Source organism: Brassica napus, chromosome A9 (genome assembly GCF_020379485.1).
Source record: "Brassica napus cultivar Da-Ae chromosome A9, Da-Ae, whole genome shotgun sequence".
Lineage (NCBI taxonomy): Eukaryota > Viridiplantae > Streptophyta > Magnoliopsida > Brassicales > Brassicaceae > Brassica > Brassica napus.
The window spans coordinates 35769069-36044307 of NC_063442.1; the positions used below are offsets into that span (position 1 = coordinate 35769069).

General features: G+C 34.2%; 43 protein-coding genes, 7 long non-coding RNA genes and 4 pseudogenes across 67 annotated transcripts; 29 read left to right on the forward strand and 25 right to left on the reverse strand.

The window, feature by feature from the left end:
* Nucleotides 1-1957: 1957 nt before the first annotated feature.
* On the reverse strand, nt 1958-4124 carry LOC125578456. Its single transcript, XR_007316568.1, has 6 exons — nt 3641-4124; nt 3275-3496; nt 3068-3180; nt 2737-2884; nt 2544-2664; nt 1958-2477 (listed from the first exon to the last, which is right to left on the reverse strand). It is a non-coding gene; the product is annotated as an uncharacterized LOC125578456 (long non-coding RNA).
* A 9529-nt stretch (nt 4125-13653) lies between these two features.
* On the reverse strand, nt 13654-15265 carry LOC106364932 (transcription factor ORG2). Its single transcript, XM_013804410.2, has 2 exons — nt 14924-15265; nt 13654-14203 (listed from the first exon to the last, which is right to left on the reverse strand). The coding sequence occupies exons 1-2, from the start codon at nt 15233-15235 to the stop codon at nt 13760-13762; spliced, it is 756 nt and encodes a 251-aa protein (XP_013659864.1). The 5' UTR covers nt 15236-15265; the 3' UTR covers nt 13654-13759.
* An 8942-nt stretch (nt 15266-24207) lies between these two features.
* LOC106368039 (nucleolar protein 10) lies at nt 24208-28264 on the reverse strand. The gene is made up of 16 exons (XM_013807915.3): nt 28052-28264; nt 27697-27795; nt 27521-27612; nt 27334-27434; nt 27172-27262; nt 27033-27091; nt 26818-26938; nt 26642-26710; nt 26511-26563; nt 26311-26419; nt 26064-26234; nt 25814-25972; nt 25639-25731; nt 25355-25543; nt 24890-25086; nt 24208-24811 (listed from the first exon to the last, which is right to left on the reverse strand). Exons 1-16 carry the CDS (start codon nt 28179-28181, stop codon nt 24367-24369), a joined length of 2178 nt encoding a protein of 725 aa, XP_013663369.2. The 5' UTR covers nt 28182-28264; the 3' UTR covers nt 24208-24366.
* Nucleotides 28265-30254: 1990 nt separating this feature from the next.
* On the forward strand, nt 30255-32236 carry LOC106368034 (ribosomal RNA small subunit methyltransferase NEP1-like). Its single transcript, XM_013807909.3, has 8 exons — nt 30255-30359; nt 30580-30917; nt 31002-31094; nt 31174-31318; nt 31400-31510; nt 31606-31688; nt 31822-31879; nt 31979-32236. The coding sequence occupies exons 2-8, from the start codon at nt 30600-30602 to the stop codon at nt 32056-32058; spliced, it is 888 nt and encodes a 295-aa protein (XP_013663363.2). The 5' UTR covers nt 30255-30359; nt 30580-30599; the 3' UTR covers nt 32059-32236.
* Nucleotides 32237-32798: 562 nt separating this feature from the next.
* Nucleotides 32799-35114, reverse strand: LOC106368036 (protein STRICTOSIDINE SYNTHASE-LIKE 9-like). The gene is made up of 3 exons (XM_013807912.3): nt 34723-35114; nt 34239-34493; nt 32799-33514 (listed from the first exon to the last, which is right to left on the reverse strand). The coding sequence occupies exons 1-3, from the start codon at nt 35001-35003 to the stop codon at nt 32941-32943; spliced, it is 1110 nt and encodes a 369-aa protein (XP_013663366.2). The 5' UTR covers nt 35004-35114; the 3' UTR covers nt 32799-32940.
* A 3299-nt stretch (nt 35115-38413) lies between these two features.
* LOC125578457 lies at nt 38414-40179 on the forward strand. Its single transcript, XR_007316569.1, has 2 exons — nt 38414-39266; nt 39359-40179. It is a non-coding gene; the product is annotated as an uncharacterized LOC125578457 (long non-coding RNA).
* Nucleotides 40013-42545, reverse strand: LOC106368031 (protein STRICTOSIDINE SYNTHASE-LIKE 10). Its single transcript, XM_048741204.1, has 3 exons — nt 41991-42545; nt 40821-41084; nt 40013-40747 (listed from the first exon to the last, which is right to left on the reverse strand). Exons 1-3 carry the CDS (start codon nt 42281-42283, stop codon nt 40180-40182), a joined length of 1125 nt encoding a protein of 374 aa, XP_048597161.1. The 5' UTR covers nt 42284-42545; the 3' UTR covers nt 40013-40179.
* A 5088-nt stretch (nt 42546-47633) lies between these two features.
* LOC106368027 (two-component response regulator ARR9) lies at nt 47634-49458 on the forward strand. 2 transcript variants are annotated; one of them, XM_013807900.3, is made up of 5 exons: nt 47634-48185; nt 48284-48381; nt 48510-48581; nt 48779-48849; nt 48942-49458. In XM_013807900.3, the coding sequence occupies exons 1-5, from the start codon at nt 48080-48082 to the stop codon at nt 49300-49302; spliced, it is 708 nt and encodes a 235-aa protein (XP_013663354.2). In that variant the 5' UTR covers nt 47634-48079; the 3' UTR covers nt 49303-49458. The 2 variants fall into 2 exon arrangements, with proteins under 2 accessions (XP_013663354.2, XP_013663355.2); XM_013807901.3 differs by having other exon boundaries at nt 48302-48381.
* On the reverse strand, nt 49430-52018 carry LOC106368024 (cystathionine beta-lyase, chloroplastic). Of its 2 annotated transcripts, XM_013807893.3 has the most exons (12): nt 51744-52017; nt 51541-51656; nt 51398-51468; nt 51214-51305; nt 51054-51141; nt 50858-50969; nt 50678-50774; nt 50514-50595; nt 50312-50429; nt 50135-50242; nt 49961-50063; nt 49430-49855 (listed from the first exon to the last, which is right to left on the reverse strand). In XM_013807893.3, the coding sequence occupies exons 1-12, from the start codon at nt 51787-51789 to the stop codon at nt 49680-49682; spliced, it is 1209 nt and encodes a 402-aa protein (XP_013663347.1). In that variant the 5' UTR covers nt 51790-52017; the 3' UTR covers nt 49430-49679. The 2 variants fall into 2 exon arrangements, with proteins under 2 accessions (XP_013663347.1, XP_048597168.1); XM_048741211.1 differs by having other exon boundaries at nt 50312-50595; nt 51744-52018.
* A 757-nt stretch (nt 52019-52775) lies between these two features.
* LOC106368022 (condensin-1 complex subunit CAP-D2) lies at nt 52776-58908 on the reverse strand. 5 transcript variants are annotated; one of them, XM_048741209.1, is made up of 16 exons: nt 58491-58908; nt 57987-58309; nt 57754-57914; nt 56490-57678; nt 56180-56371; nt 55359-56012; nt 55073-55249; nt 54874-54941; nt 54561-54783; nt 54378-54477; nt 54177-54292; nt 54038-54095; nt 53799-53950; nt 53494-53707; nt 53212-53352; nt 52776-53112 (listed from the first exon to the last, which is right to left on the reverse strand). In XM_048741209.1, exons 1-16 carry the CDS (start codon nt 58624-58626, stop codon nt 52955-52957), a joined length of 4062 nt encoding a protein of 1353 aa, XP_048597166.1. In that variant the 5' UTR covers nt 58627-58908; the 3' UTR covers nt 52776-52954. The 5 variants fall into 5 exon arrangements, with proteins under 5 accessions (XP_048597166.1, XP_048597165.1, XP_048597164.1 ...); XM_048741208.1 differs by having other exon boundaries at nt 52776-53097; nt 53170-53352; XM_048741207.1 differs by having other exon boundaries at nt 53170-53352.
* LOC125578458 lies at nt 53176-54036 on the forward strand. Its single transcript, XR_007316570.1, has 2 exons — nt 53176-53408; nt 53530-54036. It is a non-coding gene; the product is annotated as an uncharacterized LOC125578458 (long non-coding RNA).
* A 67-nt stretch (nt 58909-58975) lies between the features above and the next one.
* On the forward strand, nt 58976-60068 carry LOC106368030. 2 transcript variants are annotated; one of them, XM_022691175.2, is made up of 2 exons: nt 58976-59230; nt 59377-59610. In XM_022691175.2, exon 1 carries the CDS (start codon nt 59042-59044, stop codon nt 59186-59188), a length of 147 nt encoding a protein of 48 aa, XP_022546896.1. In that variant the 5' UTR covers nt 58976-59041; the 3' UTR covers nt 59189-59230; nt 59377-59610. The 2 variants fall into 2 exon arrangements, with proteins under 2 accessions (XP_022546896.1, XP_013663358.1); XM_013807904.3 differs by lacking the exon at nt 59377-59610 and adding an exon at nt 59797-60068 and having other exon boundaries at nt 58980-59230.
* A 695-nt stretch (nt 60069-60763) lies between these two features.
* BNAA09G36420D (uncharacterized protein At5g39865) lies at nt 60764-62567 on the forward strand. Its single transcript, XM_013807895.3, has one exon. It carries the CDS (start codon nt 61118-61120, stop codon nt 62315-62317), a length of 1200 nt encoding a protein of 399 aa, XP_013663349.2. The 5' UTR covers nt 60764-61117; the 3' UTR covers nt 62318-62567.
* Nucleotides 62568-64845: 2278 nt separating this feature from the next.
* Nucleotides 64846-66857, forward strand: LOC106368028 (DNA-directed RNA polymerase V subunit 5A). The gene is made up of 4 exons (XM_013807902.3): nt 64846-65169; nt 66072-66248; nt 66341-66454; nt 66528-66857. The coding sequence occupies exons 1-4, from the start codon at nt 64891-64893 to the stop codon at nt 66651-66653; spliced, it is 696 nt and encodes a 231-aa protein (XP_013663356.2). The 5' UTR covers nt 64846-64890; the 3' UTR covers nt 66654-66857.
* A 946-nt stretch (nt 66858-67803) lies between these two features.
* Nucleotides 67804-70099, forward strand: LOC106368026. Of its 3 annotated transcripts, none has more exons than XM_013807896.3 (8): nt 67817-68048; nt 68143-68254; nt 68741-69042; nt 69180-69314; nt 69399-69441; nt 69520-69576; nt 69648-69762; nt 69843-70099. In XM_013807896.3, the coding sequence occupies exons 3-8, from the start codon at nt 68798-68800 to the stop codon at nt 69986-69988; spliced, it is 741 nt and encodes a 246-aa protein (XP_013663350.2). In that variant the 5' UTR covers nt 67817-68048; nt 68143-68254; nt 68741-68797; the 3' UTR covers nt 69989-70099. The 3 variants fall into 3 exon arrangements, with proteins under 3 accessions (XP_013663353.2, XP_013663350.2, XP_013663352.2); XM_013807898.3 differs by having other exon boundaries at nt 67831-68048; nt 68196-68254; XM_013807899.3 differs by lacking the exon at nt 68143-68254 and having other exon boundaries at nt 67804-68048.
* Nucleotides 70100-70240: 141 nt separating this feature from the next.
* Nucleotides 70241-71673, forward strand: LOC106411740 (mitochondrial fission 1 protein A). The gene is made up of 5 exons (XM_048741212.1): nt 70241-70481; nt 70789-70927; nt 71030-71151; nt 71236-71299; nt 71409-71673. Exons 1-5 carry the CDS (start codon nt 70389-70391, stop codon nt 71501-71503), a joined length of 513 nt encoding a protein of 170 aa, XP_048597169.1. The 5' UTR covers nt 70241-70388; the 3' UTR covers nt 71504-71673.
* A 173-nt stretch (nt 71674-71846) lies between these two features.
* LOC106363515 lies at nt 71847-75768 on the forward strand (annotated as a pseudogene).
* Nucleotides 75769-79621: 3853 nt separating this feature from the next.
* Nucleotides 79622-81238, forward strand: LOC106363514 (annotated as a pseudogene).
* Nucleotides 81239-88678: 7440 nt separating this feature from the next.
* On the forward strand, nt 88679-92795 carry LOC106364931 (regulatory protein NPR6). The gene is made up of 2 exons (XM_013804409.3): nt 88679-90746; nt 91576-92795. Exons 1-2 carry the CDS (start codon nt 90261-90263, stop codon nt 92476-92478), a joined length of 1389 nt encoding a protein of 462 aa, XP_013659863.2. The 5' UTR covers nt 88679-90260; the 3' UTR covers nt 92479-92795.
* Nucleotides 92796-98651: 5856 nt separating this feature from the next.
* Nucleotides 98652-102414, reverse strand: LOC106368018 (phosphatidylinositol N-acetylglucosaminyltransferase subunit Q). 2 transcript variants are annotated; one of them, XM_048741213.1, is made up of 10 exons: nt 101809-102414; nt 101437-101733; nt 101201-101344; nt 101005-101111; nt 100698-100919; nt 100127-100621; nt 99560-100054; nt 99367-99479; nt 99061-99130; nt 98652-98967 (listed from the first exon to the last, which is right to left on the reverse strand). In XM_048741213.1, exons 1-9 carry the CDS (start codon nt 101980-101982, stop codon nt 99066-99068), a joined length of 2112 nt encoding a protein of 703 aa, XP_048597170.1. In that variant the 5' UTR covers nt 101983-102414; the 3' UTR covers nt 98652-98967; nt 99061-99065. The 2 variants fall into 2 exon arrangements, with proteins under 2 accessions (XP_048597170.1, XP_022546898.2); XM_022691177.2 differs by lacking the exon at nt 101809-102414 and having other exon boundaries at nt 101433-101709.
* Nucleotides 102415-103646: 1232 nt separating this feature from the next.
* LOC106368017 (GTP-binding protein BRASSINAZOLE INSENSITIVE PALE GREEN 2, chloroplastic-like) lies at nt 103647-106522 on the reverse strand. The gene is made up of 4 exons (XM_013807885.3): nt 106278-106522; nt 104890-106202; nt 104171-104338; nt 103647-104094 (listed from the first exon to the last, which is right to left on the reverse strand). Exons 1-4 carry the CDS (start codon nt 106390-106392, stop codon nt 103744-103746), a joined length of 1947 nt encoding a protein of 648 aa, XP_013663339.2. The 5' UTR covers nt 106393-106522; the 3' UTR covers nt 103647-103743.
* A 68-nt stretch (nt 106523-106590) lies between these two features.
* LOC106368016 (peptide chain release factor PrfB3, chloroplastic) lies at nt 106591-108549 on the forward strand. Its single transcript, XM_013807884.3, has 6 exons — nt 106591-106870; nt 107028-107245; nt 107323-107523; nt 107602-107799; nt 107876-108047; nt 108124-108549. The coding sequence occupies exons 1-6, from the start codon at nt 106720-106722 to the stop codon at nt 108414-108416; spliced, it is 1233 nt and encodes a 410-aa protein (XP_013663338.2). The 5' UTR covers nt 106591-106719; the 3' UTR covers nt 108417-108549.
* A 5991-nt stretch (nt 108550-114540) lies between these two features.
* LOC106364930 lies at nt 114541-117488 on the reverse strand. Of its 2 annotated transcripts, none has more exons than XR_002654273.2 (7): nt 116588-117488; nt 116202-116351; nt 115811-115918; nt 115623-115733; nt 115378-115515; nt 115180-115261; nt 114541-114933 (listed from the first exon to the last, which is right to left on the reverse strand). It is a non-coding gene; the product is annotated as an uncharacterized LOC106364930 (long non-coding RNA). The 2 variants fall into 2 exon arrangements; XR_002654272.2 differs by having other exon boundaries at nt 114541-115092; nt 116588-117487.
* A 467-nt stretch (nt 117489-117955) lies between these two features.
* LOC106368015 (glycosyltransferase-like At3g57200) lies at nt 117956-121149 on the forward strand. Its single transcript, XM_048741214.1, has 11 exons — nt 117956-118565; nt 118700-118849; nt 118948-119000; nt 119269-119377; nt 119455-119592; nt 119686-119730; nt 119809-119996; nt 120154-120295; nt 120381-120427; nt 120511-120598; nt 120681-121149. Exons 1-11 carry the CDS (start codon nt 118200-118202, stop codon nt 120915-120917), a joined length of 1563 nt encoding a protein of 520 aa, XP_048597171.1. The 5' UTR covers nt 117956-118199; the 3' UTR covers nt 120918-121149.
* A 237-nt stretch (nt 121150-121386) lies between these two features.
* On the forward strand, nt 121387-124148 carry LOC106368013 (UDP-N-acetylglucosamine--dolichyl-phosphate N-acetylglucosaminephosphotransferase-like). The gene is made up of 11 exons (XM_013807882.3): nt 121387-121822; nt 122082-122169; nt 122375-122466; nt 122549-122667; nt 122759-122874; nt 122952-123079; nt 123154-123240; nt 123345-123405; nt 123494-123534; nt 123626-123746; nt 123840-124148. Exons 1-11 carry the CDS (start codon nt 121467-121469, stop codon nt 123897-123899), a joined length of 1269 nt encoding a protein of 422 aa, XP_013663336.2. The 5' UTR covers nt 121387-121466; the 3' UTR covers nt 123900-124148.
* A 201-nt stretch (nt 124149-124349) lies between these two features.
* On the reverse strand, nt 124350-126950 carry LOC111198011 (glucan endo-1,3-beta-glucosidase, acidic isoform-like). Its single transcript, XM_022714603.2, has 2 exons — nt 125479-126950; nt 124350-125377 (listed from the first exon to the last, which is right to left on the reverse strand). The coding sequence occupies exons 1-2, from the start codon at nt 125576-125578 to the stop codon at nt 124440-124442; spliced, it is 1038 nt and encodes a 345-aa protein (XP_022570324.2). The 5' UTR covers nt 125579-126950; the 3' UTR covers nt 124350-124439.
* A 1278-nt stretch (nt 126951-128228) lies between these two features.
* LOC125578459 lies at nt 128229-132836 on the reverse strand (annotated as a pseudogene).
* Nucleotides 129210-130839, forward strand: LOC125578460. The gene is made up of 4 exons (XR_007316571.1): nt 129210-129602; nt 129682-129750; nt 130226-130269; nt 130598-130839. It is a non-coding gene; the product is annotated as an uncharacterized LOC125578460 (long non-coding RNA).
* Nucleotides 132837-134211: 1375 nt separating the features above from the next.
* LOC106451586 (glucan endo-1,3-beta-glucosidase, acidic isoform-like) lies at nt 134212-135583 on the reverse strand. Its single transcript, XM_013893532.3, has 2 exons — nt 135395-135583; nt 134212-135293 (listed from the first exon to the last, which is right to left on the reverse strand). Exons 1-2 carry the CDS (start codon nt 135483-135485, stop codon nt 134356-134358), a joined length of 1029 nt encoding a protein of 342 aa, XP_013748986.3. The 5' UTR covers nt 135486-135583; the 3' UTR covers nt 134212-134355.
* A 1351-nt stretch (nt 135584-136934) lies between these two features.
* LOC106451581 (protein FATTY ACID EXPORT 1, chloroplastic) lies at nt 136935-138572 on the forward strand. Its single transcript, XM_013893529.3, has 6 exons — nt 136935-137141; nt 137421-137619; nt 137756-137923; nt 138050-138096; nt 138179-138219; nt 138313-138572. The coding sequence occupies exons 1-6, from the start codon at nt 137043-137045 to the stop codon at nt 138410-138412; spliced, it is 654 nt and encodes a 217-aa protein (XP_013748983.2). The 5' UTR covers nt 136935-137042; the 3' UTR covers nt 138413-138572.
* Nucleotides 138573-138731: 159 nt separating this feature from the next.
* On the reverse strand, nt 138732-141113 carry LOC106451582 (eukaryotic translation initiation factor 3 subunit E). The gene is made up of 8 exons (XM_048741215.1): nt 140794-141113; nt 140566-140720; nt 140153-140380; nt 139950-140071; nt 139559-139778; nt 139331-139473; nt 139064-139201; nt 138732-138985 (listed from the first exon to the last, which is right to left on the reverse strand). The coding sequence occupies exons 1-8, from the start codon at nt 141011-141013 to the stop codon at nt 138886-138888; spliced, it is 1326 nt and encodes a 441-aa protein (XP_048597172.1). The 5' UTR covers nt 141014-141113; the 3' UTR covers nt 138732-138885.
* A 7436-nt stretch (nt 141114-148549) lies between these two features.
* Nucleotides 148550-155956, forward strand: LOC106451580 (chromatin-remodeling ATPase INO80). Its single transcript, XM_048741216.1, has 23 exons — nt 148550-148793; nt 148938-149025; nt 149157-149529; nt 149616-150048; nt 150142-150342; nt 150458-150568; nt 150800-151227; nt 151309-151417; nt 151508-151588; nt 151662-151834; nt 151971-152096; nt 152289-152450; nt 152546-152603; nt 152707-152937; nt 153043-153189; nt 153278-153841; nt 153930-154190; nt 154263-154370; nt 154461-154555; nt 154641-154797; nt 154978-155187; nt 155279-155437; nt 155625-155956. Exons 1-23 carry the CDS (start codon nt 148734-148736, stop codon nt 155838-155840), a joined length of 4551 nt encoding a protein of 1516 aa, XP_048597173.1. The 5' UTR covers nt 148550-148733; the 3' UTR covers nt 155841-155956.
* Nucleotides 155957-156563: 607 nt separating this feature from the next.
* LOC106451579 (putative calcium-transporting ATPase 11, plasma membrane-type) lies at nt 156564-161737 on the reverse strand. The gene is made up of 7 exons (XM_013893528.3): nt 161393-161737; nt 160129-160183; nt 158094-160018; nt 157841-157996; nt 157587-157758; nt 157202-157500; nt 156564-157132 (listed from the first exon to the last, which is right to left on the reverse strand). The coding sequence occupies exons 1-7, from the start codon at nt 161561-161563 to the stop codon at nt 156833-156835; spliced, it is 3078 nt and encodes a 1025-aa protein (XP_013748982.1). The 5' UTR covers nt 161564-161737; the 3' UTR covers nt 156564-156832.
* Nucleotides 161738-166115: 4378 nt separating this feature from the next.
* On the forward strand, nt 166116-167622 carry LOC106451578 (chaperone protein dnaJ 49). Its single transcript, XM_013893527.3, has 2 exons — nt 166116-166237; nt 166358-167622. Exon 2 carries the CDS (start codon nt 166372-166374, stop codon nt 167452-167454), a length of 1083 nt encoding a protein of 360 aa, XP_013748981.1. The 5' UTR covers nt 166116-166237; nt 166358-166371; the 3' UTR covers nt 167455-167622.
* LOC106451577 (nuclear pore complex protein NUP93B) lies at nt 167574-172435 on the reverse strand. The gene is given in 16 exon segments (XM_013893526.2): nt 167574-167756; nt 167836-167897; nt 167900-168126; nt 168208-168389; nt 168485-169387; nt 169464-169553; nt 169644-169727; nt 169848-169901; nt 170128-170262; nt 170343-170438; nt 170682-170945; nt 171278-171367; nt 171458-171517; nt 171805-171871; nt 172079-172170; nt 172267-172435. Coding segments are annotated over 16 exon segments (2586 nt in total). The 5' UTR covers nt 172369-172435; the 3' UTR covers nt 167574-167678.
* Nucleotides 172436-172547: 112 nt separating this feature from the next.
* Nucleotides 172548-173962, forward strand: BNAA09G36690D. Its single transcript, XM_013893524.3, has 4 exons — nt 172548-172804; nt 172885-173016; nt 173100-173468; nt 173543-173962. The coding sequence occupies exons 1-4, from the start codon at nt 172701-172703 to the stop codon at nt 173676-173678; spliced, it is 741 nt and encodes a 246-aa protein (XP_013748978.1). The 5' UTR covers nt 172548-172700; the 3' UTR covers nt 173679-173962.
* A 3106-nt stretch (nt 173963-177068) lies between these two features.
* LOC125574921 (xylan glycosyltransferase MUCI21-like) lies at nt 177069-180183 on the forward strand. 2 transcript variants are annotated; one of them, XM_048741218.1, is made up of 3 exons: nt 177069-178290; nt 178374-178440; nt 178908-180183. In XM_048741218.1, the coding sequence occupies exons 1-3, from the start codon at nt 178092-178094 to the stop codon at nt 180100-180102; spliced, it is 1461 nt and encodes a 486-aa protein (XP_048597175.1). In that variant the 5' UTR covers nt 177069-178091; the 3' UTR covers nt 180103-180183. The 2 variants fall into 2 exon arrangements, with proteins under 2 accessions (XP_048597175.1, XP_048597174.1); XM_048741217.1 differs by having other exon boundaries at nt 178238-178290; nt 178374-178450; nt 178919-180183.
* Nucleotides 180184-181719: 1536 nt separating this feature from the next.
* On the forward strand, nt 181720-184559 carry LOC106451573 (agamous-like MADS-box protein AGL18). The gene is made up of 9 exons (XM_013893520.3): nt 181720-181903; nt 182032-182227; nt 182970-183078; nt 183174-183229; nt 183313-183412; nt 183500-183541; nt 183937-183978; nt 184055-184200; nt 184306-184559. The coding sequence occupies exons 1-9, from the start codon at nt 181885-181887 to the stop codon at nt 184394-184396; spliced, it is 801 nt and encodes a 266-aa protein (XP_013748974.1). The 5' UTR covers nt 181720-181884; the 3' UTR covers nt 184397-184559.
* Nucleotides 184560-186919: 2360 nt separating this feature from the next.
* Nucleotides 186920-188687, forward strand: LOC106451572. The gene has a single exon (XM_013893519.3). It carries the CDS (start codon nt 187177-187179, stop codon nt 188515-188517), a length of 1341 nt encoding a protein of 446 aa, XP_013748973.1. The 5' UTR covers nt 186920-187176; the 3' UTR covers nt 188518-188687.
* A 3768-nt stretch (nt 188688-192455) lies between these two features.
* On the reverse strand, nt 192456-199537 carry LOC106451571 (villin-3). Of its 3 annotated transcripts, none has more exons than XM_013893518.3 (25): nt 199436-199537; nt 199197-199223; nt 198742-198839; nt 198482-198581; nt 198211-198279; nt 197875-198111; nt 197608-197785; nt 197360-197492; nt 197032-197191; nt 196805-196955; nt 196613-196713; nt 196366-196524; nt 195890-195958; nt 195744-195812; nt 195522-195659; nt 195212-195340; nt 194910-195057; nt 194787-194797; nt 194574-194714; nt 194360-194485; nt 194007-194069; nt 193725-193826; nt 193342-193558; nt 193015-193214; nt 192456-192931 (listed from the first exon to the last, which is right to left on the reverse strand). In XM_013893518.3, exons 3-25 carry the CDS (start codon nt 198795-198797, stop codon nt 192818-192820), a joined length of 2871 nt encoding a protein of 956 aa, XP_013748972.1. In that variant the 5' UTR covers nt 198798-198839; nt 199197-199223; nt 199436-199537; the 3' UTR covers nt 192456-192817. The 3 variants fall into 3 exon arrangements, with proteins under 3 accessions (XP_013748972.1, XP_013748970.1, XP_013748971.1); XM_013893516.3 differs by having other exon boundaries at nt 199361-199529; XM_013893517.3 differs by having other exon boundaries at nt 199197-199439.
* A 2361-nt stretch (nt 199538-201898) lies between these two features.
* On the forward strand, nt 201899-204540 carry LOC125578462. The gene is made up of 4 exons (XR_007316573.1): nt 201899-202722; nt 202845-203002; nt 203093-203325; nt 203409-204540. It is a non-coding gene; the product is annotated as an uncharacterized LOC125578462 (long non-coding RNA).
* A 1726-nt stretch (nt 204541-206266) lies between these two features.
* LOC106451570 (pentatricopeptide repeat-containing protein At3g57430, chloroplastic-like) lies at nt 206267-209048 on the reverse strand. The gene is given in 2 exon segments (XM_048741219.1): nt 206267-208967; nt 208970-209048. Coding segments are annotated over 2 exon segments (2661 nt in total). The 5' UTR covers nt 209034-209048; the 3' UTR covers nt 206267-206370.
* A 7638-nt stretch (nt 209049-216686) lies between these two features.
* LOC125578463 lies at nt 216687-218392 on the forward strand. The gene is made up of 4 exons (XR_007316574.1): nt 216687-216903; nt 216983-217048; nt 217389-217545; nt 217633-218392. It is a non-coding gene; the product is annotated as an uncharacterized LOC125578463 (long non-coding RNA).
* A 5401-nt stretch (nt 218393-223793) lies between these two features.
* LOC106454964 lies at nt 223794-228624 on the forward strand. Its single transcript, XM_013897034.2, has 4 exons — nt 223794-224618; nt 224732-224915; nt 225068-225408; nt 226737-228624. The coding sequence occupies exons 1-4, from the start codon at nt 224530-224532 to the stop codon at nt 226807-226809; spliced, it is 687 nt and encodes a 228-aa protein (XP_013752488.1). The 5' UTR covers nt 223794-224529; the 3' UTR covers nt 226810-228624.
* Nucleotides 228103-228624, forward strand: BNAA09G36760D. The gene has a single exon (XM_013893515.3). The coding sequence runs from the start codon at nt 228194-228196 to the stop codon at nt 228473-228475; it is 282 nt and encodes a 93-aa protein (XP_013748969.1). The 5' UTR covers nt 228103-228193; the 3' UTR covers nt 228476-228624.
* A 380-nt stretch (nt 228625-229004) lies between these two features.
* LOC106451568 (insulin-degrading enzyme-like 2) lies at nt 229005-234913 on the reverse strand. 2 transcript variants are annotated; one of them, XM_013893514.3, is made up of 25 exons: nt 234653-234913; nt 234503-234578; nt 234343-234410; nt 234175-234266; nt 234037-234110; nt 233909-233952; nt 233725-233776; nt 233531-233653; nt 233327-233439; nt 233073-233235; nt 232804-232896; nt 232627-232712; nt 232465-232551; nt 232162-232265; nt 231908-232010; nt 231728-231823; nt 231451-231640; nt 231277-231338; nt 231085-231189; nt 230793-230994; nt 230380-230713; nt 229967-230018; nt 229804-229890; nt 229572-229694; nt 229005-229451 (listed from the first exon to the last, which is right to left on the reverse strand). In XM_013893514.3, the coding sequence occupies exons 1-25, from the start codon at nt 234809-234811 to the stop codon at nt 229206-229208; spliced, it is 2934 nt and encodes a 977-aa protein (XP_013748968.2). In that variant the 5' UTR covers nt 234812-234913; the 3' UTR covers nt 229005-229205. The 2 variants fall into 2 exon arrangements, with proteins under 2 accessions (XP_013748968.2, XP_048597177.1); XM_048741220.1 differs by lacking the exons at nt 234175-234266; nt 234343-234410; nt 234503-234578; nt 234653-234913 and having other exon boundaries at nt 233725-233817.
* Nucleotides 234914-235772: 859 nt separating this feature from the next.
* Nucleotides 235773-236736, reverse strand: LOC106454963 (zinc finger AN1 and C2H2 domain-containing stress-associated protein 13-like). Its single transcript, XM_022691190.2, has 2 exons — nt 236498-236736; nt 235773-236417 (listed from the first exon to the last, which is right to left on the reverse strand). Exons 1-2 carry the CDS (start codon nt 236594-236596, stop codon nt 235860-235862), a joined length of 657 nt encoding a protein of 218 aa, XP_022546911.1. The 5' UTR covers nt 236597-236736; the 3' UTR covers nt 235773-235859.
* A 710-nt stretch (nt 236737-237446) lies between these two features.
* Nucleotides 237447-238230, forward strand: BNAA09G36790D. Its single transcript, XM_013897033.3, has one exon. It carries the CDS (start codon nt 237731-237733, stop codon nt 238121-238123), a length of 393 nt encoding a protein of 130 aa, XP_013752487.1. The 5' UTR covers nt 237447-237730; the 3' UTR covers nt 238124-238230.
* Nucleotides 238231-238584: 354 nt separating this feature from the next.
* Nucleotides 238585-241884, reverse strand: LOC106454961 (polygalacturonase ADPG1). Its single transcript, XM_048741221.1, has 9 exons — nt 241116-241884; nt 240777-240908; nt 240514-240687; nt 240360-240380; nt 240047-240254; nt 239849-239930; nt 239591-239699; nt 239388-239501; nt 238585-239294 (listed from the first exon to the last, which is right to left on the reverse strand). Exons 1-9 carry the CDS (start codon nt 241368-241370, stop codon nt 239091-239093), a joined length of 1299 nt encoding a protein of 432 aa, XP_048597178.1. The 5' UTR covers nt 241371-241884; the 3' UTR covers nt 238585-239090.
* Nucleotides 241885-244397: 2513 nt separating this feature from the next.
* LOC106451567 (probable galactinol--sucrose galactosyltransferase 2) lies at nt 244398-249146 on the reverse strand. 2 transcript variants are annotated; one of them, XM_013893511.3, is made up of 13 exons: nt 248902-249146; nt 248141-248356; nt 247812-248050; nt 247640-247730; nt 247499-247547; nt 247312-247403; nt 247135-247242; nt 246731-246853; nt 246088-246640; nt 245795-245862; nt 245344-245696; nt 245170-245258; nt 244398-244941 (listed from the first exon to the last, which is right to left on the reverse strand). In XM_013893511.3, exons 2-13 carry the CDS (start codon nt 248329-248331, stop codon nt 244600-244602), a joined length of 2298 nt encoding a protein of 765 aa, XP_013748965.1. In that variant the 5' UTR covers nt 248332-248356; nt 248902-249146; the 3' UTR covers nt 244398-244599. The 2 variants fall into 2 exon arrangements, with proteins under 2 accessions (XP_013748965.1, XP_013748966.1); XM_013893512.3 differs by having other exon boundaries at nt 248141-248346; nt 248902-249145.
* Nucleotides 249147-257614: 8468 nt separating this feature from the next.
* On the reverse strand, nt 257615-260890 carry LOC106368206 (calcium-dependent protein kinase 32). The gene is made up of 7 exons (XM_013808116.3): nt 260111-260890; nt 259520-259643; nt 259281-259424; nt 259044-259196; nt 258517-258800; nt 258196-258423; nt 257615-258096 (listed from the first exon to the last, which is right to left on the reverse strand). Exons 1-7 carry the CDS (start codon nt 260645-260647, stop codon nt 257941-257943), a joined length of 1626 nt encoding a protein of 541 aa, XP_013663570.1. The 5' UTR covers nt 260648-260890; the 3' UTR covers nt 257615-257940.
* A 636-nt stretch (nt 260891-261526) lies between these two features.
* Nucleotides 261527-262819, reverse strand: LOC106351551 (annotated as a pseudogene).
* Nucleotides 262820-263684: 865 nt separating this feature from the next.
* On the reverse strand, nt 263685-265242 carry LOC106368205 (remorin 4.1-like). The gene is made up of 2 exons (XM_013808115.3): nt 264319-265242; nt 263685-264050 (listed from the first exon to the last, which is right to left on the reverse strand). Exons 1-2 carry the CDS (start codon nt 264997-264999, stop codon nt 263850-263852), a joined length of 882 nt encoding a protein of 293 aa, XP_013663569.2. The 5' UTR covers nt 265000-265242; the 3' UTR covers nt 263685-263849.
* A 5912-nt stretch (nt 265243-271154) lies between these two features.
* LOC106368204 (guanylate kinase 2) lies at nt 271155-273731 on the forward strand. Of its 2 annotated transcripts, none has more exons than XM_048741222.1 (11): nt 271155-271422; nt 271623-271658; nt 271744-271845; nt 271922-271998; nt 272067-272196; nt 272273-272635; nt 272715-272836; nt 272915-273050; nt 273127-273172; nt 273267-273360; nt 273440-273731. In XM_048741222.1, exons 2-11 carry the CDS (start codon nt 271656-271658, stop codon nt 273522-273524), a joined length of 1158 nt encoding a protein of 385 aa, XP_048597179.1. In that variant the 5' UTR covers nt 271155-271422; nt 271623-271655; the 3' UTR covers nt 273525-273731. The 2 variants fall into 2 exon arrangements, with proteins under 2 accessions (XP_048597179.1, XP_013663567.1); XM_013808113.3 differs by having other exon boundaries at nt 271628-271658.
* Nucleotides 273732-275239: the final 1508 nt, after the last annotated feature.

Genomic DNA, 275239 nt, shown 5'->3' on the forward strand with positions numbered 1-275239 from the left:
AATTGTTTTAAAAACATTGGGCTACTTTGACATACACCATTCTAAGCTCTTTATATGTTTTAAATCTTATTTCCTCAGTTTCATATTAAGTGTTGTTATACAGTAAATATTTTGATACATAATAAGTATTTTTTAGAATATTAATTTTAATTACTAATTTTATATGTTCTATGACTCTTTATATTCTTTGGTTTATTTTTCTACTATTTGAAATATGATTAAGTGTATGAGCAATATTTTTATTAAAAAATATATAAAAATTTATTGTGTATAATTTGTGTGTACAAATCTAAAACGACATTGCAAATGAAACGGAGAGAATATTTATTTGCCGAGAATATTTACTTAGTCCTTGATTGGTAGAGCTGATGACAATTAGTAGCAATATACTATAGGGTGTTATGTCATAGAAGGAGTATGCTCTTATAAATATAATTAATAAAATAATTGGTAGAGCAATTGATGATTCATATATAAAATTATCATATAAAATTAATATATAATATATAATATGCTTATTTTATGAATAATATAGATATATTGTAAACATATATGTATATTAATTTTAATATTTTATTGATAATAATGAATTATATTTAATTATATTTTAGATTATTTATTTTTCTTTATTTTGAAACTAAAAAAATATTCTTTCGGATATTAAAATATATTTTTGATATTGCAAGATAAAAAAATTATATTAAATTTATTTTAAAATTTTATATATTCCAAAAGAATAATCTAAAAGAATATATTATAAATGTTTGTACATCAAATGTATATATACCAAAAACTTATTTTGAAAACATTGGGTAAATAGCATTTCGAGAGCATTTGTACATCAAATGCTATTATAAATGTTTTTTCTAAAATTATTGATTGTATAATAAAGAACAAAATGCTAAAGTTTAGAAAACTTCATATATGTAATGACTATATTTGTAATGAATACATGGGAGAGGGCATGTCGTGAGTAGCACTTCCCACCTCAGTATTAAGTCTGATTTTTTTAATAGAACTGAGTTTAACTTTTTTTTTTTTAAAGAAGTGTGACTATATTAAATTTGAAACGATCGACATTTTGCATAAAGTCATCTGAAAATATATTAATATTTCCATTTGTGAATAATAAAATATCAATTTATCATTGGCGGAGCCAGCATCATTTTCTATAGGGATCCTTTATTAAAATAAGTAAAAAAATATTAAGATAGGTGAAAGAAAAATTTAGAACTTGTGATATGGGGGTCAAGCTAAAGAATTTTAACCAAATGTTCTAGCAAAAAGCTAACGTACATAAGCTATATTCATTTCTTTTGTAAAAGGTCAACTGATCCCCCTCCTCATTACATAGCTCTGCCACTGTGGAACGTCTATCAATACATGCACAAAAATAAATAATATTTGTGGGATGGTATGATGGTTAAAGTAAGAAATGCTACATTTTTGTATGAATTGGAGACGAATTAAAAGGCTGGTTGGCGGAGGCAGATAGTATATTTTTGTAGTTTGTATGTTTTGCTAGTGCCAATGCATTTCCTTCTTATATCATTACAATTTACAACCTACTTCTATCATGGGAAAACAAATATAGACTAATAGATATAATATTGAGATAAAGGTGTTTGACAAAAAAAAACTGATAAAGGTGGAAAATGATTCCCTCGTCCGTTTATGGGATTAATGGTCAAAGCAAGTTTTGTTCATTTCCTATATCGGGTAAAACGAATACGCAGTGGAGTTACTCTAACAAATATTCTGCACTGAATGAGTTCCTGAGTTGTAGCTCTGTAGTTAAAAACGGTGTTATACAGAGGGAGAGGTAAGAGGAACACCAGTTACCAAGAGGTTATTACCCAACTCACGTTTCAGTTTTACTGGTTTCTAAACTGAGTTTTCGGACATGTTAATGCAGGATCCTTGTCCTAAAACGAACAGTCAACGACATATGTTCAAGGAAAATAAGGCCAAATCAAAATAAGTGAATTGTTTCCAACGACGAAAGGTGGAAAATTTAAGAAAAAAAATAAGAGCGAATGGAAATCCTAGAGAAAGACAAAACATAAGTGAGGTAGATAATGATAGTTCAATAGTGATGAAGCATCGATGGAGTTGAGAGGGCAACCATGGGATGTTTTAGTTACTGCATTTTGGACGCTTATTCTCTCCACTCGCACTATTAGGAGCACTTGCCTCACAAGGACCACCGGAGCAGGTTGAAGCTAAGGCAGACTCACATGCTACACTTGCCCCAGGAAACTGGTCAAAATCTTCACCTGAATTACTGGTATCTCAACGGCTTGTGCTAGAGAGGGCAGGAGAGCAAGAGAGACAATCTTGGTGACAGTTATGGTCTGCCTCATTCCTGTGAATTTGTAGTCTGAAACCTTCACTGTGAACTTGTGGGTTTGCCCTATTATATCCAGCAGACATTGTGGTGCTGGCATCTCATGATGAGCACCTATGTCTCCATTTGCCTGGCATTAACAACATCTTTAAACTGAGTCCAAAGAGAAAAGAACATTAATAATAGTAAAGTTAACCTCGAAATAGTTGTCAATTAACGCTAACGCCTGCCTTCCCGTGAGCTCAGGACCAGCATCACCAAGTCTTACAAAAATGGCCTTCTTGACTTTGGCGTAAGCCAACATTTCAGAATGATACCTGTATTGAAGAGCAGATGACTTAGAATGAAAGGATAAGCGATGAAGAAATGTGAGGATTAGGAAAGCTAACCTCACAACATTAGTTGCATTCACGTTATCACATTTGGACAGATCAATGAGGTCAGACCTCTGTTTACTTTAGTTTGGCAATCACTACATGCGATTTTATAACATTTGGTCAGACCTCTGTATCAATGGTGGCTATGTAGTTAAAAATGCTGCATACAATTAGGAAAGAGTAAGAGCATTGTACGTACTTAGTATTGTATTGAAAAAAAATTAAGAAAGACAAATGGAAATCCTAGAGAAAGACAAAAGGGCAAAGATCTTACGTATGGTTAGCAAAGATCTCAATAATATTTATAAATTGTTTTAAAAACATTGGGCTCTTCAATAATTACCTGAGCTTGTTCCTGTTTCAAGAAGGGCAAAGATCTCACGAATGGTTAGCGTTTTGACCTTTGTCACCTCAGATGCATTGACCATAGCAGCAACGTCCTGGGTTTGAGCCAACCTAAAACATATTTTTGAGTTCACAACTGTAAATTAAAATGAGCAAGGAATACAGACCAAAAATAGATACTCGATTAGGTTAACACGGGCATTACCAACGATAGTTAAGGACTGGCTTGTAGAAGTGAAATCTAATGTAGTATACATCACTAATTAATAAGTGAGAAATCCTGCAGGATGACAATAAGTTACAAAGTGAGTAAAAGGGGTATTGTGTACCGATTAATAGATCTGTTGGAGTTTGTAGGCTATCGGTGAATTTGCGATAAAACTCATTGGCATCATGATCCCACAGGTAAACATTCAGCACATGGCCACTGCAAAAGTTCATCCAAAGTTTGTTAGAAGGGAATAAATATGTATGTGTCAATTGCTAAATGAGTTTGCAAGTAGAATAGTTTCAGTCAGTGAAATTGAATCTTAAGGAGCACAATAGGCGTCATGGAAATATGAGTTCATACCTGTTCATCAATAAGAAGAAGCTCCAGCCCAAACCAGGAACAACGTCATTGAAGAAGAGAGCCATGGGGTCTTGCCGATTGATTTCCCTGTCTATGTTGCCTCTCTGATAAATTGATTTATTGGGGAAGGAAAAAATAGATGAGAGATATATATATAGTGTAGAGTTGGTGGGATGGAAATCAATTCATGGCATTAGGATATCTGCAGTTAATGACTGAGCTTTATGAGGCTTAACATGCTGAACGTATACATTCAAAAGGAGAAGGGGAAGCGGAACAGATGAAGGTGGCCATAAGATGAGATAGAAGACGACAATGTCGTAACTCTTTTTGATAGATATTAGGTTGCAGACAAAGATTGGGCCATTGTTGGGCTAAGAAAAAGGATCTGTAACCAAATAATACCAAAGACACGGTTTGTATCTTTAGTCGACAAAAAAAAAAATGACCTGGCAAAATGAAGCTTCCGCATTGGCTAATTATTTTTGAGGACGTGGACATCATGAGAGAAGCTCTTATTTCCCTTTTAGTATTGTATGATTAATAACGGTAGGTACGGTAGGTACAGTAATCTATCATGTAAATGCACTATCGATCTAGGGTCAACTTTATGTCATCTCTATCCAAACATTACCTTTAACACAAGTAAGCAAATTATGTTGCTTCGATTCAGATATCAGACTAATATTTCAACTCCAAAATTTACCCACATTTTCCAATATTTGTTCATCCACACTTTCTTCCTCATCCGCCACACTATACCCTTTCTCTTCTGTATCTCCACGTTAACCTTTGACAACTTTATCAAAAAAAAAAAAAACCTTTGACAAGCTATACCTTCTTCACTTTCAAAGAAAATAAATATATGAAACCTACGTGAAATATTGATGTCCATTTGTATGTTCGGCTGTTCCGATGCTAGACAACAAACTTTACAAAACTTGCTGGCTTTCCGCCCCCCCCCCCCCCCCCCCCCCCCCCAGGTTAAAGAGAATCCGAGGAGTTCTCATGTCCTTATATCCCTCTAGGCTAGCATATGATAAAATCCTTCCCAAACAGCCTTGAATGCAAAAGGCGCTGACGTTTTTACCATTTGTAAAGCAAAGCTTATTGCCAATTTCAAAGCATATATAGCAGAATATTCTCAAAATCTGTGAACTCGTCTACACGTTTATAAGCAGAATATTTCTTTGAGTTCTGTAGGAAAAAACATGTTGAACATAAACAAAAACATATATTATAATTTATAAGTGTTTCTGACGTGTTGTACGACTTTTTATATATAATCATTAATATTATTTAAAATATGTTTTTGAGAATTTTTACTATTAAAAAGTTACTGTTGTACGACTTTTTGTTTTGTACAACTTGTACGGTAAAAAGATTTATTTGGATATCAGAACGTAACTCGACAGATGCCAGAGTCTATGGACCACAATGGTAAGGAACTAGTAGATATAATTGGGTCAGAGTTAATTAAGAATATGGTATGCAGTATGCACTAAAAATACACTTTATAATAAAGAATTAGAATTACATACTGAATGATGACTCAGCCTCAAGAAATTTTTGTAGGTTTTGCTCAAAAAAAAGTTGTAGGCTCGGGGAAATCAGGTGGAAGAAGCTTCGGGTAAATATTTCCACTGTTGTAAACATATACTGTTAAACATATTGTTGACCTCAAAACATAAGAGTATCTCACTGGATTAATATATTAAGTAACTCTTATAGGCTCGTTGTTTTAATTCAATCAACAACAGTTGTTGATCTTTTCTCAAACAAAAAAAAAAGTTGTTGATCTATCATGTAAAGGCACTATCGATCTAGGGTAAATCCGACTAGAAAAGCTTTGTCCATCAAGTATTCAACTAGGACAAGACTCAAACCAGCAAGTGAATTTGTTTCAAGGAAGAAACGATAATTATGTTTTTTTTATAGTGTTTGTTTTACTTCAACTGATTAATGATAGTGTTTGACTTCAACTAATTCATTCAACTGATAACCAACTATTATAATTATGTTTATATATAATAGTTGTTTTACTTCTAAAATTACAGTAATGTTATTAATCATCTATTTGTTGCAAGTTTTATTTGTAGTGTTTAAGAAGCGGTAATGAATACAGAACCAACAATATTTTTTGGTTAGTTTTGCAACCTAATGCCTACTTCTTTACTATCCTCCGTTTTTTAATATAAGTCGTTTTAGAGTTGTGCACATAAATTAAGAAAATCATTAATTTTTTTATGTTTTCTAAACAAAAACATCATTAATTATTTACCTAACCACAAATTAATCAATAATAAAATAGAAGGTATATTATCATTGGTCATATAACGTTAAGTGTTAATAAATTTTGCATAAAAAATCAAAAACGTCATATAATTTGGAACATAAAAATTTTTCTAAAACGACTTATATTAAAAAACGGAGGGATTAATACATTTCCAAGATCAACTGATAACCAACTAATTCTCATTAATCATGTATTTAATGATTCGTAATCAAGTCTTAAATGGCAGGACCATCTAATAAATAAACAAGTGTCAAATTACTGTCAAGTGCTCCCAACTCTTCTAAACACACGTCATTAAAAAAAAAAAATCTTCTAAACACACTCTTTTGTCTTTTCTCATTTTCTTAAAGTTTCTACATCCCTAAATTTCTTAACTTGGAATTCTAAACTAATTAATATTAGTATTTTAACAATATTTAATTTAATTAACATAGCACATACATGTGTAAAGAATTTTTGTAATGGGTATCAATGAAGGGTAAAGAGACATTTTCAAAAATGCATTTTTCATTAAGAGGCAAAATATTCTTATACTCTTACTAAATATATATATAATAAATAATTATTTCAATAAATAAAAATATAGAAAGCAAATAAATATATTTTTATATTTTTTGAATTATACTTTTTTCAAATTCGAATTTTTTTATAATTTGTTTTTGAATTTTTTTGAGTTTTTTTCAATTTTTTTTTTAATTCGATAATTCATTTTGTAACTTTTTTAAATAAAATAAATTTTTAAGTATTTATTTATATATTTACTAGAACACTAAACTATACATTCTAAAATACTATCCCACTCATCAACTCTAAAGTTTAAGTCTAAATTAGTTAACCCTGAAGTTATAAATGTATTTTTCTCTCTTTAAAAATGAGAGTAAAAGTGTTTAAAGTAAACACGAAAAATAGTATTATAAATATGGTATTTTGGCAATTTTCCATCAAAGAATATATTATTTAAGATACTTTTATCCCTCTTTTTATTTTCCTATTTCACTTTTAGTAGTACTAAAAAATTAGTAGTATAAATAATTACTAAATCCTAAACCCAAAAAGATATTTTTGATTGATTATATTTTTAAAAAGTGATATCCAACTTGGTGTATCTCAAGCAATTTTAAAAAAAAAACTTGTATTGGGTATCTACCAATCATAATGTTTTTATTACACCAAAAGTCATCTTCTGTTATCAAAAAGTTATTTACATCAATTAAATCGAAGTGTAAATGAAAACTGAATTTTATTAGTAACTAGTGGTCTGCCGGCGCTACGCGCCGGTTTTCTAATAGTAATATGGTTTGGCTATGGTTTTATATTAGAAAATAAAATATGTATCGATCATATGGAAATATATTAATTTGTTTATTGTCAGCCTAGCTTTGTGGAATGTTGTTTTTATTTTCCCTGTATCTGGTTTGTTTTTTTATAGCTAATCTTTGGCAAAGCTAGTGAAGTGAACCATGATGTAGCTAGGGGAGTGTAAATAAAATTAATACATACTGTATAAGAAGCGGACATGATGTAGCTAAATTTTTGTTCAGTTGACATTAAGGCTCAATTTTTTTCCGTCAAACTTGTAAGGCTAACCTTGAGAAGGTAATGTGTCTTTAATTTCCCCAAACTCCTATGTTTTTAGGTTTGATTCTGAGCGGAATTTCAAAACGGGTTTTGAAGTGACAGTCCTGAAGAGTTCGGTTTCTTGAATGTTTATTTGCATAGTTCAAGTGAGTTGAAAACATGTGTGATTTGTAAGGTTGTAGTGATTGTTAGTATTGTCAAAAAAAAAAAATTGTAACAGTTTTTGGTTTAATAAGATGTAAATTAATGGAGGAGACCATGATGTGTACTTTTCCGACGGAGTTAATCTGAGCCACATATTTTTCACGAACAACAAAAGTTAGTTATCGTCGTGGTGGGGTGGCAATGCCGCCGTGGCCTTTTGTGTATAACTATTTTACGGTTTATTGTTGTTGCTATGTTAGATTCTACTTTAGCATCGTTAGATCCATATCTTCACTTCAGCTTTTTAGCAGTACTGCTGTGTAACATTAATTGAGCTTTTAGCAAAAATAAAAAATAAAAAATAAAAAAACAATAATTGAGCAGCAGAGACGCGTCATCAATAGCAGCAGACTATGAACCAGAGCATTATGTAAGATTAGGCAAGGCTCCACTTAAGCATAACAGATGTTTACGGCAACTGCCTTAGGCAAGGCTCCACTTAAGCATAACAGATAGCATAGCAGTTGTGGAGTGAAGTTAAAGGCATATTGTTTAGAGTGATTTATACTATAGGACAGTTTATGAGTTTTTATTACACCATAAGGCAGTTGTTGCTCCTAAAGTAGTTTTTCACAACTACAAGCTAACTACGACTTTATTGAAACTAGATGGACCCCACAACTTTCCTTTTAATTTTGTTTTCTTTCTCTCTTTGTTAAAGAGAAATAACTTTTAATGGTAGAGAAATCTCAATAAAAATCTGGTAAACAATGATTTTAATGGCAAAAAAAAGATGAAGAAGATGAAAAGGAAGAAATTGAACTGTAGTCACTTGAATACTTGCCGTAAACACATATCGTCGCCTTTTACTTCGTCGGAGGCCTTGATATGTTGTAATCTTCTTTGTCATCTCCTCAGACGTGTTGATTCACCTTGTCATCTCTTCTGTTGCGTTGCAACAATTTTTCCAGCGTCGTGACCTTATCTCTCTCGCCGCGCGGCACTGTAGAAGCTCGGGAACATCAATGGCCACTTTTGGTTTTTTTTTGTATTTTGGTCCTTAACGTTTTGTATAATTTTGTTTTAACCCTAAACTTGTACAAATCAATTCATAAACTTCTTGATTGTTCATTTTTGCCTATAAACTTATAAAAATAAAATATTGTTTCTTTGATGTATTTCAAAATTATCATGTGTACAACTATTGTCATGTACACCATATTCAGTTTGAGTTGATCTATTTTGTTATGTATTTTGGTATTCTTTTAGTACACAACCGCTAATCCGCCTATTTGTGTACAATTTCGTCACATATATTGGTGCATTTTTGATGTACACGTGTACATGTCACAAATTGTACACAAAATAACCAACAAACTTCTTGATTGTTCATTCCAGTATATTTTTATAATTGCACGAATGATCTTTGGTTTTTTATTGCTTTCTTTTTTACCTCCAAACTTTCAAAATAAACTATTGTCTCTTTGATTTAGCTCAAAATTAACCAATTATGTATCACCCCTCTGTGTTTCAAAAAAAAAAGTGTTTCAAAAAAAAATGTATCACCCCTCTAGTAATGAAATTGAACACATATATGCACATAATTAAATGTATTGGAAAATAAATTATATGAACTAAAATCTAAGCTAAAAATCATTAGATACAAATAACACACAAAAGCATGTGTACACTAATTGTCATGTACACATCTTCAGTTTGATTTGATTTACTGTGTTATGTATTTTGACATTTTTAGTAAGCAACCGCCAATCCACCTATATGTGTACAATTGTTTTATATATATTGGTTCATTTTGGTTGTACACGTGTACATGTCTTAAAATGTACACAAAATCACCCACAAACTTTTTGATTCTTCATTCTAGTACATCATCATAATTGCACGAATGATACTTGGTCTTTTGATTGCTTTAATTTTTTCCTCCAAACTTTCAAAAGTAAATAATTGTCTATTTGATTTAGCAAAGAAAACTGATTATGTAGTACAACCCCATGCTAATTAAACACATATATGCACATATTTAAATGCATTATAAAATGAATTAAATGAACAAAAATCAAAAGCTAAAAATCATTAGATACAAATAACACACAAAAGCATGTGTACAACTTATGTTTGACTTTTGTTATGTATATTTGGTATTTCTTTAGTAGGCTCCAGTCACCTATATGTGTATAACTTCTTCAAATATGTTAAAATAACACAAATAAACTAGTAAGGTTTTCTAAAATGCATAAATGAAACCGTAAATTTAAAAAGCATTTGGCGTGTACACTATATCATGTACATAACAATTTTATTATCCACATGTACAATAATTTTACATCAATTAACAATTTTATTATCCAAAAGTTGAAGGACTAGACGTGCAAAAACGCCAAAATAAGCCATTGTTACTCTTGAGCTTTTAGTGCCAGTAAGAGGGGGCACTAAAGAGGAATGAAGTTCACGGCGATGATGAATCACAACGAGAAAAGAGAAGGTGAGACACAACACAGAGGATTGAGCCACACTAAGAATAACATGACGGATCAGATTCAATTTTCGTGTGACACCACAAGGAAAATGAACGCGGCAGCTTGGAGATCGAGTTTGGTTGAGGCTCCCCTGCGGTTTTGAAGCAATAACAGAGTACGGCGACACGAGAAGACATAGACTCCATGATTGAAGCTTGAATCAATCACAATGTTGACGTCGTTGTATACATCATGATTTACCATCATCAGAGATATAGCTTGATATATCTCAAAAGATAGATTGAATAATAAATATACTGATTATAAACATATTTTCTTAAACGAAAGTTCAAAAAAAATAACATTCGTTTTACAAAAAAAAATGAAGAACTCGTGAGAAGGAAACGAAGAAGAAGATACATGGGACCCTCTTTTTTTTTTTGCTAAAAAGAGATGTAATTAAATCCTGAAAGAAATGAGACCCACTTTCTTTTGTTTACAATCTATTAGTTAGTTTATGACTAGAAAATGGATTTGGTTAGGAAAAACTACCCTAGTAGCACAAACTGTCTCATAATGTAATATTAAACTTGAAACTGCCTTTGAATGTAATATTTTCTATTGTTTATCTGCGTGTACGAAGAGGACGGAAGGAAACATTATATTTTTAAAATACATTTTATTGGGGTTTGCGATAAAGTAATCACTAAGTTGAAAATTATGCAATCATCAAATTGTAATATAGAAATATGGTCATTTGTGGTGATGTAAATGACAAAATCAGTTAGTAAAGGGTAATTTAGAAGTAGTTGCTTCTATATTCCTATTTTTATTTAATTTGATTTAAAAGAAAGGTTGAACCAAAACCATAATATAACCAAGTTAACTTGTGAAAAAGAAAACAGGGAAAACATGTGTTTGAAGTTGTTGCAGGAGGGAAAACATCATTGAACGTAAAGTAAACCGTAGAAACGTAACAGCAAACACAATATTATTTCGCCGGCTTATAATGTCCGGTCTTCGACATCATCGGAAGTGTGTAGCTTCTTAGAACTTGGATCATGCTCTTCACCTATAAGTTCCTCTCTGGAGGACTCAGTTTGGGAAGTAACTGGTTCTGAGCCACCATTAACCCCAATGATATTAGGAGCACATTCACTCATAATTGTCTTTTCTGCAGCATCAGTTTTGACAACAGGATTATGCTCCACTGAGAGATTCACAGCAGCATGCATGTCATCCTCTGGGTGGTCAGCACCAGCCTATAAACGATGATTTAGGGGTTTAGTTTCCAAGCATAATTTTATGGTTAATAACTTAGAGAGGTAGGGTGCTCACATTGATTGCAAAATTAGCTACTGGTAGACGCTGGTGGTTGTCGTAAATACATGAGACCATGAACGACTGATACATGGTAATTGAACCGAGAGAATTTCAGTTGGAAAGTTAAGGTCTAGCCAACAATATCTTTCAGGCATTGTAGGAGGTTGGTCTGTTGTTTAACTTCAACACCTGCGTCCTGAGATAACAAAAAAAGAAAAACACCTTCCAACTTGAGATTCATAGTAATGGTTAAGCATTCATGTGGGCATCAAATGTCAGGATCTAATCAGCTGTGCGACCTGAGCAGCACTCAAATTGGTGAGCTTGGTAATTGACCCATATGAATGCTATAAAAGATTACGCCATCCATTTAAGGTTTTAATGTCAAAGACTTCAACCTTGCATAGAAACTCTGTCGGCTATGAGAAAAATGGTTGCAGGTTTGTTAGGAATCAGCTTTAAATGTGATAAAAATTAGACACTATAATTAAATCGAACTCAGTTAGAGGCCTACATGTGGTTGTGAATTGAGAACATAAGTATTCATCTCAGCCAGTGTAACAGTTTCAATTTTCTTAGCCCCACCATACGTGGAAGGAGTTGATGAATAGTATCCCTCCGCTCCACATAGCCTGTGATAATATGGGTTTTGGTGGTTTAGCAATGAAAGCAATATGTTACTTGGAGAATCAACAATAGTTTCATGTTTCTTACACTTTTAGAAAACACTGGCTGACTAAGGTTTCGTGGTCGAAGTAGAAATGGGTCCCAAAGATTGCATTGAAGAATAACCAACCTGAAATAAGAGATTGGGCAAGCATGTAAATTTGGATTTATGTTTTTGAAGCAACGATAGCTTTTGATTCCACACCCAAAAGGGTTAACTTCTCATCTAGATGAGTAACAACTTTATCAAACACACTGTGCGCTATGCATAGTTGTGGCTGGTTTATGAGTGAGCTCACTTAATCAAACAAACAAAAGACTAAACAACTTAAATACAGGTCAGTTGTGTACCTGTCCAATAGGATTGTAATCATCACACCTTGACACGCTGAATGGACTGGTTTTCATCATTGAAAACAGTGTTGATACGACTAACTTGGCCCATGATGTCTGAAACAAACATTGCTAACATAAGTGCCAGGAGCATCTGCTGGTTATCTGCTTAAATAGACATACAGTTAAAATTTGAGTTGAAATTTGTTATACAAACCAGCCAAATCCAAGTTGGTTTTACCCAAAACCATAAGCTGTTCGTAGTTTGGAAACCTGAAATTTTCTGTTGGTATCGGCTCCGACAGCTCCACAATCTTGGTCTGGTCGTTGAAGCGTATGGCAACAGCTGAGTCCGTGAGCTTGAAGTGGATGTTGCTTCTGGTAACATCGAATAAGCTTAGCCCATAGATTCACCCTTCCTTCAGCAGATATTTGAAATTGTTGAGTCTCTGAATTTCCTATAGGCCCTTGGATCAACATCGTCTACGGAAAAGATTAAGGCCTTAGGTAGTTGCTTATGTTACAAATATGAAACAAAAATATTAAACTAATTAAAGGACGAACGTTAAAAGATTGTTACCTTCTCATCGAGAGAAACCAGGTTCACGCCCAGAAGCTCACCGGCTTTCCTCACGTCCTTGCCTCCCAAAAACGAAGAATACGTTTAACAACTGTCTCCTTACAATTTTGTGCCTTCAAATCGGAAAATAGAGCTGGTTAATCGCCATCCGTGGAAGCTCTATTTCCATGGGAAAATACAGGAAAGGGAATCGATTAGGGGATACCTTTTTCAACTTCTTCTCGCCAACGATGACTTCACCAAATACCTGAGAGAATCGATTAGGTGGATTAGTTTTTTTTTGTTGCTCTTTGGTTCCAAACCTTGAAGCGTGCTGTTCATCGCTCTGGAAGATGGGATATTTATACTCATAGCTTCAGTCGGTTACGTTGGAAAGCGAAGAAGTAGATTGAAGCCTTGAAGGCTTCACAGTGGAAGAAGTGGGTTAAGTACATACAAACCCAAATCACAGAACCTATTCATAAAAAAACGAAATGAGCACAAGAAGCCTAAATGAAAAAAACAGAAGGCCCAATCAGAGAACACAAAGTAAAAGAGCAAAAATGAGTTCCGTAACTTTTTTTTTTAAGGTGACGTGTCAAAAAAAGCCCCTCCAACACTTTATATATAGATAATCGATCATTGGCTTCGACCAAAAACAGTAACAACTCGACTACAAGTCTACAACACTTTAGTCAAGAATGACATATATCTATAGAAAAGAACGACACAAGAACAAATTATCATTTAGACGAGTATCCACATTTCTCATACAAGTACAAAATCCTTTGACTTAGCTCTTCGCAGATTAGCTTGTAATTATCAAACGTGTCCAATTGGAGATGCAAAGTGTAGAAGATTCGTTCTCCTTGAGAACTCAAAAATGAAACATCCACGATAAGAAACCCATCTTCTTCTAGTCCACACAATACATTATATATGAAAAAATTATGAATCTTGGACGATGAGATTTGTACCATCACTTCGTTGTCTCTAAGCTTAGTCGCAAAAACAGTGGAAACATAACCAGCAATCACCTTTGGTTGCGGCTGAACGTAACGTTCTTTTTGAACCAATACTCGCACCAATAGGTCATCCTTCTTTTGTCTTAGCTTATTCGCTTGCTTTTTCAGCTCCGTTATGTACTGCACGCTCCGAGAGACCGTCTTAGGAATACTTAGCTTCTTCTGCAAGAAATAATAAGGCCAAAATAAATAAATAAAAATTTGATAAGATATTAATATATTATGGTTCTAAATGATACCAAATATACAGACTAATTATATTTTTAGTCGGTTTTGAAATGAAACGTATTAATTCTGATGACATATCACAGATTCAATGTAACAGATCCATGTCTATAAAAAGAAAAATTTAGAACATTGGTTAGGGCAATATTTTTTATTTGTAAGACTTATTTAAGGGGCATGTATAGCAAAATATCATTTTACTGGTAATTTTATTTAATATGTTTCGCTAATTTGAACCTAAATTACAATAAATACTTTTGGAACTTCTATTTATAATAATTAATTTAATTTAAAAATAAGTTACTTCCAACTATATCTATATCTATGACAAGATCTAATTTCTTTCATGTTCTTTTATTTATTTTTATAATATATGTATTGTGATAAAAATATTCTTGAACGTAGATCATTATTGATATATTTGGAATTAATGACAACGTTGTCTATTACTTTGTTACAAAATTAGAATAAATTTATATTAAAAACTAGACGTGTAACATTTTGTTTTGTTTTACAAAAAAAAAGTTTGTAAACTTTTCTTCAAAAGATTTATTTCAAAACGTTGTATTGTTTTATTATAAAACATTTTTTTGTAAAATATAAAGGGATATGATTTTTATTTAGTCTAGGGCATTAAAATATTTTGTTTAGTCTTACGAGCTCATCCAAGTCTGGAAGACATGAACGAAGAGATGTGAACAAGGAGTTGATCTTCTTGCGACGGTTACGCTCATTAGCATTGTGATTAAGCTTCTTCATCACGACCGAATTGCTGTCTATTCCGTTTACCTCCGACGAAACAGAATCCACTAAGCTGGTCTGATGATGAACCACTCCATACATATTCGGTACCGGAAAATCAAGAAACGTGCCGTTGTTATGGTTATCTCTGACAATGTTGTAGCTCTCGTACACTCCCGTCGACTCCCGCCCAAAGTTTGGGAAAAATGTATGGCCCAATGCATGCATTTTTGCTTGATTAAAGACGAATGTTTAGATTTTTTTTTTCTCTTAAAGCTGTTTGGTTGGGATTACCCTGATCCATATGTATAATATTATTGGCCCGCCACATATATATAGATAGTAGGATTGACTGGCTAAATAAAGAAACAAACTAGATCTAGACCCGCCCGACCGGGCGGGTGTTTTTTTCTGTTTACTTAATGCAATTAAAATTTTTTACACCTTATATAATGTATCAAATTTTTATACAAATGATGAAAAAAATACATCACATAATACAAATATTGCTGTAACATAATTTGATCACACTGTGGCATTTCTAATGTTTTACTTGTTATTTATCTTAGATCATCACTTAATCATCCTGATCTACTTTACTAAAATTCAAAAAAATACAAAGAGTAGAACTAACAGTTTGATCAGCTAAAACCATTTCTAATGTTTCATCAGCGTAAGGTGGGTTTTGCATCCATGAGTGAATCAGTTTCACTTGAACACGCCACACATCCTTAAAGGGTTTAAGATCGCTGATCAAATGAAATATTTTATTAACAGACATGATTTTTTTGTGAGGTAAGTCGTAAAAGAATGTGTAGAATGAGTTTGTACTCGGGTAGAATATATAGTAGAGGGACAATACCCTAGTTGAGAATAAATATCTTTGCTTATTTTGCAAGTCATATTAGGCGAAATAAATGAAAAGAATATTTTGTTGATTATGTTTCTTGTTTTTGAAATTATGGTAAAATCTTAATGGTTACGATTTGAAATAGGAAATGATAAGATCTTGTGCTTGTTCCGCAAGTGTGTGGGTCAATTTTTTTACCGCAATACAAAACGCTAAAATTGAGGAAATATCTTAACCACCCTCGCAAGGCATCACTTGGTTGCATTAGTATGCAGAATATGTTGTTGAAATTCGAATATTGTGTTTATTATTTAGTAGTTATGGATCAAATTTTATATATATATTCCTTGTTCCAAAACTGAAGGGGAAAATCTTATTTAGAAACAAATTAGTAAATTCTGCAAATATTTCTAATTTTTTTTTTCCGAAGATTGTTAGGGAAACAGCTTTTCAATTCAAAAATATTAGATTTTAATAAGATATATAATGATTATTAATTGTTTGGACATATGGAAGTCAGTGGAATATTTCAATATAATAAGGTGGTTACAAATATGCTACAGACACCACCATAAATTAAGTGAACTGAAATTGTTCAAACTCGTGTGAGTATCATTGTTAACTTTTCTTAGTTTAATTACTTATAAAACTTATATAATTTGATGTTCGTGCAGGTTAAGTAAGCTAAGGATGGGATTTATATAATAAGCAATGTTAGGGTGTCGATATTGCTGGGGAATTATTTATGTTTGTTCTTTTATTTTAAAATATGTAGTTTGTTTGAGTTTATTAATAATATGTTTTCTTTTTTTGTGGTTCCTTTGAGTTATTTTAGGAAAATAATGAATAAGTGGAAAAGACAATCATTTTTAATGTAAAACTAATTTAATTTTTAATGGCATTTGACTGTAAATATTATGTAACTTTTAGGGTTATTCTATAAGTGTACTTCTGTTTTAATAAAGTAGAAGATATATGTTGTCAAATCAACTTTAACAAACTATGTATATTATAAGTATTTTTGAAGTGTTATACGACGTAATACGTTACTATAGGGAACAATCTCATGCTGTAAGCATATACCACAATCAAGCATATACCCAATAAAACATATTATTTGGTAAGGTGATATCTGTGGCAAGTACTTGTTGATTTCATGAGTCAGTTTGAAAAAATACCCTAAAACGAGTTGAATTATCTAAGGCAAATAATTCATTAGGAAAAAGACATTCATTCTGATATGTTTTTCCAAAAAAAATTGTTTCATTTTAAATATTTATTTTATTTTAAATACAATACTTATATTCAATCCTTATGACCATTTAATTTATATTCTGCATTATGTTCTACAATTGGTTCAATAAATTTTATGTAGCTAATAAATGATGTTTCATCTAAAAATAAAATAATAATTTTTTATTAATCTGCGTACAAAATTTTTAATCTTTTTTATATGCTGTTATTACACTTTGAACTACATCACTACCATTCGCATAGTTTTTTTCGTCAGCACCAGTTTTCTTAACTTAAACTTAAAATTCAATTATAAATAGTAAACAATTCATCAGTGATATGTATAGAGATTAATTCCTTGTCTTATATTTTTCAGCAATTATGTATAAATCCAGGGCCGTCTAACAGCACGCGCAAGTGGAGCGGTCGAACAAGGCCCCAAAATATAAAAATAAAACATTTAAGGATTTTTTAAAATATATAGATAAATTATAGTAAGAAACATAAAAATTTTAGATATAATACTAAATTTAAAACTTATAATTAAAAAAAATCAGATAAAGTTATTAAATTTTAAAATTACTTGATAAAATATACGATTAAAATTTATTTTGAACAGGGCCTAAAATTAATTTGAGACGGCCCTGTATAAATCCATGAAATTCAGAAGAAGAAGAAAAAAATACTGCTATGTTTTACATAAAAACAACAATTTCGTAAATTTACTATTAGGTATATATTAGTTATTATTAGTCATAAAACAAAAATTTTAAAACACAAAGGTATTAACAGCTTAGATATTATATTACACAGAGATATATTCCACAAATTTGCAGATTGTTTTCAGGTAGATGAGCGTTATATAAATATATTACAAAAACCAACAATGTTTGTAATAATGTCACCATGTGACCTTTTAAATCTTTTGATCATGACTTAGAGTTCATACTCACTTCATCATCAAATAAAATATTATATAAATATCTAGGAATAGTAACTTTACCATCACAAAATGTTTCAAAAGTTGACTTATATTTTGGTTAATACTTTCTTATAAAGTTGACATTTTAATTGTGGGGTTATTTATTCATGTTCATGGATTTATATGTTTGTTTTCATTAACAGATTTTCAGATTTCTATCGCTCTCTTGAATTTTAATATAAAAATTAACTTGCTTAATTATTGACTTATATTTTAGGTCAATCAATTTATTTATAGTTTAAGTTCGATAATTTTAAAACAGATATATTTTGGCTAGATGGTTCCTTTATAATTTACGTTGTTATTGTGTTCATCAACTTAAATTTTAATTTTATTGACTTATTTACTTTTGGTGAGCATATGCCATTTTTAATATAATTTTCTTTTTAAAACTATCATCAACTCGAATTTTATGTCAGTTGGCTAAGTTTTTTATAGGCCAACTCATGTTAAAACAGTCCTATATTTACATATATGTAGTTGATCTTTGTAAAGTCAATTTATTATAATTGTTAGTTTAAATATTTTATGATATTTATCATTTATTTCAGTTGCTATATCAATTTATACAATATTTTGTAGAAAACTTTGTCAGTTATTAATATTAATGCACATGTAAAAAATATACTAAATGCATTTTTATGTATTAATTTTTTTTTAGAAAAGGTGTACTTATTTTCCAAAAAATAGTGCTTAGAAAAGGTGTACTTATTTTCCAAACAAATAGTGTCAAGTTTATAACAAAAACTAAGTTATTTCATTAAGTTATCTATTTCTTTAATGGTCAGTTTTTTAAAATACATTCAATCAAAAATACGCTAACATTTGGGTTTAGGGTTTATTGATTATTGTCTAGGGTTTAGTATTTAGGGGTGAATTGGGTTTATAAACTTCTGTAAATAATTATTAAACATGTATAAATGATTTAGCATGGTTAGTTTAGTCTTTTTATCACAAATTCAGGGTATTTATAAAAATAGTCATCCTTTAAAAGTAAATTAAAAAATAATATTAAATTACTTGTAAAATTATAATTCCCTCTAATTTTATTTCTTATTTCTAACATAAATCTCTACAAATATACACAAATAAACATGTATAAATGATTTAGCATGGTTAGTTTAGTCTTTTTATCACAAATTCAGGGTATTTATAAAAATAGTCATCCTTTAAAAGTAAATTAAAAAATAATATTAAATTACTTGTAAAATTATAATTTCCTCTAATTTTATTTCTTATTTCTAACATAAATCTCTACAAATATACACTAACTTTTGGGGGGGGGGGGGGGGGGGGGGGGGGGGGGGGGGGGTATTTAATATTTTAAGGGTTTGGAATGAAACAACTTAAATCACCACAAAAATTATAAAGTCCACAACTTAAATTTTTTCCCAATAATAGTGAATTTCAAACTATATTTGAAAATTACAATTTCAATAACACTAGATTTGGAAGAACATTTTAGATTCATTTTTCGAAAAAGAGATGATTTGTTATTGTAATAAATCTCACTTCAAACTCCAGATTAAATATACCATTTGTTCCACTTTCTCTAACTTTTTAATTTGAAAAACATATATTCCATTTTTATATTTTCGCATAACAGCACTATCAATTTTATTACTTGCACATAAATTGTAATTTATACTAAAACATTTCATCAACAATATGCAAAGACATTAATTTGTTTTATGCGCAACTAATACTGAAATATAGAACAATAAATTTATAGTATTATCAACTAAAATGAACAAAAAAAGAACAATAAAATACCAACTAATATGTTTTTACATTGAAACAAAAAAATTCTTACATTTATATTAACAACTAAAATTAATATAGTTATAGTATTATCTTCAGAACTAGCTTCCAAAATACAAAGTATCATCAAAACATGACATCTATCTAAACCTACTTTGTTAAAAGGGTTAAAAAGAATACAAATGATCCATCAATATGGCAATACTGTCTACATTAGTGGAAGTTTTACTACCCCAAAAAAATATTAGTCGGCATTTTTATTTTGTCTACGGACATTTAATTTCAAGTTACCTTCACCTTTTTATTTCGTTTGAAATCACTATTGCCGAAATAGAACAATGTGGACACACCAACTTCACATAAAATAAGAACTCTACCTTAGGTAAATCTGAAATCATGTAATTTATATATGTGTTTTTAGTTGTTAACATACATATGACATGACCGTCAAATTCAGAACTATACGGGGATCCCTATCGACTATATTATTTTTTGTAGTCTGAAATAGATTGAACATATTTGTATGCAAGTTGTTGTGTGTTTAGGTATGCAAGTTGTTGCGACAACTCGTCATGCGGATTCCAGATTTCACAGCGCTGCATCGCATCGATCCTAATCCCTCACTGTAGGAGGAAATGCCTCCACATCTATCGATAGGTTATTGATGCGCTTGACGTTACTCGAACCCAAGACCTCACCCTTTAACAACTCACCCACAGAATAAACTGTCACCAATTGATCTGGTGTCAGTTTTTCTTGTGGAAGAGTTGTTAAAGGGTGAGGTCTTGGGTTCGAGTAACGTCGAGCGCACCAATAACCTAATTATGGAATTAAAGAAAATTCATAATGGAGGGGTTGTGATCGGTGTCCTGCAGGACTGTGAACCTGGAGTCCACGGAACGGATTGTCACAGTTTTTTTTTCAAAGAACTGACATTCAAATTAAAATGGGTATGCAAGTTGTTGCATATATCAATTTTGAAGAATTTCTACTAAGAATTTCTACTATATATATTAAGCGAAAATGTGGTCTTATTCAAATGAAGGTTATAACTAATCGACCTATTCAAAACATATATTATGTTAAGATAGCTTGCTCCACGTTAACACGCATTGACAATCCGTAATAATAATGCACACACTAATGATTTCACGCAACATGGTCTAAAATCATTATCCAAATATTTATACATTCGAATAATGTATATGAATAAGTCGATGAGTCAATTGTTAAATCAACAAAATTAGACGATGTGTATGTGGCGATCCGTATATAATTTCGCTAAAAAAGATAAATATGTATGTTATTTGAAATTTTAAGTATATTTTTACACGGTGATATAAGTTAGATATAAATTGAACATATTGCGATACATTTGGATATGAAATAGCAGTTTCAATTAGTTCTCCACAAATATAGAGTCCGTTACCAATTAAAACACATTTTTGTCTTTTTTTTAAATATAAGACACTTTCCGTTGGAAAAACACATTTCTAATTTCTAAAAGTAATTTTTGGACCAAAATAACCTTTACTTAGAGAAACTATACAGTTTTTATTTAGTGGGGACCAGAGACTTTTTAAGTTATAAGAGAGAGAGTGTGTATACTTTATACGATTGATATCCAAAAAGATGAAAACACGTACGAAAAAAATAAAAGATTGAGAAAGTGTATACTAATTTTTATATCTAACTAAAAAAAATTATTTCTATTTATACTAAAAGTAACTTTTAAAACTCCCCAACATATTATATGTGCCATTATTTTATATTCTACTATATAAATAAAAATATAAACACATAAAATAAATCATTAGTTTTTTATATTTTGATATCCATATATATATTTGTATTTTAATATTTTTAAAAAATCAAATTAAAATTTTTTTTTTGACATCAAATTTAAATTTTATACGGTGTATTTTGATATTTTTGGACACAATTTTGTGGATACATTTTTTATGGACACATTTGAAATAGTTGTGGACATATATTTGTGGATAGTTTTTTTGGTATTTTGTAGATACATTTTTGATGGGCAAATTTAAAATATCCACTGATATAGCAGAGACATCTGGTGGACAAAATTTTATGGATAAGATTTTGTGGACAAAAATTGCAATCTTGCAAATTTTATGTACAAAAGTTTGTGGACATGATTTTTGTAGACAAATCAAACAGAGATTCAAAGTTTTTTTCGTATCAATCGCAGTCTTTTTTTTTTTCAATCGCAGTCTCTTACATCTCTTATAGTCACAAAGTATTTCCCATCCAAACGTGTCTAGGATTATGTTTTCTTTGTCCCTCCAAACATTGGGTTAAGCAATTTTTTGAACTAAATTCAGAACTCTTTCCAAATGTTCAAATGTTCTTCAAAGTTACATACTTTCAACAAACTAAGAGAGACACTGTCAAGTATAAGCAAAAAAATGACAAGGGAAATGATTAAAAGCTCACTCATTGTTGTTAATATTATAGATCTATGGATCTACAACTCTTAAAAGGAGAAAAGAGTTAAGGTAGACGAAATAAAAATATCCGATGACGCGCTCCTATGAAATTGATTGACTAAGAAACTTCCTTTTATTCTTCAACTTTGATTTGGCCATAGTTCGCGATTTGCAGAAAAAAAGAAAAGAAAGTAAGAGTGGTTTGGGAGTATTAGCAGAGAGGGCAAGAGTAAAGTAAAATTTAAAATGAAACAAGATTTTGTGCATTCGATTTCTTCGTGTTAGGATACAGAGATGAAAATGGTTGATGAAAAGTAGAGAAAGAGGTGGAGAGAAATAACAAAATCAGACAAGCGGTGAGGGGAAAAGCTTAATGGTGGTTTTCGACAATTGATGAAGAAGAAGGAGAGGTTTTGGTGAGATTAGGATTAGAGAATCGGAGAAAGTAAATGAAGAAGTAGATCTGAGATTGTAATGTGATATACGGACTTTTGGAAATTCAAAAAATAAAACTTTAAATGATTTTGTGACTCAGGTGATGATTGTTTGTTTGGTTTCTATATTTTAGATTTTGGTTTTTAGTTTTTGGTTTTTGGATTTTAGATTTTGGTTTTTGGTTTTTGATTTTGGAGTAGATTTTAGTTTTCTGAAAAACATGAATGGTGGTTTTAGGTTTTAGATTTTGGTTTTTAGTTTTTGGTTTTTGCTTTTAAATAATATGATTAAAATATAATAAATAGTAAAATATTTCTTCTGGAAATAATAAAATATAAAATGTCATTACCAAAACACACATCAGCTTATTTAGAAAAGCAAAAAATAATAATATAATTTTATGTTTAAACATAAAATTAAAACAATTAATTCTATGGTTAAACATAAGTTATATATATATATATATACTTTCTTTTATAAACTTGTATATATAATATATTTAGAAAATACGTACATATAAAGCTTTATGTGAAATGTGTAAACATATTTTTTAGTAAAATTTACCATAACTATTATATATATATATATATATATATTCATTAATGGTTAACTTCAAAAAATAATTCTATGTGAATAATTTAACTATATATGAAATTATTTTATGAAAAAGATGAAAATTAAATTATTTTTGATAAATAATATATACAAATTAAAATCAAAATTTAATGAAAATTTACAATATTTCTCAAATTGTGGCAAATATAATTCTACACATATGGTAATATTTAGATTATGACTTTTAGATATTAGTTATTTGATTATTCTGTAAATATTTGGTTCTTATAAATTATTTTTAAAAAATGTGACATTACTAAGTAAAAAATAGGCTGGAACTATATTGTTGAGTAAAGTTCCAAAACTATGCACATATATACATATATTTATGTGTATGTGATTGTGAATATTACATAGTACTGCCATACAGTAAGCACCAAGTAGAATATGTATTTGCTTTATTATTGATCTTTTGAGTATTATTTCTTATATTAATATTTATTAAATAAGAGTATTTATAATTTCAAAAAAAATACAAAATCATCGTTAGCATAAAACTAGAAAAACTTGGATTTTGGCTTTTGCTTAGAAATAGATAGTTATTCTAAAAACCAGTTTCCCTAAATTTTAGAAAATCTAAAACTCAAAAATCTTGATTGGGTTAAAAATGGTTTTTGGAAAATCAAAAACCAGAAACTGTTTCAAAATCTGCAATCATCCTATCAATTAAAAAGTTAGAAAAGATTAAAGAAATAGAAAAGTATAGCTGAGAGCATGTAAGACAAAGTACATAGACATGTGTCTTAAAGAGTAAAAATTTCATAAATATATGTATATGGATACCGAACAGTCCATACATGCCAAAGACTATTTCATGTCTGAACAGTCACCAGTAGATTTTTGACCATCGATCTACGGTTCATTATTTGACATATTTGTTTAATCATTACTTTTACTTCAAGTCTTGAAGACATCAGCCAGCTCTAATACATTCCAAGAACAGTTCGAAATTTTCAAAATTGTATATGTGAGAGATTCTCAAAAGTGATAACAGTTTCCAAAATTAATATAAAAAACCTTTGAAAGCAAACATTTATCGCCGGCCTCTTCCTCCGCCGCCACGTCCACCTCTTCCTCTGAAACCACCACCACCACCACGTCCCCCTCCTCCTCTTCCCCGGGAACCACCACCTCCTCTCCCTCTAAAACCGCCACCACCTCTACCTCTGAAACCGCCTCTAACAACATCCTGTTTCAGTCCAAGAGACTGAACTCCTCTCCTCTTGTTTCTTTGCCCGTCTCCATCCTCATCGTCTCTATCATCTCTATCTTCTTTGTAAGTGGATGAGCGCCTAGCGTTGAAAGAAAGCTCCCTCGAGCCACCAGGGCCGAACTTAACATCTTTCGAGCCTCCAAAGTTGCCACGGCGGTTCTCTAGGGCCTTAACACGCTCGCCCATTGGAAGACTGTCTTCTTTAGCCAATGATCTACGGTGGTGGAAAGCTTCAGCATGTCGCTCGTCTTTCACTTCAAACAACCTGACACCAAAGCTTCCACATTAGGAAAGAATAGAGAAACATACTATGATGTCTAAATACTCATCATAAGGCACTAACTTTGGAGTTTTTGATTTCTTGCTTGGTCTTCCATCTTCTGATTCGTCGTCTGAGCCTTGTGATGCATCAGAGTCGCTGTTCTCGTCGTCATCTGTTACCGCTTCAAAGTGTTCATCTAACAAAGAAGGTTGCTTCTTAGAAGAAGCAACAGGGTGCAGGACACCATATTCATATGATTCCGGATCAATTTGGAAGTCCTGAAAAGGAAAATCACAGGAATCAGCTTAGTACCAAGTGAAATAGAGCAAGAAAAGAAAGTTAGTGTTCTAAAAATCGGTCTAGACATTCAAAAAATCAGTCTAAATGGTCAAACTTAAACAAAACAATTTTTCTTGAAAGATTTAAAGAATCAGTATAGACATCCATCTAATCAATAATCCTCTATAAAGTATCTAATTACCCCATAGCAATTTCTTGAACATTGAGAGAAACAGAGAAAAGCCTCAAAAGGATTATTGTTCATACCGGATTCTGGAACATAGCTCCAAACCGACCATCTGTGAAGTTCTCATCACTAAGTCCGAGTTTCTTCTTCTTCGACGCTTTCTTTGCAGCTTCCTCATCCTCAACACTCTTCTTTTCCTCTTCTCCATCCTCCTCGTTTTGGAGGGTGGCTGCGAGATCACGGTTAACCTTTGGCAACCTTCTCTTCTTCTGCAAGAAGCACACAGAGATGTATGTGTAAGTAGCCAACGTAGGAAAAAATAGTGAACGAACATGCAGATGCTGCCTATATTAGAAATACTAACTGTGATTCTCTGGCTACGATCTGCTTCTAGTTTCTTTTGCTTCTGGTCTTCTAAGTACTTATCATACGCAAAAGGATCAGCCACTGTCAAAGCCTGTAAAGAGGGAAAACAAAGTTACAAAGCAGAAACATCTTGGAGGCAACTCTGAAGTTAATGAAAATGTCAAGAGAATCACCTTTTTGTATAGATTGTGATTCACAAAGTACCCATGCATTTGAGCTTTCAAAAGATCTGTGCCAATCAAATCAGTCATCTGCAACTTCTCCAGATCTTCCTTCGTTACGAACTTGTAATTATCGTAAATAGTTGTTTGTCCAGTTTCCTCCATCTCTTCCTGAGAATACAAAAAAAAAAAGTGTTAGCAACAATGGTCACCACACTTTAACGAGGGATATATTGGGAAACCCTTTGAATCAGATAAATACCGTTAGGTTTTCAAGAGGAGAACACCATTTAGGGGCAGGACCAAGTTCAGGTATGAAGTAAGATGGGATTAAGCTAGAGTCTAAAGCCAGAAGCATTAGTCCACTTCCAGGGAAAACACAAATGTCGTTTATTCCTCCTCCACTCGGTTGAATGCTGGTCATACCTTCTCCCTGAAAGAACAAAAAATAGAGGGGTTATCAAAAGCTGTATCTAAGCCAAGATTTCAAGAAACGGAGAGAAGCTTACAGTATTAGGATCCCATATTCTAACAATCTGCTTGTCAGTAGTAATCAGCTTAGGTTGTTGAGTATTAAGAGTTCGTTGCCACTTAATACTCAAAATTGGACTCTCGTACCTGCAAGTATTGCAGAAAAGACAATGAACACCGAGGAAACAAACCCTAAAGTTATAGCATATACGATGGATTTTGAGTAAGTAATACTTACATGTGATCCTTCACATGTATGGGAGCTGAAGTTCTCAAGTCGTATATGAATACCTGCAAAATATAAAACACCACAATCAACAAAACATAGCTAAATAGTCAAATCGACATGATGGTTTCCAAGAATCAAACCTTTCCGGCACTACTCCCAACAGCTACTTGAAGACCTTCACTATCATCAAACTCTATAGCAGTAACCTCCTATCAGCCAATTAAAAAAACACATAATCACCAGACAGATCGATGCAATTTTTCTGCCAAAATCACGACTAACTATCTGAATATGGAGCATATGATAGAAGAAGTACCGAAGCAGCATCACCACCATGTGTAACCGCATTGATCCTAGCAGCAGATGATTTCATTCTCATATCGAAACATTCCACAGCACCATCCTCACCACCACAAGCAACCAGTCCATGGAGATTGCTGGAATGACAAAAAAGATACATAGTGCTCAAACGTAAACAACAGTAATCTGAAACAGTGCAGTTAAAATAATGATGCCAATGCTTATACAAACCTTCGAGAAACAACATTCAGCGCCGGGGATTGAGTGGTGAGCGGAGAGAGAAATCTTCCCTAAGGAGAGAAAGCCATATCTCACAAATCATTAACATGGGGGCAGAACCAAAGACCAACTTAGACTTAACGAAACGTACCTGCTCCAAATTGATTCTGTATAGATCTGGTGAGGAAGCAGCGCAAAGCAGATCACAAGACCAGTTATCATATGTCATGTCTCTCCCCATCCTACAAAAGAAAAAGTGAGCTTTTAGAAAAATGCCACAGTAATACATCACAGACCAACAAAGATAACATACCTTGGAATCCGTAAAGTGTGGTGTTTCCCGTATTTGGCGTGTAGATGAATAGAACGATCAGCACATAAGAAGGCAAGCTTTGAGTAGTCATCATCCAACACCTGTAGAGAGCCAACATAACACATTAATGAGCCAGAAACAAGCAAGAACGGCTTAAGACACAAGCTCAACGGAGCAGCGAAGTTACCTCAAAATCAACAATCTCAGAGTCTAAATGCCTCTCAAACTTCAAAGCAAGTTGCCCAAGCTCATAAACTTTGACCTGTGGTGGATATATACCTGATTCATTCAACAACGCATCAGTGAAAAACGCACATCACAAAACATTCTTCACCAAGAAAACGAAATAAAATGAAAACTTACCTGAAGCAATCAGATACTCTCCATCAGGAGTAGATTTAATTCTAGTAGTAGCAGTCTCAAACTTCAAATCCTGTATAAGCTCCACTCTCTGCATATACTCTGATACCCACAAAACAAAATTTGAAATTTGAGAAACATTACAAAGATAGCATTAAGCTGGCAACTAAGAGAGCAAAAACGTCTTTGAGCAGAGAGTTAACGATTCGGAAAAGGAACATTTGAATTTGAGAAACTTATACAAAAGATATTATTAGGCTGGCAACTAAGAGAGCAAACCTAAAGCTAAACCCACATCATAGATAACAAGAAGGAGGAGACTTTGAGAAGAGATTCGAGCACAAAGATAGATACTTACGGGGGTTTTTGCGGAGAGCTCGTTGCTTCTTAGGATTAAGCCAAGTCGCAACGTTGGGTGCAGATGAAACATGGTATAGCTTAACTCCGTTGATGGAGGTCGACTTCAGTCTATCTCCGTATGTCGCCATCTTCAGACAACGATACTCTTCTACGCTTCTTCCCTTGACGGCGAGTTGCGGAGAAAGAACCAATGTAATAAAAACGGAAGGAACCGCCACTTTGTGGTTGGTCGTTTCTTTATTGGGCCTTTTAAAACCCTAAATTTTAATAGGCCTACGTAAATTACGATGGGCCTTTAAAATCCTAGACCCTAAGTAGGGGTTATTGGTTGTTGTATTTTTATGGATTTGAAAATTCGAACTAAATCTAGTGTTATTGGTTCTATGATTTTTAAATATGTATTAAAATTATGTGTTATTGGTTTAATGATTCATAAATTCTATATCAAATCAAGTGTTATTCAATCGCACGGATTTACTAATATATTTGATTTTATAATGAATTTGAATGGATTTGCTTGGATTTTTCTGTTAAAAATACAAAGACTCAAATCCGAGGGAAAACCTCCGGATTTGTATATTTTACTTGGATTTATAAATACTATATGGATTTCTAAATCAATCAAAATATATAAACCAATAACACCTCCTAAGACTAATTGAAATCTTCAATTCATCAATCTTTTAAAAATATAGTAACTCTTATTAGGGGTGGGCACTTTACCCGATATCCGAAGTGGCATCCGAACCCGATCCGAAAAAACCGAACCGAAATCCGAACCGAAGTAGCAAAATATCCGAACGGGTATTGAATAAGGAGAGATTGGATACCCGAACCCGAATGGATATCCGAAGATAACTGAACATATGTATAATTAACCTTATGTTTTTAGTTTATATCTCTCATTTTATATAAAATATTTATATTGATACTTCACATAATTTAAGTTCATATGATATACATACAATTACGGAAAAAATGATTTGCTACTCACTTAAAATGCATGTCAAGTTTTTTATTTCAAAAATTAACAAAAAGTTATATCCAAAATTAAAAAAAAAAATAACTAAATTAATGCCTTTTTAGTTTTAAAATGTTATGTCCAAATCTATTAACCATTCAATCTATTAAATATAAAAAAATTAGTTAACTAAAAGTTATATTTTTAAATACAATAAACTTGAGAAATGAAAATTTTAATTTTTTTTCAAAATTTAAATATCCGAACCCGATCCGAAATAACCGAATCCGAACTAAAAATACCCGAACCCGACCCGAAGTACAGAAATACCCGAACAGGTTCTAGACCTCTATACCAAAACACCCGAAAATCCGAAATACCCGATCCGAACCCGAACGGGTACCCGAACGCCCACCCCTAACTCTTATACTCCAATATTGGACCATCCCAAATAGTTTACTCTATTTTTCTACCTTAAAATATAGTAACTTTATAATAATATTCTATTTTAAAATAAAAAATAAAGTAATGAACAAAAAACATAAGTTATTCTATATTTAGAGTAAATATATTTTTACTCTAAATTCTATTTTAGAGTAGTTATCATGTTATTACAAATTATGAAAAACATTACATAGACGATATTACAGTCGACAATTTTATCTGTCTTATAGGAATTAACGTCTAACTGCACACCTTGAACTGCTCTATGAGATCCATTACTGACGGTATTATTTGCGATATGCTGAAGATCTCTTGTAAATACTTCTGCAATTTTTCTGCATAATTCACATTTTCCAGGAATTAAAACCTAGATCTCTTGATGTAAAAATTGCATCGCCTGAGATTCGAACCCTATATTTGGGTGTAGAAATCTTTAAACCATCTATGTAATGTTTCTTATAATTTGTAATAGCATAATAACCGGATAAAAAAAAATTATTTTTGAGTGAAAAAATAGAGTGAGTTGAAGATGTCCTAATATTTCATTTTACGGTGGAAAATAAAGTAATAAACAAAAAAAATTATTCTATTTATAGAATAAATTTATTTTTACCTTATTATATAGTTAAAAAGTATATTACCATTAGAACATTTTTATTTCAAACTTCATTCTAAAATGAAAAAATAGACTTGGAAATAGTCTTAATTTTAATTTTAGCACGACAGGCCTTCTGAAACCCTAATCCTTAATGGGCCTTAGCTTAATTAGTGGGCCTTAAGCAACTCTATATTCAGTGGCTGAAACTAAACCTCGGAAATTAGGGTTTATCTAGCGAACCGCACCAATTCAATTCAGTCGCCTGCTCACCTGAATCTTCTCTGCAAGCTCGAGGGTATCGGAGTAAGCTATAGTTTCTTCTGTAACTCTCTTTATTTTAGCTGTTCTTCATCAAAGTTTCATCTTTTTTCGAGTTTAAGCTAAACTGGTGTGTGATTATATGCATTGGGTCGCTGTAGTTTCGAAAACGATGAAATTTGATTACTTTATGTGTTTGTGTTTGCATTTTCCGAGAAAAGATTACGCCTTTAGCATCTGATTACTTGATTTTGTGTTGGGTTAGTTTTTGATTTTGAAGGAAAGATGGTGAGGCCGTATGGGATAAAGGTGAACAAGAGGAAGGAGAGAAAAGAGAGGTACGATAAGGAAGAAGACGAAGAAGAGGAGCAGCCTAAGTTCGAGCAGAAACAAAAACAAAAAGAAAGGGTGAAGAGGGCGAAAAGAGAAGTCACATCAAAAGCAGAGGAGGAAGATGATGAAGAGCATGAGATAGCTGAGGAAGCAGCAGCAGATGAGCTTGATGTGGGAATACCTATTGTCGTGTCTGATGGTAAGAAGGACCAGACTGGCGTTATTTTTGTGCTTGAGAAGGCTTCTCTTGAAGTTGCCAAAGTTGGAAAGGTAATTGCAAGAGTGTTTAGTGTGGAAAGATACAGTTTATGAGCCTCTTGTGTGCTAATGTATGTGTTTATTCGTTCTTTGCAGACTTACCAACTTCTAAACTCTGATGATCATGCTAATTTCTTGAGAAAAAATGGCAGAGATCCTGCTCATTACCGACCAGACATCACTCATCAGGTTCGGATTTTATAATCTTTTCAAGTGATATGTTATAACGGATTGTGACTCATTTTGAGTGATCTTTCTCTCTATTCAGGCTCTTTTGATGATTTTGGATAGTCCGGTCAATAAGGCTGGGAGGTTGAAAGCGGTGTATGTTAGAACAGAGCAAGGTGTTCTTTTTGAAGTTAAGCCACATGTTCGTATACCAAGAACTTACAAGCGGTTCGCTGGAATCATGTGTGAGTTCTCCTTTGTTTTGTTACTTTTACCTCTCAGGTACCTCTTGTTTCTTAATCCACCAACATTGTTTGTTTTTGCAGTGCAACTGCTACAAAAGCTTAGCATTAGCGCAGCTGGGAAGCGTGAGAAACTTATGCGAGTGATCAAGAACCCTGTTACAGGCCACCTACCGCCTAACTGTAGAAAAATAGGTAAAAAGAAAAGCCTATAGTTTTCTCCCACATTTGGTTATTTTATATTGCATTAGGATGAGAGCTAAAAAGAAAGGATGGTTTTTTTTTATCAGGCTTCTCGTATAGCTCTGAAAAGCTGGTTAATATGCAGAAGCACCTATCAACCGTCTGTAATGAGACCGACACTGTTTTTGTGGTTAGTGATGATCTCAAAACACTTCTCTCTCACTTTAGCACAAAAGTCCAAAACTCATTTGCTTAGTGATAGGTTTTAGCTTTCAGCTTACATATAACCAAATCGTATTCAAACATGTGCCCTATTATTGCAGCTTGGTGCGATGTCACACGGGAAAATAGAGTGCGACTATATCGATGATTTTGTGGCCAGTAAGTTTGTCTTCCTTAACTCATCATCCTTTGCAGAAAGAAATAAAGAGAGATTTTAAAACAGCATATGATCTGAAATTGGTTTCTTGGTTTCTTCAGTTTCAGGGTATCCTCTTAGCGCAGCTTACTGTATCTCAAGAATCTGCGAGGCCTTATCAACAAATTGGAATATTATATAAAAGAGTATTAGCCAGAAGGTCCCTTCTTCTTTCTCCTCTACTGTTCTAATTGTTGAACCATTTTAAGTTTGTGTTTTATGCACACTGTTCAATCTATTATGAGTTCTATGTTCTTAAACTTTTTGTCAGAATGTACTAAACAAACTATATCGAAGTAAGATTTTTGGTTATGAACTAATCTCTCACCGTGGATACATCAACAATACATGCAGTTTTGATTTTAAAAAAAAAACAAAAACATTTTTAATCAGCAATTCATCAGATAACAAGCTTTACAAACCTTAAACAAAAAAATATGGACTAATCTCTCACCGTGGATACATCAACAATACATGCAGTTTTGATTTTAAAAAAAAAACAAAAACATTTTTAATCAGCAATTCATCAGATAACAAGCTTTACAAACCTTAAACAAAAAAATATGAACTAATCTCTCACTGTGGATACATCAACAATACATGCAGTTTTGATTTAAAAGAAAAAAGAAAAACATTTTTAATCAGCAATTCATCAGATAACAAGCTTTACAAACCTTAAACAAAAAAAATAAAGCTTTACAAACCCAAGAGACACTGATACGACAAAAAAAACAAGAAAAACACACAACATTTTGTCTGCATATGAATTTGAATACATGCAGTAATTTTGTATTTCTGATCAATCAAAGATTGGTCATCAAACTAATAGATAATCAAGCGTCGAAATCAATATATGTCCACATTGATTTCAAAATTAACTTATTTGTGTTTTAATCTGTGTTTTATTTATATAGAAAGGAAATAGACACATAACAGTAGATAAAAGGTAAAATGATGCAACTAGTCCACAAACACATGTCGATTTAAAAATAATACATCACTACCTTACAACAAACGAAACTACTCACTTGCGATCAAGAACCCATACGGCAGGCGAGAAAACAGACCCGAACCAAAGCTTACCATCATCTCTCTCATAAGCCTCACTCACATACTGCATGCGCTTCCCTTCTTTGTCCTCAAGTATCTCAAGCACCTCCCCTGTCTCCCCGGAGATTTTCACGGCGATCCCTTGCTGCCTAAACCCATTCATCTCCTGAATCAAGAAGTTCAACGGCACCGTCTTTTCAACCAACTTCCCTAGCCACTTATTATTTACTATCAATCTCCCTATTAGATTTTTCTTACAATGTATGCCAAGCCAAAAATCTCCCGTTGGTGTCAAACGGATGTTGTCAGGATAGCCTGGGACCTTGGAGAAGATATCTCGGGTCCCTGCTTTAGGACCTTTGATCCAATATCGATGGACAAGACCAGTGGCAGACTCACATGTGATTAAGAATGACCTATCTTTGTTTAGAGCCAAACCGTTGTTGCAACGGAGATTGTCCATGACAACTTTGGCCTCTTTGGTCTTCTTGTTGAATCTGATCACTCTCCCCGACCGCTCTCCGTTAAAAAGCACGTAAAATACTTCCCTGACAGACAAAAGTCGCTATATGTTTAGACTAGGAATCCGTAAAATTTGTTTCAGTCCATTATATATCTTTATTTGATTCGAAAAACTAGGATACCCATAAATCTACGAAGAAAAACTTGTAATAATATGTAATATCCGTAAAAATGAAGCCAATTAAAATACTTATATCTGTTATATTATAAAACAGAAATCAATTGATAATTCTGTAAATTAACACTTGTCTTTTTCAAAAAAAAATTAACAACAAATTATTAATTCAAAAATATATATATATGTTGCTCTAGAAACAAAAAAAAAATCATTAATAGTGAATAAACCTTTCGGTAGTTACACCCACGAATCACCATTTCCGTTTCACATTTTTTTTTTTAATTCTTCTAACCTTATCTCCTCCACAATAAGATTTTTTATATATACATTCTTATCTAATCCCCCCCTCCTCCAATGATATATGCAGGAGCACCTTGACTATTTAATCATACCTAACATGTTATATTAGTACAAATAATGTGTTCCTGCATATCACAGGCCATAATACTAGTATTTTATAAAACAGATCGAAGGATGATTGATGCAGATGCAAAGTTAATGATCCAAACAAAACATATCGAATCATGGATACCTCCAAAAATATGAATACTCGCTATTTGTGCCGACCCCTAGTTTAGTTTTAGATTGTTTCAAACACTTTATTTTTATTTTGCAATTGCATTTTTACATACCTGAAATGATACTTGTCACTACTGTCATTGAAGTACAAGACATCTTCCTCTTCGTCTATATCCATCTGGTTCGCAAACATTACTTTGCGACCTTCAGCCTGGTCCACTACCAACTCAGCCAAACCTCCCTCTGGTCCAACCTTCATCACCCCAAGGTAACCATCACAGATGTACAAATCTCCTGTTTTCTTCTCGAAACTAAGTCCTAGTGGCCTTCCACAAGTAGGCACTACCTCATGCCGTGAACAGTTTCCCCTACGTACAAAAAGGATAATTTATCATTATTACTCTCCATTTCAAATTAATTATAGTTGTATACTTGTATACCAAATTTTTTGGTACAAAAAATATTTTTTAAAATAACTTTAAAGTACGTAGTATATCATTTGAAACGGATGGAATATTAACATAGTAGGAACTTAGTTATGCATGTACCGGTATGTTACGTTCTAATAAACGTTATGATACTAACAAAATTTAAAACCTGTAAGGAGATGTGTGTGCGAACTCGACCCAACCAAGATCATGGCCGCGCCACTTGAGAATACGGCCGTCCACAACCGCAGCATAAGGACCTTCCCCTTGTGGATCCCACTCAATGCTCTCTGGTCCATCAACAGGAAGTGGTATGGTCTTGGCCATTGGCAATATATTCTTCGTCCCCTTTAAATCATCAGGCGCAAATAAAATCTGATACGAGATTACAGCAAAGACGGCCAAAACAACCGCAATGGCCCAAGTCGGAGCTTTCTGACTAGTCGGCATTTGTTTCACCGGAGAAAATACTATATATGTTTGTTGAAAAGACGTGTTTGTGTAACAACACTAGCTATTGTTAGCTTACACTGTGACCGTAATTATATAACATCAGAAAGCAAAGCGAAGAGGACAAAGGAGTCTAGCTAGATATTTATTTATTTTATTGTTGTGTGGATGCAGAGATACACACGTATGGCCCGTGCGCTGAAGTGCCAAGTGTTCATGAGTATTGCTAATGTTTTTCATGTGTGTAATCACCGACCAAACTTTAATTTAAAGTGAAACCCCACATAAAAGTGTACACCGCACATTTTCACGTGATTTCATTTTCAACCACAGAAGTCACAACACAAAGATATCCAGTTCTGACGTAAAGTCTCGATCTTCTTACATCGTACATAACAGAGACGGGAAGCCAGTGAGAGTAAAGAGGGTGCACATGCATTCACCTATAATTTCTTTTAAACTAGTGTATTTCTTCACTAATTTTTATATTTCCACCAAAATTTGTAACTTTACACTCTTGTGCACCCAATAATAATCACTTCTGGATTCGCCTCAGGACATAAGTACTAACTAGATTGACCCGCGCAGGCGCGCGGGTGTATATTTTGAAAAATATGTTGATATTTGTTTTTCATGTAATTATTAGGATTTGGAAAAATGAATCCGAGGAACATAACCGATACCGATCCAAAGATATAGTACCAAACCCAAACATAAATTGATTAAATATTCTAATTATTCAAAATTTTGTTATTTAGAGAACCGAATCTGATCCGAACCGAAGTATTTAGGTATCCGAATTTATCTAAAAATAGATTTATATACTTATATATATTAATTATTTTTAGATTTAACGTATATAAAACATCAAAAATGATACTTTTAAATTGATTTAAATACTTGAAAATATATATAGATAGTCAAAAGTAAATATCTGAAATAGTTAAAGTATACTCAAATCACCAAAAATACTTAAAATAATTATTGATTTCGTATCCAAAATTTTAAATCAAGCCAATTGATATGTTAAGTTTAAGTATTATGACATATGTTATTCAAATTTATACGTAATATATTATTTTATTTATACATTTTGAGAAATTTAAAATATATAATGATTTAAGACTTTAAAAATAATTTAAATTAGTTATCCAAACCCAAACCAAACCCGCAAAGATCCAAATCGAACTCAAACCAAAAATTAGAAACATTCTAATAAGGCTGAAATCTTTGACCCCGAAAACCCAAAATACAAACCGATCAGAACTAAACCCGTATGGGTATCCAAAAGCCCATCCCTAGTCATTATTATATATCGTATTTTATCATCATATAATTAATCGTATTTTATATGTACCATCATATAAGTAATCATATAATTAATAGTATTTTATACATACCATCATATAAATAATTACATATATTATATTTTTAAAACTTAATATGAAATATGAAAACCATAATTTGAGTTGGTATTTCAAATTGGGCTTTGTATTATATTTTTCTTATATATATTGACAATATTTTTTTTATAATGGTTATTGAAAAGTAGTTTAGTAAAAATCCATTTTTGAATATATGTATATTTTTGAATCAATTTTTGATATAAATCAAATTTGAATTATTATTTTGATTTGAAATATGTATATAAAGTTTAAATTTTGTTTTATGGTTAGTTTAGAAAAAAAAATTAGGGAATTAGATTGACCCATTTTGGTATATTTTAAAAGTGGCCTAGATAACTTTCAATTTTTAAAAAAAACATAAGCCCATTACTTTTTTTCTTAATACTACTATCCTTGTTTTCAAACAAAAATATTTTTTTCTAAAAGACTGCAATCCATGTTTCCAAACACTCCAAATTTTTAAAAGTCATATTCAAGTCTCCAAACACTCCAATTTTGTACTTGAGTTTTAATAAGATATACTAGATCTGGACCCGCCCGACCGGGCGGGTGTATTTTTCTGTTTACGTAATGCAATTAAAAATTTTCACACCTTATATAATGTATCAAATTTTTATACAAATGATGACAAAAATACATCACATAATACAAATATTGCTGTAACATAATTTGATCACACCGTGGCATTTCTAATGTTTTACCTGTTATTTATCTTAGATCATCACTTAATCATTGGTTGGAACTTCCAGTTATCTTGGTAAAAATTTTATATCGTATCTACTTTACTAAAATTCAGAAAAATACAAAGAGTAGAACTAACAGTTTGATCAGCTAAAACCATTTCTAATGTTTCATCAGCGTAAGGTGGGTTTTGTATCCATGAGTGAATCAGTTTTACTTGAACATGCCACACTTCCTTAAAAGGTTTAAGATCGCTGATCAAATGAAATCTTTTGTTAGCATACATGATTTTTTTGTGAGGTAAGTCGTAAAAAAATGTGTAGAATGAGTTTGTACTCGGATAGAATATATAGTAGAGAGACACTACCCTAGTTGAGAATAAATATATTTGCTTATTTTGCAAGGCATATTAGGCGAAATAAATGAAAAGAATATTTTGTTGATTCTGTTTCTTGTTTTTGAAATTATGGTAAATCTTAATGGTTATGATTTGAAATAGGAAATGATAAGATCTTGTGCTTGTTCCGCAAGTGTGTGGATCAATTTTTTTAACGCAATACAAAACGCTAAAGTTGAGGAAATATCTTAACCACCCTCGCAAGGCATCTCTTGTTTGCATTAGTATGCAGAATATGTTGTTGAAATTCGAATATTATGTTTATTGTTTAGTAGTTATGGATCAAATTATATATATATATATTCATTGTTCCGAAATTGAAGGGGAAATCTTATTTAGAAACAAATTAGTAAATTCTGCAAAATATTTCTATTTTTTTTTTCCGAAGATTGTTAGGGAAAAAGATTTTCAATTCACAAATATTAGATTTTAATAAGATAGATAATGATTATTAATTATTTGGACATATGGAAGTCAGTGGAATATTTCAATATAATAAAGTGGTTACAAATATGCTACAGACACCACCGTGAAATTAAGTGAACTGAAATTGTTCAACTCGTGTGAGAATCATTGTTAATTTTTCTTAGTTTAATTACTTATATAATTTGATGTTCGTGCAGGTTACGTAAGCTAATGATGAGATTCATATAATAAGCAATGTTAGGGTGTCGATATTGCAGGGGAATTATTTATGTTTGTTCATTTATTTAAAAATATGTAGTTTGTTTGAGTTTATTAATAATATGTTTCCTTTTTTCGTGGTTAGTTTGAGTTATTTTAGGAAAACAATGAATAAGTGGAAAAGACAATCATTTTTAATGTAAAACTAATTTAATTCTCAATGGCATTTGACTGTAAATATTATGTAACTTTTAGGGTTATTCTATAAATGTACTTCTGTTTTAATAAAGTAGATAAGATGTCAAGAAAAAAATGTGTCACGTGTATCTTTGATATGATCTTATCTGATTATCTATCATCTAGATTCTAGAATGAACAACCCCGCCTAGAATATATGCGATCATAGTGAATGGTTATGATCTCGTGATATAACATTTTTGCAACGTACAACCTCACCTAGAATACGCACTAGATATATCAAGAAGAAATAGCAAATAATGGCTAAGATAACCCCTCTAAACATGGAACCAGTTACCAGGGCCAAATCTAAAATTTAAGAGGATATGAACATACTATTAGATTAATTTTAATTGAATATATTATTAGATTAATTTTAATTTAAAAAAATCAAGAATTTGAAGATAACTATGGTCGGTCCACGCTACGCGCAGAATATATTGCTTTACGTGTGATATAAGTACTTATATTTTTATATGCTTTTGTTATTTGTGTTTTAGATTTGTATTTGCAAAAGATGTGTATGAAAGAGTTTTGTTCTTTTGTTTTAAAAACAGTTGAGTAAGGAAAGTTTATTATATTTGGTAAAATTTATTATGCTTGATTACGTTAGTTGTTTTTGTATTAAAATGTTGCGGCGTATAACATATAAGATGTTGTATGAGGTCTACATGGTCTTTTGATGTTTGTTTTTTAAAATAATTTTGAATGTATAGTTGGCAGGCTGTTTATGTTTTATTATATTTTAGGTTCGAAAGGATGAGTATGGTGAATTTTACGATTAACGTTTGTATGAACAGTTTGGACCGTAGAGGTTTGCTGCTATTTATGGTTTATGGATTGATGAACATGGTACGGAAGATGAGAGAAATGAATGATAGTTGGAAGATAAATAGTTTGCCAACCTGAAAGTCGAAGGTAAATTTGATCTCTTTATCCAGTTGATTGATTAAATTGATAGATGTCTTCTTTTCATGAAACGTTTAATACAGAGAACCCCAATTTTGTAGATAAAGCTGACCAGACATTGATAGAGAACCAACATGCAAAGAATAATTGGTCTCGCGTTTCTTGGAATTACAAAGAAGACAAAGAGCGTCAGTTTGCGGCTTCTCTCTCCGTCTCCAGATTCATCCTCATTCACCGCCATATCTGTTTCCAAGCCATTCGTCTTCCCAACTTCCACATTCATGGCCTCTCTCCTTCACACGATCTATCTCTCCTAATTTCTCCCTCAATTCAGCAGCTGCCGCAGCTCCAACAAAACCATCAGATCCTAAAAATCTAGAGTAGAAAGCGAAGACGATAAAGGTGAAATGGGCTTAAAAGCCCATATAAAACCAAAATGAAACGCAGAGTTAGACGCTTAAACCTATTGAGGTGACACGTGTTGAGACAGTAGCGTTCGACTTAATGACATGGCGATGACGTGGCAGCATGAAACAGAAGGAAACACTACTTTATATAATAAGAAAATACTTTTAAGTTTAGAATAGTTTAGAGATCAAAACGAAAGTTTCATCCATTTGTGTACAAAAGAAGCAACCATGCCAGTGACTCGTTTTTCTTACTGTTACCGCCCCACTTGCAAAATTTACCTTTATAAACTTCTCAGTTTTATTAATATTATCATTGGTTCACTACAGAGTGCTTAAAGTCTAATGTACATAGAAAACACTATGGATAGACGTAAGAAAGAGAGAGTTAACGTGAACATAGACATAGTTTATTATCACAACCATGTCACATAGACATACTTGTGACAATATGATCCACGCTATTTAAGATTATAACGAAGCACAGACATTTAAGTATTTAACAGAGTAGAAAACTACAAATCATAAACACCAAGAAAAGGCATAAGAACAGAACCAATCCAAAGCTTACCATCTTTCTCCTCCACTTCACTTATAAACCTCAACCTCTTCCCTTCTCTATCCTCAAGCACCTCCAAAACCTCTCCTGATTCACTCAGCTTCATAGCCGTCGCATGAGGTCTTCCTCCAGTGAACAGCGAGTGCAGACGCGGCCCGCTTATCGGAAATCTCAGCAACAAGTCTCTGAACCAAGCCTGAGAGAGCGAGAGCTTAGCGAAAAGACCTTTCTTCGAGTGAAGAGCGACCCAAAACTCTCCATTCGAGTTTCTTCTGATGTTGTCAGGAAAACCAGGAAGCTCAGCAAAAACGTCTTGTGCTCCTGCGTTTGGACCAGAGAGCCAAAGCCTTAGGATCTTGCAAGTGGTGGTCTCAGCTACGAGTACAAAAGACCTGTCTTTGCTTAGTGCGACGCCGTTTGCAAACGCAATGCCTTGTACTAAAACCGTCACTTTCTTGCTTGTTCTGTCGTACTTTATCAACCTCCCTGTCTTGTCCACGTTCAAAACAGCAGCCAAGAATTGCCTGAAACACGACAACGCCTTTGGAGTTTTAAGTTCATGCATCAAAGAAAGATGTTTTTTTTTTTGGCTCTTACCTTCTCTGGAATCTGGTGCTGGTGTCTGTGAAGTAAATCACATCTTGATGCTCATCAATGTCCAAATCATTAGTGAAACGAAACGGTTGCCCTTCAGCTTCTGTAACCAAAGGTTTAGCTAAACCACCAGCAGGACCAACAATCATAAGGCCAAAGTATGCATCCGCGATGTAAAGGTCACCGGTTTTCTCATCGAAACGCAATCCTAATGGTCTTCCACACACATGCTCCAACTCTGGTGCAAACGGGCGAACGCACTTCTCCCTAAACCACATACATATTCACAAATTATGAGTAAAAAAAAGAGGAACGAAATGCTTAAACAACATTATATCCATGTCACATACTGAATTGCACAATATATACGGAGTACAACTGTTCGAGAGTTATTTTTTCAAAAACGAGTCTTTTTGTGATAATGACACAAGCAACCTCTAAAACTACCACAAAGCATGATAAACACACATCTGTCTAAACCATATTCACAAGTGGTAAGACATGAATGAAATGCATATATATATGCCACATACCGAATGGCACAATATACTAAAACTGACTCATTCTCTAAAACGAGCAGTGTCGTGATAATGACACAAGCAACTTCTATGGACCTTGTCCATACTGAATTGCACAAAATATCCACGGACCTTGTCACATACTGAATTGCACAAAATACTCATACTGTTTGAGATTCATTCTCCAAAAACGAGTCTTTTATAATGTTTAGATTCACAAATACTGACACAAGCAACCTTTAAAACTATCACAAGACATGATTAACGCACATCGATTGCTTCGAACTTATAAATACACCAAGTTGCTTAAAAGAATGTTCTTTCTCTCACTGAATAAGCTAGGCTAGCTACGTTCTTGCTTAGAAAAAATGTTCTAAATATTAGTCTAGAAGGCGCCTAGGCGTCCACGTAGTAGGCAAATCAAATCTAACCGATTTTTTCTAGAACGATTTTTATCCCGCCTAATCAATAATCTCTTATAAGACGCCTAACTATTGCCTTAGCGATTTCTTGAACATTGAAACCAAGTTGCTAAAAGAATGTTCTTTATCATCTAACAAGTCCCGAAACTCTCCACCACAATTCGTACAAAACGACAACACTTTGACAAAACCATAAGCAATATTACTTCACTATAAAACGTGTGGCTCTCTACCTATTCGCCGAGGTGTAAGCGAAATCTGACCATCCAAGCGACTCCCCGCGCCATTTCAGGACACGACCGTCGGAGACACCGACGTACGGACCTTCACCCGACGGATCGAAAGCTACGCTCTCCGGACCGGAGGCTCCGGTGAGGTTAAGCACCTTCGCCGACGGGAAAACATCGCGGGAGCCGGAGATTTTAGGCGGTGCGAAGACGCCTGAGCCTTTTTGGCTACTCAAGGAGGCAAGGACTGCGATAATCGTTACAATCGCTGTTGAGAAGAACACGGTGAGCATCGTCATGATGGTAGTTAGTGAGAGCTGCCGTCGCTACGATTACACTGTAATGAAGCTTTCTTTTCTTTGTCGGAACGGTTAAGGGAAGTTCAAGAACCGGGATCTCGTAATTATAGTTTTGATTTAATTCGGATTTAGCCTTGAATGAATACGAAACTTAACTACTTGTTAATGGATTTTAAGTAAGCCCATTAGTTAACCCAGTTTATAGACAGAGAATTGTAGTGACCAGCCCATTTATGATATTCTAAAAAGTGGCTCAACAAGATTCAAGAATAGTAGCAGAACTCGTTAGGACAAAAAACACACAAAATTATCAACGTGAGTTGAGAATACATTGTTTTTTTTTTATTACTTGATGTATGGTGTGCCTGGCATTAATGAATGTAGTAAGAATCAAAGTTACTAAAAATATTCAATGTCGTGAGTTTTATAAAGTTTAATGTTAGCAAAAAGGAACAAATTCATTTACGTAAAATTTACTTGTGTGAGGTGCCGTGTAAATAAATTGTTTTTACAAGGTGGGTTTAGTAGCTTTAGTATTATTAAACGAGTTTATGTGAACACAATCATACAAACTTTACATACTAAATGATACGTAATTTGAAATAAAACACACGCGATAAATAAAATAATATAAGAATTTGCTGGCAAATATGCAAAGAACAAAAAAAAAGGCAAAAGAGATTTGGTGCACAACAATGTGGCTCTGGTGGCTCTGTGTTCCATCGGAAAGACACACACACCCCTTGTATTGAATGCGCCCGAGCAGCTATTGTAAGGGCATTTTATGTTTTGAGTTTACGTTATTAATTATTATATTATATTTGATTTAATAAATCTCTATATTATTAGCACAGTTTCATAGCAGAAAAGTGTACCAATCATCGTTGCATTTTCAAGCTAACGAAGTAGGTAGTATTGTGCAAGATTTCGTCTTCAGTCCATATACACTAAGATATGCACTAGTTTCTTCCAATAATTGTACACCTAAGAACATTATTTGGTTTCTGAAACGTCAAACAAGTAACGTTGATAAAGATATGCAATATCGTAATTACAAAATGTATATTCGTTAGTACGTGTACGTATAGTGAAATTGCATGAAACAGAATTACATATTACTTTTCATTTTAAAATTATAGTAATATATATAGTTTATCAACACATGTACATTTAATCGATTATAGTATCTAAATATTTTACCAATCTATGTTATTATTCGTCTAACACAGGAATGGTCATCGCGACAAGAAAACAGTGGAAGAATTAGAAAGAATAATCATATAGGGAACATATTGCCTGATATTATGAGGAAAAAGCTACAGCTAGAAGCATAGCCTTTTTAAAAATACATCAATAATTATTTTATTTTATAAATACGAATAATGGAAATTCAAAAGTATAAGATAAGGATCGAACTTGATAATTTATTTTTCTTTTAAGAATCTCTAACCACTCGTGTGTCTTCCTTTTCATTCATCAATTCAATGCATTTTCTCTTATAAGTACAAAAATAAATAGCTCAAACACCATACTTTTTTTTTGACAGCTCAAAAACCATACAAAATCAGAATATATCCTACTAATTCAAGTTTTTTACTATTGTTATACACATATCGTTAAATCAATTGAAGGTGTACATCCTATTTTCTAAATAATCGAATAATCATATATTCATATATATTTTGAGCAATGTGGGTCAACACATGAAATATGTATTTTGATATTGATATACCTAACTTGGAATCGATCTCATTTATTGATATTCTCAAAACACGTGAAGTTAATATCGTATCTTTTACAATAATGCATGAGTTTTGGTTCACCGTATTAAGACCATAAACGCTCATTTAGCTTAGGTGTGAGTTTATCATTAATAGTAGTGATGACCTAATGTAATCGTGTGTGGTTCGGTATATAATACACCGACGACTATATACTGCGAACGCGTCTACATTGAAACTATTTTAATTTATTTATTTTGTTATTTACAAGACTGATTGGGTACAACCACTCAATGCTCACCGCCTGGTGTAATTCATATACTGTAACAAAATAAGTGTTATTAAGCTCCCAGACTCTGTCAGACTGGGAGCTAAAGATTAAAACGGAACCATGAACCTTTAGCTCTCAGACACTGTCAGATTTAGAGATACTTGTAACTGTGAAGGGTGGTCCTAAGCCACACATGCAACTACCTCACTTAACCCCGAAAACTTATCGGATTACGTTCATTGACTCCATGACATGTGAAGGGAGGGTGTCCAATTCGCATGTCATTATGACACGCATCCACTACACATAAGAGCACCATTAACCCCACCTCTTAAGTGGGTTCTTAGGAGGTGGGTCCCACAACTTTATTAAAAACCACTTCTTCCTTCTCTTCTGCAAGAGGCAAGTTTGGTGGGTTCTTATAGTATTTGCGGATCCCACTGACACGTGGTGGCTCGCGACTGATTATTAAAAAAAAAAAAAAGTTAAGAACCTCAAATGTGGGTTTTAGGGTTAATGGTGCTCTAACATTCTCAATTCACGTCTCTGTACATAAAACTCATTTATGTAATACTTCAGAGTATCATCTCTTTGTGGTTAATCATGCTTACGTTAACGTGTTTTAATGTTTTGTTTATGCATTATTGGTAATATTTCAAAGAAAATATTAAAATTTCATTTTTAAAAAAAAAATATTTTGTATTATATTATAATTTATAATACAAACATAACATTTGAAATGATAATTACAAATACAACTAATGTTACGTAATCCAATTGTAAATGCAACACGGTTCACAGAAAGAAATGCTAATAACTTTGGTTCTTCTTTGGGATTTTACTATATTGAGTCTGTAAATGTTGATCCATCCCTAATTCAACTTAATATCATTATATAAACAATGTTTTAGTGTCAAAACTTGTGATGATGAAGTGTCAAGTGTGTGTGCAATAGAGAGAAAAAAAGAGGAGGTGTCCTCATGTAAGAGTATAAACTTCTACACCTTTATTTTAATTACCTGAGTGCCTTACTCTTTAATTATACTATTTGGTCCATTTGTGTTAACTTTATCTATATGTGTGTAAAATCATCATTTTAAACAAAGCAAAATATTTTCTCAGCGAAATTTCATTTGTGATTGTCAATGCTTACATGAAACTCATCAGTATAACTTGGATATGACTCATCAGCGGCGAAAAGCCCTAGAAGTATCATTTTTTCTCAGAAAAAAAACTTATGAAAATAATGGGGTTATGGAAAATGTACATGATTTGGCACTATGCATATAAAAATGCTGATTTGAGTCTTACAATATAAACTGTAGTTTATAGAATGTACAAGAAATTGAAAATGATATTTCACGAACATTCGTTTAAAAAAAAGATAATATGATTTTTGAAAATTTATATATTTATTTGGCATCAAACTTTAACAATTGTAACAATTTGTATACAGTTTCAGATGGAAAAGCTTCACCTCAGAATCCCATTACTTGATTAAAAAAAAAAAGAAATGTCGAACCAGAGAGTGACAAACTGGAACCCACTGCACGAAAGAGAGGTTACATTTCACTGGAGGGCCTTTATCATGTGGCCCCGAGACTTCGACACATGGCCGATGATAATGGCAATCGTGATGATGATAATGGGGCAAGGCATGACCATGGGAAACAAATCTTCGGAAGAGAATCTACACCAAACCTTTTATTTTTGCCATATCGTTGCCACCAACACTATCACAAACCCCCAACTGCTCGGTAAACGCCACCGTTATTTCACGTTTTGCTTAATATATAGTATTTTTCTTATGATATCTTTTATTATGCATTGTGTTTAATTGGACGAAAAACACAACGTAATAGTTAATGATGATAAACACAAAGGGACATCCGACGTCACTTATATCTCTGAAGATTTTGGCGGGTCCCGTTTATATTGACGAAACGTTAAAATAAAACTAAGAGAAAAACATTGGACGTAAGACGAAAAACAAGTGGAGAAAAATAAATAAGTATATATATTTTTTCGGTAATCTAACTATATATTTTTTCAAGTGGAGAAATATATTTTCACAAGTTATCAAATAAGATAAGCACTAAAACTCTTAATAATTAAGAGGTCAGAAAGACGATTATGATGGATAAAACAACATTAAGTTATCAATGTTGGCTTTAGATTTATAAAACTAAATACTAATGATATAAAAGTTGGATAATTTATATATAATATATATATATTATATGTGTGTGTGTATTTTGAATAGTTTGTTTGAAAGTAGGATGATCCAAATATATAAACACTTAAAATTTGGAGGTTAAAGACAAATACTTTATCCAACTGTCTTAAAACTAGCTATGTAGATTATAACAGCCAGTAAAACAATAAAAAGTGTCATTATAAAAAAGATCACATGCAAAAAAATTCTTAGATTTTTAAAGGATATGGATGTAATATTTTAGTATTGTAGAGTGAAGCATCTATCTTGGTTTCATACATATTTGGTTGCGCATACTGCATTGGACGTTTTGTCTTGATCCGTATATTATAAGATTAGACGGCACATTTTCGGATAGTTAGATTTACCAATTATCATTATGTATCAGGCACTGGAAATATTATTTTATAAAATTTACAAAAACAAAGAAAGGTCTATCAACTGATCAACCAAAATTAAATTTTGTTATACCATTTTTATTCAAAATAAATTAGCATTGAAATCCCAATTTTTTTTAACTTATGGTTTTCATTAAGGAAATCTTTTAAATTTGGTGTAAAAACGAAGGGGTTGTGGTTGTAAATTAAGTCTGGAGAAAAAAACCAAAACTGAAAACCAAAATCAGAGTCGTACTAAAATAATTCATACTAGAACCGGATTAAAACTTTCGAATAACCAAACAATTTATATATTTTTATATCTGAAAAAAAAAAAAAAATTAGAACATAATCAATAACTGAACATATACCGAATATATAAAATTTCATTATATATAACATTACTAAATAAATATATTATTTAAAATTTTATTAAAAGTATATCGAAAATATTGAAAAAACCCAAAATATAAAAAAAAAAACATTCAAACTACCACCAAAATTATCCAAAAATATCATAATATTTTTATCTGAAATATCCCAAATAGTTTGAATTGTTGAAGATTTTATTCGTTCTATATTTTACCTGAAATATTTTATACTTTATTGAATTACCTAAAATAATCGAACCAAAATCAAACCGGAACCAAATTTTACAAGTATTTCTGATTCCAAGTTTTACCGAATCTAAAACCATTCGAACCCATCCGAACTGAAAATTCGCCAGTTCCTATATAGATGTCATCCATCCAATCCGAAGTAAACTGATATCCAAAATATCAAAGCAAAGCTCTCCTCTTTATCTAATCCTTAAAAATCCTCATAAAAGATTTGTTCTAGTTAGTTTACAAAAAAAAGATTTGTTCTAGTTATTTTATTTTTTTCTAACTTTTGCGTTCTTTCTCCCACTGCGCTGTCTTCTTAAAAAAAACAAAATATATTCCTATCAGAACTTGCTTTCTCCACAATTCAAAGCTAATAACTTTTATACATTTTCCCTCTTCCTCTTTTTGCAAAGTGAAAGAAGAATAGAAAACATATAATCAGATCTTGTTTTTTTAGCACAGACCCTTTTATCTCCGTTCCTTGCATGATGTATTGAGCTTAAAATAGCAGCAAAAATTGAATTTTTCTAGGGAAGAACGAGAAAAAGTCAGAGACTTTACATCTGGGTTCGTCGTTTAAAGATTAGATCTTCAGTTTCTTTTTGCAATGGGTATGGCAGCAGCGGAATGTCAGTTTCATGTTTTAGCCGTTGATGATAGTTTAGTCGATCGGAAACTCATAGAGAGACTGCTTCAAAAGTCTTCTTGTCAAGGTAATAAAAACAAGTGTCAACGACATGAACAAGTCTTTGTAGCTTGTAAGAATAGAAGAACGATCTAAGCTTTATGTTTTTTTTATTGGTGTTTGTAGTAACAACTGTTGATTCAGGCTATAAGGCGTTAGAGTTTCTGGGTTTAAGACAAGGTACTGAGAGTAACGACCCAACTGCTCTTTCTCCATCTCCTCAGGTTCGAAAAAGTTTGCTCCTTTCTTTTGAAAAAGTCAGTTTAATGATTGGGATTGATTGGAACTTGATGTCTACAAGTCTTTGTGTAATGGAAGATTGTTTATTCTGTTTGGTTTTGACTTTTGACAGGAAGTGAATCTTATCATTACAGATTATTGTATGCCAGGCATGACTGGTTATGATTTACTCAAGAAACTCAAGGTACTTTTTTTTTTTGTTTTCTTCCTAGTTCATTCGTTTTAGTCTCTGGATCATGTTTCCTAATATATAATCAAGAAAGTGAGAATGTCAATATGTGAGATAGATATTTGGAATATTTTTCTCTGTTGTCATTTTGTTTATCTTCTCTCCTTACTGTAAGTTCATTGATAGCATCATTTGTTTTACAATTTTTGCAGGAATCACCAGCTTTTAAGAACATACCGGTAGTAATAATGTCATCGGAGAACGTTCCTGCAAGGATCAGCAGGTAAAGGATAATTGATGAGCTTGTGCCCCTCCTTTAGGTTGTGTTTCATCATCATATGGAAGACTCTTTATGTTTCTTAATCATGAAAACAGATGTTTGGAAGAAGGAGCAGAAGAATTTTTCTTGAAACCAGTAAGATTGGCTGATCTCAACAAGCTGAAACCTCATATGATGAAAACAAAGTTGAAGAACCAGAAGTTGGAAGAGATTGAAACACCTTCAGATGACGAAAATGGAACCGTCGCAGCAGTTGAACCAGAGATTAAAGATTCAGTAGAAATGGAAATCAAAATGTTGCCTCTACAATCAGAAACAGAACCAAAACGAGTGCTTCTGCAAGTGGTACAACAAGAGGAGCAAATGTTGAGTAACAACAAGAGGAAGTCAATGGAAGAAGGGCTCTCAACAGATAGACCACGTCCTAGGTTAGAGGGCATCGCAACCGCTGTCTGATTTTGGAGTTCTGTAGATTGTTGTAGGAATGCTTCTGCTGATGGTACAATACAATGCAAAGAGGGAATATAGATGGATGATAATATGATTGAATGATGATGATAATGTTTATATGTACATCAGTAAATCATACATGGTAAATAACCCATTTCACAATTTTGTTTCACTCCTTTTTAAAAGTTTTACTTAAAAGAAACTCAACTATCTGAAATTTGTATGTTACAGATGTAACCCCAAATAAGCAACAGAACAAAACCAACAAAAACGAGTTTATTGGTTTGATGTGTTCTCAAACACCAAATTATGTTTTATGGTTACTTACACAGATTCTTCCAAGATACAAAAAAAAAAAAAAAAAACTGAGACTAGAAGGGGAGCTAGATGGGACCGGTTCTGAAGGCGATATCAAGATCAGAGATCAAATCATCAGCATCTTCAATGCCTGCAGAGATTCGGACAAGATCTTCAGTCAAGCCTCTGGCCTCGCGTACTTCAGCAGGTATGCTTGCATGTGACATGAAGCACGGCATGCTTATAAGTGACTTAACACTCCCTAACAAAGATTAAGAAAGTGAATGAGATCAGAATCCAAAACTATCCCAAGTATTACTACAGCTTCTTCAGAAGAAACACAAAAATAGTATTATCTGATACTCACCAAAACTGACAGCAATGCTGAAGTATTTGGTGGTTTCTACAAGATGCTTAGATAGCGCAACCGATCCTGTTATAAAGCTAAAAACTGACCCTGCACCTTTTGCCTGCATTTTTGATAAGATGTAATCTTGTGTTAAGAACATAGATTCTCTATTTCTTTTTGTACATTAGTTACCTGAGAGAAGTGGAGATGGTGACCAGGATGATCTGGTAGACCAGCGTAGTAAACTTTCTTCACTCTTGGATGAGAAGACAAGTACATTGCGATTTTCCGTGCGTTTTCCTGTATTTTTTTTCTCAGCTAATGTTAATGAAAAAAAAAAACAAAGAATAGAGAAATAACTCCACTAACCTGTTGCTTTTCTATACGTAAAGCCATTGTCTTGATTCCTCGTAGGCAAATCCAACAGTCGAACGGAGCTAAACCAGAACCTTCAGAGTTTTGGAGAAAGTACAACTCCTTTGCCAATCTGGAAATTTTAAGAATACAAATGTAATAGTAATAGGATCTCAAACACTTGATAGTGGAAAAGACAAGTAGAAGAAACACACACTTTTCGCCTTTTACAGCAAGCACACCCGCCATCACATCACTGTGTCCAGCTATAAACTTAGTAGCCGAGTGCATAACGATATCTACAAAGCCAAGTAGTATTGAGAATTATAACGAAACATTTTAATCAATAGTAAAGCAAGTATGAGTTGCTGTTTAACACACCAGCTCCAAGTTCTAATGGGCGAGAGAGCACCGGTGACATAATGCTGTTGTCCACCAACATAAGTGCACCTTGAGCATGAGCCATCTCAGCTATTTTCTACAAACCAACCAAACCTTAAAATCAATTAAATATCATCATATAGAAAATGTGGTTTTGGGATTCAGAGATTATATATATACTCGTATATCAGATATTTGTTGTCTGGGGTTAGTTGGAGACTCAAGCCACACAAGTTTTGTCCTGGGACCAATGGCAGCAGCAACCTCGTCTAAACTAGTTGTGTTTACTCGTCTACAAAAACAATATATATCAAATTCAATTATCATCGTCTTTTTAAAAAAATATGAATCATAGGTAGTAAGTAATAATACTAACTTTACCACAACACCAGATCTTGGGACTACTTGAGATAGTAATCTGTCTGAGCCACCGTACACATCATCACCAGCAACAATCTCGTCGCCTATGGAAACAAAGTTTTTAAATAATACTACAACGATGAGACCAAGTGAGAGAGGCCAGTACCGAACGTTACCAGTTTTGAGAAGGTGTGTAACAGCAGTAAGAGCAGCCATTCCACTAGTAAAGCAAAATGCTCTATCTGCCTTATCAAGCTTCGCAAGAAGACTAAACAACAAAAAAAAATTAAGAGAAATGTTCCCCACCAAAACACACACACATACAAACAAGTCTAGAGAGGAAGCTAAGAAAACATATACCTTTGCAACGCATCCCGTGTAGGATTCCCACTTCTTGTGTAGTCATAAGGACCATTTTCAATAGCAGAAGGCTGCAAAAAAAAAAGTAAACTTAAAAACCTAACCATGAAGTGACAACAAAGACGTTGATTCAACTCAACTACCTGCTTAAATGTAGCCGTCTGGTAAAGCGGAGTACTCAGAGCGTCAAAGGGATCAAATTCATTTTCCATGTTCATCAGTAACGTAGCGACGCTAGCCTCTTCTTTGATATCAATAGCTGCAAAACTTATATGATGATCATCAATACGATTGCAAAGGCTATTCATTAAAAAGGAAAAAGAGAGAGAGAGAAGCTTTTATGAACCATTTAAACAATCTGGTGTGGTACTGTTAGCTATACTTTTCTCCATCACGCAGCTTAGCTTGAACAGGCTCTTACTCGAGATCTGCTTCTTCTCCCAAGTAGTTTGGAAGCTTGTGTTGGAGATGTGAACCAATTGTGGGATTTATGGATTAAGGATTGTTATCTAGATTTGGTCTGAATAATGAGTGATCATATCTGGATTGGGGCCTTCTGAATTTGAGTTGATAGACATGAGGATTTCATGTAGAAACCAACTAGATGATGACTGCGCACGCATAAGCGGGATGAGTTTTATATTAATATATGTTTATTAAATGATTTTAACATTTTGCAATACTATAATTTTTATCGATTGTAAAATGACGAATACAAATGTTGATCTTAGTTGTTGAAAAGTAAACTTATTACAACTAATTTTAATTATTTCTTAGATTTCATATGCACAAAAAAAATTAAATTTTGCGGCTGACACAAATCACCAAAACCAAACGATTGTAAATGAGGAAAAGAGATTAAGTCTCAATTTGTTTATTATTGTCTTTCCATAAGTGATTTCATTTTCTACCTCTATAAAATTGTGTTTTCGTTCTCGTTTCCGTTTCACTGATATAAGTTTTATTTTTATTTTTTAACTTCTTCTATGAATTTGGTGAATTAATTCTACTCCAGATACATATCTAATGATCAAATTTTTAAAGAAAATATCTATTCACAAAGTAGTGTTCAAATCTAATATGTCAAGATGTCATAGAATATATGTTTTTATCGAAATATAAATGTACAATATGTCTAGTATATATTCACTAGTTCGGTTAATATTTTATCATTCTATTATATTAGGAAATGAATTTGTGTAGGTTTTAAAAGTTACTTGGATTGTGAAAATTTATATAGATTGAATTAGTAAATTTGATACAGAACAAAGAGAAAAGTTTGCTCTTGTTGTTGTACTTGGACGAATTGGCTACACGTTGTCACAATTAAACCCCATCTTTTAACGTACTTTGTTCTATATGAATTGATCTTTTACCATATCACCATTGACAAATAGATATATGGTCGATTCTTCAATATCTAAGCATCTTACAGAAAGAAAAAAAAAACGAAAGCAGTGAGTCAAAATAGACCTAGTTATAATAAGATAGCTCTCGAGATGTTGAGCAAATTAACCACACACACTCTCTCTCTCTCTCTGCTTCTACACGGTTTCTTTACGTTCTACTTGATGACCTCAGGCTTCTCCTGACGCTGCTGCTAGATAATTTTGCACGGTTTCCTCTCTTGACGTTGCTGCTTTCTGATTCGCCTTCTACTTCTCCTTCTTCTTCTTCTTCTTCTTCTTCTTCTTCTTCTTCTTCTTCTTCTTCCCCTGAAACAAAAATGGTGTGAGATTGTTTAAAAGATGTATATGAAAGTTTTAATATACCGGCACTGGTGTTTTGGTTCAAGGAATAAGGACTTGTGGTACCACTTTGCTCAGAATCTGGTACTTCCTCGGAGTCCGATAGCTCTTCCTCAGAGTTCGATGGTTCTTCCTCAGAGTCAGATGCTTTTAAACTATCCCCCTGTTCTCCCATTGATGGATCCACGATTTCACTGTCTGAAACGCCTGAGAAACACACAAAATGGTGCTTTAGAAAAAGATAGAGACTATCCAATGTTTTAGTAAGGTTTCTTTAACTGGCATCTGATTATCTAAAATCTGGTACAGTGAACTTTGTTTTAGCCCAGAGTCTGAAAAAGCACTAACCTTCTTCATCATCATCATCATCATATTCTTCTACAGGTTCGTCTTTCACTTTGCTGGGGACGACAAGAGATTCCATGTTCTTGGTTTTCTCTATATGAACCTGGGCGTTTCTTGCGGTTTCTTCTTGTTCTTTCTTTTCCATGTGGAACTTATTGAGCTTCTCCTCAAACTCTTCAATGCACGCTTTAAGTTCTGGTTTCGCAAACTTCTTTCCCTGCTCAGATTCACAACCAGATGCCAAACTCACATATAGCACGAGAAGAATGAAGACAATGGCATGGGTGAAAAAAACCAGAGAAACGTACCTTATTGATTATGCTTCTAAAGTTTTCCGTCACTAGATCCTCTGCTAAAGCGTGCTCGTAGGACTTGAATGACTCGATAAGCTTTTTGATTCCCTTTTCTGTGAACGTCAGCAACGAAAGAGAATACGAAATGTATTCCCACTGTTTTGTATCTGCAAGTGTAGACGTAGACTTATAACGCATATACTTTCTATTAAACCCATAACAAGTGTAAGGATATATTATCTATCCAAGTGTACCTGTGACACCGCTAAACCTATTGCAAAGCTTCTCAACCAGAGCCTCCATCTGTTTGTCCTGGAGATAGTTGAGGACAGAGATGAGTGATTAGATAAGACTGAATACAAGTCCTTCTAACTTCAATATCGCGCTATATACCTTTTTGATGGAGCCGATCAAGAACTGCATGACATTACAGAATGACTCTCTCTTCAAATTCCGGTTGGATAACTGCCCAAGTATATCAGGAAGTAGATTGTATATAGGATTGGATCCTGGATTTGTTTGGCAGAAAAGAGGCTCAAGCGTTAAATTTCATTCAAAAGTTGAACTGGCTTTGTTAGATATTGCACAACTGACCTTTCTTAGACAGTTCATGGAAAAATAATTTTGCAAGACTAGAGATCCTTTCCACATCATCTTCTATACATATAGCCATTTCGTTAATATGCCCTTTCACCTGAAATCAGGATTCACAAAATGAAACCTCAAACTATTATTGAAGATGTTTAAAGATAGAATGAAAGTGGTAAGGAGCCATACCTTCATCATATCGTTCAGTATAAGATGTGAAAGGACCAGGACAGCATTTTTCCTGACCGAAACTGAAGCATCCCGTAACCTGGCATACATATTTTCTGTCCAAGGTTCTAAGAGATTTGGAAAACGAACGGCCAAGTCTCCGAGGGAAAGGGTGCAATTTGAACGGACAACTTCAGAAGGTGCATTTTCAACTACTGTGAAGAGAAGCTGGAGATTGGATTCGCTGGCATACATTGAGGTTTACACGTCAATTTAACTATAAGTTTAGTTTTGTTAAGGATAAAGAGAATATGAAATTAAGATTTGAACTTACCAGAAACTTGCATCAATAATCATACACCTGCATAGTGCAAGCATTGCAGAAGCTTGTAGTTCTGGATGCTGTGAGAATGGAATTCAATTTTTTGTATATCAGAAAACAAATGTGAAAGCGAAAGAAGAGGAAGCTAAAACACAAGCCTACAACATCATCACACAACATGAAGCAGGGAAATGAATGAAAAACTAACTACCTTTTGCAGTACAGAAAAATTTCTGCAAAGCTTCGAGAGAAAAGTTGCACAGTCCCCAATCAGATTCTTCTCGCCAGAACCACCAGAAACAATCTCTCTCTCTGCTCTTTCAGCGAGTGTGTCAAGCAGTGCGTCATCAGAGGCAGCCAGTCCTAGCTCAGCATTTATGCTATTGTTCTGAAAAACAAACAAAACATCGAATGAGATAAGCACTAGCACGTAAAAGTAACCAATTGAGGTTGCAACGTTTGTGCCACCAGCTGCACTTTAGGGTATCGGTATGTACCTCTTGCGTGGCACCAGGGTTTTCTTCTGTATTCTGACTTTCAGCAGCCGCTTTGTCCTTTCTAGTCTTCTGTCTCCGGATCTTCTGGATGCAGGATTCTATATACACCAACTGGTTCATGGCAATATGACTGACAACGAACAAGAATCTACTGAGCTTTGCAACATGAACTGTGGTCAGACAATCAACTGTATTGCCGTCGCTATCACTCTGTGCTTGATCTTGTTCAACTACGTCAAACACCGTGCTCAGGGACTTTTTAATAATTGTAGAAGCTAAGGCTTCTGGAGTTGGGTGGATCATGTATATCGCACTTATGGCTTTATCAGCAGTAGCATAAAATATGTTTTCTGGAAGCCAGTTCCCAGTGATCAAGCTCTCGAGAATACTAAACAATCGGCTGCCACTGCTGAGCAATAACTTCTTCCTATCTTCTTCGGAAAGCCGCTGAATAGCAGTGCATGCAGTTCTGGCAAGTAGAGGTTCCACTTTTGCCCAACGGCCAAACCCAATATCAATAATATCCTGTATGTGTGATCCAAGAATCCTAGAGGACGACTTAGCAGCCATGCAAAGGACAGATAGAGCCCCACGGCTTTGCTCCGCAGTTGTCCCATTGATGTTAAAGCAGAAGAAGTCCCACAGAGCCGAAGTCTACAAAGACAAAAAAAAAATGATAGAAGCAGTAATTAACCTCTTGAGGTGAAATTCTTTAACTCAAGAAATGATGAACCAATAATAAATAACAACGGTTATTTGTTCTTCGTTGTTTTTGGCCGTGCATGACTACATGTATTGCTGGAGTCAAAGAATGAACTCACCGTGCTGCTAGATATTTCACCTTTGGACACTAAAGCATTAACAATAAACTCTAGCGCTGCTTGATCGCCTATATTCGAATCTATGGCAAGGTTCAGCAGCTGTTTCGCCGTTTCAACTGGATTTTTCCTTATGTAGATTGAAATGAAGGCATTCTCCACTGCCTCATAAATGGACTTATCCTGAGAAAAGGCCTGCAGAGATAAATATAAAACAGGTATTTAGCACCATGTATGCAGGGGATGTCGTTAACTCATAAAACGGCAGATGAAAGGATTTTTAGGAGTTACAATTCGAGATAAGAGACCATACCAGAGGCAGAATTTTACGGAGACAAGCTTCTGCACCATCAATTTGGAACTGCTTACACCTCATCAACAAGAGAATAGCATTCTCGACATCACTGGCAGAAGATGAAGCCATCAACTGAACGAGGATCGGCATACTAGCTGACATGCACTTTGAGAAGCTCAATCCAGCCTCAAGGGAAGCAATCAAGGCCTTGGTCTGCTCGACGTTACCAATATCTGGAACAGAAGCATCCTTCTCACGGATATCTTCCTCATTATCTGGCTGACAGCTATCAGGTAGACTATCCAGATGCGTATTATTTGTAACTTCAGGTTGCAAGTCATCGATTTCACCATCTCCATTACAGGAGTCACCATCTGAAGTTGGCCCTTTTGATGAGTCTTCAGTAGGGCGGTTTGGTTCAAGTTCGTTCAGTTTTCTTTTATACTGCTCCAGAGTTGCTTCAAATGAAGCTATCCGAAGCTGTGGACCAAAGGGATTATGCTGCAACATCGTGATCAGTAAATTCAATGCGGATTTTCTAACAATTGCACTCTTGTCTTCCAGTCTTCCAGCAGATATTGATGCAACCTCGTTCCATAGGCCAATCGAAACAGAATGCTCTTCACACAGTTCAGCCCAAACCTGAAGAACTCGGCTCCTTGTATAGGCAGAAACATCCCTACACCGTTCGAGCAAAATTTCCAACATAGCTTGCTTAGTCCGCAGACGAAGGGACTTGGAACTCACATCTCCCTCAACATCATTAAACGCTTTTGCAACTAATTTTCCAAGAACACCAACTAGTGCGTTTCTGATCTTATATGATTCACCACCAAAATGAGGGACCAAAACTCCAACATTTGTCGACATTACTTTCGGCAAACGATCAGCGAGCTCGACCAAGAAACGTCCCACATTATCAGCCCCAACCGTATCTTTAACATAGGCTTTGGGATCAGTCCTACCAATATCTCTAATGATTGTCACGGCCAAGGTACCATCTGAATACTTACTTTCAGCTCTAGCAACAGCATCAGCAACGTGTACAACAGCAAAATCATACTTGTGTATCAAATGCATGACCGAAGCACATGACTGCACAATGTAACGGTACTTTGTAGCAGACGCTCCTATGATGCGGCATAACGCATCTTTTGCCTCAGGGTCTTTCAGGATCGCCGCATTCTCAAAAAGAGAGAACGAGTTTCTACGAGGAAAATAAAATGAAAAAGCTAAGAGAATGTACATTTAACATGAAGTACGAGTAGATGACAGAACTTACTTGACAATGAAAGAGAGGTAGTTTTCATCTAGCTCTGATGATCCAAATAGCAAGGACAAGTTGATCTCAAGAGAGTTTGCAATCAAATTAAGCATCCTACCCCTCTGAGGCTCCCAGTTCCATGACTGAACAACAAGCTTCTTCCTCCCTCGTCCCGCCACCTGTTCATCCACAACATCACTATACCAAAACTCTACTCTTAAGTAATCTTAAAAAAAGAAAAAAAAAACCACCTTTGTGCTGTCAACATTGCTAACATGCGACTCTTCAGTCATAACAATAGTAATGAGAAAGAAAGTGTATATCTTCAAGGCATTGCGATGAGATGTGATCCTATCGATGATCGGAACTTCATCCTCCTGGTCCTGTACAGACCGTGAGATCGAATCCACGTTTGGGAGAAGAACACTTAGATTAGAGCGAAGGCTTTCAACAAGATTACACTTGCAAGACGGAGGGAGACTGTAGAAGCTCCTGACTAAAGAGTAGACACGGTGGAAAACGTCTTGGTCTTCGATACAGAAGAGTTCTCTATCAGATAAGTCAAATGATACACCTGAGTTTCACAAACAAAATTAAATTTCAATTAAACAATACATAGTGACTAATCTTCGCAGTCTAACTAACTTATAAACAAACTGCTAACTTTACTAATAACTACGTGGCGATCTCGTAATCTCCGAGATCTCCTAATTCGAATTTTCTCGAAGAATTAGATAGAAGATTAGGAGTGATACCTTTGACGAACTCTTCGAGATCGGAAGGGCGAAGAGAGGTGACGTCGACGGGGTTCTGAGCGAAGAGACGGTGATTGTCTTCGGGATCTTCTTCTAGGGCTCGTAGGATTTGGGGGAAGACAAAGGGAGGAGCCATTTGCTTAGAGAGCGAGAGAGAAACTGAGAGACGTTGCTCAGATTTGGCTTTTGACGAGATGCAATTTCAAAACGAAATTGAAAATGGCAACGGAGCGGGAATCCATGGTCCATGAACCACCTAGTCGGGTCGGGTTCCGAATAAGAATCCGGGTCGGATCCCATACCTAATTGTTTTTTTTTTTTTTTAAGTGTAGAGAGATATTAAATTATTGAAGGCATTGATGACGATGCGTTTCACGGCGGCTTGAGTGGGCCCAGACAGAGACGTAGCTGGTGAATCAGTTAATGAGAATCAAACACGTGTCGATAATTGATTGGTTGGAAGATACTTAACAATTACTACTTTTTTCGAAGCTTTGATCCTTCCTCATCAATCATTTGAGGCGGAGAAGGAAACAGACGAAACGTGGAGAATGGCGATGCCGCTGGGCATGGCGACGTATCTGATGAGAATGGTTTGGTTTTCTCTGAGCGGTTGGGTCTTCACTTGCTTGTCTATCGCCGACGAGATCGCTGGCTCTCTCAGAAACGGTGATATTGGTCCTTTCCATGTCGGATGATTTCGATTCAGAGATTCTTTAGCTCTCCTTCTATATATATGCGTATATGTTCTTACTTTTCTCGATTTATAATTTCTTCCCTTTTGATCCGTTGTCTTCGATCAGCGTCTCTTTAGATTCCATCGAGACTCTTAAAGTTTGATGATAGTTTATGTTAATAGATGGGGATGTGATATCGGTCACTAAAGTGTGTGTAGGTATGACTGATGCTTTGCTTCCTATATGAGACTTGATGATGCTTTGCTTCCTTGTTAATGTATCTACCATGAACATTGTGATCAGCAACACCGAGATGCAACAATCCTGTTTGGCTTTTTTTGTGTTGTTGTGTTTATATAGAAGTATGTTCAAGACCATGATCATTTATATTCAGATAATTTTTATGGTTCTCTACTTGTGTCACAAAATATATTCAACAGCTTTATGGTGATATGAATATGATCAGATAAGCTTTAACACTTCTTGGATGAGTTTCAAGACATAAGTGACAGCTCTTTTTAAGTTCAGTAACAAATCTTTTTTCCTTTGAGATTATGTAGTATTTATTTATCTCAACATCATACTTTGTTGTTCCTTTTTTTTTCGCTCCTTAGCTTGCTTCCTTGTAGGTAGAACAAACACGTTTTGCACTCAGGCCTTCTGATTTTCAGGAAGGGTATGTAACTGCAAGCAATCTGCAGAGAACACAAGAAGCTCGTGTCATCTTGATTCGATGACAAATCTCCTCAGCCAAGAGCAGAGCAAAGCATGGCTAAAGAGAATATATTCCATATATTTTATCATTTTTACCAACACGATTTTGTTTGATTCAACCAAACCAATTCCGAAGAACATATTCCATAGTATATTTTATCAATAATGTAAACATGTACCAGGCCAACAGCAAAGCATTTGACTCAAAACAAGCAAAAATAAAGGTAACAGCATAGCACCATATACTTTCTCGTGGGAATTTGAATCTACAGCTTTGTCATTTAATTGCACACCAGTCACCAAAAACACCAGCTCAAGGAACTAGAAGTTACGTCAGATCAAAAATGACAAATTTAATGTAGTTTCACTCAAAATCAACTAAACCAGGTCTCGATAACAGGTCAGATGTGGACTAGAAACTTTGCATAAAGTCATTGATTATATCATTCACATGAATGCTCTGCCCAAGTCGTATCTCGAAATTTATTATTCGAGTCATTCATTGTATATAGTAGTACTATTTACAAATATTTTAATACCATTTCTAAAAAGATTTGTTATTTTTTCTTCTTTTACATCAAATTTAATATCCATGTAGATATATTTAATCATTTTGTTTCATATTTGATCAAAAGAGAAAAGTTATATATATTTACTTTTTTGTCACGAAAGTTATATATATTTCCTATGATTTAATATAAAACAGTTTAGAAAGTATTATACATTAATCAATATATAATATAATACATTCATTTTGAATTAAAGCTATATTGTTAAATCTTTTGAAAATGACATGTCAATATATAATAAATTTTCCTTTTTCCCTCCTATATATCTTGTTTTCGTACGAAAAATATAGTAATAAAGATTGAAGTTATGCAGATAATGACATATTTCATTTAATTTTTCCCTTTTCTCGTTGTCGTCTTTAATTTAATTACATGTTAAAATGTTATCCCGATTTATAGCATTCGTTACACAATCAAAATCAAATCGACTAGTTGGGTGTCGGAAAAATAAACATCACCATCGTGTTCTTCTGCCATTAAATTTTCCACCATCTTTCTTCCACCTCCAACTGTCCTAGACAGCTATTCTCCACCTCCTCTAGCTTTCCTCTTCTGTCTCTCTATCAACCCCCAGAGAGAGAGAGAGAATCAAACATCTCAGAAGAACCCAGAAAGAGAAACCAAACCAAATCTTTCAAAGCTCAGTGTTTGTTAAATTCAACTCAAAATGGGTTCTTCTACTTCAAAAACCTCTTCTTCAGCTTCTTCTACTTCTGTCTCTTCTTCCCCGGCGGCGACGAAGCTCGCCGCCTCCGACTCCCCTTCTCCGGCGATCCACAAAGCTTTCTCTTTTCCGACGCCGTTGGTTCACCATCCTCCGGCTAGAAAAGGCGACACTCACCACCTCGTTTCCCTCACCTCCACCTCATACGGCTCTCTCCTCCTCAAAAGCTCCTCCGACCAAGAGACGCCTCCTCGTATCTCAATCTCCGACAAGAACACGACAGATCCGGTCTCACGCGACTCGTTCTCTCCTGACTCGGTCATTAACACATGGGAGCTCATGGACGGCTTGGACGACGAGTTCGAATTCGAAATCGCCAAACCGGGTAAGCTTGGCTCCGGTCAAGATTCGGATCTTTGCCCCAAACCCGACCCGAATCGAAATGGGTCTGCTTTGAAATTGGACGAATCTTACGAATTCGTGAGGACCGGACAAGAGGAAGAAGATTGGGTCCCGTTGTCTTATAAACCAAAGCAGCCTCTTTGGAAGCATTTGTCTGAAGAATCTTTCTTGTCTGGTTTAGATCCTAGCATTGTCTCTTCTTACAAGAAAGCTTTGTCTTCTAAGCAGTTAACCAATCATAGTGTCGACACTAGAAAACCTCTCACAACCACAAAGTCCCTCTCTTTCATAATCAGCGAGCCAAAATCTGTTTGCGCTAAACCGAGATTACAAGGAGCAGAAGACAAGATTGTGCTCTACTTCACAACTCTCCGAGGAATACGAAAGACTTACGAGGATTGTTGTTGTGTAAGGATGATATTGAAAGGGCTTCAAGTAGCGGTAGACGAGCGTGATATCTCTATGGATTCTAAATATAGGAAAGAGCTTCAAAGCTTGCTTGGTGCTGGAGAGAAACCAAAACCGGTTTGTTTGCCTCAGGTGTTTATCAGAGGAAGCCACATTGGTGGCGTCGAGGAGATTATGAAGCTAAACGATAGCGGTGAGTTAGCTGAGATGTTGAAAAATTTCCCTGCTTGTGAATGCTTGGGTACGTGCCGGAGCTGTGGTGATGCAAGGTTTGTGCCTTGTAGTAATTGTGATGGTAGCACTAAAGTGTTTGAGGAGGAAGAGGAACGGTTCAAGAGATGTCCGAAATGCAATGAGAATGGATTGGTGCGTTGTCGTCAGTGTAGCGTCTAAGTAACCTGTTGAATCAGAAGATGTGTGGGTGAAAGGGGCTTAGATTGAGTGTATGAACTGTAAAAGAGAAGAAGATCACGAGAGAGATGATGATTCTTACTAAGATGGTATTGGGTTAGTATGGTATATTGGAATAAGAATTGGCTCAAGTCTAACTATTGTTACTCTCTTGTCTGGTGGTGTTTTTTGTTTGTATTATATTTGTTTTTGGCCTGATACTTTTCACATCCAAATGATTATTACTATTTTATTTTTAGTACATAACATATTAGATGATGATTGGTATTTCGCATGATGGCAAAAAAATCATTCAGACGTTTTGTTGCAGAGTTTTATCAATGAAAAGTTTGTGCAAAGGGGATTTTTGATCATTCATAAATTTAACTATGAAATTATCATGAGTTGTTTTAACGCTGGCTTTGAAAGCGCGGAATAGTTTTCGGTTTAGTTATTTCGATTTTATAGTAACAACAACTTTTATTTGATTTTTAACGTTTGAGTTTAGATGTTTATAAGTTATTTTGTTTTTATATTATACATTTTTTTGGTCAAAAGTGCTTGACTTATTAATTTTGATATAATATGTTAAAAAGATTTAATGATAATATGTGTATTTAATTAGTATTGCTCTTTTAAAGTATAGAACACACATTTTCATTAGTGAAATGTAATAACGATATAGATTGTCGATTCAAAATAAAATAAAAATTCTATATCCTATATTTATATCATAGTCTAAAGAATGATACGATTATAAACCCAATTAATTGTGTTTATCATTGGCTTTTATTGTAAAACTAGGTGTTTTACCCGCGATTTCTTATAATTTCCGTAATTTTTAAAAGTTCTTTGTACACTATATTCATAATTTTAGTAAAAAATTTATTTGATTAATATTTAATTATATAATTTATGTTTTTAACTTTTTACTAAAATACTTTTTCAAATAACAATACAATATATATATATATATATATAGAAATCATCTTTTTTTTTAAATTATATTTTTAGATTTTGGTTAATTCAATATTCTATTTTTAATTATATAATTAAGAATTTTATTTGATTAATATTTAGTTATATAATTCATGTTTTTAACTTTTTACTAAAAGACTTTTTCAGATAACAATACAATATATACAGAAATTATCTCTTTTTAAAATTATATTTTCTGATTTTGGATAATTATTAATATTATTAATTTTAATCAATTATCTAATCAAATAAATTAAAATTTCGTTTTTATTTTGTAATTTAGTTATACATTCTCCCTACATTTTATTCATTAAGAATATAAACGATATTAACCACTCTAACTTTTAACGTGAGAGCTCGATTCCAAAAAGTTACTTTGCAATTTGATTAATATTTAGTTATATAATTCATGTTTTTAACTTTTTACTAAAAGACTTTTTCAGATAACAATACAATATATACAAAAATTATGTCTTTTTAAAATTTTTACTATTATTAATTTTAATCAATTATCTAATCAAATAAATTAAAATTTCGTTTTTATTATGTAATTTAGTTATATATTTTATTCATTATAAGGGTATAAACGATATTAACCACTCTAACTTTTAACGTAAGAGCTCGATTCTAAAATTTTACTTCGCAAATAATAGTATAGATTAACTTAATTTTTTTTAACTACATACTAATTTAATATATATTAAAATTTTATACATATTTTCAAATTTTATATATGTGATATGGTTTAATAAATTTATTAACAATTGGAGGGCTTGGTTTAAAGGTTATTAATTTAGGACTACTATTAATGTAGTTGAAGTTTTATATCTAGATCATTTTTGGAACTATTATTGGTGTTGGTGATATTTTTTTAAAAAGAATATTCCTTTTGTAACAACTAATTGGAAAGTTTATAAAACTTTTTTTTTTGAAAGTTTTTAAAACTCCGTTGAGATATATTTTATGATTTTTTTAATTGACAAAAAATAATAAATGCTAGAGGTTAGGATTATTAGTTTTTCAATAGCATATGAATATAATTAAATATTATTTTAAGGACAAGTTCATATTTGTACTTCAATTTTAATACTTCAATTTTAATAGTATAGATATTTGCATCATGTCAGAAATTTTCTCATTAAATTGCATCACTGGTAATAAATTGTTTTCTTTATATTCAGGATGATAATTTCATCATTTAATTAGCTATATATAGATTGAACTCGAAATAAATTGGCAGGATATTTTCATTATGGATAACATGTTTTTATATTTAGGGTTTGTAATTGCAACATCAAAGAAAATACTTAGCTTGTTAGTCAGTCAGTTTATAAAGCAAAGGTAAAGTGGAATGTTTACAAAAACATTCAAATCCATTCTGGTGGGATTTTTGGTCAAAGAGAAGCCCCAAAAGCTTCCTCTCTTGGGAACTCTCCCCAAAATTTGTAGTACATAAATAAATAAATTAACCAATAAAAATTCCCTAATGACCAAAAAAAGCCAAAAATTAAACGTCATCGTTTTTCATTCACTTTTAAAGTCAACTACTCTACTTCTCCAGTTGACTCAGGCAGACAGTGGTTAGTGACAAAAATAAGATGGAGGGGATAATAGGGAACGACAAGAGTTCGTGTTCGAGTTCGAGTACAGTTCCGGGTCCTTGTCTGAGCAAGTACGTGGATCCATCGAGCGAAGAGTCTCACAGATACTATCTAGCGCGGCGGAACGCGTTGGAGATGCTCAGAGACAGAGGATATGAAGTCTCCCTCGAAGATATCAATCTCTCTCTCCAAGATTTTCGAACTGTTTACGGCGAACGTCCCGACGTTGACCGTCTCCGTATCTCCGCTTATCATCGCTCCGATTCTTCCAATAAGGTTATACCAATCGTTTCGTTTTTGCTTATTGATTTTTTTTTCCCATTTCTAGAGGTTTTGTTTCTATATGCATGTTGAGGGTTTGCAAAGATGTGAACTTATCTCCGGATTGAAGCCTATATTTGCTACTTTTCTGGATTCGGATGACCAAATCTTAGGCTTTTGGGAGTATGGTCTTGTTATGGTGATGCATGTCATTGTCTCTAGTTGATGAAACTAGTACTATATGGTCCGTATTAAGTAGTATGACTTATATGTTTCTCCAATGAAAACTTTGTAAATGTGATATTTCTTCTGGTAAAGACTTAAGAAGTGACAATGATTCTTAGAGATCTAGATTATATATTGTGACTTGAGTGATCTCCTAGCCGTTTAGAGCATGTCTTAAATGCTTAGTTCTGATAGCTACAAGTTCGCATATTTTTATTGTTAGAATGAGATCAAACTGCAAAAGAACGGTTAAGTTGATTTTATTTGTAAAAACTTAAGAACTGACAATGATTATTAGATCTCTAGACCATATATAGTGACTTGAATGATTTCTACTCGCTTTAGCGCATGTTTTAGATGCATTAGTTTTGATTGTTAGTATGAGATGATACTGCAAAATAACGGTTAAGCTGATATGTTTTGTTGTTAGTAGGAACGATATTGTCATTCTTTTATAACAAAATATTGGCAGGTGGTTTGCTTATGTCTTTTGTTTCTTTAGTAAAACCAGACTGCATATCTATTGTCTTACAAATTCTTAGTTACTTATGAAAATGTATACTATTCCGAACTTGTGATGCTGCTTACACCAGTTCAAGTCTTATGTTATAACACTTATCATCTGAAGTTTGTTATTTGTTTAAAGGGTCTAGTTCAACAAGTTTTGTGATTTTGTTTTTATTTTTTTGCAGGTGAAGGTTGTCTTTTTTGGTACTGGTAAGGTTAAAGTCAACACAATCCGGAGTGTTGCAGCAGAGATACTTAGCCAAGAGACCATAACCGGGCTGATACTGGTTCTCCAAAACCAAGTAACCGATAAAGCCTTGAAAGCCATTGAGCTTTTCACTTTCAAGGTCGAGATATTCCAGGTACATATATATATATATATATTTTTTTTTTTTTTGTTGGGGGCAACTTCAAAGCTTTAACACCTAGTTTTCCCTCTTTCTGTCTCGTTAAGATAACCGACTTGCTAGTCAACCTAACCAAACACGTACTGAGCCTCCGTCATCGTGTTCTGACTGATGGAGAGAAGAAAGCACTTCTCAAGCAGTTCAACATCGAGGAAAAACAGGTACATTATCTTTAAACTTGGCTGATTTATCAACTCAAGCTTCTCTAACTGTTTTCGAATATTAACTTGCTAGCTTCCTCGGATCTCAAAGAAAGACGCGGTTGTGCGGTACTACGGATTAGAGAAAGGACAAGTTGTGAAAGTGAGTTACAGGGGAGAACTCACCGAGTCCTATGTTGCCTACAGATGTGTGTGGTGAAGTGCAACCAATTAAAAACAAAAAAATAACATTTTGTTTGCTTATTTTCGGCAAAAAAAACTTCTGTAAGATGTTTTGTAGGTTAAGATCCTTTGCTTTAAGGACAAGACTAAGTTTTTGAAGTAAAAAAAATGTATTAAAGATTCTTTGCTTGTTCTTGAAAACATTTCCCATTATGTTCTACCCTTAAAAAGAACAGTTTCTGGACGTTTTGGTCGAAACACAAATAAAGAGACATGGAGACTCCACCATTTATTCGAAGTTTCGGTGACAATCAAAGCTCCTTGATGGATCGGTTCGAGCGGTTATCTTTCGAGGCTCACCTCAGCAATGCTTTGCTTGGTCGGAGCCTATCCGAGTCAGGTTTCTCTTCCATGTACAATGCTGTCCTCGATGATCCCCCACCAGTACATGTGGAGGATCAGGATTGCCACAGAGTCCGAAGAGGATTACGTTTGAATAAGATGTTAAAGAACCTGATGAAACCAATTAGATACTGTAGCAGAAGAATCAGCAGAGGAAAGAAACAAGAGGGTTATGATTTAGATGCCAGGAGCTTTAAAAAGTGGCAAACTTTCAGCAAATCTGTCCGTTTATTTTGAAGTTGTTTAGTAATAGTTATCTTTGTGCTAATGACAGTATTAACTACAAAAAAACATACTTGCGTTTAGGGGATGCTGAAGTTTAGCATTTGTTTTTCTTTTAATCACATATTTTACATAACAATTAAACTCTTCATGTCACTTGTTGAACTTAATGATAAATGTAACATTGGAGATCAAAACATTGAGACTTTGAATAATGACGGTTCAAATCGTGCCGCAGTTAATAGTAACAAAAATTTATATATATACATTATTACTATTTGAACCGCACAAAATTATTCTGCAGTTTACCATTTATGAATCAAAGCGTTGATGCAAAGGACTATTCAGTCATTCAGATGATACATGTACTGTACACATGAGTCTTTTAGTGGTCTTGCACTATAAATACTCTACCTAGATGACACATGCATGCCAGCGAGTACCAAGAGGATTAGGTGTGAATAAGGTCCTTTGAGCCAAATATGTCTGATTATTTTGAGTATATTTAGTTATCTTTCTAATGACAGTACAAAACTATATAACATGCCCTCTGTTTTAGTGGATGCCGAGACTACATTTTGTTTTTTTTTCCTTTGGTAAGAAAAAAAGAAAAGAAATCTAATCCAACGGCTGAGATTAGTTTTTGTACTAATCCAAGGGTTGTGGTCTCTTGCCATTAAACTCAGTAAAGCAAACGAAGGTACAACTTTGCCTACAACCTTAGCGACAGGGAGGCTGAACAAAAAAAAAACAACTTTGTTTTCGATTCACAACATCTGTGTGTCCTCCTTCGATTTCATACGTATTGGTAAGTCTCGCATCCCAAATCTTGTTGAATAAAGTCGAAAGCCCAAAACTTGTTTTTCAAATCAGGACTGATTACATCACTTTCTTCTCCCTAGAATCTGATAAGCCTCGTGTAGAATCTGAAGTGGAAGCTTTTGTTTTGTTCTAGCTGAGTTAAGTGGAAGAGAGAGAGAGAGCTAAAAGGAAACGACTTTGTTGTTGTTGAAGGTACAATTATAAATACTTTTTTTTTGCAGTAACAAATTTAACATCTTTATGACACTTGGTGGAAGAGTCTTTGGAACTTTCTCGTGTTGTGGCTATTGTTGTTGTTGCTCTGATCCAAAGATCTAGGCTTTGTCTTTGCTTTCTGATTTTTTTTTTTTTTGGCTACTCAAATTGAGAGTCAACTTGGATATGCGTTTACTTTATTTAGTTTCTTCAACTCGTCAAGTACGCAATTTATGAACTTTTGATTGTTAGTTTCAACTACTGCATCATTTTGGATTCATTCACTTGCTTATGCGTGTCCTTCGGGTCACGTGTTATCAATTTTTCATGTGATGTAACTCTGATCTGTCTGAGAAGGCAGTGGGTTTTGGTCATGTATAGTTTTCACTTTTTGTGATTGATTCCGTATCTGATTCTTGTTTTATTATTTTATTTTTGTAACTTACTAGCGCTTCTTTTCTTCTTCCTCTTTCAACTTGGTAGTCTTATGGGTACCTAGGAGAAGAAGGGACTTGTTGGGTTGTGGCAGGCAAGGATCAGATGCATACTATCTCCATCCCCGCTGGTGACCTTGAAAAGCAGCAGGACAAGGCTCCCGAGAAGCAGAGCGAGTCAGTAAATGAGTCTGTCACGGAAATGAACCTCACCATTGTTGTTTGCAATGGAGATTCAAGTCGTGGACCTGAAACCGTAGAGGTGGCTCAGATCTTGGGGCCAGCTGAGAGGGAAGAGTCTCCCAAAAAGGTTTGCTTGTCCAGGAACTCCAGCTCTCACGAGCAGTGTAGGTCAGCCCCCTTCCCTTTTTTCTTATTTAGACGGTTCCAATAATGTAAATTGATATGTTTTTATGTGTTACAAATCAAGTTAATGAATCTGGCTCATATGTCATTGCTCGTTCCTTTCTTTTTATAATGGTGAGTAGGGTATGTCAGCAAGAGAAAGAAGAGGCTTTGATAGAACTGGGGTGCCTATGTCGTGGTGGCCTTGCTAAATCCCATAGGTCATGCATAGATGCTTGGTTTCGCACAAAAGGCTCTAATCAGTGCGAGATCTGCCAGTGAGTAGACATTCCAACGTTTTTCTTGATTCAATGGGAGGATACTAAGCTTACTGATTCTTACGTTTTTCTTTGTTTCTGCAGGGCAGTGGCTGTCAACGTGCCACCTCCAGAGACCCAACCAACTGTAAGTACATTTCTCTGTATTGATACAAAGAAAGTAAGTGGAGTGGGTCATGACTGTGCTTTTTAACCTTTTGAACAGACAAATTACTGGGTTTGGAGGATAGATCCCAGCTATAGACAAGAGCAGCGTGAGAGAGTAAGTGTCTCACATTATACAGAGAGTAGCCATTTGCATTCAGTTTCATAAGTATTCTTGTGTGATCACAGGGATGTTTCAGTCCTCTGTGGGTAGCATTCTCAATTCTGATAGGCGGTCTGATGCTAGATGTGTTAATATCCATCACACTTGGTGTGTCTGCACTCCCAGTTAACATAATCATTGGTACGTTTTGTTTTGTTTTGTTATGCTCTACTGTTTTGAGTAAGTTTTATTACAACACTTATACATGGTGGTGGGTGCAGGAGTGATAGTGGTGCTAGGACTAGGAACAGCACTAAGGCTGACATTGGAGTTCTGTTACGAGTGGAGCTTGAGAAGAGCGGTTCAGAGGGCAGTGCAGAGGAGAGAAACGGCCTTTAATAATATTGCATACCCATCTGCCTTGTAAGAGATTAATGTCAAGTTGGGGAATATCATCTTGTGTGTTAGTGTGTATGTAAAAAAGTTGTGTGAAGACAAAGTGTGATTGTTTTACATAACAATGCTAAATTTGTTGGGAACTTGGGAGCATCAACTTTATTTTGTAGCTCAAAACGTTTACAAAATTAGTATTAACCCCAACACTTTTAGAATTTCTCTAATTTGTCAATGAGTAAATATTTGATTTTAATTTTTATCCAAAAGGGGTTTAATTTTCTAAAATAAAAGTTACGGGATAAATGTGGGTAGATTTAGAAATTAGAGGGTCATGTTGCAAACTCTGAGGGGTAATAAATTCTTCTTTCCGCGTGACCTTGGAGAGCAAGTCCAGTCTTCTGCGAGAACCAGAAAAGCGAAAATCGATAGAAATGGATGCGAAGATCGGAAAATTCTTTGACTCCGTCGGCTCTTTCTTCAGCGGCGGCGATAAGATCCCGTGGTCTGAGGGAGATGTCATCGCTGTAAGTTCCCGATAACTAAATCTCTGAGTTAAAATGGACTCACAAGCTGATTTTACGGATATTAGAGCTGTTATCGGTGTGATCTTAGCAGTTTCTGGTGAGATTCATGAGAAATTAGGTTTGATCGGTTCTTAATCAATCGAGGTTTAGAAGTTCTGGAAAAAAAAATCATGTTCACGTTGGATCCTTTGAAACTGCAGAGCTTTGACTAAAACGACACCGCATCATCGGAGTTTATTTTTATTTATTTTGGTGTTGGACTTGTTCATGAATGAACGGTGTTGCTGTTTTTGATTTTGATGGTTAGGGATGTGAGAGAGAGGTTCGAGAGGCCGCAAACTCTGGCAATGAAGGACTGAAGAAAGAGTGTCTTATGCGATTGTCATGGGCGCTTGTTCATTCCCATCAACAGGATGATGTTCAACGTGGGATAGACATGCTTGAAGGTAAGCTAGCTACAACAACAATCCTATCTTCTTCTTTTTTGCAAACCATGACTTGTTATGCATCATGAGATTTGATAAAACTTGTTTGGTTTGTTGTTGCAGCGTCTCTTGCGGACAGTGCTCCTCCGTTGGAAGACCGAGAGAAGCTCTATCTCCTTGCTGTTGGTTACTACAGGAGTGGGGATTGCTCTAAGAGCAGGCAGCTCGTTGACCGCTGTATCGAGGTTTCTTTAATACACAGAATCATCAGTTGCATTATCAATGTATGATTGTATATATATATGTTCTTTGTTGTGTGGTTTTGGTAGATGCAACCCGATTGGAGGCAAGCTTTGGTACTAAAGAAGTGCATCGAAGACAAAATCACAAAGGGTAAGCCAACTCACTCGTCAAAAAGAAAAAAGAAAACAAGAAACGAAAAGTTTCTAATTTGAGAGTCAGAGAGTTACTGAATAGTATTTATTTGTGGTTGTATTGGCAGATGGAGTTATCGGGATAGGCATCACTGCTTCAGCAGTAGGAGCCGTAGGTTTGATAGCCGGTGGTATTGTAGCGGCGCTGGCTCGCAAGAAGTGAACACGACGATCCTTAACTTGTTAAGCTTGTGCATAACAATAGCAGCAAGATGCTTTCTTTTAGTTTCTCTTTAGAGAAAACTTTGTGTTCCCTCCCTCTCTGCCTGCTTCTTTGACATAATAACGAAGTTTTGTGATGCATAAATGTTTGAGTTGGATTTTTCATCTTTACTTGAGTGGGCCTAATTCTTCTTTTTTTTTTAAAAAAAAGAAAACATACCATCTGAATCTTTCCCTGTTTCATATATTGGCACATTTGACCACAATTAGCAAACATCTCCCCCAATTGATCTTGTAAATAAATTATTAACTTTAAAATAATGGTGGGATGTGGGAGTAATAGCCTTAAACGGGTTTCTTAAAACTACGTCGTTCTCATCTTTTTCTTCTTAGCTCAAGTCGAGATTTTCTGATTCTCACCTAAAAGAAACTCTAAAGCGTAACTTCTTCTCAGCTGTTCTTGTCGTGATATAAAGGTACGAATTCGAATTGAATTTTAGGCATTATATTTTAATTTTTCGTGTCTTAGTTGATGATATTGTGACTCTCTGCACAGTGTCAAGATTATAAGTGTATATTGCCTTCTTGTGACATAAAGAACACGAGCGAGCATTGTTATCTGAAGTTGATATATATGTAAAATGTTGACTCTTTCTTCTCTGTTTTCTTCCTCTTTCACTCTCATGTAGTTGTCACCAGTCACATGTTTCATTCTGACGTTTGGTCGGTTTGGACGCAGGTACAAAACATACATGACGAAAGAAGAGAGTTCCAAGGTCACTAGAAGAAGCACTAAATCTTCATTAACTGTTACCAACCCAATGAATCCCACCCACCTTTACCAACCGTTAACGATCTCACATTTGGGCAAGAATCAATCACCCTGGATGCTCTTCTCTCCAACTTTCCAGGCAGACGCTCTCAGATTCTCGACCTGACCCGTCTCATTGGCCCCTTGGATTCCCCTGCGCTTCCAATAATCATCTACGGAGACGCCTCTACTTGCAAAACAAGCGTTGTTCTTCAAATGCTCAAACATCTCAACCGCCCTTTCGTCTACTCAAGCTGCCGTACGTGTTGCAACCCTCGTATCTTGTTTGAGTCCATTCTGAATCAGCTTTCGCTGCATAGCAAATGCTCTTCCAACGGTTACGCTAGCGCAAAACGAGATGCGACAAGCCATCTGATTTCGTCAACTTACTTAAACAAGCACTTAGACCCATGGGGAAGACGGTGTATCTTGGTATCATACTCATCATTAGATTGCCACCAGATGTGTACTACTCAAACATGGGATACACTGATCCTCTACCGGTTTACTTCCCTGAGTATTCTGAAGAGGAACTTAACTTCGTCAGATCTTCTTGAAATATCAACTTTACAAGAAATTATACTCTGCATTTCTAGAGTAAGGCTTTAGTATAGATGCTTTCTCTATCCTTTAATGTTTGCTAATGCCATTTTGTTGTGTGTGTGTCAAAACAGTGTTGTGTTGAGACCTTTCTGTAGAGTCACCAGGAGAGTTGAAGAGCTTTCCACTACCTTCTCATTACTGTTCAGAAAGTATTGTGAACCGCTTGATGATTTAGGGGTTTCACCCAATGAAGATCTGAAGAGAAGGCTGTATAGCTCTATGTTAAACGGCATATTGCTTCCTGTTATATTCAGGGTCTCAAGCCACCCTCATGATGGGGAGAGAAGGCAGAAAGCTAGCAATAGTTCTGAGAAGAGTGAAGAGCTTGAGGTGTTGGACTTTCATATGTCTACTTCAGCAAAGTACCTTCCCAATTGCTGTGTTTCTCGCTTCGAGAAACCCAGCAACGCTAGATGCTTCTATGTTTGACTCCACAGGAGGCATGGATAACCGTAAAAGAAAGCGGAAGTAAGTAGTAACAAGTGTATTATGTAATGGTAATTGTATTGTGTTCTCATGATGCATTTGAATAATGATGTTTACTTCTCTCAGGGCATCTGAGAAATCCATGGAGAAGAAGGAAATTGCAGAGCAGGAAGCTGCGATGAAAGGGCCTGGAAGCTTTCCACTGGAGAGACTATTAGCGATATTCCAGTGCATTGCCTCTATAGGAGATTCTTCATTTAACGAGGAGAAGAAGAAACTACTGTTTACGACAGAGAGAATAACAACATGATGATGTCTGATATTCTGCTTCAAGTGTCGAGTCTTTGTGATGCAAACTTCATAATCAGAAGCGGAAGCTGCCCGTTAGAAGGTTCTGTTAGATACCGTTCCATGGTGTCTGAAGGTAACACGCTCTTTATTTGGAACTATTAAGAGTTCAAATAGCATAGGGTGTGATACAGAGAGAATGCTGATGCACCTTATGTTTTGTGTTTTCTTTTTTTTCCTCTGGTTATACAGGTTGCAAGAAGCCTCAGCTTTCCACTGTCCAAATATTTGTACAGGAGATAATACGCTAGAAATCCAATAGTTGTCGACTCAAATGTTTTTGAATATGTATCATTTTCATATGAATAGTGAAATATTATTGACATATTTTTGCGATAGTTGAGATCATTATCCCGAATCTTGAAGTTTTGAATATCGTATTCACAAACGTATTCATCTAAGGTTTTGATAATGCATCTCATAAACAAAAAGCTTGCAGTAACGAAAACGATTGACACTCTATGAACAACTTGGAGACATAGTTTTTCACAAAGTTGCTGATTTTTTCTTTTTTTCTAACACAACGATTTCATTCATTTATTGAAGGATAGTTGTTTGGGGCCTTGTTTCTGGAGGTTTAGGACCTGCCAGCTTATGTATATCTCATTCTTGTATCTCACCTTGTATTCTTCCATGAATGAATGATATTGTTAGTGTTACAAAAAAGGTTGCTGAGTTTATTTATTTTTTTCGCAATTTTTGTCTAAATAATAATAATTGATATGAAGTTATAATGGTCAAAATAGAACCATCATTTAAAAAAAAATATTATTTGTGTATTGCATTCGCTAGATTGTCTATGTCGAGTTTGTATTTTGTTTTCTTGCGAGTTAGATCACAGAGACCAATGCTTGTCTGCATATTGACCGACCCAACTGGAGAAACAGATAACATGGCGTCGACTAGAAAAACATACTTGGAGTTGACCTCAGTATGACCGCCCGTGTTTACTGGATGGTCATTAGAAAGGAGACCTAAGATATTAGTTTTCCTTACCTCCAATGTTACTATATTATATAGATCAAGCTTATTCAATTTTCTTCGTCTTAGTAAACTATGGTGTCTACTTCTTCTTTTTTTTTTTAAACAGCTGTTGTGGTCGGCTAAAAAAACCTGCATGTTGATCTATCCTAGCTTTATCATGACTAAAACTGACTAAGCTTTGAAATAATATCGAAACATGATATTCGAGACGGTCTATATTAAGAAAAATTGACCAGGAATAAGATGAGCAAACTCATATTCCATATACTAAAACAAGATAAAAGAGAATATATAATTAGTACAATTATGCGTTTTTGTATTAGTAATTTCACATCATCTCAAGTAAGATAAAAGGGTTGGCTGCCTAAAACCCCCTGTAAACTCACACACCCTACTTATACCTCCCTGAACTATCAAGCTCTTCATAAATCTACCCAATGATAGACTTTCTCTTTATATCTCCCCCTAAACATTTTTAATCCCCCTCCCTAATCAATTTTTAAATCGCAATTAAAAAGAAACAAAAACGCGTTTAGAAAATAGTGATTGTCCAATTAAAAACAAAATCTGACCCGAGTTAACTTAAAAAAAAAACAAATTGGGGATCAGACGACGACTAAGAACAGATGACTGGGAACACAGAGAAAGATACGACGAGGAAAACAGAGAGAGACGATGAGGAACAGATAGAGACGATGACGAAGAACAGAGAGAGACGACGACGACAATGATGTCCAGAGTTCACTCTCCACTCCTGTAGATTCGAAGATCATATCAGAGATTATGAAAGAGGATGTTTCGCAAGATTCAGCTGTCACAGAAGAAGCCATGGCGGAAGAGGTCTCAGAAAGCATCCAATAGCAAAGAACCAGGAGGTCTTTGGATGTAATCAATGTGAACCAAGCTGATGTTCCAGAGGTTGTTCAAGGATCAGAAGATGGACTCCAATGATAATTGTTGCTCAACCTCCAGAGAAGAAATGTGCAAATAGAAAGGAGACTGTATCTAAGAATAGTCTGACCGTGAGGAGGAAGAAAGCAGTAGCAACCAACTCTGTCAATCCGAGAACAGTTCCAGAAAACAAGGACATTAAGTCTCAGAAGAAACCTGAAAGTACCAGCAAGCCAAGGACTAAGAAAATTCAAGTAGAGACTAAGAAGTCCACCAAGTAACTTGTTGCTAAAGAATGTAAAATAATTATATTATTCAGTGTTTTTGAAAGGTTGCGTTGCTCATATATGCGGTGTTAAATGTTTTTTTTGTATAGGTGAAGAAGTTAAATCTCTAAAGCAGCTGCACAAAATGGAAAACAAAGAAAACACGGTGAGCAAACTCTCTTTTAGTTCAGAGGATCGAATCGCTTCTGTAACTAAAAGAGACTTACACGAGCTTGTTCATTGCAGGTTGTTGCTGCTGGTGCAGGAGCAGAAATCCAAGTTTGAATGAAGAACAGAGAAGCGTTTTCACATCTCAATCAACTCTTTTTTTTTCTTTTGGTTTGAATGCTTGTTCAAGGTACATAGTTGAAAGGTGTTCGTAACTTTGACGCTTAATTAATTGTGTTCTGTTTTTTTTTCTCGTATCTCTTAATTTTGAGATGTCTTTTTCTTCTACTGTTTTCTGTTGAAGTTCTTATGTAGGACAAGTTTTAACCACAAGAAAAGACACTAAGTACATTCGACCAAGAGTTTTAAAGAACAACAAAAGCCACAAAGGACATTAAAAAGGAAAATTTGAGTTTTAAACTACAACAAAAGAACTACTAGTCATGAGCTTGAATAGATTGAGTAGGCTGTGTAAGTCTGATCTCTTCATGGACATGAGAAGAACCTGCCCTGCCACAAAACCAAACATGAGTACAAATACATTAACAACAACAGCCCCTTCAACATCGTAGTTCCTCACTGTCTCTCTCTCCTCTGGATTCTCTTCTCTTTCTCTGACATCTTCTTTGTTTGTGTCATGAGCACTGCGACAAACCCTAATTTCAGTATCCCCAATTCGTCTCTTCAGTCGGTGTTCTGTGTCGGGCAAAAAATAAAAAAAAAAACACGAAGCCCCAATTTGATTCTGATTTTAATTAAATCTCCAATTTGTTTTTGTTTTTAAGTTAAGTCTGGGTCGGGTTTTCAAACGCCGGATCGGGTCTGGTTTTCTTAAATTGGGCAATCACTGTTTTCTAAACGCACTTTTAATTCTTTTAATTTTGATTTCGAAATTGATTAGAGAGGGGGGGGTAAAAAGAGTTTAGGGGGAGATTTAAAGAGAAAGTCTATGTTTGGGTGGATTTATGAAGAGCTTAATAGTTTAGGGGGGAATAAGTAGGGTAAATGTGTTTGAGGGGGGAATAGGCAGGTAACCCAAGATAGATAAAACTATAACCAATATACCAGACACAAACTATCTATCTATAAAATCCACGAATCTTGATATTTTAGTATATTCTGATATATGTAGTAGGAAAATGCTGTTTTCTATCGTTACATTTTTATTTTCTGAAGAAACATTTTCATGAAATATCCCTGAATCTTTTACATGATTTACAAAGAAACATTTTATTTTATTTTTTAAAAAAGAAGAACATTATTTGTCTATTATTGAAAATATATAATTAAAAAGTTGTGAGGAAAAGTACAGAAACTTTCTTGTTTTATTTTTGTCGTTTGTGAATTGCATTTACACTCGCTAGATTCTCTCAGTTGACTTTGTACTAAAATATCTTCTTGCTAATGTGGTTGTCTACGAATATTATCAACATGGTGTAGACTAATAATAGAAAGAAGTCTTTATCACGAAGCACAACTGTTTGGGGTTGACTTCATATATATATGACCTTGTTTGTTGGATGAACATATAGACAAGTTTTATAGATTATAAGACATTCTTTTGTACATTCAATATATTATATATAATATATATTCATCAAGTTTATGTTTGTCTCTATATAGCGTTTGGCGTCTTTATGAGTTGTTTGTGTTGCTTATATTTTAATGGAAACGCGGTTTTTCTCCGCTTGTTCCGTGAATATGAACACATGTGTGTGTTTTGTTTTCTTTGGCCATCATATTAAACCGCCAGAGGTAAGCATTCTATTGTCTCACTCAAATCATGTATTGTTATACATATTTCATATTGTGGTAATACTAATAATACTTTTATTAAGATCATTAGAACTGGTCTTGAATTTTGGAAATTATAAACAATTAAGTAGAAAAGATATAGTTTTTAACAATTTAGGAACCTAGTCACCGACTTGCCTCGCTTGGAAAATCTATACTTTTTTTTTTGGAATAAATGTAAATTTTTTTCAATCAAAACTTTTTTACATCAAGTGCATCAGCATTGTTTGTATCTACAAACTCAAAAACAATTACAAGAAAGAATCATGGGTTTATCATTCTCGCTCCAAACCAGACACCCAAGCCCTCTTCAAGATACTTGTGGCCCTTTCTTTTAATGTTTTCTGCGAAATCTATACTTTCATCCAAGTTGGTAAATATATTAACTTCAAAAGAAAGGGTTTTGTATTAATGTTTCATTTACCTATATTGAAAACCCGTTCTGAGGGTCACTTGTGGTTCGGATCCCAAAAATCATACTAGATCGAACTAATTGATTACAAATATAACTGATAGAGGCATGCATGTGGTTCATATTACTCCGAAGATTAGACACACTGTTGAAGCTTAACAAGGGCGGTGATGAATGAGAAAGCTGGAGAGAAGATGTTGCAATTTTTTGACTGGCCAAAATGTTCATACATAATGTTACGTAGTTCTTTGTCTTTAGTCCAACTACGCATCCTAAAACACCGCACGTACCTGAAATAAATAACTAAAGGACTGATGGAGTTGATTAAAGAAATGATAGAACACAGTTGCAGTATTTAAGTTTTTCTAATTTGTTTATTGAAACTAAGGTAACACCTATCACGAATGGGCGTTACTTGATTACTGATTTTCAGTTATGGATCCTGAGACTTTGTCGTCGTATTCATGTACAGCATAATTACATATACACACCTGGTCTGCATTGCATCCATATTAATAGTACAACCATTAATGTTTCACCACTGTCTTTATACAATTCCAGTGACAATTGTATATTTTTAGACTTCTGAAATTTAAGGTTACAATAGAGATATACGACTACTACACTGGCTGCAGCTGTAAAAACTGTATGAGAAGAAAAATAGAGTCAAAAGAATCCGTCGACAAAAAAAAAGAGTCAAAAGAATCCATATAGACATCACAACAATCACCGTGATCACTTGTATATCATTTTGTATAAAAAGGTAAATCTTCATAAAATGATGTCATCACTAACGTCACTTAATTACTATAGAAATATTTCGGCAAAGTTTATACTATACTGCTGTTTCACACTATAGAGACGTGTGCCGCTTTCTCGCCGTTTATCCGATAGTGGAATCTTCGTAAGCTAATGGATAATTGGTGTATCTTGTCTCTCAGAACTAATGGATTTTGATCAATTGATCTTTTTTGTCGCTGTTTGTTTATACTTGGTTGGGAACATGTCGACTAAGGTATCGATGAGTTGGATTTGCGACTAACTGTGCACCTGTTATGATGTTTTGTCAAAGTTAATTTAGTTTTTATTTCAATTTAAGGCCATAGTCTTACACTAACTATGGTTTTGCTTTTCAAGACAATTATTTTCATCTGTGTTACAAACCAGTCATATTCTTCACCCATCACTAAACTCAAAAAGTTTCTCCTAAGTTTGACCAGGACGATTTTTGATAAAACAAGGTTAATTATTATTTATTTAAAATTACAAAAAGTACAAACGCTGGCCATACATATGTAGTTGTATTAAATTAAGATTATTATTAACAGTTTGTGTCACTGTCTTTTATAGATTCGACCTTACAATTTTTGACATTTATTAAAGTCTGAATTCACGAGGAAGCAAGGACCTCTCTATAAATTGCTAACCCACAGATTTAAAAATGAAAGAGGAAAAAGACAGAAAGAAGACTTTCCTTCTTGTACCGCTATAATGCGCCGGTCTCCGTGTCTAACACTAAACTACGCCGGTCTCCGTCTTCGCGATCTCTTCGCCGTCTAATGTCTGATTTGCTACGTCTCCTTCACACGTTTAAACAATAACTTGTCTCCGTATGTGCAAATCCAAAATGGGCGTCAATGCTTCCGAGCCGACACGAACACGATCTCGGCCTAGCCAATCTCAGGGAAGGCACCACTCGTCGAGACGATCTCCGTCAACGAGCACAACCGGCACGACGACAACAACAGGAACTAGCTCGAGTTCTAACTCTAACAAAACAGCCGCTTCCTCCTCCTCAGCCGCAAGTCGAACATCCCTCGCTAGTCTCCGGGAATCCTTACCGGAAAACCCTCATATCTACGACGTCTCCGAGATCCGCGCCGCCACCAACAACTTCCTCGCCCACCGCCTATCTTCCTCCTCCTCCAAAGCCTCGTGGCGATGTAATTTGCGCGGGAAAGAGGTCGTCGTCTTCCAGAGAAAGTTCAGGCGGAGGATCGCCAAAGACGAGCTCAGAGATCGCCTCTCCGATATCTGCCGTAGCCACCACGGGAGCATCATCAACCTCCTCGGCGCTTCCGTCTCCGGAAGCGGAGGAGGCGACCACATCTACTTAGTCTACGAGCACGTCAACGGAGCCTCCCTCGCCGATTGCTTGCGGAGCAGTAAGAACCCTAACTTCACAGTGTTATCGAATTGGGCCTCGAGGATCCAAATCGCGACGGATCTGGCCCATGGGCTTGACTACATCCACAACAAAACTGGGCTCAAGATCGAGAATCTCGTTCACAACCATATTAAAAGCTCCGCGGTGATCGTGACCGAGCCCGATTACAACGCGAGGATCTGCCACTTCGGGACCGCGCAGCTATGCGGGGAAACGAACGAAACGACGTCGGAGAGAGACGGACACGGATCGAGATTCGAAGGAGTGAGAGGATACATGTCGCCGGAGTTTCAGGCCTCCGGGATCGCCACTCGGGAATCAGACGTGTTCGCGTTCGGAGTCGTGATGCTTGAGCTTATCTCCGGGGAGGAGCCGCTGAAGTATAGGTACGATAAAGCCACCGGAGATTTCGAGCGGACTTCGGTGATTGAGACCGCGAAGGCGGTGATCGACGGCGGCGGGGATGGAGATACAGAGGGGAGGCTGAGGAGGTGGGTTGATCGGAGATTAGGGGATTCGTTTCCGGTGACGGTGGTGGAGAAGCTGACGCGTCTGGCGTTGGAGTGCGTGGTGGAGGATCCGGTGAATCGGCCGGAGATGGGAAGAGTCGCCGGGAAAATATCGCAACTGTATTTAGAATCGGAGAAATGGGCGGCGAACATGAAACGGCCAACGGATATAACCGTCTCCTACGCTCCCAGATGAGGGAATGAAATGAAATGAAATCTCGATTTTTTTTTTTTTTTCGTTTCTTTCATAATTTGTATATTCATATCTTTTTTTTTCAAATTTATTGATGATTTATTTGGTCATGTGGGACATGAAAACTATATAATATGAGGAATGCTAAACATCCGTTTTCCAAACGTAGTTTCGGGTAGTACATGATGGATGCTTCAGTTTAGTTAAGAGTTTAATGACTTTGGTGTTTGAGGATTTGCAATAGTATTCAAAAGTCAAAATGACGAAGAAGATATCAGTTAAGGGAATCTGATTTTAAGTCGTGTGGATGTGGTTTTTAAGTCAAGACATGAGTTATATGAGGGACCAATCTTTACATTAATGTTAGGTTGAATTAAGAAATGTTTTGACTTATGGTCTAATTCAAGTGTAAATGCGTTATCTCGTCTCTAGAGTAAAGAAGTTTTGGAATCAAGTTTTCTTATGTAGTTATGTTCTGATACTTTGTATGTCGGTCAATTTGAAGTGATGTTTTCGTGAAGCTTTTCTTTTTCAGTTTACACTATGCGAAACATTTGAGGTTGCGTTCACGATATATGGGGTTTTGCATATACCTTAGCATTGGGCTTAACTTACAACGAACAAAATAAATGAGTAAGACAAAGTTTGTTTTATTTCAGCATTGCATTTACGTTTGTCTATCACTAAAGGGTTAATGCCAAAAATTTAGTAAATCCAGATTCTTAAATTTTCCGGTTAATCTCTTGAATAATATAAGTCCCTTTTGATGCTTGCATTCCATAAGGTAGGATTATACTTCTACTAGCTCTCATATGTTATGTTCATTGGCCTAAATCTTTAGCTTCTTTTTTGTCTTCTGCAAACAATGACATACAAGCAAAATTTCGCATAAGACCATACGTTATACAACGTATAGATTATATTTCTTACGAAGAAAAAATATTCATATGTGACAATATGTATTCTAAAAGACCATATGTATCCAATTCATTCAACATTTAAACAGCATGCAAGAGAGTCTTAAAAAATGAGTCTTAAAGGATGCAATTTTGGATTAACGGTCAACTGGTCACACTAGTAAATTAGTAATTAAGCAGATTATATATAACCGTATTGGGTAGAAACAAATAAAAATTATTCAATATAAAAGGAAAAGAGAATGAGGAGTCAAGTCAAAACATCACATCATTTTACACAAAGCATACAACTGTCTTGTCTTGTCAAATCATTCGCGTCTAGACAAAATCTTACTCCCTTGAACAAAAAAAAAAAGAAGACAAAAATCTTATTTACATGTTTTTTTTCTTAATTCTGGTGTGATCTCTCGAAGGCTTTTTATACCCAAAAATATTTTACCATTTAAAACGTTCCGAATATCCAAAAGAAATTGAACCCATGGATGTAATCACATCTGTGAGCCTTTTATCAGTAGGCCAAGATCACTGCTCCTATACATACATACTAATACACAAATATAGACATGCACCTACCTGCTCCTTTGCTACTATACAATTAACTTTAGAAAACAAATTTAGTGTAAAAGTTAAAGCCATGAACTTTATTATTTTTTGGGTAAAATTAGAGCCTTTTTTACCCAATTTCTTCAACATAGATGACATTTTGGTACACATTAAGCAATTTGACCTTCTTAATTTTTTTAACTACAAAATAACTCTTTCAACTCATATGTAAGTATGAATATAATACTTGTCGTCCTTTGCTAATTGCTACTATTAACTTTAGAAATTTTTTGTTGTTGTAATTTGTAAATGTTAAAGCTATGAACTTTAGATCTATTTCGCAGATAACATTTTTTACCCAACGTTTTCAAAGTAGATGACATTTTTGGTGCAGATTAAGCAAACAATCTTCTTAATTAAGACAATAGTAAATAACTATTTCAACTAATATGTAAGTATACGAATGTAATTATTGTGGTCGGATGACGAAAAACGAACTACACGATTGGTCATGTTGGCCTTGATTAATCTAAAGAAACGGCAACGTTTCGCGGATTTGGGGCCAATACTATAGTTGATGCATTGATGAGTAACCAGCGGAGAGAAAGGGCAAAAGGGAAGTAGCGTTATCTGACGTGAAGAGGAAGGTGGTAAAGGAACGACGCTACACATATATCACCGCTGAAGAAGGATCATAGAGACCATATGCGAGACCCGTTTAAAGATGGAACAAATTATTAATTACTTCATTCATGTCAGATTAAACATAAGAAAGTGAATACATATATGAATGATCGGTTGTCTAAATCGTACAATGATAGCAATCAATCAATTTACCCTTTTAGATGTTATTAATTCATTAATCAGCAGTGTCGAATTAGTATTTTGATGAAATATCATTTCAGTTGAAATAATTGATCATTTGAGTATTAGTTGAAGGGTTCGCAGTTCTCTGGATAAATTAAGTTTGCAAGGTGAGTTGGTGATAAGACAATATGGCTATTCGTACGCTTTATTAATTTCTAAAACTTCTGTTTCAGATAAAGAATTAAGTGATATAGATCTTCTCTTCATTGATGAGGCAAGACTTTGAATAGCTATCAATGGAATTTGAAAAATCAGATATAGAGAAACAGGCTATATATATATATATATATTGAGAGATATGTCATATAAATACAAAAATATAATACATACTACTATTCAATAATGTACGTTAACAATTGTTTTTGCATGCAGTTGATTAGAAAGTTGAGAAGCTTTGGTGAGAAGTAGGTGAAGATAGAGTAATAACAGCCTTTGGTAACCAGAACATTATTATATACGACCACACTAAAAGATCTTGTTCAATGTTTTAACTTTTAAACTATTGAAGTAAATCTTCTTTATCTAAACAAAAAGCAGCTGAGATTTACTATTTCACCACATGTCTTCTTGTTCTTTTTCTTTCTTTCAATATTTGCAATCCTTAACAAACACTTCTTCTGTCTTTTGCCACAATAATTATTTGTTTCAGTTATTTAATTATGTACCCCAAATCGTATTATGTTTATCATATTATGCTGAGGACCGGTTCTGTGCACACGAATACACAGCTAATAGACTAATTTATTGGTTATACATTAGGGTATATTATTTCAATTTCAGGAGTTTCAGTTGAAGATGACTTTGAGTTTGACTCGTGGAATTTATATTGGTCTAGATTTTCTTCTTTCAAAGCTGTCATCCAAGTGGAAGAAAATATGCACTGATGCCACGATGTCTACGAAAATGCTAGGGCAATAATTTACATTACTTATGAAAGATATAGACTTCTAGTTGGCAAGCAATAAATTGATTGTATAATGTACGGTTATTGAAGTCGTTTCTAAAGCAATACGGTTTAAAATAATTTATGAGATGATATTCAAAAATTCCATTAAAGTTGATGGTTAACATATGGTTTATATTGTTTACAAAATGATGTAACAGTAAATTATAAATAAATGACTAAAAGGTGTAACTATTTTGGTATGAAAACTAAAAGGTATAACTTTTGAACATCATAGATTCATAATAAAAGTTTTATTCATAATACTCAAAACCATATCAGACTGTTTTATATACAAAGTTCTTGAAGTTCAACTAGTTATAATATTAAAACAAAGTTCTTAAACTTCAACTAGTTAGAATATTAAAATAGTAAACAATTTTTTTGATAATTTGTTTTAGATATATTATAATATATTGAAACATTTTTTTATAATATTTAAACATTAATATGCATTTCTACATTATTGTGTAAAAATTATACGTTAAACTGCATTTTATTATTTTACTGACTTTGTTCAAAAAAAAATTATTTTGACCATGTTTGGCCTATGTCTATCAGGTATAAATTCAAAGAAGGACATGTTCATATTCTTTATTTGTTCATATACCCATTCGTTAGTTATTAACTGTTTAAGAACAGTAAGTTTTACAAAACATGTAGAGTCTTAATTAAATTGGCTAATTGAATAGTGAGACCTTATACATTAATTACGAAATTATTTAAACGAATAGAAGAATAAATTAGATATAAGAGTTTAGATGACCAAGCTTAATAATTCTGTCTAATATTTTATAGTCGATTCATTTAAATTTGTAGAAACTAGTTTAGTTTTCAAATGTGAACTTCAGTCAACATTTTTTTAGTAGCAATCAAAAGTATCATGTCCCTATTGCGTAATTTAACATATGGCAATGAGTATTTAATTAGAACATTCTGTTGATTCTTTTGATGATGTAAGATATATCACTGTTTTGATAAATATCTGGATTTATTTTTTCATTCTCCGTACTGATTGATCTTAATAGAAAAAAAAATCATAAAAAATGACACTATTTCAAAAGGTCACCTCGCTTATATCTGAATACCATACACCTAATCACTCCGAGATATTGCTCTATTGACACAAAACTCATAAAAAAGTTATAGAAAAGAAAAAATAAAAACCGTAAAGATATAGATAGCAAAACCCTAGGATCCGGTTATGGAAGGACCTACCAAAAGTAAAACCCCTATCGTAATAAAAGAAAACTAGGCTATATTAATATATTTAGGTGTGAATATTCCTGTCGTATTTATATTTTATGACATGGATCCCAACGGTGAGTCGAAGAAAATAAGCAAAAGAAGATATTTGTTCATTTATTATTTTCAGACTGAAAAGACAAGACAAATGTCAAATCGGATCTCAATCTCATCATACGACTGCCAGTGCCTTCTTGTGTTGTCATCAATTTTTCACTAATATTTCCACCTTTTCCTCCACCGTAACTTAAATTAAAATGAAGATGTATAATAAAAATATAAATTGATTTGAAAATGAACCAGTTTATTTCTTCCTTTATATGTCATCCCGCACGTGTGTTCCTGACTGATCTCATAGTGTGTACCATTCGAAGGATTTCGCTCGAGAAGAACTCTTTATTTTATTTTATTTTAACTTTAGAAGAACTCTATATTAAAGGTCCATCGGATGAGAAACTCATCGTAACAATATAATTAAGTTTTAACAAGAAGAAAATAAACAAGAAACTTAAGTGATGAGACATTCGCATATGATAAAAATGAAGATTATAAACATGTCTTTTTCAAAATATACTACTGTAGTTTTGTTTTTGTTTTTAAATTAGACGTTAATATATGTTTTCTTACAGAAAATAGTTCAAAGTTATTCTATGATCAATCAAATCAAATAAGACGTATTAAAGTAACCATAGTAGATTATTTATCTATCTTAAAGTAGAGAATTAAATAAATAAATATGTTTATATATTGCATGTCATAAAAATATATAGGTAAAGATATATTGCATGTTATATATCAACTCTTTGTAATGTAATTAGGTAGGACAATAACTATTGATCTTCTGATAAAGAGTTCCAAAAAAAAAAATCTTCTGATAAAGATAAAACTACGGATACAAACAACTAAATATTGTTTAGCAAATGAAACACAACTAAATAGTGTTCCCTCGTTCTAATATATAACATTTTCGAATTGAAAGTGCATAATTGCCAAAAACATAACAATTAAATTGTCCATGGCTAAGAAGTTTCTCGCACATGTTCCCTCGGTTCATGAATTTCGTTCAATGTGATGGAAGTTGTATTAATTTTTTAAATATCCGAAAGACTTATTTATTCATATTGCAATCACTATATGATTTTTCTACATGCTTTGGTTTCATTTCGCAAGATATTGTAAATTATTTTTTAATAAATCACCTATTTTCTATAACTCCATAATTTATACAAGACAAGTGACTGAAATAGTAAATTTGCTTTAATGACGTAGATAATTAAATCAAATTTCTTAATGCGTTCAATATAAATTATAAACCAATATGTTACAAAACTAATTAATAAACAAAAGCGTTATTACCTATATAAATTGTATCAAATATTGTAGTATAAAATGAAACATAAAACTTATAAAATAATTAATAAAATAATATCAAAGTTTCTCAAATTCGATAATTTTTTATTTTATATTTTTACAGAAATTTAGTGAGAAATCATCACTGATCATATTCGTAAAACTATTTTAATAGAAACGGTTTATAAAAATTGGATTAAGATTTGACGTTTATAATTTCTCGGGAATGTTTGAAAAGAAATTAAATTAAACTAAATAAATAATTTATTTATTTAAATATTGTAGTGATCCGACAGAAGGACTCGATTGATCCGACCGACACGCATGTCCATGCCCTTCAACTTCAACTCTCCACCAATACGCATGTCCATGCCCTTCAACTTCAACTCTCCACCACCAATTTACCAAGTACTAGTTTACATTATTTATTGTTCCTTTTCTTTTGGCAAACTATTTGTTGTTTATATATTTTTTTTCAACCTGTTTATTTATTTCAATAACTAAAACTCTTCATAGTAATTTTTGGTATCTGTCACTGAACTTGTAAATTCGTTAACAAGTGAATGTTAGAAGAAAAAAAATCTGAAACATCAAACTATGAAATTATTAAAAAAATTTTGAAAAGGTGAAATTATTAAATTTCAGACTGTAACATCGAACTATGAAATTATTCAGAAGGTTTTATGCGTGTCCTTAATTTGTAGCATATAATGGGCATGAAGGTTTGTTTGGGTTGGAAACAACTTGTAGTCTATTGAATCAACAGATTAATATTTTTAAATCCAAGTAATTCTAAAACAGAATCTAATCATTTATGCGCTTTTCCATTGTAGGTAATTTATTATGAATCCGTAGAAAAATAAGATATTTGTTTTCGTTTAACATGGAATAAAAAGTGGGAAACAAGGGAAGAGATGGTCAGAAATGGACCAACGGTCAAACGCCAAACCATCAAATCACATTTTTACGAAGTACAGTCGAGACTTTTTAGTGGGTTTGCCTTAACGAATTAGGCCAATGTTCTTATCCATCACCGTCCTGTCCAACTTACCATTTTTCCATATTAACAATTTCACACGCATGCATATGGTTTCCAATAGTGATCGTGGTTGGTCAGTTTTTTCTGCGATTAATGTGGTGGATGCTTTTTTAGTTAAAAAAAAACTATTATCAATTTTAATGTTTAAGAAAGATCATTTGAAATCAATTAGTTCACTAAATATTTGCCTGCAACACCGTATATACTGAATGCAACTAACCAGTCTTATTTTGCAAGCTAGTGTAAAAGACCAACTCCGATAGTATTGCAAAATATCAAATTTGGTGTTATTTTATCTCTAATGTAACTTCAAAAGTTCTATTATTATACCAAATTTGATGTTTTGAGAATTGTGTTACACCACTATTCATCACACTAAATCCTTATTTTATTATATTTCATTCAGTAATATAATTAAGTTAATATTATTTATTAATTTAAATTAGTAACTAAAAAAAATAATATATATATATATAAATTAGCTAAAACAAAATAAATATAAAAATTTAAATTAGTCAAACAGAATATTTATATAAATCTAAATAAATATTCAAAATGTAAAATTATAATATTTTAACAAATAAACATAAAATTCAAATATAATAAAATAATAATTAATCACTACAAATAACTAAAATACTAATATTATTAAAATCAACAAAAATAAAGTGTAATATTTTTTGGGCGTGAAACTTGATGTTGTAGTTGGAAATTAAGATTAAAATAGAACATAAAACATTAAATTTGATTTTATTTCAATACCAAATTTAATATTATGGTTGTAGTTGCCCTGACTAGTAACATTAAAAACCAATCAAGTTTATTTTTAGTTTGTAACTTATCACTCAACGATTTGAAAGGAAAACGGTATACTGCATTTTGCAGTCCCTCTCTAACAATCTCTTATTAACTAACACAAATATTTCCATTCTTTATTCATGATACCAGACAAAGCACTTATTACACTATAAGTAGGGCATAGATCATAGCAAAAGTTGAGGGGACAGCAAATTTAAACTAAGATTAGTTAAAAAGCAATTAAGATTATCTTCGTCCCTAATCTATAATTTACTCTAAATATAGAGTAAAAAATGGAGGATGAACAAAAAAAATAAAAAAATTACTCCATAAATATAATGATTTTTTATTTTTTGTTATTACTCTATTTTTCACTCTATTTTGGAGTAAATTATGGAGCGGGGATGGAGATTTCCGTACTCTCCTTTTGATCAGAAATTTCAACCCAGTAAACATCGTCTTAAAATTCTAATCACCGATATACAGAAGGAAAATGATGAATTTCATTAGTCACAAAATGAAGATTATTATATTGTCTAAAATATGAAATTATTGATTTTATGATATTTTGTATAGCTGTGATCCATATTAAAGGCCACTAAACTATTTGGCATTTTATAAAACACGTCTTCTTTTGCATCGACAATCATAATTTTTATTCGCATTAATTAGGTAAACGACGCATGAACCCAAAGTATATATGTTTCTTCTATAACATCATGTGTTGATTGAGTTTCACATATATATGTCGTGAACCAATCCAAAAGACCGTTGCCCAATCGTCTTGATTTACTCTACTATTTTCCTTGCAACTAATTTTATGCGTGATTATGTATGCGACTAAAGTGTTAGGTGACATGGGTTAATTCGGGGTATTAGTTAGTCGGTAGCTAATGATATTTAGAGTGCTAATCAAGATCTATAATCATACTTTATATTTCATTTCTCTCTCTTCCTTTTGAAATTTTTAATTTAAACTGATTATTTCTCTTCTTTCCATATTGGATTGGCCTCAAAATGGATTCGGCTCGTACTTCTATGTTAATCTTGCTATCTTCCTATTTTAGTAACAAACGATATCACTAAAATTTCTCTTAATCCTCTAATTCTTGATTTGCTTTTGATGAAAAAAAGTATTACTATTATACAAAACTCCAATTGCTCACAGCCAATAAGAAAGAACACACACGTCGACATTAATCATTTTGATCGTCTTTTTATTTATTTCAAATTTATTCAATTAATATCTTCCGGTCCGGTCATTCAGATCTCTGTCGTCTCTTTCTCTCTCTATATCTATACACACAAACCAATCTTTAAACACTATTGAATCTCTATCTCTCTTCTTCATCTTCTCCATAAGTTTCAAAAGATAAAAGCTTGACCCTTCTTTGCTTATAACTTCTTTCTTTAAGAAAAGAAAATTATTTTATTCATCTTCTATAGGACTTTCAGTAGGTCATCTAGAAACCCTATTTTTTCTAATGAAGAATCAGCAAGAAGCGATGAGCAGTAGTATCGAAGAATCTCTAAAATCTATGTCGTTGGATTACTTAAATCTCTTAATCAACGGTCAAGCTTTCTCCGACGTCACTTTCAACGTAGAAGGCCGTCTAGTCCACGCTCACCGTTGCATCCTGGCCGCACGTAGCCTCTTCTTCCGCAAATTCTTCTGCGGATCTGACCCTTCCCAAACCGATCCGGCTAACCAAACCGGGTCAGGAGCTAGAGCAGCCGTAGTGGGAGGAGTCATACCGGTGAACTCGGTCGGTTACGAAGTTTTCTTGCTTCTACTTCAGTTCTTGTACAGTGGTCAAGTCTCTATGGTACCGCATAAGCACGAGCCAAGATCGAATTGTGGCGATAGAGGATGTTGGCACACGCATTGCACCGCAGCTGTGGATCTCTCTTTAGATATCTTAGCTGCGGCTCGTTATTTTGGCGTGGAGCAGCTCGCTTTGCTTACTCAGGTTCTAATTAATTGAGAAAGTCTATTTAGGTTAATGATTCTTCTGCTTTAAATTTGGTAATGAACTGATTCGGTTTTGTTCAGTTGAGTTAAAATTTGAATCCATATTGATGATGCAAGTATATTAACTTAGATAAGAGTTGTTATTGTCTTGATTTCATGTGTAACTGAGGTTAATGATTGCTTGCACTGCACGTACTGCAACAGCCTTTGTTCCGACAGGCAATGGACTGCTGTGTTCTGTTGCATGCTGAGAAAAATTACTTAGGATATTATATATTTTTTTGTTGTTTTTCTTAATGTTTTCCTCTCTTCAACATCCAAACTCTTTACTAAAAATAAATATACCTTTGAAATTAGTAACTTTGACTAATAACAGGGATCTTATTATAATCCCAAAAATAGAGATGTGACATGATCATTTTGTGATTTGGATAATTTTACTATTAACATATATGTTACGTTCAGCTTTTCCGCAAATCAGTCATCAAAATAATAAAAAGAAATCGTTCCATATGCTTTAGATTTAATTCATTGATTTTCGCTGTTTAATTAAATTTTGCCATCAAATTTTGCTGCTTTTAATCTAGTTTCCCTAATCTTGAGCTTCCAAAAATGTTACCAGCATATGTATTCTTCCTATAATGGCGGTGCCCTATATATTTTGTTTTTTCAGGTTTGGATATAATGAAAACTCTTGATGAAACATAGTTTCTTTTGAGCACTCCCTTACAATGAACATGCATAATTAAAAAATAAGTAGTGGATATACAGTGTCTTTGAAAATGCTCGTTTTGTCTTACCCTTATTCTTTCTTCTTTTAATCACAGAAACAATTGACAAGCATGGTGGAGAAAGCCTCCATCGAAGACGTGATGAAGGTGCTAATAGCTTCAAGAAAGCACGACATGCATCAACTATGGACCACTTGCTCTTACCTAGTTGCCAAATCCGGTCTTCCAACAGAGATTCTAGCCAAGCACCTCCCAATCGAACTCGTAGCCAAGGTTGAGGACCTTCGTCTCAAATCTTCCATGCCACTTCGTTCCCTAATGCCTCACCAACATGACCTAACCTCGGCTCTAGACCTAGAGGACCAGAAGATCAGGAGGATGAGACGAGCTTTGGACTCCGCGGATGTCGAGCTCGTGAAGCTAATGGTTATGGGAGAAGGACTCAATCTAGACGAGTCCTTAGCTTTGGTTTACGCTGTGGAGAATTGTAGTAGAGAGGTTGTGAAGGCACTTCTTGAGCTTGGAGCAATCGATGTGAATTATCCGGCGGGTCCCACCAGGAAGACCGCACTCCACATTGCGTCTGAGATGGTCTCACCAGACATGGTGGCCGTCTTACTAGACCACCATGCAGATCCCAACGTTCAGACAGTTGATGGTATCACTCCTCTTGACATACTTAGAACCCTAACTTCGGATTTCTTGTTTAAGGGGACAGTTCCTGGATTGACTCACGTTGAGCCTAATAAGCTCAGGCTTTGTCTCGAGCTGGTCCAGTCCGCAGCACTGGTGATGTCCCGTGAAGAAGGGATCAATAATGATAACAACACTGTGATGTACCCTAGGTTGAAAGACGAACACATGAGTGGAAGTAGTTTGGATTCACGATTGGTTTATCTTAATCTCGGAGGTGAACATGGAAACCAAATGGAAGGAATGAGCCTGCATCATCATCATGAGCCGCCAACAATGTATCACCATCACCACCACCATTTCTAAGTTTTTTTATTCGATCATCTTCTAGTTATGATAATTAAGATTTAAGAGTAAAGACATATTCGAGATCTAATTTATTTGTTATGGTAGACATTTTCTGTGTATATGGATATGCGAACAATGTAAACTCTTATATTCCGTTAAGAGTGGGAAGGAAGGAGACAAGAAGATAATCAGGCCACCAACAAAATGGTCATTAGAAAACGTATTTTTTTATAAAAAGAAAAATTATGCTGTTGTTATTGGAAAATTAAGATACTAGTTATTATAATCTCATTAATTATACTAATTTTGTTGTTATAAACTCATATTTCTCTTCTAAAATTCATTCAAATATAATTATTGACTCAATAAAGTTAATTATAACAATATTTTTCTATAATTTTGTAGGTCATAGCAAATCACAAAGCTAATAAGTCTCCATAACCTAATTTTCATAGGACATGCGCATGCTATATATAGCTATGACTCTTAAAAAGTTCAGTCAAAGGCATATATGATTCAATTCCAAGTTCAGTCCAGGACTTCACTACATATATATTTATTTTATAAATCAAAACTAAATCATAATTAACTACGTAACTCTTTTGAACGTTATCAAAAGGTTAAACTAAAATAATTGACTCTAACAACATTTTGAAGATTAGGTAATATGGTTCAATGAAAATTAAATTGAGAATTTTTCCAAAATTTTACAATTACGGTTAAGCGTTATACACTTTTTTAACGTCTGATTAATTATGCTATTACAACGCGATTTTACGGCTGAAAATTATACCACCATGAGAATACACATTTGACTGCGTCACTCTGAACTGCCATGTGAGATCCATGTTTGATGATACGTCATCTGAAGACTTTTGTAATCTTTTTTCTCTATAATATGTATAATTTATGTTTTCTGTGTTTTAAATTACAGATCTCCGGATGTAAAAGCATTAATGAACTTTTTCATTGGACTAAAGGTATTTCCACAAATTTAATAATGGTAGCTCTGTATCCATGCTCGAGCAATTAGCTCATTAATTAGTGTTTGAAAGTTTTCCATTGGTGGAATTTTATTTCAGGAAGAAGTTTCATGGCTAAAACGAAGTTTAACCAAATTTAAAAGACTGAACAGTTCACAAAAACTATTTAAATAATCAGAAAATAACTGGTTACAAACCCCAATGAGGCATGAAGAACGCCTCATGCTTATCTAAAGAGTCATATACTCATATATACGTCCGTCTCTCTTGGTTAAAGAAGACAATCCTCATATTATAAAAACCACCAGGTCCACCGAACCACCATCGTGGGCGAATTTTGACCGCACAGAATTAAATTTGGAAGAATATATTGTATATCTATCTTTATCATAAGAAAAATGAGGTTTTAGCCGGGTACAACCTCTAGTTTATAACTGTTTATTTTTGTAACATTAGTTTATACAAACGAATCATGTGCCCGTCCAAGCACCACCTCCCACGATTTTCTAATATATTCGAATATCCTGGTTTATGCCTACTGATTCGCACAGTGAGCAAAAAGAACCCCAAGTTTTTCAAGGAAAAGACCTCGTGTTTTAAATTCTTATATTTTGGACCCCTAAATTTTAACATAATATACAAATCCAGCTCTTTACTCTTTTTGCCTATATATACGTTGTAACAAAGAGACGCTTCTCTCTAAAACTAACACTCAAAAAGAAAAGAAGAGAAACCACTAAAAGAGCAGGAAATGGCCGGACTACAATACAGTTTCTTCCCAACAGACTTCTTCTACCCACGAGCTTCTCCTCCGGCTACAAGCCTCGTCGCTGCTACTCCAAAACTGGAGATAACCCAAAAGAGAGATGATTCAGTAGTGATTGATAAAACTCGTGCCTCTAATTTGTCTCTTCTTATACGCGAAAAGACCAAAACTCAGTCACGTTTCGATACGCAAACATGGAAGATGAAGAAGCCACTTCTGATCGAAGATGACATGTTGTATTTTTGATATAGCTTATAATCATCAAGCTACAATCCTTCTTTCAGTCTTGAGTCGCTCGTTGTGACTGTACACATCAATAAGGTCATGATCTATATTTCTATTTCTAGCATATAGGTTTTGAGCCTCATAGATGCCACTAGGCAATACAGTTTTATTTTGATCTGGCTTGTTGTTTAGAGCTCTGATGTATACCTTTACATTTTAAGTCTTTGATAGATTGTAATAAAAAAAACGTATGTTCTTGTAGACTTCTTCTCTTGTAAACCCAACGTCCATGACTATGATATTATTTAGTCCGTTTCTTTATTATAAACTAGGTGATAACTCTGCGCAGGGTAAAATGAATGAAATACATAAAATAATTGGCATGTTTGCAATTTTAAAATCAATTATATATTTACAAAAAAAAAATTTCTCTACATATAAAAATATGTTTCATATTCAATAAAACATAAACTTGACATGACATATTAAATAAATTTTCTTGTTGTTTTTATTTAGTGATTTGATGGTGGTAATTGTTTAAAAATTGAGTTTGATTTTTTTCTTACATCATCATAATTGATTTTACATTTATAAAATCAGAATATAATTTTACATTCAATTTTATTCAGCCCATTTTATAGATTCTTAAAAACTATGTTAAGCCTAAAATAAATTCAAAAAGGCTAAACTAAAAACACAACCTTCTCTTTCAGAACTTCAATTGAGAGAATCAAAATCATCCTCTGTCGGCAAAGCCAAGAAAAAAAAGAATAGGTTATGTAACCAAATTTTGCTCAAACTATTCTGTAATATTATATAGACAAATATGTAAAACTTTGCAGGAATCCTTCCGATTTTATCTTTTTTTTGTCCAATATTTATTTCCATAAAAATAATCACGTTTTACTTTTTTTATTCATTAAATGACCAAACATTAAAGAAAATAGTTTAATGTTTATTTATTTTTATATTCGAATTTGATGATATATAGTAAAGTATTGAATGGTCCACTTTTTTAATAATTTAATAAGGTTAGTCCAATTAAAAAAAGCTGAAGAGCACTCTCAGCTTGACGTAAATATGTTCCTCATGATTGTTATTTAACCAATGCTCTATAATTAATATGTAGGAGACTTAATAACACTAGGTTCGTGACAAAAAAAGGTGACATTGTTTATTTTACCAGTTTGAACTAACGACATTTGAGTTTTTCAATATTAAAATGTTTTTGTTTTGTTAATATGTTATAAAGGTTAACTAGATTTTAACCCGCGCTTAAAAAATGCGGGTTTTGTTTTTGAAATCAAATAAATTTTATTGAAATCATTTTGTATAGATAATGTATAGTTTGGACATATTTATCCGGAAGTGCGTATCTAACCATACTAAACTAAAAACAACAAAATCAATTAAACTGAATTTCATAAATAACCTAACAAATCATATATCTCTGGAATAAAAAAATAAACAGAACCGAGAACCAAACGGATACCTGAATTTTAAAAATTTAAATAATATAGTTAAAATATTGGATTAATGAAAACCTATTTATATATTCAAAGTTTGACAAAATCCAAAAACTTGTCATTAACCTGTGAACCAACACCGATTGACCTGATAGAGATTCGGAACAATCTTATAATATTTTTAAAATTTTGATTACATTTCAGATATACATTATAATAGTATATAAACTGAATCAACTATTTGATCCGCTATTTTAAAGAGCGGAAATATGTTGTGACAAAATTTACTTTAACAAAAATAATGATATGTGTTCCTTGCGTTTTTATATTTGCAATATTTTATTAAAATACAAATTTGAAAAATAAACTGCATCCAATTTTTATATTCAAGAAATCATTTTATTAAAAATTAAAAATAATAATTTTTTTGACAATATATTTTGAGGTGTATATTCATATTCTAAAGGTTTGAAAAAGTGTGTTAGTATATTTTAAGTTACAGACTTTTATATTCATATTTCTTAAAAATTAAATTTGTAATATTTTGTATACGCTAGAAAATAAATGAGGACATGTATTTAAAGAAACCAAATATTCCACATGTTACGCTAGAAAATAAATGAGGACATGTATTTAAAGAAACCAAATATTCCACATGTTACGCTAGAAAATTAAATAAAACAACATTAGCAAATTATCTCAATATATATGGTATAGTTAGAGAAAATAAGGGTAAGACCAAAAAAATATTAATGAATAGGTGCAACAACCTTTTATAAGTAGATTTTTTTGGACTCCTTCCCTTTTAATAGTATAGATGATTTTAATTAATAGTTAATACATACAGTTTTGATTAATTAATAAATTCTCCATAGTTGTTTTCATATTTCGAATTATAGTCCGGTTGTTATTTTGTACTTGTACACTAGGATAAGATCTGCGCTTTGCGCATGGTAAATTTATATTAAAATTATTTAAGAAATATCGTATGGAAAATAAAATTTATATTATTGATCGAATTAATATTTTTGGTCCTTAAACAATTTTTAAAAAATTTGTTTTGTTAATTACATAATTTGTTTACTTATAAACTGATCCCATTTTTAAAAATATTTCAGGTCAAAAATTTATTTAGCGCATAAGAACCTAACGTTTAAGCCGGAGAATTTCATGTCTACTATTTGGTTACAATGAAACTATGCCAGCTCGGTTTTATATCTTGATTCAGCAATTTAAAAGTTAATTATGGTTATGAGAAGTTTACGTTCACGTGTCAATCCTATCTTTCTTTGATATTTTTCTCCTTTTTATGTCATTTTGGTTATTGCTTGATATAAATATTGATTTTTGAGTTTATTATCATTTCTTGTTTAGAAAATGATTAAGATTTAAAATTATTAAAGAGATAAATACTTAAGTTAAGATCTGAGTCTTGTGCAGGATAAATATTTTATATTTATTACTTATTTTATCTTTTTCTGCATATTATAAAATATTAAAATAATAACTATATATTAAATAACTAAGAAATCATTTAATATTATGTAATAAATTGGCTTGCACATATAAAGCAAATGGCCACTCTTGTTTATTCTCAATCATTTTAGGATAAATAAATTAAAACAATCAATCTTATCTATCGTATATGATATATAATTAAATGTAAACGATATGAAGTAAATATATATTAGCATAAACACTATTAAAATAAAATTATTTATTTATATGATTTTATTATCATTGTATCTTATTATAGAAAAAAATTAGATATTGATCACAAAATTTTATGTTAGAATTTTAACAGTTTAGTAATTTATACTCATTTTAAAAAATTCAAAATACAACATATACGAAAAAATCCAATTTTTAATATATGATTAATGTAATTGTGTAATTTAGTTTTAATAATAAATGATTAAACAAAAATGATAGAAAATATACAAATTATTAGCAAATCTTCAGTATTTAAAATCATTAATTACTATATTTAAAATCATTAATTACTATATATATCATAATCACATTGGGTAATTCTGTAGGTTTTATTTAAGAAAATAATATATAATAAATTTCAATTTGATAAATGAATGGTCCATAATGAACATATTATATAATATATCATTCCCTAACAATTTAATTTTTGACTAACAAAATTCTCAATTGATTTTCAAGCCGCAACGTAAACAAATTAACATTCCAATTACGTGAAAACTCAGCATGACACTTTTTTATTTGGTGTTAACTACATGTTCTAAACTTTTTAAATGTTTATCTATTAATATATAAGTGACGCTAAACCATTGATCATTAATTTTTAACATAATAATTTTAACAGTTTTAGTAATTTTGTCGTTTTTAAAAATTTTAAATATAACATATACGAAAAAATCTATATTTTAACTTTATAGCTAATTTGATTGTTTAAATTATTTTAATAATATAAAATTAAACAAAAACGATAGATGAAATGTAAATTGTTATCAAATCTTTATTATTAGAATTATTAATTGTTATATATATATTAGTCATATTTGGTAATTCCGTAGTTTTTATTTAAGGAAATAAAATAAAATATTAATTGTACTCATGATTATTTTAATAAAAAATATAATATATACTTAATTGGACCAACATATTTTCTAAAAAATCTGAATTTTATTATGGTGATGACACGTGGCTATGTTTCTCGGATTTGCATAAAAACAAAAAATAAGTAATTACTGATTAACAAGATCAAGGAAAAGCCCAGTATGTATAAAGAAGGCCCAAATAAGGTCCCATATTATAAAATCTCTTTATCTTTGGCTTTCCAGCTTCCAAGTATGAAATAAAATATTGATTCAAATCGGAAAACAATAATAATTATCGAAACAAAAAGAAAAAACAAACTTACTAATGAGCCAAGCAAACAAAAAGCTGAACCACGGTTAAAAAACTAACAACGATTCAGACATCAGTATAATAACTTCTCCTATCCTCGAGCTGCTCTGTCTACAAGCCTTACCACAGCTAATCAGACTCTGATCGTTTCTTTAGCAGCATCCATAATCGAAAATCATACTTTTGTCTGTGATCATAAGAGAAGATCAGTCTGTTTCAACTTTCAACTAAGCAACAAGACTTAACAGTGTGTGATGAGATTAACAAGATATAGACTGACCAGTCCTATGACGATGATGATTGAGATGCTTCTGGTAGTCCCTTCTCCAAAGACAAATCGTGGTTAGAGCCTGAAAGAAGATACTGAAGATTATTCTAAAATGATTCATTTGCTATCTCAAAAGTCCAGTTTCATATATGTTTCTTGGTGCTATAGAATCTATTCAGTTAAAACTTCATATGTTGATATACAAACTTATAAGGACTAATCTATTTGAGGAGTAGAATTAACTGTTAACTGAATTAGGTAACAAGGACCACAGTGCCTACACAGTTATAACGCTAGAAGATTAGTTAGACAATTCACCTTTTCGTGAGGATGAGAAGATGGAACCGTGGCATAAGGTCCAGTACTGTCTCAAAGGCATGTGCATCCATGGCCTTGGAGGAGGGAGATCAAGCCCTAGTTTCGATGGCATTCTGGAAAGACAACCAGAAGGTAACTAAAAAACTAAAAAGAGAGGAAGCGAGAGTGGCTAAAACTTGTGGTTTAGATTCACCTTTTCCCACTGAGGACTCCGCGAGCTGAAGTAGTCAGAGATGAAGCTGATATTCCTGAAAACATTGTTGTATAGTGAGGCAAAAGAATCTGTCCTATGCTTAAGAAGTTGCTGCGAAGATTGGAAACCATTAGAACTGGTTTCTTCTCAGGACTATTATTGCTTCTGTCTTGAGAATCATCACTGGAGGAGTTGAGGATATTCTTCTTATAGTGTTCAATTTCAAACCAAACACCACAAGGGAACCTTTGACGCCTGACAAGCCAGATCATAATCTCTGCATACGGTGTTGCATGGATGATAGAGACGGCGAACTCAATCAACATACATATGGAGTTGACTGAAGTGCTTGTAATGGTGAAGAAGATGAAGAAAACTGAAGTTGTTGGCAAGAGAAGGAGAAGAGGAGTGAACAGAAGAGATCCCACCACATGTTGCTTCACAGTGTAACCATAGCTGTCCATCCTTTGACGTAGAGGATTCATTTTCCGTCCTCTAAAAGAAACAAATAATCATTCAAGATAAGGTTTAAGCAGAGTACTAATTAATTTAGTATTCAATGTTTACCTGAAGAGCCTCCACAAAGCAGCTAAAGCTTGGATTTGGTGAGAGTACACAAGTGTGATTGCCCAATGAAGAGCAGTTACATGAAGCGTTGCAAAGGTAATGACATCTATAACAAAAGCAGCAGAGACTGTTGCACCAAAGGTGATTCCCATGACGGCAACTGCTCTGATCAAATAAAAGATGAAAGAAGCCATGAAGATCCAGAGAGTAGACCATATCTGGATTACATTAAGAGACACCATCCCTAGAACTCCAGCCAGCTCTGTGTTTAGCTTAAACCCTGCTGGGACTCCCATCAACCACACACAACCGGAACGTAAAATATCGTTTGTAAACTCCTTTGCAAAGTGGAATAGCCACGAGCAGACAGATCCGGTGTTAAACATTAGAGCTAGACCAATCAAGTTCCCCAAAATGAGATCAACAGCCATGGCTGACCATGTAGAATGTCTTTGCAGTGCAGATTTCTCTGCTTGCTCCACACAGGATATGGACCTTGTGAAATCCAGAAGAATAGTCATAAATCGATAAGCACATACACAACATCATTATCAAATCAGATTGAACTTACGTCATGTTGTTCTCTTGAAGGAAGATTGGCCAATACAAGATCTGACAACTGCGTATTCTGAAGTTGATCCATGTATTCTTGAGTACCTTCCTTGAAGCTATACGCACCAATGAGAAAATAGGGAAACTTGAAAGTAGATAGAAGAAGTGGATAAGGCTGTAATATAGACTTGATAAAGAGCTTAAAACCGCGGCGAGTAACCACCATGTCAAAGTAGATATCCTGAAAAGTAAAGACGCAAGCAGTTAAAACAGCTAACAACAAAACATAGAGGAAGCACTGAAGTAAAAGCTCACTGAGAGCTTACAGGTAACTAAGAGAAAACTTTCGGGAGGAAGTCTCCAGCTGCGTGGATAGCTTCTTATACACTATCTCAGCAGACGTGGCGCAATTTATGGAAAGAATCACAGTTTCCTGCTTACGTAAGAATAAGATAATATCAGCAACAAGTGTAGAAAGTAACAACACAACAAAAGAGAATCCTTTTGGAAAAGTACTCAAACCATTTCAATCAGAGGCTGCCTCTTGTGTAGATCATCAACCCAACTAGGTTTCTTAAGAGGAGCTTTTGTCTGAGGAGAAGAAGCATTCCAAAAGCTTAAGGAGAAATGATGAGAACCAAACACTGGAGGGTCATAGACTATAACCTGACATGTCCATGCTTATAGAGTCAAGTACTGTGGTGCATAGACTAAAAAAAAAGAACAATACAGGAGAAAGACATCATGAACTTACATACGTGTACATCACATTGAGATACAATATCGCCATTCCAATGTATATGATGCATTCTAATCCCACGCTCTGAAGAAGAATCGTGCACCATATGAATCCAGTGACTGCTCACAGAATCTAAGCCATCAACCTTATGACAACCACAGCTTAGGCTACTGTACCTCCACATATCTTCATCTGTTGCATTCTTGGGTGCGTTTCCATTAGCACTAAGACACGAATCATAACGACCAAGAAGAGTAAACGCTGCTTTATCCCGTAAGGTCAAAGGCATCTTCTCATTAGTTTCATGGAGTACGTCCTGTTAGACATCACAAAGAGCAAATTAATCACAATGCTAGAGACAAAGGGTAGTTCAAAAAGTAAAGTTATTTACTTGGAGGCTAGATCCGCTATTGGAGGACAAGGAGCTTTCATCAGCGACGAAGGCCACAACAACGTCAAGACAAGAAGAGGAGTGGGACACGAACCATCCAAAGATTAGACTGTGAGTGGAATCATCAGTTGATGAAAGCATGTTTGGCAACCAAATCCTACATTGTCTCTTCATTTCAGCTCTGCAAGATCCTAACTTTCGATCGATGCTATGGAGAAACAATCCAAACCCCAACAAAAGTCTGCGGCTTTAGGGATGGGGGAGGAGATCTCCGGAAACAGAGTTAACAAGTGAAGTTATTCAATTCATTTGAACTGAGATTAGGTCACCGATTCGACACAACAGAAGGAAGATGCTGGAATTCAGACAGAGAGAGACTAATGTCGGAGAAGAAGATGACGAAAGCAAGTGTAAAAGAGAGACCTTTGGCTAAAGCTAACAACGCCTCTCCCTCTCTCTGTCTCGGGTTCGAATCTCAAATGAGTATATACACGGTTACACGGTCGTGTTACTGCATGATTGTCGCAAATGATTGGGTTATTGCCTCTTCGTTTACATTTCACTGAGATCTACAATCTGTCGCAAGTTGTTAAGCCATTTTCAACAAGACACAGAGACACGAAATTTAATGTAATTTCATCTTTAAAAAAATATTAAAATTGATACAATCAAATTTGGTGCAATGTAACAATTACACCAAATTTTAAATAATACTATTCATCACACCGAAATTTTAAAATACATATTTTATCATATTTTATTTAATAATAAAGTTCAATTATCATTAATTAGTTTAATTTGTAACTAAACATAAACATATTGTATTATTTGTTTTTTACATTATTTTTACATAATTATTTTTTATACTTTTCAATTAATAAATCATTAAGTGAATATTATCATTTACGTCATATTGTAAACGATAAATATATTATTTTGTTATGTGCTTTTCATATATATTAGCTTGTAATTTTGAATATAACTAATATTGTATATTAAACCAAAAGTATAAATGTAAATAAATTTTATAAACATAAAACTAAAAAAAAACAAAATTAACAAATACAATATCTAAGTGTGATAAATAATTATTTATCAATTACAAATAATAAAAATAAAAATTATTAAAACTAAAAATTAAATAATATATATTATTTTTAGTGTAAAATTTGGTGTTATTGTTTGATGATAAAAAAATTTGATATCAAAACATCAAATTTGATGCTATTGTTGGAAATATCTTTACTCCTTTCATTCTACGACAATAAATTTTATATAACTTTCACACATATTAAAAATGTTTAATGTATAGTAATAAATATTTTGAATTATGCATAAAAACAATTTCCTATAGTTTTAAATTAGTAGTTTTAGTTAAAACTTCTTGAATTCTTTTTCTTAACTTATAAAATACGCATAGAAAACCTGAAAAACATATCTTTGTAAAACAAATTTTATCTCAAAAGAACATTTATCTTTGTGGAACGAGAAAATATTGGTTTTATTATCGTTTGGCTGATTGTAAATCATAAACTATTATTCATTTCGCAATTGCCCGATTGATCGCGCAAACAATAGCGTTTTAAATTGCTAAAGAAAAATAGAAACTAAAAGTTGAAATTTTACGATTAACCGCTACAACTTGTCGGAAGAACCAACAACAAAACAAACAACAGCGAACCAAACATGCCATGCAAACAAGCAAAGCCTACGTGACAAATTCATACTAAATCATATGGTATTTATTTCCTTATTCATGTATTTCTATATACTATCTCACATTCCAGTTTCTACTTTTAGGTGGATATTAAACAGTATTTCAAGATACACAAATCCAATATGTTAACTTGATTTCAAAATAATGAAAAATTTATTTCCATGGTGACTACACTGATGTAACTTGTATCAGCACTAGAATCTTTAACCTCTTTTTACTTAAACATCAGAGAGAAAATCAGTGCTGTCTTGTTGTTTCTTCTTCCTACGAGCGTCATCAAGCTTACTAGAATAGGTTCCAAGCGCTTCTGTGATGGCTTTTGGCAACCAGAACCCAGGCCTCTCAAGAAACGGTGCTCTGTCAATAACCAATGGTTCTCTCAAGGTTACATCAATCCCCTGATAAGTCCACAACGCTAACGTTGCTTCACCTTTGAGACCAAGGGAAAACCAGCCAAGACCAGCTACTGCAACATCGATGCTTTTCACCTCCCAGCTACTTCCTGTCACTTTAATCTCCTTCTCTTCCCAGTTTCCCAATTCAGACGCTCTCTTCTCTCCTATTGGTGGCTATTTAACCAAAAAAGGGGTTTCAGTTACAATTTTTGATGTTATGGAAACGGTGAGAGAATAGACTTGAACTCACCTGCAAGCGTAAACCGGAATGGGACTTGCGTATTTCGTCGGAGTTTTCAGTTTTTCCTAGATGCAATGAAACACTGTGTGATGCCCATACTGTTATGTATATTGTTTCAACTGAAGCACTAACAAGGTCTAGCCTCACCAGCCCACCAATGTGAACAGACTGTCCTGCCTGCAACATAAAGATTCAGCAGAACCAGCTTAGTTCTTGGAACAAGAAAACAGTTCAAGTCTATTCTTTCTTGGAACAGTTCATTTGCTTAGAATTAGAAGAAGCTAGGCCTGAGATTTTGAACCGAATCAAATCAAATTTTCGGTTAGTTCAATTAGGAGTTCGGTTCGATTCAGTTGGTTTTAAGAAAAAGTTTGGTTTTCGGTTCAACAATCGGTTACTTCAGTTTTCTCAAAACAAAAATTATAACCAGACCATACCAAAAATCCGAACCAAACTAACTACATTATGAACTAAACTAACCAAATTTAACCAAACTTATCTGCAATTTTAACAAAACTAAACCAAAATCTAACCAAAATACGAAATTTCAGTAGGATTTTCAAAAACCAAACTAACCGAACTTTACTTCGGGATAATTAGGTAAGATTTATGTCAAACCGAACTAACCGAAAAACTGAACTACCCAAACCGAACAACCTAGAAGAAGCTCTCTAGTGTTTAAAACTTGAGGATAGAAAAACTTTATATATAAGTAAAAGAGGGCTTGCCTTGACTCTGTAAGACCGAGGTTGAAGCTCCTTCCTAATCTCCACCATTTTCCGCTCCTCCGAGTTCAATCTAAGAGACATAATGTAAGGATGCAAAAGACCAGGAGTGTCATACATCTTCGCCTTTGCAGACAACACTCCACCAATCCTCAATATCCCCAGAGTTGTTCCAGGAACCGGAGCCTCCGTGAGCCTCGTGACCTTTGCACCGTCTTTCTTGGAGAAGGCATTGATCAAAGTAGACTTCCCAGCATTCTGAGCTCCAATAACCCACACGTTTCCTCTAGGACCAGCCAGTTCCTTGATGTAAGCTAACAGGTTCTTGATACCAAGATCTTTCCTAGCACTGACCATATACACACCACTCAGCTTAGGCGCTCCTCCAGCCTTGGCGCGATGGCGCACCCATCTGTCTAACCTCGCTGGTGAAATCTGCGATGGGAGTAAGTCTACTTTTGTAGCAACGAGCACGAGTTTGGGTAGGTTCTTGCCCACCTTAGGATCGTTCTCAGCCTTCTGAAGCGCCTTGAACAAAGAGTTTGCTGCTCGTTTGGGGAAAGAGCCATCAAAGTCCACACAGTCAACAACCATGACTACAACTGTAGTACTTGAGTTCCTACTCATTGGTTTTATCAGTCTAGTTGAGATCATTCTATCGAAATCGAAATCAGGTAAGAGATTCTCAGCAGCTTGGTTCTTCACTTGGCCGTAGTTTCTAAGAGAATGGCAACGAGCACATACGGTTACATCATCATCATCTTTATCCTTCTTGGCTTCCTCTCTAGCTAGCTTCTTCCTCTCTGATTTCGAAACTCGTTTCTTCTCGACCATCTCCTCTGTTACATTACCGTATCCAACACCAGCTGGAGCAAAGCCGTCTAGCTCAACATCGTTTCCTTCCTCCTTCTCTTCCCACTCATCTGACTCCCAGTCAAACTCATCCTCACTCTCAGAGTCACTATTCTCTAATACATTCGTGATATCATCATCCTCCTCCTCCTCCTCCTCATCATCATCAACCATTTCAAACCCATCAAGCTCATCTTCAGCCACCTCCTCCAAGCTCTTTACAACGACCTTTCTCTTCTGATAATACCCGGGCGAATCAGAATCACTGTCCTGCATAAAAATCCCACAACCTGGACAGACAAGCTTCCCATACTCCTCATCTTCATCTCTCCCTTCACTCATCATTGCCTTCTTGGGAAAGATTGTCCCTTTAACTCTCTCCACGCTTTCAACAACTTGCTCTTTCTTCACAGCTAAACACTTCACAACACATGTCTTCTTCTTCCTCTTCGTCTCACTCAACCCTATTGAAAAAGTTGAGACCTTTCCTCAGAATCCCATCACCAAAACGAGTCTCAACAAAGAAGAGAGAATATTACCTGAGAAAAATTGAAAGTCCGGTCTGGGTATGAACCGGTTAACGCTAAAGCTTGCGTCTTTAAGCTTTGGCTTTACTCTGCAAATGTTCACTGTACTTGAAATCAAAACCACCATCTTCGTTTCAGCAGACTTGTGAAGAAATCGCGCCGGGATAAGCCAACTCCGAGTGAGAGCCAAAAACGCAGCGTATTGGCTCGAACTTTCGATACTTCAAAACTTTACAACTCTAAACCCTACAAGTAATTACGTAAACACCCTTCAAACTATATCTTTTATGTTTTGTAATGGACTCGTATAATTAATTGTCTTTTCTTATACGTGGAATACGTTAAAGACTCAAACTTTAAAACAGAGACGATAAGGTTGGGAGACCCATCACGCGGACAAGAACTGAGCTTAAACCCCATTTGATAACTTTTGTGGGAGCTCCGGCGAACAAAAATGGCGGCAAAGTTTATAGGCGGAGTCTGTTCATGGCGGCGCTTTTCAAGAAACTTGGACAAGAGAACAGCATCATCATCTCGAGTTCTTATCTTCTCTGTTCGGTCCTCTCATTCCATGGATGACATGGACACTGTCTATAAGCAATTGGGTATCTCTCCTCTTCATCTAAATATAGTGTCATTGAGCTGAAGCTGATGAGTCTTCATATAAAGTTGGGAGCTTTAAATTTTTGAAAAGTGTGTTTTTTTTTTGTGAATTTTGCTTTGGTATTTGTGTAAAAATTTTGTTTTAAAATTTGGTCTCAGGACTGTTCTCACTAAAGAAGAAGATCAAAGATGTTGTTCTCAAGGCGGAGATGTTAGCACCGGATGCTCTTGAGCTAGAAGAAGAGCAATGGATTAAGCAAGAAGAGACATTGCGTTACTGTGACTTATGGGATGATCCAACCAAATCTGATGAGATTTTTCTCAAGCTAGCTGCTCGTGCCAAAGCAGTTGATACTCTCAAAGACCTCAAGTACAAGGTTCTTTTTGGTTTTACTTCAAACAACTCTTCTTCATTTGCAAGACGTTTAGTTTTGAGTGTGTTTTTGTTGATTAGGCCGAAGAAGCTAAGCTAATCATACAGTTAGATGAGATGGATGCTATAGACTACAGTCTTTTTGAGCAAGCTTATGATTCATCCCTCGATGTGAGCAGATCCTTGCATCACTATGAGATGTCTAAGCTTCTTAGTGATCAGTATGACTCTGAAGGAGCGTGTATGGTTATCAAATCTGGAGCTCATGACACAAAATCTCAAGTCAGTTTCAACATTCTCAAGAACCTTTCTGTCTTTACTTTCTATATGTTCTTATAACATTTTTTTGATGATTTGCAGATGTGGACAGAACAAATTGTAAGCATGTACATCAAATGGGCAGAGAAGCTAGGCCAAAACGCAAGAGTGGCTGAGACCTTGAGGAATAGAAATGGCGTGAGTTCAGCCACAATAGAGTTTGAATTCGAGTTTGCTTATGGTTACCTCTTAGGTGAGAGAGGCGTGCACCGTCTTATCACAAGTTCTACATCCAGTGAGGTATATACATTATGCTTCTCATGATGAATCACTCTCCATTTGTTAAAGAGCTAAGAAGATGTTTTCTTTGTGATAGGTTTGTTCAGCGTCTGTAGAAATCATACCGTTGTTCTTGAGAGCATCTCCTGATTTTGAAGTAAAGGATGAGGATTTGGTTGTAACGTATCCTGCAAAAGAGAATCATAAACTAGCTGAGCAGATGGTTCGTATTCAGCATCTTCCGAGTGGCATAACTGTAGAATCTTCAGGTATTCTTGAGTTGTGTAACACTTTGGTTAAGTGCATTTTGTGCAAGATTATGATATAAGATATGTTTTGATGCAGGAGAAAGAAACCGGTTTGCTAATAGGATCAAAGCTCTAAACCGGTTAAAGGCAAAGCTGCTTGTGATAGCTAAAGAACAGAAGGTTTCAGATGTGTATAAAATCAACGGCAAGAACATTGTGGAGCCATGGAGAGTAGAAGAAACCAGGAGATATGTCTCTAAAGGTCAGAAGATGGTGGTTGATTTGAAAACCGGTTTAGAGATTTTGGACCTTAAATCGGTTTTGGATGGGAACATTGGGCCACTTCTTGGAGCTCATATTGGCATGAGAAGATCCATTGATGCCATTTAATTAATTGAGGCTTTTTTGTTGTACACATAAAATAGTCAAACCACTACAAGAAAACGTAACTTTAACAAGGAAGTTTAACGAGGAAAAATAATCCTCGTAAAAAAACGTTGATTTTGCGAGGAAAGTACGTTGAGAAAGAAAAGCATCGTTATTTCGTCGTAAGTTAACGACAAAAAATATTCGTCGTAAAGACGATGTAAATTGACGTGGCTTTTACGAGGAAATAGTTTTTCCTCGTAAAAGCCACGTAAATTTTGCGAGTGCTTTACGACGAAATATTTTACGTGTACTTAACGAGGAAATTTTGAATCCACCAACTTGGTAGGTGGCTCACGTTTTTTTTTTGCCATACAATTAATTTTCGTCGTAATTTCATAGTAAAATTACAACTACCAGATTCGAAATTTTCTATAAATATGGATGTTGGAACATCATTTTAAACACACCAACAACAAAAAACGTGAAAGAAAAAAAAATGGCTGGCTCTGGGACTATTTACGAGTTGCGGAATTGGATGTATATGCATAGAGATGCTAACGGGAGAGTGACGAAAGAATACCTTGCGGGGCTGGAGACATTTATGCACCAAGCAGATTCAACACCGCTCGCCCAAGAAAGTGGTAAGATGTTCTGTCCTTGTCGGAAATGCAACAATTCGAAATTGGCAAACCGTGAAAATGTTTGGAAGCATTTAATAAATAGAGGTTTCACGCCAAATTACTATATTTGGTTTCAACATGGAGAAGGTTATAATTATGATCAGAATGAAGCTAGTAGTAGTAATAGCAATTTTCAGGAAGAACGGTTAATCATCATTTGCATAATGAACATAGTTACCATCAGGAGGAGATGGTAGATTATGATAGGGTTCATGATATGGTAGCTGATGCATTCGTAGCTCATGATGAAGATGAAGAACCTAATATAGATGCAAAAAAGTTTTACGGAATGTTAAACGCGGCGAATCAACCACTTTACAGTGGTTGTAGAGAAGGTCTCTCTAAATTGTCGTTGGCTGCTAGAATGATGAATATTAAAACTGATCACAATCTACCTGAAAGTTGCATGAACGAATGGGCGGACTTGTTTAAAGAGTATTTGCCGGAAGATAATGTGTCTGCTGATTCTTATTATGAGATTCAGAAATTAGTTTATAGTCTTGGGTTGCCTTCGGAGATGATAGATGTCTGCATCGACAACTGCATGATCTATTGGGGAGATGATGAGAAGCTAGAAGTATGTCGATTCTGCAAGAAGCCACGATTCAAGCCGCAAGGACGGGGACGTAATAGGGTACCGTACCAAAGGATGTGGTACCTACCAATTACAGACAGATTGAAAAGATTGTATCAATCAGAGCAGACTGCTGCAAAGATGAGATGGCATGCCGAGCATACTCAGACGGATGGTGAGATGACTCATCCATCAGATGCAAGAGCCTGGAAACATTTCAACAAAGTACATCCGGATTTTGCTAGCAATAGCCGGAATGTGTATCTCGGATTATGCACAGATGGATTTAGTCCGTTCGGAATGTCAGGGAGACAATATTCATTGTGGCCAGTCTTTCTTACGCCATACAACCTGCCACCGGAGATGTGCATGCAACGGGAGTTGCTATTCTTGACGATATTGATACCTGGTCCGAACCATCCAAAAAGGTCCCTGGATGTTTTCCTACAACCACTGATAAAAGAGTTGAAGGATTTGTGGTCAACAGGGGTGAGGACGTATGACTGTTCAACGAAGACGAATTTTACGATGCGAGCTATGCTTTTGTGGACCATAAGTGACTTTCCTGCATATGGGATGTTTTCTGGATGGACTACACATGGGAGATTAGCTTGTCCATATTGTAATGGAACGACAGATGCGTTTCAACTGAAGAATGGTAGGAAGACAAGTTGGTTTGATTGTCATCGTCGATTTCTTCCCATTGGCCATCCTTACCGAAGAAACAAGAATTTGTTTAGGCACAAAAGGGTTGTGAGAGACACTTCTCCATCATATCTAACTGGAGAACAAATTGAAGCACAAATCGACTACTACGGAGCTAACGAAACAGTTCGTTGGGGTGGTAATTGGCATGTCCCTCGTAATATGCCTGATTCTTACGGTGTTCATCACAACTGGCACAAGAAGAGTATATTTTGGGAGTTGCCATATTGGAAGGATCTTCTTCTGCGCCACAACCTCGATGTGATGCATATAGAGAAGAATTTCTTTGAGAACATCATGAATACAATATTGAATGTCCCAGGGAAGACAAAAGACAACATAAAATCGAGGTTGGACTTGCCGGATATTTGCTCAAGAAGCGAGTTACATATTAAAAGCAATGGACAAGTTCATATTAACTTTGTAAAACCTAAAATTTAATTATATAATAATAACTAGATCATATTACAATATTTTTTTAAAAATCTAAGATTTTGAATTTATTGATTCTCATGCTTTATAAATTGTAATTAGCAAAACTAGAGATTTTTCCCGGGCTACGCCCGGGGTTAGACAAATGTAAATGTATTTTTTGTCGTAATATAAATATATTTAATATATATAATGCACATTATAAAGTATAAACCATATATTGAATTAGAAATGAGTAAACTAACAATTTATCATTTTTACTATCTAAAAATATATAGAAAATGAGTAAATATGAAATGAATAAAGAATAGTTAAATCTAAATTATAATCCAAACATTTCTTATTTTATATATTGGATTATCATGAAAAACAAATTATTAATCATAGGTAAAGTCATCTGGTTGCGATAAAAATGAACCATATATTACATGTGTAAAATCTGAGAACATACTACATCACTATTCTAACATAGTAGATATTCAAAAATTTATATTTTTTGCTTGAAATCAGTGAGCTTGCACTTTTTATTAACAATTAAGTTCTAAGTCACAGTATTAGAAATTCCTTATGGTATTTAGAAATTCTTTATGGTATTTAGAATCAATATGAGTTGATGCCACTTATTTTGATGACTGCTATCCATTGTAGAACAATCCTCGAAAAGTAGCAAAAAAGGCCTCAAACGTTTACATCAACTTTTGTTTAATGCTAAGTCTGAAGTGTTTATAAACTTTAAAAACTATTAATAATAAATAATAACTGTAAAACAGATTCTATAATTTTTTTATGAAAAGGAAAAATTATATACTTTATTTTCACATTCATTACCAGTGATTATTAATTTGATTATCTTCTTATGTTTCATATTTTTAAGCATAACTATCTTTTTTATGATCGACCCATGTTCAGCGTTCGTATTTATGTGTTTCTTTGTCGTCGATTTCTTTGTTTTTCATTCTCTTATAGCCATTAATAGGATATAAACAACAGACTTCTTTATTTTTGTCCGTTATTTTTTATAAGATTTATTATGTGATGTTTTTCCGAAGTTTGTGTGATTTATTAATCTAGATGGAAGTGATAATGTAATTTTTGGGTATGTACTTATATCAGATGGGTTTGATAATTTTTCTGGTAATTATATTATATTTTAGGTGAGCAATTAGAGTGGACATATTTGATTATAAGCTAATTGTGGGTTGCCAAAAAAAAAGAAGCTAATTGTGGATGTGTTTTATTTGTTTCTTTTTGTTCTTTTTCTAGTGTTTAATGCGATATGTGTTATTATATTGTTAATATTTCATCTTAAAATTGTAGTTCTATATTTTGTGCTACTCGGTGGTGTTTTTGGTTTGGTTGTGTCCCAGAACATAGGAGATGTTGTCCAAGATTGATGGTCTCTTCGTCTATAGAATATAAATGCTTGGCATCTTTACAAAATGTTGTAGTGTTAGATTTGAGAATAATTAAAAACAGCTTTAGATGCAATATCAGATGCCATTTAATTTGATAATATAATTTTTTCTTAAATAGTTTCAAATATATATAGAAACAATTGTTCACCTAAAATTTGCTTGCTTTATGTCGTCTCTTACTGTCACTGTTTAACGAAATTTATAGAGCAAATGTATTTTCGAAGCAATCCTGGTTACATTGGTTTACAAAAAGGACATTGGTTTTTTTTTCTTTTGCCTCTTTAATACAAATACGTAAACCTCTACGACAAAGCTCATATATATGCGTACTTAATCCATAATATAAACAAACATATTTTTCCCATGTAGTTTCATACCCTACAGTACTAAAAGATAAGGACGTGAGTCCAAGTATATCTTTGACTTTGAAATACAAAATAAATAATATGAGGAGTGGTTCGTTTCTTCAGAATTGTATTCTAACGTAGCCTGTCTCTTTGCTCACCCGGTGATTAGTAGATTGATTATTTTCTCTTTATGTGATCTTTGTAGTGGATAAGATCTGGAATCTCCATCATTGTTTGTTAGTTATAAGTGTAATATATCGGTAATTCACGAAATGAATCTAGATCCTATCCCTCAAAGATATAATTGAACTTGTGCATATCCAAATCAATCACAAAGTAGGTTGGTCATGTCCAAGTGATCAACACGCACACACACATCAACATTAGCACAAAGCTCTGAAAATTAAATGTGCGATTAGTTATTGAAAACTAAATGAAAAATTTGTAATCCAGCCCGAATTAAATATCAGAATAACTATCGTCGTAAATTGTGAAAAAAAATTGTTTGTAGTAGAACTTAGCTGAAGACTCAATATTCACCAAATCAGCCATGATCTTCGACATTTCTCTGAATGGAACTGTAGATTATCTTCTGAATCATTCTATTTTCTTCATTTTCGCAGACATAAATCTCTGCAAAAAAAAATATGGAGAGAAAAAACATCCTAAGCTCGCTCCTGGTCAGGTGCTCTTGAGTCGCCACACTTAATTAAACAATCTCTGTTTTTCCTTCAGCCAGCTCGTGTATTCTATATCAAACACCACTTCTGCTGCTTTGCATTGCATTTCCTCATTTGTTCACAAATTTTCAGTTTTTTTAATCTACGGATTTTTCAGTCATATAAATGAAACTGTTATGTACCAGAACTGATATTGCCAGGACCAATGGGTAGTCCACGTTGCTGTTGATCTCCTCCTAGGAGAGACACTCCAATGAATACGCCCTAACCAATGTTTTTAAACCCGACCCGGACACTGAACCGGACGACTTACCGGGTCGATGGGTCATTGGGTCAACCGCGGATTTATAAATGAATTAATTTTATTATATAATAATATATTATCTATGAAAAAAAAAAGTTTACTATATATTCTAAATGTTTTTTAAAACATAAAATAATAGTTTAGATATATATATATATATATATATATATTATGTTTAAAAAGTATTTAGAAAATACTTAACTTTAATTTTTATATTTTTATTTTTCTTTGACATACAAAATATCAAAATATAGTTTAGATTATTTAAAATTTTCTGAATCTAAAAAAGTCAAGATATAAAATTCTTAAATATTTAAATATCTAATGTGAATAATAAATTAGACTTCAAATTAAAAATAAACCAAAAGTAAAAGATCATTGTAATAAATTGTCAATAGTAGAAATAAACTAACACCAAATCACATCAACTAATTTTAGTTCTCTCTACCCTTGTTCACTTCATTTTCTTCAAGTGGCATAGTGAAGTTTTCACCAAAATCTAAAAATCACATATATAAAACTGAAAACGAAATGCCTAACTTTTTTTTTTGTCAAACTTCTTAATTGGAAACTTAGAATATAAAACATAATCTAAAAACTAAAAAAAATGACGTAAAAGTTATTTATTGGTTTAACCAGTGGTTCAACCGGTATCGGGTTCCGGGTTTTAGTGGGTTTTTTCGGGTTTTTGTAGGTTTCTAAATATTGGATTTTTCACAAAACTCAAACCGGATTTTTTCTGGATCACCGGGTTTACCGGTTCAACCGCGGATCCGGGTCGGGTTTCAAAACACTGGCCCTAACTATATAACCATCAGTAATCAAAATAGTTACTTTAAGATATTCGGTGAAATAAATAATTATATATGTACATACTTATACGGAAAGACATGTAGACTTTTTTTCTTGGGATTTGGCCTGTTGAATCTCTTGTTCTAGGTGGGTGAGTGTGATCGTACATGACTTGAGTCAAGTTGATGAACTTAACACGTAAATAATTTACCAAAGTAAATCAAGTCAATTTACTGACAACTGTTATGGGCTAAAATCATCGACATACTCTGTTCTGACAAATAGAAACCAAAATACATGAGAGTTAATTCGTGGACGATCAAGTTTACATACAGAGAAAATATCTTACCATTAGATAACTAACAACTCAAGAGTCGAGAAAACAGAGAACTGTAACCACACCATCTTGAGTGTGAAGAGAGTTAAGTTACTGATGGAGATGGAATCATTCCTGTCTTCCTTGCATAAGAAAATGACTGGTCCGTCTTCACCGTTCGCCTTCAGCTTATACTTCTTCCCGATCGTGTGATGAGTCAGTCATTCACCGCTATCATTCAGCTCTATCATCATTACCGTCTCCTACCGTACACTCGTTGTAGACTCTAAACTCTGAGTCAATCAGAAAAAACTCTCATGTAGCCACTGAATTACAAAAAAAGATCATTGCACAAATCTGAGCAACAAAGGATTTAGCTCCGGATACTCCTAGAGACAGGAGCGTGTTCACCCGATGATCCACAAATGTAGAAAACCTTCAGTTTTTGTTATCTACACGTTCTTCCTAATACCATGTTAGAACTTTTTATTCCATTTTTCAATCTCAATTTTAGACACGACAATATTTAGCTAGGCCACCTTTATTGTCTTTGCGGCTTTGCCACCACCAGCTTGGCCTCTTCCTCAACCACCTCTAACAACACCTCCATGTTGGTTTTGGCTGCAATAATCAGTGGCTTGTTTAAGTCCTTCTGAGTGCAATCATCAAAAGGATCACTTCGCAAACTCAACTATTCTCTTGTGAATGGAAAAAAACAAACAAATATCAAGACTTACCCCCAGTAGAAACAGCTAGGGAGATCAGAGATGGATGAACTTGATGCGCCGATACAAATGATGAACCACAATCACTATCTCATATGGGTTCTGAAGCTTCTTAAAAGCTTCACCTAACATCTCATTCTCCATACTTTTCTGGAAGGACCAGAAAACTCAATATACGTTTTTCTTGCTTATGAGTATCTACTTAACTAATAAAGATAGAGAGACATGCACTTCAAAGAAGAAATAAAACGTATTACCTTTTCTTATATTCTCGGCTGATATAAGCCATGTAAGCACACAGCTGAGTAGTTGCGAGCACGATTCAGTAACCGAGCAACATCATCTAACTTAACTCCATGCACTATAGACTGCATAAACTGTGATGATAAGGAGTGGATATCTAACGGTAGAAAAACACAGCAATAAACAAAGGAATCACTTTTACCTTTTATCCTTTCTTTGACTTCTCCATGTCTTTTTTCTATCTTCCTCCTCCTTTTTTTTATGGTCTCTTCGGTTTTACACCATCATTTTTATGCTTCTTCTAAGCCTACTAAAAGACAAAAAGGAAGCAATTTTGTAAGTTAAAATGTATGATACCAAAAAACAAAAACTTTCGCAGGAGGAAAAGGAATAGATGAAGCGTTTCAGTTTAAGAGAACCAAGAAAAATTAGGATTGTCATTAATTTATTTTTACCTTTAGATGCATAGTTTTTCACTCGTTTTAGCTTTATTCAGTGATAATGGAGTAATCTTAATTTTAAAAATCCGGGCATATAATTATCTTAGTCAACAAACACCTAGAGGACTAAGAGTCTAAGAAGCTAGAACTCACAGGAATAGACTCGAGAACTTTAGAAATGGTGGGCGTAGCAGCTTTCCCTTATACAAAAAGAAAAAACGTGGATACGCCAAGAACCTTATGGTAGAACATCCACGGTAGAATCTGATCCAATCCAGCTGATGTGCTAGTCGTGATACATATCTGTAAATTGCCCAAATCATAAAGTTACCAACTTTACAAATCCCAGAGACAGATCTGATCAAATCAATTCAAATCAACAATCTCTTTGATTACAATACTTGAGGTACACATAGCAATGCCCGAATCATAAAGGGGAGAACTTTACAAAACCCCCAAAGACAGATCTGATCAAATCAACAATCTCTTGGCAAAAAACTCATTCTCGAAACACTTGAAAACAGAGGACTTTACATTACCTTAGGCTTTAGATTGGAATCAACACCGAAGTTCCAATCACGGTAGTAAGGAAAAGAAGGGGAAGAGCTTCGAGACTAGGTTCGAGCAATCAACCCTTGCCATTGGAGGATGAAGATGAGGCAGGCGAGGAATCGATTGATTGGAGCTGGGATATAATTGAAGTTGGAAGAAGGGTTCAGAAGGGAATACGAAAGGGAAACAATAACTTTTTGGAAGAAAGGTCGTCGATTGAAGAAAATAGGATGTGTCATCTGATGTGTCAATTACTTATGTTTTAATTGGATAATTTTTTATGCTGAGGTGGATAGGCTTAATGGAGCTCATATATCCCTTTTAATATAGTATATATAGATATATAGAGGGTTGGCAGAAATCGTTAATATCTGTGTAGTAGAGTTTGGCAGAAACTTTAGTTATCCATTCTCCTAGATTAGTATAACTTTAATTAGTTTACGTTACCCATGACCAGACTAGTTAATTCGTCAGTTTGCACTATAATTTAATGCTGTTTCTTTGGTTTTGATAAAAGTTAAAACCATAATTTATTGCGGTTTCTCACCATCATCATCTCAGCAATTACATTTTTTTTACTAACTCAGCAACGCATAAAAAGGGTAATGTAGAAATCTAATTTATTGTTTACCAAAAAATTCTACGGGCATTTAAGTATTTTGGATTTTAGCAGTATGGATTTAGCAGATTCATTAGTATACCGCCCTATTTTCCTAAGTAGATTTTGCAATAGTTTGACATATGTAATCTGAAATTTACTGAAATCAATTTTGGTTTTACAATATTAACTTAACCAACTAAAATATTAAATCTCATAAAAAAATTATGATTAATTAAATATATGTTTTCTGTGTTTTTTCATTTATATAATTTTAAACAATATTTTATGTATTTTTTTGTCGTACATTCGTAAATATTTAAAATAGAAAAAACATAAATTTTTGGGCAAATTTCCAAAATAGCACATTTCTAAGTTTCTATCACAAAAATAGCACTCAAAAACTAAAAATGACCAAAATAGCATTTTATTTTTTGAAAAATTTAAATTTTTTTATTTTTCAAAATTTGAAATCTTATCCCCAAAACTTCACTTCTCAACTCTAAACCCTAAAACCTAAACTCTAAACTCTAAATTCTAAACCCTAAACCCCATCAATTGAGTACTATTTTTGTGATTTTTGATCTTGAGTGCTAGTTTAAGAACAAAAACTTGATTTAGTGCTATTTTGGTATTTTTCTCTAAATTTTTATATAATTTTAATTAATTTGAGTTTCATTCTGATATATAGTAATTTATAAGAAAATAAAACACGCTAAAATATCATATTAATTCGTTTTTGGATGTGAATATGATATTAATTTGTATTTTCCTTTTGTCAATATATATATATTTTTTAATTTTTAAATGATAATATAGGAAGAAAAAAAAGGAGAAAGGCCAACTGTCAAAACGGCTTCGACTCCAATTTTTCTCGTTTCAAACTCTTTTTTCAGTTTCAACTTCTTCCTCTCCCTCCTCACCATCCTCCTCTATATACATACTACCTCCCCTATGGATTATTCATAGTGTCGTATCTCCTTCTTCTTCTGCATTCTCACATGGCGGGTCTGTTCTACTCCTCCTCAAAACCCCCTTCGTCTTCTTCTTCCTCTTCTTCATCATCATCACCATCCTCTTACTCGCGTCTTCTACTGCTCGTGACCCTTCTCCCTCTCTCCCTCGCCTGTTTCGCCTTCGTCCTCCAATGGCGCGGCGGACTCGACGACCCGGTTACCCACTGGTCCACCACGGATCATCGCGAGTTCCCCGGAATGGCTTCGACCCACGAGAAACAACAACGCTCCTTGCGTGGTCGTTCGAATTCCGATTCGGGATGCGTTGATCTTCTGGGTCAGAGCCGTGCGCCTTCGTTTCCTTATTTCAGGGATTGGAGCTTCGATTACCAGTCGGATCTGAATCCTAAGGTGGGTGATCCAATCTGGGTTTCCTGATTTGGTGTTGAATTGCTATGATCTGATATAAAGTTGTGTTTTTTTCTAATCTGGGGTTCATGAAATGGCTTAAAGATTCTGACTTTTTGAGAATTTTGATATGATAGATATGTATTACAACAAGCACTTCTGCTGGGTTAGAGCAAACACTGCCGTGGCTTTTCTACCACAAAGTTATTGGAGTTTCAACGTTTTATCTATTTGTTGAGGGGAAAGCTGCAGCTCCAAACGTGTCTCGAGTTTTGGAGAGCATACCAGTAAGCTCTAGAGCTTGATCCGTTGATTTGTTTTCTTCCTGTAACCAGTAGTTTTCTTTTCGTGTCTTCTTATGACCAATGCTATTTTTCTTCTGCAGGGTGTAAAAGTTATACACAGGACAAAAGAGTTAGAAGAGCAGCAGGCTAAAAGGTACTTATGGTGTGAGCCTTTGTGGGTTTTTTTTCTTTCTTTTGTGCACATGATATATTCTTTTTCCTTCGTGAAATGGTAGAAAAGTAGTTTCTCCCTAGTTGAGTTTAGAGAAGTTCTGAATTTTTGGCTTGGGGCTGTGAAGAATCTATCAATTAGCATCAATTTTTTTTATGGTTAGAAAAGATTAGTAATGAATATGATGTGCCTGCATTGTGATTGATGCGTCTCTCTTCTTTACCTTATTTCGTTTCCTTTTGGTTTACAGCCGGATATGGAATGAGACTTGGTTGGCGAGCTTCTTTTACAAACCTTGTAACTATGAATTATTCGTGAAACAGTCTTTGAACATGGAGATGGCAATCAAAATGGCTCAGGTATCTATTACATTTTTTCCATATAGTTGAATTACGCCATGTGGTAATACTATATATGTTATGCTGTGTGTATTTAGGATTCTGGTATGGAGTGGATAATTCATCTTGACACCGACGAGCTTATTTATCCTTCTGGAACCTCCTATGAGTATTCTTTAAGGAAATTGCTTGGAAATATCTCTGCAGACGTTGACGCAGTTATCTTTCCAAACTATGTGAGTCTTACGGAGTGGAGGATTTTTCATCTTTATACTGAATCTAATTCTTCTTGATTCTGGATTTTCATCAGCGTTGTCTCCTTGTTTCAGGAGAGCAGCGTTGAGAGGGATGATATCAAAGAGCCTTTCAGTGAGGTACTGAACTTTATCATCTTATGTATTTACTTGCTTCTTAGTAACCATCTGAAGATTGTTTACGCATTTCTATTGTAGGTATCAATGTTCAAGAAGAACTATGACCATCTTCCGAGGGATGTTTACTTTGGAAACTATAAAGAAGCCACTCGTGGAAATCCAAACTATTTCTTAACCTATGGAAATGGAAAAGCTGCAGCTCGTGTTCAGAACCATCTTCGTCCCAATGGTGCTCATAGATGGCACAACTACAGGAAGAGTCCAAAGTATGCTCTTCTCTCGTTGGGCTCTTAGACCACTTCTTGGTCTATCATTCTAGAGTTGTTTATTCAATAGAAACTTCTTTTGCATGCTTTTTTCTTTGTAATGAGACATTGACTTGCCTGATCCTGTTAATTTCAATTGTGGCATCATTTTTGACAGAGAGATCAAACTAGAAGAATCGGCCATTCTGCACTACACTTATCCCAAGTTTTCAGATCTTACTTCAAGACGTGATCGTTGTGGTTGCAAGCCTACTAAGGTGGATGTTAAGAGATGTTTCATGTTGGAGTTTGACAGAGCTGTGAGTGGGAAATTGATACCTTTTCTTTCTTGCTTACTGTTCTGAAGCATACAAGTCACAGCACTTGGTCATCATTTTTGTGTAGGCATTTATCATTGCTTCAACAGCAAGCTCAGAGGAAATGCTTCAGTGGTATCAATGTTGACTCAAATACAATCGTTCCTTGATCCCATTTTTTCCAATGGTGCATTCTAACAAGCTACACTATAATACAGGTACAGAGAGCACGTTGTGTGGACGGACGCAAATTTGAAGTTGAAACTCCTTAGGAAGGGGATTCTAACTCGCATTTATGCCCCCATGGTAAGAAGTAACCACAAACCCAAACCTTGTTCTTAATGCTTGGTTTTCCACAAGCTGCATTCATCTTTTTTTTTTGTCACAGGTTATAATCCAAGAGTTAAGAGAGGCAGGTGTGTTCAGCTCGGTGGTAACCTCAGCTCACATGTCTCTGAACAACTCTTCAACCGTAAGCATAAGCCGAGAATCATCTCAGGCTACTGGTAGGAGGAGGGTGTTGGAAGCTCATCTTGATATTGACAGTGAATCTCAAGCATCAGCCATACCACCACAATCACCTCCAGGCTTGGAAGCAACCCAAATGGAACCATTATCTGAATAGCTTTTTTTAAAGATGAGGACCGTAGAATGATATTCACAGGTTTTGAACATGAGCTCTGGTGTACATTTCGGAAAAGGTTTATTCCTTTATAGGTTATACACAGACACAGATGAATAGGAGGAAATAGAATGTTAGCAGGCTTCTATTCTATGTAATATCCAGAACATTTGATCATGTTGATTATATTACTTCAAATACAAAGTCATCGCCTTTCTGATCCAACTGGCTCTCTTCTGTGTTATGTTGTTTCTGACACAGTTTGTGTCTTATGGGTTCTGAGTTACTCAGCTGATGTTTGAGCAGGAGCACCAACTTTAAAAGAAGGGACTTTGACAGCAACCGTTGCTTATTTGGTTAGGACTTAAATGTCAAAAAAAAAACTAAATTATGGGCGTTTTTAGCAATTCTGATTTCTTGTGGGGTGAAATTGAAAACTTTGTTATACTCTTGATACGGTGTCGTATCGTCGTCTCCAGGTTGAGCTTGTGACGCGTGCGGTGGTTTAGCGAAAAGTCTGAGACTCGAAGGAGAGGAGCCAACGGATCCGCCATGACTGCTCGTAAGAGAACTTCTTCGGTGGCTAAGTCAGAGAATCCGCCGCCGGCGACGAAGGAGCATAAACCCACCGTCGCTTCCGGCGAAGATTTCAGTCTAGCACCGCCGAAGCTGGGCGTGATCTTCGTGATCTCTTCGCTTCTGTGCTCGCTCTACATCTACCTTCTCTGTTTCCACTACAATGTCGATGATGAGCTGAAGCGTCCGATCCTCATCAACGCCGGGCTTAGCTTGGTGGGGTTCTTCGTCACGCTCAAGTTGATTCCGGTGGCTGCTAGATACGTTCTGAGGCGTAACATGTTTGGGTTTGATATCAATAAACGAGGCACTCCTCAAGGTGAAGTCAAAGTGTAAGTCTTTACTTCTTTTAAATTTGTTTCCTTTAGTTGTTAAGGTTTCAAGTTGGTATTAGTTTTCAATCGTTTTTTCTTGAATTGGATGTCTCTTTAGATTTGATTTTGTTTGGGGTTGAAATGAATGTTTTATCGAAGTTTAAGATTTGATTTGATCTATGTGGCATTTTACTTCTGCTTGTGTGGTGGGATTAAAGAGCTTTGGTGTGGTGAGTTTCACCATTTCTCACTTTGTGTTCATCTGATCTTTTTGTAGGCCTGAGTCGTTGGGAATCGTTGTGGGTATTGTCTTCTTGATTGTGGCGATAATCTTCCAGTTCTTTAACTTCACTGAAGATTCATTAGTAAGTGTGCTTGTTCTCATAAGCTACAAGCTTGCTTTTTAATATCTTTTAGCTCAGTAAAGGGTCAACGATTAGGCCAAGCTCATGTAAAATGTAATATTTTGTTGTTGGACGGATGTGAACTATGAAGTTAGTACCTCTTGGCTCATTTAGTGCTTTGAAGACACATTTTGTAACAATCTGGCTTAATGACTCTATGTTGCAGTGGCTTGTGGAGTACAATGCAGCACTAGCGTCTATTTGCTTCATGATATTGCTTGGGTTTGTAGATGACGTCCTTGATGTGCCTTGGAGAGTGTAGGTGCACTTCTTTATTTTGTTTGTTTAAGTTCATATGTGAACTTTTGTTTCAGATATTAGTTTTTGTCAAAATTTGCAGGAAGCTTCTCCTGCCATCTTTTGCAACCCTTCCACTCCTGATGGCTTACGCTGGACATACAACTATCGTTATACCTAAACCTCTTGTTTCTTATGTTGGCTTGGAGATACTTGATCTAGGTACAATTCTTCCTTTTTTTTACTTAGTATTATATCGTGCAGAAACTAATATTCAAAGTGATTTTGCTTAATTGTATTGTTATTGTGGCAGGACGGATATATAAGTTATATATGGCGCTACTGGCTGTCTTCTGCACTAATTCTATAAACATTCACGCTGGTCTGAATGGCCTTGAGATCGGACAAACCGTAGTTATTGCAGCTGCTGTAAGTTCTGCAGTCAATATTCTTCATTATTTGGTTTCTCTTAAGTGAAGATAATGATGCGTCTCAGTTACTTGTAGATCTTGATACACAACGTTATGCAAATCGGAGCATCCGTGGATTCTGAGCTTCGTCAAGCTCATGCCTTCTCTATATATCTCACTCAGCCATTGATGGCAACATCCTTGGCTATGCTTGCTTTCAACTGGTATTACTTTCAAGTCTTTTCTCTGGAATACTTAAAAAGTGGATGCTTACTCTAACCACATTCATGTTGTTTAGGTACCCTTCTGCAGTTTTTGTTGGAGACACTTACACAGTCTTTGCTGGAATGACTATGGCAGTTGTTGGCATTCTGGGTCACTTCAGGTGTCTACTTAGTTTCATCATTTGCGGTTTTGTATCTAATTAAAGTGTGAAGCTTGCAACTAACTAACTAACTAACTCCATCTTCTGAAACTTCTCCCTTCCAGTGAAACCCTCCTAATCTTTTTCCTTCCTCAAGTGTTGAACTTTCTGTTGTCACTTCCGCAGGTTTCATCTCTTTTCTCCCTCTCACACTTTCTTTTACTTATCAGTTGCTTTGTTAATCATCTAACTAGCTATTTGTGTAACTCTTTAGCTTGCTGGCATTGTGAAATGTCCACGGCATCGTCTCCCCAAGTAAGTTTATTCTTTCCCCTCTTACATAAAAGCAGAGCCGACAACGGATGAGTACGTGACTCGTCCTCTCTCTCTCTCTTTTTTGAACCAGGTTTGATCCTGCTACGGGATTACTAACGGGAACAAGAGATGGGACGCTCGTCAACGTCTACTTGAGGATTTTTGGTAGGAAGTCAGAAAAGTCTCTGTGTATTCATCTTCTTGTTTTCCAGGTAAGCTTCTTAATGCCCACTCACAGTACAAGTTGGCTTGTTGTTACTTGTGAGAGAGAGATTACAAAATTGGTTTTTGCGTTTATGTTGCAGGCACTAGCTTGCGCCTTCTGTTTCCTGCTTCGGCATTTTCTTGCTGGTTGGTACAAATAAATCTCTGCAACATGAAGAATCTTTTAAACGGCTCCTCGTTTTATCTCTTCCTTCAAGAATCACACATACAGAACTTAGTTTTGTTTTCATATCCATTAGCAAAGATAGTTTCCATCCTTAAAACGCGATCAGTGCTAGTGAATCTCAAAAATATAAGTATATTGGTATTTTGTTACATTTTCATCTTATTGTAGAGAGAATGAACCAGATTGAAGCCAATAGGTGAATCAAAAACCATTTATCATGGAATGTTTGTTATTGCATAAAAAATTATATATAATATGTATGTGTGGTCACTTACTAATAAGCTAGAATGATATATGTATTATCAGCCATTTAGTGAAGTGGTATATAAATTTAGTTGAGATATTTTATGGAATTTTCCCTACTAATGATATAATCAACATTCATTTATCCTTGTAGCCACATAAAGTTCTTTTGGGGTCGATTTCAGTTCTGGAATAGCATTTTATTGCATCGCTTGCCCTTACTTCTATAAGGATATTATTTTGAATTATTATTACTATTACTCTTATTTTATTAGTTGAAATTAACATTATACTTAGGCTGTTGATTAGGAAGAAACATCCCCCAGAACTTCTCAAGCTCAAGGGGACCCTTCTGATTCTCATCAAACATAGCGAATATATAAGCCTCTATAGCTTTCCCTGGCTTTCTCGGAGTTCCACTTTTCACATGTTGTATCAAATTATTAACATAAGTCATTGCATTCTCCACACTAGTCCCTGCTCCTCCCTGCGTCGGCCAACCGCTCTCAGACACCACGACTTCCAACGATCCTCCCCCTGATTTCTCCAATGCTGCGTAGACCGCGTCAAGTTGGGCGTCGAAGAGGTTATGGTAAGAGTACTGCCCGTCAATGACTGGAGGGGTCGGTTTGAACAGAGCGTACTCTAGAGGGATGTCTTTCATGTCATCCTTGTAGCTGAAGTAAGGGTAGCTATTCAAGAGCAGAGGAGATTGCTTGCTTACCAAGAAACCTATCACCGGTTGGAGAAAGTTGATATAGTCGTCTCTGAATCTTCCGTGCGACGGAGGGTACGTGTCCATGGTGGCTCCCATGTCTATAGCCGTCGACACCTTGATCCCAAGGCCTGCTCTAGAAACCGCGTTATCGATGTTTTTCATGGCCTGGAAGAGAGCCCTCGCAGCTGGCTCCGAGGGTTCCACCTCGTTTCCGACCGTGATGTACCTGAATCTGACACCCTCGTAGTTCTTGACGTTGTTGCGGATCCACGTGTCGGCCTCGGCTTGGCTGGAGGCGATGCGTTCGAGGTCTGCTTTGGGAACGTCGAGGATGAGCTCGATGTTGGAGTTGCGGAGAGCGTTGAGAGTGTCATGGTCGGGGTCGTAAATCCGCATCCTCTGGATGTTGCGGTGCTTGTAAAGAGCCACAACGTCTGATGGACTTGGCCGGGGATTGCCTAACCTTCCGTAGCATACTCCGATTTGTGCAGCTATATATCATTAGTAATAGCATTGCATCAAATAATGTAATATCAATATGGTCATACGATATGATTAATGGGTGTTACATAAGGTTAAAAGATGATTATACACGTGGTGTCGGAAAAGGAAGCCATTAGAAGGCTGAGAAGAATCAGCAACATTGGTGATGAAGTCCATGAGGATAATATCCTTGATTCAGACATTTTCATGAAATAAACGTTAAGATATGATTTTTATGTTATACTTTGAACCGTACCATTGTGGAACTAATAAAGGGAAAAAAACTAGTTTAACCCTAATTCATTAGTTAATTACTGAAATGACTCTAATTTTATTTTAATTATTAATTTATTTTTCATACCTGTTTTACCCCTAAGTCCTTTGTTATCAAAAATAAAAATTACGAAAATGTCATTACTCAGAGACTTATTTTTCCACGTTTTATGTAACCACAAACTTATATTTATTTTTCTTCGGTGACAGATTTATCTTAAATTATATAGACTTAACTAAATTTCTACATATTTATTCTAATAAATTTGTCACGTTTGGTCACAGATTTATTAAATTTTTACAGATTTAATAAGATTTAGTTTCCTTGACCACAAATTTACTTAATTTTGACAGATTTATATAGAATTTGATAGATTTGTTTTTTTCTTTGCTACTGATTTACCTATTTTTGACAGATTTATTTGCGGTTTGACTGATTTATTATCTTTTGACCATGGATTTACTTTATTTTGACAGATTTAATATGGATTTGATAGATTTGTTTATCTTTTGACCACAAATTTATTTACAATTTGATAGATTTATTTTACGTTGGCGACATATTTAATACCGATCACCAAATTTATTAATTATTTGGTCACAAATTTATTAAATTCTACTTAACCGAACTGGTTACTGAAAACAGATTTAACCATTAAATTCTGAACTGATTTAGTTAACATAAAATTTTAATTGAAATAAACCAAAATCTTGCTAACTAACAAATTTAGTTAAATAAACGGAAATAAATTAAGTAAACAAAACTATAACCCAAAAAAAACTGCAAGACTTGCAAGATTCAAGTTTAGCTTATGATTAGTCCTTTTATATGCTTTCTGAATTTTTATATAAACTACGTTTGTTTCTGGCTTTTCTGGTTATGAACAATTCTCTGTTGAAATTGCAGGTGATATGTTGTAACCGTATAGCAAAGCTTTCACCTGTCTTTCGTATCTATTTCTTGAGATTTACTTAGAAAACAACATGTCACGTGTGCATTGTCCCTCTACTCTTTCTCTCTGTTTTATAGTGCGAATATGGGGGTTCAAGCCAGTCAATGGATGAAGTACCATTAATAAAATTTCCCAAATCTATATATGCTTTGAAAAGTCTACGAATATGAATGTTAATTTCTGCGAAATTAGCTTTCAATAGGGTCAAACTAGCTAGAGCGACTGAATTGTTAAATGAATAAATGGTATCAATCGCCCAAACACAAATTTGTATTCGGTTTTCAGAATACTAAATTTAAATCATTTTTGGTACTAGTTTGGTCGGATCATATGGTATTATAACTTTATAAGTCATTCCAATCACGCGTGACAGTTAATTTAAACATTAAATATCTAAATATTTCCACATAATGGATCCATGCACACCCCCACTATAAAAGGTTTTTAAGACTAAATGCGATGAGGACTTCGGTTTTGGCATCATGGTAATGGTAGAAGACTAAAAAGCCGTTAATCACACGTCAACCTATATACTATAATGGTCCATTCGTTTTATTTTGGTTGTCATTTTAAATTTATGCATACAAACTAAAAATATATTTAATTTTACATATTTTCAATATAAAACATAATTATTTATACACATAATCATATTTCAATTATAGAAAAATAAAATAGAAAATATTATTAATAAATTTTGCATTGAAATTATAAAACTATATTTATTTTGAAACAAAATTTGTTTTTTACGACAACAATTAAACTGAAACGGAAGAAGTATATTCTTATTGTTAAGTAAATAATATATAGATAAGGGTATTGAAGCCTCCAACTCTATACTTATGTCATTAGACAAACTAGGTAGCCATCATCAATTATGGTAAGATGATTTTCGTTACTAATAATTCCTCTAATTATCTTTCAAAGTTCTATAGTTAGCCAAAGAAAGTTCGTTTGGGGTCGATCTCTGGTATGGACGATAAAAAATAGACGCATGATGGCTTTGGTTTAGGCTTGTGTTACGTCCAATCGTTTGTTTTATCTAAGATTTATAAGTTTTGTTTTATTATGAACACTCGATCGAGCGATCAACTCTCCATCAGGATCCCAGATCATAGACAACGTGGCTTCCTCCCTCATGGCGGAATCGTTGGCTCTCAGACAAGGTATCAAAGAAGCCCTAAGACTAGGGAGGAGATCAGCTTCGTTTCACTCCGACTGCGCAACGCTCATCAGAGCAATCTCAATCCAAATTCAGATCAAGGAGATCTATGGTGTTCTTCAGGATATTAAGCATCTCTCGGCAAAATTTGATCGTATCAACTTCCTGCATATCTCCCGTTCCCAGAACAGGGAGGTAGACTATCTAGCTAAAATGGCCTTTAAGACCCATCCGTTTTCTTCTTACTTTGTTATGGGCTACCCTTTGGGCCTAAACCTTCATTTGTTTCAGTTTTTAAGTTTTAATATAATCAGTTGTTCAAAAAAAAAAGTTTTATTATGAACAAAAAAATCATATATATATTGTAGATTTTAAAACCACTCTCGTTATATTATTATACTATGGAAATGGAAACATAAGTAAAACATAGCTTAAGGCTCATTATTCTTTATTGTTACAACAAGTTCTCACTTTTTAATACTCAAATAATACTTAAATAGCTGTTCATTGCATCACTAGCCATTGCTTCTTCAAGATGTCTCTTCAAGCATAGATGAAATTAACATTATACTTAGGCTGTTGACTAGGAAGAAACATCCCCCAGAACTTCTCAAGCTCAGGAGGACCCTTCTTATTCTCATCAAACATAGCGAATATATAAGTCTCTATAGGTTTCTTTCGCTTTCTCGGAGTTCCAGTAGTAGTCACATGTTGTATCAAATTATTAACATAAGTCATCGCATTTTGTACACTAGTCTCGGGTCCTCCCTCCGTGGGCCAACCACTCTCCGACACCACGATCCGCCACCTGATTTCTCCAATGCTGCGTAGACTGCGTCAAGATTGGCGTCAAAGAGGTTTTGGTAAGCGTACTGGTCGTCATTGACTAGACTGGATGGTGAAGTGAACAGAGCGTACTCTAGAGGGATGGTGTCCATGTTGTCCTTGTAGCTGAAGTAAGGGTAGTTATTTAAGAGCAGAGGAGATTGCTTGCTTACCAAGAAATCTATCACCGGTTGGAGAAAGTTTTTATACTCATCCGTGAATGATCCTTGCGACGGAGGATAAGTGTTCATGGTGGCTCCCATGTCTATAGCCGTCGACACCTTGATCCCCATCCCTGCTCCAGAAACCGCCTTATCGATGTTCTGCATTGCCTGGAAGAGAATCCTCCCAGCTGGCTCCGCGGGTTTCACCTCATTTCCGACCGTGATGTACCTGAATCTGACACCGTCGTAGTTTTTGACGTTGTCCCGGACCCACGTGTCGGCCTCAGCTTGGCTGGAGGCAACACGGTCAAGGTCTGTTTTGGGAACGTCGAGGATAAGCTCGATGTCGGAGTTGCGAAGAGCGTTGAGAGCTTCTGGGTCCGGAGCGTTAAGCCGCATCCGCTGGATGTTTCTCTGACTGTAAAGTAGAGCTGTCAAATGGTCCGTCCATGTGTAGGTGTTAATTGGTTGGGCCACCCATGGGTTCACCCATTCAAAACAAGCATGGGTGGGTGATGGTCATACCCAAATAAGTTATGGTCTAACTGGGCTAAAAACCCACTTTGCCCATGGGCTAACTGGTCCAAACCAAATGGGTGTTGGGCTGGCCCAAAACACTTAATTTCTAGGTTTAGGCAATTTGGGGAAAATTGAAAATTCACGTTCTCTTCTTCTCTTCTCCCATTCGACGATTCTCTTCTTCTCTTCCACTATTTCTCTTCTCCATTCCCAGATTTTCGTAGCCGCGAGTCCTCCCTTACGTCTTCCTTATGAATCAGTAACCATTGCTCTGTTGTAATCTCCCTTACGTCTTTCACCATTGCTCTGAAACTTCTTTTAGCTGTCTTCTTCTGTGGTAAGTTTCGATTGAAGTTTTCTCATCCAAATATATGTTTACTCAAACCCTTTAAACTAAAACTCATTTTTGATTGAAGGTTTCTCTTCCTTGTTATCTGCTCATAAGGAGGTTCAGCTTTGTCTCCATCTCTCCGCGGTGATTTCAGGTATGATTCTCAAGTTATGTGATGGTCATAACTTAATTTGATTGGTTAAATTGTGAAGCTTGTGGGATTTTGTTTGAGTAGTTTATGGATGATAGTTTATAATTGTTATCTGAAATTAAAGTGAAAAGTGGTGTTGCTTTCTTGACCATGGGACATCATGATTCTCTGTCCTTTTACAACTGTTGTGACTTGAGCTGTACTATTGTGATCAAAATAGAAAAAAACTAAGCTTTAGGAACAAAACTCAGAGAAGGAATGGTTATGCTATAGATTAGAAGGAATTCACGTGTGGAACTTTATGTGTGGAGCTTAATGGACTTTTTTTTTGTTCGTGTGGAACTTTATGAAATAGTTTTTAATTATTATATTAGATAGATCTGAAGATAAATGATTTAGTTTACTTTTGCAAGTTGCAAGTAACTTGTTTGAGTTTGTGGGCTAATGAATCTCGTTTCTTGTCTTGTTTTGGATTCAGAAACCAGCATTTTCATTCACTTGCTGCCTCAGCTTGGTCTTCAGGTATCTCTTGGACTCTCTTCTCTGTTATTTATGCTCTCTACTTTGATTAGGTTAGGCTAATTGACACTGTGTTCTGCTTTGGTCATTAACACTCTGTTCTGATTGCTAATGTCAGCGTTAATCTGCTATATGTCATTAACACTGTGTTCTGAAGTTAATCTGCTATTTTTTTTTCATTAACTTGGGTCAAAATCTTCTCACGTCTGGTTTTTATATACGCAAAAGTTTATGCTACATGTCATAACTGCTAAAGATCTGTATCTTCGTCTGCAATTGTCTTGAGAATTTGGTAAAAATCTGAGGTTGAATCTTTTTTTTTTTGTTGCAGGCTGCAAATAAGAGGAGACAAAGTCACAAAGCTGGAACAAAGTGAATTCATAAACAGTGTTGTTAAAAACTTAAATCATTTGAGATTGTTTCAGATTTTCAAAATTTTAATGTTTTTTAAAGTTTCAAAATTTTACCACTCAATTTTGGATATTTCTATCATATTTCAATGTTGTTTAATATTTAAAATGAGCTTAAATTGAATTTAAACAGATTTGGGCATGTGTTCAGAAAAAAAAAAACAGATTTGGGCCAATATTTAAATTGCTTATAAATGGGTGGGTTTGGGTGTCCAGTTGGGTGATGGGTGTTATTGGGTATGGGTGCTCTTGGGTGTGGGCTAAATATGGGTGTGGGTGTTTTAAGCCCAGAAAAAAAAAACACCCAGTTGAACATACCCATTTGGGTGTGGTCCAACCCAACTGACAGGCCTACGTCCATGGCCCAGTTGGGCATGACCATTTGGACCATTTCAGTTTTGGGCAGTAATGGGTGGTCCATATTGGACAATGGTCCAACAAATGTCCAAGACCAATAGAGACCATGTCCAAATAGGCATGCCCAAGGACACCCAATAATATTTATAATTATTTTTTAATTATTAGTTTAGATTTTATTTCTAAAATTTTGAAATTATGTTTACTTTCTAATATTATAAAAGTATTTTTTTCTTGTCGAAACTGTAAAACTATGTTTTCCTCTCAAAATCGAAAAAAATTCATTTTTCCGTAAAAACCGAGAAATCGCGTTTTTTCGCCAAAACCGAATTTTTTTTTATTTTTCCGCAAAACAGAGAAATTACGTTTTCTCGCAAAAACCGAGAAATTGTATTTTCCGCCAAAATCGAAAAATTACGTTTTCCCGCCAAAACCGAAAAATTATATTTTCCCGCCAAAACCGAGAAATTATGTTTTTTCGTCAAAACCGAGAAATTGGGTTTTCCCGCCAAAACCGGGAAATTGCGTTTTCCCGCCAAAACCGAGAAATTGTGTTTTCCCGCCAAAACCGAGAAATTGCGTTTTCCCGCCAAAACCGAGAAATTGTGTTTTCCCGCCAAAACCGAGAAATTGTATTTTCCCGTCAAGATCTGAGAAATTGTGTTTTCCCACCAAAACCGAGAAATTGTGTTTTCCCGCTAAAACCGAAAAATTGAATTTTCCCGCTAAAACCGATAAATTATATTTTCCCGCCAAAATCTGAGAAATTGTGTTTTCCCACCAAAACCGAGAAATTGTGTTTTCCCGCTAAAACCAAAAAATTGAATTTTCCCGCTAAAACCGAGAAATTGTATTTTCCCGCCAAAATCTGAGAAATTGCGTTTTCCCGCCAAAACCGAGAAATTGTGTTTTTCCGCCAAAACCGAAAAATTAAATTTTCCCGCTGTTTTATGAAATTCATTTTTTCCGTCAAAATTGTGAAATTACGTTTTCCGTCAAAATTGTTAATTTTTTATTTTAACGATAAAACTGTTTTTTTGGGTTCAATTGTAAAGTTATGTTTTCTTTTATTAAATTCATGAAATTATGTTTTATGAAGCCCATGGACACCCATTGTCCATTTGATCTTCGTCCAATTGGACCATATACCAATTGGTCTTTTGTCCAGTTGGACCATTTATTAATTGGGCACGTCTTTAGCCCGCCCAAAATGAATTGGACTGGGCTAGCCCATGGTCAGCCCGCCCAGTTGACACCTCTACTGTAAAGAGCCACAACGTCCGATGGATTTGGTCGGGGGTCGCCTAACATCCCCTAGCATACTCCGATTTGTCCAGCTAATCATTAGCAATGAAATTGCATCAAATAATTTAATATTATATAACATAATCAATATGGTCATATGAGATGATTACTGGGTGTTACATAAGCTTAAAAAATTATTCAACCTGTGGTGTCGAAGAATGAAGCCATTAGAAGGCATAGAAGAACCAGCAACATTGGTGATAAGGATACTATCCTTGATTCAGACATTTTCATGAAACAAATGTTAAGATAAGATTTTTATGTTATACTTTGAACCGTACCATTGTGCACCTAGTTTATAGTGCGAGTATGAGGTTCAAGTCGGTCATTGGATGAAATATCAGTAACAAATATTTCTCTAGATCTATGCTTTGAAAAGTCTACGAATATTAGTTTTCTGCAGAAGTAGCTTTTAGTATGGTCAAAGTAGCTAGAGGGACTTAAGTGTTACGTTGGATCAATCGCACAAAACAAAATTGTATTTGGTTTTCAGAATACTCAAATTTAAATCGTTCTTGTGTTTTCTTTGGGTACTAGCTAGGTCGGCTCATGGTAGGGAGGTACACGAATCGAATATTCGAAGCTTTGGAGGTATTTGTGATCCGATCCATTTTATTTGAACAATCAACTATTCAATTTGATTTGATCCGTATTTATTCGAATACTCGATTATCGGATAATCAGAAATTTTATTTTTTTAATTGAATATCCGATTCGATCCATACAAATAAAATTAAAATAAATAAATAAATACCCAAAATAATGTAAAATAGTAATATATTTATTACTAAAATAAAAATCACTTATCTTTTACATTTTTAATAACGAGAATAATAAATTTAAGAAAGAAAAATATTGTAAAACTTACATACCATAGAATAATAAATTTAAAGATATGATAGTACAAACATAGAGGCTCATGATTAGTTACTTTATCTTAAACTATAAAATAGAGTAACTTTATAATGGAGTTTGAGTTTGCTCCAATGGTACTTTATTTTAGAATAGAAAATAGAGTAATGAAAAAAAAAATTATTCTATATTTAGAGTAAATCTATTTTTCACTTTATTATATAGTGAAAATAGAGTACTATTAGAGCATTTATATTCTAAACTCTATTTTAAAGTGAAAAATAAAACGAGGTGGTAGATGCCCTTAAGGTTTGGGGTTCGAATCCCAGACTATACAATTTATTGCAGATTACAGGAAATTCAGGTTTCAAGTCCCGGAAAGAGCGGTTAATTAAACAATTATGCAGACTACAGAAGGGCTTACAAGGGATTTTTCAGTATGGTGCAAATAAATCTGGTCAGACGTGGATCTTCATATGACGACTCAGGTGATGTAGTTAGGCGTAGGTCTTCATAAGACAAGTAGTATTGTCGGTTGTCGAATCGTCTATGTAATCTTTCTTATATCATAATTGTAAGATCATAAAAAATCAGCGTTAAAAAAAATGCCCTTAAGGAAAAATATGACTTGTAATAATTTTACCGAATTATTTTCCCCAACTTTTTTTACCGTATTGTCTGCATGGTGGGCACAGTACAAGCCGTTAATCACACGTCAATCGTTGACCATATAATTATATATCCTTACGTCATTAGACAAACTAGCCATAATCAATTAATGGTAAGCTGACTTTCGTTACTAATAATTCCTCTTATCATCATTCAAAGTTCTGTCATTTACCTAATAGCCAAAGAAAGTTTTTTTGGGGTCGATTTAAGTTCTGGACGACGAAAAATACACGCATGGTGGCTTCAGTTAGGCTTGTGTTACGTCCAAACGTTTGTGTTACTATGAACTAAAATAATATATGTATATACATTGTAGAAATTAAACCACTCTCATTATATTATAGAAACAGAAGGAGTAAAACATAATTGAAGGCTCATTATTCCTTATCATTACAACACGTTCCCCGTTTTAATACCAATACAGAAAAGGCCATCAAATAACAGACATAAAGCATTTTATTGTATCAGTATCCCTTGCTTAGTATCTTCAAGGATTTTAGCTGAAATTAACATCATACTTAGGCTGTTGACTAGGAAGAAACATCCCCCAAAACTTCTCAAGCTCAGGAGGACCCTTCTGATTCTCATCGAACATAGCGAATATATAAGTCTCTATAGCTTTCCCTGGCTTTCTCGGAGTTCCACCCTTCACATGTTGTATCAAATTATTAACATAAGTCATAGCATTCTCCACGCTAGTCCCTGCTCCTCCCTCCGTGGGCCAACCACTCTCCGACACCACGATTTCCAACGACCCTCCGCCTGATTTCTCCAGTGCTGCGTAGACCGCGTCAAGATTGGCGTCGAAGAGGTTTGTGTAAGAGTATGGGTCGTCATTGACTACAGGGGTCGGTTTGAACAAAGCGTACTCAAGGGGGATGGAGTTCATGTTGTCCTTGTAGCTGAAGTAAGGGTAGTTATTCAAAAGCAGAGGAGATTGCTTGCTTACCAAGAATTCTATCACCGGTTGGAGAAAGTTCTTGTACTCATCCGTGAATCTACCGTTCGATGGAGGGTACGTGTCCGTGGTGGCTCCCATGTCTATAGACGTGGACACCTTGATCGCGAGGCCTGCTCCAGAAACCGCGTTATCGATGTTTTGCATGGCCTGGAAGAGAATACTACCGGCTGACTCCGAGGGTTTCACCTCGTTTCCCACCGTGATGTAACGGAACCTGACACCGTCGTAGTTCTTGACGTTGTTTTGGACCCACGCGTCGGCCTCCGCTTGGCTGGAGGCGACACGTTCGAGGTCTGTTTTGGGAACGTCGAGGATGAGCTCGATGTCGGAGTTGCGGAGAGCGTTGAGAGCATCTGCGTCTGGAGCGTAAAGCCGCATCCGCTGAATGTTTCTCCGCTTGTAAAGAGCCACAACGTCCGAGGGACTTGGCCGGGGATCGCCTGACATCCCGTAGCATACTCCGATTTGTGCAGCTAATCATTAGTAATAAAATTGAATCAAACAATGTAATATCATATAATATAATCAATAAGATAATTAATGGGCGTTACATAAGCTCAAAAGATGATTATACCCGTGGTGTCTAAGAAGGAAGCCATTAGAAGGCTGAGAAGAATCAGCAACATTGGTGATAAGTATAAGATCCTTGATTCAGACATTTTCATGAATAAGAAAAGTTAAGATATGGATTTTTTTTTATATTATACTTTGAATCGTATCAGTATGCACCTTATTTATAGTGCGAGTCTGGGGTTTAAAGTCAGTCATTAATGAATGAAATACCAATAACAAATATTTCTCGGGAGCTATGTTTTGAAAAAAATCTACGAATACGAGTTTTCTGCACAAGTAGCTGTTGAGTTATTAGTCGTGAATCATACGTTAATCACGTCAATCGCGCGTCGACCGTTAACTAAATTGTATCATTACGTCATTAGAGTATTAGACTTTTCACACACTAGCCAACATCAGTTATATTGTTAGACCAATGTTACCGTAAAACAAGTTAGAAACTAAAGTCTACAATCTACAATCCACAACGTAAAAAGAAGAAAAGTAAGCAAAAGAAAGAATAGTTTAGGTGAAACACCATAACGAAGAATCAAACATTATTCACAACAACGGATTTTAATCCATGTCACATAATATATATCTACTAACATTTGGTTAACTGTGACATGTGAAGTTTCTATAAAACATTGGTTTTGGTGTGTGATTGTGTTGGTCGTTGTGGTTACTGTTTTGTGGTCGTGAAGGCAGCTAATTAGCATAATGACAATGAACCGGACAAGTCAAACAAGTCTTTTGTTGTCGGTTAGTCTTGGGTGCGTACCTAACTGTATTGCTGTTTGTTGTTGAACATTAAAATGTGAAGAAAGTGTCTTTCATTTTTTTTCGCTCCAATATTCACTCCAACGACTGAGTATCGGTTATGCTAATTAATTTAGTTTGAGCAAATTAGCTCAATATGCTCAAAAGAGTGGAATACCATTGAATTGGGGTAAAATGGTAGTGATGGAGAAAAAAAATTAAAAGAAAATAAGGTATGAAGTGTAAATAAAGGGGAAGTTGTGCGTATGGAGTATAAATACTTATTTAGTATTTCAATAAAATGAATAGAAAATTCACATTACGGGGCCTTTGTTCGAGACTCTGGTGATATGTTTTGATTTTATAACTTTGAAACGAAATAAGCCCAACAACAAAATAAGCCCAACAAAGAACCTGAGACTAACCCCATCCCAATTTAAACTTAACCCAAATCGAATCATAAACCAACTAAACCGAAGAATTAACAACCATTCTCAAAGATAATTTAATTGGATTAAAAAAATTCATATCCAAAAATTCGAAATTGAATTCCAAACATCTAAAGAAAATAAAATAAAATAACTGATCTTTTGAAAATTTTGATGATAATAGTTTTAATTTAAAAATCGGAATTCAAACCAAACCGCATCAAATTGATGATACTAAAATACAAACCAGAAAAGTCCTAACCAAATAAATCCAAACGATAACCAACTCCAACTTTGTCAAATGCGCGTAAATCCTCGCCACATCTGACCGTTCGTTTTCTTCAAACCCCAACGGACGGCCACGATCGTCCAATCAGCATCGTCTTCATTTTCAACAAAGAGAGTCCTTAACGCCGGCTGAATCAATCAATCAAAAAAAAAAATCAACCACTTCATCATCATCATCGTCTCAGATTTCGAAAAATGGCAGCGAAGATCTCCCAGCTTGCGTGTTTCTCCTCCACCAACCGCCAATTCAACTTCCAGAACCGATCGTTTCCAAACCTTAGGCTCCGCCCCGAGGTAAATTTCTTCGAGTATCTCATGTAAAGGACCGAGCTTTCTTCGTTTTGATCTGATTACGGTGATGCCCAGTATCGTAATTTCCTGATTGCTGTCGAAAAGTTACGAGCTTGATTGGTTTTAGACCTACTCAGAGACTTTGAAATGGTTCATCTTTTGGACTTGAATTGTTTTTATAATGTCTTAGATAGCTCGAAACAATCTTACTCAGTTCTTTGTTTGTAGCTCTGTGCCTTTTTTAATGCGTTATCTGTGCTAATAAGCTTGGCATGGTGGCAGTCTTTTGTAGTTAGATGCGTTGATGGGAACAGCTCGGAAACACCAGCTTCTCTGAGCTATGCAGCTGAGGTTTCGAAACCTTTCGTTGAGAAAACATCTACAGTGGATGAAACTACTACGGGTAAAGAGGAACATGTTGGCTCAACACAGCCTAAAAGAGCAGCGAAGATTCATGACTTCTGTTTTGGCATTCCTTATGGTACTTTTTGTGACTCTCTCTCAGAACTTAATTTCAAATCTTAGCGTTACTGAGCTGCTTGTTAAAGTTCCTAATGCAACTCATATCAGAGTATTCATTGGCAGGGTAACTTATTGGTGTTAATTTTACTTCTCAGGTGGTCTGGTTATGAGTGGGGGATTGCTTGGATTTGCGTTTTCAAGAAATCATACAAGTTTAAGTACTGGGGTTCTCTATGGTGGTGGCCTTCTAGCTCTTAGTACGCTGAGCATGAAGATTTGGCGACAGGGAAAATCTAGTTTCCCTTATATTCTAGGTCAAGCAGGTAATCTTCATCTACTATTAGTGGATATATGGAAAGAAGTGGGATACTAAAAAGTGTTCATCTCTTAACCAAGATCACTGTGTCCATATTGTGGTTACTCATTCTTTCGATACAATAAATTTGCAGTGCTTTCAGCTGTTGTCTTCTGGAAGAACTTCACAGCTTACTCTATGGTAATTCATCATCTTTGTGATCATTCTGATTGTTTAATTTTTGCTTGCTTGGCTTCAACTACTTGATGTTGTACTTATGCAGACTAAGAAGCTCTTTCCTGCTGGGCTATTTGCTGTCGTCAGGTGAGAAGTTCTTTTGTGATCTATAAGAGTCTGATGTATCCATCTTTATTGGCTTCATCATGCAACCTTGTGTTCGTGTCTTATTCATTGCAGTGCTGCCATGTTGTGTTTCTATTCGTACGTGGTGCTCTCTGGAGGAAACCCACCTCCAAAGAAACTTAAACCATCTGCTACTACTAGTCCTTCATACTGAAGAAACTTCACATAGGTTAGATTCAAAGATGGAGATCTTCTCTTTTGGTGGCTCTTGTGCGTTTGATTCCTGGTGTAATTTTATACTTTTGACTTTTGAGGCAATAACTGTGACCTGTTCTTTCCAATGTCGTAATTGAAAGTTTTGTTTACTGGTGACATATGCTATGCTAGTCTTCAATCTTAATCTAATTAGAAATTGCTCATATAAGGCAGAAACTTATTTTGGCTTAATCACAAGTAAATAAACCTTAAAAGCTTTGATTGTAAAATAACCTTCAGTAGATTAAACAAAGGGCTAATCTGGCTAACAAAATTAGGAAAAAATCTGAATCCAACATTAAATAGAACTTTTGCAAAGATGAACATCTGTGTAGGCATGATTCAAAGGTCAAAAACAATTGATTGCAGACAAAACAAAATGATGATTATCAAGGAAGGGTTCTAAGGATAGAGTCGACAGCAAAATTATGATTAACGAGCTGCTTGTCCTTGTGTGTGTTCTAAGAGCTGAGTCACTAACTTGTAAGTCCGTCCTGACAAGGCTTTGGTGTGGTTAATCAACTGCTCATGCCTGCATTACATGGTAAACGAGTTTAGATTGTAGAATTTTCAGATATAAGGGACTACTATAAGATGGTATTCTTCTTACACGTTGGGCTGAGTAGGCTCCATGATTACGGTTCCTGACTCGGAATCAATCTTGGCATCAAGCTTTGAGGTGCGGATAAGGTTTACAATCCATCTCTCTGCCTCCTCATAGTTCAGATTCAATTTCTCAGCAAGCACCCTGACAAGGCCATGATATTCTCAGTATAAATACAAAGTTATACTACAAAACCACACAAACTCTTCTTGCCATCATAAAAAACCAGCCGGGTTTGTGATAAAGAGAGTTTAAACGAACATGATAACTTACCCCATGTCTATTCGCTGATGAATTCTGCAATAGGTTTCGAAGATAAAGAGGCGGGCATTTTCTAGAAACTCATCTCTCAATGGAACAGTTGAAAAGTTCCCATTCTCTACTCGCTTTCCAAGGAATGGATCGTTCACAATGACCTACATCATGGTAGCATGTTAGACTCTTGATTGTATTATCCTACACCATATCCAGAAATACAAAATAAATGTGAAAGGCTTGTACCTCTTCACACTCTTTCATCTTCTTTTGAGCCCCATCGAAGTCATAATTGACAAACACACATGCCAAGAACTCGACAATAGGATCTTTGTAGGAGTAGTGCTCTTGCTGAATGACCTTAATGAACTCTTTCAGTTGAGGCCTTTTCCTTTTGTTGACAATGAAAGCAGTTGCCAAGTAACGCAGCAAGTGTGGAGCACTAGTTTGTATGGCATTCAGATACCTACAATTATAAATAATATTAGTATGTTTAGCTAAAGCTAACTTAGATGCAAACGAAAAGAACAAAGGTGAAAGCATAGATAGGTTTCAAATGAAATGGAGATATGAATTTCTAAACAGAGATGTTACTTCGCTACTATATATAAACCTATATCAAGGAATAGGAACTTACTTGTCTTGGTTAAAAAGATCAATGATCTGTGTCCTTCCGTTGTCATGGTTAAAGAAGATATAGAGACCCCAATGCATCAACCAAATCCTGTTCTGCACCTGGTTTAACGGCGATGCAAAACTCTGAACAAAAACAAATGCTAATTAGCATATATATATACTCACATAAGGCTACAAAAGGTAGAAGAGTCTAATAAACCAGACCTTTGAGTCAATAATATCTTTAACACGGTTAAGCTCTTCAAATGCAATGTCCCAGTTCTGCATCAATATCTCAGATGCAAGCTTTCCCCACAAGGCGCTCAAACTTCTCTCAAGGTTAGAGCAAAGGGTCCTGTACTGGTAAAGGTAATCAGCAGCACCAGAATAGTTACCACACTCAAACTGAAACTTGGCGTACTGATACAACGCCTCAATCTGGTCCGGACCAATCTGATAGAAAAAAACATCACACACAACAACAAGAACTGAGTTCCTCAAAATACCAAATGCAAATCAGACAACCTTCTGTGCACAAATCAGACAACTTTTTGAGCACAAAGCAAACAACTTTTTGTACGAAACAGACAACTTTTTGTGCATAAATCAGACAACTTTACCAGACAAAACACACAAACCTGGTAGCGTTCCTTCAGCATCTGGAGATTAAACTGCTTATCAGCCCTAAGCTCCTGAACAGCAGCAGGGTTCAAAAGGAAAGTCACGAGCGGTGCAGCAGCCTCCTCCAGAGACTTGAGCCTCGCCACAACCTCAGCTCTCCTCTCCACCATATCTATCACCACCACAAGACTCATCATCAGTCAAACCAACCAACAAAGACTCAAACTTTCAACAGACATTATTACCTTGAGGAGCGTCTTCGGTGTGGTAAAGACTCTTGTGGATGTCCATTGCGTAATCAACCATGTTGGTCTTGTTCAAAAGCTCGATCTTGAACTTGAGGATCTGCTCATCGGGGTAAAGCTGACGCTCTTGGAGGAACTCGAGTATGGGGAACACAAGGTGTCTGTCTAGGTTGGGAGCTACTCGTGGTGTCAGGTCATAGTTCTCTTTGATTTCCGCCATCGTCGTAATCTCCGTCGAGCTCTCAAGACGGCAGAGATGGAGTTTTGGAGACGATGAGGAGACTCTGTATATTGGAATTAGGGTTACCTCGAATAATAATACTTTCGATATTTATTGAATAGCCCCTATGGTTCTTATATATTCTTATGAACTCTAAATTTACTTTTTAATAAAACGACACCGTTGCTGCCGAGGGATCTTTATCGTCTCCGTCGTCATCTAACCGGCTATCGGGGGGCTTTTTTAAAAGAAAAAAGGAAAATTAAATTATTTTTAGAGAGGAGGGGCGCAAGGTAAGGAGCTTTCATGGAGTAGCGTATGTTAGTATATTGCAACTAGGGGTTAGATCGAATAATACTTTCAGTTAGGACTTGAGTATCCCATATTCCCATCCGGATTTCGGTTCGGATTTACCGATTTTTTGGTATTTTAGTTTATTAAAAACAGATACCACATTAAAACCATAACTACTTTCGTTTGGTTTAGTTCGGTTTATATACAATTACTTTTCGGTTTATTCAGTTTTATACCAAAAATTATAAATATATTTATCTTTTATAATATTTTGAGTTATTAAATAAAACATGAAGTTTTTAAATAAACTATTTTTATTATTTTTTTACTGTTTGAAATAATTAGTAAACAAATTAAATTAATAATAATAATAGTTTTTATAGAATAAAATTAAGAAAATAGTAATCCATAATATTATTAAATAACTAAATATTATTGCACATATTTTTCAATAAAAAAGTAAAAATTATGTTTTGTTAATTTGATAAAAAATGAAAAAAATAATTTTTAACTTAAATATTAAATTACTAAAATCAATATCTTAAATATGAAGATCATATCAGTAAAATAAATGTATGTATATAATTTACATATAACTATACTACTATATTTTAATTAATCGGTTTATATACCAAACCATATTTATATACTACGGTTTCTTAAAATTAGCATTGATTCAATATATTCGGTAATACCACTTTTTTTATTTCAGTTCGGTTCGGTAACACTTCACTATTTATATATTTGCCCATATGCTTATCTATCTATATAAAAAAATGTTCGTCTCTCTCCCGTGAAGTCACGTCATCAATTCGTGCGTTATGGGAGTGACACGTATCTCATTTTATATTTAGGGCCAAAATAAATGAATGCAATTAAGGGTGATTGAACCCAGCACCTCTAGCACTGATAATTTCTCTTAGGACCACTAGGCTAAAGTCACTTTTTATAAATATGTGGCCGCGAAAATACTTATTATAGTGTCAGCTGGAAGTCCATGCTTCTTCTGCTTGTGGCCAGGGCCGACACTGAACTGACGTCAAGATGAAGATCGTGAAGTTAAAAACTTTGCTCCAAACAGTTTTGCAATGTTTCCAACTTTTATAACTTGATGCATATAATATATATCAAAATACATTTGTTGTACACGCTTTTATTAGTTTTGTTTTTAAAAGAAGGTATTTACAGTTATAAATGTTTTGTGCCAGTGAAGTAATGGTTGAAAAATCTCTATACATATGTCATTTAAAAAAACACACAACTTCTATATATAGTCAATACATATGTCCATGTTATATTCTAGACTAAATATTTTCTCTTTTAAAAATATAGAAAACAATTCTTTTAGTCTACAAGTAAATGTTGTAGAGTAAGTATGCATTATACAAAATAATATATATTTAAAATCCATACACAAAAACATAAAAGTTGTTATAGGCATCTTTCTGACACATGCACACTCCACTATGAATAAGAATTAAAAAAAACAGTATTGTCATCAAACTTTATCACAAATCCACATTTGTACATCTGTAATTATGAGTTGGACAATTAGTTAATTTGATACAATACCAAAGCAAGAATAATCGAAAAATAACTATACCACCGCATACTAATAAGTAAGACATAACAGATAACCAAATTCTTGAATCTTAAAACAAATTTCAACTCGAGTATTTAGTGAATATCAAATTAACTAATATCCCGTCCGTAGGGCGGGCCGATCCTAGTTATATATACTTACTAGGTGATTTTCCCGTGCTCATGCACGGATATAAATATTTCTAAAGTAAATAAATTATAATAATTGATTGCTACTTACTTTTAATTTTAAATTAATTTATAATTTATATGCATCATTTATATTAATACTACTATATTATTTTAATTATACATATAATTTTATATATATTATATCTAATCAGTTTTGTTGTTTTTCAGTCGATTTAGTTATCATTTGGGTAAATTAGATTACATATATGAATTCAACTGTAATATTTTTTTATTCTATATATTAAAATTTTGATTAATTTCTTATTTGCATTTAGGTGGTTGTTATTTTAGATATGTAAATATATTTTATGAAGATTATGTATAACTTAAGATATATTGTGCTTAGAATGAAATAAAAAAATAAACTAAAGTGTTTGATTCCAAATTACATAAATTAATATAACGAAACGATAATATTCTGAATTCTCATGCATATATATAAATTTTACAAAAAAAAACTAAATTGTAACAGTTGGTTAATATTATATTTTCATTTTTAATATGTTTTGAGTTGAGTTACATATATTCTTTCAAATTAAAAATGAAGTATAATTATTATTTTTATTATATTTAAGTTAAATGTGCATGTATTTTCATAATATTTATCAAATTATATGTTGATGTTTTTAAAAAACTTATTAGTAAATAAAACGATGATCAATATGAAGTTACATGCGTAAGTAGCTGATGCATTTTTGATAGCTCATGTGCACATATCAATATTTACAATAATTAAAATATTTTAAAAATTCTAAATAACTTTATGTCTTTGATTTATTGAATGGAAACTAAAATTTATTTTAAATAATCTTAAAAATGAGAATTCAGATTTGTTTTGGTATTTTGATTATTGTTCTATTAAGTTCCACAAACATAAAATTTAAAAGAATATTTAATATTAAGAAAAAATAACTTTAATAATGATAAAATATAATATATCTGTCTCATTAAACTATTTTGTAACTATTTGATCTAAGGATGTTTATTTTTAAAAAAAAAATTAGTTTTTTTTTTTGATATCTCTTAAAAATAAGCAGTAAAAAATACAATTTGTCGATATTTGTATGCTGTAATTGAAAGATATTACAGTCAACTAAATTATGAAACTCTTAAAAATAAGCAGTAAAAAATTGTGATTGTATTTAAAAATAATATTATATAAGTAAAATATAATTTATCAATATTTTTTTGCTGTAATTGAAAGATATTATAGTCAACTAAATTTATAAAACTCTTAAAAATAAGTAGTATTTTGATCTAAGAAAATACATTATATAGAAATTTTTGAAACTCTTACATTATATAGAAATTTATATTTTGATCTAAGAAAATATAGATATAAAGAAAGTATTTTATTAGTTCAAAATTATATTTATGTTATTTAAAAATATTTTTTAAATGTAATATTACTATTTTGTGAACTTTTCTTTTTTATGAAATCATATTATATATACATATATTTTCGTTTTTCAATTATTTTTTTTAACTTTATAAAAAATTTTCTTTTTATTATATGTGTATATTTTTGAGAATTTTTTTAAAATAAAACTAACTAAAATAATAAATAATAGTATTTTAAATGTAAGTTAATTCATTAAGGGTATCAGTGTAATCAACCATCGTGAGAGTTAACGTGAGAGCGACACATAGGAAACTGACTTCTCAAATCTTATTATATAAAGTTTGGTTTTTCAAAGTTGCTAATTAACATGATAGCGACATGTGTCAATAATTTTTTTTAAGATTGCGACATGTGTCAAAATATGATTTTTTCTTAGGATTTAAAAGAGATTTAGAAAATAAAAGTTATCATTATAAAAATATCTTTTTACGATTCTTTTTAAGATTTTGGAAAAAAACAATTAATATTACATAGTCTTTTACAATTATATATTGTTAAATCATTGGATATTAGTTTTTATTTTTTTAATCCTAAACAAGTAAATAACTGTAAGAAGTTAGTTGAAAGTAGTTTTTTGTTTAAAAAAATATAATTTTCGTTTTTAAAGATAATAAAGAAATAAAATTGTAAAAGATAAATATTAACTAAAACAAAATCTGAAAAAACGAATTATAAAATCCTACAAGTACAAGATATTATTTAATAAAAATCAAAAAGTAAAACTAAATATAAAATAAGTAATATTTATTTTTCTTAAACCTAAACAAAAGAAAATTGTAAAAGATTATATTGCTATTACATAGTCTTTTACAATTACATATTGTTAAAATTATAGGATAGTAATTTTTACCTTTTTAAATCCTAAACAAGTAAATAATTGAAAAATCTATTTGAAAGTAATTTTTTTGTTTAAAAAAATATAAATTTCGTTTTTAAAGATAATAAAGAAAGAAAATTGTAAAAGAAAAATATAAACTAAAACAAATCGAAAAAAAAACGAATTAGAAATTCCTACAAGTACAAGAAATTATTTAATAAAAATCATTAAGTAAAACTAACTATAAAATAAGTAATATTTATCTTTTAAAAGCCTAAACAAAAGAAAATTTTAAAAGTATTACTATTATTTTACTATAAATAACAAACTTTCTTTTTTAAATTTCGTTTTTAAAGATAATAAAGAAAGAAAATTGTAAAAGAAAATATTAACTAAAACAAATCTATAAAAAATGAATTAGAAAACCCTACAAGTACAAGAAATTATATAATAAAAATCATTAAGTAAAACTTACTATAAAATAAGTAATATTTATTTTTTAAAAGCCTAAAAAAAAGAATTTTTTTAAAAGTATTGCTATTATTTTACCATAAATAACAAACTTTCCTTTTTTATAGATAATTGTAAGTTAGTAATTTATAAATTAAAATATAGCTACTAATATTTCACAAATATATTTAGGTTTTAGCTTCCACATATTATTTTCAAAAATAAAATATTATTTACGAATAAAATATTACCTAAGTATTTTCTTTAAATTTCTTGATACAACTCAATTTTTCTTATCATCTTATTACATTTTATGCAGCTAACTCAATTGTTTTTCAATTATGATGTGTTGTCATATATAAGTATGTGTGAATATGAAAAATATGATACATATTTGTTTGTACGTATAAGACAAAATATAAAATTTGTTAAACAGAAATTTTTATTAAAAATAAATTAACTTTATAAGAAAATTAAACTAAAACGAATTATAGTATCCTACCAATACAAGAAAACTTTTAATGAAAAATATTAAAGAAAACAATTATAAAATAAGTAAGTTTCCTTTTTTAAAAGTCTAAATAAAATAAAATAGTAAAAGAAATATTATTTTTCTTATAAATAACTAAATTTCCTTTTTCATAGGTAATTTTGTGTTTAGAAAATTATAAACCCAAAAAACTTCAAATATTTGACTCGATATGATTGTTACATGTACCTATAAAAAATTATATTGTTAATGTGTCAATAAAAACTTTCCTTTTGTGAAAATAACTTTTGTTTCCTAAAATCCAAAATAAAATAGATTTGTAAAATAATTTTTCCTTTTTTAATCTTCACCAAATAAGATTTTTTAAACATTAATATTGTGACATGTGTTAATCTATCTCATAATTAAAAATATATATACTAAGATATTAACAAAAATAAATTTTATTAACAAGTAATGATAAATATTATTTAATAGTAACTTTCCTTTTTTTAAATCCTAATAAAAATATTATTTCAAAATATTATTTGATAATATTGTGACATGTGTTTGTATGTATAAGACAAAATATATAAATAATTTAACAGAATTTTTTCCATTAAAAATAAAATAGTTGTATAAAAATATAAAAAAAAAACAAATTATCAAATAATTAGTTTCCCTTTTAAAAGTCTAAATAAAACAAAAATGTAAAAGTAATCTTATTTTTATTATAATTAACTAACTTTACTTTTTAATAGTTTTGTGTTAAAAAAATATAAAACAAAATTAACTTCAAATATTCACATAATATGATTGTGACATGTGTCAACTAAAAAAAATTAGATTGTGAATGTGTCAATAAAAACTGTAATTATGTGAAATAACTTCATCTTTTCCTAAAATCCTAAATAAAAGAGATTTCTAAAAAATATAAAAAAATCTAATCTTAACCTTGATAGTAACAATTATTTGAAGTTTTTTTTACATCCTGACGAGAGAGAATTGTTAAATTTTATTTAATAATAATTTTTCCTTAAAAAATTAATGATAAACATAATAGTAACAATTATTTAATTAACAAGAAAAATAGTAAAAATATTAATGATATTAAAAAACGAATTTCAAAAATGGAAACTTAAAAAAAAATATTAAATAGAAATAATTATTTGATAGAAATTTTATTTTTCTAAATCCTAGACAAAATATAATCATAAAAGATTATATAATATTAATTTCCTTTTCTAATATCCTAAAAAACTGTAAAAAAGTATTTGATAGTTGTTTTTGTTTTTTTATAAGAAAATCCTAACCAAAAGAAATTTGTATCATATTTTTAAGTTCTAACCAAAAGAGAATTGTAAAATTTTATTTGATAATATTTTTAAGAGAGTATTTGATGACGAACATGATACTAAATATTATTTAATTAACAAAAAAATATAAAATTGGTATTAATACAAATTGTAAAAACAGTAATTTTTAAAATATATATTAATAACTAAAAATAATTATTTGATAGCAATTTTTTTTTGAAATTTTAAAGAGAAGATAGTCGTAATTGGTTATATGATAGTAATTTTTCTTTTCTATAATCTTAAACAAAATTGTAAAGAAGTATTTAATATTATTTTTTATTTTTTATTGTAAATACAAAAGAGATTTATAAAATAGAATGTTTTCCTTTTTTAAAAATCCTAGCAAAATAAAACTTTAAAGACTTATTTATTAAAACATTAAATTAGTACATAAAACATGTATAATGTTGTCATTCACTCGATTGGTGTATTTGACTTTCATTTCTTTTTACTTTTCATTCAATTTCTTATTTCAGGTTGTGTTCAGTTTAAACGTTTATGTATAATATTTACTCTAATCATATGTACAAAGTTTATAACAATTCAGTTATACACCATGATTATAAAATACAAATATTAACTTGAACTTATATGTGAAAACGAGTTTTAGTTATAAAATAATTTCAAACAACAAATGCAAAAAACAATCATAAATCTATAATAAAATGATTTATTATTTTATAATTTTTATTAAATTAAAATATCAAACAAAACCCGTTGTAACGCAACGGGCTCATATCTTGTAATATTATAGAGATTTGCCACATATACTGCTACTATATTCTTATCTGCCCAAAATTTTATTTTTATTAAAACGGCACCCTTTCACGCGATGGATCTTTGTCGTCTCCGTTGTCATCAAACCGGCCGGTATATCGGAAGGGGTTTTCGCAATAAAAGAAAATAAGGAAATTAAATGATTTTTGTGGAGGAGGGCGCACGGTAAGAAGCTTTCATGGAATGGCGTACGTTAGTACTTTACTATCTTACGCATCTCGTCTTTTACCTTTCTTCTCTATCATACTGAGATTAGGGTTCTTCTTCCTCGAGACGAACTCTTCTCATTATCTCTCTCGTGGCGAGCGAATGTTTCGCAGCTTTTAAAGGGCTTCCACTCTCCGTAAAAATTTGACGAAGTTTCTTCACTTCCCCCTCTCATGGATCCTTCGAGAAGGCAGTTCAGGGACTCGCGTTACGCCAATCTCTTCGATCTCGAGGTCTGTACGGTCTCAAAGTTTGTTTCTTTCTGCTCAACACTATATGATGTGTGATTGTACATGTTGGGATGATCATGTGACACTGATGAGAATGTAGTTTTAGGGATTGTGAAATTTTGGCTCTAAAAAGTTTGAATCTTGCAGCCGTTGATGAACTTTAGGATTCCGAGGCATGAAGATGAGTCTGATTACTATGGGAGTAGTAGCCAGGATGAAACTAGAGGCAATCAAGGTACTAACTTTATTTGGACACTTTCAGTATGTGACATTTATCTGTTTGCTGATGATTAAAGGTCCAAACTTTATTGATTTTACTTTGACTGATCTTTTGTCTGTGTTTTAAATGTTTGGTGGTGATCTTAGGTGGGGTAGTAGCAAACTACGGCAACGGTGTTAGACGGGGGATGAGTTCTGGTACTAAGAAGAGAAAGCGGTGGATAGAAGCTGATGATGATGTAGAGGATGGTGATGATCACTACAGTCAACATGTTACTGAGGAGCATTACAGAGCAATGCTTGGGGAGCATATGCAAAGATTCAAAAGTAGGTCCAAGGAGACTCGAGGGAATCACACTCCTCTGTTGGGTGTCCCGGTGCGTAAGAGCAATGTGGGCGCTAACAGAGGTAGGAACGATCACCATAGGAGATTCTATGACGTGGATACCTTGTCGAATTATGCTGCTGATCCGATCCCTCAAAGGCGAGGAAGCCATCGTGAATCCAATGTTACCCCCAAGTATGTTGTTCATACCTTTTTTATATTATACCCTTGAGGGAACTAATGGTGTTGAGTTTCTTGGATTGACATATGGAATTTTGCAGAATAGCGTATGAACCTTCGTATTTGGATATTGGGGAAGGTGTTGTCTACAAAATCCCTCCAAGTTATGACAAGCTGGTGGCGTCATTGAACTTACCAAGCTTTTCAGACATTCATGTGGACGATTTTTACTTGAAAGGAGCTCTGGATCTGAGATCATTAGCTGAACTGATGGCTAGGGACAAAAGGTCTGGAGCTAGAAGCCGTAATGGAATGGGTGAGCCTCGGCCTCAGTATGACTCTCTTCAAGCTAGAGTGAAGGCCTTGTCAGCTTCAAGCTCCAGCCCTAACTTCAGCCTCAAGGTGTCAGAAGATGCAATGAATTCTGTTATCCCAGAAGGAGCTGCTGGAACTACTGCACGGACAATCCTATCAGAGGGTGGTGTTTTACAGGTTCATTACGTCAAGGTTCTAGAGAAGGGGGATACATATGAGGTTTGGATCCTGTGACAGTAATTTTTCATAATTTTGTATTTACCCTTCCCGCCTCTGTCAACAATATATGTTTTTCCTTTCATTGTTGTTCAGATTGTTCAACGAAGTCTACCAAAGAAGCTGAAGGTGAAGAATGATCCTGCAGTAATTGAAAAAACCGAAAGGGACAAGATTAGGAAAGCTTGGATCAACATTGTCAGAAGAGATATACCAAAACACCATAGAGTTTTCACTACTTTTCATCGGAAACAATCAATTGATGCCAAGAGATTTGCAGATGGTTGCCAACGGGAGGTAACTGAAATTCACTCTCATATTATGGCTTCTTTTTTTTTACTTTTCTAAACTGTCATTCTCTTGCATTTCATCTTAGAGTAAGCTCTCATTTGCTGTTATATTGAGTTCACAGGTGAAAATGAAAGTGGCCAGGTCATTCAAACTGCCAAGGAGTGCACCAATTCGCACCAGAAAGATATCCAGAGACATGCTGCTATTCTGGAAGCGGTTTGACAAGCAGATGGTACATTTTTTATTCTCCCTTATACTCTGTAGTACGCTTACGGGCTTCTAACTAGATCTGATTACATGTTCTGCTGCCAAATTTAGTTTATGATACATTCTTTTTTTTTTGATCAAAAGTTTGGATGAAGTTATACTAAAAAGAAAGAGTTGATTTCGAATGTTATTATGCCATTCTTGTGCTGGAGTTCGTTTGAGTGGTACACTTGGATTAAATTGACTATGTTGACAGGCAGAAGAGAGGAAAAAACAAGAAAAAGAAGCGGCAGAGGCATTAAAACGTGAACAGGAGCTTCGAGAGGCACAAAGGCAGCAACAGAGGCTCAATTTTCTTATTAAACAGACTGAACTTTACAGTCACTTCATGCAAAACAAAACCGATGCAATGCCTTCCGAATCCCTGCCGATAGGAGATGAAAATCTGGTTGACGAAGCTCTCCAAGAACCTTCAGCAGCAAAACTTTCTGAGATGGAGGATCCTGAAGATGCTAAAATGAAGGAAGATGCCCTGAACGCTGCCCGAGAGGCAGTGTCTAAGCAGAGAAAAATAACAGATGCATTTGACACTGAATATATGAAGCTACAGAAAACTTCTGACATGGAAGGACCACCAATTGATGTCTCAGTCTCGGGCTCGGGCAATATAGACTTACATAACCCGTGAGTTTGTGTTCTTGTTACTGCCTCATGTTATCTTCATGATTTTAGAATGCCAAGCCAATTAACTCTCTCTACTTGCAGATCTACAATGCCTGTTACATCAACAGTTCAGACTCCAGAAATGTTTAAAGGAACTCTAAAAGAATACCAAATGAAAGGTCTTCAGTGGCTAGTGAATTGTTATGAGCAGGTTCTCTCAACTTCATCTACATTTATTATTTCTTGTGGACTTTATAGAGGAATGGGTATATACTAAGATTATTATTTTTATATGTTCCAGGGTTTGAATGGCATTCTTGCTGATGAAATGGGCTTGGGTAAGACTATTCAAGCCATGGCGTTCTTGGCACATCTGGCTGAGGTAAATCGAACTGTTGGTCATTTTTATCTGTTGCCGTTTGGCTATGTTAAAACTCTTTTATCGTCTCACACAGGAAAAAAACATTTGGGGTCCATTTTTGGTTGTTGCCCCTGCTTCTGTTCTTAACAATTGGGCTGATGAGATTAGTCGTTTCTGTCCTGACTTGAAAACTCTTCCGTATTGGGGAGGATTACAAGAACGGACAATTTTAAGAAAGAATATTAATCCCAAGCGTATGTACCGAAGGTAACGGCTTTGTGATATTTTTTTTAGGTTCTAATGATTTGTGGTTGACCTCTGCTTATTCTCTCAAAGGCTTCGCAATCAGTAAATCTTCTTTGCTATTTTCTGAAGCTTCTCTGTTGACTCCCCACTTTTTCAGGGATGCTGGTTTTCATATTTTAATTACCAGCTATCAGCTATTAGTAACCGATGAAAAGTATTTTCGTCGGGTGAAGTGGCAGTATATGGTGCTAGATGAGGCCCAAGCAATCAAAAGTTCCACAAGGTTCTTACTTTTCCCTCGAGTCAGTTGAATCATGGTTCCTTGTGTTCGCAGTGATCATCTTATTTCACTCTTTAATTTTCTTTTACGTTGAGTTCCCAGTACATGAGAATGTTACTTTTGTTTGAATTAGCTTGTAGATCCCTTGAAATGCTAAACTCTTATGCAAGTTCATTTTCCGTTTTTCTTTGACAGTATAAGATGGAAGACCCTTCTTAGTTTCAACTGTCGGAACCGATTGCTTCTGACTGGAACTCCAATTCAGAATAACATGGCGGAGTTATGGGCCTTGCTGCACTTCATCATGCCAATGGTTTTTGACAGCCATGAACAATTTAATGAGTGGTTCTCAAAAGGGTATGTACTATTTTCTTGTTTGATGGTCGTGTAAAAGTTTTTAGTGAACAATCTAGGAAATTTTTTATGATACATGATCTAATATTGATTAACAGAATCGAGAATCATGCTGAACATGGAGGCACTTTAAACGAGCACCAGCTTAACAGACTGGTGAGATTTCACTTTCTGTTTGCAGCATTAGTCTGTGCAATGATGCATCTTTTACCTTTATCGGTTATCTAGTTACTCACATTTTGTTTCTTTTCCCAAACAGCATGCAATATTAAAGCCATTCATGCTCCGACGTGTCAAAAAGGATGTGGTTTCTGAGCTAACTACAAAGACGGAAGTGACAGTACACTGCAAGCTCAGTTCTCGACAACAAGCTTTCTATCAGGCTATCAAGAACAAAATTTCTCTTGCTGAGTTGTTTGACAGCAACCGTGGGCATTTTAATGATAAGAAAATATTGAATTTGATGAACATCGTCATTCAACTTAGGAAGGCAAGCTCTATGGTCCCCTGCTTTCTTTTAACGTCTTGTCCTGCTTTCTCATACATATGTGCAAGACTGTGGCTTATGGTAATGTATTTGTGTCTCTCATGTCAGGTTTGCAACCATCCAGAGTTGTTCGAAAGGAATGAAGGGAGCTCGTATCTCTACTTTGGAGTGATGTCCAATTCCCTTTTGCCCCCTCCATTTGGTGAGCTGGAGGATGTACACTATTCTGGTGGTCATAATCCCATAACATACGAGGTGAAATTCAATACCTTATATAAGTTCCAAGGTCCACAATATCTTGGTAGTCTCTGACGTTGGTTTCTATCTTTCAATTCTCTTCCAGATACCTAAACTTCTACAGAATGAAATGCTCCAAAATTCTGAAACATTTTGTTCTTCTATTGGGAAGGGCTTATCAAGAGAATCCTTTCTGAAGAATTTTAATATATTTTCACCAGAGTATATTCATAGGTCAACACTCCCATCTGATAGTAGTAGCGTAAATCAAGCAGTTAGCGGAAGTGGAGCATTTGCCTTTTCGCGCTTGATGGATTTATCACCATCAGAAGTTGGATATCTGGCTCTGTGTTCCGTCATGGAAAGGCTATTATTCTCTATACTGAAATGGGAACGGCAATTCTTGGATGAAATAGTAGACTCTTTTATGGAATCCATGGACGATGATCTTGATGGAGATAACATGAATACTGCTCAAACCAGAGCTGTCACAAGAATGTTGTTGATGCCATCAAAAGTTGAAACGAGTTTGCTGAAAGGGAGAGTAGGCACAGGGCCTACCTGTCACTCAATTGAATCTCTAGTGATCTCTCATCAGGATAGGCTACTTTCAAGCATCAAGCTCCTACATTCTGCATATACTTTTATCCCCAAAGCCAGAGCTCCGCCGGTATGGTTCTTTGAGTTTGCAAACTACTAACATGGGTAGTTTCCTTGCTAAGTCTTCTCAACCATGTTTTTGAACTTTTGTTTTTCAGATAAGCGTTCATTGCTCGGACAGAAACTCTGCATACAGAATTACAGAGGAAATGCATCAACCATGGCTTAAGAGACTATTAATCGGATTTGCACGAACGTCAGAAGCTAATGGTCCCAGGAAGCCGAGCAGCGTTCCACATCCTTTAATCCAAGAAATTGATTCAGAACTTCCAGTTGTGCAACCTGCGCTTCAACTGACGCACAGAATATTTGGTTCTTGCCCTCCAATGCAAAGTTTTGACCCTGCAAAGTTGCTCACGGTAGTTTCTTCTCCTTACATTTAGCGACCTTACTATGAGCTCTTTGTTTCTTACCACAAAATTGGATCGTAGGACTCTGGGAAGCTGCAGACACTTGATATACTATTGAAGCGGCTTCGAGCTGGAAATCACAGGGTGCTCCTCTTTGCACAAATGACAAAAATGCTGAATATTCTCGAGGTAATACAAATGAATATTTGGTTTAACGGCTTAACAAACACCCATATCTACGCCTTTTGCTTTACTTTTTGGATTTAATTTTTTATGCAGGATTACATGAACTATAGAAAGTACAAGTACCTCAGGCTTGATGGATCCTCCACCATCATGGATCGCCGAGATATGGTTAGGGATTTTCAGCAGAGGTAGGAATTAACTTTCACATGCCTTTTTTCTTTTAACCAGTGAGGTTTGCTGGGCACAAGTGTAAAACCCTATACATGGTTGCAGGAACGACATTTTTGTGTTCTTGCTGAGCACCAGAGCTGGAGGACTTGGTATCAACTTGACGGCTGCTGACACAGTCATTTTCTATGAAAGTGATTGGAATCCCACCTTGGATTTACAAGCTATGGACAGAGCTCATCGTCTTGGTCAGACAAAAGATGTAAGTGATTTTATTCTTCTTCCAATCTCTTTCATATCCAAGGGAAACTGTGCATATTGGTTGCCAATTCCTTTGTAATTTCATTTTACAATCAAAACTTCATGCTAGTGAATAAGCATCTGCTAATGGGATTGATTAGTTTCTTTCTATTCTGACTTCTTCTGAAAAAACTCTTTATAGGTTACTGTTTATCGGCTCATCTGCAAGGAGACGGTGGAAGAGAAAATTTTGCACAGGGCAAGTCAGAAGAATACTGTTCAACAGCTTGTAATGACAGGAGGTCATGTTCAGGGTGATGATGTTTTTGGAACTGCGGATGTGGTATCTTTGCTTATGGATGATGCAGAGGCAGCACAACTGGAGCAGAAATTCAGAGAACTACCATTACAGGTGGGAATAGGACAGCATTGTGTTCACCTCTATGTATTTCGCAACTCTAGTTCTATATAAGAAGGTAACTCAAACTGAATTTTCTTTCCAGGTAAAGGACAGGCAGAAGAAAAAACAGCCAATGAAACGAATCAGAATAGATGCTGAAGGGGATGCAACTTTGGAAGAGTTGGATGATGCTACTGAACGACAGGATAACGGGCAGGAACCTTCCCAAGAACCGGAAACGACAAAACCCAGTAACAAAAAGGTATATATGCTACAAACTCACATTCTTTCTTTCGCCTTCTAGATCTTTCTAATGATTTATCCCCTAGCAAATGAAAATGATGGCACTATGAGTTGGTCTATTTATTGAGCATGGCTTGGTTCTAAGTTGATAACTTCTTGCTCGAGTTTATTACTAAAAGGCATGTGCTATGTGCGGTGATTTGCAGAGGAAAGCTGCGCCAACTCCGAAATCTAGAGTTCCTCAGAAAGCCAAGGAAGAAGAGAATGGTGAAGGAGATGATACTCTTCAGCCTCAGAGAACAAAAAGGGTAAAGAGACAGACAAAGAGCGTAAACGAGTCTCTTGAACCTGTCTTCTCTGCATCAGTTACTCCAACAAATGGAGAATTCAACCCAAGTAGCTCTAATGTAGATGCGGACTAATCCGAAGATGCTTTAAGCTTTTATAGATGTAACTTCAGGGAGGTTTTAGTAAACTTGTTCCTAGCTTTTGAGCTAAGTGTACAGATTTTAATAAATAAGTTTTACTCTTTAACCTACATCGATCTAGAGGTATATATATATGTCTAAATATTATTGTCGATGGAAGACCATGTCCAACTCATCGATGATAGCAATTCGAGAAATGACTATCACTCTGTTGATCCTGTTGTGAGGTTAGCTAAGGTTTCAACCGGGTTCGGTTAGCTATTTAAGCAGCTTCATCTTTGTTTTATAAAAATCTTATTAGAGCATTGCTATGACCCTTGAGTTATTAGTTATCATATTCACTTGGCTGATAATATCTGTCAATCATCTTTGTTTATGTTAGTGTCCACTTTCACCTTGCTTGCATGGTGTTACTTTCTGCTCTCAGTTCCTGATGAAACTGTTGTTCAGCCTGCATGTCTTAGTTGGGAATGACATTGGGTTTTACACACATTTGTTAGATTTAACAAGGCATTGATTAGCTGCATTTAAGTAGCATCGTCTTGATTGTCTCAGTGTGATTGATCCTTGAATATTTATTCCATGGTTTAAAGCAAAGAAGGTTATGCGTGCGTGCATAACAGTATAGACACAATGTGATGAAAGTTTTGATGTCTTGCTCGAGTGGTGTTTCTAGAGCTTTACTGAATACTATCCTGAGCTTTTGTAACCAAAGGATTAACAAAAATGTTTTCACTTTCCTCTTATCTTGATTTCCAAAAGAGACATCGATCAACGATCCAGATAACAAGACAACGAGGCAGAAGATACATTTATTGACACACAAAGACAAGAAAAAAAAAACTCAAAACCAGAACAAAAACCCCCGGTAACGCATGACTTGTTAGATTTTATACATATTGAAATCAGATCACTATCATGGAATTCAAAGAAGAAGAAAAACCAAATATAGAAAGATGACTTAGGAATCGTACCAAGGAAGTGGATCAAGCGGAGTCAGATGGACCAGAAGGAAGCAGCTCATATCCATCGTGATGACTATTTGATTCAACCGGTATGCATTTAAGACCAACGGCTAGAATCATGCTTATGGCTCCAATCACAATGCAGAGAAGCCAATGTTGCCAGCTCAAAGGAACAGTGCTTGCAAATGCTCCAAGGAACTCAACAATGATCACTTGGAATCCAACTGTTGCAGTCATCACAGCAACAAACACCCAGCTGTTGAACATTCCTTTAAACACGTTTATCTTCTCTATCTCTCGGCTGTTTACCTCGTTAAACACCTGTTTTAGCAGCAAACGCGTTTTACTATTGAGAACACCTTTTTGTGGTGAATGTTGTTATTTATTTACCTGGCAAAAGACAAAGGAGTTGAAGATGATGGTGTTGAGAACAGCTGTTGAATCTGGACCCTCGAGGTTGAGGATTTGTTTTCCAGAAAAGTTAAGGATGCCGAGGACGATTAGCTGATAGATGCTTTGACCAATGATGTTTCTCCACATGGCTCTGGTGATGAAGCTTGCGGTTCTACCGATTGGTTGACGCTTCATTAAACCTTCGTTGGGAGGTTCAGTTGCTAAAGCTAATGCACCGAGTGTGTCCATGATCATGTTGACCCAAAGCAACTGCACTGCGGTGAGTGGTGCAGATCCTGAAAGCAAGAGACAATGTTAATGATCAGAGGAACAATCATTTGTGAAAACTGTGGGTGCGTGCGTTTAAAACGATTTTACTTACCTGTGATGCAAGCAGATACAAAGTTGATGATCAGAGCAACAACGTTAACAGTTAGCTGGAACTGAACGAATTTCTGGATGTTGATATACACAGCACGTCCCCATCTCGCCACATTCACTATCGTTGCAAAGTTGTCGTCCATTATGATTACATCAGCATTCTCTTTCGCAACCTGAGTATGGAGCATTCTTAGTTATCGATTTGCCAATGATAAAATAATCAGTAACAGGGAAGAACCAAAGGCTATAACTAACCTCTGTACCAGCTATTCCCATGGCAAGTCCAATGTCAGACTCATGCAATGCAGGAGCATCATTTGTTCCATCTCCAGTCACTGCAACTACCTCTCCAATTTTCCTCAAATTGTTGACTAGTGTATGTTTGTCCAATGGCAAAGACCGAGCCATCACCTGAAGTTAGAGGGAAGAGATTATTCTAAAATGCTACAAACATCTAAAGAGAGAGATGAGAGGATGAATGATTCATTTTACTAATCTAAATCAGAACCTGGATTTTGGGTAAAATGGCTCTCATTTCATGTGGGGGCATATTACGGAATGTTGAACCTTCTATAGCTACACCTCCTGCTGTAAGAATTCCACATTCCTTTGCAATAGCTTTGGCCGTGCTTAAGTTGTCACCAGTGACCATACGAACAGTGATTCCAGCATTTTGACAAGTTTGAACGGCTTCTCTGACACCTGGACGAACTGGATCCTTGATTCCAACAACCGCAACCAATGTATAGCCACCATCAGGAAGATCCCCACTTGGAGCTTGATCAAGATCTGTGTAAACCAAGCAGAGAGTCCTCAGAGCCTCTGAAGCAAATTCTTCTATGACTTCAGAGATTTTCGCAATCTTCTCTTCAGATAACGGAACAGACTCTCCGTTTGAATCCACAACCTTCTCGCACATCTTTAAGACAATTTCAGATGCACCTTTGCAGAAAGCGCGTACACTGCCACCAGAATGAGAGGTAAGAACTGACATTTTCTTCTTGTCTGAGTTGAAAGGCTCGATCTTAAGTATCTTATGTTCTCGGCGTTGCGTCTCAACGTCACCACCCAAAAGCAAACCAAATTCCAGTATAGCCCTTTCAGTAGGTGATCCCAGGATCTGAGTTTTACCTTCCTTGTCCTTTACGACTTCAGAACCTGTGTTCTGAAATATGGCCTGGATAAGGAGATTCTTAACTTGTTCAGATAGGTTCAACTGGAAGGTTTCCTCCTGCCTCTCCTTGACATTTTCACATATCCAAACTTTGTTGACTACCATGTGATTAGTGGTTAAAGTCCCTGTCTTATCCGTGCAAATGCAGGTAGAAGAACCCATCGTCTCACAAGCAGACAGATGCCTCACAAGTGCCCTGTCCCTCATCAACTGCTTCATAGCAAATGCAAGACTTAAGGTCACAGCCAAAGGTAAGCCTTCAGGTACAGCAACGACTATGATGGTTACAGCAATGGCAAAGTAGTCAAGCAGTGCCAGTGCATCTTCAGAAGACCACTGGGTGATACTGCCAGAAGTGGCTTTGTCTATAACGAACCTTATGCACAACACCACAAACGTCAGCACTGCAAATCCTAAACCAATCTTACCTATGATTGTAGCAACTCCGTTTAGCTTCACCTGCAGAGGGGTCTCATCCTCCCCGCCTTCACTTAGAGTTTCCATCAACTTTCCCCACTCAGTCCTCATACCAACGGTGGTCACCAGCATCTTTGCAGAGCCGTTTTGGACTTTGGTTCCAGAGAGCAGAAATGGCTTCTCTTTATTCACGTGTGATGGTTCACTCTCTCCCGATAAACTTGACTCGTCTATCTCAAGATTGTATCCGGATATAAAAATCCCATCAGCTGGAACTCGATCCCCAATAGATAGATGAACCACATCTCCAACAACCAAGTCATCAATGGAGACCTCTTGTCTATTCCCATCTCTAGTAACTTGGATATTAATCTTCTTCTTCTCTCTATCCAAATCTCTGAACTGCAGAGATTGCCTGTAGTCACTGATAGCAGTAACCATGACCACCAAGATTATACTTAGCAAGATCCCTGTCCCATCATACATTCCCTTTGGAAACCCTTCCGTGGCAACTCCCACTCCTATCGACACTACAGCGCAGACCATAAGGATGATAAGCGTAACATCTTGAAGCGCTTCCCAGACAAACGTAAAAAATGATCTGGCTGGTTTCTCGGCGTATCGATTTGCTCCATAGATTTTTTCTCTGATGTGTAGTTCACTAGAACGGACACCTTCAGCGACAGAAACAGACACTTTCTGAGCAATTCCCTCAGCTCCTCCACTGTGCTTCAGACTCTTTGTGTCATGATTGCGAACCATAGAAGCAAGTTCATCTGCTTCAACATAAAATCCAGCTTGTTTGACCTCATCAGTGAGTTTATATTCTGTCCGTGCACCAGCTGAAGAATTACAGAATGATAGAAAAGGATTACAAAATCATAAATAAACACAGTCACCAACCAAATTCTGCTAATCATGCATATCTGAAACTCAGGATTGCATATCTTACCATCAATAAACTGAAGAGCTGCCTTTTGAACATAGAAGGCAACCCGTATCTTTTCCTGGTTATGAAATAAGGAAACAGTGAGATGATTGAAGAACACTACAACGACTAAACTAAACCGCTGGTGACAATTAATATTTACCGCGCAGTCAACATATGCATGCTAATTAACAATATGAAAACATTCAAACTGCAATAAAGATTGATAGCTTGCACTAGGCATGAGAGGATATTAAACTTTCAACCACACCAGCTAAAGTGTTACTGTAGTAATCCAACAAGACGCAACCGGAGCCAACACAATTAAAAAGTATTTTTCTTTGAAGCTAAAACTCATTAATATATGATATTACTCCAAGATTCAATTTATTTTCATACGTCATTATAGTCAAACAGCCTACTGTTTTTCTCAATTGTTTACAGAACTGTCAGTGTTTCGATTTAAACAGAAAAAGAAAATATGAGCAAAGAACTGTTTTCTTTATTTAAATTCAGGCAAGTGGACAAATAAAGATGATAATGTCATTCTCCTCCACGAAATTTCTTCGAAACTTACAAAAGCCAAGGTAGTTGCAACAACAAGTCAAAAAAAACATCAACAACTATATGAACACTGAGACCACCACAGAGCATATGTTAAATATGATTAAATCAGGTAAGTGGATCATTAGTTATTAGTTATCACTGAGCTAGAAAAATAAAACTTGTAACGATTGGATGCTTAAGTCGAAAGACTCAAAACTGATTTATTTAATTGGATACACGTAAGCATATGACCTAAGGTTATAAATAGTCATAATAAATAATAACTCATCCGTTACACATTTGATCAAATAATCCTTGAGGAATATTCTGTAAGACTAAGCGAACCCTAAATTACGCGTCACTTTTTGTGTTTAGTTGACTGATAATTAGGATTTTTTTTTTTGAAAAATATTAAATATACTGATACCATATTTTGGATCATTTCACAATATATAACGGATCATTTTGGATCTTTAGTTGCAAATCTGAAAGAAGAATTAGAAGAAAAAAAACAGGGAAGAAAGACGATTTGACTCTAAAAAAATTAATAACAGAATATGGAATGGATCATCATCATCAATGGAAACATTTCTCATTTCAAACAGATCGTGTGATCTGAGTTAGTGTACTACTGAAAACGTTAAGTACTATTTTTCCACGCATTTTCCCGGAATCCAAACATTTTCCAGGCAAAATTACAGAGTCAATCTCACGAGAACAGAGAGGTAAAATCAATACAGACCTGGATCTGGCATCTCTTCTTATCGTTCTCAGCTAGCGTTTCGAGATTGCTGATCATACGGAAACGACGAGCTCGGTTTTTCACGATGGATACGGAGGATCTCCATCGCTGCCGAGCCTCCAGCGACGGATTCTTCGCGTCCACCTCGAAATCCTTGAGGAGATTAGACATTTTTCCCCCCTAAAAAATCACTCTCTCCGTTCTTATGCGAGAGACGGAGCTGTTTCTGAACAGAGAGAAATCTTCGCCGGCGCGAAGGAAGCTAGAGATGAGAGAGAGGAGTGAAGAATGCCTCTTTCAGTTTCTTTTATGCTAACGCTAAATCGCTCTCTCTCTCTCAAACGTGCGAGTGTGCGTTTTATGCGATGTCCAAACCCGGTTTAGTCCGGTTATCAGGTTAAAATATCGGATCGGGCCGCCTTTTCGAATCAAGTGGTTCGGTTTTTTTATTTGACGCCATCCAAGCTTGAAAGAAAGTCTTTGCTTACGTCCCCATTTCGTGGAGTATTATTAAATCTTTCCGTATACTATATTTACGAAGTGATTTTGCCATATGTCTTCCTTACAATCAATTTCACAAAATAAATATAATATGACTAAAAAAATTGATAACATGGTTTTCAAAAAAATATGACATAAATAATTTCATTTAATATTAATTTATATTTTTGGCAAACTTATTAGAATATGGTAATAATTCATATATTACATTTAATATTGATATTTTTTTTTGGTAATTTTTTTTTAAAATATGGTAATAACTCATACATCATCTATGAAATAAATATATTCATATATAACATTCCAAATTTTGAAATATTATTATTTTGTATAATTATACAATTTATATTATTAAAACTTTCAAAAATTTCTACAATTTTTAAAAAAATTTAAATATCTAATCGTAAGATCATTAATTTTTTATATATCTATAAATTTTATAAATATTGTTTAGGCTAATTTTTTTATCATCTATCTATGGTAAAAAAAAAGAAACCCAAATTGTTTAGTTCTTAAATAAATTGGTTACAAAATTTGTTGAATTTAATGAAATGCCGATATTCAAGATCCGACCCGATAAATCAGCCGAATATTAGGTATTGTTGTAGCAAGTTTTTATCTATAAATATTATGCAATGATGAATGCTATTCTTTTTTTTTAATACACTAAATCGACAAAATAGACGTGCTATTTTCAAGAACAACCCGGTCGTAAATACATTACACTCTGGGAATTGTGTTGATCTTTCAATGATACTCCAATTCTCATCACGTTGGCTGATGTTTTACTACACCTTTGTTTTCTTTATATGCATGCAAATGGTATGTTAAGGATATATTCATATCTTAGGAATATACTCACTTACTGATAAATATGTAAAGCGTATCAAATATGTTAACATTACGATATGCTCTGTTTTGGAAACTATCGATGTATATAACAGAGGTTATTGACCTAAGAACGTAATAAGAGAAAACCTTCATACAAAACTGTTTTCTTGACATGGTACGTGTATCTTCAAGCTATAGTTATTTCTTTCAAGCTCATCAAATTACACAAATACCAATCATTTTCTTATATACACAAATTGCAAATACCAACCATGTTATAACTAAAACTTAGAAGCTATCAGATATCGCCATGTCGGTACTCAACCAGTTACACATTCGTATTTGTTCGCAGATATAAACCAAACTGTGTATTCAAATTCTAGGAGTTGAAAAATAAGTAAAAATAAACTATTCTGATGTCTGATCGATAGATCAGAGAGATTATTATATCATTAACCTTTAGTAAATTATATGGATTATTGCTTTGAAGGTGCGTGGATGCACTATAACACATGTACCCAACTTGCTATGTTTTAATTGAATCCTCACTTTATGAGGCTGCGCTGCCTTGCCTTCGTGTACCACCTTCTCTATCTCTTTCATCATCTTCCAGTTTCATCCTGTCTTTTACGATTCTTACAACATTTCAAAATTATTGCACATTCTCCTCAACAAAATACTGTATATACATATAATTTTTTGACTACTTGCAACAATTAAACAAGTTAGAAGGCAACAAAACATGGTTGACAGACATAATCTATTGGTTAAGTTTTGGGATACAGTTCCGGTATAATCCAAAGTTTAAATCTAGTCTTTCTGTATGAATTCAGGTTAAGTTGACAAATAAAAAACACGTTGATCTCAAATCTGGCGTCTTTAAAGAATCCATATAAAAAGAATAGATCTATACAGATATCTTTAGACCTGAGAACAATCATACTTCATAAACAATTCTTTTTTTTTTTAAGATCTCGAGAGAATTTAGAAAGGTGGTCAATTAACATACATAATATATAGAATGATATGGTATAATGTGAGGGTGAATTTATTAATATATGAAAAGGGTAGCTCCATAGTCAGGAAATGCATTTAATATATTAATGGAGGGATTCATTGCTGTCCCGTGTCCACTGGCTTGCCAGTTGCCAACCATGGTTGACCCAGTTTCTCCCAATTAGCAAGTCTTATTGAAAAAACAAAAAAAATAGTATTAGGTCTTGTTACCACACAAATATAGTAACAATAATCTAAATTTTTATTCATCTGTAAATATTATAATTATGATTTATGATATTAAGATTGCATTTGCCGAGAAACAAAACCCCCTCCCCACTATTAATATCCATCAACAAAGATCTTTCATGATCTGTTGTTTTGTTAGTATTATAAGTAAATTGGCCACTACGGACAACATTTGACACAATCAAGAAGCACGAATGGAGAACATGTTAACCATTCCATTACGTTGCCACTACATTATAACATTACTACGAACGGAGCGAGCTAATTAAGAAAACGAATGTTAGGAGAAACTGATGTTACCGCAAACCAATCAAGTAGTTATGCAATATTTATAATCTAATATGAGTCATAACAAGAAATGCTCTCTGATGATTCATGATCATTTCAATCCATTATGATTGCAGGAAACATAAGAATTATTATTATTTTCTGAGAAGAAGTTAAGAGCACATGGCGTGAACAACTCACCGCTTTAAAGACTGAGAAACTTTGTGCATTACTGATATTACTCTTTGATTACAGCAGTGAAAAATGAAAGTTGGTTAGGCCTCCAACAGCCAACAGTCCCAACATGGTGGCAAGTACATTCTTACTTCAATGCATCTTGTAGTCAAGAATCCAAGGTTTTCGAACTTCTATTTTTTTGGCTAAAATTTGGTGCATTATATTGAATTGTAGCAAGAGTTTTTACAACTATAATAAACCACATGATAAAAATCTAAAGAACCCATTAGTGAGAAAGCTAGAAGCTCAGAGAAACCCGAACTATAGCCCAAAAAGAGATAATTGGTGTTGAAGTCAGAACATAAAAGAAGAAAAACTTGTTAATGACTTAGTCAAGAGTCTATAAACTTCTATAAAAAGAGAGTATATAATTTTATTGCCATTCTCCATATTTATCCAACAAAAATGTCTTATCACAAAAACATTAAGACTGATTAGAGTAGAGAGCATGATTTTGAAGGCACATAAGCTAATAACTTGGAATCAGAAAGATGCATTAGGATGAAGAATCAAGAACAGGCCTAAAACCTTCAAAAGTCTGCAAAATGCTATGAGAATTTAGTTGTAATTTGCAAACACATAAGATTTATCTATGCTTTGCCTTTGAACAGCAAACTGGCCTACCCAAATGCAAACACGCAATTTATAACATGCGAGCATCCCCCATTCAATGGAAGGATTTACTAATTACCTATATGTCGAATAACAACATAAGATTATAACACAAAACAAGATTATAATTTTTTATCATTATAACTTTAATATATAAAAAAACAACTATTTTGGACTTTTTAACCGTCTAAACTCATTTTTTTTTAAAACACAAAATTTAAATTGGACCATGTGCATATGCATAGAGAGGGCTGATCTCACGTACTACATTTGAGACAAAAAAAAAAGAAACACAAAACTATCCTGCTGAACTAGGTCTGGGCATTTTACCCGGATCCAAAGACCCAACCCGAAAAAACCCAGTTCGGGTAGGAAACGATCCGACCAAATTACTTTATCGGGTCTTGTTGCAGAAGATCCACAGATCTTGGACCCGATCCGACCCAAACCCAAAACCTAATGGATACCCGAATTAATAATGTAAATTAAATAAAATGCATCAAAGAAAGAATTAAAGACAGGTTATTTGTCTAGAGAACATGGGATCAACCACTAGGAGACAACAAGTTGTTGTTGTATCTCGCATAGTTTAGTATATTACATATTTTAATATAATAAAAACATAAAATTTGAATAAAATTTTGAATATTTTCGTATATATAAATATTTTAAGATATTTTTTTGTATTTTTAGGTCATTTTTAGATCGAATCCAAATCGAACCCAACCCGAAACCGAACTGAATCCAAACCGATAAATTCTAACTACCCGAATGGGTCTAACTATCTAAGATCCGACTCGATCCGGACCCGGTATGATATGAACCGACCTGAAACCGAAAATTTGAAATTACCCTATCGGATCTTAAACTCTTAGACCCGAAAGATATGGACCCGAAAAGATCCGATCCGAACCCGATCCAGCGATCCGAATGTCCAGCGACCCGAATGTCCAGGCCTATGCTGAACCGACTTTGAGAGTCCGGGCCGGTTCAACTATACGGATAAATAAGTTGATAACCGGAATTGCTCAAATTCTCGATAACCGGAAATGATACTTATCTAACCGACCTTGGTACGCTAATCTCCAGGGCAAAGGGTTGCCTTCCATTTAGTCTAGTCTTCGTCCACAATCCAATCTGAAAATCCGATCGGTGAGAGAAACCCTAATTTGGAAGAAGTCTCTCTCGCCAGTACCTTGATCGAGATCTACTTCTTGTGACACTCTCTGTATCTTTACCCCTCTTGATTCATCTCAATCCGTTGTTTCGTAGGGCTGATTATTAACATGGATGGAAACAAAGAAGACGCGTTGAAATGCCTTAAAATCGTCAAGGAAGCGATCAAATCCGGAGACCGAGACCGAGCTCGTAAGTTCCTATCCAAAGCTCGCCGTCTCGATCCGGATCTCCCCATCGACGATCTCAAATCCGAGCTCAACAACCAATCAGACGAGCCGCGATCTGAAAAACCTCCCGCGGGGAAAGACGCACCAAGCTCATCATCATCATCGTCTCAGCCTTCTTTACGCCAACGTGGATCGTCTTCTTCAATCTCCTACACAGAGGAACAGATCTCGATCGTTAAAAAGATCAAATCCAAGAAAGACTACTACGAGATCCTCGGCCTCGAGAACACCTGCTCGGTCGACGACCTGAGGAAAGCGTACCGTAAACTCTCGCTGAAAGTCCATCCCGATAAGAATCCAGCTCCCGGCTCCGAGGAAGCGTTCAAGTCCGTCTCCAAGGCGTTTCAGTGCTTAAGCAACGAAGAGTCGAGGAGAAAGTACGACGTGAGCGGCTCCGATGAGCCGATCTACCAACCGAGACGGTCCACTAACGGATTCAACGGTGGTTACTACTACGAAGACGAGTTCGATCCCAACGAGATCTTCAGAAGCTTCTTCGGCGCGGGAGGGATGATGCCTCCCGGGAATGCTCAGTTCCGTACGTTCAACTTCGGAGCTACACGGCATAGAGCCGCAGCTGCTGCTAATAACAATCAAGGTCATGATGCAGCAGGTTTCAACGCTCGTGTGCTTCTCCAGATTCTACCTGTTATACTCTTACTCCTCCTCAACTTCATTCCTTCTTCACAACCTGTTTACTCGCTCTCCGCGACTTACCCTTACAGTTACAAGTTCACTACGGAGAAGGGTGTTAATTACTATGTGAGGTCGTCCAATTTCGAGCAGGAGTACCCACGTGACAGTCACGAGCGACAGAATGTAGAGGATGAAGTTGAGAGAGATTACGTCTCTATACTTAGTCAGAATTGTAGGTATGAGCTGCAGAGGAAGCAATGGGGCTTTGTTCGTGAGACGCCTCACTGTGACATGATGAGGAAGTTCGAGACAGCTGCTTCTGCTTAAGAAACCACTGAAGGTACTTATAAGCATCGATGCTTAAGAGTCACAGAAGATATATGTTTTTTTTTGCTTTGGATTATGTTGCTTTAGAACACAACATACAGTTCTTGGATCTTGTGTGATTATGTCTGAATTAAGATTTTGCTTTCGTTATAAAATACTTTTGATGAAGGAAACATGTCTCGTTTTTAAGGTTTTGATGACAAGTTCAAAGAGATTATTAGAATTCAAAAGCTTCGAGCAACCTTCTCATACAAGTCTCGGGGCCAGTTCTGGTGTGTGTTGCTTGCAAGAAACCCAGCAATCTGCAAAAGAGATTCATATAGTTAATATACATATCATTAACTCTCCTCATCACAAAATATATGTTTGTAACATTTGCACCTTAGATCTCATGACCCGGATGGATCCATCACGGTCAGGTACGTTGTCCAGACAAGTCAAACAACCTTTAGTAAATCAGGGACACAAGTCTTGAAGTAAGAGGACGCTCTCTGGAACTCGTCTGGGGTTGTGTCGGAGAGTCTCGGGTCGAGATGAAGGAACGGGAGTTTAGCTGCTTCCTTCAAGGCGTCTAGATGATTGCCCAGTCTGGCCAACTTGTGGATCGACAGTATTGCCTCAAGCTCTCGTAGTATTGTTTCTTGTTCCATGACCCGTTCTCTTTCCTGGGGACTGGTGTATACAAAAGTATGAGAGTTTTAGTACAAGAACTTGACCAAGTTAATAAATGAGTTTATTAGAGTCTCGATTTACCAGACTTCAGGGTAGTATTTGTACGTGTGGAGAATCTCGTTTCCTGAGAGAACGAGTCCTGCTGTTCGGCTTTCACCATCTGACCTTCCACGGAGAAGAGAGCAAATGGCTTCAGATAGACACTTGTTTATTGTTTCCAATGCAGCCGCATAGGTACCAACTCTCTTCTGTATTTCTATGGACTGCATCAACAAATGGTTACGAGACTTGAGCACAGAACCAACATGTTTCAAGTAGTTATAGAGTATATGATCAAAAAAGCTCAAAAGCTACTTACTTTCTCAAATAATCCAGCGTCTTGACATTGATTCGCAGCTTCGATCAAGAACTGCTGCCTCGATTTTGAATCAGGAAAAAATCTTCCAAGCTCGCCTTCTTCACCGGAACCTCTAGCACCAAGCAGAAAGTAAATACCACCTTCTCGTAACAGAATCTCAGTCAGTAGTTGCTTCAGCATCAAGTTCCTTTGCCTTTGCTGATCAACATTGCTTCTCCCGGACCAAACTAGTTGCCCCCCTCCTACTGCAATAGCAGCTTGTGCATAGTATTCCAGCGTCATTTGCATATCACCATGATGCAAATACATCGACCCGTATTGCCTTATCAGACTCGACGCCTCAGCATTTGCATCCATCACGCTAAGTTTGTGCCCAGTCCCAGATCCTTCAGAGAGAACGGAATGGTCCACTAGAGAAATCGCTATATGCACAGCGTCGATGTTATACCCTTCATCTCCTGCTTCTTGAGACATGTGCATGATCGCCGGTAGTAATTGAATACTAAGAAGCAGAACATATGGGTATACCAGAGGGTCTTTGCCATTCTTAGTGTAATAAGCAGGCTCAAACTTATTAAGATAAGCCTGAAGGTCATCTAAACTGTAAGGAACTAGCCCATCGTTGAAGACCAAAGATGAAGATCCACTAGAAACATCACGTATGCATGATAACTTGAACCAGAGAAAATCTTCTATTGTGTTGAAGAGCGTAGAAAATTCCCTCAAGATGCGATCAATTTGCCTCCGGGAACCAGATATGATAGTGTAGAGTAGGAGCTTCTTCTTGTCATATGTTGTTTGGCCCAACCGATCACCTAACCTAAACAGTTTCTCACATTCTTCAGAAGCAATAGCGGCAGTATTTGTAGTCACAGTACCGCCTGTGGTAATCCACTCTATAAGCTGAGAAGAAAAGGCAAATCAACATATTAAGATTGACTCCGGAACTTTAATGTATTATTAAGATTTGAAAATATACCAGCGGAGCAAACTGTTGTTGAGATGAACGAGATGATTGGGCGATTTCTCTAGCCTCCTCATAGTAGCCACTTCTCAAGCAAAAATATATCTGCAATCAAAGAGAGACATTAAATCAATCTAACTTTATTTTCGAGGACAACGGTGAGAATTCAAAGCATGAGGGAAAATTGTCCGGCACCTGCTGCCAAGTAGTATCAACTGGAGGCTGTCTACGTGCATCACCTGAATCAAAATCTAACATTCCATAGTCCCGTAGACGAATCTGCACAGTATTCAAAACAGAATCAACCAAACAAACAACTCATTATATCTATGACTGACACGAAAAAAATCATGTGGGCATATGCTTCGTGTTAAGCTCTACTTTGTCTGTCACACTAACCCGAAGAAAGGCACGAATTCTTTGCAAATTTCCAACAGATCCACCAAGGGCAGCCTAGAACATAAAAAAAGGGATATAAACATGTTATGGTTATTAACGCACTTGAACTCAGATTGAAAGATCAGGGAACTTTCTCAAAACGCATCCTTGAAGTAACTATTTAAAATATTCATTAAGACAAACGCAACTTCAAGGCGCATGGCTCCAACCTCCTCGCCTTGGATCGCCATGCGCCATTTAAAACACAGACAACAAGTAAAGACAAGATAGAAAGAAGTACTTGTGTCGGATGACTTTGAATTGTATCCATTATATGTTTCTGATGCCCACATTCCAAGTGGCGTCTTGCGCCTATCACGAGGGACATCCTCTTGGAAACACCCTTGTGTACTGCTGAGTCTTCACCCGTCATTGCCTGTTTTTATAGATTGTTATAAGCTTGGAAGTGTAAAACAAGTCCTTATAGGAAAATAAAACTTTTAATCAAAAGATCACCTGAATAAGTTGCCATAGTTTCTGCACATTGACTGATTTCCCACGAGTCAAATCAATCCCTAGACTTCCATAAGCATCTTTGAACGATGTTGCAGGCTATACAAACGCATGAATGAGAAATTAGTAAGAAACAGAGCCAAACCAATCCGAACGAAGTCAACTAGTTTACAATAATGCTACAACAAAGGTAATCATCATCATACGGTGAAGCCTGTACGGAATTCTTTGAAAATCTAACTGGACGTCTAAAAGCAATAAGGAAAAGTGCATACTCTTCAGCTGCAATTATCAAACAGAACGCATATAAAATGCACACTAAGAGGTACAGGAAGACCATACCTTAAATGGCAAGCCTCGTTCTCTTGAAGAATTAAGTTTCTTCACAACCTCTGCATAGACATGTGCTTTCTTCTCATGAATGGGTTTGTTAGCCAGAGACACAAGTTCTGTTCCAGTGTTTGAAGATACTTGAGGACTTGAAGCCACAGGCACTAGTTGACCAGCATGAGTGTCTCTGCTTGTATCGATCATCTTGGTCTTAGGTAGCATTGAAAGTTTGCTACGACTTTGAAGGAAGTCACGTTTTTCTTTTCTACAGTCCTCCTGCCAGAAGATTTCACAGAGTCTATGAGAACGAACATGACATAAATTCAGAAAAATATATTTCTAATTTGTAATAAGCACCCAACTAGCTTCTAATCCTACGTCAAGAACTTTCACGATCCACATAATTTGTAGGAATGAAGTAAATATTCCTCCGTTTCACAAATGCACTCTCATGCTAATATCATATACCAATCAATGTGTGCAAATACATAATGAGAATAAACAAAAACGAGGAGGGAATTTTGGACAACCATTAGACTATATTGATTGAATCAAAAGATACGACAGATAAAAGTAACATGGAAATAAAACGTAGTCACAACACTGACCTCCAAGACTTTCAACATGTAATCATTAAAGCTCCGAACATTATCCTTTTGGGCCTCCTGTATAGCTGATACCATAGCCATTTCATGAACCTAGACAAGAATAATTCATATAGAACGATCAGTTATCTCCAAAAGAATCTATCTGCGATCTAAAATAGGGTATATTCAAACAGTGAATACCTGTTGCAGGTACTCTTCAACACTTGTTGCCTCAGCAGGGAATACATCCTCAAATGTCGTCTTTTAACAATCCAAGAAACACAATTTATCAAAAGTAGAAGAGTGTGTAAATGTCTTGCAGATGAGTAAGCAACAATAAAAAAAATAAGTCTTATACTGTAAAACCAATGGTATAAGGGATGTCGTATTACAACAACTGGTTATACATCTGAGTTCTAGTATACTAAACAAGTATCTGATGATAAAAGCCAAAAAATAAAGGAAATCAACCAAAACACACATAACAATCGTTCAAGAACCCCACCAAAACACCAGAAAAGCATAAGCTAGGTGATAGAAATGCTCACCTTCAACTCGAATGACCTTAGATCACGAGACAATTGCTCTGCATTGATTCCCTCCCGTGCAAGTAGTCTGCTCCATATCCAATAAAAATAAATAAAACACTTAGCAACAAAACCATCACTCAGTTGCAATAGCTAAGCTACATCTTCTCTCTTATGAAAGTCTTAACAAGGGAAGACCACTCTAATAGTCTTTAATCCCCAAATCGAGTCACAAATCTTAGACTCTCTCTAGCATTCAATCCGTTAGGTTTCAATGCACGAGCACAGATAGTACCTAGTGGCAGCAATAGACTGTGAAGGAGCTTCGCTTCTTAGGGTTTTAGCCTTGAGTTTCCTCGACAAAGCCTCCAATTGATCCAAATTCCTCTACAAACAATATTACGAATCAAGCTCGTTAAGAAAGCGATTGAACACACGGAGAATCAATCGAAAGAGAGAAAAGTGTGTGGTGAGCAAAAGAACCTGGAGAGGAGGAAACTGAGACGAAGGAGCCGCTTGCTCGAGAAGCTTCGTCGAAGAGTGAAGAAGATCAGTCCATCCACTCATCTCTTGGTCGTTCGCCATTGATATTCGATTCGAGCTCTTCGGTAGGCGAAAGGGTTTTTACTGATTTCAAACTCATTTGATAAACGCTAATACGATGCAGTCTAAACCGGTTTGGTTTTGGTTCGATTTCTAATTTATTCGGTACGGTACAAATAAAGCTCGAAACAAAGGAAACCGGTTTGGTTTGGTTCTATTCCTGACTTATAAAAGTCAAACCAAAGAAAGGAGGAAAGTTTGACCCACAAAAAAAAAAGAACAAAAGAAAGGAGGAAAGCACGTGATACGCACGAGCACGACAGAACTTGCACACCAACTGTTCGACGAATTGCCCCAGAGATTTTAATCTTATTATGGAGGAAAAAGACTGGGAAGCTTCCTCTTCAAGCGAAGAAGAAGCTGGTTTTGCACTCGATGATGACGAACAGTTTCATTCAGGACCCAAGTTACAATTCAGGTGGGTTAAACTCAGCAGCTCGTTTCTGGGTTTAACTGTCTAATCATTCTCTTTTGTTCTTGTGGGTTTCTACATTGTAGAGTTGGATCTTCAAAGGCTCGTTGGGTTACAGAGTTAGCAATGGCTGAAGTTGAGGTTAAAAGAGGGAAGATTTGGACAACAACTGGAGTCATCCGTAGTGGAAAGACATATTGCTTCTTAGAAGAGGCTTTGTATGTGGCAAATATAGTGTTTTAGATCAGTTTTTACTCAAGTCATCTGATGAAGTAGTCTCTCTTTCTTATTCTTGTGACAGGTATTTGAGTGAGATAGGAGAGTTGCAGATGTTAGGTAGTGAAGATGATGAAGTAATGATCCCATTGAAGAGCTTATATGAGAAGATTGCAGAGGAAAAAGATGGCTGCTGTTGGGAAAGCTACGAGGTTTATAGATACCTGAAGGGTTTAGGTTACATTATAAGACGCCATGGTGTTCCTTGGACGTCAAAAGATGCTGCCATTACTACACCAAGTGGTGAATGTCCTGAAGACAAGGATGATGTAACTAGACTCTTGGGAGATATGCAGATATGTGATGCAAGAGCGGTGTTTGATGTGTATTTGCCAAACAGCCGGTTCAAGAAGTCTTCTCCTGGTGAACCCAGCTTTGTGGCTTGCTTCTCGGGGTAATCGTTTGTTTCATTAGTTCTAACTTTGAAAGCTTAAACATCTTAATCAGCGTACTCGACTTCTTTTACAGGGACTCTCCACCAAGCAAAGAAGATGTTAAAGTCTTGCAAAGCCGTGTAGCTGCACCGTTAATGTTCTGTCATGTCGCTCAGGGCCGTGTGAGTTTCTTTTCCTTCAGTTCCATAGACCTCCCTGCCTTGCCATAGAAGTATTCATAAGACAAAGTCACAAAACAAACTGAGAGTTTACATACGCTTGGGAGTAACTGTGATGATTCGTATTCATGAGGTAATATGTAGTACAACTTTATGTTTTTGCTACAAGGCATTAGTAAGAATCTAATAAAGGGCTAACAAAAGCTTCCTTGAGTTAGATCTAAGGCTTGTCAAGCTTTTAATGTCGTTTGCGTCTGTGGATACAATCCTTGTATGTTTCTTTTATCCTGTTTTATGAACTCCAGTGGCTTCTATTATACCTGCAAAGCATCAAATGTGCCATAAGTTAGGCAAAAAGAAGAGCTGAACAGTTTTTGCTAATGACCTTGCTATGTAGAGGATTCTAGGAGAAAGATATATATATATACCGTACATGTCACGAAGGATTTCTAAACATGTTGGAATTTACCAAATCACGTGCACACTTGCATTCAAAACTAAATGTAAAGGAGAGCATATCTAAAGTAGAAGAAACACATCACATGCAATTGCAAACGCAATCTAGTTCATTATCTTCCTAAAGATAGTGCTATTAGCCTATTACTTCTTGATGTATTAATGGGTGGTAAAGTAAAATAAGTTTACTATGTTTACTATTTAATACGTTATAAACTGAATGTATTTCTCCATAGTTTTGTAATGATGGCGAAGGTGGTATAAAGTATAAACTAGACCTGACACGGATCGGATATTCGGGGTTTTGAAGGTATTTGTGATTTGCTTCGGATGTCACAAATATCAAAATTTTCAATTTGCTTTGCTTCGGAAAAATACGGATATTCGGAAAAACGGATATCTGGAAAATAAATAGATATTTGCAGATATTTATGAATATTTACAGATATCTCATCTGTTTTAATTAATATAAATAATTTTAAAAATTTGTTTTGTAAAAAAAAAATTTGCATGATATATAAGAGAAAAATTAAAAGAAGTAACGAATCTACATATTTTGTAAATTTTTTAATTAGTTAACAATTATAATAAGAAAAAACTTAAGAAAAAAGTTATAATTGTCATAATTTTTTCACTTCATTTTATGTAATACTTTTATATAAGTAATAATGTGAATAAAATTTATCAAATCATATGTTAGAATAATAATTTTACAACTTTAAATATAATCAAGATATACATATATTTATATATTGTCTGATCGGATCGGATATCCGCTTCTCAAAATTTTAATATTTGTGATTTGGTTCGATTTTAACAGATATTGATTTTTAATATTTGTTTTGCTTCAAAAATATACAGATATCCAGAATTTTCGGATCGAATTGAAACGAATAACAAAACGAATCCTACTATATAAAAGAGACTAAATTCAAGGCTTTTGGAACTATCCACCTCAGCCAAAATATTCTCATCCAAAAAGAAATAGAAATAGACATCATTTAGAAGATAATTAACTAACATACGACTTTTGATATTTCTAGAAATTTCAAATTTGTAACTGCTAATTTATTAATAGAATCATATATCTATATTGAATTATGTTCTATTTTTAATCGTTAGACTTCAAGGGTAAATAAATTACTAATCTATAATATATATAGTTTATAACTTTATATTGTAGTTATAAATAAAGAGAAAATAACCGGGGAGGGTGAAGAAGCTCATGTAAAATTATGTAATTAAAATGGTAAAATGGTGAGCATGATGAGGTGAATCTATGAAAATTTGTTGTACAAATTATGGTGCCTTCTTCGTCCACTATAATAATTTAAAATAAAATATATATTCACATAAATAAGTCAATATTTGTTGTTTTTTTTTTGGTAAGATGTTAAGATTATCATTTTCTGAAAGGTTACACTGTTGTTTTTAAACAACTTATTACAGCAAGGAAACAAAAACAACCAACAACAACTCAAGGTAAAAAAAGCCTTAAGGAGGTCTTATACAAGAAAGATAAAAAGAAGTAGAGAAGAGGAGAAAGAAGAACTAGCCGGGTAAGAGAGGAGACGGTCACGCATCATACGGTCGAGAGAGACAAGGATGACTGATGAAGGTGAGGAGACAGCTGTGAACACACGAGCATTACGCTCTTTCCACAGCAGGTAGATGGCTGACTGAAAGTAGAGCTTGATGACTGGAGTAGCATGCGCATCTGCGTTGACGCGAGGTTGATTGATCCAGGCTGCAACAGAGTGTAGATCCGCCAGAGGAGAAATCCAAACTTAAGCAGCAAAAGGCTCTCATATCAAGCGAGAGAAAGAGCTCTCAAAGAAGAGATGATGGTGAGTCTCTATTTCCAGATTACAAAGGACGCACGTTCCTGAGACATTTAACCCCCAACGCCTCAAGCGATCCTTGGTTGGCACTCTTCTCCGCAAAGCCAACCATGATATAAATGCATTACGTGGAATATGTTCCTTGAACCAAATAGTCTTATGCCAATATTTATTGTTGATAGTGTTTATATTCTTTTCTGACATTAGTTTCCATACTTTTTAGTAAACTGATCCAAAGAGATTAGTTTGTGGAGCTAACCAAACGAGGAATATAGTGTTTACTTTGGAAAAAGTAATAGGTTGAATGATAGATGGTGTGCGTGCTTTTTCACATGGAAATCTGCACATATATTAAAATTGTAAGATTTGAATCACAGAGAAAATATAGTGTATATGACTGAAGTTGGTCCATTCTGAAACTAAAGATGTCTAAAATTCTTCTTTGTCAAAATGCATAGATAGATGTGAATCTTATATGAATAGAGTTCTCCATTGCTTATAGCAGTGTAATAAACTCTGTGTGTAAAGGAGAAAAAATGTTATATAAGTGAAAACAAAAATTATGATTTTTTTTCTTGTGCTTATAGGCTCTTCGCAATTTGAAGAAGAAAGAATATATTGTGTGGAAATCTTTGGCTTGGTCAAATTTTATCCAGTTGTTTATAAAACTGTTGTTATCTGATTCATGTAATTTTTCAGTGTTGATTTAAAAGCCCAAAAAACCCATCTATACTGACTTTTTGATATATTTTTTCTGTGATTTGAATTTAAAAAGAGATAAAACTTTCGATAAGTTATGTAAACTCGGAACAAGTATTTAGCTTTAGAAAGCATTTACATGTTTCAAACTTATAATATATACATATATAATGTTTAAAATTATGCATATAAAACCTGTGTAAAATGTGCCTGAATATGTTTCTCTTCTTTAATGTGTTAATCGTACTATATATAACATTATTTTGAAATTTCAAAAAGTTTATGTCACATAGAAAAAACCATCAATAAAAAATATAATTCTCCATCTACAACAAGAAAAATGAAAAATTATAAATATATAAATCTAAATTAAGAAAAACTAACATTGAAAAAATAAGAAGTTAATGTAAAAGAAAAAAACCGACAAATAATATTATAAATAAAATAAATTTATAAGACACAATCCGCGCGAAACGCGGAAAAAATCTCTAGTCAAATTTAACGGATAAAAATGTCGAGCTCGTATAAACACATCATCCTATGTAGTAAGCTAGTAATCAGTAAACACATTCCGTTAATTGGGCTAGATATATGGTGATGGCCCACCGGCTGACCATTTATTCGTTTGCGTGAATTACGAACATCTTTTCATCACTTCCAAATTAATTTCCCTTAACCCCGGTCTAAACATGGAACTAATCCATAATACGCATGTTGTACAGTAACTATATTATAATCACTGTAAAGATTAGTTTTGTTTTCAGCTCAGACAAGAATCGTCTATACACTGTAAAGTTTAATTTCTGTGAAAAATAAAAAGTACACTAAATTCAAAGATTAAAGTGTTTGTCAATGACTGATCCGGTCGTATGTGCAGAATGGTCACCCTCCGTGGCTGTTTGAATTGTTTGTCAATGAAAGCCGCTGCCTTTGATTGTGTGTCTTGCCAAATTTTTTTGGGTTAAACTAGAGTAGGGATGTTGGTTATGATCCTGCTCTTGTAGTTTTTTGATGTAAGTATGGGGTTTAGTAGTGGTGCAGCAGGTCGTTTTTTTGTGTATGCTGCAGGCTTTGGTGATGTATGTATGCTACGTTTGAGTAATTGAATCAATGAAATTGCAGGGAAAAAAAAAATTCAAAGATTAAAGTTCCGTCTCTCACAAAGTCAAAAAACTTATTTTCTTTGACACGTCTCTCGGGTTCTCCTTTGAGTATGATGAGTGATGACTGAACATAAATCTCGATATTCCATATTAAAAATTATCAAAATCTAGAATAAATTTAATAGAAAATCCGTTCTCTGTTTCTCTGAAACATACTTTTTGAAATTCCCATCTTCTCTGTTTCTCTCTTGGTGTAAGAGAACGCAGCAAATCCCATAAAGACAGAAAAAAACGTCTTTAAACGAAAAAGAAGATTAGAAGCTTCGTAAAATCGAAACTTTGCTTGTGGGTTTTTCTTCCCAGATATGGTGCAGTACCACAGATTAATCAAAAAAGGAGAAAAACTTAGAGTTGCAGTTGAACAAGGTGCTTCCGGTGATGCCACCGCCGCTCCCGGAGGCGGAGGATACTTAAAGAGTGCAAAACAAAAGATTCTATCAATCATCTTTCTCTCTTTCCTCTGTTGCTGCTACTTCTTCAGCTTCTCCTCTTTCTCTCTCATAGGTAAAGTTACCTTTTTGCTAGATTCTTTCATAAGCTTTTCTCAAGTTCCGGTTTGTGACTTGTGAGTGTTGTCTTTTATGCAGATGCTTTTAACAGAGAAGTTGAAGGACTTGTTCCTTATGAACAGTTCACTGCACCTCTATGTTCAGGCTCTCCTATGGTAATTTTTCTTTCCCAGTTACACTGGTTTCGGTTTTCTTTGGTTAGTTTGAGTCGGTTAGTTCGGATGGGTTGAAATCTCATCGAAGTTAACCGAAAAGATTAGGTTCGATTTTTGGTTACTCTGGTTTCAAAATTTTATACCAAAGTTTTTTATTTTCCGGTTAAGTTCAGTCCGTTAGCTCGATTATTTCAGTTTGGATTTTGGTTAGTTTAGTTCTGAATTTTGGTTAAGATTATTATTATTTGGTTAAAAAACCTTTTTTAGAAAACCGAACCAATTGATTACCGAACCGGAACTTATAGTTGCCAAATTGAACCGAACTGAACCAAAAACCAACTTTACGGTTTGGTTCAGCAGGTTCGGTTAATAACAGCAGGCCTTAATAGTTAATACTTAATACGACCGAAACTGATGTCTCATAACACTCTTTTATGTCTCTGTCTGAATTGTTTATGCTACCTCCAGGGACAATTTGTTGTGACAGAACCGGTTTTAGATCAGACATATGTATCATGAAAGGAGACGTTAGAACACACTATACATCTTCATCAATCTTCCTCTTCACATCCTTCAAAAACAAGTCCAAACCCCGTGAGAAGATCAAACCATACACAAGGAAATGGGAAACAAGTGTGATGGAAACAGTTCAAGAACTCAATCTCGTCTACAAAGATGTCAATGATGAACATCACAACAACAACAACAATGTATGCGATGTTGTGTACCATAACGTTCCCGCTGTGTTTTTCTCAACGGGTGGATACACTGGAAACGTTTACCACGAGTTCAACGAAGGAATCATCCCTTTGTTCATCACTTCACAGCATTTTAACAAGAGGGTTGTGTTTGTCATCGTTGAGTATCGTAATTGGTGGGTTACTAAATATAAAGATATCCTCTCTCAGCTCTCTGATCACCCTCCAGTAGACTTCAATGGAGACAAGAGAACGCACTGTTTCAAAGAAGCTATCGTACGGTTAAAGATTCACGACGAGTTGAGTGTTGACTCATCGTTAATGCTTGGAAACAAAACAATTCTTGATTTTAGAAGCGTGTTGGATCGTGCTTTCTGGCCACGTATCCACGGATTGATTCAAGACGAAGAAGCAGAGAACAAGACTGGTTTCAAACCAAAACTTGTGATTATGTCAAGAAACGGATCAAGAGTGCTACTTAACGAGAATCTTCTGGTGAAACTAGCCGAGGAGATTGGATTCTTTGTCGAGGTTTTGAGACCGGACAAAACAACAGAGCTGGCGAAAATCTACAGATCATTGAACTCTAGTGATGTTATGATCGGTGTCCATGGAGCTGCGATGACACATTTCTTTTTCTTGAAACCAAGAACCGTGTTTATACAGATTATACCGTTAGGAACCGAGTGGGCTGCTGAGACTTACTATGGAGAACCGGCCAAGAAGCTGAGGTTGAAGTACATGGGCTACAAGATTAAACCGAGAGAGAGTTCTTTATACGGTGATTATGGCGAAGATGATCCGATAATTAAAGATCCAAAGAGTTTTACTAAAAAAGGATGGGATTACAATAAGAAGATTTATCTTGAGCGCCAAAACGTGACGCTTGATTTGAAAAGATTCATGAAACCATTGTCTCGTGCTTATAAGCTCTCCATTACACAAAGCAAGTGACTATTAATTCACTAATCAGATAGTATGTTACCAACTAAACCTGGTTTAAGCTTTGTATAAACAGTTTGTAGAAGAGTGCATAAACAGAAAATTGTTAGCTATATTGGTTGGAAACTTTTGTCTTTGTATAGAAATCACTTAAACGTATACACAATGCACAATAAGTTCTTATTAGCACATCAAAATCATAATGGGCCTAGAGGCCCAAATGTGCGTTGTTCTTAGGCCTAAATATACCAATAGCACTTTACGTCTTTATAACTTTTTCGACCTTGTGTGCAAATTAAATTAGCGAGATTCGCGGTACAAGTAGAAGTTGGATATACAGCAATAATTTTTGTTTCTATTTACAAAAGATATAGACCATATCTAGAAAAAGAATATGCTATTTATAGTCTTATGTATCTTTCGTGATTATCATCAAGTTGTATTATTTTCTTCAAATATAATTGATTTAAACTATTTTATATATTAAGAAAAAAAGTAATAGAAATTGCATGTAGCTACGACAAGTGGTTGGTTCTCTTTTTGGCAGGTTACCAAATGAGTTTTGCAAAGTTTAAAGGAAAAGAAAGAGTACTTTTCCATTTTATTTTGGTTATACACATTGGGGAAAGAGCATGGAAATTGGTGTTTGTACCATCAATTTTGTAATGTCACCATTTTGGAGTGGTATGCAAGACTTTTATTTTATTTATTAAAAATTGAACTTTTAGCATAGTTTAGACCGGTTTAAATTGTTCAGGCCAAGCTAGAAAGTTCAAATTTGAATAAGAAATGATATTGACCCCCACAAAAAGAAAAACCCAGCATTAATGATTTAACTATATTTAAAGTCGTAAACACATATCTTAAGCTATCATTTACACTGAAAAGAAAAGTGTTGAGCTGTATAAATAGTTTACTTAAATACTTCCAGATATGCAATATTTCCTTTCAAATCATATGTTTACAAAAAATGCCAACCCATTCAATCAGCGATTTACTACATGCCAATATTAGTATTTCTCCAATGTTCTGATAATTCCGAAATACAATATACGTTATTCTCTATATATATATTTTCAGTTACAATAGAAAGTCTTCTTAAAAAGGGAAATCTGCTTTTCCTTTAAATATAACAAATTCAGATTAGGGAAAACATAATCTTCTTCTCCCTCTGAGATTTACTATATACAGAAACGTTAAAGCCACAGCTTTTGCATTTTCTTATCGTCTTCTGCTTCAAGCAATGCCACGTTTAACAAATGTATTAGTCTTAAAATCTTGATATATTAAAAACTAAAACATTGTAGTTAATTTTGTATATAATCTTTAAATTTTACACGAATAAATGATTAACTTATTATATATACGTGGTATACAAAATATCCAAAGATAACAATATATGATCTATAGAATATGAGTGATTCATGTTGTCAAAATAATAATTAAAAACAGTTGACCAAATATTTTTCCGATATTCTCTCTGATATTTTATATTTTTTTCTAAACAGAAATTACATTTTCTTATGAAACAAAATAACTTTTAATTTTGTTTTTGTTTTTGTTTTACTAGATTGAGTTTAAGAACCGTCATAAAAGCATGAACCAAAGCAAAGCAGGATATTATACTTGTATATATACAGCAAGAATAATAGAAAAAGAAGAAGCCAAACCAAACAAGGCGTTTATAAAAGAGGGAAGAAAGTTACAAAAGAAGAAAACAGAGGACGAAGCAAGGCAAATTAGCAAAGCAAACCAAATATGGAAAACTGCTACTTATAGTAACTCCATCTTTTTATGCAATACCCTAATTTTGGTATACTTTTCTTTCCTTAGCCTCCTTTCCCTATTGTCATATTGAATCAAATTACCTAAACAAAACACATTACTCCCTATATATTAATACAAAAGCTTACTCTGTTTTCGATTGATTGGTTTGTTCAGAGAAGAAGGAGAAGATGGGGAGAGGAAGGATTGAGATTAAGAAGATTGAGAATGTGAACAGTCGTCAAGTCACTTTCTCCAAAAGACGTAACGGGTTGATGAAGAAGGCCAGAGAGCTTTCTATCCTCTGTGACGCTGAGGTTGCTCTTATCATCTTCTCTAGCACCGGCAAGGCTTACGATTTCTCCAGTGGCTGGTAACAAAATGATAATAGTTCTTCATGATTCCTTTTGCTTTTGGGTTCATTTGAGATAAAAATCTAACCTTTGTGTGCTTTAAGCGTTTGAAAACAGAGCAAAATTGTTGTTTATGGTTGAAATGCATTTTATGGATAAATCTTAGGGTTGGTGGTGAAGTATTTGTTATGGGTTTTGTGGTTAAGGACTCGAGATTGTTTCTGTCTGTAATTTGAGATTTGGAAGGTAAAAAAATTACACCTTTTTGTGTCTATAGCTACTGAAAACAGAGTAAAGTGTTTTTTTATGGTTGAAATGCATTTTCTGGCTAAATCTTAGGGTTGTTGGTGAAGTATTTGTTATGGGTTTTGTGTTTAAGGACTCGAGATTGTGTCTATTTGTAATTTGAGATTTGAAAAGATATAAAAAGTTAACCTTTATGTGTCTAAAGAATTTTTGAAAACAGAGCAAAGTACTCGAAATGTATTTTCTGGATAAATCTTAGGGTTGGTTGTGAAGTTTTTGTAATGGGTTTTGTGGTTAAGGACTCAAGATTGTGTCTCTCTGTGATTTGTGATAGTTATGAGTTATATAAACACCCTAAAGCTGTTGATGAAATGAAAGTTTCGTACTTGTTTGGAATCTAAGTTTGGGACCATTGGGTTATGTAGTTATGTGATTAGTAGACCATAGAAGAGTCGATTTGTTTCTGAAGCGGTGTGATTAATGGAGAGTTTGTTTTTTGTTTGAAATGTGTTAAAGTATGGAGCAAACCCTTTCAAGATATGGATACAGTGGTGCGTCCCATGATCATAAACAAAGAGAAGAACAACAACTTCTACTCTGTTCTTCACAAGAGAACGGTGCTGTGGTATGTATCCATAAGCAGAGACTCTTGTATAATTGTATCCCTTTTTCTTGCTCAATTTTGGTTTTGTTTATATGGATTTTCCGTTGTTATTGCAGTTGCCAAAAGATGATGCTATGAAGTCCGAAGTTGAGAGATTACAGCTTGCAATTCAGTATGTCTCCTCTCCCTGGACAAAACGTGTGTCTTGTATGAAGTTTCGTTAGGTTCATTGTTTTATTTCTTTCTGTTTGTTAGGAGGCTGAAGGGTAAGGAGCTTGAGGGTATGAGTTTCTCGGATCTTATCTCTCTTGAGAACCAGTTGAATGATAGCTTGCATAGCGTCAAGGATCAAAAGGTGAAGAGAGCATATAACAATTTATATTCCAAAAGAAATCTATCTTTGAATCATCTCTGACTTTACAAAACTTCTGTTTTGTTTCAGACTCAAATCTTGCTCAACCAGGTAGAAAGATCCCGGTTAAAGGTAATAATAACAAACAAGAGAAAAAGACCAAAATAGCACTAAATCAAGTTTTTGTTCCCAAACTAGCAATCAAAGCCAAAAGTCACAAAAATAGCACTCAAGGGATGGGGTTTAGGGTTTAGAATTTAGGGTTTAGAGTTTAGGTTTTAGGGTTTAGAGTTGAGAAGTGAGGTTTTGGGGATAAGATTTCAAATTTTGAAAAATAAAAAAATTTAAATTTTTCAAAAGATAAAATGCTATTTTGGTCATTTTAGTTTTTGAGTGCTATTTTTGTGATATAAACTTAGAAATGTGCTATTTTGGAGATTTGCCCTAATAACAATGCTACTCAAGTTGTATCATCATCAATACTAAAATCTCACCATCTTTGTTTCATTTGCTTAATAATTAATCAGGAGAAAAGAGCGTTGGAAGAGAACCAAATCTTGCGTAAACAGGTACCCTTTACATTAGTTCGGTTTGGTCTTCACCATATATATACAGTACAGAGTTCATGTCTAAGTTCACTTTCAGGTAGAGATGTTGGGGAGAGGTTCATCAGGACCAAAAGGGCTGAGTGAAATACCTCAGTTCTCTAGCCCACAAGCAGAGCCTGAGAGCTCTTCATCAGACGATGATGACGAGAACGACCCCCATTCCGACACTTCCTTGCAGCTGGGGTAAGCTGCTGCAAACAAAAACCCCTATCTTGTGTCTCAAGTTTTTTTTTAGTGTTCTGTTGAGAATTAGAAAAAAAAAACTTGTGTGTTTTGTCTTTGTCGTAGGTTGTCGTCATCGGGGTATTGGACAAAGAGAAAGAAGCCGAAGATTGAATCGCCCTATGATAACTCTGGAAGTCAAGTTGCTTCTGATTAATTAATATCAATTGTTAATCTCCTAATTATGGTGTTTAGTAGAGGTTTTAATGGTGTATTATCATTGTTTCTCAAGTAGAGTTTTAATTATGTGTTTAGGTGAACATTTTTTCCTTTTTATCAAGAAGGATTTGAATAATCAAAGAAAACATTAGTTTTTCTTACTAAACTTTCCAACGATGCACACATTAGTTATGAAATTATATTTCCAGACTATGTATAAACAGATTTCGAACACATCAACATCTCTAACTGAAAATGAATGAATCAGTAGAAGAACAATTCAAAACGTGAATCCAGTATTATGAATGTGATCAATAAAAGCTAACCTGAGCTGCACTACTCTGTGAATATTACTACGTTGACAATAAACTAACCAGTCTCATAATAGATAAGCTCGAATGAAATTTAAAGCCCAGCCCAATATCTATGGGCCAATTATGTAATGGATTACAATGTGTTTTCCTTTTCTTTTTTAAGCTTTTGGGCTCTTTATATACAGGTTTAAGTTCAAAAATGTGCAAAGGCCACCGACAATTCAAGGAGTCGCCGACGATTTGAGCATGGTTTAGAAACATAAACTGGACAGGCTGCTCAGACCCGTGCAACAATAAATAAAATTTATTGAGTCCTTTTTATGTATTTCTAGAGGGAAAAAAATTCACCAGAGGGGCTTGACAAGCGGCAAAAGGTACAAGCTGCTTTATTTCCGTCTGTAAGTACTACTCTACAAGTCGTGATCAACCAATTTTTTTATTGGACATTTTTAAAATTTTATTATGAGCGCATTAATGAGTAACTTAGCCTTTTTAATGTAATATATAGTAGAATTAATGTTTTAAGATTTGTACACATATTAATAAAAATTAAACACCTATTTTATATATTATTTTTGGGTTTTGTTTTAGTTTTATTTATTTTTAATAAATTTTTACTATTCATATTTTATATTTAATTTGTATTTCAACTTAAAATCTAAATGCATTAGTTAAAATCTAAAACATTAATACTTTATAGCGATATTAATGTGTAACAAATTACAATTAATTAAACGAAATAATTGAACATAATTATTTTAGCACACTGCCTAGAACGGGAAATCTGCAGTGGAAGGAGACACCTCCACGTGTGCAGGAGGTTCATCAGAAGCTTCCAATGAGATGCACCATCGTCAGCATTCAACACCTACACACTTGTTCTCACGGACTTCCAAACAAAAAGGTCAAATCACCATTTTTATACTATGACCCGGGTTTTTGATTTTTCTTTTAATTTCATCCATTCATTACGACCCTTACTCACGTATCCACCGTCGGATCACGGATCCTAGCTGTAGCCAAGGGGGTAGATTTAATGAACTGGGGCCTAAGACTGGAGTACTAACTGCATTCCCATCAGGCCATCACTTTTCTGACATTTTTTTTTCTCTTCTTCCTGTATATTGCCATTTTTGGCTCAAAGGATTTTTTTAAAAGGATGATTAAGCACTAATTTAGTTTAGTATACCTAATTATTTTAGCTAAAAATATGGTATTTGTAAAATAAAGTACTAATATTCAACCTTATAAGATCATTTCCAATGTATTTTTTCTATTTCTACTTCTATAATAGAGGAATTCTATAATAAAGATGAATTTTTTCTAATGTATTTTTCTAAATAAACATCTTCAAATACAGAACAAGATATAAAAGAATACTATTTCTTCCACTATATATAGAGAAAAATAGCAATTTTTATTTTGGAGAAAAAAATAGAAATAAATTGGAGTTTTTTTGAATTTAAATACTATTATAGAGTTAAAAACAGAGATTGGTTAGAGATGCTAAAGTATTTAAAAATGTGTTGCTTAGAGTGCAATCAGTTTTAATTACTCACCGATCAAATTATGCATTCAACTGTGTATTCTGGCTTCAAAAACAAAAAGTGTATTCTGGCTTCAAGTCCTAAATAATGCACTATAATTATCTTAACACAATAGTACTACTAGCAAGTGTCTAGGTAGTTAATTACTCACCATTCAACTGCATCCAAGTGAGTATTATGGCTTCAATTCCTATTTAATGCATTAAAGTTAAAGCTATCGAAAAGTTACACAATAGTACTTCTAGTAAAGTCTCTAGGTAGTTAAACTCAATGAAAAACCAATAACTACACGAAATTAAGGACAATCTCGTTGGAAAACGACATTCCATAAATGTCAAATCACTTCAAAAACTCCATGTAAAATCGGTACGCAATGTAATGGTCAAAGTAATTATTCACACATTCCTAAATTTTTCAATGTTACACATGGAGTAAGTGAATGGTCAAACTTTTTTTTTTAAAGAAAATTAGGCACACCCCGTGTTAATCAAAATTGGTTTATTAAAAACACGATAATAATACATAGCCTAATCACACCGTACTCTGTTTTTATAGGCTCGATACAATTAACTAATGACCTCTCTCATTATTCATGAACAATGATAGTTAATAAAAAGGCCACATACTCACTCTCGAATTATTTCTTAGTATAAATGCTACTTAAATTGATTAAATTTATAATAAAAAATTGAATTAACAGTCTCCTCCCACATTTTTCGTTTGTTTCCAAAACAAGTATCTGACCCAACATGACCCGACCCGGGAGCAATAAATAGTAAAGTAAAATCAAATTCGACGCAAAAAAATATTAAAAGGCGAATTCGAGAAGAAAGCCAAAAAAGAAAGCTCTGCTCAGTCTCAGCCTCTCGTCACCACTAACCAGAGAAGAAGCTCCTCTATAGAGAGAGAGAGGGAGAATGGGTTTGATATCAACAACGAAAGAGACGAAGAGTAGCGGAAGAGGAATGGGCTTGCTCTTAGTCTTCTTCCCTGACCACACCGACGTCTCTCCTTCTTCTTCTTCTTCATCTCCGGCAACAACACTCTTCCGCACCAGATCTTCCCGCCTCCTCCTCTCCAAAGCTCAATCCACAATCTCAATCTGCATCCTCCTCCTCCTCCTCACCCTCTTCCTCTTCACCCTCTCCACCTTCGAGCCTTCCTCCGGCTTCCCCGCCGTTTCCCACCGTCGCTTCCTCCTCACTCGCGACGTCGTCCCCAGAACTACTCGAGGCGTTATCAACAACCGCAACCGCAACCGCTTCGCTCTCCAGGGGATGGGCACTCTGTTTCTCAGAGGAACCAAGCGCATGCACGATCTCATCGTCGCTCATATCGCCTCCGATACGACGGAGGAAGATCTCCGCCTCTTCGTGAGGCTGCTACACCGCTCCGGAGTCACTTCCCGATCCGACGTCGTTTTACTATCCAACTCCAAGAGGTTCGATGGATTGATCGAAGAAGAGAACCACTCGTTCTTAAAACTCGTCGACTTGTGCCGGAACTCGAATCAAACCGACTCGGTTTGGGGGTTTAATCTCTCCCGGTTTACGAAGAACCAATCGAAGAACGACACGTCTGAGCCTATTTGGGGGAAGAAGACTCACCGAGCTAGTAACGAGACCGAGTCGTTGACTCACGGCTCGGTCGTGGGGTTCGACGTGGCCGAGTTAGACCCGGAAAACTCGCTATCCGGGTTTATGGACCACGTACCGATAGCCTTGAGGAGATGGGCCTGTTACCCAATGCTGTTGGGCCGAGTCAGACGCAGCTTCAAGCACGTGATGCTCGTCGACGCGAAGACCTCACTGTTCCTCGCCGATCCGTTAACCCGGATTCGTAACCGGAGCCCCGAGACAGTCCTCTTCTTCTCTAAGCACAAGAAAACGTCGGAGGTTAACCCGGCGGTTATGATCGGAGGAGCGAGAGGGATCAGGAGGTTATCGAGCGCGATGCACACCGAGATCGTGAGGGCGACGATGCAGCAGCAGCGGAAGAAGAAGAGCTCCGCGTCGGAGTCCGTCGTGCTGAGTCAACTCGTGGGGAATGTTCACATGACGAAGGGATTTGAAGTGGTGGGACCGAGTGAGTCGATAGCGGAAGCGAGTTCGCTCGCTGAGTTGAGGACGAGAAACTCGGCGGCTTCGTCGATAAAGGAGCATGATATAATACAACGCGGTAATATTTTGGCGGCGGCTATTATGAAACGTATTTGTTCGGCTTCTCAGTTAGATTCTTCTGTCTATAGTTACTGTTAGCATTATTTTTTATTGTGGAAATTGGAAAAAAATGTGGAAAAATACAAAATTAGCAAAGATGTTCGTTGTATTTTAATAGGTTTTTTGTACACATTTGACATTTGTTATGGTTTCAGATTTTATTTCCCGGATGGTGTTTATTTATGTCCACGTTCTATATTTGTGATTGATTTGGTCTTCTTGATATAATCATATAAAAACAGGAAAATAATGAGTGAGTATTTGCATTTTTATTTTAGAAATGTCGGTAATGCACCTTTTTTTTTGTCAAAGTACTCCATAATTTTGTAAGAAATGCTATAATGTCACTCTATTTTTATTCCAATTGTAGAGTAAATCATTTCATAATTGAATAAACATGGATTTACTCATAAATAAAATAATCATTTTTTTTTGTTATACTCCATTTTCACTTTTTTTAAAATATAATTAGAATATTCCAATGCATCATGAAACTATTCTATTTTGAAAGAAAAAAAATAAAGTTTTACATTTTTACTAGATGCTCTCACTACGGTAATGCATCCTATTTCATTATTTATATTAAGGATATATTATATCTATTTTTGTCTGGGGATATATTCATATCTTTTGTGCCCATCAATTATGGGTCTCTCAGACCTACCCTTGTTGGTATTGTATGTATGAACAAATGTTACCTTTAGATAGTGGTCTACATTGTTTATCTTGATCAATTAGAAAGGGGAAGACGGAATGCATGCATCATGCATGCACTATAGACTATGGTGAACATAATTAAACAAAATTTAAACTAAAATTTGTTTAATTATTTTCACTAAAAGTTGTTTAATTAAACAAAAATTTAAACTAAAAGGCCTTTAAAAAAAGAAAAATTAAACTAAAAGTTTAAATGGCATACCACTATAAGTCGATAACCTATGACTCCGCCGATTAGTAAAATATGTCTTAATTTAGTGCCCAAAAACAAAAAAAAAAGTATGTCTTAGCAAAAGGGCAGCTATAATGATATCAAATTTTCTTAATTGTAAACTAACTATTTTATTAATATGTTTTTAATTGCTATAGCGATATTCGTCGCATGTGTTCATTTGTTGTCTTTTGAGCTGGTTAAAGTCAATTTGTCCACCACTTATATATTTCCACCACTTATATATTTTTGTCTAACACTAGGAACTTTATAGAAACTCTTTTCTTCAATTATTGAAACTATTATTTTAGCAAAACAATAATGTCCATCACGAGATTCATCGTTAGAATCGGATTCTCTCAAATCTTACCAATTACCATCGAGGCATCAAAGGGTGACATAAACACAACAAAAAAAAAGCTCATCATCTTATCACTTGATTCGGTTGAAACTTTTTATCTCCACTCATTACAGACTTACAGTCACTTTCGATATATATATATATATCACATTTCAATTCGTTACTTACTTATAGTATAGTACGTAAGTCAAAAAATTCACCCAAGTCTAGTTGAATTATTGAACTATTTTCTTGTTTTATGGTGTAGAACTCAATTGAATGCTGTTAGCACTTATTTGGTTTTCTTGTATACTTTATAACTTTTATATGGAGTCGCACAATTTTAGATTGATTGAATATGATAACATTATTTATAATCGTATATCAATAATTGCTTTGGATATAGATGAAGTCAGTATCTTTGTATGTCCAGTTGTCCACACACGATAAAAGCGTGAGGTTGTGAAGAGAGATGAACAACAAAGAACGATAACAAAAGAGAAAATATTAAAATAAAACAAGGTGGTGGGGTTATTTCAAGGAGTATCAAGTTAATTAACCCTATAGTCTATACTCTACAGTGGCTTCATTTTGAAGCCAAGAATTTCCCATATACCCAAACAAGCGTGCTTTGCTTTTCCTTTTCTTCTTTTCTTTTTACTATCTCAACGACTTTATATATTTATACCGTTTTAATCCAAATTGTACAATTCAAGGATCAAGTAACAGAAACATTACATTTGTATTTAAAAATCCTTATAGATATTAAGAGATTTCCTCGATCAAAAAAAAAAAAAGATATTAAGAGATTTCTAACTCTTACATTGCTTGTCATATGCGTGTGGTGCTTCCAACCTTGGATATTAGCCTATTAACTTGGCCAATTTTTTTTGCAAATGCTAAATAAAATGAAACCATGTTTTAGATATCATAAAAGCATGAGGTTGGACTTATTGTTCTCTTGGAGATTAGTTGAGCATTTAGTCTACACATTTTTAGTTATATAAAAAGTTTAGGCTCCGATTAGTAACATGCAAGACTCCGTAAGACAAGTGCACTGAAATTCTAATAGTAACAAAAACAAATAGATAAATAAGTATATATAGAAATTTTTGTTATTAATCACGGTGGTGCAGTGCGGTCTGTCACTATTCGCAGCTTTAGCCATGAGGATAAAAGAATGAGAGAAACCAAAATTTGCTAAAATAAAAGTAGAAAAGCTTGCGCAGTCTACCTCTTTATTATCTTTAACTAAGAGCAACACACTAATGTGTTTTTTTTTGATAAAACACACTAACATGTTACAAACATAAAACAACATAACCACGTTGCGATGGCTTAGTGGTTTCCACTAGGAGAGGAGTTGTCATGTTGGTCTAGGTCAGAAATTGATTCTCCTATAGTGCAAAATTATTAGCTCCACATGTGGCCACACGGATATGGGTCCATGCTTACGGCCCATTTGAATTCCCGGGAGAGGATTTATCCGTGGGTTCCACCTTCCATCCGGGAGTTAGGTCTGTATTTTTAATAGACCCGAATTTAATTCTTTATTTTAGCAAAAAAAAAAACATAAAACAACATTTAATGAATTAGTTAGCCGAAAATTAAATTTTATTTCTTAAAAGAAATACCTTCATAGTAATGGAGAGTTACGTTAATGTTATAGGATGAAAGCATTCTTCCCACTAAACCCTTATATGCATGCATGTTTGTTTATTCTATGAAAGATTAGAAGAAACTTGAGGTTTCCACTATATTGGTTTATAAAGCATCATCGTTTCTTGTTTTCTTTTTCTTAGTACATTCTTAAAAGTATCTCGTTACCAAAGTTAGTTTAATTCATCATAAAAAGAGTAAGCCGGACAAAAGGGAACCGACACTCTTTCTTTCATACTCGTGCCAAGAAGTCTTCGTTGTGGACCTTTGAGTGTGGACAGAGAGTTCGTGCAAGACTATATGGCTGCTGTCAGTCAAGCTCAAAATGTCGTCGTCCATTCGAAAATTTTCTTTTTTATGTCGATTTTTAGATTAATGTCAGGATAATAACCACGATTATCCAATTTTCAAATTCGTTTAGTTTTATAAATGGCAAAACGATGTGTAATACGATTCTTACGTAGTTCATGCTTCAAACTTCAAATGGTTACTTTTTGTGTGGTTACTTACTAACTAGCAACTATGCAGCTAATATATAAGCAGAAAAAAAAAGTAGAAACATACGTAGACTGTGTCGGTGATAACCATTTTTAAAAACCAAGAGAATTTAATAGTGGTTCTTGTACGTTTGTTTGAGTCAACAAGTGTTAGATCATCATTATCACGTTGGGGAATGATGCAATTTTGACGTAATCATTATGATTCCCAACTAATTTGTTTCCTTGATTTGTTGCCTTAAACAAAAAAGAAGAAAGAAAGATAGTACCAAATTGGTGGAGAACAGGTCATACAAATAGACAATATAATGTGGTTGTTTGCTCTATAGATCACTCTACTTTCTGGTTGCATTATGATTTTGAAAGAGAATTGAAAGTCCATTAAATTTCAACTGTCAGCACATTAATAGGGTGTTTCAAAAGAAAAAAACACATTAATGGGGCTTCTCTAAGTTTAATTAGGTATATTACATTTTATAAACCACCATAACGATAACGCGTTGCTAGCAAAATAATGAAAAAACATTAAACACATACATTGAAGTGTCATAAGTGTGTGCAAGTAGACACTTGTTCTTTAATAAATCATTCAAATCAAAGAATTTACTAACATCATCACACAACTGTCCTGACCCACAAAAATGCAAAACAACACCAATCAATGAATACAATAACACATCACAGTGATGAGAATAAGAAGCAAAACCCAAGAACCCAAAGCTACCCATGAAGAGCAATTTTTTTTTTCCTGAAAAACCAAAACAATACGAGGATACGCAAAAGGAAACCAAAACAATAAGAAAAAGAAAAGAAAAAACTGATCATTGTCTTCAAAGCTGCAGCATTAAGGTCACCACATAACCAACAGATCGTGCCTTTGTTCTTAATTTATCTTGAGCTTTATCTGGATAAGTCTTAGAACAAGTTGAATTTCTTCTTCAGCAAATCTTGCTTCCATCTAGGCAATTTGTAGAATGCTTCTTTCTCCATCCCAAATACAATCTTGAACTCTTCCTCAGACAAGTAAGCCTGATAGACCGTTTGAGAGTGATAAGATACGACACTTTAAACGAGAAAAAAAAGAGAGGATAATGTTTGCTGAAATGATTCACCTCTCTGCGTTTGAAGTCAATTCCTTTCACTGGTTTATCGGATTTGGCTTGTAGCTGTTGGTAGGTGAAAGTTGCACCAGTTGTTCCTGCTTCCTCAGCAATCGCGTCTGCTGCAGGTGAAACTTCCTCTTCTTCCTTGGCTTCAGCAGATTCTTCAGAAGCCTCCGCTTCTGAGAAGGCTTTCTCATCTTTAGCTTCAGCTGTAATCGCACATGCAGTGTTATCAGCATGTTCAAATCAAGGCAGAAAAAAAAACGAATAAACAAGCTCATGTAGTTACATATGTTGACTCTTTAACTCATATAATGCGATAGATGAGCAACTTACCGGAAGGGCTTGTATCAGGTGATTTCTTCTTCTCATTAGTGAGAACTTGCGAGAGAGCAGCCAGTGCTGCTGCTCTTTGTGACGATCGGCTTGTCAATCCTGGTCTTTGTGGAGGTGAATTTGATGATGGTGAAGAGTTGAACGCGGATGATAATGCGGCTAACGCTTCAGCCCTTTGTCTTGGACCACCTTGATTTCCATTTGGCCTGTCCCGGTTCTGCAGTTAAAGCAATGATAGTTTCAGTCAATTGATCGAGAAGATGGGACACTAGTTAGTAGCTGTGATTCGCTAAACATATCATAGTAATAAAAATAAAATAGCCTCATATATGTATCAGTAAGAATTTAGTATAAAATCAAAATTTTGAGCTCAGACTATTTACCGGAGAGCTTGTCCCTCCAGAAGGAGAATTAAATGCGGAAGTCAAGGCAGCTAGAGCAGCAGCCCTTTGTCTTGGTCCTTGGTTTCCACTGCTAGACTGGTCCTGCAGCGTAAGGATAAATCATACACCAACGTTTCAAGAACGTTTATATACTAAATTTAAAAAATCGACTCATCAACAGCCATTTTCCAATCGTCACATCTGTTCTTATGTGCTACTGTTAGACACAAAAGCAAGGAACCATAAAACAAAGGATGTGGTATCTCCAGCAAGCATGTTTACCTGCACAACGTGGTGTGTACCCAGTAATGATGCTGCCTTCTTCTGGAAGGAATTTCCTTGCACCTGCATTACATGTCCCGCAGCTTCCAGTTAAATCTTTCCTCCTCTATAAATGCAGAGGTTTCTCATTTATGGCATTTAACAAATGAGATGTCATCTGACTTATTTAGATTTGTATGAGGTTGGTGAAAACAGAACTGTCATTTGCATACAGTGTAACAAACTTATTGCTTCTAAATGAGTATGCTCCCAAACCATCTCTAACCCTATCACATTAACTAGCACCTTACTGAAAACAGACGCATTCTCATTCTAAATACCCACAACATATCTTCGAGGACAGAAAGCCTTACAGTCGCTTTAGTAGCATCCCACGAAAAATAAGTGGTGAAGAAGCACGGTTCATTCCCCTCAGTGATTTTGTACAATGGAACTTTTGGAGACAAGCCTTCCAGGGAACCAGCCAGATCTATGTATCTCTGCGCGTAAACCACAGAATGAGAAAACAAGCAAAAGAGAATCAATAGATAACTTATGCTCAGAAGCAAAACTGATGAAGCATATTACTTGGCCAATCTCAAAGGCGGTTTGCTTTTCCTTGGGGTCCACACATTGACCAACCCACACAAAAACTTCAGCGTGAGTATCTAGTAAATGCATATCCTCCGTCAAGAGGTCATCCTGATCAAAGTTGTGAATCTCTTCAACCTGTGCAAAGTAATGTTAAGTCAAGGACGCATCTTGATTAAAAACGTTGGATAAATGTTTCTAAATTCTCACCTGAAATTTTCCTGAGGATCCATGTTGACACATTGAAGAGAGCAAAACAAAGTTAGAATATGCGTGCCAATGACCCTATTGGGGATTATTAGACCCTAATAATTGATGATCGATATACATTACCTCTGTTGAATGAAAAAGAGAACAAGTGAGGATCTCTGACAGTCTGAGGGGAAACCTTCTTGCTGGTGAAGTTCTGTTTTCCCCCAAGTGCAAACCAAAAGGATGAGCTTTCCGTTCCTTCCTTAGCGTGCTTGATAGTAACCCCAGGCTGACTTAGCAGGAAAAAAGATAATTAAACTTACCAATCAAAGAACTGTGTTATGAAGAAACAATTTTCTCTAAGCTTCATATAAAGTTGTACAATATATATACTTGGGACAGTTTCAGCTAAACTAAAATGAAAGACAATACAATTCAACTACCTTTAAGAATTCAGCAACTTTAGCAGCCACTTCTTGCTGCTCATGCGTACTTTGGTTTCCATGCCATAAGAACATGGAAGTACCGGACTGTAGAAGGAAGCAATCGTAAGAGTTCAAAGAAGTTGCCACCTGCAGAAACAGAAATGTCAGACAATATGCAACAGAGTAGTAAAACCACAGTAATATGTGTTCTTAATACAAAACTGAAAAGGAACCAGACATCCTTATTCAAATTGTATATCTCACGAATAGATAAACAAGGTTAGCAGTGTAAAAGTTTTAGCAATAGAGAAATAAGGTAGACACACACCGCTTCAACTTGTAATGCCTTGTTGTTGTGAACTCCAGTTCCAGACACTTGAATAAGTGCAATTGATTCCGGCATGTAGGTTTCGTCTGTTGAACCTTTCTCTGTCACACTATTTTTGTAACCAGAGCTCAAACCACCCTAAAAGTTAAATGTAACCACATCAACTACCAATACATTGTCTTGCAGCAACAATCAACTTACATTAACAATCAAAAGAAATACCTTAAGGACCACCATGTGTTCAAATAGCGCAACAAATTGAGGAGGCTCTTTACCCTCGAATATACGGGCCTGCAAGAAGATCAAGTTATTCAACAATCTTTTAGTGCTCGTAGCTATTGGCTTCCAGATGAGAAATAATACACTACCTGCACTGGTCTTCCCTTCAAAGAATTTGTCATTGTGCTAGCCAGACGGACTGCCGTCTCTTGATCCTCCTAAACTTGGAAGAAAACAAAATTTAGGTTGCTAGAAGTTCAAGATTATACATAAAGCCATAAACTGAATAGCTGAAATCCATCAAATATGTACCCAAACTTTGAGCACTACGAGAGGCACAGCTCATAAAATATAAATAAAATACTAGCAGTAGCCCCCAACAACTAAAGATCAAAACTGCAGCACAATAAAAATTACCACTTTTGCAACATTTTGCTCCTTGGAGATAAAATCATGCATTAGGAAGAAGCCAAACATGTCTGCTTAGTCAATACATTTAAATGTCTAAATATCCCCTTTGCAACTATTAGCCGAGGAGCTAGAAATACTAATGGAAGCCAACTAAAATAGAGACATTTGTTTATAATCATATGATCACTAAAAATGCACCTTTTCTCATAATTACCTGAATGCTATTCTTTCCAAACCAGCAGCACAAGAAGTAGTCTTCTTTCCTTTCACCAGAATGGTAGGCATAAAGGACTAAATAGCAGTCCCCAGAATAGAGTTTTCCGACATCATCTTTGGATACAGGAGTCTTGGCCTTACCATCGATGTACCAAACCTATTACATGAGCTTAATGAGTTCGGATGAAAAATCAACAATTAGATTTAGCACATAGTAGTATAACAAGTCAGGAGACATAACAGACCTCTAACTTTCCACCTCCTTCAAGCAGCGGTGGAATATCCTCATTCACTGGTGTGCTTTTTGACAGGCCCTTTAACCCAACACCTTGTTGTTTAAGTAATGCTAGAAGATCGCAAAACACCAAAGTGAGCCAGGGCTAAATCAAATCACTCATTTTTTCATTAATGATTTGAATATCAAAGCAAATCTTTACCAGCAACTTTTCCTCGTCCTTCTTCGTTAGCGGGAGTTGCCGAGCCTGATGGCCAAGAGTCAAAGTTGGACTTGAAAGAATGGGGCTCATAACCTTGAATAACACGGGTTATGCGTGTTGCCTTTGGCCTATTTTCATTAGCAACAAAGTCCTGGAGAGGAAGGTGAAAATGAGAACCAATGCTCAGACATACTAAAGCTTAGCAAGTTAGACGGTTCCAGTTTTACCTCAGCAGCTTGGATAGCAGTTTTTCTCTCTTCAACTTGAGTTACTCGGCCAACCCAGATAAATACCTCAGAACCGCAGTCCAAAAGGTAGCATTTATTGTTTTCCATCATAGATTTGGATAAGTTGCCATCTATAGATTCTACCTGACCATCAGCGATACTAAACAAAGGGCAACAATATATCAGCTTCTTAAAATAAGGCCTAAAATGGGTAACAATGCAAAAGAAACTACCATCATGCCATCAGGGTAGCGTTTACATCAGTGTTAAGAGCAGATAGTATCTGAAAACCAATAGAGAAGAGCCAGATCAAAAGGAAGATAAGTACCTATAAAGCTTAGGCGGAGTTGTCTCCGGAATAATGTCATCCTCACTAGCAACTTTCCTAGCGATTGGAGCAAAACCCCCAAAGAGGACCCAGAACTCGCCAGAATCTGATTCTGTATCTAATTTTCCATCATCTGTTATGCAAGCAAATTATTATACATGCATGAGTACCCTAATCTGTGTACTGAAGAAAAAGTAAAGAAGAAGATATTTCAAATACGAAGTCTAAATGCGTCAGATACAACTTACCAACGATAGCAACGTCACTTGTTCCTTCATGAAACTTGTCTTTCAAATATTGGACGACTGCCAACGCTTTAGCTCTTTCTTGGATATTTGAATTTGCACCATTAAACTGATAAATCTTTTCCTTGGTGTCCAAGATAAACACATCATCATGATTCAGTGATGACCGAGCAAAAGGAACCTACATAGGAAAACAGATAAGCTCACATACAAAGCAAACACTCCTGCGAAGAGAGTACCACACTTCCAAAAATCTGCAGAAAAAGAAACCTGCTTCAAGTGGACCGCACGTTTCCCTTTGCAGGTATACAATCGGGTTTCAAACTCCTCCTCCTCAAGTTTTTTAAATCCAGAGGCAACACCACCCTCTAGCGGTATAATGCAAGGCTTGAAGTAAGACAAGAACTTGTCAGATTCATGACCTTGAATTTCACGGTGTTGGACAGCTCGGCCTCCAAGACCTGCATCAAGTTCAACCGTCTTCACAGCTGCTGTTCCAGCTTCATCCTGGAATCATCAATCGCAGATTAGTAACAAAGAAGATTCATCTTTGTTTTTGTTCACTATATGTTAACAAGACCAAAAAAAAAATAAAAAAACAGATACCTGGCTTGTATCTTTACCAATCCAAAAATGTATATCAAATAGATAAGCACCCGCCTTATTCTGTGTTGTCTGCATAGATCAAATAGAAACATGCTAAATGTGAAAATTAATAAAGGGCATATACACTATATTTTATACATAATTATACATATGATCAGACAAGAAAGCATGTTCTCATGTTCTGTAAGCCAATATAACGTCTTATCTTATAATATGTCTATTGATAAGCATATATAAAGAGAGGGAAATAACAGTGGAAGAAATCCCAAACCTGCAAGACGATGTAAGTATCTCCCATATAGAACTTCCCATGTTCAGATTTGGGCACTAGAACTGGCTGAAAGTTTTCGATTCTCCAGATTTCAGTCCCTCTAATAAACGTTAAGTTCAAACCCCTCAGACACCACTGAAACATTCAACAGTATCAAGAAAACTAGTGCATGCAAAGATACACAGAAGATTGCTATCTTGACACATAGTATTAAAGCAAAAAAAAAAAAGAAGGAAAAATAAAGATTTGTGAAAGGATACGGTTTCTGCCCGGCTCCTTGAAATGCAGGATCCAATACTTTTGTTGGCCCAGACATTTTGCATATAATAAGCCAATCTCTTCCTTCACGTGAAAATACCTGCCAAGAACAAAGAACAAGTGGGAATATAAGAAGGTAAGAGATTGTTTAATTGCGTTGCATGAATCAGTTCATCAAGCATTCCAGGCTATAGTGACCACAAGGAAACTCCAAGGCATGAAGCAAAAATAATTGTTTGTCAAGATGACACAAAACATTCTCCAGTGATCAGTGTACAGTGTACTACTTCTTCATCAACTTACTATGGCTACTTTTGATCAAAACCCTTACATAACCCAAGATGCACGACACCATAATTAGATTTAAAAAAAAAAACAAACAATCTAAGCTGAGATCAAGCACGAAGCAAACCGATTCAATCGAAAACCAGCTGATTTATACAAATTCCAAACGCACCTGAATAGATTAGATCTCCGAGTAGCACTGTGAAGGAGGAAGAGAGATCAGGAGCAGGAAAAAAATTATAAAAAGAAAAAAGAAATTGAATTATTATAGAAAGGAGATGTGCGCTGTGTTTATAAGCTAAGCGTATCTCTTCCTCTCTTTAGAATATTGAATACCTTTTTATTGGTTGGCTTTTGCTTTATCCAAGTAGATTTATAGAATAGAGTTCCGTGTGAGGTTTCTAGACTTACAGTATGCGTAGACGAGGAGGAGGCGTGGGAGACGAAGGAGAAAGACAGAGGTTTGAGGAAAAGACGAGAAACAGATAAAGTTTCGGTCCTGATGGCTTTCCATTATTTATTCTCTTTTCTTTCATTTTATTTTATTTTATTTTATGATTCAATAGCAATGTTTCTCTTAATATAGTCTTATTTCAACATTTCTATTAGGGCTGTTCAATATGGTAAAACCGTACCGAACCGAACCGAACCGAAATAGACAATATAGTTTGGTTTTGGTATATACCATATAAACCGAATGGATATAATTTTATAAAAACCGTAGGATTTGGATATGGTTTGGTATATAACCGATTAAACCGAATAAACCGAACAAAACCGATTAAAAGTAGAAACATGTAAATATGTATCTATTTTATAACAATACATGAAAATCTATTTGTTACATAAGTTAAATTTGTGTTAATAACTATTACCATAATTTTATAGTAATAAAAAACCTTAATTTGTAAAACACTTGAACTATAACTAAATAACAATACATCGCAATTCAGACATCTTATTTTCTAAGTCTTTTTTTGATCATTTTGATTTATTTTAGTCTTCACTAAATTAATATGAAGATTATAAATTTTATGGACAATAATTAATTGAAAATTTTCAATTGAAAAAACATGACTTTAGTGAACACTAAATATGAAAGAGTGGAAAAACTTTTCTTTCATATTTCTGTTTTGTTTCATATTTTTATTTTCAAAATTTCAAACTTTGATTTTAGTTATAGATTTGATTATTTTATTTGATGGTAGAAACATTTTTACTTTTTTGTTCATTTATTTGAACATGTAATATATTTTTAATAAATGATTGTGTTGACAATATGACTCTAAAATTCATATAATATTATCTCAAACAAAATAATAATTTTTTTTGGTATAAAACCGAATAAACCGAAAACCGACGGTATATAAACCGAACCGAACCGAAGTAAATATGGATTTAGAATGGTAGTTATATTTTACTAACCGAAATACCGAAAACCGAAAAAAACCGAACCGAAACCGAACCGATATCCGGATTGAACACCCCTAATTTCTATTGTTATACAAAAAATATTATTCTAATTATTAGAATTAATTTTATATTTTTATTCTTAGATATAAATTATAAAAAAGATGATTTTAAAATTACATTTAAGTATATCAAGGCCTACTAGCTACATTTACAAAAAAAAAGAAAAGACTAACAACAATCAATTATTAATCAAAATATTTAATATATCAAGTAAATAAATATGATTTTAGGAGTATAAATGAGTTTTAATGTAACATATATTCATGTTTTAAATTCAAAAATATCATTTGTGTTGGTGAGAGTATCGAGCTTTAAAATGATTAACCATGATGGATTAGTGTTGGTTTTTTTCTTTTTGCTTACTAATTATAGATTCAAATCTCCCTAACATAAGCTGTTAACATATAAGACTGAAATTGCAAATAACTAAACAAATTCGTTACGTCCGCTAAAGAAAATACATGGTATTTGATAAATGTTTTGAATATTCTCAAAATATTAAAAAGTTTTGAACTATCCTTTTTGGACCGGTAATCTTCAGAATAGTTCATCCAGTCAACAGAAACATATTGTAAAATAATATAAGCAACTTTTGTTTAAGAAAACTCATCATTTCATGGCGACCACTGGGTCCATTTCGCATATTTGATTATATTAGCAGAGGACATGGGTGGGGCTATCGTTCCTTTTCGCTTCTATTAGTTCTTCCTTTGTTTTCTCAGTGGAACATTCATCGTCACATGTATATTATAGTATTTATTATTTGATATATCTCTATAATGTATCATGATTGGTAGTTTTAGACTTGTATGTTATTAAAAAGAAAAAAGAAAAGTATTATTACTTGCATTAGGTGATGGCGTTCGGTACGCCGGTGCCGACCAAGTAAACTCAGCACAACTTTATATTACCTTTCGATAGGCTTGGGCGTTCGGGTCTTCGGATCGGGACCGGTTACTTTCGGATCCGGATCTTTCGGATCCTAAATATTCAAACCTAATAAATACTTAAAAATTTTTAGTTCGAGTTCGGGTCAGATCCGGGTCGGTTCGGATCTATAATAATAATACCTATAAAATACTCATAATTTTTCGGATCCATATCAAGTCCGGGTATTTAGGATTTGAAAAAGACATGACATACCCAATTCCATCAAATTTAGTTGATATATATCATATATATATCTAAAATTTTACAAAGTAACTTAAATGAAACTAATAATTAAAATAATTTTTTTTTAAACTTTAAATTTTACATTTTAAAGCTTCATATTACTTAAAAAAATATTACAAAATAATAACAAATATTGTTAACAAAAGATATTTCACTAAATCATAAAATAATATATATAAAATAGAACACAAATACATCATAGTTTTAGATATACATGTTTTTAAGTCGGTACAAATCGGTTCTTATCGGGTCGGATCTATTTGGGTCGGATCTATTCGGGTCGGTTCTTTTCGATATCGGATCTATTCGGGTAAAAAAAATTAAATTCGGTTCGGATTCAGGTCGAGTATTTTTGGATCGGTTCCGATTCAGATTTTCGGATCCAAGTTAAAATGCCCATGCCTACCTTTTGATATCCTCACAAGTCAAAATGTTAAGAGTGGCATCATCGTTAAGTACCAGGAGAGACACAGTTAAGTACTCAAATTTATATTAAACAAAAATATGTGATATTACATATACATACATATACATATATATATATCTATAATAATAAATGAGGGTTTTCTCTCACCTCCTGCAGCCATGTCATCATGGAGGGTGGGGCATTATTCGACACGTGTCGGCACCTGAGTCGTTCTGTCTTTTTTTTCTTCCTGTTTTTGTTTCTTGCGTTGTCTCAGACAGGAGTGTGAACTGGGCTTTATATTATTTGCGCATGAAGCCCAAAGTGGAGCCCAGTCTTCTTCATGTTGTCTCGACCCACAAGTGCATTAGGGTTTTCCCCCATTTTCTTCTCGCGGCGCGAACTAACCGACGAAACCACAGTTAGGCTCGGATTAACAGTGTTACCTCTCTATCAAATCAGAAAGCAACGATCTCTGTTACTCATCAACATCAACAATGGCGAATTCCTGCATCCTGCTTGGCGATTTGAAAGCTGGCCGCTGCACAAACACTGTCGTGGTCCATCTGCTGAGATTCCGGGAGGCGAGAAATGTGAAGAAAGGCGGTGAGCTAATGGGTGGTGGCATGCTCCTCCTGACGAGAAGGTAATCACGACCGTCTCCTATTAAAGCTTTATAAGAAACTAGAAATTCCGATTGTCTAATCTTATTATTTACTATATCGTCGATTCATCTTATTTTTTGATGATTTTTAACTATAACATCAGGTTCGCTAATGACGAGTTCGCAACTTCTTGTGTCAGCGTCTAAAGCTGGTAGGTGTACTGAAACCGTTGTGATGAGGCTTGTGCGGTTTCGAGAAGCACGAAATGTTAACAAGAATGGTGATCTCATGGGTGTTGATGTGGTCTTGGTGGATGAGAGAGTATATTTTACTTAACTTAAACTCTTATACTTTTGCACCAAATGTAAAGCTTCATATTTGTAAGTTATGATTTTTTTAATTGTGTCTCAGCCAACCCTCATCCAGGGATGTATAAGCAGACATCGGTTGAACATCTTTCAACAACTCAGTAAAGAATGAGCGGTTTATGAGCTCAGTCTCTTCGAGGTAACAAGGAGTAATCAGAACTTTAAAGTCTCGACGGCCACGTTTCTATAAAGTTCCCGGAGAAGACCGCTTTTGTTGAGATTGCAGATAGAATTAACCCGGAGCTTAATGCATATGTCCTGAACTCGGAGCCACATGTGCACCCTCAACTCATCCATCCATTATTTGTACTTCTAATCTATTTAAGTTACTGATTCCGATGTAATGTAACCATATGCAGGCAAGTTTCTCTGCACTGTGAAAGTGGACAATGACACTACGAATGGGTGGTGCTACATCTCATGTTCTAAATGCTCAAGAAAACTTTTATAGGGGTTTCTCATCACTTGCATGTATATCATGTAAAAACGAGAACGCTATTGGAGTTCTGAAGTTATCCACACTAAACAGAACATCCCTCATACCTTTTTTTTTTTTGAGCAACTCCCTCATACCCTTTAACCAACCACATCTTATCACTCATATTATGTGACTTATGCAGGTACCGTATGCAAATGTCTATATCTATGATATCTATGATGTCTCTGAATGTGTTGTGTTTGTGGCTTTCGATGGGTCAGTCGCCAATATGACAAATGTCACAGTTGCAAAGGTCGCACAACTAATGGTAACATCCACAAATAATACAATTTTGCATCTGTTAGGCTCTTTACCAAATATGAACACTGGCTTGCTAGAATGTAATCTGCAAACAGAACCCAGGTGTTGAAGACTTAGATGAGAGATCCCTTCCAGAATGTCTCAAGGATTTAGTTTGGAGGACATACACTTTCCAGTTAAAGCTGTCGGCATTCAACTTTACTTAACAAGAGCATCTCTCAGACCACGATGAGCGTCCACTACAACCAAACTTTGAGGAAAGTGTATGTTCATACATTCTCTGCAACTTAACTCACCTCATCCTTTTTAGTATTGAGAGATTTTAATTATCCATGTCCAGGGAAGTGATAACAACCCAGGTGATGACATGCCTGGATCTGGAACTGTGACAACAAAGCCCTCCCTTGGTGTAAGCAAAGCAACCCCTGAGGCCAGTGTAGGGGATGGATGCATCCGGGATTGTTGAAAGGAGCTGTTTCTGCGATTGCAGCTTCACCTCCTGAACATTATTCCACGTGGCATAAATGCTGAGAAGATGCCATCTCCAATAAAGGAGCCCGTTTGGACAAAGCTTTGGAATACTTAGCTCCTTAACTTATCGAACTATGTTGACGACCGGACAAACGCCACTGCTACTCCTTTTTTCTTTTGGCTTTTTAAATGTTTCAATAATTTATAATGGGCATGACCAATTTAAAACCATTACTGTTAGATTTTTTTTATTTTTAATAGCCTTGGTGAGAACGTAACTTATGAATCAAGTTTCAATAATCGAGACAACCTTAGACATCCACAAAACATTGCTATTATTTGACATTGACGAAAAAAATCATGCTTTCAGCCTGACTTACAACATCGGGGACACATGTATCTTACAAATTTATAACCTCAGAATTCCCATTTAGTCATCAGTTCCAAAATTAGACTTGTCCCGTAACGAGCTCAAGAAGTAGTACACAATGGAAATAAGTGCATTTCTAATTTATATACCACTTTCTTTTGAAAATTTTCTGTAATTCCACTCAACTTTAACTCTATAATAAAGTAAAAATGAAGAATTATTTTAATTTTTGATTCATTATTCATAAGATTTTTTACTATTAAAGTAGAATTCTTCATAAGATTTTACCCTTGATTTGTTTTCAATATTCCAACTTGTGCCATTCTTATATTTATGTGACCACATTAATTGTTTTTGACCTAAATACTATATATTCGCATTTCTGCCAAATCTATACTATAATACAAGTCACATGCATGAATAATTCTTATATACTTGCCAAATAAAAATTTTATTACCATAATAACTAATAAAGTATCTTATATCACGATTTATTGTGCTTTCAAAAACCTCAGTCTATATTTTGTTTTGCAGCAAAACCACTCAGTATGATATATAATTACATTAATTTAAGAATCAATGTTTGGATGATGACAATCCTTAGGCTCACTACATCGAGAGGACAATTCAATACTTCTTCCACCACAAATCTATCAAATGAATGAATCATCTTCGCCAATTTGCAGATGAGAATTATGACAACGATACATATCTTTATGATCTATTAATGTTATGTAGAAGCAATTTTGAAGAGAGAAAAGAATATCTGGATAAATTATCCTGGAAAAATAATCAATTCAGTTTTGAGCAATGGTGGACCATGATTAAGAATTCACTTGCTGGATTCAAAATCATGTTGAAGACAATATTTCGTCCACAATGAAGTTTCTAACAAATTGCCACATATCATGAAGATAATCCCGAAACAAACACATGCATTTACATGTTTCCTTTTGGAATATCAACTTTACTTTATGTTTTAAGTTAAATTATATTTGCTTTTGTACAACTTTCAGTAATCTATGGCACTTATGCTATTCTTCTTTGATATCAGCAACTATAAAATAAAATAATACGCTATTACTAACCAATATCAAATGAATCAAAAACTCTGTTATCAACTCAAACAAAACATACGAACCCGGCGCGTAGCGCCGGAATACCACTAGTATATATATATATACAAAAGCCAATTCATCATGAAGGTCATACAATGACAGCTCAAAAGATACATTACAAATTGGTTGTTTTCATTAATCACGCAGCAATTAATCCACATAATATATACTTTGAATATCTAGACTAATCATATTTAATTTTAACGGTCGTTCCTTGTAAACAATTCTCTCTGTTTAAAAATACATGAAATTTTAGGATTGTGTACAATTATTAAAAAACTTGTTTTTTATCTTAAAAATATTATTAAAATATAAATTAAAAGTTATTCAACCAATTACAAAATAAACTATAAAATATCATTTTACATAGTTTTTGATAAAATTAAAAAGTGTATTGATATATGAAAACATCATCTATTTTGAAACATCAAAAAATTTCTAAAACATCATCTATTTATAAACAGAGGGAGTATTTAATTTGTTGCCGGTTGTTTGTTTTGGTGAGCATAGCTTTCTCAGTAAAAAAAAGTTCAGCTTTTCATTGATCAACTGTGAACTATACAAGAATCACACACTTCAGTATTATATAGTGGACAAAGAGGATAATTTTTATACATCATGTGTCACCAATAGTCTCCACAGGAGCAAGTTCCATTCTTAAAATGATGAAACCTCCTAACATCTCTCAATATAATTTCTCTGTCAACAATCTTTGAGATAAACTTTGTAGCTTGATGACAGTCATTACAAACCCTCAGGTTTTTAGCCACCCTTATAACAGTACCCGGTGATGTGTTGAGTATCCCAAACGCAATCGCTAGCTTCTCACTGTGTCCACATAGCAAAACCTCTTTCTCATCTTCTTCTACATTGTGAAGCACACAAGACGTGTCAGGTACATATCCTTCTTTTCTCATTTTCTCCCACAAGGTCTCCAGATATCCATGGAGCTTCTTGCTTTGCGGGTGAGACGAGTCACCTGCTATGAATTTATGTACTTCATCTCCATGCTCGATCCAGCTGCATCCAGGTTCTTTTCTCACCCCTTTCTCTTTCATTTTTCTCCTTACCTCTGTTCCTTTCTCCCAAAGACCTGCTGATGAATATATATTGGCAAGTAGCACATAGTGACTAGCTACGTCTGGTTCAAGCCGAACGAGATTCTGAGCAGCTATTTCTCCAATTTCTAGGTTATTGTGAATCCTGCAAGCACCTAGGAGACTACTCCAAGCTCCAGCTTTGTCGAAATCAAGAGGCATCGTGTTCATGAGCTGATACGCTTCTCCAACTCTACCAGCCCTTCCAAGCAAATCTACAACACATGCGTAATGATCTGAGCTAGGTTCAACACCGTATTCGTTTTGCATGTTGTAGAATATTCTCAATCCTTCATCCACCATCCCTGAGTGGCTACAAGCTGCAAACACTGAGATGAACGTAACCTCGTTTGGTTTTACTTTCTGTACTATCATCATCTTGAGCAGATCTATGGCGTCTTGCCCGTTTCCGTGCATCCCGTATGCCATTATAATGACATTCCAAGTTATGACGTTTCTGATTGGAATCTGATCAAACACTTTTCTCGCGTTGTGGAGGCAGCCACATTTTGCGTACATGTCGACTAAAGCGCTTCCTACAGCCACACCAGTTGCCAAATTGTTCTTGATGGAGTAAGCATGGATCTCTTTCCCCTTTGCTAATGCTGACAGTGCAGCACAACTGGGGAGGATTGTCATCAGAGTGATGGAATTGGGTTTCAGATCAGCTTTTCTTTCAAAGTTTTGCATCTTGTGTAGCAGAAGAAGCGCATCCTCATGGCATTCTGAGAATACATAACCTGTAATCATGGTGTTCCACGTAACTAAATCTTTATCTTCCAATTTACTAAATATCATTTCGGCGATATCGATGTTCCCCAGCCTAGAATACATATCCATCAATGCGTTCTGCACAAACCTGTCTTCTCCTAGACCTCTTTTCACAACAAAACCATGGATCGCTTCTTTTCTAGAGAATGCATTAGAACGGACACAAGCAGGGACAACGCTTGCCATTGTGGTTGTGTTAGCCAAAAGCCCAGCACTTTCTTCCATTTCAATAAACAGAGACAACGCTTCCTCGTCACGCTCATTCTGCGCACACCCAGCGATCATAGCATTCCAAAGGCCAATCTTTCTATCAAAGATCCCATCAAACACACGACGAGCACTCACCACTCGCTTGCAATTACAATACATGTCAACCAAAGCACTCCCAACAAACGAATTCTCATCCAAAGAACCGTTTTTCAAAGCGTAGGCGTGCATCTCCTTCCCTGTCCTCAACAACTCCAAGTGTGAGCAAACAGGAAGAACACTCGAGATAGTGAACCCATCTGGCTCAACACCATTCAACACCATCTCACGCAAATACTCCAGCGCCTCGAGAAACTGTTCGTTCTGACACAAAGAGCTCAACACAGTGTTCCACGTGACCAAATCACGACCATCAAAACTTCCAAGCAAGACCTTACAAGATCCCAACTTCCCCAGCTTACCATACATAGCCACCAACGTGTTCACCATAAACGAATTCAACTCACCCTTCCTCAAACTAAACGCATGAACCTGCTTACCAAGCAACAACCCCTCACTCAAATTCGAGCAAGCGATAGCTACACTCACCAACGTAAACGAACTAGGCTCAACATCCTCATCCAACATACACCGGAAAGCCTCCAACGCCATCTCCCACTTCTCGAAGCTACACAAGGAAGAAATCAACGAGTTCCAAGAGACTTGGTTTCTCTCGGTAATTCTATCGAACACCTTGTAGACATCTCCGAAGTCTCCGCACTTTCTATAGAAATTCACGAGGGTGTTCGCAACGGTGACAGAGTCGGCTCCGTATCCGAATTTATACACGTGGGCGTGGATCTGCTTCCCCAAATCCGCGTCGCGGAGGTCGGCGACGGCTTTTAGCAGAGCGGGGAAGGCGAAGTTGTCGGGCGTTATGCCTAGAACGATCATGTCGATGTAAGTTAAGACGGCTTCACGGAGGAGATTTGATCGGACTTTCGAGCGGAGGGAATCGATCCAAAACTCCGGAGAGCGTGGCTGAGAGATGAGTTTCGAAGGGGAGCCATCAACGGCGTTGGAGACTTCCGCTAGTGCTGCGGAGGTTGGTGAGGCGCGAAGAAGGTAAGGAGGTTTCTGGCGGGAAGACGGAAGCGGTTGAGATAGGGGAGGGAGAAGAAAGTGAAGGCAAGAGGACATGGCTCGGAGGTATAGTTATGGCGTCGTATCATCTCTGTGCGGCCACTGTGAGTCAGTGGCAGTGAGTCAAAGGAAGGTTCATGGGCCTTTAATGGGCTTACATATTGGCTCGTTAATTATTTCTCTGCTCTATTCGCTGCCCGTTGGCATAAAGAGAGAGAGTGGAATTCAAAAGGATCAAATCATCCCACCATTGACGGAAACACAGGACGTGAGATAACAAACTAAGTTACATATTAGAGAATTAGACAAAAAATGGCTTTATATCCAATTCTAATTAGTATGAGATATTTTCGGAAGGAAATCAAAAGTAAATTCATGCGGGCTTACCTATTAGATCCAAAGTGGACAATATCGTATTAATCGAAAAATATAGAGTTGGACATGGGCTTTAACAAACCCAACAATTGGTATCAGAGTGGTTAACGAGAAATCTGCAAAAAGACCAATATATGCTTCGAGAGATGAATGGTATCCTATGAGTTAGAAATGAGAGGTGTGTGGCAGAGATCAAGTCAAAAGATTCTAGAAGTCAATTATGGAACACGAGATGAAAGTGATCATTAGTTTGAGGGGGAGAATGTGAGATAACAAACTAAGTCTCACATTGGAGAATTGAACAAATGATGTCTAATATATAAAAAAATGTCCAACTCTAATTAGTACGAGGTCTTTTAGGAAGGAAACCAAAAGTAAATCCATGCGGGCTTGCCTCTTAGCCTAAAGTGGACAATATCATACTAATCAGACAATATAGAGTTGGACATGGGCTTTAACAATCCCAACAGAGGAAACCTTAGCTCGGAAGCGAATCTAGAAGATGACTGAGTTTCCTTCAACGACGGAGATAACAGTTACTTCTTCTCTCCTCCTCTTTTCCTATATGGGCCGGTGTTCATCTCACATACAAGGTCGCATCGCACAAGCGATTCGTTTCAAGTTCTGAGCTACTTCGAGCATCGCGGTTCATATCTATGAGAAGTAGGTTTTGAGTAGTACTAGCAGCGCTCGCTTCTGCCTTCTTTTTTTTTGGATCTTTGTAGGAGAAGCTTTCTTGCTAAGCAAAGAGAAAACAAATTGATGTCAAAACCTACATCTTTTCAGCTTTTGGGGTTTATAATGTAAAATTTTTTACAAATTTTCATATAATCTTCCATTTTCTAATATTGTAACAAAGCGTTGAGGTCATCGCTTTGCAGCACTTAGCGCCATGGCGCCAAAAGCCATCGCTGTTCGAAAGGGGTATGTGAAAAATAGATTTTGAAATTCTGGTTAATTTGTGAAAAATAGATTTTGAAATTCTCGTTAATTAATAATCAAGGAGAGGGTTTGTTATAAATTCAAACCTCTCACTCCCCCCTCCACTCCCCCTAACAAACACTATCACCAACAATCATCTGAGAGAAAGAAAGAGAGAGAAAATGGAGAGAAAAATGGAAGCGTTCTTAGCAAGGTTGGAGAAACTCGAGATTCTACGTCGGAAAAACCAAAACGCTATGGCGATCCTTCTCGAGAAACTGGCAACGATGAAGAAGAAGAGGTAGATCCGAGTGTGAAGAATGCGGCGGCAAATCAGTCGAAAATTACAATGACGATGAATGATGGATATGCATATGTGACAATGTTGACGATGCAACATATGAATCCAACGATCAAGGGCTGGATCTGTTGATTGAACTCAGCATAAGTTCCTGAAAGTGATTGACGCTATGAACAAAACCTCAACCCCATAAACATCAAAATACATATAGGACAAGGATTAAAAAAAAATATATGAAAGTTCTCAAAACCACAAGAATCTGAAAAATATAAATATAAAAATAAGCATATCATAAGAAATTTTTGAGCAAATACAATATTTTTATATGTAAATATCTCAGGGTATATATGTAATCAATCATTCCACTATTAAAAAAATATTAGTGAAATAATTCGGTGAAGTTATTACAAGTCGGTGAAGTTATTACAAGTCTTAAACTGAATCTTGTAGTATACTTTCTTAACTGAGTCTTATAGTATATACTAGTGGTTGTCCCGCGTAAACTCTTTCCTATAATGTTTATCTTTACAAGTGTTTGTATTTTGAAAAGTTTGATGTTACATTATATATTAATCACTATTTTTATGGTTGATTTAGTTTTTTTTTATTGACCATCTCTTTCCATTGAACTTGTTTTATAAAGAGAAGAGATTCTCATCTTTATTTTCCTTGCAATTGATTAAACTTTCTAATACAATGTTGAGATGAGCAGAATGAAAGTTTTATTTTTTAATTTCACTGGTGAATTTTTTTTAATTTGGTTGTTTTATACTAAGGTGTTTAATCTTATTGGATGTCCCAAAAGTATTTAATTTTACATCAGCTCTTATATGTTTTATCAGGTTATTTATGGTTCTTATCATGTTTGGACTATGCAAGTATACATATACTCCCTCCGTTTAAAAAATGTATGTTTTAAAAGAAAAGCTATTTTAAAAGATGTATTTTTCATATTTGTAATGCACTTTTGTTAACTTATAATGAAAAATTCTAAACTTCAAAAACTTTATTTATATTTCTTGAAATCTTATTGGTTTAGAAATATAGAAAATATAAGATTACAAAAATTATGTATTTACAACTAAGTTTTAATATATTTTATCAATATTTGTGAAATTTTAAAACAAGTATTATTTAGAAATAGAGAAAATATTTTCTTTCTGTATCAATATTGGATTTATTGTTTAGTCTTTTTTTTAATATACTACGTGATTAATAAAAAAATTCAAATTGATATGGTGAAATTTTCACTTGTTTGTAGTTATATGTGACATATGTTGCGAATAATATGTTTATTTCATAATTAAAATATAATTTTCTTTTTGTTTTAAATAATTTTATATTTTGATAATATGTAGAGCAAAATTTCTAAAATTTGTGGTCGATTGACAGTAATGATGTGTATCAGTTTTTCTTTCTGCCTTCCTAATATAAATTAATTTTCATTTAAATTGTTTATATTTGAACTTGATAGTATTTTTCTTATACACTATCTTAAAAGTTTTTTAAAATACTTACTATAGAAAAAATACTTTTTGTTAGGAAGGTAGAAAGAAAAACTTATACACATCATTACTATATATAAATATGCATGTTTGTTTAAATCTTGTATATGTTATTATATTTGGACACCAAGTAAGCCATTTCATCCCAAAAACTAATCAGAATTTTTTTTTTTTTTTTTTGAGAAAAGGCCTTAATCAGAATTTACAATATAAATGATATTGTTAATGTTCAAAACATGGTTTTACATTGAATTTGCTATATATGGTTTATTTTTTATATATTAATAATTTTGCTATATCTTATTATTGATATTATTATTATTAATTATATATCTCATTATAATTGTATTTAAAATAAATTAGTTATATATAATATGATTTAATCCAATTTCAGTAAGCGTACGTTAGTTTGAATCTATGTGTTTCAATCTGTCATTATTAACATGGACTCGTATTCGATCTTCTGGCAAGTCTACTTTTATCCTGCACTATGTGTCTGTATTTCAATTTACTCTGAGCTTGATTACATAGGAATTAACAAATGTTTGTCCAGTGCCGTGCGAGCCTTTCTTGGGGCCCAAGGCCAATTTTATATGTATTATTAAATACTAGATTTTGACCCGCGCTTGAAAAGCGCGGGTTTGTTTTTGTAATTAAATATATTTTAAACAAATTTCTATATAAGATAATGTATAAGTTTGAGCACATTTATCCAAAAACACAGACCAATCCGTACTAAACTGAAAAACCAAAATTGAACTGAATTGCATAAATAATAAAGCAAACCATATATCTATGACTGAAAAATTGAAACCAAACCGAGAACCAAATGAGTACCTGAATTTTCAAATAAAAATTATATATGTAAAAATATTAATTACATTCAATTTTAAATAACCAAATATCATAAAAATTCTATTTATAAACCGGATAACCCGAAAACTTGAATTACCTGAATATTTTTATTTGGTTGATAAATAATTTAGTTAACCAAAAGTATAAATTATGTATATAATTATTTATTTAAAATATATATATATAACTATGTTTAATATAACACATAGTATCAAAACTATTTTCAAAATAATATTATGTTTTAAAATAAGTAAATTTTGTTCTAAAACACAATTCTACTGCTAACCTATTTTAAAGTATCGATATAGTGTTAATACATATCTATGTGTTTTCAAAGTTTTTAGAAGTTATCGCTAACCGATTTATAATTAGTTAGACTAAATATTTAACAGAACCAAAGATAAATAGCCATTTTCTGAAAATATAGCAGATGGAAAGATTGAACCGGTTTTATGTAGACCATAATCATATATATGGATTCGTATAAGAACTGGTTTGGTATTAAATAATACAACCAATTTAGAATATTAAGTTGTGACAAACATCCTTTAGTTTGTGAATGATAATGCTGAAGTGTTCATCTAACTAATACTAAAAGCCAAATATAAAGCTCTCTGAGAGGGTCCACGTCGGACTGAATATTCGTCCAGTAGAATTGCAACATTCTTCCACGTCATTAAATGACTAGGGATTAACCCGGGCTACGCCCGGGATTTTTTATTTTTTTCTAATTTAAATTGTTAAATCATTTATATTTAGGTTATGATATATATTTATATAAATGTTAAGATACATGTCATAATTAAAATTTGTTTTTAAACTTTAACACGTTAAATTAACATATTTTTTACTATTTAATTATGTTTTGTAATTTTGTTGGCTATCTATTTATCATATTTAGCAAAACTATATGTTTAGTGTTGGAATAAATGTTTTAGATATTTAATTAAACTGTAGAATATTTTTGGATCGACCACATGCTCAATAATCGATTGATCCGTAAAAAGATGGTCGATCTCCTTGGCCATGTAAGTACAATTTTAACAAAAATATCTTTGATTTTCAAATATTAAGTATATAACTATTCTTTTGAATATTGTTTATGTAAATATTTTTTGTGATGTTTGAATTTGTGATGTTCGTATACTTAACCTAGATGATATTGATGTTTAACAATTTATTGTTTTCTGGAAATAGAAAATAATGATATATCAAAATGTATCTAATACTTGTTAAATGATAGTATAATGTAAATTACATTCATTATTTGAAAATAACCATTTGTTGTTTTTATTTTTTTTTAAATCAGAAATTATTTTTATTTAAAAACATTATTCATATATAATATAATAGTTTAAGTTTGGAAGATTAATCTATATATATAAATTATGTATATTTTTTAAAAAATAATTTAAGATATTATATATTGAGTAACCAAATAAAAGCTGAATTTCTTAACTTGAAAATCAAATATTTATATTTTTGTCTTCACGTTAGACTCACCAATCCATTATAGTGTGAGGTTGATGTTATAATGAGTTTTATAGGGACTTTCTTGATGTAAAACTATACATTTTTATTTTTTTTTGTTTAATATGGTATTTCCATTTTAATATAATTTACTACCATTTTAAGATAGATGTACATTTTAAGATAGATGCTTAAATCTTAATGTTCTTTTTCTATTTTTTAAAATGTTTATTTCCATTTCTTAAATATTTTTACGTAATATCTATATTTTATATTTTAAAATAGATATTTAAATCTTAATGTACTTTTTCCATTTTTTCAAATTGTGTATTAACTTATATTATATATTTTACATTTTAAGATAGATGTTTAATGCTTAATGAACTTTTTCCATTTTTTAAAAAAAGTTGTGTATTTACTTATTATTATATAGATAATTCATATATTATATATTTACATTATTTACTTATTATTTATTGATAATTCATATATTATATATTTAATGCTTAATGTTTATTTCCACTTCATGACATTTTATTTACTTAATATCTCTATTTTACATTTTAAGATAGATGTTTAAATCTTAATGTACGTTTTCCTTTTTTTTTTAAATTGTATATTTCCATTTGTTATACTTTCTATTTACGTAATATCTATATTTTAAATTTTAAGATATATTTTTAAATCTTAATGTAATTTTCCATTTTTTAAATTGGGTATTTACTTATATTATATATTTACTTATGATTTATTTTTCTTTATATTGTGTATTTCTATTTCTTATACTTTCTATTTACTAATAATTTTATATTTTAAGATAGATTTACATTTTAAGATAGATATTTAAATACTAATGTACTTCTTCCGTTTTTTAAAATTGTGTATTTCCTTTTCTTATACTTTCTATTTGGGTAGTATCTATATTTTACATTTTAAGATAGATGTTTAAATCTTAATATACTTTTTCCATTGTTTTTAAGTTGTGTATTTCTTTTTCTTATAGTTTATATTTACTTAATATCCATATTTTACATTTTAAGATAGATGTTTAATATTTAATGTACTCTTTCCATTTTTTAAAAATTATGCATTTACTTATTATTGTATATATTATTCGTATATTTATATATTTATAATATTTACTTATTATTTATTTTTCTATATATTGAGTATTTCTCTTTCTTATACTTTATATTTAGTTAATATCGATATTTTATATTTTAAGATAAATGTTTAAATCTTAATGCATTTTTCCATTTTTAATGTAAAACGGCAATGTTTAATACAAGAACTTGGACAAATAGTCAAATAGTTATATTTATGTTTTTTTTTCTTTTTTATATAAAATGGTAATGTTACATTATGAAGATAAGCCATTTCTTTTAGTGAAAATGGTAATCTTACATATGTTTAATGTAGTTTTTCTATTTTTTTATGTTGTATGTTTACATATAATTGTTATTTTTAAATGTAAAATGGTAATCTTACATATGCTTAATGTATTATTTCCATTTTTTATGTTGTATGTTTACATATTATTTATTATTTTCTAAATTATATATGGAGATAAACCGTCTTTTTTTTAGTGAAAAATGGTAATTTTACATATGTTTAATGTAGTTTTTCCATTTTTATGTTGTATGTTTACATTTTATTTTTTTAAAATAAAAATGTAATATGATAATCTTACATATGTTTAATGTAGTATTTCCAATTTTTATGTTGTATTTTTACATATATTTATTATTTGCAAAATTATATAGAATGTTTTTTGTTTTTTTTTATAAAACGGTAATGTTACATTATGAAGATAAGCCGTCTTTTTTTTAAGTGAAAAATGATAATCTTACATATTTTTAATGTAGTTTTTCCATTTTTTGTGCTGTATGTTTACATATTATTTATAATTTTCGAAAATTAGTAAAATTAAAATGTAAAACTATATTTTATGCAACTTGTCATCTTTCGGGAGAAGTTTTTTTTGCTGATGTGGACGCTCTATGGAGCCTTAAAAGGTCAATTTTATTAGTATTTTTTTTATAAAACGGTAATGTTACATTATGGAAATAAACCGTCTTTTTTTTTAAGTGAAAAATGGTAATCTTACATATTTTTAATGTAGTTTTTCCATTTTTTATGCTGTATGTTTACATATTATTTATAATTTTCGAAAATTAGTAATATTAAAATGTAAAACTATATTTTATGCCACGTGTCATCTTTCGGGAGAAGTTTTTTTGCTGATGTGGACGCTCTATGGAGCCTCAAAAGGTCCCTTTTATTAGTATAGATTACTTGGGTTTGGGTTTCTGTGGTTTTGGGTCTGTATTTTGGGCTTTTGTTATGATATAGTTTCATCTCGCTCTTTCTTCTCCGCCTCTAGGTTTCAAACCAACTTTTCATCTTCTTCCTACTAATCCAGAAATCCATCGGTCATTCCTCTTAAATTTCTTCTTAAATCAATCGATCTATCTTCAATACCACCTTTTCTCTTCGAGAACAGTTGAGGTTCGATTATAAAAAGGTAAAAAGGTTAGCATCCCTACACTCTAAATCATCCTATCAACCCTGAGGATGATACTATCATAACCTCGATTGTTTTGACTTTCAGTTTATGGAGGTTTCGTTCAAGAAGGGATTAGTAATTCTGGTCTTGATCTAAATCTTTATATATAAAGTAAATATCTCTAACGTCTTTACCTACGATTACAATTGATTTACATTTTATTCGTTTTTTTGTACAAGAGATTCATCATTCTGAGCAATTATTATATTCTGTATCAGATGATTTATGTTTTGATTGATGTTGTGTTTACATATATAGATACCTATATTCGTTTTAAGTCTCATAGTTGTAGATCTAATGAAACAATTCTGATCATGTCTCATCTGATAAATTGAACGTTTATTCGAGATCTGTTATTGAAATGTGAAAACTTTGAACATTGATAAGTCTCTATTAAGCGTTGTTTTTCTGTCCTGCATCTAATACATATGGTTTGGTCTTGAAATTGCAGAAAGCGTGAATAAGATTGTGATGGAGTCAAAATATGGTAAAAAGAAGTCCAACAGTAGTAGTAGTTCCTTATTTTACAAAGCTCTCCTCGGTTACAGCATTGAAGACGTTCGCCCCAACAGTGGAATCAAGAAATTCAAATCTCTGTCTACTCCAACGTAAAGCTTCTTCTTCCCTTCATTACATTACTATCTCTCTCCGTTACAGTATCATGTTTCTTACAATGTTTATTTCTTTATTTGCAGTGCGTTAAGAGGCCATCCTGAGTTGTCGCGCACAAAGTCTTCACTATAGTTATAGCTGCTTTCTTTAATTTCCAGTTTATAATTTACTTTCTGTTAAGCTCTATTTCTGCTTGGTTCCCCAATCCCATCGTTTTCTCATCCTACTACAAGTTCAGACAACAAGGTGACATGGCCTTATCTGCAATCGGTTTCGAAGTTACGAGAAGCCGCCCGAGGTCTCTTTCTTTGAGCCTAGCATCTTTCAAGACTCCAAGGGACTGGGTCTCCGTACTCTGACCAGGTCCCAGCTTGACGAAATACACACTCCTGCTGCCTGCGAGATTGTTTCTTCTCTCTCCAACGATCACTTCGACTCTTGCGTCCTCTCTGAGTCCAGCTTCTTTGTCTACCCCTACAAAGTCATCATAAAGACTTGTGGCACCACCAAGCTCCTCCTCTCTATCCCGCCTCTCCTTAACCTGGCTGGTTAGCTCTCTCTGAGTGTCAAGTCCGTCAAGTACACTTGTGGCTCCTTCCTCTGCCCTGGCGGCCAGGAATAATCAAGTGGAGACAAAAATTGTTTAGAAGACTCTAACTGTGCCAAGTTAAAGCTGAGGAAAGTCGCCGTGGTCACTTGATTCTCCAGCACGAGTCCGAGAGATTCGTTTTCCAAGCTGAGCCCCTCATAACTCGCAAGATTTCTAGCACATTTTTCATATTTTGTTACTTTTTGTTGCATTTATTTGGAAACAAAGAGCAAATCGACAAGAGTCATAACTCACAAGATTCCTGTAATTATCAATCAAAAGAAAAATGCATACAGGTGAATATAATAATCCCATGGTATTTACAAAAATCAAATTAATAATATTAATAATCCCATAGTACTACTATTAACGTATGGTAGCTATTTTTTTGCCACATCTTGATACCAAAGGGTCAGTCCTAAAATAGATAAAGAGATATGTCATTAAAGAAACATTTAACCATCAACGTCATACTTTAAATAAATTTGCAATATATAAATAGAAAATTAGTTCTCACATTTATACAACAAAATTATACTTTAATAAAATACTAGATCTCGATCCTCGCAATCGCACGGATTTTTGTTTTAATTTATTTTTAAATTGATATATATTATAATATATATGTGTCTATCAATTTTTAAACATAATGAATTTACGGTATATTTTTTTCATTGAATAAATTGTTTCAAACTTTCTTATGTATTTGTATCTTCTTCTATATATATATATTTTGGATTATTATTTCATTATTAAAATCGTAACTATATATATAAAGATTAGTAAAATATTGTTTTATTGTCATATTCAAAGATATTGTAACATTTCATAAATTTAGAAAGTTTTAAAAAAATTAAGCATTTCCCTTCATAGATTTATATTATCGAGTAAATAATTAAACATTTAGTTTTTGTTTAATGTTTAAAATAAGCTATATAGTTTAAAATTTGTTTTAAGGTAGTAAAGATTAATCATTTTTAGATAAATATGATTTTTATTATTTAAAAAAAAAGTCTTTATAATTTTAAAATTTAAAATAGACAGATATTTAAATTAACATATGGAGGTATAGTATTACAACATTAAACTACATCTATTTAATTTATATTATCTATAAATCTAATGGATCGTCTATTGTTTAAATCTAATTATTGATAGCCCAATAAAAAATTTTGGTAGACCCAAAATTTAAATGATAAGATTATAGATTAAATGTAACATGACTTTATAAAAATAGGTCCATTAGATCCGGTTTTTTTAAAATCACACATGAATCAACGTTGTGATTTCTGTTTTAATATATAAGATGCAAACACTATAAAATATGAAAGCAGAGAAATATATATTAAATAACTAATAAAATTAACATGTGTTATATTCGGACCAACATATGCTTATTCTAAATTAAAAATATATGTTAGAACCAAGAAAGAAAACAACTCATGTATCCTACATACAAATGAATTAATATTTTTCAACTGAAATGAAGATTTATTATGTGTTTAAATTCAGATAAATGTTAAGCTCAGTTTCTCCATTTAAAATAATACATTTGTTACCCTTTTTCTAACATTTGGATTTGTTATTTGTTACCTTTTGGCCTTATTATTAAACATATCAGTACAACTAATTCAGAATATATAAGCAAATATAACCAAAAATATCAAATAAAAGAAACAAAGAAAGGCAAAAAAATTCATTACTCTTTAGCCAACAATTCAACGTCATTACTTATGTTTTAATACATTCAGTTGTAAGTGAAGATACTGAAGTGGCCCACACAAAACCCATGTCAGCCCAAGACATCAATGATAGAGAGTTCAAGCCCAATCCTTCAAGTCTCTAATGGTCATCTTATCAACATGAAAGAGATTTGTAAAAGAGGAATAGTATGACCTCGACTTTACCTTGCCACAACCATTTTGATGCTTTCTCATCTGTATGTGAAGGACAATGAAGCTTTAAGCTGTCCTAAATAACTGGTTCTAATAGTCCAAATTGCCTAGCCTAGATTGTCTATTTATCACTATAAAATTATTATGTAATAATATTTGTAAAGGTTAAGGAAAGAGTATTATTCAGTCAAAAGCTCTCTGTTTTCTTTGTTTAATATCAGAAACCATAATAATCCATTATAATTGCACCATAACGTAAAGCAAAAATAAATTATAAGATATAACACTTTTTTTAATAACAACCTCAAATATAACATAAATATATAAAAAAAATAACAACAAGTGTTAGTAATAACAATTACTAACATTGTTCTAAACAACTACAAAATATATTCGACTAAGATTTCCTCAAATTAAGATCTTATTCTCCACTTTATTAAATACCTTGACATAAAAAAAGAATTTTGGTATTTGAAAACTCAATCTCATTCTCTTAACATAATCACACTTACAACTTGAACATGGAAGAAAATTTACACAAAATTATATATTTCGTAAAAACCAATACAAAAAGTGAAAAACATAGTCTACAAAGAAATCTTCAACCGCCTTCGTTCCCATAAGAGTAAGTAAAATTTTAAATTCAACATCTCATTCAAGATGTTTTAAGTTGTTATTTAACTAATAATTCACATTTATTTGCTATTCAGTGTTTTCGCTATCAACAGAAACAAATCAGATCTAAAACACATTCTCTGATGATGGATGTCTCACCACTTTCAAGCATGTCTACCTATACTATGAATTAAATAAATTGATTTATATTACTAAGTTATGTTCACTGATTTTTCTAAAACAATTTCACACACTCCAACTCAAAAAAAATTTCATCACATCTACACGCCTTCTTCGTCAAAAAATCCACCAACTTATCTATGAATTTCAGTTTTCTGTTTTAAAATCTTAATATCTGCTCTTGACAATGATAACAATTTTCCTCTGCTTCTAAACATGATTTACACCAAACTTTTACTTTACAATTTATCTCATGTACTTTACAACTTTATGCAATTGTTAATCATCATACACGTATCCGCGCGTAGCGCGGAGAATGACTCTAGTATATATAACATGGTTAATGAGATCAGTTTAGTTAATAAGGTTGGTATAAAATAATGGTTGATCTCTGTAAAAGATGCAATTTTTTTTACAATGGATATTGTATTATATTTATAGTCTCCAAAGATATTTACTATTAAATAAATCACAAGTAACCATTACAAATATAGGATGGACATTATTTAATAATAACACAAAATAATTATGATGGAATAATGTGTATATAGTAAATGTATATGTAGAGAATTAGGTTAGTATCATTTTTTATGACTAATTTGTCTTTAGTGAAGAATAATGAAGTTAGTAGTATGAGAAATAATAGGAATTCTAGTTAAATGAAATGGTCCAACTATAACTTGTTTTAAGTAGATTTTTAGGACTCCTTCTCTTTTAATAGTATTGATTATATAGGTTAAAACATATTGTGTAAAACATTCAGAATTTGAATAAATTAATGTCTCGATGAATAAATCATAACTTCTTGGACTGAGATGAAATTATGTTATTGTGGTGTAAAAATTATTTTTTAAAATATATCAAAGTTAATTTTAATCTAAGATTATATAGGTTCACAATTCACATTTGATATAAATTCAAAAAGAAGGATATTTGTTATTATATATATATATATATATATATATAACTGTCAGTAATAAACAATTCACGTTGATATAAACAAAAAAAAAGTATATTTGTTAATATATATATATAACTGTCAGTGTCAGTAATATATTTTTTCAAAAAAAAATTGTCGGTAATATATGTGTGGGTACCGAGAATTTTGGGATGGAAATTACAAATTATGTGTTGTATAATTTGTTTATTTTGCTTTATTTAAAATGCAGTTATAAAATATTTAATTTATTTTTAAGTAGGTTATATGGAGAAAATAATAATTGGATTAAACCTCTATTAATAAGTCATGTTCCTAATTTAATATAATATATTTTAAAAACATTTAAATATTTATATATTCTTGAACGTATTATATTAACTGATGTATTATATTAACTGATGTTAGGTCAAATATTAAACGTTTATATTATGGATCATAAAAGGTATTACATTATGCATAATATATAAGATGGTTATATTTGAGGTAATATAAATAGGCATAACAACTTTTGGAAACAACAAAGATATAATTATTCACATCTTACACGTCGGTTAATTAATGCAGTTGAGAGAAGTGGGTCCACCATTTTCGTTTGATTCTTATGAGTTATATATGGAGTTACGGTAAATGTGTTTTAAATAAACAAAAATGAATATTATTGATGCAGTTATAAAATAATCAGTTTCTTAAAATTAATTGGACCATACTTTTATCAATTGGTCACACTATTGTTTTAATAGAATAGATATATGTTGATAATAATTATAATATAATGTCAAATGATATAAAATAAAAATGATCATGTTTAGATGATTCTTTTTTTTATTTTTTTTACTATCAATCATATTCATATCAATTTGTGAAATTACTATTAATTTTCTAAACAGAAAATCAACATTCATTTGAAAAAAAGACTTAACAAATATCTGTGTTTTTCATATATCATAAACAAAATCAAAATATAACATGCTAACCATTAACATTCATACCACTAAATATGACAAAAACTAATTATAAAATGCAAACGTAAGAAGATTTTGTGTACAGAATTTGGAAAAGAAAATAAAACAACTATAATTTTTAAACTTGAATAAGCATATTTGTTATTGGTGCTTCGTTGAGATTAAACAAGAAACAAGTAGTTTTTTTATTATACTATTAAACAAATATAAATTTTACAGATTTTGGAGCCTCAGATTTTGACAAATTAAGTGAGGCCTAAACTACTTTTTGCTAATGCTGTAAGCACGGCTCTGTGTTTGTCATGTGGAAATTTTGAATTTTTTATTGGTAAATTTGTTTCGGACGATTGATACCATTTATTCATGGAAAATATCCTATGATGGGCATCTCCAATGCAACACTAAAATTTACTCTATATTTCACTCTAAAATAGAGTAACTCTATTATAGAGTTGGATTTGCTCCAATAGTTCACTCTATAATAGAGTTACTCTATAATAAAGTGAAATATAGAGTAATCTTATTTTTTCACTCTATATTTGGAGTAAAAAAACAAGATTACTCTATATTCCACTCTATTATAGAGTAACTCTATTATAGAGTGAACCATTGGAGCAAATTCAACTCTATAATAGAGTTACTCTATTTTAGAGTGAAATATAGAGTAAATTTTAGTGTAGCATTGTAGATGGTAAAAAAAATTATGTCATAAATATAGACTCTAAGGATCAAAATAACCAAAATGTTCCATTAAAAAGGTAAATATACGTTTATATCCATAAAGTTAACTAATCCAAACTTTAGGGTTTAGAGTTAAGGGGTGGAAATTTAGGATTGAGATTTAAAATTTTATAAAAAAATTATTAAAAATTTGAAAATAAAAATTTTAAAAATAGTTTAAAAAGTATTTTCGAATTACAAAAAGAAAATTTGAAAAATAAATAAAATAAAAATTTCGAAACTAAAAAAAAAATTATAAAAAAAGTTCGAATTTGAAAAGATATAATCTAAAAATATAAAAAAAAATTCATTTTTTTATTATTATTATTTTTATATATATCTAGGATATTAAGGTCCTTTTACCTATTAAATAAAATATTTTGGTTATTTTTTTCCTTGTGATCTATTTTTGTGATCAAAACTTAAAAATATTATATTTAGGAGAATTGCCCTTTAATCATTTATCAATTCAGCGAACTAGCTAGTTTGACCGTATTGCAAGCTACTTTGGCAGAAAATTCATATTCGTAGACTTCATCCATTGACTGACTTGATCCCCAGATTCGCACTATAAATTAGTTGCACAATGGTACGTTTCAAAGTATTAACATAAAAATCATATGTAAACGTTTATTTCGTGAAAATGTCTCAATCAAGGATATTATCCTCATCACCAAGTTACCAACGTTGCTGATTCTTCTCAGCCTTCTAATGGCTTTCTTTTTCGACACCACGTCACGTGTATGTAACACCCTCTAATCATCTCATATGACCATATTGATTATGTTATATAATATTACATTATTTTTCTGTTATTACTAATGATATAGCTGCGCAAATCGGAGTATGCTACATGACTATCATCTCTGTGCGGCCTCCGTGACTCGGTGACGGATGTATATGGGCCCTTACTAGGCCTTAAATGGGCCTAACAATAAGGGCTCGACAGCTATTTTTGTGACTCAGTGACAGTGTATATGTGCCTTTGATGGGAGGAGAGAGTAGAATTCAAAAGGATCAAATCATCCCGCCATTGACAGAAACTCAGAGGAACCTTAGCTCGGAAGCGAATCTAGAAGATGACGGAGTTTCCTTCTACGACGGAGATAACGGTTGCGTCTTCTCTCCTCCTCCTTTCCTATGGGCCGGTGTTCATCTCACCTACAAGGTAGCATCGCACAACCGATTCGTTTCAATTCCTGAGCTAATTTACGAGCATCGCGATTCAGATCTGTGATATCTTCCTCTCTGTTCGTGATTATCGTCTTTGTTTAATCATAGGTTGGGATCCGTGGAGAAATCGAGCTATGTGAGCAAGTGGCGTGAGGAAGGAAGCTCGAATCTGAGCTTGATTTTGAAATCTACAGGATCGGGATCGTTCGGCTCGGCTCTATCAAGCGATGGTAACGATCGCGGATTCGAAATTAAGTATGCTGGAGATCGATTCAGTCTCATGAATCTCAAGGTACGAACTCTTCATCACGTGTCTCTGATTCAGAGTAATCGTAATCGTAATCGTGTGGATTGTTCTCTAGATCGTATGGAATTGAAACACTGGGTAGTTAGATTGATTAGCTTTTTTTTTTTTTTTTTTTTGATTTTGATGGTTTTACGTAGATAGCAAGAAAACGCCGTTCTCAGGTCACTTGGGGATCTTTCAACTTTGTGAACTCTGTGTGTGATCTCTCCACATGCTCCGTTGATTCGAAAGAAGAGTCGTCATGCTTGTCGACTGGTTCGAGTGAGGTTACCACCACTGCAAGCAGAAGCAAACTCAGAAACCAGAAAAGTCACGAGAGGGTAAGAGTGGAAGTGAAGAAGAAAGAAAGTAGCAGGTCGAGTTCTATACGCCGTAGAGCAAAAGATATCTTGGAGTTTCTTTCCTCAGCCTCTGCTTCTGAGGTTCAAATCCGTCAGATTCTCGGCAACACACCAGATACAAGCAAAGCTCTCAGAATGTATGCTCTGCAGCTTTCATCTCATACTGCACAAACACACTTGTTAACACAGTTTCATTTCTTATATAAGCAATGTGTTGTCAAGCCTCTTATGCGTGCTGGAGTGATGTAGCGGAAGCCTTATAAGATAGAACTAGAGGTCCGTTGATTCTTAGAATACCCGGAAAACTAGGATAATCACAAAGATCTTATTTAGTCTAAGAATGCCTAAGATCAATGTCTTCTTAAATTCGTTGAGATCACCTATGATCTAGCCGAAAACAAGGAATAAAGAGAAATCTCTTAACTTTTTATTAATCAAATCATAAACTGAATACAAACTTAAGCCTAGACGGCTATATATAAGAAATCATAAAACCCTAAAATATTAAAGATAATTATCCAAATAATAAATAAAACACTAAATAATTAAGATATTTATTCTAAATATCTATCTACATCATTCTCTCCGGGTTGGAAAAGATTCGTCCTCGAATCTTGATCGTAGTCTTCGAATTCAAAACGTTTTCCAAGAAAAACTCTTCCTCGAATCTTCAATAGCATGTTTTGCACGATTTTTGCACTGATCTGTTTGTAACTTGAATCTTCACAAATCCGTTTTCGCACAAAATTTGCACCTGACAGATAATTAAGAATCTGCAGAAAATCTTCACCAATACGATTTTGCCCTAACTTTGCACGCGAAATTTCAATGGAACCCTCTTTGAAAATAAAGTCAATATGAAGGACATCGTCTTCATATATATCATAGATTGGATCACCATAGATCTCTCGATAGATCTCATGGTTCTCTTCTCTCACAACAAAAGGACTTTCGTCCAGGATAGAATAGATGCTTATACTCACCATGACATCCAGAATCGAGTTTTGATTAAGAAACCAAAACACCAGCTCTGATACCAACTGATGTAGCGGAAGCCTTATAAGATAGAACTAGAGGTCCGTTGATTCTTAGAATACCCGGAAAACTAGGATAATCACAAAGATCTTATTTAGTCTAAGAATGCCTAAGATCAATGTCTTCTTAAATTCGTTGAGATCACCTATGATCTAGCCGAAAACAAGGAATAAAGAGAAATCTCTTAACTTTTTATTAATCAAATCATAAACTGAATACAAACTTAAGCCTAGACGGCTATATATAAGAAATCATAAAACCCTAAAATATTAAAGATAATTATCCAAATAATAAATAAAACACTAAATAATTAAGATATTTATTCTAAATATCTATCTACATCATGGAGTCAGTAGATTAGAGTTATAGGCTTACTTGCAGTGCTGATCAAACCATCAGCAACCTTATGAGTTTTGATATGCTGAAGCAGGTTGTTGAAGATGGAGGAAGTAAAGAGGTTTGGCACCGGAGGAAGACTTGATCCCTATATTTACAAGGTGTGAAACTCTAACTTCCATATTCTTCATAATAACATAAATTGTTTGGATTGAGTACCCTGCAAGTAGATTGAAACTTGAAAGCTACACACACATATGGAATATGCCTTACAATGATCATAGACTCCTTTGCTTATTTTTTTGTAGATTGCATGAAAAACTAAGACGTTGCTGGAAGCAGGTATGATCATGCATGCAATCTATATATGGCCCAGAACGCTAGAATTTATAAATGGGCTCTGCTATACTACATACCCGGAAGTAACTAAAAAGTAGAGCCAAGGTTAGTTATTTGACTAATCTTATAAACCATATCTAACTTTCTCTGGTGACAAATCTAATAAAAGTGTTTTTGGCAAGAAGTTTTTGAAATTTCATTAATGGCAAATCATCAATTAAATTGGCAAGTTAGTATAAATCATAAGTATCAATTTGATCTGTTTACTTAAAGTAGACAAAGGAGGAAGGGTAAGTTTCCTTTCCAAGTAATTCAAATGTCATATTTTAGATATACGTAAACTAAATAAAATTTAAAAAGTTTTTTTTAACTAACTGTCATATACAAACCAATTAACATGCGTCAAATATCAAATTCAGTTAACACTAGTATAATTTGCTGTAACAGTTTGTATAATTTCATAGTGGAGTGTGTCTTACTTATGTTAATTACTTTTTGAAAATATTACTAACAAAAACTCATACGCTATGAATTTAAAGTCCAAAAAGTCTTTAAAGCAAGTCCAAAATAGTCGGATGATACTAAACGCTTAATTTTCAAGCGACTTTTGCGGTATTGCCGCAGTCAAAAATACGCGGCGACTGTTTGGTAAAGGGACGACCCAATGTACGCGGATTCATTAATTTCCTATTAATTATTAGAAACATAGAAAGAAAAACGTTAAGAAACGTAAACCGGTTCCTTAAAAACAAAAAACGCTAAATTTACATCTCAGAATAAGATTTTCAGTTTCCTATAATCTAGACCCTATAGTTTCATAAATAGATATACAGTCCCAAAGGTCTTCAACATTTCAATTTTTTTTGTCAACGAATAAATTTCAATTTATTACTCTGATTCTGATATACTATTTATCTGGTATTTAATAATTTATCATGAGTAGTAAACAAACAACGAATATTAATAACTTATGGTAAGTAAGATTATAATAAATAGACATGAGGGGCACATTTAAAATATAATAAAACGTAGGGACAAGGGAAAAATACAGGAAATAACTATGAAACCCTCGAGAAAAGACTTGGTCCGCTTTTCCAGCATCCTATAAATTTGACTCGACTTGGACAAAAACTCTCCATCTCTCTCTATATCTCTCCCTCTCTCTCTCTCTTCAAGAGAAAGAGAACAAAAAAATAAAAAGATCTTCAAAGAATGGGAAAGTACGGGGAGATGTTGGATCTAGGCGTGAGAATAGTGGCGAGGTTTCATTCTCACTGTCCTCAGACGGCGCGTCTCTATTACCATCCTCCTTCCGACGGCCACCACCATCGCGGCGTCACTGATTTAATCGGAGGTGGGGTAACGGGTGTGTCGGGTCAAGATTCGAAGGGGTTGGTAGGTGGGTTAGGAGCTGGAACTGTTGCTGGTTGTGGTGTCAAGTCTTCTCAAGTGTATGAAGACGCCAGAGATCTCTTGTTATTCTCTGTTGTTTGATTGATTTGTCAACAAAAAAATTCATATTCTTTTGGTTACTGATTGAGAAAACTGTTCTTGTGAGGTTCTGTGATACAATTAAACAATCTTTGGATTCCAAAACTATTGGATGTTGATGATAATTTGATTAATATTTTTTGTTGGCTCTATTGTTTTTTTTGTTTGTTTGACTCGGTTCGGTATTAGGTTGCTGCATCTTTGGTTTAACCCCTGACATTGGACGAAGTTGTTTGCCTTTTGGAATGATTCTTTACCCTTTGGAATAATTCTTTGCTTACGGCTGCAAGCATCTTTTATATTATTCGCAATTCGTTTTATTCTTGTCGGATCTTTAAGAGAGATCTCATATGTGGCCCACTGGTTGAGCCCATATTCCATAAAGCTGGGAATCAGAAAATATCAATTATTGGATCGAACTATCATTCATTGAATCACATCCGAAGATTCTTGCAAGTCAACAATGATATCATTCATTGAATCACACCCGAAGATTCTTCTGAGAGTTAACAAATGAATTGAGAATTTTAGATAATAGAGTCAACATCGATGTTATTAGCTGTCCCAATGATACCATATCATTCCTGTTTTTCAATGATTAATGATAACATCTATGTTTTACATATGAATAAAGATTCACATAGACAATATGTCAATATGATCAATATCGTTTTGGTATACTTGTGTTTGTTCATGATGCATATCCTTGAAAAGAGTTTGAAAGTGAACCTCTTCACAGTTTCAGCTGGTTCCATCCTTTCAACGACCCGTAAAGAGGTTGAGACTTTCTGAAACCGACAATGTCTTGTATCTCTGTGAAGTGTGATGCAACTTCGTCTTTGTCAGACGCCAATTCCTTCACATGCTGGCTTCCGTAAACGCATATGCTCAGCGATTTCTTCTTTGGTGCGTCAACTTTTATGTATTCGTCAAAGAAATCTATCAGTTCTTCCTTCTTCAGCTCTCTTAGTGCCGCCACCTAACCACAAAAAACATCACCCCCACGAAGCTATGTTACTGGCTTGAGCTAAGCTTCAAGTGTTTGATCTCTGTTCAGAGATAACTATGGAGAAAGCAAGAGCAAATGTTCATATGGTACCTCTTCATCTCTGCGGTTGAATTTGAATGTCCCGTTTTGAATCTGTTCCCAGTAAAAGTAAGATTCATCCGACAAGTTCTTGTGCTTCTCAAGCTTCATGTCTATCAAAGTTGTTACATTGCTCTATGTAGAAAGTCATGTCAGTTACAAATAGGCTTTAATGGTGATGCTGGGGTTTCTCTTAAGCAAATTAAATATGATTCTATATAGTAATCTAGTTAGGCCATCTCACCTTGAATTCCTCATCACTTATCTTGTAAATCTTACTCTCAAGGTCCTTGAGTAGTGACTCCACCCTTGAATCAATATGTCCAGGACCCTATAAACAATAAACTCAAAAGAAAGTTAAGAAACTCAATGTCTGAGTGGAAGAGAGAGGCAAGATAAGTTGGTACCTTAACTGAAGACTGGATAATGAATTGTACTCCATAGACACCAGCTTTGAGGCTGTGTTGCAGGAAGAAAGTGGTTATGCATCAAAAACATAATAACTCTGGATATTATTAGAGTTTAGGGCCCTATTCAAAATAAAATGCTTGCATATTATTTAATAAAAATTATAAACAACTTTTTTAAAAAGAGAAAATCATAATTTTATTAGTATACTGTCTATTTATATCTAAATTATAACAATATAAAATCATATAATATGTTTTTCTTATTTTTATAAACTAAAGTTTTCTTTCACTTTTTTTTTTTGGTTTTGTAATTAACTTTTTATATTATTATACCAAAATATATACACATACAATAATATAATTTTTTTAAGCCCCGGCTCTGGATATTATTTAGAGAAATAGATACGTACCTCCGAGAAAGTGAAGTGATGTAACCAAGTTGCTCCACTGTTCTAAGCTGGTGGAAAGTGGCTTGCTTTGCAATGAGACTGAAAAGGTGAAGTTTGCTATTCATTGCAAATTCATCTTGATGAACCTGAATATAATGAACTAGAGCAGAGTTTTCATCACTGGGGTTTGATCCTTCTTGATGGTAGAAGTATCTCATTCCTTTTCCCAGCTCTACAACCCTACTTGTCAGGAACTGTGATGGAAACAACGGACGAGAAATAGGTTTTGAGCCGCTAAAAAGAACATCTTCAATATACTTCACCATTGACTCAGCTTCATTCTTCTCAACGTTTCCTGAAAAAATACATACCATGATGTGTATACAAAAGGATAAGAGAACCAAAATATCATACAATAGGATAAAGATTGTTACCTGCTATGTAGCACTCAACAAAGGTTCTTGATAACAGCATTGGAACATAACTAGCCAAGTCTTCAGCTTCTAAATGAGAAAGAGCATCTAATTCCTCTGTCCAAGGCCAAGTGTTATCTTGTAAAACCAATGAGCAGTAACTCAATGCTTGTTGATATGGTTGTTGGAACTTGTAGTTTTGGTATGCCTTGGTCATCGTTTCCTATTACAAGAATATGGTTAAAATCATGCAACGAGGGAAGTGGTTGATAACTTAGAAAGAGTGACAAGGTCTACTATCAAGGTTACTTACCTTGACAACAGAAAACCTGTCAGGTTTAACTTCAAATTTTGCTATCTTTTGCATGACAGCTTCAAGCAAGATCCTCAGTTTATGATTAAAGCCAACAAGATAGAGCTGGAAATGAGAAACACTTTAGTCAAACATGAGACTCACTGAGCAAAGTACACAAGGAAGCGTCAGAATCCTTGTACACAAGCTTACCTCAAAACCATTGTCTGAAATACTTAATCCATAGTCAAGACCAGCAGTCTGCGCATAGTAAGCTGAAACATATATAGGAGTAAAGATGACATAAAAAAAATTTATTACCATAGAGTTATCTTGCCTAATGACTAGAGGTAGTTCAAAGAGAAATTTATATCTATTACATCGTACCATATTCATTTAAGTAGTCCACAAGCAACCAAACAAAAGTATTGGAAAGAACAGCAGCTTCAGGAGAAGTGAATGCAAGGGGGCAGTTGAAATCTATATTAACGTATGCCTTTGGTTTGAAGAACTTTGTATCCGGTTTGTACCACAATCTTGAGAATGATGTCTTTCTCAACAAAACAGGAAAGGTTTCCTGTTCCAGAACTTAGTTAAGCATCATGAGATAAAGTTGCTTTGTAAGACATTTTTTTAATTTGTAACTGGAATGATGGAACTGAACCTTATTTTTAACATCCTTTAATGAAAAATCTGTAGGAATGAAGATATTAGGTGTTGGTAGAATCAATTTTACATCAGGTGCAGACTTCACCCACTCCTGTAATTGTTAAGCACATATCTAAATCAAAGAGAATACAAATTTGAACACATAATGGAAACTAAAAGTATATCAAAAGCCAACCTGAATAGTAAGTTCGGTTATATTCTCAAATGAATAAGCAGTGGTGTACCATGGCTCAACCTTGTCAGTTTGTCCTTCAAAATTATTTGATTTCCAAAATATTCTACAAACATAATGGAGAGTAAGCTTAGGTTATCGAATACTTGAACTGCATGTAAATTATAAGTCACATTAAGGCCTAAGGGCTGCTTAAAGAATACAACACTAGGTCATTGTTTGCTTGTGTAAGATGCATTCCAACAACAGAGACTTACCTGACATTGCTAGGAGAAAGCTGGTTCATAATCTTTTGTACAATTGCTGGGTTAAATTTTGAAGGTAGGGATGATGCAACGAGCCAATGCTTGGTTGGGTATATCTGAAGCACAATTGCAAAAGAACACATAAGAATTTTCTTAAAAAGAATGTGAAATGTTCAGTACTAAGATCAACTTTATACAACATAGTAAAGCTTGATAAGATTGTAACAGAAGCAAGTACCTATTCAATTTTGTTGCCATACATGTGATACCAAGAGTATGAGAAGTCAATGAACAACTAAAAAACAAGACTATTACCGTCATGTTTGATGAAAGATCCACAACATAAGAGATTGGATCTATTTTGGCTTGATAATGAAACTCTGCTTCAGAGATAGCTGAGAGCTTCAACCACAATCAAATAAAATAAAATGTATCAAGCTCTCTAATAACACTAAATAAGATTAATAATAACAATACCTCATCAAAAATCCACTGGGAAACACCAGACTGTTGTAAAAGCTTAATGTGTCTGAACAACAACCCTATAATATCTTGCATATGTTCTATAAACCAAACAAGACACAATATCAAAACCAGATCCTGATAATATCAAGCACACTGGTCGCATCTATTCAACATAAGGAAGTTTGATACCATGGCCAGCATCAGTAAGATTAACTGAAACATCGAAGAAAGAATACTCCATAGTCCAGTCTGCTTCACCAGCATACAGACTCGTAGCCCAACCTGTGCTAGTATTAGGTAAATATTAAGCAAATCTACTAAGATTATATGACTAGTACAGCGGAAACAATTAATCTTTAAGATTTATCTTGGCTATTGACAGCAACATTTTTTATATCCTCCTTTCAGATAGAATCTGTGCTTAAACATTTATTAGTTTGGCTCAAAAGAGAACGTACCTAAGTGTTTTAACGCATGAAACAAACTTCCTTCGGCTTCATGACCAATTAGATGACCAAGGTACATGCATGGTGCTTCTTCATAATGATGGATGCTAGGTGTTACAGGCCATGAAACAGTAAGCTTGTGACCCTGCTTTATAGGTACAGCCTTCACAAGAACCTAGAACAACACAATGAAAAAACCACCACTTAAGAAACATTATGGTATAAGCTGAAACAAATGTTGAATCTGAAATAAAAGAACATAAAACCTGCAAATGGTCCTGATTACACGGCTGACCAGGAAATCTAGGAACACTCTTGTTGGTGTTCCGGATTTCCTGGAACATCCTTTCCACTAGACATTGAGTTTTGTCAAGGCTTTCTGAATACATCAAGAGAAAGGATATGTATTGTTATCAGAAACAAAAGAAACTGAAGAAACTTTGAGTTTTGGGTTTAGATTCAACACCTACCTTTGCCATAAACAACCAGATGCATGATATTGGCAGAGTAGTGCTTATCATAGAATTTAATAAGTTCACTCCTTGTATCTATTCCTTTTGCTTCGGGTTGTACATGAAGAGTATCCATGTTCCCTAAGAAAACATATCAACTTTCTTAGAACGCCAGTTAACACACAGATTAAAACAATAGGTAGAATATGAACCTGTGCTAAATTTGTGATATGGATGGTCTTCTCTGCTTAGATGCTTCTGTAACTGTGTGAACCAATAAGAAAGACAAAACACTCTCAATTTATCTGCTAGACATAAGTATCAACAGACTTGTGAGTTGTCAAACATGCAGAGATTTTAAGACATATAAGTACAACAAGCTAGAGGGGAAGATACCTGACGCATTCGCCAGGAGTCAGACAACAAGTTTTTCTGATTCTCTGGATGAGAGAGTACTCGTTAGAATTTTATTACTAAAACAACCTGCAACATGAAAAGGTATTCAAGAAAGACAAGAACGTAACCAGAGTCAACAGCCTTGATTTCCCTCATGGTGGCATCAGCTGACATCAATGGTTTAATAAAGAACTGTGCAAACCTGACGAAGGTGTTAAGATTAGTACACAAAACAGAAAAATATAAAAACAAAATGTAAGTCTTACCTGTCCAAAGCCTCATCAAAAGAGTCTGTGTTGATATCAAAATGGTAGTTTGTGTCTTCAGTGGATGTATAAGCATTTGTACTACCGCCATGCTAATAAAACAAAGAAGATCAAATTATGATCAAGTTTGTATATAAGAGAGCTGGAGAATAACAAATATTATATTACCTCAGTGATGTACTTGGAGTAACTATCTTCCTCTGGGTACTTCTCACTTGCATAAAACAGCATATGCTCTTGACAATAAACCCCCAAATAATAAAATCAGATATTAAAGTGCTTATAACTGTTTACATGAGTGACTGAATCTTGCAATGAAGAAACGTACCAAGAAAATGAGCAAGCCCATCTAACCCTTCTGGATCCGAGAATGATCCAACGCTAACGTTCATTGAAGCAGCACACTAAGAGCACACAGATGAATCAGTTAATCTTTCTTGTATGAGCATTAAAACAAGAACAGAGAATTAATCTTTACCTTGTCAGTCTCTGGATCGCTGATTAACAAGACTTGAAGAGAGTTCTTGAGAACAATCCTCCGATACTCTCTCTTGTCCGTACGCGGCTTCAATATCTCGCCACCTTTATCCATCGGTACCGCCGCCGCCACCTCCGTGTTATCCTTTCCAACTGCCATTGAGATTGAAGAGTCTACGCTGAGTCTTGGCTCTGGTTATGTTCAACGTCTTTCTTTTATATATTTTCTAACCTTATTAATAGGACAAGGAAGCTGAGAAGAAGTTGTCTAGTGTTTACAGTCTACGTCTTAATAAATATCAACGGTCAATCTCTTATCACGTCATGAAAATCCAACGGTGATTAGTTGTGATAGTTGTAAGTCTTCGTGTTGGGTCTCCGCTGGCGCTTGTAATATGTCCAAATCTCATGTCTTTATTTTAGTTTTACGTGTGACTATAAAAAGACAAGGAAGACGAGAGGAGATGGCTAATTTAGTGTTTATAGTCTCCACGCCTTTCAGAGGAGCCGTAAGTTCACACGTATATTTAGCATGGAGTTGTCTTCCATAGTAATGTCTAGAGAAAACTATAGTTGTCTTGTCTTTTTCAACAAAACATGAAAGATACTATCTATAAGCTTTAATTGTGTGATGCAAGGTAACTAATGCATACATTAAACTCCAAAAGACATTTATAAATTTGGCGGATTGGCCCATGGTTCTAAATGGTTGACCCGCATCAAAAATATTCAATCCGCATTCGTCCCACATCAAAGATATCTTGACCCGCACCCGCCCTGTGGCGGGTAAGCGGGCGAAACCTGCGGTTTTTGAATCAAATTCCCAGCCCTAGTAACGAGCAAGTATACAACGATTTAACGTCCTAAGTATAGCTCCTGTTGTGTGCATGTAAGTACAAAACATATGCAACAATATTGTCTATGAAACAATAAAGTCTTGTCCCCTGCGTGAGTAAATCCCAGGGGACAAGAAGCTTGTCTCGCGATGGGAGATTTAAAAAGTAACACTATCATCACGAGACAAGCTTCTTGCTCCTACTCTTTAGCACGGACTCTACACAGTCACATTCTTAAATCTATGAAGCAACTTTCACCAGGTTGTTAATTAGTCAGTCCCAAGCTAGTAAAAAAAATTGTAACAAAAAATTAATCAATCATACATTTACAACAATATGTAACCACTTCACCACTTTCATGCTTATAAAAATCTAAGCTTTAGAAGTACCATGGTGATCCTTATCGATATGCTTCAATAAATCCACCGGATCACGAAACCCTCTGCTGCATTTCGGACAAACATCAACCGTAACTTTACCATTCTTCTCCGGCATTTTCTCTGAATTGCCATTAGCAAACTGTAACTTCTGGCTAAGATCGGTACCGAGCCTGCTGATACTTGCCTCCGCAGAAGCTAAAAGAGTAGACCATCTCGATTCAGGTTTCTTAGGTCCAGCACAACCATGGTCAGGCCCAAACCGATGTTTCAAGCAATGCTCAACACTACAATCTCTACATCTTATCGTGTTGGAGAACGTTAACAACTCTCTGCACCTTGGAACAGGACATTTCTTCTTCTTGACAGTTTTCTCGTAGCTTGATGGATCACAATTTGAACTAACATGTTTCTCCCAAGTGATGTTCGGATCTTCGTCAGGGTTTAACCGAACTCCTTTAGCACATAACGGACAGATAACGACCGTTACATCTCCTCTGTTTCCTTTCGGACAATTGTGGTTATTGTAGCTACGATGATCCAAACAAAACACCTGCAAGACAACAAGAGATCAACTTCTCCATATGTTGTTGATTCAGACATAAAAACAAATGAATCTGATTGCGTTGGAACCTGAGTGCAGCGATCGCATGTGAATGGTAAGAAATCGATCTGCTTGCAATCATCTACGGAGCAGTGTTTCCCCAGATCTGGAAACTCCGGAGTTCCCATTTGAGACCGATGATGTTTCGAAATATATATAATACAGAACAAGAGAGTTTTCCGGGAAAAGAAAATCCCAGATTCCGAGAATTCAGATGAAGAGAAAACTCGCAGGAAGAATCGTGAAGAAATGTCAACGTTTACTTATTTTCTTCTATTTAAAGTCAACTCTTTTTCCTAACTGGGCTTTAAGGCTTTAATTCGAAAGTGGGCTTTAAAGGGTTTATAAGTTTTCAGTATTGGGCTCTTAGCCTCTTTGGTAATGTGCCAATCCTTTTTTTTAGTTAGTTCACCAGATATTTTTCCTTGTATTTGTATATATCAATTTCTTGATTTTCTTATGATAAATTGATTTTTTTTTACTGAATATCATTATTGAGCTGACACATTGACATATTAAAAAAAAAGTTATGAGAAGAGGCAGAGATAAAACAAGATGAAATAACCCCACCCATTGATATCTCACCCTGCCAAAACTTTACAGTCATATAAAGACAAAGGCTAAATCTAACTCAGTTACTAGTGAGTTCATATATAAAATGAATATGTATGTGTTCACGGTGATTACATTTTTTTTTGTACGAATAAATAAAATTGTTTTTTTTTATCAAAAATAAAATTGTTTTAAGTTTGAGTCAATGGGAGCACGATAGAGAGACAAGAAGCAGACGAGAAGTGGCAGAGAGGGTAATTAAAGTTTGATGGGGACAACAAAACATTTACCTCTTGGTTTTAACCAAATGCATGTGGTTTTCGGTTTCTACAGACACTGAGGACAAATTGGGAATTGGGATAATTAATTTTTACCATATAGTTTTGTTTTTTTTTCGTAAACTTTTAATTAACTAGTTTTATAATTTGATTATTTTGAAATGAGTCAAGTGACGTGAATATCTTTTAGATCCAATGCATGTGAATCAATTGAGTACATATTGAAATCATAGATACGAAAGAAAAAAGATTAATCATAATAATTAAACCATTTAGCCTTTATTGTATTTTTATTTTATTATAAAGTATTTATATAGTTATTAAATAACAACACTCTCCAGGCTCCACTTCTAACACTTCAACCCTTGCCTCCCCCCCCCCTCCCACAATCTCACCTGAAACTCTCTCTCTCTAGTTCTCTCACTCACTCTCATGTTCGGAATCACAGCAAGACTCGATGACCAAATCGGCACCACAACCACGCCAACCACCATATACGTGGACCCACCTCCACAAGACCAGCCGAGTCACAACTCGGACCACCGTTCAATAGAAACACTCGTCATCGTCTTAGCCGTCATCACCATATTATCAGTCTTAGCCGGCATCTTCGCTAGACTCTGCGGCGGCCGCCATTTATCTGACGGAGGAGACCATGACATCGAAGGTTGGGTTGAGAGAAAGTGCCGTAGCTGCATAGATGCTGGAGTCCCCACCGCCGCCTCCCCTCCTCCTTCTACACCGCCACCGCCACCTCCAGCGACGGCAGCAACAGTGGAGGAGCCGAGTAAACCAGCAGCCACCGAAGAACAAAACAAGAAGTGAAGTAGAAAAGGGTAAAACTACATAAGCTTTCACCATTGTGTAATCGCATTAATATGAAGACTTCTTTTTTTTATATGTACCTTATTCTATGAACATTGATTTCGCAATTTCCTCGGATGTTTTATGATAATTATTAGAAAAAACAAAAAGCAAAAGTTCTTGTCAACTTTTGCCTTTAATTCCGTTTGAGATTTGAGACCAACGGCATTAACAAAAGGAAAAAAAAAGAGACAAGAATGTATATTTAGTTTTATCCTCCTCATATTGAATTATATATGTAGCAACAAAATCAGAGGAAAATCTTAATTTACATGAAATTCCATCATGATTTTAATACAGTGGACTTTAATCTAGTAGTCTGAAAAGAGCTCCTTGAAAATTAGTTAACACTCTTTATAAGTGTAGGAGTAGGAGAAAAGAAATACATCAAGATTTTATTTAATGGACCTTTAGTAAAGTGTGCCATAAAGCAAGAGCTCACTGAAAACTAGTTCTTTTTGGTTAATTTTGGGATTTGACACACTCTGGATTAACATTTTCAGTATTCAGTTTCAGGGCCGCAGACACAGACTCGGCCCGTGTGACTTGTATACATTTACTTGCACAACTTAATTTTTTTGTTAAATAAGAAACTAAAGTATGAGCAGCTATATTTTCATTATATTTTACTTACCAAACTATTATGTTAAAATAATGAAACCACCTTAGTGTAATTCGTATATATGTTCACAAATCACAATAATTAATAGTTCAAAAAAATATCAGACAAACCCATAATCTCATTCATATTCGTGGAAATACAAATAATAAACAATAAGTATACAAGACAAGAAATCTTTCGATTATTGACTATATTGTATGTTTATTCCCGATATCTTTACTATCTACACATAGCAAGAATCAATATGTAGAGTACAATATACATATATATATATGTATGTATATTAGTATAGAATTAGCTAAGTAGTTAAGAGCATTGAGGAGAAACGTTGCCTTGATTCTTAACGTTCGCATTCTTGCAAGATGCTGTTCCTCCTTTGATGTTCACATTATCAAGCACAATACCTTTGCATGGATATTTCTCACTGCAATCAAACGTTATTGCCACATCGGTTGCGCTCGTACCGCTTATGTTCCGGTACACCACATTGTTCACTTGCACCGCTGAGTCCTAATAAGCAAATATATTCCAAGGCGAGTGAGTCTAGTTTATTAAACAAAATATAAATTTGGACAAATCAAAATTAATCTATTAATCAATTACTTGTTGTTCGCATTTGTCCTTGTCGCAGTAGTTCTGGTCGATTATGATAGGATTCTTGACATTTTCCATACGAATGTTTTGAAACTTAATGTTCTTCGCAGTTCCTGACCCTCCCTGAAATCAATAAGGAGTATTGTTATATATTAACAATTTCAAAACAAATTTTTTTGTGAAATTGAAAAAAAAAACTCATAATAAATCACCTGATAAGTCTTGATTCTTACTCCATTGTCAGTCTCAGTGAGCTTAGCACCATCCACATTAACTCCCAAGACATAAGCTTTGGAATTGTCATCCCCCAAGCTCCCAATGCTTCTCATTTCAAAAATTAAATATAGATTCATATATTATATATTTAATTTAATTATTTGTAAGATTTATCATATTATTAAATATATTTAAAATAAAATTTCACTGCCCTTTAATTATAATTTGAAAAAGAAAAAGATGTATCGACTTACCTGATCCCGTGACCGGGGCCACAACTTAAATCATTAATTTGAACATTTTGGGATCCATCCTCAATGGATATACAATCATCACCTATAGAAAAACAACTATGAATATTATAACTAATATACATACTCGAATCCATAAACTCGAATAGTATATATATATATATATATATATATATATATATATATAGGGATCATTATTACCTGTTCCAATGTGTGAATTGGAGACTCGAATGTTTTGGGTGTTAGTGATATGAATACCATCCGTGTTGGGACTATCGTCAGGAGCAGTGATCTCGACATTCTTAATATTAACATTGTTGCACTTCTCAACCGAAATCTGAATCTGCTGCGCATTTCTCACTCTCAGGTTCTTCACATTCAAGTTCATTAAGTTGTAGAAAGTTAGAGCCTGCATTACCATAAAACACACATATATACATGCCAATTTTATAATCAAAGCATTCATTTAGTTTGAACATGTGCATATATATATGGAGCTTTTGTATTTACGTACCGTTGGCGCTTTTGTGCATGGCTGCAAAAAAAGAGAAGGAAACCAGTTAATATTAGCGTGATTACAGTTAACAAGGGGTATTTTAAATTAGTATATGCTTAAAGATACATGTGTGACAGTGTGAGACATATAGTAATTTGTGGACAATACAAACCTTAGATCGGTCGATTTTGCATGAGTTTTGCCACCAGATTTTTCCGTTTCCATCAACAGTGCCCTCGGAGCCGCCGTCGACTGATAGATTGTTAACGTCCTCCAAAATAAGCCAATGGTTTTTGTCTTTGTTGTAATCCGATCGTTTTGTAGATGCTGATAAAGTTCCGAGGATCTGCGTTTAATCGGTAAAAAGTACAATTAGTTCATTACATTTATGAATTAATGGAATACTAAAGATTTTTAAAATCATATAAATACTACCTGAAAGCTACGTAAAGATTTGCATGGGCCTCTGAACTGAGTAGACTTAAGGAGATAAGTCTTCCCTTTAGGAACCAAGAAGCTAGTAACTCCTTTTGTTGAACATGCTTTCTTCCATGCTTTCTTGAAGGCCTATGATTAAGCATGCATGCATCATAAATTTCAATTAAAATAGAATATTTTTATATATAAATCTTCTGAATTGCTTTATCCATATATCATTGTAAACATGATTTAAAACCATAGCGAAATTTTTATTAAATAATTTTATATCCATCATTGTAAACATGATTTAAAATTATTTTTTCTTTTTCAAAATAGTAAACATGATATATATACCTGAGTATCATCGGTTTTTCCATCTCCCTTAGCTCCGAAGTCTGATACACTAACAGTTGATGATTCGGGAGTGGGTTTATCGGAGCTTTTCAAGGTAAGAACTTCGTCGTTGTTGAGCTTGATTAAGCTATCGGATTCGTACCCTCCATCTTCATGACCATATCCATCATCAACGTTGCTACTCAAAGCTTCACACCACGAGAGCATCAAAAGAACGCCTAAGAAAATAGCAAGAGGTACGCAACAACGTGCCATCTCGAGTAAAGCCTTTTGGAGGATGGAAACGGTATTATTCAAAAAAAAGGTGTTTTTAAGAAAGAGTGTGTCTGTGTGTATGATTCTTGTGAGTAAGATGAGACTCTTTGCTGTGGGAAGTATGTATATTTATAGACAACTTAATGGATAGAAAAAGTTAGGTTTATTAAAGTTTTAATGGCGTTGGAGGTATGGAGAGAGATTGAGATTGATACGAAAACATCACTTTAAGCTTCTAGCCTTACCCTATTTGAATTTTTATTTACTTTTGCTTGATTGATAGGGAGTTTTACATTTTAGTTAGTTATTTTTTCTTCTTTTCTATTAGAAAAAGAGTCTGAGTTCATCATTGTATACCATTCACAGTAACATTTCATCATGTGTAATTACTGAGCTAAGCAGTACGTGATCTATATCCATACATATATATAAAAAGTTGAAAACATATAAGCAAAAGTGATTTTTAACGTCGTCGTCTCCTCTATCTCAATGTTCGGTAGTAGTTTTAGGTACTCCCTTACTCTTTCTTGCTTTTTATTTTGTGTGTGAGAAGTTGAAATTGCGGTTATAGTATCTTTTAGGAAAAAGATTCAGAAGAAACATTACCTACGTTAAAAAAAGATTCATATTTAAAAAAAAAAATATTTTGAAAAGATGTATGTTTTATATTTTCAATGCATAACTAACTGCAAATTGTAAACTCAAAAAAATATAATATAATGATGTTTATAAAAAATTTATTGGTTAAAAATTGTAGGAAATAGTTGATAATAAAATAATGAATTGGTAACTAAAATTTGATATATTTTCTTAATAAATATGAAAAATCTTAAACATACATCTTTCTGAAACGGAAGGAGTACATAATAATTTTTATTTGGCTGGCGTATTTAATCACATAGTTATTGTAATGTTTTTAAGTTTCATGTTTATCGGTTTTTTCATCTACTTCCTTTTAATATAGAAGGACAAACTCGAGTTGCAATAACCGATATTGAATTGTTAGGCAGCACAAGTCAGATTCGAGTTTAGTACATGTGTCTGAACGAACTGCAAATTATTTAATTGTGCATTTTTTTTATAAACTAGAGTCGTGATCAGTAAAAAATACATTTGAATTTTAGCATCTGGTGAATCTGGTAATTTTGCCAAATATTTCAGAATGTTGACATATATGGTACTCAAAAGTAAATTCCTTAAGTTCTCCAATTTGAAAGCTTGGATTATCTCAATCAACCGTCAATGTATAATGTGTAAAAATACCAAACTGAAAATATAATGTAAATACGTAAACGGCACTTGAAATGCCTAATTTTATGAGCGAAAGTATGTCAAAATAACGATTTATTCAAATTGTGCATGCGAACACTATATTATTTGTTGGAAAGTCAATTAACAATTTAATAAAGTACTTGGGAACACGTTTTGCATTCAAATCAAAAGCGCCAAATGTTTTAATATAAAAATGTCCCAAATGATGAAAAATAATATAAAAAAATTTCATAGGATAGTTTTTTTTTATAATTTTTGTCACAAAAATAGACTTCAACGAAGAAAATAATCAAAATAAGTTTTATTAAAAAGTAAAAATCTATTTTTACCCTAGAATTAACTAATTTAGACTTAGAGTTTAGAATTAAGGGGTGAAGTTTTGGGGATATGATTTCAAATTTAAAATATATATATATATTAATTTTTTTTAAAAAAGGTTATTTTGAGCATTTTCATTCTTCAGTGCTATTTTTGTGACAAAAATTTAAAAAAGCTATTTGAAAAGTTGCCCGAAATATAAGACTAAAATTCATCACCAATCTCATAATTTTGTATGGTTGATTACTCTATAAATATAATATTCATCACTAAACTATACCTTTTGACTTCGAAAACATTTCAAGAGCTAAATTATAATTAATTTTTTTAGAATCACTATTATTATTATTATTATTTTTTTGTGCGAAAGGGAATCACTATTATTTTCAAGATTCAACGTGGAAGCTTGAGACCAGCTTACCGTCTGAAAAAACACTTGATTAACTATAATCTAGTCTCTAACATCTCGTATGTAATAGATTAGTTGTTCATTGTGATCTGTATTTGGTTTACACATAAAATTCATATTGGATCGCCTAATTAATGTGGTTAGTTAGATATATACGTATCCACTATCCAGCCACCTTGTTTCAAAATTTTGGTTCGACAAAATGCAATGATTATATAGTTTTAGTATTTACTGTAATCATTACGGCTTCAAGTAACATAATAAGTACATCAAGAACAACTACAAAGAGTTGATGTCCATACATATTTTCTTATCGATTAACAACCACAAAAGATAACGTAACTATCCCGTGCATACAAGAATCTACTTTTTAATAAATTACCATTTGACTAATACAAATGTATATGTGCTTGCGAAGTTTGCTTGCGAGACCTAAAAATATGGCCGATATTAGTTTTGTAAATTTGTCTAGTCGTTGTTATAACCTTGCCGTAATTGGGTTGCTTCCTTCTCTGAATCTACTGTCTTGTATTTTTCTTAATTATAGGTTAAGGTTCAACTTGCTCATCGCTTTCGTGGATGTCAATATTTCAATGTATGTGTTTTACTCATTATATTTTAATTACTTGGTGTTGATAAAAGAGAAAAGAAACATTCAGAAACTGAAAATGATAGCAAATAATGTAGAATTTGAAGTTGAATGCTTTGGGACTACAGATAATATTTCCGAACAACTCCTTAAGTTTCGTTTCACTTTATAGATAACCTTAATGCATTTGTAAATCATGAAATGCTTTAAACCTATTTTGTGTCTTTCACAAATGAGGTTTTGTTTACCGACTGAATTTGTCTATGAATATAGATGTATAAATAATTAAATATGGTGCAGTAAATCGTCATCGATATTTAGTATGTATTGCACTATATACGTAACATGCATATTATTTATTGTGAATAGCTATGTTTACCGAACATAGATGAGTTCATGAATTTTTACGAGATGAATGATGTAACGAATGCACCAACAATTCTAAAATTAATTATTCGTGACCATTTTATTTTGAAACAAAAGAACGACAGAGACATAACGAGATTACATTTATTACAAGCGAAAATACTACTAGGCTACTACTACAAAACATCTATAACAACAATACAACATGTTGAATAGCTAAATGGTAATAAAAAGAATAATAAGCCGAGCCACCAAGTAAACCAAGCTTCTCCCGCTTACACAAGAATCTCAACACGCCATCTGAACATTTCTTCCCTTGTCACAGGCAGATTCAACGTCACAAGCCCAACCTCCGCATCATAGTTGAATACAGTCTCGGTACCATCAACAGCGCATCTCAGTGGACGCTGAGAAGAGTAAGCCCCAAAACGACCACAACCTCTAACACCTAGAGATATCAGAGCTGTTGGAGAACGGTTTTCGCTGACCACTGAAGAAGAAGAGACCTCAGGTTTATCGTCTGTCACGGTATTGATCTCCATGGACTGGATAGCTCCACTTGAGTTGAACATGTCCAGGAGTCCAATAGGTGCGAATGAGATGCTTGCAGTGATTTCCTGTTTAACCGAATTTAATGCATGTTAACAATCAAAGTCTGTAGTGATACACTCAGGGACGGATATGAGATTTAAGAGGCCATTAGTATTTTAGGTTAATTTTAAATTAAAATTTGATTAAATAAAATTTGACAATTTAGAGACTACACAACTTATGTCTAATAGAATGTTTCATTCGGTTGTATCCAAAACCGGCCAAGAATATACTTTGAAAAGTACTATATTTACCTTTAGAGGAGAGATGTGGAAGAGTTCATATTCAAGAACCTTGAGAGTGAGTGGGATGGAGGCACCCTTTGGTAGTCTAACCAGCTCCCCTGTAAATCAAAACCAAGCTCATGTTTATAAGCATTGATCTGTAATGTTCGAGATTTTGTCTCGCCTGTGGAAATCTTTTTTTACCTGATTTGTACGCGTAGACTATTGAATCTCCACTCCAATCTGGACCAGCCACTTCAGAGATAAGATCAGCATCCTCCGCCCGGACCAAACCCGTGAGTGTACCAGGAGAAGTGTCATGAATCCTGTTCTTCTTCGTGTCCTTGCACCAACCAGCACCTTGACAGTTGAATACACCAACTATACCAGTAAACTTATTCATGTTCCAGATCTTGAGCAAGCTGGTTCCATCTCTAGCTGGGTCAGCGAATAGGCAGTCACGTGTAGGTCTACCCGGAAGCCGAGCACGAAGAACTGAGCCATCAGGAAGAACCAGCTTCCTCAATAGATCAAAGTTGTGGTTGCCTGGCTTATCACTGCTCATGTAACATGACAAAACACATCTCCAGTTAAAACTTCGGATCAAACATTAAAACAAGAATCAAAATAAATGATGTGGGGAAGGTTTTTTTACCTGACATAGATTGCACATCCACCTACTGCACGCGCCGCAGCATGGTACTCTGCAGTTGGGTGTAAACTCTGATAACAACAAAACATTAATTGTAAGCATTTTTTTTAATACTAGAAGTTTTAGGACCGAAACTAGTAATCCTCTAAGCCCGAAACCACATCATGTAATATTATTAGTTGAAACCCCCGGAAATTAATATTGTCGTTCCGAAACCACACTATGCAACATTAAGTATAACCATTTGCATGAACTATTATGTTTTATAAAGACAGAAAGCATTTTTCTTTACTTACATGGAACATGTCCCAGTCAGGTTGCATGAACTCTCCAAGGAAAAGAGTATTGTAAGCAACCGATGCTATATGTATAGTGTGAGAAGCAGGATCTCTCGGATAGTAATCATCAGATGCCCTAACAATAGCAGTCTGTTTCGCGCTGTATAGCCCATCCGTGTTGTGACACATGCAAGAAATGCACCCATTATCTTTAAAGTTCCTAGCAATGGAAGCTTCTAACGCCTGGTGGTAGCTGCGAGTGAGAGAAACTCTCCCACCAAGACCAGCACCGAGAGTTTCGATGATGTTCTGGACATCAACTTTGACTCCATCTATACCACATGAAGCTAGGTAGGAGTGCAGCTCGTTGTAGAAGTTGAACACTTTCTTGGGGTTGACAAGACCGAGTCCATGAACAGCGAGGCTGTCCATGACTATATCTGGTTGGTTCCCTAAGACACCTGGGGACTGAACTGGGTATGCTAGTGCACTGTCGTAGTGTTCCATACCAGAAGCAGCGGGTTTAACTCCGCCCCAGTAGCCAGCTAAAGCGTGCCACGCATAAACTTGTCTGTAAAATAAAAGAGTCAAAAGCCTTATAAGTACGCAGATCTTATTGTCACGTATGAAAATCAAAATGTTAGAAATTAGAGAGACATACTTCACATTGTGGCGCTGCTTGGCATTGTCAACCACACTCTTAAGCCCTGATACTTGCGTGTCCTTAGGATCATTCTTCTGAAACTTTGCGTTCTCCTTTATACCAACAAGCCTAGTAGCAAACCTGTATAACAAGGCAGAAACACTTGTTAACCACACCAAATCAATTATATCTATTAAGTTTATATTAGAGATTTGATTTTTAGATTTAATTATTGAATTATTTTGATGAATTATACAAAACAGATATACAAAAAAAAATAGACAAACTTGTGGATTTGAACTAATAGTATTACTTGATTTAAGAGATTTAGACCCCACTAAAGATCTTTCAGACAATCATGGCTTCATAACATACTTAAGATGCTCCATCTACATAAAAAAAAAAAGAGCAAGAGAACTTACTGTGCTCCTTCCTGGACAACGCAGTTTGAATCTTTCTCTTTGTTTTCTATTTGTTGCCAACCGTCATCTATGATCAGAAACCTTGGTGGAGTTCCACCTTCTGAAAGACTGCAATAAACAAAAATCCATCAGAGACCCAATCAACATTAACAATAAGTGGCTCTGCTTTTTCCATACCTTCTAAGGCCCTCATCAACGCCCTCGGCAGTCACGTCTGTGTAGAACGCGTCCCATGTACACCATCCAAACCAGTCTACGAAAGAAGGCAGCTGAAACAACAGAGATGACGAACATGAGAAAATCATATCCAAATCAAAGTAAGCTCTTTCTCTATGACAAGAAGAACCATATAATGTTTACTAACCTTCTTCTTCTCACGGTGATGAAACGTCTGCATGTGTCTCTCTGCAGCCCTGAGACATAACAAGAAGATTACCATATCTTAGCACACGCACACATTAACTCTAAATAAATCATAACACTTAGGTTTATTCTCCAAACATACTTTACGGATTGAGTGATAACTTCAAAGGGATTGGTTCCAGCATGAACATAAACAAGATGTGTTCCTTGGCTAGTTTCCACCGCCTTATCACCTGCCAAAACAAAACATCAGTTTCTCAGCTCTGGAACTATCCACTATCTATGTAACAACTGTGAAACTAGCTGTGACTTACCACTCTCAAGACAAATCTCAATCTCGTTCTTCTCATTTCCTTGCAAAACAGCTCTGAACTGGCCTTCAAGTAGAGGGAGGAAGACGGTATAAACAGTGGGAGCATCATCTCCGTTAACCTCATCTTTACTCTCAAGTAACATGAACTGCGTCTCCAAAGGAATGTCTTTTCCACAGGTTCCCATTCTCTGAGTCATCCACCATAGTTTAAACCGGAAACAGCACATAAACCGAAGACCCCTGCAAAGATTCCACAAACCATAAGCTTAAAGAAGACACTAACTGCTTCAGTTACAGATAGAAAACCAAAAAAAAAGTTTGGTAACTTACTCCAAGACACCGATGGGGAACACATGGAGACTCTTGCTCTGTTCAAATGTTGCGCCTATAAAAGCTCCGGAATCTGATCCGGCACCGGTGACCGGAGTGAGGATAATGTTGTCGGGGATTTTGGTGAGGATAGTCTTCCCTTGGACAACAAGGTTGTCGTTTTGGACAGAGATGTTTGAAGTGATCGTCATCGTCTCAGGACCAAACTGTTTCAAACTTTCAAACAACCACAACATAGAAAAACCAACATAAGGAAACGTTCCTTGGACCAGTACTCTCCAGTCTTATACAAAAACAATAAAACAGGATTTTTCAGGATATAAATAGTAAGTCTTCCAAAAATCGGTCTAAATAGCCTAGGCAAGACTTATTTGCCTACACAGAATTTTTATTAAAATAATAAAAAATCGCTCAAAATCAAATTCTATTAGCATAATTAACCAGTGTTAAAAAACATTAAAACGTATTAAGAGCCTTGTGAACTCCTGAGAACTAGATTTAAACCACCGCCTAATCAATAATCTCATATAAAGCGAATACATAAAACATTGCAAGTAGCTACTAAGTTTCGGTCTCGTTCAAAATCATGCTCTGAGATTTGTGTTGTATTATTTAATTCAGAACAGAATCTGATTTAAGTAAAGGTTTCCCAAAATAGATTTATGAAACTAAGATTCAGATCTCTCATTTAAGTTTCTTCTGGAACCACTATTCAAAACCTAAGCCTTAGGGAGCAACATACGATCAAACGAAATACTTACAGGATTGCTTCTCGTTCGTATCGAACTGAAGGATACAAAAAAAAGGCAAGAGATAAACTCAGCCCTATGCAGAAGCTAAAATGTCGCTGACAAGGAGATAAAGTAATAACACGGAGTCGCCGCCACAGAAGTGGTGGCTCCGTCAAATTAATGGATAGAGAGATACGAAGCTGGTTTACAAGAATCGAAAACGTTTTTTTGCTTTGTTGATGAATGAATGAAAGTGGTGGCGGAGAACACACGGTTTATATATGTGGGAAGAGCCGTCAGGATGTTGCCACGTGTCATGTTACTTTTCCTGTGGATGTAGATAAATTGACTAGAAAAATCATGATATTTTCTTATTGCTGAATCAGAGACAACTCATTTTAAAAATATTTAAATTGTTATTACTTACTGCGCTATTTAAAACCTATTTTTACTATATATTTTTAACAGGAAAAGTTTGGGTTCGCCCTAATCTCTACTTAATTCCATGATCAACCATTGCTAATACTTTATGACATCGTATAAAACATCTGTATCAGCAAGAATTGAACTAGGGATATAAGTCATATAACAACCCAATTATTTGTGCTAAACCACTGATTTAATACACCGGTAGATAACATTTTCTTTTAAATTTTGATTTTTTTTAAGATAATTTTTATAAATTAGCAGCGCAAAAGTACCTAATTATTTCCTGCTTATCTCTAAGCTAAACAAAACAAAATAATATTCATAAAAATGAAAATAATTATATTTTGATATAATTAAAATAAAAGCTCATTACAATTTTACGAATTTTCAAACTATATAAATAGAAAATAATTTTGCTAGACGTCAGTTAAGATGAAAATCTGAAATGTTGAAAATCATGGTTGTCATAGCTGTGTAAAAGAATCATATTAAATATCGAATCAAATCTTATTACGAAACTATAAATAGTAACTAATCGTTCACTCGCACATAATCATATAACGATGCCCAAATGTACAAGAAATCGTGTAACGTTGTTCTATACGCGTCTTTTAAAATATTTTTTACTACTTGAATCGCGTGTCTTATGGGAATGCCAGTAATATACATACATATATAATCACCGGTTCGTCTATAAGTAGATCTTTAATTAATATTTTCGATATTTTTACACTCGTATGCGATGACATATTTTTGCAATATTACTGATCAGTTTGAAAATCTTATGGACTAAGTCACGTCACGAGTCTGGTTCAGTGGTTTTATACCACATGGGCGGCAGTCAGGTCAGGTGGGCAGTCAGGTCAGGTGTCTCGAGTTCACAAATTCCAATCTTTAATATAATTTATCCTGACAATATCTTTTTTTACTTAAAATTTTATTTTCTGTTGTTCAAAAAAATATGTAAGATATTTTCTATCGAAAATGCTACAAACATATCGTTCTTTCCTATCCAAACATCTATCTATATATGTCTTAAAAATATAAATTCAGTTGGTTGACAAAAAAAAAAGATATATATTCAGTTAAATTAATTTTCTCTTTTATTTTAGATATATGAAAATTATGATTCTTAAAATACATGTTCCTAGTAAAATTTATAAAAATGTATCGTTTAGTCTGTAGATATAATTTTAATAGAATCTCTTCGGCGTGGCTTTGGTCTGAAAACTATGGCAATACTTCAAAAATATTCAAAATAAATTACTTCTACCGTTACATGTATAAAATATTTTCAACAAAACGACGACCAACACCGCCCAAGTCTATCAATTTCCGATCAAAAACACATGTTAATATGTTAATTATACAAAGTCGTTTTATTTCGATAATTGAGAAGATAATACAAGTGGTTTATTTTGACTCATTTACGGAGCACATCTAACAACGTCACTGAGATACGGACCGTAGCTCGTACCCACTTGATTTCACAATCCTTATCCACTTACCCGGAACTACGTGTGTATGTGTGGTCAACACTTGACGACTCGTTTTGAACCGAGTTTGTTCACTTGACTGCTCTTTTGTACGAACAGACACAAATGTTTCTTATGGATAATACAGGGAACGACAACCCGATATATGATAATAATAATAACGCTTACGATATTATATCGTTGAAGAGTATGATATGTTTACGTCGTACCCTGGGTTGACAGTGCCGTGCCTACCATTTGAGGAGCCTAAGGCAAGAATAACTCTTTACAAAAAATCAAAATAAAATAATTATAGAAAGGTTAAAATGTTAGCAGTAAAAAATTCATTTTCTATAATTATTTTCTGATATTTGGTGTCTAAAATACTATTATAAGTATTAATTATCATATTTCATTTTTTTGTTTTATACTGAACTTTCAGATTTTAAGTATATTTTGTAAATTTCTCAATCCTACTGTAACTCATATAAATCATATAGTTATATTTATAAAAATATGAACTAAATTTTAAATTAATGAATTAAGAACAAAATGCAGAAAATCATAAGAGTGCATACAACAAAATCGATAAATGAAATCTAAAATATTTTTTTTGTAAAGGATGTAAAGAAACATATATTTATATGGAATATATACATGAACATAATCACTTCTAACAATATTTCATAAAATTTGTAGTTATGCATTCCATAAAAACCTAAGTGAATGTATATTTAATAAAAATAGGGCCTTAAATTTTAAATGAAAAATGAGAATCCAAGGCAATTGCCTTTTTTCAACAAGGGTGAGTACGGCTCTGGCTCTGGGGGTTGAACAAAAAAAAAGGTATGATATGTTTACGTAGTTCCATGATCGGTCATCGGTGGTATGGATACATAAGCATTCGTTAATTGCTTAGGTCAAATTTTGAATCAAGTGACTGATGCCAATAAATATCGACAGGTATATAGTTATGAGGTTTTATTACTACAGTTCGTGTTATTCTAGACTATATTTCCAAAAGCCTTTCTTATTAAGGTCTATGTCCGTGACCCACGGTATCAAATTTTCACTTTATAGTTTATTATTAACTAGGATAAGCGGTTATAAATTTATATAAAATTTATCTTTAACATGGTGCAAATAAATCTGAACAGTCGTTGATTTTCATAGGACAGTTCGGATAATGCAGTTAGGTGTAGGTCTTAAAGAAAGAAAGAAAATATTAAATGTATACTTTAATTAATTTTATGATTAGTTTAATGAAAAATATAATATATACTTAATTGGACCAACATATTTTCTAAAGATTCTGAATTTCATTCTGGTGATTACACATGGTTACACTTAAAAGTTGTAATATTTCCCAATTAATATATAAGGGATAACGAAAACAATACAATTGATACTGTGAGTCACGAATATCTGCCCACGGTCCACATAGTTGTGGTGTAATGATAGACGAGATCTAAACATGTGCTACAACATATTTCTTTGAGATTTGAGTTTTTTCTCGAAACAAAACCATAATTATGTGGAAAACTAGATTTAAAAACTTTGGTCTAGGTATATGCGTCTGCGCGAGTATTGGTTCTTACGTTTTTATATATTGATATTTGTTTTTTATAATTATTGTTATATATTTTGGATATGACTCCACATAACTAAATGTATTAAAAAAAATACGGACCGAATCTGGTAATAAGATTTTTTTGGTAAAAATATTCAAACCTATTTCAGATACATTGGTTATTTGGATATTTTTTGTTTCTATTTATCAGAACCGGATTCATCCAGATTCGATAGACTCGATTCGAAATCCATCCAAAAATTTATAATATTCGAGTGAGGTTTATTTTCAAAATTCAAAAAAAAAACTGATACCCAAAAATAATAATCCGTACCTAAATAAGTACCCGAATGTAGTAGTTAAGAATAGTAAAAAATATAATAAAACACTTTAAAATAAGGTAATTTATTTTGTTATACATGTTGTCGAATTATTTTAAAAATACAAAAAATGAATTGGTTAGAATATGTTAGAAAACGAAAAATGAAAATGAAAATTATAAGAAAATATTTAAATTTAGTAAAATATTGTTTTGTACTTTGGCTTTAATAAGATAGCTATTATGTTTATTGAATGTTATTTTGAACCAATGAATTAGGAAAGGTTGAGATTTTATAGTTAAATATCAAATATTGTGTTTATTGTTTATTATTTAGTGGTTGTGATTTGATTTGATTGTTAGATTATTTTACTATATGAATTGAAGTATTCATTAAGTTAATATATAACCTTACGTTTGTTTGGTGTAGGTAAAATCAGCTAAAGGGTAAGGATTTACGTATAATAAGTTTGTCTCTTTCTATAGATGAATTTGAAGAGAAATGTAGAGGGGGAGGGAGGGAAGTTATAGTATATATACCTTATTCTTGAGATAACTTTGTTAGATCTATTTATTTAAAGAAATTATTTAATATTTGAAAAAGACAATCACTATTTAAACATAGGTTTATTTAATTTTTCAGTGGCATTAGACTGTAAATATTGTGTAAATTTAAGGGTAAAATTTAAATTGTACTTCAGTTTTAATAGATTAGATTGTGTAATAATCAATCCAGTTATTTATGATATTAGTCAGTAAGTATTTTAAGCTTGCGCCTGTATTTATTTTTTAAATAAAAATTTACTATTCCCTCTGTTTTATTTTAATTGTCACTAGATTTTGATCCGCACATTCATGCGGATATTTTTCATGTTATGAATGTATACTTTTGATTTATTATAAACATTTTAAGTGTATAATTTTAATTTTAGTGTTATATATTGTGAACATAAACCTATTATTTTAGTAAATTGTATACATGGTAGCATCCATCATATTATTTTAGTAAATTTTATTGATATAGAATATTTTTTGGATGTTATGATATTAAGTTTTTTTTGTTATTAAATTAAGACTTCAAAATATTAGATTACTTTAATTTTTATAACATAGTTTATTTTTCCGTGTTACATTTCAAGAAGTTATTCTTTATTATCTATGATTATACTTTTTGAAAAATTTAAAACATTATCATTTTAAGTTTGCGTACTTATTTTTTAAATTTTATATTTTGTCAAAATTGTTTGGAAAATTACACAAACATATTTGAGGTGGGAGATTATATGATTTTTGAAATTGTTTTGTTACTAAATTAATACATTATTTTATATAAATAATTTTAATTTCGGTAAGATTTTTATACATCTCTCAGAATATGTCTATAATTAATATAAATATTAAATTTATAATTAAAATTTGATTTGTCATTAATATTTTGAATGAATAATTAAAATTTCATAGTTTTCTAATAACATATTTTTAGTTATAAACTATTATATTTTTGTAGACTATTATTTTTAAACAATATATTTTTGAGAGTTTCAAAATAAAAGAATAAAATAATATGTAGTTGTAGATATAAAAGTTTAACCAATGTTAATGAATTTATGTTTATAAATTTATTTTTATAAAAAATATAATATAGTTTACGAATTTTAACACATTTTGATGATGAGTGATAATTTATTTAAATGAAACTATTTTAAAAAATAAAATAGATAATTTTACCCATATTTGATTCATATAGTACTTCTATTTTAATATAATACATAATATAATTAAAAAATATATAAAATAGTATAGAAATTTATTTTCTTGTTTTATAATAATTTTTTAATTAACATTGAATTATAAAGTTATATTAGTATTTACGAAATTAATTAAGCGTTATTTTATAAAAATACTTAGAAGGTTGGTAGGATTTTGTTAGATTCTTTCTCAACAAAATTTGCTATATTTAAAAATAATTTTATATTTATATTTGTTTTATTATTAATGTAAATAATAAAATATGTAAATTTTTTAGATGGTCCTAGTATGACTTCTTAACAGTAGATAAAAAATAAGACTATGTTTTAATAGATTAAATTTTAGGGTTATGCACATATATTAAGAAAACATATGATTTTATATTTTTACAAAATAAAAATACAATTACCTATACACCTAACCATATTTCAACCAATAGACAAATAAAATGAAAAGAATTTGTTAATAAATTTTGTGTTGAAACTCTAAAACGCCGATTATTTTGAAACAAATTTTTTTCACTACAACGATAATTAAATCGAAACGGATGAAGTATTTAGCACTAAGTACATTTACTCTAGAACTGATTGGATTAAAAAAACATTTGCCTACGTAAAATTTGTTACTCTCTCTGTTCTTAAATATAAGATGTTTAGGGAAAAAACACACATATTAAAAAAAATATTTTTTTTGTCTAGAAAGTATCATTAAAACTATAAAATAATTGTATTCAACCAATTAGAAAATAGATTATTAAATATGATTGGTTACACAAATTTTAATAAAGTAAAAATTATCTAGAAAATTGAAAACATCTTATATATTGGAACATCAATTTTTTTTTGGAACATCCTATATTTAGGAACAAAAAGAATATATTGAAGAGTCGATTTTTATCATTAAACCTAGGCATGGGACTTATTATCCGAGATCCGGATTCGATCTGAGATCTGCTCCGGATCCGCTCCGAAAATAGGATATTCGGGGTGTCTGGATCCGAATCCGGATAGTAAAATCTTGGATCCGTCCAAACCGAATCCAAATCCGGATATCTTAATTTTTAGGTCGGGATATCCGGATCCGGATTCGTATTTTTAAAACACATTAAATTTTTGAATTTCATTAATATTTATACATGAATTAATATTTTAATATTATATTTTAGTTTTTACAATATTATAGACATATATAAATATATTTATAAATATTTAATTTATGTATTATATTAAAAAAATTAGTACTTTTAAAAAATATATTATTTTTAATTATTTTTACGGATCCTGATCCGGATATCCGTAGGTAATAGAATATCGGGACGGATATCCGAATCCGGATATCCGGAAACCACGAATCCGGATCCAGGTACCCTGAATTTCCCGGATATCTGAATCCGACCCAAGCCTATTAATTAATTTAAACCTACCTTCTTCTTTTTTGAGCAACTCATTAAACCTACCTAAATACAAAAACGAAAGCGAGTAAATTAAATCACAATCAAGTAGGAGTGGTATTTATAATGTTCATTCATTCCTAATAATTGCATTAAATTCGAATTAAGATATACTTTCCCCCAAAAACAACAAAAAGAAAATACACGAGTCGATAATGTATTGTAGCTTTTTTGTTTTTGTAAGCAAACGGCGCAAGTAGGTCCCAGGCACGTAAGCTCGAGTTCATCAAATGGGGAAAGATCTAATCCCATCGCATTGATCAGTTCAACATGTCATTGTCTAGATCCCTTTCACTTTCGACTTTTCATCATTGTGATACGATTATTAATTTTGTTGGCTGCATGTATATAATTTATATACGTATCATTACTTTAATGTTTAACTCTGTAATCATGATTAGTATCCTTCCACAGCTTATTGTTATCTTACTACAAGGTCCACATCAGACATGTGTATCGTTCGAATACCGCTCATCCTCACACCTTTTGCATGATTGATTGTTTTAATAATTTGTAACAAATTGGTAAAAAAACAAAATGGCCACGCAAGTCTCCCGTGTCGATAAGACTACTACGACGTGGATGTTTTGTTCTTTTTCTTCAGACGACGTGAACTTTTATTAGACGTTTTAACTAAGAAGCGATGATGCGAGTTTAATTGCCTTTTTGTTTATATTTTTGTGATTGTGAAGGAGTGAAGGACAACACACACAAGCGATGGTACTTCTGAATGCTATAAACAACACATTGGGATGGCGGTGAGATTTTCAATGATTCATAAAAATATGTAGAAAAAAGCTGAAAAGGAGAAAGAGATATTTTCTCAAAATGATTTTTTAGAACTTAATTTTCTAAATACCCATTATACAAGTGTTTTTTTTACCAAGGGCTTAACTCTTTTGAAAATAATCAAACTTAATTATATTGGGTTTCTTAACCAATGGAACTGCTTTTACGTTTATGATAAAACAAGAAGGTACTTTTTTACTCAGGTATTCATCAAAACATGATTGGTGTTTGTATGCAGGATGACGATAATATCGACGACATAGTAATAGTATGTTAGATTAGATTGTCGATAAGCCAACGACATTATTGTGCAGTGCCGCTCCCAAAGGTTGAAATTAAATGGCTTTTTATATAATACAAAAGTGTTTAAAATATTGAATGTGTTTAAAATAGATAAGTATGTTGGAGAAGAAAAGGATCGAAACAAGAGTCAAACTTGTTAACTATTTGATAAATTCATAAAACTAACATTATATATGAGTAATATGGCCTTAGAATTGGCTATATATATCTTGTGGCTTGAAGCAAGTGTTATACTAGCCTTATTGCAGAGATGAACGTGTTACTGTGTGTTGATACTGATTTTTGTGAACTAATGATAATTCCGTATATGGTATGGTCTTTTATATTTAGTTTCTTTAAAAAGGATTACACACATTTTTAACAGATTCTGACAAAAAACGACACAAAGTTGATCTTAAAAAAGAAAATGCGCATGATTTGCTCTGCTCTCTTTCTTTTCATTTTCTTCCACAAAAAATAATAATAATCAGACTTTCGATTTTTTATTCGAATTTTCTCATCCTGTCGGTTGTGACATAAACTCTCATTGTCAAAATTTTACCAAGTCATATGCTTTATGTGTCTGAACATACTTATATAAGAATCTGCGTAAGAGTATAAATGATAAAAGGCTCTCTACATCTTCTGGATTCGCAAAAAAAAAAAAGAAGAAAAACAAATTCAGTTTCGCATATAATTCTTGAATTGCTATAGAAATTACAGATTATCACAAGAAAAACTGATGATCTTCTTTGATCTTCTTTAACCCCATACAATTATACAAAATATCTACAGAGGCCACACTACTCTATAGCTCTCTTTGATCCATGCATGCACGCTTTGCTTGTCAGCCAGAATAAAAACACAATTCGTTATACTATTGGATGCCTAATATACTTAAAATCGTAGTGTAACTAAAAACCCAAAAAAATATAAAGAAATGAAGAAATATTTGCATCATTTTGATCCAATCTTCCAATGATGATTCTCACATATTCACACTCTCTCATATTGCCTCGCTATTGACATGCAACGATGCATCTTGCATCAGTTTTTGACTGATACTATTAAACCGTTCCCTTGAGTACTGCCTAGAAGCTTTTCTCCAATCTGTTCCTGTTTTCATCATTGTCGCAAATTCTTCATAACTTATTCTTCCATCCTACAAAAAGAAGAGGTTGATCATGTTTAGTTATTCTTCCATTATAGTTTTTTTTTGTTTCTCGGACTTTATGAGACTATAAAGATGAGGCTAACCAACCTTATCGGTATCAACATCACGGATAATGGCTTCAACAACCTCTTCACTTGTACCAACTTCATCAGACAAAGCTTCCCTTAACTCTTCTATTTCAATATACCCGTTGTTGTCTTGATCAAAGAATGCAAACGCTTTCTTGAGATGCTCATCATTGCCCATTTTCCTGAGATGCACTGATATGGCAATGAACTCGTCACAGTCCAAGTATCCATCTTTATCAATATCTCCCTACAAAAAAGGAAAAACACTCCAAGCTCAGTGCACTGCGTATATAACTTCAAAGCCTACATAGTAAAGTAATGATAATAAAAAAAAACTTACAGCGTCCATAAGAATCTGTAAATCATCTTGAGGAACAGCATGGCCAAGTTTTTGCAACCCTATTTTTAGCTCGTCAATGTTTATCTTCCCTCTTTGGTTGGTGTCCATGATTTGGAACCCTTCTCTTATACCAGAAGCTTCTTCATCTGATAAATGCTCAGCAATAACCCTGAGTGCTCGTTTCTTGAGCTTGTTCATGACTGTGAACTGCTTCAGCCTTGCCCTTACTGTTTCACCTAATGACACATTGGGAGCTGTCTTTGCATTTTGTAACCACGGATGATCTGCGCAAAACGAAGAAAGACTAGTTAATACTCTTTTATCTTTCTCAGATTCCATATGACAACTATGGCCGGTTCTGAGCATAGTCTAGTGAAACATTGGCCATGGTCTCCAAAATTTTAAGAGAAAAAAAATATATATATAGACAACATAAGCATCATTAGATAAATGTTTATGGCCTCTAAAATCTCAATGCTGGTCCTAAGGACAACATAAGCATCACTAGAAACCATAAAACTATATACCTAGCACTTGCTGAGCTGTGAGACGACGTTTTTGGTCAGGATCAAGCATTTTCCTGATAAGGTCTTTTGCGTTTTCAGAAACCTTAGGCCATGGATCCCTTCTGAAGTTCAGTTGAGATCGAATAATTGCTAGTGCAACTCCTTGTTCAGTTTCTGAAAATGTTTATAAACAAACTTGATTACTCTTATGATCCTTAAAGTCACATTTGTTACTAGATGATGTGAATATAGACTAACCTGCCCAGAAAGGAGGGACACCACAGAGAAGTATGTAAAGAATAACACCTGCACTCCAAATGTCAACCTCTGGCCCATAGTTTCGTTTTAGCACCTCAGGAGCCATGTAGTACGGACTCCCAACGATCTCGTTGAACCTCTCGCCTGCAATAGAAAGACAATGGTGTGAGTTTAAGATTGTTGCTATACATCAAAGGAGTAGTAAAAAGAAAGCAAAAAAGAAAAACAGAACACAATACCTGGTTTGAAGAAGACAGAGAGACCAAAATCAATGGCCTTAAGAGGTGCAGTCTCCTTCTTGTTTGCAAATAAGAAGTTCTCAGGTTTCAGGTCCCTGTGCATTACCCCATGTTTATGACACACCTGCAGTGATCACATGGAAACCCATTAATCTCACATTTTTGAAAAGAATAATCCAAATACACACATAAAATCGTCTCCCAGGCAGCAAACAACCAATGCCGGTCCTGGGATGACGATACAAAACATTCGTCTTGTCCCAAAGTTTAAGTAGTTTGTATGTATAGACAGTTCGGCCCCAAACTAATTAAGAATATTATATTTATTGATCATTTAGCTTTAGTTCGTAACTATTTCAATTCCATAAATCGCCCTGCGAACAATTAGTACCCTTCAAGCAATGCTACCATTAACATTGCAATAATGTCCTAACACTAGAACCAGTGAAAATGGCAGCACGTGAGAGCTCAAACTATACACCAATCACACGCAATCATGGCCGCTTCTAGACTTCAAATCCAATAACATATAGTCATTTCAATTCTGCAAACATATCAAGAGAAAGACAAAAACGCTAAATCGTGACGAACCTGAACAACTTCCATGATGGTCTTAGTCACAACAGCAGCAGCTCTCTCAGTGTAATGCCCTCTCGCCACAATCCTATCAAACAACTCCCCACCTTCACAAAGCTCCATAACCAAATGAACAGCAATCTCATCCTCATAAGTCTCCTTCAAAGTAACAACATTGGGATGCTCAGGCATATGCCTCATGATCTCAACTTCTCTCCTAACATCCTCTATATCCACAGCCGTCCTCAGCTTCTTCTTCAGAATCGACTTACACGCGAAGACCTCTTCGGTCTCTTTGTCGGTGCATAGGTACGTGACACCGAACTCTCCACGGCCTAGCTCTCTCCCCAGCTTGTATTTCTGCGAGATCTCGCGTCCTGTTGGATCCGTTAGCACGATAAGCTTGAGAGGTTTTACCTTTACTCCTCCGTTGTTATTGCCGTGGTGGAGACCGTAGTCGATGGAGAAAGGGTTTTGCTTCTTCCTTCCTTTTGTGGGCTTGTTGTTATCGTTATTGGCTAACGATCCCGCAGAGCCGCAACAATTACCCATGGCTTCAACAATGACGGATCAAGTCAAAACGGTTGTAGCTCGAGAGATCGAGGGAACTTAATTGGGTATAGATTCACGAGGTGATTCCAAGATAATGGGGAAGATCAAAGGATGGTTACTTGGAATGAAAATACGTGGATGAGACGGATATATATGTGGGAATGGAGGGAGGAGAAGAAGATCATAAACGCGTGAAAATCAAAGAAGATGGATCGAATCAACGTCAAAATATTTTTCTTGTTTTTATGTTTTGTCTGAAAATCATGAAAATAATTTACAGACATGATGGAAGGAAAGTCAACAGAATCTTCCTCCCTATTCTACAGAATCTTCCTCCCTATTCTGTCTTGATTTTTTTTTATTTATTTTATATATTTTCTGTATTTTGTTTTTCCTTTTTTCAAATTTCTTTCTTTCTGTTGAAAAAAATGATAAATCTTTTTTATTTCTTTCTGTGTTTTTTTAAAAAAATTTCTTTACTTATAAAAGTTATTAACTTCAAGAATGTGTTTCCACTTTCCAATAATGTGAAATCGAAATCACTGGTAAATATAAAACTCTTAACAGAGAAAAATAAATAAAAACGCGAGTCTGTATCACGTTTTAGCTGAACTGAGGAAGGTAATAATTGTAAATAATAATAGCCGTCTTCTTTATTTCTTTTTGTTCTCTTTTTTTTTTTTCTATTATTACGGTCAAACTAGGCGCTTTGACTCTTTCGTCGGACCCAAGTCACGCAACTAAGAGCATCTCCAATGGTGTTACCACCATTGGAGTCCTTAACATTATTAAACTATTTTTTTTTTAATTTGAATAGTTAAGGATCTTAATCAAAATTGTATCTCCAATGGTGTTTTCTAATTTGAAATCCTTAGGATATGACAAAATGAGAGCAAACATACACAAGTATCCAGCGTATACAAAAATATAGAGGCACCAAACCCATTGATACCAACATTTCTTATTAGCATCCTCTGAAATACTCAAGACATGTTGGATGAGCCTGTTGCAGGGATTGAATGACTGACAACAAACGGAGGGCGGAGAGCTTTGTGGTTGGCTTGCTTCTTTGCGAGCTTTGAACATCTCCTCCGGCTCAACAACAACCATCCTTTTGACCTGCTCACCAAAAGAAACTCGTTTGAAGTTAGTATCACGCTTGAGAGAAGAACATGACATGTAACAAAGTGAGACCAAAAAAAAGCATAAGCATAAGCAAAACCTGTTGAATCATTCCTCTAATGGAAGAAGTGTTAGAGTGCAAAACAGTGCGATGGCATCTGCGGAGTCCCATAGCCTCGAGTGTACGCCTGTGAAGCTTCCTGGTTCCAGGGAGACCTCTCACTAAGGTTATGTACAAGCTCTCGCTCCATTGAATGGGCACCTGTGCTTTGAATGCTCTAAACCCACTCATCCTTTTATGTCTCTCTGTTAACCAATGAGAAAAAATCATCACAACACACAAAAAAGAAGAAGCTATACATCACTAAAGCATGAGTCAAAACTTCTCTACAATCTTAGCCAAATCAAACAGTCAGCTTCAATTTTCAAAAAGCAAAGACTAAATCAAATTTGGAGTCTTGAAGGATGCTCAGTATGAATCTATCAGAAATAAGAATTCAGAGACAGGATTCTCGATATGGATCTCTTAAATTGACATATGAACGAGGCAATCAATGACTTGTGGTACGAGTCGGGGTAGGAGAGGGAGATATACCTTATGCGAGAGTTCCGGTGAAAGCGATCGGTGAGGATTATTAACTGAAGACGGCGAACAGAGCTCGGAGATGTATGAGCTTCTGCGCCGTTGTTCGAGCCCGACGAGCTTGCTTCGTGGTCCTTCTGGAGAGCCGGAATCGCCGAGTTCATCGCCACGTTTCTCTTCCTTTACATCACTGTGTTGACCTTCGCTCTCGTCTACTGCACCGCTGGTATATCCGGTAAGTCACCACCACACTCCAGATTCTCCGATCTGACGGTTTCTAGTTTTTTCAGATTCTTCGTTATCTAGATAGATAGATGGTAGATCACAATTGATTTCATCACAAGCTCTGCCACGTCACTAAGGACTAAGGTGTTTAAATCCTTAATTAAGGATCATTCTTAACTTTACCTTCCTCTTTTAATATTTTTTTAATCAAAAAGCATTAAGGATTTTGACTAAGGATTGCACATTTTTTACCGTTGTACATGCTCTAACAATAATTTATTATTGCCATCCTTACTAACAGCATAACTGAAAATATGCCAAATCAAATATATTACTAGAATTTTATTTTTGGTTTTTTCAACTGTGGACATTCTTGATTATTGATATGAGAATTTGCTATTTTTCTTAGAAGAAGCAAAAGCTATAGAAAGGTGTTAGTACGGGAAACTTCCTTACAAGTTAAGACTATATTACGAAAATACTATTAAAAAGCAAAGTCAGTGGAGTATGAAACGAGAAAGCGAGAGGACGAGACTTTGTCAAAATGTGTTTAGATTTATTTGAGATCCAAAGATCAATGATAGTGATGAACCTTACTTAATCCTTTCATATTCACACGAGTGTTTCTGTTAATCCTAGTTTCTTACCAAGATAATGATTTCTTTAATTTGTTTACTTACATAGTTACATTAACACAAAAAGGTCAATTATCATTAAAAATATATTAGGCAATCAACTTAAGAGATTTATCTTTGTTTTCTAGAAAACCTTCCATCATTATTTCATTGCTAAAGACTTTTGCATGTTGCCCATCAAAGCTCTCTCTGACCCAAAAACATTGAAAGGCTTTCTAGACCCATTAATGAATTATGGTAGAAGACCAGATGAGCAAGAAACACAAATGAGAACTCTGAAAAGAGATCATTTAGTTCACATTTAACATTTCACACTATTACATTTCAATTTTCATAAAGTATAATAGGATAGGTATGAAAGTATAAAAGTATAAAAGAATAATCATCCTAATCTAGTTACAATTTATTCTAACCAGGCATCTCAGAGTTTGATTAAAAAATTCGCCCAACTTGTAGTGCTCTAGTTTTGGAATGACAAACCTATACATGTATTGCTATCTTATGTGGAAAACATACAATAGATATTACATTCTATTTATACACATTGATTCCCAGTAGAATATGGTACGTTTGTAGCATATATATTATTATACACAAGAAAAAGAAATACTTGGAGATGGAATGAAACGTCGCTTAGCTAGGAGATAGAGAAAAATGAACGTTTGGCCGGAGGTCTTCCCACGGCTCTCATGAGATTAGAGACTTCAAGAACCCTAGCAACCTCCGTTCCTCTTTTTGCTTCCGCCATCGCTCTCCTCTCCTCCGCCTTCCTCTGAGCTTTGGCCACTTTGTTCTGTGTTTTCTCCATCGCCTTTGCTCTCCTTTCTTCCAACTTCCTCTGCAGCCAATCATCATCAACATTACAACATACATATTGTCATTAAACGCTTTAAAACACTTTTCTAATATATGTGTGACAAACGTTCATAAAAATAATATATAAGTTTAAAACCTTATTCCTTTGAAATATATTTTAACGTACACACGGGGTTACAAGACTATAATCTATATAATCTCAAAATAATATGTTAAGAAATCAATATTAACTAGTGTTGTACATAAACTTAACATAACTAGTTAACTAATGCGATCTACTATAAACAAACCTCGATTTTCTTCATCCAAGAGTTAGCTTTATGGACCTGCTCATTTAACCAACCGTTAATAAAAGCCTCTTGTCTCTTAAACCTATTATTAATCTTAGCCAGCTTCGCCGTCTGCCACGCCGTTATCTTTGCTTCCACCTCATCCCTCTTCACCCTCTGCACCGAGGCAGCCGTCACCATCCGATTCTGACCACTTGATGAAGTCGTGGTCACAATATTCTCCGAACCGGCCCGGTTATCATAACCGTCCGGTACGATCGCCCACGGGTTTGTATCTTCTTCAGGCACCTGATGATGCTGATCACCACCACCACCGTCTTCATCTTCACTGATCCTAGTCAGCTCGTTTATGACGTCACGATGACTTATGGATTGGTTGTTCCCGTTGCTGTTGTTGTTGTTGTCCATGGAAGAGCCTGCGATGACTAGAGCGTTGAACTCTCTGCTCACCGTGGTGAAGTTCTCTCCGGCAGAAGAAGCTCCGTCGCTAAAGTTCACAGACCTCGTCGGAGACAAGTGTCCTCCTCTTTGCTGTGGACGTGGAAGCTCGGTGGTCGTCATAGCGTGAATATCTCTCACGACGGTCTCAGACGGTGGAGTCTCGTCCCGGCTATCGGAAGCATCGGTAGTCGTGGTGGTGATCTCTGTTGATGAGCTATCTTGACTGTACAAAGTCAACATCAGAGTTGTGGCTAGCTAGTAGTATACTGGACTGTGTGATTAGAAGCTGAGCTCTTGATGATACTAATTAGACGATGAAAGAAGGACACCAAGGCAAGGAAGAATAAATAATCAATGATTATGGCTTAATCATTTTGTGTAACGAATTGTTTAGATGAGAGGTGAAATATTAACAAGTGTAAGAGTCTATTGCATGAAAGCTACGTTCGTCCAGTAAATAAGCGACTACATTAATATTTTTCAAAGACGTGTTCTCTTAGATATTTTAGCAAGAGATTGATTAACTAATTAAATTTGGTGGAAAATTAATTGATTTAAATTAAGCCTAATTTTACACACTTTTAACCTAATTCGATTCAATATTTTTTATTTATTCAAGAGCATCTTTAGAGATCTTTAAAATTAAAAGGGAACTTTAATCAGTGGGTAGTCTTTTTATTTATAAGAATAATTTTATGAAACTTTCACATTGCAATAGATCAATTTCTCTTGATTTTTTCTTTTGAAATGGAAAAAAGGAAATGGGAAAAAAGAATTATCTTAGTGCAAGGAGTGTCGGCAATACGGGACCTACCACGAAAATGGGATAATGCTTGTGGACCAAGCTACAAGTAACACGTGTCTCTCGGTAATAAAAGTTACGTACGTGTCATTAAATGAGTGGTAGCGTGTCCCCGCCAAAATAAGATGCCCACGTCAGCTTTTGAATGTGCTCGAAGATCCCAGTAGGAAAATGGCACGTATCAAATGTCAATTTATATCATATCTACCCTTGTTATTTTTTACTCAATTATACTAGTTTCTTATAATATCTCATACATTTGACCCACATGATTAGTATTTTATATAAATAGTATCACTTTGTCAAAAGTTTTAGAGTAACATTGCTAGTTTGCTTTGCTGCTCAAATAGTTAAAGACGAGTAAAATCAAGAAAGATATAGAAACTTGGACTGATACATATCTCGAGAAGAAAAAAGTTTTGAAACGATGCAGATTTAATCGTGGCATGGAAGAAAGGGTTTATAAAATATATATCTATCACAGGTGTCTACAAACTAGAGAGTTTGGTATTCAGAAAAAAATGTGGTTTGAAGTAAAGTATGTTGCCGAGTTACTCGGCACGGTATGCATTGATTCACCGAATCAAGCACCGATTATAGTTTGTGTGGAAAGGAAGAAATAAACTCGAGAAAAAAATATAAAACTTGTTGCGATTTGTAAAACAATTGGGTCAAGCTGGGCTACAAATCATCGCATTTTCAGCAGAGCCCAATCAACTAACCCATTTTGATTGATGTCAGATTACAGCTTACGGCACGAATCATCATCATGGGATAGAAAATCTTTGTGATTTTTTCTTTGGGGGTGGGGGTTGACATATCATATAATGAAATTGACGGATACCAATAGAAAATAGGATAGTTAAAAACTTGTCAACGTCACAAAAAAAAAATCAATTGCTTGAATGCAACGTTGGAAACACGTTAGTGTGTAGCATCCATAAGGAGACCAGGTCGTAGTCCACGACGTTGTCTCTTCTAATTCTAATAGTATTAGTGTCACACATCATCTTTTTGTTTTCCAAACTGAAAATGGTTTCTAGATCGCTTTGGTCTAAGAAAAAATTACTTTGTCTTCTTCCGAGTTCCATCTCCTAGAATCTCATTCGTATTACTCAACTGAATTTTTGTGATCCAAAATAGTTTTGTTCCTAAGCAATATCTCTAACACATTTCTTTTTTTTTTATAACCGTGGGGACTCGGCGACGACTGAGGTCAACCGACTAATTCCACGAAACCTACAGCACTCTACGAATTTTAGCCATTTAAAGCAGTTCGGGTAGCCAACGGGAATCGAACCAAAATTTCTCCGTATTATGTTTATTTTCTCTCAAGCGCTACTGGATTACTACCGTTGGTTAATACATGTTTTTTTTTCTTGTAGCCTTTTTTTTTTCGACAGATGACCAACATTCTCTATATGTTCTTGGAGATTGATATTACTCTAGTTGTCGTTCAAAAACAAAGATATTATTCTAATTAATCCATTTGAATTTTGGTGCCCCAAGACTTCGACTACGTGTTATCCAGATTTGGCAGTTTGGTTTGTTCCAATTGTGTGAGTTTCCACATGGTCCATCTGTTTGGCTGAGAGTTCGAGCTCTGGTTAGGTGAGAACTATGGCTACTACAAGGAACGTTCCAGTTTATGAGATGCCAAGCGCAAGATACTAAATGTACTTTTTTAGATTAAGAAATCGTATTTTAGTCGACTAGTATTTAGTTTAAAAAAAAAAAAAGATTGGTTCAACTATTGTGGTTAAATAGTTATAGCCCGAAAAATTTGCAGCTCTTTTGAGTTTGAGTCTGTCTGACCAAACTTGATGACACGCAATATATCCAAAGGGTTTCACACGTCTTACCGATATATAGATTCTAGAAATGTTTAATTATTGATCATGGATAATATTATTTGCGCAAATGGTCATATTGGACTATTCTATACAAGGTACTGGAATAACGAAAAAGAGAAATGTTCCAAGGTACAAGAAAAAGAAGGACGAGGACAAAACTATGTATTGATGTCCTTGTCCATTTTCCACTATTCAGAATTGGAGGACTGATGGTTTGGTCAAAATCATTTTCATGTTATTCAAACTTTGAATTTTTGGGGACACCTCTCATGTTTATAACTAATCTCGTATGACTTTGTCTAACATTAGTCTCACGTTTTACATAATTATATTTTTTGTTAACCTCTTCTATACGTTAACTAATTGTGGTCCATTTTGTTTAGTCGTCTGAAATTCTTTCAGTCTACCGCTTTTGGCTTGCCTTTCGAAGAAGTTGATTTAAATCTTATCATTAGTTTTAAACCTATGCAAGCTCCGAATAGTGAAAATGATCTTAGTAACCATTATCATCGTCTATAATGATGTGACAACTAAATGACCGACGTGTCATCTAAACTGGACGAATATGTATTTAATAAATGCTTCTCTTTTGAACAAAAAAAATTGTGCTTCTTAATTTTTTTTTGGAAAACTATACATTTTAATGTATTCATATTAAATTTAAGGTTAAAACCTGATGCAAAGAGATATTTGGATATATTCTGAATATTCTGATTATATAGTTTATTATTATATATTAGATATTTATTTTACTTAGTTAGAACTATCTTAGATTAGAAGTTTCCTTGGTCTAGTGGTCTGACCAAAAGTTCATTAATGTTTCCACACCAGGAGATCTGAGTTTCAATTCCTAGAGAATGCGGAATTATGTGAATTAAAAAAGAAAGTGCTTACAAGAGATCTACAACATGGCACAAGGAATACTGTCAAGCGTGGATCTGATAGAGTGGCTCAGCTGATACAGTCAGGCGTGAATCCTCATACGACATGTAGAATTGTTGGCTGTAGAATTGTATGTAATATTTCTCATAGTTGTAATAGCATAATTATCCAGCGTTAAAAAAAGAACTATCTTAAATTTTTGTACTAGTTTTAAAATTATTTTGTTTTTATATAAATAAGTTTTTTATTCCTAGAATTGTATTCAACTTATGATTTGATTAATAAAATGAATATTTCTCTTTTTATTTCTTGTTTTCATTAGATCTATAGAGATCTCAACGAACTTTAAAAAGGTTTAGTTTCTCGAGCATTCACAGATTAAACGAGATATTTGCATTATTATACTTTCGCAGCACCAAAACCTAAATTTAAAATCACAAGATTTATGCATCGATTTATAAAATAAAAACTACCACCTATCTGTAAGAAAATAGGATACTTGATGTATTGAATGGTTTTTATTATTTAGTCTGTCTACTTGAATGTTTGTCATCAAACAATTTTTGTTCTCCACATTTGCATCAAAAAGGTGAAAACACTTAATATCTATTTTGTTTTCAAATAAAATACTTTAAAATTGATCAGCTGTAAATTTTAAAATCTAAATCCCCAAAACCAAAAAATATAAAAAATCGATCGTTAATCTATAATTAACTTTAGATAGCAAAACAATATTCCCGATTCCTCCATGTACATATGCAGGTTATAGACTCATAGTCTACACGTATTACATTACATATAATTGAGTTAAAATTAGAATGGTGTGATCTTAATATTTATTCTCTCCGTTTCTAAATAATACATATTTTAAAATTTTCACAAATATAAAAAAATATTTAATTATCAATACATTAATTTTTAAAATTTTAACAATTTTCTATAAATTTAAATCAATAGCAAATCAATAAATTTAAAATTGTCAATTAACATTTTTGAAAGTTTACAATTTATTATTAAAGATACATATAAAATCTAAAACATTGATCTTTTACGGACAACTAAATAGTAGTATAACATGCATTATTTAAAAAGATACATAGTATATTTTATACGTAAAATTTTAAAATATTATTTTGTCATTAAATGTACTAGTCCTGCGACTTCGGTTTTCCGAAACCGAACCGTCAGATTTCGGTTAACCAAAATTTTTAAAACATATTCCAAAATTAACCGAATTAAATTTTGGTTCAGTTCGGTTATCAGTTAATTTCAGTTTTCAAAATTATTTCCAAAAATAATCGTTTTTTGGTTTTCGGTTAATGCCGGTCTAATTTTCCAAAAAAATCTGCTATTTTCTGTCAAATTCGGTTATTTCGGCTAATTTGAGATATTTTCGATTTTTTTGTATAAATTCAGTTCAATTTTTTGGTTATTATCGGATATTTTTGGTTATTTTTGAGTTTTTTTTATTTTTTTTTGAAAGTCAAAAACCGAACCGAACCGAAAACCGAATTACTTTTCAAAATCGTATTAAACTAAACTAAACTCAAAACCGCAACCGAACCGAAAATCAAAAATTTCGGTTCTGGTCGGACAAAAGTCGCAAGGCTAGCTAAAATGTACAATGGTTAACTATGCGTATCAAAACATTTAAGTCAGCATTATTTTACTAAAGTACAAAATGATTGCACGTGACTTACCAAGTTACCAACGAATCAAAATTAATTATTCTTAGATCATACTTATTGTAGTAGTACTATACTAGCATTATAAAAAGTTACTCCATCTTTCCGTAAAGTTAGTGCCACTTAAATTTCAAATGAAATACATATACTAAAATAGCAGTTGACACAAATTTCAAAATATTAACACCTCCTTCGTATCTCAATAATAAATGTGTATGAGGAATAAAGTTTTTTTTTTAAATAATTGTTTTGAATTTGCTATGCCTTTATGATAATATTGGGTCTGATAATATTTCATATCATTTCTACAAGTTTTTTTTTTCTAACGGAAGGATCCAAAAACTAATTTCACTAAATCTTGATATACAATATTCCAATTAAAGTACGGTTAGATGAGCACCACGAATTGAACCCAAATAACAGAAGTTTGAGGGTTATTGGTTGGTATATTTTGATGGATTTGAAAATCCAAACTAAATCTAGTGTTATTGATTTTATGATTTTAAAATACGTACTGAAATTATGTGTTATTCGTTCAATGATTCATAAATTCTAATTCAAATTAAATGTTATTCAATCATACGAATTTACTAACATATTTGATTTTATAATGTATTTGAATGGATTTGCATGGATTTCTTTGTTAAAAATATAAAGGCTCAAATCCGAGGGAAAACCTCCGGATTTGTAAATACTAATCTGAAAGAATTTAAAAATTTGTATATTTTACTTGGATTTATAAATACTGTATAGATTTCTAAATGAATCAAAATATATAAACCAATAACACTTAACCGGAACTCACTACGACCAACACGGCTTGGTTTATTCTTACTAATTGGAGCGTTATTATTTGATATCTCTCAAATAAAAAAATTATTGTATATCTATTAATATTATAATATTAAAGTTTTAAAAAAAAATCAAAAATGAAAAGTTTTAGCAAAGGTCTTTCAATTTTTTTGAAAGACTCTCACATTATAATATTAATACATACTATTTTTATTTGTTTTTAAGATGTGGATGTCTAGGAATTAATATAAATCTAAATCTATTAGTATAATTTTTGATATTTGTCTTAACTCAACCTTTTTAATCAAAATCAAAACTCTAATTAAACATCATTATTAGAGTACACAAATATAATAACCTTAATATAAAAAAGAAGGTGCTCCGAGATTTCCTAGGAGGGTCACACACCGTCACGGCCGCTTTTGTCTCCAAGTTGTCTTGGGACTTGTCGACGATTGCACATCAAATTCCAGACACAGAGATTATCAATTCGCCATAAAAACTGATACCTTCTTCTTCAAATAAAGCACCCCCAATAACTTGTTTCTCAATTCTCTCGTCTCCCCACTTTTTTTCATAATTTGCCGATATAAAAATACACAATCCTCTCGCTCCAATTCGATCCAAAAAGCTTTCGTCTTTCCTAAAGGTAACGAACAAATGCTTTCTGGGTTTGGCTTCTTTTGTTCTAATAGACTGTTTTCATTGAGATCCCTGTTTACGTTTTTTCCAAAGTTTTGTGTTTTTGATGGGTTTTGAAAAAAACAGAGAAAGGTCCAACCTTTATTTTGTTGTTTGTTTGTTTGTGTGTGTGTGTTTGATCTCTTGTGTTTGTGATTGTGCGCATAGCTCAGGCTGAGTTGGAAGCATAGAAAAGCCTCTATGGTGAGCCTCTTTTTGGCGCGATTCACTTCGTTGCTCTTCTTTCTTCATTGCTTTCTCACATTCTTTTGATTTTCTTATTTTATAGGGAGAAGCAGCAGCTTTCTTTGTGGATCATCTGGTTAATGGACAACACACCAATGGCTTTGGCGAAGACAGAGATACAACTGTCCAAATTGGGGATCGATCCGTAAGCCTATAATGTTTTCAGAATGTGAAACTAATCTTGAATGATTCTTAGAACTAATCTTGTTTATCTTTTGCAGTATGTGATTGATGGAAGTCATGAAGGGAACCCTTTGTTCCTTGGAGTTCAGATCCATGACAAAACCACTAACAAGTGGTGTGTATTATATGATCCCATCTTGCTCCAGCTGTTTCTGCTTCAATTAATGTTGGAGTGTGTTTCAGGTCCAGTCCTACTGTTCTTGGAACAGGTCCTAAGCCCTGCAAAGGCTACTCCGCCATTGTTCTTAAACAAGGACGGATCTTGGTTATCAAAAAAGGCTCAGCTTCCGACGACTCAATCTGGTTCCTTGAGGTTAGTTAGTATCTAGAAACATCAGTGTTGCTTTGTCTGTTTGTTTTTCTCATGTGTCTGAACATTTTGACATTAGGTGGACAGTCCTTTTGTCCGGGAACAAAGGAAACTCTTAGGGAGAGAGGTTGTTGCTTGGAGCAAAGGAGTGAGAGGAAACGCTGAGAAGCCTATTGTGATAAGCGGTCCTTCAGGAGTTGGCAAAGGAACGCTTATAACGATGCTCATGAAAGAGTTTCCTTCGATGTTTGGGTTCTCTGTGAGCCACACAACTAGATCTCCGAGGTGTATGGAGAAGAACGGTGTTCATTACCATTTCACTGATAAAACTGTGATGGAGAAAGAGATCAACGACGGGAAGTTTCTTGAGTTTGCTTCTGTTCATGGTAATCTATACGGAACCAGCATTGAGTCTGTTGAGGTTGTAACAGATTCAGGAAAGGTAATTATAACTTTTCTTATGATCTGCTGATCTTTTAAAATGATTTAACTTTATCTTCTTTTTTTCTGTGTTGTTATAGAGATGTATTCTTGACATTGATGTTCAAGGAGCGAGGTCTGTGAAGGCGAGTTCTCTTGATGCTGTATTCATATTCGTTTGTCCTCCTTCAATGAAGGAGCTTGAAGATCGGCTCCGTGCTCGGTAACAATCATGACTTTTTTTAACCATATGAGCTGTTGTTTCTTCAGATCTTTGAATGTTTGTGTTAAAAATAAACAGAGGAACTGAGACAGAGGAGCAGATTCAAAAGCGGCTTAGAAACGCTGAAGCTGAGATCAAAGCTGGGAAGTCCTCAGGCATTTTTGAACATATCTTGTATAATGACAACCTTGAGGAATGCTACAAGAACCTCAAGGTAATCTAACTCGCATAATCATCCTCTTAAAGCAGTTTGATTGATGATGTACAACAATGGCTCTCTCTGTTCTCAGAATCTATTGGGGATAAACGATGACGCTCCTGTGAATGGTGTAGAAGGTAAATAAAAACCAAAACTAAAAGAGTGTAGACGCAATGTATATACTAATTAGGTTTGACAAGTAATCTTAATTGGATTGTTTGATGAAAGCAGTAGAAGGGATCAGTCTTCCCAAGGAGCACACAGTGACAAAGAAGGAAGATAAGATTATGATTCAAGAAACAGGAGAAGCAACCAAGAACGACATGTAAGTTCTTGATTTTTTTTTATTTATAGATTGATCTTTCTATAGAGTTTATATTAATGAAACGTGTTTTGGTGAGCAGGATCGTGTTGGATTTATCTTCAATTAACGGGGGAGCACCGGGAAGAACAAGAGGGATAGTTCTGGACTCGGTGAAGTCCAGTTAACAAAGAGTCTTTTCATCTTTTCTCCGCTGGAAGCTAAAGTGGGAAACCATCATGAACATTGCTCTTTGTTTTTTTTAATTGTTTGGCTTTTTGGCGGTTGAAAGGTAGTGTGATGCGTTCACTAGATAGGGCACTGATGATGATGATTATTATGATGATACAAAAAGACATGGATCTGTTTTGATGAAATAATATGTTCTTTGTTTCTTTTTACTGATTAAAGATTTTTATTTAATCTAAAAATCTTGAAAGAATCTATTCTTTTGGTATTATTAGGACATGAAAAGTAACAAAAGGTTGAAATCAGTGCAATGGGTTATTCTTGAGATTCCGCAACTCGAATAGGACAGACAAAAGAAAATTAATTTTGATCTTACACAACAGTGTTTTAGTGTTCGGACATGGAGCAATACAGTTAGTGTCAGTTTACAGTTGAAAACTCAGCCAATCAAGTAGAAGAAAAGCATCTCAATAAGAGTGAAAGAAGACAAAAGCTATTTAAAAAAGAGAGCAACTTGGTGGGACTTTGGAATTAAAATGGGTCCTTGAATGATCGCAACTTGCGTAGATTCGTGGGTCCAAAAGTCGGTGGCAGTGTAATTAAAGGAAGGTTCGTCGTAGCCTACCATCTCTGTCTCGTGTGCTCCACCACTCTGTTTAAAGTATCTATCTGGGGCCAACCAAATCATACCACATCAGTGTATGCTTTGGATTCAGCTGTTCCTTGATTGGGTCAGACCACAGAGGAGAAGAATTGGGATCAAAGGAAACCCAAGAATGAAACTTAGGCCCAAATGAGCCAGAACAGGAACCTTTCGCTGAGAATGTGACTAGTTGGATTAAAAGAGATGATACTACACACTTTCTACTTTGAGTTGATTACCCATTAAGACACTTTTCTGTCTTTTTTGACACAAAAACACACTTCTTGCTGGAGGGGCACTTTCTCCATACAGGTGGCAAAAGGTGGACATTACTACCCCTCGCTGGCTTAACTGGGACAGGAAGGAGATGTTTGGCGTTTTGTTAAACCATTGTCTGGTTAGTTGGGACCAAAGTAAGGGGAGAGAGTTTTGTCTTGTTGTGTATCCTAGTTAACGTTATTTGTTATTAAGGTAGGTGAGCTGGGCCATTCTTAACCGTTGGATGAAAACGAATCTAAAGGTGAAGGACGTTTTGTCTGTAAAGATGTAGGTATGTCATTAAATGCATGTATTCTCTTCATCTCGACGACGGAGGAAGTTCTTCGACGCCGAAGGTAATTTTTAAAGATTGTCTAGTTTTTTAGTTCAACCAAATGTGAGGAAAGATATGAACTTTGTTGAATCAGATTTTACGACAAATTTAGGTCTAAAAATTGTAGCTTTGATGGTCTCGTAGGTGAAGGAAGAAGAACGTGTACATCGGCGATGGATGACCAATGTTTGGTTTTGTCAGGTGACTGGGTATGCGGAGATGAAGGGAAGTGGGATTTTGTCATCGAAAAGAACCAGATGGGGAGAATGGTTGAGATTCACCCCGGTTTGGGTTTCAAAGAACTTGAAGATAACGTTCTCCGGGAGTTTAGACTTGATGAAGGGCATTTCCGTGTATCACTAAGCTACTGGCCACCATCAAGTTTTGAGCTTGCGACCGGTATCCGAACGCCACCGGTACTTATAACAAGTGATTGCTCTCTGAAGTATTTCTGTCAACATATGAAGGTAAAAGGAGGG

Coding starts and splice junctions, on each gene's coding strand:
- LOC106368013 (XM_013807882.3), top strand. CDS start 121,467: ATGACTGCTCGTAAGAGAACTTCTTCGGTGGCTAAGTCAGAGAATCCG. Junction 121,823..122,081: donor CCTCAAGGTGAAGTCAAAGT/GTAAGTCTTTAC, acceptor ATCTTTTTGTAG/GCCTGAGTCGTTGGGAATCG. Junction 123,747..123,839: donor TTCATCTTCTTGTTTTCCAG/GTAAGCTTCTTA, acceptor TTTATGTTGCAG/GCACTAGCTTGCGCCTTCTG.
- LOC125574921 (XM_048741218.1), top strand. CDS start 178,092: ATGGTGCAGTACCACAGATTAATCAAAAAAGGAGAAAAACTTAGAGTT. Junction 178,291..178,373: donor CTCCTCTTTCTCTCTCATAG/GTAAAGTTACCT, acceptor TCTTTTATGCAG/ATGCTTTTAACAGAGAAGTT. Junction 178,441..178,907: donor ACTGCACCTCTATGTTCAGG/CTCTCCTATGGT, acceptor TGAATTGTTTAT/GCTACCTCCAGGGACAATTT.
- LOC106368030 (XM_022691175.2), top strand. CDS start 59,042: ATGGCGATGCCGCTGGGCATGGCGACGTATCTGATGAGAATGGTTTGG.
- LOC106454961 (XM_048741221.1), bottom strand. CDS start 241,370: ATGGCACGTTGTTGCGTACCTCTTGCTATTTTCTTAGGCGTTCTTTTG. Junction 240,909..241,115: donor GAAAAACCGATGATACTCAG/GTATATATATCA, acceptor GCTTAATCATAG/GCCTTCAAGAAAGCATGGAA. Junction 239,295..239,387: donor AGGACAAATGCGAACAACAA/GTAATTGATTAA, acceptor TTTGCTTATTAG/GACTCAGCGGTGCAAGTGAA.
- LOC106451572 (XM_013893519.3), top strand. CDS start 187,177: ATGGGTTTGATATCAACAACGAAAGAGACGAAGAGTAGCGGAAGAGGA.
- LOC106454963 (XM_022691190.2), bottom strand. CDS start 236,596: ATGGGAACTCCGGAGTTTCCAGATCTGGGGAAACACTGCTCCGTAGAT. Junction 236,418..236,497: donor CATGCGATCGCTGCACTCAG/GTTCCAACGCAA, acceptor GTTGTCTTGCAG/GTGTTTTGTTTGGATCATCG.
- LOC106368022 (XM_048741206.1), bottom strand. CDS start 58,626: ATGGCTCCTCCCTTTGTCTTCCCCCAAATCCTACGAGCCCTAGAAGAA. Junction 57,679..57,753: donor TACCTCTCTTTCATTGTCAA/GTAAGTTCTGTC, acceptor TTTTCCTCGTAG/AAACTCGTTCTCTCTTTTTG. Junction 54,478..54,560: donor TACTGAACGATATGATGAAG/GTATGGCTCCTT, acceptor TCCTGATTTCAG/GTGAAAGGGCATATTAACGA.
- LOC106451578 (XM_013893527.3), top strand. CDS start 166,372: ATGGATGGAAACAAAGAAGACGCGTTGAAATGCCTTAAAATCGTCAAG.
- LOC106368018 (XM_048741213.1), bottom strand. CDS start 101,982: ATGAAGAGACAATGTAGGATTTGGTTGCCAAACATGCTTTCATCAACT. Junction 101,345..101,436: donor TATCTCAATGTGATGTACAC/GTATGTAAGTTC, acceptor TGGACATGTCAG/GTTATAGTCTATGACCCTCC. Junction 100,055..100,126: donor GCTTTGTGGAGGCTCTTCAG/GTAAACATTGAA, acceptor TGTTTCTTTTAG/AGGACGGAAAATGAATCCTC.
- LOC106451579 (XM_013893528.3), bottom strand. CDS start 161,563: ATGTCTAATCTCCTCAAGGATTTCGAGGTGGACGCGAAGAATCCGTCG. Junction 157,501..157,586: donor TGTATCTGCTTGCATCACAG/GTAAGTAAAATC, acceptor TCTTGCTTTCAG/GATCTGCACCACTCACCGCA. Junction 157,133..157,201: donor ACTCCTTTGTCTTTTGCCAG/GTAAATAAATAA, acceptor CTGCTAAAACAG/GTGTTTAACGAGGTAAACAG.
- BNAA09G36790D (XM_013897033.3), top strand. CDS start 237,731: ATGTTCGGAATCACAGCAAGACTCGATGACCAAATCGGCACCACAACC.
- LOC106368028 (XM_013807902.3), top strand. CDS start 64,891: ATGGAGGGGATAATAGGGAACGACAAGAGTTCGTGTTCGAGTTCGAGT. Junction 65,170..66,071: donor GCTCCGATTCTTCCAATAAG/GTTATACCAATC, acceptor ATTTTTTTGCAG/GTGAAGGTTGTCTTTTTTGG. Junction 66,455..66,527: donor TCAACATCGAGGAAAAACAG/GTACATTATCTT, acceptor TTAACTTGCTAG/CTTCCTCGGATCTCAAAGAA.
- LOC106368204 (XM_048741222.1), top strand. Junction 272,636..272,714: donor TTGTAACAGATTCAGGAAAG/GTAATTATAACT, acceptor GTGTTGTTATAG/AGATGTATTCTTGACATTGA. Junction 273,173..273,266: donor TCCTGTGAATGGTGTAGAAG/GTAAATAAAAAC, acceptor TGATGAAAGCAG/TAGAAGGGATCAGTCTTCCC.
- LOC106368027 (XM_013807900.3), top strand. CDS start 48,080: ATGGGTATGGCAGCAGCGGAATGTCAGTTTCATGTTTTAGCCGTTGAT. Junction 48,382..48,509: donor CTCTTTCTCCATCTCCTCAG/GTTCGAAAAAGT, acceptor GACTTTTGACAG/GAAGTGAATCTTATCATTAC. Junction 48,850..48,941: donor GTTCCTGCAAGGATCAGCAG/GTAAAGGATAAT, acceptor TCATGAAAACAG/ATGTTTGGAAGAAGGAGCAG.
- LOC106451586 (XM_013893532.3), bottom strand. CDS start 135,485: ATGAAAATGTCTGAATCAAGGATCTTATACTTATCACCAATGTTGCTG. Junction 135,294..135,394: donor TTCCTTCTTAGACACCACGG/GTATAATCATCT, acceptor ACTAATGATTAG/CTGCACAAATCGGAGTATGC.
- LOC106451567 (XM_013893511.3), bottom strand. CDS start 248,331: ATGACGATCACTTCAAACATCTCTGTCCAAAACGACAACCTTGTTGTC. Junction 246,641..246,730: donor AAGCAGCGCCACAATGTGAA/GTATGTCTCTCT, acceptor TTTATTTTACAG/ACAAGTTTATGCGTGGCACG. Junction 245,697..245,794: donor GGATGTGCAATCTATGTCAG/GTAAAAAAACCT, acceptor TTACATGAGCAG/TGATAAGCCAGGCAACCACA.
- LOC106368017 (XM_013807885.3), bottom strand. CDS start 106,392: ATGGTGGTTTTGATTTCAAGTACAGTGAACATTTGCAGAGTAAAGCCA. Junction 104,339..104,889: donor CTCGGTCTTACAGAGTCAAG/GCAAGCCCTCTT, acceptor TTTATGTTGCAG/GCAGGACAGTCTGTTCACAT. Junction 104,095..104,170: donor ATTCCGGTTTACGCTTGCAG/GTGAGTTCAAGT, acceptor TTGGTTAAATAG/CCACCAATAGGAGAGAAGAG.
- BNAA09G36760D (XM_013893515.3), top strand. CDS start 228,194: ATGGGAAAGTACGGGGAGATGTTGGATCTAGGCGTGAGAATAGTGGCG.
- LOC106451581 (XM_013893529.3), top strand. CDS start 137,043: ATGGCAGCGAAGATCTCCCAGCTTGCGTGTTTCTCCTCCACCAACCGC. Junction 137,620..137,755: donor CTGTTTTGGCATTCCTTATG/GTACTTTTTGTG, acceptor TTTACTTCTCAG/GTGGTCTGGTTATGAGTGGG. Junction 138,097..138,178: donor ACTTCACAGCTTACTCTATG/GTAATTCATCAT, acceptor GTACTTATGCAG/ACTAAGAAGCTCTTTCCTGC.
- LOC106368036 (XM_013807912.3), bottom strand. CDS start 35,003: ATGCCGACTAGTCAGAAAGCTCCGACTTGGGCCATTGCGGTTGTTTTG. Junction 34,494..34,722: donor GCACACACATCTCCTTACAG/GTTTTAAATTTT, acceptor TTTTGTACGTAG/GGGAAACTGTTCACGGCATG. Junction 33,515..34,238: donor AGTGACAAGTATCATTTCAG/GTATGTAAAAAT, acceptor TTTGTCTGTCAG/GGAAGTATTTTACGTGCTTT.
- LOC111198011 (XM_022714603.2), bottom strand. CDS start 125,578: ATGAAAATGTCTGAATCAAGGATATTATCCTCATGGACTTCATCACCA. Junction 125,378..125,478: donor TTCCTTTTCCGACACCACGT/GTATAATCATCT, acceptor AATGATATATAG/CTGCACAAATCGGAGTATGC.
- LOC106364931 (XM_013804409.3), top strand. CDS start 90,261: ATGAAGAATCAGCAAGAAGCGATGAGCAGTAGTATCGAAGAATCTCTA. Junction 90,747..91,575: donor AGCTCGCTTTGCTTACTCAG/GTTCTAATTAAT, acceptor TTTTAATCACAG/AAACAATTGACAAGCATGGT.
- LOC106364932 (XM_013804410.2), bottom strand. CDS start 15,235: ATGCATGCATTGGGCCATACATTTTTCCCAAACTTTGGGCGGGAGTCG. Junction 14,204..14,923: donor TTCCAGACTTGGATGAGCTC/GTAAGACTAAAC, acceptor TATTTCTTGCAG/AAGAAGCTAAGTATTCCTAA.
- LOC106411740 (XM_048741212.1), top strand. CDS start 70,389: ATGGATGCGAAGATCGGAAAATTCTTTGACTCCGTCGGCTCTTTCTTC. Junction 70,482..70,788: donor CTGAGGGAGATGTCATCGCT/GTAAGTTCCCGA, acceptor TTTGATGGTTAG/GGATGTGAGAGAGAGGTTCG. Junction 70,928..71,029: donor TGGGATAGACATGCTTGAAG/GTAAGCTAGCTA, acceptor TTGTTGTTGCAG/CGTCTCTTGCGGACAGTGCT.
- BNAA09G36420D (XM_013807895.3), top strand. CDS start 61,118: ATGGGTTCTTCTACTTCAAAAACCTCTTCTTCAGCTTCTTCTACTTCT.
- LOC106451582 (XM_048741215.1), bottom strand. CDS start 141,013: ATGGCGGAAATCAAAGAGAACTATGACCTGACACCACGAGTAGCTCCC. Junction 139,779..139,949: donor GATCTTTTTAACCAAGACAA/GTAAGTTCCTAT, acceptor TTATAATTGTAG/GTATCTGAATGCCATACAAA. Junction 138,986..139,063: donor GAGCCTACTCAGCCCAACGT/GTAAGAAGAATA, acceptor CATGTAATGCAG/GCATGAGCAGTTGATTAACC.
- LOC106368039 (XM_013807915.3), bottom strand. CDS start 28,181: ATGGCGACATACGGAGATAGACTGAAGTCGACCTCCATCAACGGAGTT. Junction 26,939..27,032: donor CTGAATGTTGTTTCTCGAAG/GTTTGTATAAGC, acceptor TTGTCATTCCAG/CAATCTCCATGGACTGGTTG. Junction 25,544..25,638: donor ATCGTAGCCAGAGAATCACA/GTTAGTATTTCT, acceptor TGCTTCTTGCAG/AAGAAGAGAAGGTTGCCAAA.
- LOC106368026 (XM_013807899.3), top strand. CDS start 68,798: ATGCATACTATCTCCATCCCCGCTGGTGACCTTGAAAAGCAGCAGGAC. Junction 69,043..69,179: donor AGCTCTCACGAGCAGTGTAG/GTCAGCCCCCTT, acceptor AATGGTGAGTAG/GGTATGTCAGCAAGAGAAAG. Junction 69,315..69,398: donor AATCAGTGCGAGATCTGCCA/GTGAGTAGACAT, acceptor TTGTTTCTGCAG/GGCAGTGGCTGTCAACGTGC.
- LOC106368206 (XM_013808116.3), bottom strand. CDS start 260,647: ATGGGTAATTGTTGCGGCTCTGCGGGATCGTTAGCCAATAACGATAAC. Junction 259,425..259,519: donor CTCTGTCTTCTTCAAACCAG/GTATTGTGTTCT, acceptor TTTCTATTGCAG/GCGAGAGGTTCAACGAGATC. Junction 258,424..258,516: donor TACAGATTCTTATGGACGCT/GTAAGTTTTTTT, acceptor CCTTTTTTGTAG/GGAGATATTGATAAAGATGG.
- LOC106451573 (XM_013893520.3), top strand. Junction 183,413..183,499: donor ATAGCGTCAAGGATCAAAAG/GTGAAGAGAGCA, acceptor GTTTTGTTTCAG/ACTCAAATCTTGCTCAACCA. Junction 183,979..184,054: donor ACCAAATCTTGCGTAAACAG/GTACCCTTTACA, acceptor GTTCACTTTCAG/GTAGAGATGTTGGGGAGAGG.
- LOC106368034 (XM_013807909.3), top strand. CDS start 30,600: ATGGTGAGGCCGTATGGGATAAAGGTGAACAAGAGGAAGGAGAGAAAA. Junction 31,095..31,173: donor GACCAGACATCACTCATCAG/GTTCGGATTTTA, acceptor CTCTCTATTCAG/GCTCTTTTGATGATTTTGGA. Junction 31,689..31,821: donor AGACCGACACTGTTTTTGTG/GTTAGTGATGAT, acceptor CTATTATTGCAG/CTTGGTGCGATGTCACACGG.
- LOC106451568 (XM_013893514.3), bottom strand. CDS start 234,811: ATGGCAGTTGGAAAGGATAACACGGAGGTGGCGGCGGCGGTACCGATG. Junction 233,953..234,036: donor AATCAAGGCTGTTGACTCTG/GTTACGTTCTTG, acceptor TCTCTCATCCAG/AGAATCAGAAAAACTTGTTG. Junction 231,339..231,450: donor GGACTACTTAAATGAATATG/GTACGATGTAAT, acceptor TATATGTTTCAG/CTTACTATGCGCAGACTGCT.
- LOC106451580 (XM_048741216.1), top strand. CDS start 148,734: ATGGATCCTTCGAGAAGGCAGTTCAGGGACTCGCGTTACGCCAATCTC. Junction 150,049..150,141: donor AGAAGGGGGATACATATGAG/GTTTGGATCCTG, acceptor ATTGTTGTTCAG/ATTGTTCAACGAAGTCTACC. Junction 150,343..150,457: donor CAGATGGTTGCCAACGGGAG/GTAACTGAAATT, acceptor TTGAGTTCACAG/GTGAAAATGAAAGTGGCCAG.
- BNAA09G36690D (XM_013893524.3), top strand. CDS start 172,701: ATGGAGGAAAAAGACTGGGAAGCTTCCTCTTCAAGCGAAGAAGAAGCT. Junction 172,805..172,884: donor GGACCCAAGTTACAATTCAG/GTGGGTTAAACT, acceptor TCTACATTGTAG/AGTTGGATCTTCAAAGGCTC. Junction 173,469..173,542: donor TTTGTGGCTTGCTTCTCGGG/GTAATCGTTTGT, acceptor CTTCTTTTACAG/GGACTCTCCACCAAGCAAAG.
- LOC106368024 (XM_048741211.1), bottom strand. CDS start 51,789: ATGGAGAAAAGTATAGCTAACAGTACCACACCAGATTGTTTAAATG. Junction 50,775..50,857: donor AACAAATATCTGATATACGA/GTATATATATAA, acceptor GTTGGTTTGTAG/AAAATAGCTGAGATGGCTCA. Junction 50,243..50,311: donor TACGTATAGAAAAGCAACAG/GTTAGTGGAGTT, acceptor AAAAAAATACAG/GAAAACGCACGGAAAATCGC.
- LOC106368205 (XM_013808115.3), bottom strand. CDS start 264,999: ATGTTGACTTTGTACAGTCAAGATAGCTCATCAACAGAGATCACCACC. Junction 264,051..264,318: donor CTTGGATGAAGAAAATCGAG/GTTTGTTTATAG, acceptor GATTGGCTGCAG/AGGAAGTTGGAAGAAAGGAG.
- LOC106368016 (XM_013807884.3), top strand. CDS start 106,720: ATGGCGGCAAAGTTTATAGGCGGAGTCTGTTCATGGCGGCGCTTTTCA. Junction 106,871..107,027: donor CACTGTCTATAAGCAATTGG/GTATCTCTCCTC, acceptor ATTTGGTCTCAG/GACTGTTCTCACTAAAGAAG. Junction 107,246..107,322: donor TCAAAGACCTCAAGTACAAG/GTTCTTTTTGGT, acceptor TTTGTTGATTAG/GCCGAAGAAGCTAAGCTAAT.
- LOC106368015 (XM_048741214.1), top strand. CDS start 118,200: ATGGCGGGTCTGTTCTACTCCTCCTCAAAACCCCCTTCGTCTTCTTCT. Junction 119,997..120,153: donor AACTACAGGAAGAGTCCAAA/GTATGCTCTTCT, acceptor CATTTTTGACAG/AGAGATCAAACTAGAAGAAT. Junction 120,428..120,510: donor TCAGAGGAAATGCTTCAGTG/GTATCAATGTTG, acceptor ACTATAATACAG/GTACAGAGAGCACGTTGTGT.
- LOC106451571 (XM_013893518.3), bottom strand. CDS start 198,797: ATGTCTGGGCCAACAAAAGTATTGGATCCTGCATTTCAAGGAGCCGGG. Junction 198,280..198,481: donor ATACTTACATCGTCTTGCAG/GTTTGGGATTTC, acceptor TGATCTATGCAG/ACAACACAGAATAAGGCGGG. Junction 195,660..195,743: donor AACACATGGTGGTCCTTAAG/GTATTTCTTTTG, acceptor TTTAACTTTTAG/GGTGGTTTGAGCTCTGGTTA.
- LOC106454964 (XM_013897034.2), top strand. CDS start 224,530: ATGACGGAGTTTCCTTCTACGACGGAGATAACGGTTGCGTCTTCTCTC. Junction 224,916..225,067: donor TCAGTCTCATGAATCTCAAG/GTACGAACTCTT, acceptor GGTTTTACGTAG/ATAGCAAGAAAACGCCGTTC. Junction 225,409..226,736: donor ACAAGCAAAGCTCTCAGAAT/GTATGCTCTGCA, acceptor ATGCTGAAGCAG/GTTGTTGAAGATGGAGGAAG.
- LOC106368031 (XM_048741204.1), bottom strand. CDS start 42,283: ATGACGATGCTCACCGTGTTCTTCTCAACAGCGATTGTAACGATTATC. Junction 41,085..41,990: donor GCTTACACCTCGGCGAATAG/GTAGAGAGCCAC, acceptor TATGTGGTTTAG/GGAGAAGTGCGTTCGCCCGT. Junction 40,748..40,820: donor AGCACCAGATTCCAGAGAAG/GTAAGAGCCAAA, acceptor GTCGTGTTTCAG/GCAATTCTTGGCTGCTGTTT.